General features: G+C 36.2%; 3 protein-coding genes across 4 annotated transcripts; 1 reads left to right on the forward strand and 2 right to left on the reverse strand.

Annotated features, from left to right (window-relative positions):
• Positions 1-26739: 26739 nt before the first annotated feature.
• LOC145680827 (uncharacterized) lies at positions 26740-137193 on the forward strand. Of its 2 annotated transcripts, none has more exons than XM_081751921.1 (7): positions 26740-27033; positions 62206-62355; positions 71592-71697; positions 114158-114372; positions 126996-127094; positions 134511-134698; positions 137108-137193. In XM_081751921.1, the coding sequence occupies exons 1-7, from the start codon at positions 26860-26862 to the stop codon at positions 137118-137120; spliced, it is 945 nt and encodes a 314-aa protein (XP_081608047.1). In that variant the 5' UTR covers positions 26740-26859; the 3' UTR covers positions 137121-137193. The 2 variants fall into 2 exon arrangements, with proteins under 2 accessions (XP_081608047.1, XP_081608048.1); XM_081751922.1 differs by having other exon boundaries at positions 134517-134698.
• A 6811-nt stretch (positions 137194-144004) lies between these two features.
• On the reverse strand, positions 144005-188393 carry LOC145680828 (arylsulfatase B-like). Its single transcript, XM_081751923.1, has 9 exons — positions 188135-188393; positions 174378-174515; positions 171954-172113; positions 164210-164436; positions 162221-162470; positions 156035-156192; positions 153396-153531; positions 150018-150173; positions 144005-144509 (listed from the first exon to the last, which is right to left on the reverse strand). The coding sequence occupies exons 2-9, from the start codon at positions 174492-174494 to the stop codon at positions 144043-144045; spliced, it is 1671 nt and encodes a 556-aa protein (XP_081608049.1). The 5' UTR covers positions 174495-174515; positions 188135-188393; the 3' UTR covers positions 144005-144042.
• A 15613-nt stretch (positions 188394-204006) lies between these two features.
• Positions 204007-270133, reverse strand: LOC145681539 (arylsulfatase I-like). The gene is made up of 8 exons (XM_081753183.1): positions 270009-270133; positions 244589-244748; positions 233345-233571; positions 229219-229468; positions 223992-224149; positions 217772-217907; positions 209034-209189; positions 204007-205707 (listed from the first exon to the last, which is right to left on the reverse strand). The coding sequence occupies exons 1-8, from the start codon at positions 270021-270023 to the stop codon at positions 205277-205279; spliced, it is 1533 nt and encodes a 510-aa protein (XP_081609309.1). The 5' UTR covers positions 270024-270133; the 3' UTR covers positions 204007-205276.
• Between the last annotated feature and the right edge of the window lie 18225 nt (positions 270134-288358).

Below are 288358 nucleotides of genomic sequence, written 5' to 3' on the forward strand. Positions count from 1 at the left end.
GATGTTCCCCTAGAAAATTTTCTTCGGATGTCCATGTCTGGAGGTACACAATTTCGCAACTCAGTGGATACGATGTGGATGTATTCAAAGTCCACTGATTTACCCATCAAATTTAAATTTTATAAAAATATTATCAGTGAATACTAACCTGAGAACAATTTTTTTTTTCATTCGAACGCAAAAGGAGTTTTTTTTTTTTCACCAGGTCTCGGTGATCATCCGGTACGAAAACTGAAGTTTGTACAAGTGTTTCCCCAGCAATTTCTTTGAGAAAGGGGTCCTCCAGGAGCGTTCGTTTGTTATATACATATATAGATATAAATATAGATATACTGTATACATATAAAGATAAGTAGGAGCGGGTCTTTAAAATTAGTTCGGAAAGATAATATGAAAATCTGGTATAATTTCCAAGAATCTATCTAGTCTAATATAAATAAAATAAACAGTTTGTTTGTGTGTTTGTCTGTCTGTATGCGGCCTGGGGACCAGACGAGTGGACCGAGAGTTACCAAATTTTGGTCAGGGGTACCTTGGCCTAGGCCCGAGATCAAGACGAAAAGTTGTTTTCAAATTTCGAACCAGGGGAGTCTCATGGGGAGGCGTTTACCGGAACCGGCTTGGGAACCAGACAAATTGACCGAGAGTTACCAAATTTTAGTCACGAATACCTTGGTCCAGGCTTCAGACCAGAATTAAACGATTTTGTCAAAATTCGAACCAGGGGGGTCTCAGGGGTTGTTTACCGGGACATGTAAAAGTAGTAGAAAATAACATATTAGTGTTGAATTCATAGTTTTCGCGGTCGCTGAGATGAATGGTGACACTTTCATTAGTGATCACTTGCAAATTCAGCTACCATTGTATACGGGCCGGGAGTAAGCGGGGGCGGGGATACCGAAACATGTAAAAGTAATACAAAATGACCAATATTAGTGTCAAATCCATAGTTTTCGTGATCGCTGAGAACAATGGTGGTCGCGGAAATGAGGGTAATACTTCCACAGGCCTTGACTCCCATGCGAAGAATGGGTATATGTAAGTAATGTAAAACTTCTTGCGAATAATGTGAGAACACTGTATCTTGTCCAGTTCAGATTAAAATGCTGAAGGCCCAACGTGCAAACGAACCGTTTGAAACATCTGTGCACGTGATCAGTGACGTGGCGCTAACAGATATCATTTTGTAGTGTGGCGCTGCCAACACATTCCAGCTCCAGAATACCTTTGTTCTCATTGTGTTTAGTGCGTCACAAATCTACGTAGTGAAATTGCGCAACAACGTGATTTGCCAGAATCGTTGGCATGGCGAGCTGTCGGCAGGTTGGAAGCTGGTCAGTTACAGCGGGAGGTGTCACATGCCATAGGAGTGGCACAAAGTGTGATTTCCCGATTGTGGAATCGATTTCAAACAACTTGAAGTGTTCGAAGAAGACAAGGACAGAGTCGTCCACTAGCAACCAAAGCCAGAGACGATCGTTATCTCTCGTTAACAGCCCATCGAAACCGGCGTCAGAATACAACTCTGCTCCCGCAAGCCTTCTGAACAACAACAGAACGCACAATATCCACTCAAACGGTCCGCAATCGCCTTCGAGAAGGTGGTCTCTACGCACGTAGGCCTATGGTGTGTGTCCCATTAACTGCACGACACCGTGTTGATCGAAGAGCGTAGGCAGAGGAACATCTTGGGTTGGGACGCAATGAATGAGGCAATGTTTTGTTCTCTGACGAGTCTCGATTCAGTGTGGAGCCTGATAATCGACGTGTTTTCATCTGGAGAGATTGTGGAACACGACACAATCCCATGTTTGTGCGAGAAAGATCCCAGTATCATGGTGGTGGACTAATGGTGTGGGCAGGAATCAGCATTGGTGAGCGTACTGAGCTCCACATCATCCGAAATGGCTCTTTGACGGCTCTCAGATATAGGAATAAGATCATGAAAACTCTTGTTATTCCTTATGCTGGTACCATTGGTGATTCGTTCCTTTTCATAGATGACAATACTCGTCCTCACAGAGCTCGGTTAGTGGATGAAATGCTGGATGCTGAGGGTATCGCTCGGATGAAGTGGCCAGCATGCTCTCCGGATCTCATTCCAATTGAGCATGTCTGAGATATGCATGGCAGACGAATTGCCGCTAGGCCAGTAAATCCATTAACCATTCCAGAGCTGGAAGTCGCTCTTCTGGATGAGTGGCACAACATTCCCCAAGAACTCATCGATAATCTGATTGAATCCATGCCACGCAGGTGCGAGGCTCTGTTGGCTATTCGAAGTGATCATATGACATATTAAGGAACAATCAGCGTTGTTGCCTTGCCTGTTTGTGAGCAGTTCGAGAGGTACACACATAACCGTCTTGTGTCATGAGCCATGCGAACCAGGTTTTCCGTGCCCCAACACCAGTATGTGCCCCATTTTTCTAGTGTATCTTAAAGCATTCCTTCTTGTATGATATATATGAGTCAAACACAAGCTTATTCATACACTATCTTAAGGTCTTGTGTGATGTTTCAGCTGAACCCCTAATTTTTTTGAGCATTATATACAGTATAGTGGCGGATCCAGGATATGATCAAGGAAGGGGCTAAACCATAATTTGCAGTTTTATCCAGTGTAAAGCAGGATTGAAGCCCATTTTATGCAGTGTATACTTGAGTTTGAAGAGAGGGGGGGGGCGATAGCCCCCTTGGATCCGCCTCTGTATATATATATATATATATATATATACATGATCGAAAATGGCCTCGAATCCATACTCACTGAGATGAACAGAAGATGCCGTTTAAATCCACAAATTCAGCCCCATTAGTATTCTAAGGGGGATGGTGACATGTAAAGATAATTGAAAATTATCGGTATTAATGTCAAATTCATAGTTTTGGGGCTCCACAACTTCATTGGTGACAGTTTTAGTGCCCTTTGCGTCCAAAATGAAACGTATTCTACCCGTGCGAAGAACGGATATTCTGCTAGTCTGTAATAATAACTAACGGAAGTTTCACTTAATATATTTCTCGCTGCTCAAATTTACTCACTTGTGCGGTATATGTGTGTAAAGTAGAATTAAAACCTGTTGCTTTAAGTATTTTTCCGTTAGCGAAATACATTGCATATATAGTAGGACGTCGATAATCCTAACGTAAAAAATCCGAACGCGGTCCCTAGAAGCTTTTTACATTTTGTCTTAACGCTAGCGATAAACAAACAATAGCGTGTCCATCGACGTTATGTGAAGTCAGTGTTTTTACAAAAGTTCATTTATATGTAATTGTTCGTCATGTATTTTTATTTTTATTTTTTTCTTAGGCCGATAAGTTTTAAGTGTGACTTACAAGAACAGTGTTATTTAGAGTACAAGCAGGTTCTTCAGAAACATTAAATGTAAGTAGCCTTACGTACGGTATTGTAATTACTGTATGTACTGAATAACCACTGTATCGATAGGAGAACATACCGTACAGTATATGTAAGCCTAAATGGCATTTTCTTGGTCATTTTCGAAAATCCGAACAATTTGAAAATCCGAACTACCTGTGGTCCCAATTAGTTCGAATTTTCGACTTCCCACTGTATATGTTGCAGACATGTTACAGCAAGTAAGATTACTAGCATCAGACCAACAAATAGTTTTTAAACTATATTTTTTGTTTTTGTCAATATTTCCGAACAAATGATTTTTTTTCTAATGGTTTCAAAATTTCCGGAATTTTACATAGAACAATGAAGACATCTCTATGAAATATGTTTGATTTAACATATTAAATAAAATGTTCTGTGATTAACAAAAATGATGATTCTGATAATACCCAAATTTTCCGTTTTTTCCCCAGCTCGGGAAAACCGTACAAAAAACTGTTTTTTAACCCAAAATTTCTGTTTTTTTTCACAGACCTTCACAACACTAGTCTGAACACACAGTGCACCGAACACTCCTAACGATGGCGAATCGTCACTAGAGCTTGGCACAATGGCAGAGCGTTGCATTATCTGATGATTCCCGATATTATCTTCATCATGACGATGTGAGGGTGCGAATCCGTCGTATTCCAAGGGAACAGCTACTTGAAATCTGTACTGGGGGGCGGAGACAAACTGGATGCGGCTTAATTATTATCTGGGAACATTCAGGTGAACATCCATGTGTCTATTGGAGCTAGAGCAAGGCACCATGACGGCCGAGGCGTCACACGCTGCTTGCAGACTACGTACATCCCTTCATGACGGCCATGTTTCTCATCGGTAGTGGCATTTTTCGACAAGATAATGCACCATGTCACAAGGCCAGGAGTGTGGTGGAGTGGTTCGAGGAACACAGGAGCGAGTTCCAAGTGATGTGTTGGCCCCCGAACTCTCCGGATCTGAACCCAATCGATCACTCTCTCCAGCGACCCACCGAGGAACATTGCGACCATGCCAAGACGCGTTGCCGTTGTTATTCGTGCCAAAAGGTGGACATACTAACAATTAGGTAGGTAGTCATAATGGTCTGGGTGATGTGTGTGTATATTTTAACTCGTATATTTTGTCTCGACTCGAATTTCGAGACGTCTCGACTCGAATTCGAGTCTAGTCGAGACAGAGACTGTCGAGTCGAGATACGAGTCGAGACAGCAACATATTTTCGAGTCGAGACACGAGTCGAGACAACATTTTCTCGAGTCGAGTCGAGACAGGCTTAAATCTCGACTCGACTCGACTCGTGCGCATCCCTAATTCCAACTGTAATACTGTGTACCGATTCACTTGAACTGAACCGATTCACTTTGTTGAATATCAATCCATTCTTCAAATGATAGATGTTTGTCAGAACCAGAAGCCACATACTCTACGTACGCTTTCCTTAGTATAATGTACAATGCTGTTGATGTTACCTCGTGAGCATATCTAGCTCGCTTAACGTGAGAACCATGCAGACATTGATCGGCCTTTCCAGAAGTTTTTACGCCTACCTCAACCAAAAGATCCGTCCATCCACTTCCAGTTAACCACGTGCCCAACATTTCCAGAGACGCCATCTCCATATGCAAAGGGTCTTGAATTGCTTTGCCATCGCATAAACAGACTGATCACACGTAATGACAGGTACTTGAGATGGATTCAATGAAGATAAAGTTTTCTTGATTATATCAAAGCAATGCCGAATCATTGCAGGCGAATTTATGGAATCTGGAAGTAACGAAGTAAAACACACTGACTTTTAGATGGAACCTTACCACGATACTCACAAGTATAAAAAGCTGTCCATGTCATGTTTGGCGTATTTCCAGGACTTTTTGTTGCAACTGCCTGGATGTGTTCCAGCCACTTGCTTGACAATAGCTTACTTTGCTCAGGCAGTTCATCAGGATTTATGGTTGAAACAGGCACATTGGATTTCAGTGGAGTCATCCAGGAGACATTTGTATACCACGCTGATAACGCACCTTCTCATACAGATTGCGAGAAAGTTATTCAGTAGTTGAGTAGGAATTTTTATATATTCTGGTAGCTTAAACAACGAAGATTCTTGTGATATATAAATCTTCTCTCAACTCTGTTTCTGTTAAACAAAATCTTTATCAACATTACCTGAATATCAGCATACATCCCAATGAACAGCAGAAAGACCGGCTGGTTATTTAAAGTTCCACCTTCAAGCTTCTTTCACACATATGTAATATTAAAAGGCTTTCTTGATGATAAAATATAATTTGATTTTTCAAGACAACAACTCGTTTGTCAAACATAAATAGATTTCTCCAGTTACGGCGCAAAGTTGCTATCATTACAACCATATTTTCAGCTGGGACTCACTGTAGCCAGCCACTGCAATTATCCACAAACATCTACTTAGCCGCGCTTAATGTCTCACTGCTGCCTAAACATTTGCAACTGTGTACTGGGAGGAAACACTTAATGCCTTTGTCATGCTTTCTTCGGTGTCAGATACAACCACTGGGTGGGTCACTTTTGCATTCATTTTTTTGCCCACAAAATGATAAAGTAAAGTGTGATGGCTGCTGGCGTTTATTCAATACTAACATGAACGGAAACCAGTGGTATAGCGCATCACTTTAAATGCACATAGCTTCGAGACTATTGATCTCATATACATTAAAAGGATATCAACGTAAAGCTTAAGGTTTTGCTAAACGATTTACAAGAGTGTTATTGCGATATCTGTTAAACCAAAGCTTCCAGATGGATAAAACCATAAACAAACACCATAGGATTTTTTTTTTGTTTTTAATGAATTTCGGGCCCCTCGTGCGGCCCTGGATGATGTTCAATTAAGATAATATAGAATTTAAATTAAAGGCTTGTTGTTTCTCTTGCAATTTGAGTCTTACTTTGGCTCTGTAGGTCAAGCCGTTTTCACATAAAGGCTATTCCAGCTATAACATATCGTTCTCCAGTGCTCCAGATGTTCCAGCGCCTGGAATTCCAGGAAATTGGTGTAGGATTTTTAGGATCTACGTCAGAATTTATTTGTTACTATATTAGTAGACTCTGTGCAAAATTTTATGTTCTTATCACAATATGCATGATTCTTATGAATTTTTCCTCTAATCCACTCCACTATTTCATTCGGATTTTGTAGCCACCGTAATTTTGCCAGTTTTCTCTTCTCTGCTAGTTTAATGCATTCCTGGTCGAACCATGGTTTGTTCCTACGTATTTCCGCGTGTTCCAATTTTTCTTTTGCTGAACTTTTAATGCTATCTCTCATTTCAATCCAAGTATCCTCAACACTCCTTATGCACTCCGAATCTTCTAAAGCCGAAAATCTATTCGAAACTTCAATCTGGTATTCCTCTCTTACTTGGCTCTCTTTTAATTTCTTTAAATTAAATCTCTCCGTTTTCGGACATTGAATGTTACCTTTATTCGACGATAATCTCTCTCGTATTATAGCTGCGACAGTGTCAGTGTATCAGTGTCACAATCAGCCCCTCTAAACGACCGGACATCAATAATGCTAGATTGTCTTCTTCTATCTACTAAAACCTGATCAATTTGATTGTTTTTCCGTCTGGTGATGTCCAAATGTATTTAAGAACGTCGCGATGTGGGAATTTTGTACTTTTCACGATTAGGTTTTTGGAAATTACAAAGTTCACGAGTCTAACACTTTTGTCATTACTTTCCTTATGCAGACTTTCGTTCCCTATAATCGGTTTGAAAATATCCTCTCGTCCTACCTTCGCATTGAAATCCCCTAGTAGAATTTTCATATGGTATCGCGGGAGTTGGTCAAATATCCGTTCCACTTCTTCGTAAAAACAGCGAGGGCGATGGACAACTCCCTTCGCGAGGGCGAAGATGAACGAGGGCAAGGGCCAAATGTCAATGCGAGGGCGAGGACGAGATTTGATAGCGAAGGCTACGAGAAATTCCCAACACTAGGGTGAGGGCGAGGGTGTACGAGGGCGATGGACAACTCCTTTCGTAAGGGCGAGGACAAACTGTCCCTGCGAGGGCGAGGGTGAGGGTGAGAGTGAACAAGGGCGAGGGTCAACTTCCACTGCGAAGGCGAGGGTGCGCGAGGGCAAGGGCACGCGAGGGAGAAGGACAAACTTCTTTAACAACAACTATTTTGAATTTGCTGTATGACCATTTATGGAGGAACATAATATTTAAAAATAACATCTGCCATATCCCCTAGATGAAATGTTGATGTCATAGCAAGATTACAGATTAGTCATATTCTTCCTTTCATTTAATTGCAGTAGACAATTTCTCTTGTGTATTTCTACATAATTATTAAAAATAATAATGCAAATGAATATAAGAGCAGTATATATTTGCATGTTTCTCATGAAAGTTTCCGGATAGACATAGCGCTACGTTTAGAAGCGAATGTGCCTCATTGTTGCCCTGCTTATGCTAAAGATTTTTTAGATAAAAAGCGTTTAAAGACTACTGGTAGACAGACACTCACTCACGTCATTCAGCAGTAAATGACGTAATCTTAAGGGCGCTGATATCTGAAGAAACACAATCAGTAAGAGAACAGTAGATCAGATGGAAAAAGACTTGATGGAATGACTTTTGTTCATAGTTGGTCATTTTGCACTGGGCTTACTCGAGCTCGCGCTCACTTCTTTCGACTGGGCTCGCGTTCACTCGGGCTTGGGCTCATTTCTTTCAACTGGACTCGCGCTCGGGCTCAGTTAACTCAGCTCGGCTCGTGCTCATTTATTTCATTGAGGCTCGCGCTTAATTATTAAATGAGTAGTTCGTATTAAGTTTCTGGAAACAAGCAATATGTTCTGAAGTTAATTGAGCAGTAGTCTATTTCTTTACGTTTCCAACTTATGTTGTAAAAATACATATTAAGAGATATGATACGTCCATGAACATCCAAATGGTATAGCCTCAGTGCGATTTCTTTGTATGTTTTTTTTCTCTGCTCCCATCTAAAACCAAGTTTTATATGCTCAAAGACACACACACACACACACACACACACATATATATATATATATATATATATATATATATATATATATATATATATATATATATATATATACTATGTGATCAAAAGTATCAGGACACCTGTCTGAAAATGACGTACAAGTTCGTGACGCTCTCCATTGCTACTGCTGGAATTCAATATGGTGTTGGCCCACCCTTAGTCTTGATGACAGCTTCCGCTCTCGCAGGCATACTTTCAATCAGATGCTGGAAGGTTTCTTCGGGAATGGCAGCCCATTCTTCACGGAGTGCTGAACTGAGGAGAGGTATCGATGTAGGTCGATGAGGGCTGGCACCAAATCGGAGATCCAAAACATCCCAAAGGTGTTCTATAGGATTCAATTCAGGACTCTGTGCAGGCCACTCCATTACAGGGATGTTATAGTCGTGTAACCACTCCGCCACAGGCCGTGCAGTATAAACAGGTGCTCGATCGTGTTGAAAGATGCAATTGCCATCCCCGAATTGCTCTTCAACAATGCGAAGCAAGAAGGTGCTTAAAACATCAATGTAGGCCTGCGCTTTGAGAGTGCCACGCAAAACAACAAGGGGTACAAGGCCCCTCCAAGAATAACACGACCACAACATAACACCACCACCTCCGAATTTTACTGTTGGCACTACACACGCTGACAGATGACCTTCACTGGGCATTCGCCATACCCACACCCTACCATCACATCGCCACATTGTGTACCGTGATTCGTCAGTCCACACAACGTTTTTACACTGTCCAATCGTCCAATGTTTATGCTCCTTACACCAATCGAGGCGTTGTTTGGCATTTACTTGCCTGATGTGTAGCTTATGAGCAGCCGCTCGATCGTGAAACCCAAGTTTTCTCGCCTCAGGCCTAACTGTCAAAGTACTTGTAGTGGATCCTGGTGCAGTTTGGAATTCCTGTGTGATGATCTGGATAGATGTCTGCCTATTACACTTTACGATCCTCTTCAACTGTCGTGGTCTCTGTCAGTCAACAGACGAGGTCGGCCTGTGCGCTTTTGTGCTGTACGTGTCCCTCCAAGCTTCCACTTCACTATCACATCAGACAGAACGGGCGTAGGGATGTTTAGGAGTGCGGAAATCTCGCGTACAGACTTCTGACACAAGTGACACCCAATCACCTGACCACGTTCGAAGTCCGTGAGTTCAGCGGAGCGCCCCATTCTGCGTTTTCACGAGGTCTAATGACTACTGTGGTCGCTGATAATGAGTACTTGGCAGAGGTGGCAGCACAATGAATCTAAATGAAAAACGCATGTTTTTGGGTTTGTCCGGATACTTTTGATCGCATGTGTCTTGGTGCAATATAATATATGCAAGTTAGTTAGAAACCTAGGGTCCCGCAATAATGTTTTCACTCAGGCCCTGCACCTTCTAAGTCCATCAGATTACCTTTTCCCCCCTTACTTTGAAGCAAGAAAACTTTAAATTTTAAATTATATGACTTTCTTCAGGAACAGCCTCTACTTTTAATTATGTGTTTGAAGATATATTGTCCTGCTAAAATACATTAAATATGATAATTTCTTAATTAGTTCTTATGGAGTAGTGATAAAGGTCGGTCGGGCACGTGTTCGTATCTTTTTATTATTATTATTAGACAATAGACAATATTACCTACTCACCAATCAATACACACTTGTTGAAAAAGTCGTCAGAACGAATCTTCAATTAAAGATACCCGAAGAAAAGTTTTTTTTTAGCTATAATGCCTACAGGTAATCTAGGATTGGAATCCAGGGCTGGATTCACGACGGGCTCCTGGGGGCAGTGTAAGGTTTCTTCGATGATGCCGGAATATAGTGTCGCTAGGGGAAGGGACAAACGACACTTCGTCCTGTGCTAACGCAGAGATTTCTCTGAATTTAGTAGAAGTGCCTTCCTCATCATCGTAGTAAAAATATAAACTAACTTCTACACACAAAAATAGCATTAAAAAACGAGTCAATGTTTTTTGCACGTAAGAAGTAGGCTATATACCACATATTACAAAGGGTGTTATTGCTGGAATTGTAAACGAAATAAGCCAAACTAATTTCGTGCAAATAACTAACTCAATCTCTTAAGTAAATCTTATATATCTACTTATATATTAATAATTATAAGAAACAATATGTTGAAAACAACACTTTTTACACCTCATCACCGTTATAACAATTATAATTTGCACTACAAGACAAAACGAGAATTTTTTCGAGTCTCGTGAGCAACACTAGTTCACCCAAGTCTTAGGTCTCAAACACTATTTTAGTGCTAAATGATCCGTACGTAAAACGTACATATAAATCGATAAGTGATTGTACGATAACAATGAAGAGCATTTATGAAGGTTTAAAGGTACTCAAATCATTATACAATATAATTATAATAATAAATATGGTTTAATTGTTGTTAGATACATCCTTCTTACACCTCTCGTGACGTAGAGAGATTCTGAGAACTTCTAGATAAGGGAATACATTTTGTACGTAAATTTACAGAACGAGACGAGGAGTCGTCGAGCAATCGAGACAATGAAGATGTTTCCGTGAATTGAGACGAGCCTTACGAGACGAAATGATAATCCTTATTTCTCGTCTCGTCTGGTCTCATGAGCAACACTAGTATGCAGCGAAAGATGTAAAGGAAACTCTATTCAAATTTCATCTGTACATATTCATGGTAATATTAAGCATGGAGTAGTCAATGATTTGTTCTATTCTAGATAACCCGGAGTAAGTTATACCATGATATGTTTAGTTTTCTTTGTTTATAACATATGTTAAGGAAATAATTCGGCAAATAGGCTGGAAAATTGAGGATCTGATCCTCGCGAGGGCTTCCTCATCCTCAAATAACCTCGCCCTCAATGATATGAGAGCGAGGGCGATGGACAACTTTCTTCGCGAGGGCAAGGGTGAACGAGGACGAGAGCCAACTGACACTGCCAGGGCGAGGAGAAGTTTCCAGTACGAGAGCGAGAGCGATGGACAACCATCCTCGCGAGGGCGAGGGCCAACTTTCACTGCAAGGGCAAGGGTGAGCGAGAGTGCTAGACAACTCTTTTCGCGAGGGTTAGGGTATGCGAGCGCGAGGACAAGTTTCCAGCACAAGGGCGAGGATGCGCGAGGGCGATGGACAATTCTCTTCGCGAGGGCAAGGTCCACTGCCACTGCGAGGGCGCGGGTGAGTGAGTTCGGAGTAAAATGAACATCTATGTTCTGCCGAACAATGAGCTTTGACCATTTCAGGCGTTATGAACAGTTTCAGAACACTACATTTATTAGAAACATTCTTCGCATCACCTACAAATCCGTTTTTTGTCGAAAAATTTTATGGACTGCAGTTTGTGTTGAACTAAATTCTTTAGTAGTCCACTTACGCACTAATCGCGATTCAAAAATATGATCTTGATTGAAAACGTTATCATGTGTACCCCGTTTACTGCTAGTAGATGGTTGGTTGATAGAAGACTCACTTGTTTCACTACCCTGTCAGATTCTTGATCATAGTTCAAGTCTTCTGTGTCATCCCTTATATTCTCTTCATACTCGGAGGATTCGTCGCAGCTACCAAATTCTACATAATCTTCACTGTGACTTTCATAATAATATACGCTTAGCTTCTTCTATTGAAACAACCTTTTGTCGTGACATTTTGCAACCGAAGAATCAGCACACTTTCAATCTTTCTTTTCTTCTATCTTTGCATTTATTTCTGGTTAAGACAACAATGAAATCACTTCAGGAGGACTGTAGGAGAGGTATTTGCTGTTTGGCGACCATCAAAAATTCAACAATCAAACAAGTGGTGCCAAAAGTTGAAATTATGTGAACCTAGATTGTCATCAGACCGAAGCTAGCGGCATTGTTGAAGTAAGGTACACCTAGAATGTGCTGCTACATGCTGATAAAATAGAGAAACTTTCAAACATCCAGCACGTGCACAAATTAACAGGTGTAATGCAAATTTACATTCAATATATCTGGGGTCCGCTCGGACCCATAGGTCACAGAAATACAACATTAAAACTTTAAAGTGAAAAAGCAAGCACTCGTTGACATGTATACTGTGAAAAGCTTGCACCGTATTAGAAACAGTTTGATATGAGATGTCACTGGACATGAGCAAAAGAAGTACGATATGCAGAAAATGGCAGCTAATTAAAAGTGTCTAGGGTCCGCTGGAACCCCTGGTCATAGTGATAAAGTTTATCAACCAAAACGTCTGTGATATTTTACTCTATGTATTGCTGTGTTGTGATCGTTAGCCCGTTGGGTAAACAAAATGAGTCTGTGTGTCGGTCTTGCCGGGAGACAGAGAAAACCTCAAGAAGTATTTGATGGATCACATCCATCTTGGCCAGCATGCAAAGGATCAAAAATTAGAAATCGAGTCCGTTGAGGGAAGTGATCCATCTGGAAGTGGTAGGAAACATCCATTTCCGGTTTTAACATTGGTCACTATAGACCAAAACAGGTAATAGTTGATGAGAAGCGGTTTCAGTCAATCAATTCAGTTTGTCACGAACACACTTCATCTACTTTAACTCTCTACTAAAACTGAAAGTGGTAGAAATGCCTACAACTTCCGGGATCTCCATTGATATTTGATTTGATTTATTGACATATAACACAACAGGCACAGGCCTAATTACAGTGTTACATAGTATATCGTTATACAGATTATTTAGGTAATAAAGCTATTGGTAATAATTACATTTGTCTTACAAAATTAATAGACTTCTTAAAACTACTTACATCCATTGCCAGTATACAGGTTGAAATTTTCTTTAACTAACCTGTTGTAGGTTGCACTAACTCTCCATATTGGAGATCTGCTTAAAACGTTTGTTTTCGCTGTCATACAAAAAAATGTTTTTTTCGAAGCAGTGCGCAATTTAGCGGATGGTACTTGGATACATATGTGTTCGTTAAGATCAGGACAGTCTATTTTGCCATGAAAGAGTTTGTGTAAAAACAATAAATCAATATTTCTTCTCCTGAGTTCTAATGTTTCAAAATTAAAATTTTCAACAAGGCTAATGTAGCTTTCAAATTTTGGATAGAATTTTGTTTTCTTAAGGGTAAGAAGCCTTAAAAACTTATTTTGAGTACGCTCAATCAAGAATGAGTATTTCTGTATATTAGGGTTCCATATATTACTACAATATTCTAATTTCGACCTGACGTGTGCATAATACAGCACAATTAAAGTTTGGTCATTTTGGAAATCTTTACTGACTCGATAAATATATCCAAGATTTTTGTAGTCTTCTTTGCAAATAGTTTCAATATGTTGAATAAAGGATAATTTTGAATCAAAAATAACTCCCAAATCCCTTATAAAATCAAGCTTTTTCAGTTTTTCCCCTAATATTGAATAATTATATTGAATATATTTTTCTTTTCTAGTGAATGTTAAATAACTGCATTTACGAACATTTAACTTAGATTTATTGTTTTTACACCAAATTTCATGATTTTGTAAGTCACTCTGAAGTTCTAAACAGTCCTGAATTGTTTCAATTCTGTTGAATATTTTAAGGTTATCAGCAAAGAGTAGATTTTTAGAAAATTGAAAGCACTCAGGAAGATCATTTACCGCCAAAATGAAAAGTAGAATTCCTATATTCGAGCCTTGAAGGACTCATGTTGCATGAAAGATTTGAGATTTATGATTACGATATAGTACAGTTTGTTTACGATTTTGAAGGTAGGAAGCAAAATATTGCAGAGTTGATTTCGAGAAGTTAAAGGATGCCAGTTTGTTTAAGAAAATGTCATGGTCAATGACGTCAAATGCTTTAGAAAAATCAGTATATATGACATCTACTTGTCCTTGCTTGGCAAGTTCCTTCGAAATGTAGTCTGCTATTAGTGCTAGATTTGAAACAGTAGATCTACCTTTCAGAAATCCATGTTGACTGACAGATAATGCAGGTTTAACATGATCCATTATTGCTGTTTTCGATTTCAACTTCCTTACTGCTTCTTTTATTTCTTTTTCGGATATGAGAGGTAATGAAAATATATCAAGAAGAGTATTGGAACGATCATTTAGAGATATGCTCGATACGTCATAGTCCACTCTTAAGGAGCCATAGACTGAACTAAAATGTTGCCCGAATACTTTAGCTATGTCCCTATCATCAGTAAGATCGTGACCATTGTACTGTATGCGATCAGAAGACAAGTGACGCGATTTATTTTTAATGAAGTACCATAATAATTTCGGATCATTCTTTAATTTATCTTCTGTGCTGCTTAAAAACTCTTTATAAGCAGCAGTTATTTCAGATTTAATTTCCCTACGCAGTTGACGGAATTGCTCTTCATGGTCTAGTGTTGCCTACACTGAGACGACTTTTTTTTTGTTTTTTTTTTTTACGATGATACGTTTTACGTTTAATTTTATTAATAATATTCGGGGTAAACCATGTAGGGTAGATTTTATTAGTTACTCTTTTACAAGGAATGCAATCGTCAAATATTTGATACAATACTTCATAAAATAAATCCACAGCTTGATTGACATCCTTAATATTCTGCAGCATCCCCCAATCCACAGCTAATAGGTTTCGGTAAAGTTTTTCAAAATCTGCTTTCCTAAAATTATAACCTACTGTGTTAGGCACTGTTTTAAGTTTGGTTGAATACAATGCTGTAAACTGAATAAGAAGGGGAGGATGATGTTTATCTTCTATTACCAGTGGATCGCATTCTCTTTGAACTGTTACTTTAGAGAGATTTGTGAGAACAAGGTCTAAGGTTCAGCCATTGCTATAAGGAATATTATTAATTGAAACCAAATTAAAGAGGGACATAAAATTGTCAAGACTTTTACATTTAGCTGATGACGTCATTAAATCAAAATTTGAACTAGTTATTTGTCGTAGATTCAGATCCCCTATACAAAGAAGATATGCATAGAGCATAAACGTTAAGATATAGCGAGAATTTTTTAAAATTGATTTAGCGTTCTCAGAATAGATGCCATCCTGTCCCAACCCTTTATAAAGAACAGAAGTGGCAAAAGTCAATCACTTCCGGTTTTAACGTTGATTGTTATTTAGTATAAATGGTAATAGCGAGAAGTGGTTTTCTGTGATCAATTAAGCTTTGCAAGAATTTATTCAGTCTCCACCCACATTTCACTACAAAAACCAGAAATAATAGAAATCTACTACCACTTCCGGCTTCAATATTAATTGAAGAAAGTTCTTGTCATGCAAACCAAACTTCTTCGCCTGGTGTACACATGACTGCTACTTGTTAAACTTAAACTTTGATTTTTTTTTAAAGTAATGTTTGAGAGTTGCATATATTTCGTTTTAAAAATTCCAACTAGAAAAACTAGGACTTTCCACTTTGACTGAAGAACGCCTCTATACTAGTGAGCTGTACGAAAGGTGGTTTTACATTTTAATTTTTCTATATACTATATACAATTTGTTCAGGATTAGACTGTGCAATAATGGTAATTTTTCAGACTAGCAAGTACCGTACAGAGGCATAAGAAATGTAAACATGATTCATATTCCCAGTTCTTTGGAATTCGTCTGCAACGTATCAACTAGCACCGTTGTAGAAGTGTTTAGAGAGGAGAAACGCACATAAATGTAAACAGAGATTTTCGAAGAATTTACTTCACAAAGTCACGTACCGAAGCCATGCTTACATGTTATTAAATGTTCTAAATATAGAATTTAACACTCATTATCTGAATTTCGTTGATAGATCAATCTCATTTGCCTTTAATTTACGTCTAGCGGCTGCACTGAGAATAACGAAAGAGAAGATTTACACCATCAATGCACGGGAAACGTTTGTCAACAAACATGTTATACCGATTGTCTTTAAACTGCAACCCCACTTTTCAACAGTTCAGGCGAGTGTAAGCGAACTTCTCAATTTGCATTTGTTGTCTGTCTGTCCATCCAGAACAATTTTTTCCCCAAAATAATATATCTGGCAGAACTAAAACCAAAATGTGAGAGAGACACTGAGACACTATTTTGGTGCAGGGAACACACCTCAAACAAATTAAATTGAAAATTCGTTAATGTAAGCTTTATTGCGTGAATGTTTGATAAATGAAGAATTAAAGAGAAAAAAAAACTCTAACTAAGACGCTTGAAGCAAGAAATACAATCATGTTTAAAACTGTTGTTTAACACCTTTGAAGAACTTGCACTCATAGATATTTCTTTTTCACATGCAATTCAAAAGTTGTTCAAATTGAAATAAAATGAAATTTTGTTGTTTAACCCACCGTCGCACGCGCCGCGGATAGAGAAAGTTTAGTTTTCTTAGAACTGTTAAAAGAGTTTGTGCTGTAAAATATGCATGCGTAATTGTCAAAAACGTTGCAAAGAAAATATGAAACAATTTAATATCGCTTCAATACAAAATACACATTAAAATTAAGATATAGGCCTATAAATAAATATTGCAGAGTGAGACTCCGCGTGCGTGCCTTGATGTTACAATTGACCACGCGTATGGAGGGTTAAGTCCCCAGGATTATGCCCTAGGCTAAAAAAGACAGATGATTAATGAAAGTAAATGATTATGATAATATTGGTGGAACGGAAATGTTGAAGGAAATGAGATAGTCTCTAGAAAACCCACATATACAATATAGTCCATCATAAACTTACATAACCTGGGACAGAACCAGAGCCTGTCGCTCTAAAAGCGACCGCTCTACCACTGAGTTCCGCCAATAAGTTCAGCAGCATAATTGCTCACTAGACGAGAGAAGACATGCATTTTCTCTGATGAGAATACAAGAAGGGACTGAGCTCACTTCCTATAGACACACAGGCCCGTATTTAGGTAACTGCTATTCTGTGCTCGAGCACAGGGCGGGAGAATTTAGGGAGCGGCAAAATTTTTGATATTTTAAAAGATTAACAATAAAGTAACATTTAAAACTAGCAATCTCCAGACTCTCGCGGAAGAGCAAGAAAATATGTTAATGTGTTTAGTTTGCTCTAATTACAATAGTTACTAATTAGCTAGCTTATCTGATTATTTTTAAAAAGTCATCCTCTCCCCCCTTTCAAGGGAGAACATCACGAACTTGAACATCATGAAAACTGATACAGTTAAACTCAGCGACATCGAAAACCATGAATTCAACACTAATATCTGTCGTTTTCGATTGCTTTTAAAATCTCACCCCCTCCCTGTGGAGTGGAGTATGACATTGAAGTTGAAACTCTCACTATTCATCTTAGGGGCTCCAAAAACTATGAATTCAACTCTAATATTGGCCGTTTTGCGGGGGGGGGAGGCAAATTATTTAGAGTACAGGGGCGCACAATATATAAATACGGGCCTGTAGACACAGATACATTTACCGGGACAAGACAACATCAACTCTTGTTCTGTGAGCAACTCAATCTAGTAGGTTAAACAACATGCATCTAAGGCACTACAAGAATAACTTTTCTTTCTACAAGATTGAAACACAAAGTAGTTGGCATGCTACCCACTTATTTGACTAAAATAGATTTTCCAACTCCTTAAAGAAATCAGTTAACACTAAAATTTCAATCTTTTCACCGAAAATCAAGAGTGTTAAGAGTAGATGTTCCAATGATTCTTGACATCACTGTAGCTGGAGAGGGGGGACATCTTATGTTTTCCGGGGAGAATGAGGCGGTTAACGAAGTCCAGTTACAAAGTTCCCGCAAAATTATACCAGGAAGAAACACTGGTCCAGGATAACAATGGCCTGGATAACTGAACTGTTGTTATCCAGTTTGGTGAAGGATAACAACAAGTAAAATAACCCCGATTTTGCAGGACCGTGCATATACGAAATGTGATAAAAGAAAACTATTAGCCACCTCTATAGAAAATATTCGAATTTGGCGCAATACGATGCATGTTATACTTCGGGATTTTCGATCACATTATTATTATTATTATTATTATTATTATTATTATTATTATTATTATTATTATTATTATTATTATTATTATTATTATTATTATTATTATTATTATTATTATTTTAAGAAAAATTACCCAAGGATAAACACATTCTCAATTTAGAAATTATCTGCTCTATATAATATAATAGGAATATTATTTTAATTATTCACAAGTTTTCGATTTTAGTACAATGTGGATTATGTTTTCTTAAATAGTTCCTATTTATATCTATCTTCTTCTTCTTCTTCTTGAGTTTGTAATTTATTAAGAATGAGAACATGAATTTACCTTTCCCGATTTTTTTAAAGTATATGTTTCATGACATATTTCGTAACAATTCTCTGATTTTCATGAAAAATACGTGTGTTTTGTTGATTTGATTTTGAGTTTAACGTCCCTTTCAGCAGCCAGGTTATATGAGACGGGACCTACTGATTAACATGGAATCCGAACCACGTGAGCTCTCGCCGGGAAACGTGTGTTTTGTTAGGTTTGTCACTTAATCCTAACCGTTTAGGATTGAAATTAGAGAGAAGCGAGGATAAGTTCATTGCACCTTAAAATAATAGTAATAACAAGTGTGAGTTTCGTTTCATAGTGTGAAACTACCTTAAACTTCCAAACTAAAAATATTCCATACACAAACTTCAAGTAGTTGTATATCTGTAGGTACTTGAAAAGAGGAATAAGATCTAAGATAGAATATGTTCCTTGGACGCTCTATCCATATTGAAAAACCACTACTCGCTATCTTTGATTGTTTTTGCTCTATGAAAATAAGTATTTAAACTGGAAATAGTAGTAAATTTCAACCACTTCTGTTTATGGTATAGTATTGCTAGTAAGAATAACATATTTTTTCAAGACATTGAATCAACTGCAATAAAACCGCTTTCTCTATATTACCGTTTTTCTTCTATGGTGATAAACATTGCAACCGAAATGGTTGATTTATTTTTCTACTTATGGTTTGAATATAGGATTAACTGACGAAATGAAATTTACAACAGTACATTGTATGTTTGTAATTTTGGGCCATAAGATATTGCAAATATGTACTAGGCTGGCTGATTTTTACTATCAGAAGAAGAGAAAGAAATGTTTTAAATAATATGATTGTCGAAAATAATAAGGCTTTGGAACGTCGTTGTCAGGACAACATAGATAAAATAAATAAATGGAATCAAAAAAGAACGGAGTGTATATTTTTTAATGACTCAAATTTATATAAAAAGGAACCAGTGTGATTTTAATCGTTGTATATGGTGCCGAAACCCGGGAAGTGAAGGAAAAGCTGATAATCGTTGTAAGCCTACTCTTTGGAGGCTGTATCGATTGCAAAGAAAGGCTTTTCAATATCTTCTACCGTTTTTGCTCTACGGAAATCAGCATTGAAACGTGAAGTACTAATACATTTAAAGTACTTCCGGCTTCGGTATAGTGTTACGCGTGATTACCTCCCAGATACGTACATTCTCAGATCCGTACATGTCAAAATCCTTCCCAGATCCGTAAAAGTGCCATGGGCAATGACATGACATATCTTGACATTGATAAAAAGTTTCCCACTCCCGTACATGTTTAATAACTGACACTGTTTCTGTGTATTTTTAATAAAGTTTGAGCAGAGGAGGATATGGAATTGCATCCTCAAGGAAATATGAAAAGATACATACATGCTTTCCGTGCTGTCGTAAGTGTTATATTTTTTGACTCAACTCTTCACGTTGAGTTCAAATTCGACCAATGTATCTCCGAAATGTGTTCGATATGAATTCACAAATCACATCAAAGGAATACATAAGTCGGTTCTTATAGAGAGTCTTCGCGGATTTTGGTATCTGGATCTTCTTTGATTTTGGTTCATGTGCAGTAAGCCGTTTACCGTTGTTACCACCACTATATGTAATTCTTATCAATATATATGTACATGATTTACACTTTATGACGACTGAGCATATGAAAGTGCAACAAAACATCTAACATCTTTTGAAACATAACTTTTTTTTTGGGGGGGGGTCAAGCTGTGCATACACTTTCTTCTTTTACCATGCAAGCTGAGACTATGTCGTAAGCATGGTCACTTGTTCTGGCTTGTAACTTGAGAAAATGGACTAATTCGATAACATGAGGATTTTTCTTGCTTAGCAGAGTATTTAATCTATTATTCCAACCCTCTTCGGGATTATTTGTTCTATGGCGTTTTCCATGACAGTTCCACATGCTTACTGGGACTGTAGAGTTTTCTAGCTACTGGTCAACGAAATAGTCATAGAACTGCTCAAGCTTACCGGATATCTTCTTGAATAGAAAGCCAGCCACTGTAGACCATTTCTAACGGAAGAAAAGCTAATGACGCACACATTCGAACATGAAGTCTTATATCATCATTATTTTTGTAGTCTATAACTAAGGACAAATCCTGTATCTTACGTCAAAGACATTGTTAAAGTGAAAATTGCATCTACTTGTGGAAACTGGAGGAAAAAATGTGCTAAAAGAATCTATTATTGCCTCCTTGAAGTCTACCATTACAACTTCAGGACTCCAATTCAGGACTTCTTTCTTTATTAGTGAAAAGAACTTTCATATGTATATGCTTTCTCTTGTTCGGGAGAAGGACGAAAACTACTGGAATCACATTAGTTTCCTCCATTGAACTTCCAATATCTGCAAGTTACAAAAATTTGGGAAAAAAGTTTGCTGCAGCTCTTAAACGTGTCGTCAATAAAGAAGGTCGTGCTAGCCTGCTAGACAGTCTGCAAAATGAAGCTATTCTAGGACTCTTATTCGCTGTGGCTGTTACTCGAAACCCTTAGATTCCATATCCTCCCTGCTCAAAAACTAACAAAAATTCACACAGATAGTGCCATTTATTGAACCTGTACGGAAATGGGAATTCTTATCTCGCTTTTAAATCATGACATTTCATTGCATCTGGCACTTGTACGGAACTAGGAAGGATTTTGACATGTACGGAAGTGGGAATGTAGGGTCTACGCAAGTAGGAGGACACCGTTACGCGTAGTAATGATATGTTACTCTGACACGTAAAATCACTTAGAAGAAACTTGTTCTCGATATCTGTTACCGCTTTCGTTGTATAGCGAAAAACGAAACCGGAAATTGTTAATTTCAACCATTTCAATCTGAATAGAGAGTTAACGGAGGATATAGAGCCTACCCTTGGAGAATACTGAATCTATTGAAAAAACAGTTTTTGCTTTATGGAAATCAGTATTGAACCAGGAAATAATAATTAATTCAAGCTCTTCCGGTTTCGATAACGTGTTGTGGATAGTCTTGATATAACATCCTGAGACCTTGAAAGGTTTGCAAAAATAAATAAATAAACAAATAAAAATGAAAAATATTCCTTTCTATCTCTTCCATTTTCGCTCTGATACTTTTCGACAGACAGACATTGTCGTTGTATAAGACCTCCGACACTTATACATAACATAGTTGCATTGTTTGGAAGTGTAAATAATAATAATAATAACTTTCCCAAAAGCTACTAGATTTTCATGAAACACATGGTTTGTTTGAAGAATCCCAATAAGACTGCTTCGCTTGAGCTTGAAATCTAATACAAATAGGTAAATTCACCTTTCAATAATATAAAGTATGTTTAACCTCATCACTTTCCAAGAAATTATTAGGTTTTGAATAACTATGATAAACTCACAGGTGGTTTAAAATCTATAACATTTTTTCTCTTCTATTGAACATGCACAATAAGAAAGAAATTGGTTAACTATATATTAAAATTATATAGAATCGCGAGATCCTCTTCACTGTATTTTAACAGAGCTTATTCTCTTTTTTATTTATTTATTTATTATTATTTTTTTGTTTAGTCTTAAGACTTGATTCTAATTAAATATCAAGCACTACTAATTGTCAGTATTGAATCTTATTTTCAGTACGTTAGCATTGACTCCAATTACAGTAGACTTTCACTAATCCGACCGCGTTATGTCAATCATGTTACCAAAACCGCCAGATTAACTACATGAATGAATTTTGTAAAAAGAAGCAAGGAAAGAAAAGAATCGCAGAGACGGCAAATGGAAAAGTTTTCCTTCGACAAAATGTTATTGTACTCAGCGTATAGACAACGCAAGTGAGGTATAATGTTTACTGCGAAACAATAGTTGAGGCTATCTCGTCTCGAAAAAGCATCTAAAGTGATCTCTCGTCTCGGAAAGTGTATCTGCTCCTATTTGAAGAATGCTGTCTCGTCGTGTATCTCAGTGATTCTCAACCCTTTTGAGCCTGCTCGTCCTTGAGCTCATGCAATTGTCCTGAGTATCATCAGACCCTTAGCCATGGGGTGGCCAAGGATAGCTGAGCCTTCCTCCTACCACCTTCATCCCCTGGAAACTTTCAGTTAGCCCTATTTATTGGAATGTATGTATGAATGTTGGATGAACTCAAGTTAGACCCCCCACAAAAGAAAAAAAAATAATTTTCCCTCCGCTTTAGTGTTCTGGCTACGAACCTAGTGCCTCTCGTCATTTTTATCCAATCCTCCATGTACAAAGCTGAATGTAAAACTTGAATGAATCTGCCTAGGAACCAGAAGAAGACTCTAGTTCTTAAAATTAGTCTTTTGCAAATAATTTACATTATTATTTGTAAAAGAAAAAAGAAAAAGAAAAAGAAAAGAAAAAAGTCTAAACTTTCGATAATTTGCAAATGCATAAAGACTTTCGTCCAAGGTGCACTGAAATTGTGCAAACTTTCACTCCCGTATCTGTTGACACAGATAAAGCCTTCATGAGCAAGCAACAAAATTGGAAATTGTACAGAAGATGTGCAACGTTGTCATCATTACCATAAGCAATTCGACTAATAAAAACAGTCATCAAAACACAAGTCGTTTTAGGGGGAAAATACAAAATAATAGACGACAATAGCGTTTTCAGTTATCGCTATTATATGTGTGCACGGGCGTCTTTAGAAAGTGAAACGGGGGAACATGTTCCAGTCAATAGTTTTCTGTCTTATGTCTAACTGTAAGATTGCCTGTAAGATTAAAACTGTAAAAAAATAGTTATTGGAAGCAAATAGTTATTGGAAACTGTAAGGAAAACAAACTTATGTAAAATAAACAGAAAAATATAAATATTTCTAGAATTTCCCTTGAAATATCGTGGACAGGCGTTCGACCAATCAGAGATAAGAATTTGTTTATATTTTCCAATTTTGGCCAATCACAAACAAGCATTTGTTTACATATTTCAGGTGTGTCTAATACGTATCTTAGTAACTGTCCTTTCACCTTTCTATAAATGATCCTTATATCTTAGTTACTGCATTTGCATCTTAATTACTATTCTTAGGTACTGTGAGAAAGATTTTTATTATTATCGTGTAAATTGTTACAAGAATGAGTGGTCAGTTTCAAGGGCTCCCATCAGGTGAGGGGGCAAGGTGGGGCGCTCACCCCCTAGAGGAAATTGTACTTCGGAATATTGAAAACCCAATAGAATTTTTAGAATAGTTACAGCAAAATTTGAAACTATATTTGAAACGCTTTTTTCTTGTCCCCTTCCCCCTTGGAAACCACAACATGGGCGCCCTTGGTCAGTGTCCTTGTTTCAGATATAATAAAACAATAATATAACAAGAAGACGGCGTTTATACATTTTATTTCGGTGCAAAGTTTCACACAATTTCCTGAATCTGTTGTTGGCAATGTCGTGGTGGAAAGTCAAAAAAAAAAAAAAAAAAAAAGAAAGAAAAGAAAAAAGAAAATGAAAAAACCTAAATAGCACATCGCCCTCTAATTACCCCTTTCTGTTTCAGTGTCCCTTTCGGAAACGAGAACGCCCCTGGGGGCGTTAACGACCACTTTGAAAACTTCTTGTCACGAAGAAAGTTTCCTCCCATTCTTGAGCAACCCAGTGACATTCCTCTAGCTCTCCACGGTAGCAAAGAGTCCAACCAGAAACCGTCGAATTACTGGACGTACCGAAGTAACGCACGACCGAAATGTAGTCTACTGTATATAGACCTATATTTTGAGTGTGAATCAATTATTGAATGTGTTTTAATTTTATGTAAATACACTTAATTTGCAACGTATTCACAAAATTTAACATTTCCCAAACTTCTTAATTAATCATGGATTTTGCGAAAATGATGCTGTATGAATTTGATTATATCCTTCATGTTCGAAAGAAAAATTGCATTTTAGACTGGAGATAACATAAATTAACACTGTGGCTCCGGGCTCTGATAGCAAGAGGGCGCTGAACGAGCAAGAAGAAAGAAAAAAGAGTGTTGGAAATGAGTAACGATGGGTGTCGCTCCGAAAAGATATTGGCGCTCTATTAAATCAATATTGTTGTCGGTTTGCAAAGAAATAGATTTGATAAAAATATTCCTACTCGATTCGCTCTGAAACCAAACGTTTCAATAAGTCACAACATTATTAAAACTTATTACTTAAAGAAAGTTATTACATATGATTTGTTCATGACGATGTTATATACAAGGTACGAGTAATCACTTATATTGTATGCACCAGCGTTTTCAAAAATCAGAAACGATCACAGTCTGAAACACGTCTTCACCGTTTTGGTGGTGATGTGTTTGTTCAGTTAATAACTCTTTTTTACCCAATCGGATTAATCACGACTGTGAGAATGAAGGTATGAAAATGAAAGGAGTGAAGAGACACGCAAACGGCTGTTTGCGCGGGAATATTAACACTGAAGGTAAACAAGGGGAATAATAACATTTTACAACTTGAAGCAGTTGTAGAATAGGGGCTTAACGGGTCAGAACTTAACCCAACGAATTTCGTGTTTATCAAAGACTGATCACTAACAGTGATTTTTCTTTTGTTCCATTGGCATACGAAATGCTTCCAATTTGAAGGAATTTATTGGGATCATTTTTCCACCAACTACTTGTATCGCCAGAATTTTTTGGGGGGAGGGGCATTCGTATCTCGTTGTAAAATATTTTTATCTATCTACATACATACAAAACATATACACATATTATACGTATATAGATGTGGTGTATGTGTATTTGTGTATTTTAAATATGTTAATTAGTAATAAGTAACCTTAAGTTCAGAACTTTCATTCATTAAGAAATTAAGTAGGTATATAATTTCAAATATATGCAGTAACCAAAATATATTTTGGATTTCAAACACAAACATTAAACATATCTTCACCTCCATTGATCAATATTGAGAAACTCGCAAAGAAGTCTCCTTCTGAATTTCCATTACATTTCACAAAATATTTTTACCGTAATAAAATCGAAATTAAAGAACTTTTTGTGTGGATACATACAGAAGAAAATTATTACAAAGGTTTATAATTATTACTGGAAACTAATGCTGTCATCTATTTCGAACATTAAGAAAAACATGGTTTCTAATTTATTGAAATTTCATTTCTTGTCAACAGTCTGAAACGTTGTAAATAGTTGTAAATTTCCGTAACTTTTCTCCAAGTGAACCTGTAGACACCCAAAGGTAGCTTTGACAAGTTTACAGAAAGTCAAAATACGCCTCTTGAAAACAGCTCTTATTTGTAAAAGAATACATAAGGCTGTTGCAACGGTCTGTCGAAGAAGCTTGATAAAATTTCGGTGTAGCATAACAACAAAAGGTGCTTCTCTTATATATAAGAAAAACACAAAAAGAAAAGCTTGGTAAGGTGAATGTAGGGGGCGCCAAATTCTACTTCACCCCGAGCGCTGTAATTTCTAGTTATGCCTCTGCTCGCATCACCCTAAATCTGGTTCTGAACTTACTTTGTGAGTTTGCATTCTTACTATTTGTACAATTTATTATACAATGTTGATTTATTATACAATCACTATATATTTACAATTAATAAAAACAATTCAATTGTCTAAGGGAGCTTATGCGCCTATAAGACACAATGTCCGAGCTGGGAGATAAACCATTGTACTGACGAGAGACACCTCACCAGTTCGGCAGTGAGTTAAAGCAAATAATTATTTTACGAACAGCTGAGAAACGTAATTCGGAGAAAATTGAACGTTCAAAAGAGATCCTGTGAAGGTCATTTATTTGAAGAATTCAATCACTTTATTTTTTCTATGTGACAAAGCGGAACCGGACGTGACGGTAATCTGTCTATCTTGCTTACATCTTAAGTTAACGGAAGAAGTTTACACAAGACGGGAAGAGTTTAAAAACAGATCACCAAGAAGTAAAGATAGTTTTCTTTAGAACTAAAATCCTGAGGATGTGAAAAGAAAAAGAAAGAAAAGCATCTTGTCTTTTGGTGAACTCTTCGCGATGTATGTTTATACTGAAAATCCGAAAGACTCCAAGAATAACGTCACTAGATAGTCCAGTTGCCTGCAGAGCCTGATACAAGAAACACAAAGGAGCTTCCACAGCGACAATAGAGAACCACCTACTTTTTTCATACTTAGTATATCTATTTACGTGTTGATATGGAAATCAGAACTGAAATTGTTTGTTGTTTTTGCATTATATTCTCTGTGATTCTCGCTATATGTATGTCAACCCCCGTTCAGAATCAACCAGTACTTTTTCCATTTCGACCAAGAAGACCAGTTCCAAGTATTAATCACTATGGGAGATCAACGAACAAGCCTCCGCCACAAGTGAGTACTACCTATAACTATTAGTAACAATGCAAGGTTCATAAGCATTTAGATACTATGCTACATTTAACATAAGAACAACATGCTGACTGGAACCGTTGAGTGTACTAATCGTATGTCTTTATAGCTTCTAATGTTCTAAATTTCTCATCTCCTTATAAAATATTTGTCCTAATCACGGAATGTTGAGCATCAAAACAGTAAGTAGTAACAGGTAATGATAATAAATTGATGAGAAATGTTAGTCGAGATCAAGAGATGTAGTTGATGGAATAATAGATTCTTCATTTGAAGTCAAGGAAAGAACTTGACCTACTCTAAATGTTTTACATTTTTGAACGTTAGTAAAATGTACTTTTTAAAAAAATACGTTCAATCTTTTAAAAAAGAATCCTCTTCGATTGGTTGAAGTTCACCGTTTTCAGCATCCAGGCTACATGAGATGTGTACTTACTTTAAGATGGAATCCGAACCAGTCGTTCTTTCAGAAAAAAATGTTCCGGGGGGGCACTCTTAGTATTCTGGGGGACACTACTGGTACTATTCTATTTATTATTATATTATAGACGTATTATTTTGGTGTCCTTCGGGGGGCACTCTCAGAGCCCCGGGAGCCAGTGCCCCCCAAAAACATGTCTGGAAGAAACACTGATAAAAAAATGAAACAACTATAATAACTACCCCAGTATATCTTTTAAGATTGTATTGTTGATACGTCCGTCCGCTACTCCATATGATAACATTTGAATAAAAGCAAACTCTTGAATTCGTTTTCTTTCTTTTTTTTTTCTTTTTGCAATAGATAGCTAGAGAAATTATCTCGACCAAGTTCGTTAACGGAGTTAATCCGTTAACATCTTCAGATAACGGTGACTTTAACAGGAGGTAGCTAATCATTTTCCACACTGAGAAAAAAGGACTAGGAATTCTGTGTGGATACATCGTATTTACGCGGGTGCGCTCCTTATGTAATGTAATTTCATGTATAAAAGTACAGCAGGTGGGAACACCATGTCAAGTCTGGAGTTCGGCGTCGAACTAGACTCGCTGTGATTGGATAATTTTATTCACATGATTGATTTCGTGTTAAAAACTATTACTCTCGTAAGGTAGGGAGTCAGATTTAGAAAGAACCAAGAGGGGATACTCGTAGGAAGGTAGTAACAACATTATATACCTAAGTTACAACCGTCGGAATGGGTATGGCGTTAATTCTAAATTTGAAATAGTGGTCCCACAACACAAACTTTTTGCTGGACGGTGGTGTAGATCGTACTACTGATGAAACAATATTACTTAATGTGGTGACGCGCGTAACCTGGTAAAAAAAGAATTTACATGTCGACTAGATTATGTATTTTTCTCCGTGCATACATGGAGTACTGACTGCTTCCACTACCTGCATAGAAAGATACTTTATTCATAAATGTAGGTTTCGCGCGATTCAGTTTTACTTTCCTGTCCACTTTCAAAATTACGTAAAATTCAAAATAATAGTATCGAGGAACGTATAGTGACGATAGAGATTCCGTGGATACTGTTATCTTGTGAGATTAATGTTACCACAAAGGAATACAAATATAATAAATTGCATAATGAACATTGTTAAATGAAGCAAGCTAGAAGAGATAAAAGCTTCGGATAGTGTATTCTTCCCGATCTGTAGCCTAAATCTGGCCTTCTGAATCTATTTCACATCACAACTCTCTTTTATCTAGAGATGCAAAAAAGCCGGCTTTTTTGAATCGATGGTTTTTTTTACATAAAAAGCTGACTTTTTTGGGAAAAAAACGAGAATTTTGGAAATTTTGGCTTTTTTCATTTTCATGATTTTTCTATCTAAATAGCTTTCTTATAGTATATTCTATAGTTAGATAAGAATTCCATGACCTAAATGCGATATTTCGCTCTGAAATTCACCATCAAGATGGATGGAGCACATGTTTTACGAATTAAAGCTAACATGAAAAAGGTAGTATTTGAGGGCAATTTTAGAGGCAATTTAACTTTATTTTAACTTTTGAGCTTTCGACATTTTTTTCTTCTCTAGATCATTTCAATTTGTCATCCACGTTTCATTTCTAAGAACTTAGTACTCTACCTTCTAGCGCAAAAGTTAAAGTTTTTCTATATATTCGTCAAAGCGTACGTTTTCAATATATCCGTCAAACCGTACTTCCACATTTGTTATCATGTAGCTGTGCAGTGATTTAGCAATAATTTTCCCGACAACCTTGAATACCAATTTATACAAATAATCAGTAGCGGATTTAGAAAAGCACTTTAGGAGGGGTTTCTCTGATTGTTTCGTTTTCTAAAAAGTCCTAATTTTATTTGGGAGGTGCTTGAAGTTTATGAGTACAGGCATAACTAATATTTCTTTTCATTTATATGTTTAGCAATAATCTTCCGGATCATTTTATACTGAGAATCAGTGGCGGATTTAGAAAAGTATTTTGGGAGGGGTTTTTCTTACTAATTTTTAGATTTTCTAAACATTCGTAATTTTTATTTGACGGGAGCTTAAGGTTTATGAGTAAAGGCATAACTAATAAATATTTCGTTTGTTGCAGACATTCCGTAACTTTGGGGAACAGGCTTCAGTCCAAAAGACCGCCCCCCTAACCATCGCAAAACCGTCACTGCTGGTAATTAGTAATAATAACGATTTAAAAATAATAAGAAAGGAAGTCGGCCAACTCACAGTACACACACTATTTCTACATTCACAGATGGAATGAAGAAAAGCTTTGTCAGAATGGTCGAATGCTAGGTTGAATCCCGGACTTCCCGATAGAAGCGCAAAAGCTAACCACTCAGTCATGTTTGTTGTGCAGTTGTATTTAGCTTAACTTAAATATATTCCGTAGTCCTTTTTTTCTGGGGGGGGGGAAGGGAGTTCCGTAATGATATGTTGAATCCCTCTTGTTAAAAATTAAGAAAACTTGAGGATTGGGTAAACCGTGATGGTGGTTATATAAACCTTAACTGTAGAATTTCAAGAATATACAGAACCAAACGCTCTAGATGTGCAGCCTAATATTTCTCTTATGTTTTATTTTAATTTTATTTTGTTTCAAAAAAGAGGGTATGGAATATTTTGCAATAAAAATACTACATACAATTTTGCTAGTTATATATGTATTTTTTAAAAAGAAGTGTTAACATTTAGGGTTGGCTGGTTTACACCAACTTTTTTTTTAATAACTGGTTTAAACCAAAAAAAAAAAAAAAAAGGAACGAAAAATGCGAATCGTGTGAACTTGATGGTGACGTTTCCACATATCAAACCACCTACATTAGTTTTATTTCCCTTTCACCTTTTAATCAAGGTGTCCCATGTTCAATTCTCGGCCGAACCACAACCCTTCTTTCATGCGTAAACCAAGTAGCGGTTCGGATGTCAGTTTAAGCGAAAGTCTTCTCCTTGATAACCTCGGTATTACGTAAGGATGTTAAGCCTAAACATATGAAACGAAACCAAATTGTATATTTCTGCATGCCTAAATGCCTATTGTTTTATAAAGAAGCCAAGATTGCTTAAATATATTGATAGAAATTGGCAAAATTTATCGATTGCCTACGTAGCTTCCAACATTAGCTTGGATTGGACTTTCAATGATATGCACGTACTAAATTTGTAATGTAATACCTCAGTTTTAGCGTACTGATTATGATACGTTGACCTTTAAATTTTACATGCAAAGCAATAACAGGATTTTCCCGTTATTGTTTTACATTTCAAGTAATGACGGGATTTTCCCGATGGCTATGGCGGGAGCTTCTCAATTTAAGACATTTACTGACCGGACTTCTTTAAGCTTATAGGACTTCTTCCAGCATAACCCCGCTGTTGCATAACAACACCAAGGCGAAACAAACTTATTTCTGTGAATATGTAATATAAACACATAAAGCAAAATATCTAAATCAAAAAACCTGGTTTAAACCAAAAAAGCCTGCTTTAAACCAATAAAGCCCGGTTTAAACATCCCTCCCAAAACGGGTTTTTGGCATTTTCAGAAACAACCATGGTTCTTGCCAACTCTGCTTACTTTTGTATATAGGAAGTTAAAAACTTCTTATTATATACATTGGTTAATCCTTTGGAATTCATAATGTAAATATGTTGAAGTAAAATTGTTTGAAATATATTTTCGAAATTCATGGTTTATTTTCGAGGTTTTATATTATTATCAGCATCAACCACTAACTAAGTGACTTTTTGTGTTATAGAGAAGCGAAACAAAGTCTGTTTTATCAATTTAAAGCAGAATTTTGAAAAAAGCCCAAAATTTCCCAAGCAAAAAAGCGAAGCAGAAAAAAAAACAAGTTTCTTTTTCTTTAAAAAAAACGGTTTTTTTTTTCGAGCCCTTGCATCTCTATTTTTATCACATCGTCTTTCCAGCTCCCTCGTACGCAAATTTCCGGTTTGTAATAAGCTTTTTAATTTTGCTGCTTATCGCTTACACTTGTATATATGGTACTTGTACCGATTATGACCCGGGTCCTTAATATGGCCCACCCACCATATCTATGCAGATATACGTTGGTGCTACTAGATGACAGTATAAACTATGTCCTCTGAGCTGCGCAAATATGTTTACGCTTGTCATGAAGACACAGTTTATACTGTCATCTAGGAGCACCAACGTAAATCTGCAGAGATATGGTGAGTGGGCCCTATTAGGGACCCGGGCCATAATCGGTACAAGTACCATATGTATAAAAGGTATACACACATGCATCTCTGCGAAGAATAACAAACGATACCCACACTAGCCTTTCTTTTGAATTGCATTTTATTATGCAATAACTAACTGATTCGTATTAGCTTTGCTATTCTAAATAAACTAGAAATACCAATCATTGAACAAAACAACATTTATATTAAAAATAATAACTGTGTAACAATTTCACCAACTAATGTCAATATGTCTGTGTCGGTGTCAGTGTCAAATGAAGCCAATATTGTCAGTTAGTTGCCGAAACTGTTTCACAGTTATTATTCTTAATATAAACGCTGCTTTGTTTCAGTGATTTTTATTTCTAGTTAAATTCATTATGCAGTTTTTGTTATACTTTGTATTTCAATAGAAGTTTTTCATTATCTTAATTCCTCTTTTCTTACAATTATTCTTTAAATGAGTCTTGATTTCTTTAAAATTTTCTTTAATATCCTTAATGAATTTCATAATAGATGTGAAATTGAAAATATGTCTAGTAAAATAAATTCAAAATAATATTTAAAAATATATATATTTCACTCAACTAGATCATTTCTACTTTCCTGCGCGACCCCATGTTCTTAGGAATCCCAAGCCTCTAGTTGAGAAACTCTGGACTAAATGATCATCACACAAACGGGGTTTCGGGGATTTAATGCCTCTTAAGGCAAGATATTACGCAAAAATAAACTTTTATTATATTAAGATATGCATACAAACACCTGAAATTCTATAACTTGGGAATTTGGATCCTCCTTTGACGAATTTCTATGTACGCCACTGGATCACTTTATGTTTGTTCATCAAAAAAATTTTCATTTTGATTATATTTAAAAATACTATTCCTAAAACTAGCAAAATATTTTAAAAATGAAAATGTTGATATTTGGATACTATATTAGATTGGTAAGATTAAAGTGCCCAATTTTATGTCTGGTGGGAAAGCACCTCTATTACGCAACAAATTGATGGACCGAAGTCACGTGTACGACGTTACAAAGTCCTTACATTTTCAAAAAACAGGCTTGGGTACCCAGTCACTCAGGGAGGAAATTTGTTGTCGAACAGGGTCGTGTGTGAAAGTACATTATATGATGAATTGTGCATGATTTCCTTTTACAAGTTCAAAACAGGAAGATTTTGTTCATCTACATCGTGTCCCTGGGTTTTCTCGAGGTTATATCGTTTTCTCCCACGTTTTCATTTCACCAATTATTAATTCTATCACTATCCCTCGCTCACATTAATAATTCCCCTTCTTAGCGTAAATGGTATAATTGTGGATCATGAAACTAGAAATTACATATCATTCCATTCCTTTTAAATTAAGGTGTTTCCATGCCAACTAGATCATGTTTATTTTTTTACAAATAGAAAATCGACGAGAATACTTTTTTCTTTTACAAAATTTTGCAGAAGCATATTGATTTGCTGTGGAATTATTAGAATCACGCGATACTAGCAAAATTATGTGATTATTCCTTTCGGCCCCAGGTCATTTTTGGCGTTTTCCTACATTTCCAGTTAGTGACTTATTGTTCAAAAACCATTCATTCGATTCATATGGTTAAGGCTTTGTTTTTAAGAAAATGGATGTGGCTATTTTTTGGTGTAAGTTGCATTGCAGTGTTGCCAATGGGTGGGAAACTATTAAGGGAAATGTAGGGGTGAAAATTTACAAAAAAATCCCTAACCGAATTTCAACATTTTTTGTATCTAGTACCACTACTGCTATATGGGTTCAAGTCACCTAAAACAAATCTTTGATGTGTTGACAAGGTTCAGTGAAATCCTGAAGTCGCTGGCTTCCATTCAAAGAGGAAAAGAAAAAAATCTGTCATATACATGAAATTTTGACACTTTTTACGCCTCACAAGCAAAAATCAAATATGCCCGGGCTACAGCTTCTCTAATTATCCTATTGAAACTTTGTATGGTGCGTTCTGTAGGGCAAAAAGGAAGCTTTCAGGTAATGGTACGTTTGTTTCAATGTAGCCAACAGGAGGGTAATAATAGAGGGGGAAAAGGGAAATTTTCCGAATTTTTCACCTAAAAGCGGGAATTAATTGTTTTGGCTGGAAACACTGCCATCAGACAGACGAAAACTATCTGAAAATAAACCTTAGTACTCCAGGAATATATCCTACAAGTACCATGGTGATATATAACAAAGTAAGCATGAAATTTTAAAAAATCTCATTCTACCTCAGAAATTCACCATTTTCTTACCATTTTCAGAACATAGTTTATTATAAACCTCAACTGTACTTTCATTATTATTCTAGTGAAAATTTTTATGTTGCGCTGTGCAAGCTAAGGATAAGACTGTTAGACACTGGTACGTTTGTTCAAATGTAGCCAACAAGAAGGAAATAATAGAAATAAAAAAGGGATTTTTTTTTCCAAAATTTCTCCCTGAAATCTGGAATTAAGATTTTCTGTAGCTTTAATCTTAAAATAAGCTTTGGTATCCCTCTAATATATCCTACAAGTATTATGACGATATCTAATAAAGTAAGCATGTCAATAAAAAATATCTCATTCTATCTTTAAAAAAATCACAGTTATCTTCCCAATTAGAGAACAAAGTCTACTGTAAACCTCAACTGTACTTCCCCTAATTACCCTATTGAAACTTTCTATAGTGTGTTGTGTAGAGCAAAGACGAGACTTCCAGATACTGGTACGTTTGGTCCGATATAGCCAACAAGAGGGAAATAATAGAGACAAAACAGATAATTTTTCCAAAATTTCCCCCTAAAATCTGGAATTTTCTGTAGCTGATAACACTGCTACCAGACAGACGCAAACTATCTTAAATTAAACATTGCTACACCACTAATATATCCTACAAGTATTATGACGATATTTAAGGAACAAAACTTCTAAATACCAAAAATATATTACGGTAAACAGAAAAGTAGGGAAAAACTAGAAAAATCAAGGGTTAGAACCTAAATACGAATTTTTCGTGCGTTCCCTAATTACCCCATTGTAACGATCTGTACTTGCATTTGTTAAGTAAGGACAAATGTTCGGTTGGCGTAAGTTGACTTGCACTTGAATGTATAGGTACGGATTTATAAACAAAAATTTCTAATTTTTTGCCCAAATTTAGGAAAAATTTATTTTCTCTAATTGGCAACACCGCGCGCAGGCCCGTCGAATTGATGTCAACAGTTAGGTATCCATCCGAGGTATGTACCTGGCAAGTCTTAAGGAGGTCTTTCTACAACGAAGGAAGCTACAGGGAAAAAGAAGTAAAGGAAATTCGAAATTAGAAAATTCTCGAATTTTTGACTGGAGTGAAATTTGAGAAGGAAATTCGACACCAGAAGAAAAAATAATATGATAAACTATAGTCCAACCATGTTTTGCAAGAATAATATCCCGATATCTTAATTAGTGTCCACACATGAGCGGATTAAACAAATGACACACCCGTGTGTGCCACTTTGGCCACCTGGGCCACCGAGTATACATTTGATTACATTCTTTTTTGACTACTAACTCGTGTTGTTGTAGTTATATTATCGACTAATAATAATATCGTTGTTGTAAACAATAACTTTATAAGGAAATTTTTCTCTCCTTTTTACATCTTAGTTCCAACACTGTTGGTGAGAAATGCAGGGTGTTTCAAAATGAATTTTGGGGTTTTTAGTCTTCGAAGTACTTATTACATTTTACGTACAATTATAAGCAATGCATCAAGTAAAAGAGCCCCTCAAACAGTCTTTGCTACAAGTGTTCAATGTGAGATTCACACGGCACACATCTAGTCGATAGGCGAGAAAAGCCCATAAACCTTCCGCCATGGCACAAAACACATTGGGCCTTATGCACAGTCGTTTTGATGTATGATTAGCAAGATACTAAAGGACTGACTACTACAGGAAACATATGTTAGTCGAACTCTTTAGTATGACACTAATCACATGTCAGAACAACTCTGCATAAGGCACATTCAATTTAGGGGAGTCTCGTTTCAACTGTACCATCTTCTGAGGATTTGCTGACGGCCAGATACAAACATTATGAGTGTTCACATTAGCTCTTAGGTGAAATGTCGATTTATCACTGAAGACGACACAATCCAGAAAATCTTCATTGTTATGCAGCAATATTTCACTTGCGAAATTGGCACGTAAACCGTAGTCTGTGTGCTTTAGACCTGTAGCAACTGCAAACGATAAGGACGTAGTTGCAAGCGTCTCCTTAATATTCTTCACACAGACCGTTGCACTGTACAGATTCAGTCTTTATTAAAATACAAAAAAACTTTCTGCTCTCTAGTCTCCATCTTTGCTGCTTGCTCTTTCTAACGGCAGACAGAAGAAACAATGCATGTACATGCATGCGTACAAAACTGCTTGAGTTGCTCTTTCATTTGATATAATATTTATAATTGTAAGTTAATTCTAATAGATACTACAAAGTTTCAAAACCCTAATATTCATTTTGAAACACCCTGCATTACTTCAAATTGTGTCATCCTATATTCATGTCTTTTATATACTTATCATCAGCGCCGGTCCTAGTCAATTTGTCACCCCATGCAATGGCATAATTTGCCGCCTCCCCCTTTCTCTAGAAAGAACAAATCTTAAAAATCATGATTTTAAGTATGCTACTCCAACACGAACAATAAAGGTGAGGGTAAGTGCAGTTGCACTCAGAAAGGCTTAAATAGTTACTAAAAATACAATCTCGTTGTAACTGTTTTTTTTTTCTTTTAGTATTAATCTATTACGTTAGTGAAAGATAAAGCAAACACACCTGCAGAGGAAAGATGGTAATCCTTTTTATAGAATTCACTATCGAGCTTCAATCTCAATGTATCAGTTTGCAATTCCAGTGCAACTAGCTCTTGTATCTTTGTTTCTTGATTTCTCTTCTATGTCTGTTAACATTTTTTAAAAAACTTGTTTCTATCTTCAATGATAAGAAACTTGTTTCTGACAAAAACAAGACTAGTTGTCATATCAAAACTGTGATAATAACTTACTAAATGGAACAGGTATTCACTACTATTCGAGAATTGAATTCTTGCATTTGGCAACAATCAAGCAATTTGTGCTCAGATTTATTCGACCATTTGCTTTAGCATTGTCCATGTGGCCTTAAACTAATGCAACCTAAACATAATTTATGAATGTAGTATTCAAATAGAAGGTCAGCTTTGTAAATGTAACTACCATCATCATGAAGTCTGTTTCCAACAAGAAATATTTAATTTAAATATTATGCTTATGACAGATTTTGCCAGACCATCTAAACTTGCCGCTCCACGCAAATGCACGTTTGCATATATGGTAGAGCCGGCTCTGCATAACATGTATATATCTAGTCGACAAATTATTTAGATATGACATTTAGAAAAATACTATTAGGCAAAGTAGTATTAGACAAGTTATTTGAATTTTATACTGTTCGTGACATTATTTTCGTACTTATTAAAGGCCTGCTTTCACGAAAAAACAAAATTTCATTTCTACTTTTATTTCTTAGTTGATATTGATTAAAACTGCTGAAACCCGAATTGTTAATAGGTATGGTATTCATGTAAATTGTAAAATATCTGTAGCGTATTAGTATCTAGCGTTTAATTTATGTTGCATTTTACGGTGATTATACCTACATAAAAATATTTAATACTTAAATAGACGTAAGGTGCATTACAAATGACTATTTAAAAAAAAACGAAATTTAGAAAAAAAAACGAGAAGTAATGTTTTTTTCTAAAAGAAAAACGTACATTTCTGAAAAAATACGAACTTTTTTTTTCTATTTACAACACTATTCTATGGTATATTTTCAAAAGTATTTGACAGCTCAATGCTGGGCCTAGTGAACATAAATATCGGTGGCGGGAAATTCAAAAATGCTTATAGCGACAAAACAATGTAACTCAAGTTACAGCTTTTTGTCGCGACACGGCAGAGCCATATCCTATACATCCGTTACATCTTCACGACTAACGGTGACCACCCACATCCCATACATCCGTTAACATCTTCACTATTAACACTGACTATCCATAATCCGTTAACATCTTCATGATTAACGGTGAGTATCCATATCCCATACATGGAAATATCTGCTAAGGTTACATTTTTTGAAGTTAAAAAGGTATTTTTTATGTTAAAGGTGTTTTTGAACTAAACAAATTTTTGGTTAAATCAAAAGAAAATTTGATAAGGTTAAAACCTCACATACTTGTGGATATGAAGTGGTATACAGTACAATGCTGACCGCCTTAACTATCAGTGTGGTGAATTCATTTATAAATGTAAGTTTCGCATGTTTTTAGTTTAAGTTATTAATTATTATCTACTAACTATATATCTATTCTGTTATGTAACCGAAATTTCTTTGAAGTTGTCACTTACAATATAACATCGAGGAGACAATGATTTAGTTTTGTGAACGTAGATAAATTTCAAGAACTGATTTGAGTTTGAAAACATGACAAAATAAAGTAAACAATAATAACCGAAGAAAATATTAACGTGTGCTACAAATTTCAAACTAAAATAACTTGGTATCTTAGAAACTTTTATGCTTGGGATCAAAGCGTAGCTCATCTCATATTTGTAACACCGTGTATTAAGACAACTCAAGGTAGGGATACGGACAAAATCTCGCGGCTGAAACATCGCCGCCCAAAATCTCGCGTGGCCAAAACCTCGCCGGACAAAATCTCGCCGGACCAAAACCTCGCCACCCAAATTATCGCGTGGCCAAAACCTCGTGGGCCAAAATCTCGCCTGGAGCTTAATAAAAATTCAGTGTAGTATAACAATATCTGCTGCTTTTCTTAAAAGTAAAGAGAAAAAAAGGAAGGAAGAGCTTGGTGTAGTGAGAGTAGGGGCGTCGAATTCTACTTCGAAATCTCTAGCTACGGCTCTGTATATATATATATATATATATATATATATATATATATATATATATCGCACTCCTCCTCCCTTTTGTTGTGCCGACAAAGTGAAATTATAAAACACATCCTAGGCTCGAACCTCATCTATGTTAAAAATTTGATTGAGATCGGTAGGATGGCTCAAGAGGTATAATGTAACATAGTCATTTAATTTTTTATATATATAGATTTCCAAAGCATGCATTAGAATTTTTCTTGTCATTATTTTAATGTAATTATGTGTTATTACTAAATATATACATATAGTAATATATAGAACATTCTACATTGAAGAAATCGTCGTGAAGAGGTTTTATCCTGACGACATTTCTTCCCAGGCGACACTACGTCTCGCTTAATTTAGACCAGGCGAGATTCTGTGTCGCGAGATCATTACAACGAGGTTTTGGTCAGGCGAGATTTTCGGTATGGTGATATTTGGCGAGAGGTTTTGGAAGACGATGTTTTGGCAAGGTGAGGTTTTGGCCCGGCGAGATTTTGGCCCGCGAGGTTTTGAGTGGCGAGGTTTTGACCCGCGACGTTTTGGGCGGCGAGGTTTTGGCCAGGCTGGGTTTTGACCAGGCGAGATTTTGTCCCGCGAGGTTTTTGGTGGCAAGGTTTCGGCCCGGCGAGATTTTGGGCCGCGAGGTTTTGGGAAGCAAGGTTTTGGTCCACGAGGTTGTCGCCACGAGGTTCGGCCGCGAGGTTTTGTACCCAAACCCTCAAGGTATTTGACCCGAGTCTTAAAAGTAAAGTCTTTTGTTAAAATGCAGAGAAAGAGAAAAAAATCATCGTTTTAGTTAGTGTAAAAGGGAGAAGAGTTTCTCGTACAAATATTAGAGACGATTCATTAAGATTGGATTATATACCAATTAGAGCGCCTAATACTTTTAGAGGCTTAGTTCTTTTCTTCATTTTAGCAGTCAATATATACGTTTATTCAGCTCTCTTTTTCTCATTTTATCAAGCTTTGCTTTAAAAAAAATCATTTTTATTATTCTTAAATATATACTATATATAATTCCGATTATACCAAACAATCTAAGTGTCCTAGCAAATATTTTAAGTTTCGTTTTGATACGATTAGAATATCAAGTCATTCCAAAGGTTAACACGGAGTTCTGACCATTTTGAATATATTACTATGGATAAAAAAAGAAAAGAGGAAAATTTCAAAATTCAAAATTTTGAGGAAAATCTTTCATCAGCAAGTTAGTATGTGTCACCAACAAGGTCGCCCATAGATTTTATAGACCCTAAGAGACATTTCATGGAGGACCACTATTGCTTACGTAGTTTTTTTCTTTCAAAATGAAAACAGCCGACTAAAAAATCAAAAGTCGCTAAATTTCTGTTTATCAAGAGATTAAACTTACCAAAGGGTATTTTCAGTCACTAAATCCATATTTTTAAATCTAATTTTATAATTTAATCTCTACAAAACTTAAAATTATTTTATCGGTGTCACGAATTTCAATTTTAAAATGACACAATTAAATGAAAAAACTTCTTTAAAAATATTTTTGACGGATTCCTCAGGGGCCAGAGACCCTGACATTTGCCGAAGTAGCCCCCTGTTATGGACACTCCTGCTAACTTATTCGACGTTTTCCAGAAAACATTGATTCATTTAATAATTTTTAAATAAATCACTGTAAATAATCGGTGTTTATTAGTTGCAAACATTGTCCAGATAAATCAAGCTCTTAATGATGATAAATGCTCTATGCTCTATCCATTACGTCATCTCGCGTAAAACACTGAAGGTCAGCAGCAGGAAAGTATTCTAGCAAACACGTTTATTATAATCTAGAATGACAACACTAAGTATGTCATGTAGCTTGGTATTCTTCCGGGAAATTCAATTTTTTTCACCAACCATCACCATCATTTATAAAAGCAATATCATAATTTTCCCTCTTCCTCTTGAACAGGAAAGGAAACAGTAAATCTATATGATATTTCTCCGAAGCTCATCTTAATATACTATAATAGAATCTTACTTAAGAAAATAGGTTAAGAGCGAAGTTCTCCTCATGGCGGATGTGGTTATGACTAAATATAGATTAAATAACCTGCTAGTTGTTTGCATATTGTAACAGCAAAACTCTTGCCTTTAATTCAAATATGAGGCATCTTGGCTTATAATATTAGCATCTAACGAAGTTTAGACATATCTATGATTAGGGGCGTACGCAGGACTTGTCTTCGGGCGATCCAAGGTATTCGACATGACACATAAGCTTAGCGAACCAGTACTTCGTACTACTACTACTACAAGTAGTAGTAGTAGTAATTTTACTGCTATTATTATTATTATTTACTCATTAGGCAGAAACGTAAATCGAATCGAATATCGGGAACGTATATAGAACTCCTGAAAGGGACGCTAAACTAAAAAAAAAGTATATAGAACTTTTTGATATATTGGCTATATTTGCTGTATCCGCATTACTCATCATACAATTCATGTATAGTTCGTTCACTTAGTGCGTTTTTTTAAAATGGGATTTACAGAAAATTATCGCTATACACGAGATGACGGACATATTTTTTTTAAAGTTAAAACTGCCTTAGAATAGCAGAAGTCTATAAATGTAAATAATTTAATAACATTTATAGATTGTATGATATCATAACAAATTAGGTGAAATTATAGTCATACTTCCAATTCTTCCTAACCGAAGATTGAATAAAACATAATTTAATATTAAAGACAAAAATTTACTCATGTCTACACTGTAAAAAATGAGGTGTTGAAACAACACAAAATGTCTACCACTTCAGCGTTTTAGTTGTGTGTTAATTCAGCACCAAGCACATCACCTTCTAATCATATCAGAAATAACTCGCTACTACCTGAGAGAAGTTGCATTGGTATTTGTCGTTTAATATGAGCAAAGCTTCGCGAAATATATTTGGCACTTATGCCAAGTAACGAATAATGTTCTATGTTTTCTTGATCGCTTACAATAATATTGTTGTAAATCTGTGAATCATCTGAAAAAGTTACATAGACAACAGTTTTGCCATCTTTCGTTCATACGTGCTGACACAAGAATAACATATAAAGAAAATAGATGAAAGCATGGAAGCACTGCTATCTGTGTAACTGTTGTCAGATGATTTACAAGTTTACAACAATATTATTGTGACCCATTACAGAAAACAGAATGTTAATAGTTATTTGCCAGAAATGCGAAATATATTTCGCAAAGCTTTGCTCATACCAAACAAAACAAATAAATAAATAAATAAACTAAAATAAAATAAAATAAAACGGAAATACTCGCAGGCAGAAACTAGGTATTTCTGATATGCTCGGAAGGCGATGTGCTTGGTCTTTATACTTTCCCAGAGCTTTGCTTTGCTCTGCTCTGAAGCGCCACTAGAGTATAGTGACGAGTTTTGTAATCTCCTATCCCACTATTCTGGTCACTGAAGCTTAATCTCTGTGTGTAGCGGTTGAGAGACTTATCTAGCCCACCTCATCAGATACCTACTCAGGTTGATAACCTCTTTGGCCCACCTTGACCACTATCCAAACGAGTGGTCTTCTTTAAACGTGTAACCTACTTTAATAGACTACATTTGCTATGTCTTCTGGACAAGACCCCGGTCATACTGGACTACCTCCTGTTGTTGCACAGGGTCTTTCTCTGACTGCGGCAAAGATCGATAAACGGAAAGCCCGCCAAGAGTCAGAACAAAGTAGTCCAACGGATCGGTCTACAACAGCTGCTACCTTTTCTGCTGCGCTACAGATGACACCCCCAACCAACATCATCATACACTGAGTGAGTCCTTGTCAGCATCTAGTAACATGAATATCGAGATCGCTTCAAAAGCATCATCAAAACCTGTCGTTCATTCTTTTCTCCTCACAAACTACGAAAATCAAATATCATGATCCGAAGCAGATCTACTTGCGCCTACTTAAGTACGTGCCAAGATCAGATGTCAAGCAGGTGATACCCACCAAGAATGGAATTATCATCCGATCCACAGATCCCAACATGGCAACCACACTTCGCAATACCTACTCTTTTGAGATCTTTGGCAAATCAGCAAACATTCGAAAGCTTACCTCGCAACAAGCGAAGCAGCCTCCACCTCCTCGCAAGCATCCGGCTCTCTCTGTAGTTATCCGAGGAGTTGATCCACAATACACTGATGCTGAGGCCGCTGAGGAACTAATCATGAAAAGCCATTCAATCATTAAATGCATTCGCATTAAGAACACATCTGAACCCACCTATATGGTCCGTGTTCTAACCAATAGCCAAGAAACCGTGGATGATCTCCTCAGTAACGGTGCGTTCATTTACCTAAAACTGCATTGAGTGGAATCTTCTCGCTCACCTCCTCCACTTCCAATGCGCTGTCAATCCTATAACTCGCATCATACCAACGACTGCAGGAACCTTTTCAAATGTGGGTACTGTGTAAGCCCACATTCGACTAAGTCGTGCACAAATCTTACTAATCCACCGCAATGCTCAACTTGCCCAGATCAGTATCGTACATACAGTTATAAATGAAAGGCCAAACCTGATGCAGAGATACTTAAACCAGAGCTCACTGTTCCTATACGCATCCATAAAGCCGATTCTACTACACCGCCCCCTACTCCTGCACATCAACCGATTACCATCGACAAATTTTTGGCATTTCTTACTGTCACATACATCCCTTTCTTCGTCAACATATTCTTCAACAAGTGCAACTAGCCGCAATTTAGTGGTACATACTTCAACAATTACGCACACTTCCGTTCTACTGTACATGAATCTGCAGTCTAGTTTCCTTCTCCGTCTAATTTCCTTTCTCTTCATTATGGCAGTTCACTGTTTATTTCTGAACATTTGTTCTCTCCAGAAAAAGCAGGCCTTTGTTTGCACAGCTGCTCCTTGAGGAACACACACATTGCTTTCTACTTAATGAGATATTCCTCACACCGAAAATCTCCTGTAAAATTTCATCTTATCATCCTCTTCGCTACGACAATACCGTCCCAGCTCGCGTGCTAGTGGCGGTCTGGCTATTTACTTTCCACCATCTATCTCTTATCGGCTAAATGCTACCGAAGACCTAACGCTGCCTGAACATCTTATCTCCACCTTATATTTCAAACATTGCTACATCATGGTCGCCACCATCTATATACGTCCCGTCCAACCTATTCCTCTCAGTTTTTTCAGTATATATCAGACGACTTTAGCAGCTACATGATCATGGCCGATGTTAACTACCACAGTCGCTCAGATCATCAAAAACTTACTTTTCGCAACTATCTTCAGACCCGAATGACAGGTTTCTTTCATCATATCCCTAAACCGACAAGGCCGGAATCCAACACAACTCCTGATATTGTCGTAACTTCACCCCATCTTCTTTTTAAGCTTACCTTCAATGTGTTTGATCCTCTGGGAAGTAATCATGTCCCTATCAAATCCACTCTTCGACAACAGGGACCTATTCAACCACCTCCAACTGCTCCTCTCCGTTCAGTAGCTCGTTTCGACAGTGCAAATTGGCCTAAGTACAGGGAATGCCTCTCTAATAGGCTCACATCTGTATCAGCTCCTACTATAGAGGCAGAACTTTACGATACCTTACATACCATCACCGACAGTATACATCAGGCATCCGATCAATTCATACCCCAGACTACAATAACTTCCTACAGACCTAAGCTTCCGCCACAGTACTTAACATTAATACGCCATTCCCGCCAGTTCTCTCGAGATCAGGCAATCTGGAATCGCTTCGGCAACATTGCCAATACCAAAAAGCAGTACATAACTATATTGTTGCATACAAGACCAGATACTGGATCAAAACCTGTAATACTCTCTCCGATACAGCCCATGCAACTAAGTACTGGAAACGATTTCACTAGCTCACTGGTCAAACCTCTCGTACTTCTTATCCACTCATCCTTAATAATACGCCCTTACATACTGACGAGGAAAAAGCCAATAATTTTGGTGACCAATTTCAAGGTGTCTTCACACCTCTTGGACCTGCCCCTACAGCTCGTCCTCATCCTACAGCTCGGCTGAATCTCAATACACCATCACTTTCACCTCATACCAAACATCCTCTACCCGACGACTCACCTTTAACAGCTCCTATCGCTGTCGCAGAAATTACTACCATTATAGCTCGTAAGCATAACACTGCTCCAGGGCCAGATTCTATTGTGAAGATATGTGTATTTGGACATATGGAAAAGTTTCTTATTTTGAACAATGGGACATTTTATTTTAAAAGAACATCTCAGTCAAAAGCATCATCATTCGTTTCAAATTAAATCACCTATCGACTTGTTTTTTCTAAGTTCATTTGCCTTTGCTGTCTGCCATTTATTTCTTACGTTGTAAATTTTTCAGTTAATAAAATAACAGATTGCTTCCCCGTCCGCATTCCTATCATCACTTTACCTTGGTTAATCTACGAGCATGCACTTTTTTCATCGAAACACAAATCAAAGTGAATAACCGAGGATATGAACCCGGAAGGAACGCCAGACAAAATGGATTGAAAGACTATTGGAAGGGACAGTCGACATGGAGCGAGGGACGAGATAGAAGGTAGACCGCTAGCTACATTTAAAATTGACGATTGATAGCCTTGCTCTATCTTAGAGAGCACCTTTGATTCAACGACGATGTATTGCTTTTTAAGAAGAAGTTATAAGTTTGTCTAAAGTTGCGGTCTTCGCGAAGTTGGTTACTCAGTCCGGGTTTCCCCGACTCTTAACTTTGGTTACTTGAACGACCAGCCAGCCAAACAGAGGGATGGACGGACGTCGGCCCGTTGGAGGAATCGTGGAGAGGACAACGATCAGACCTGCAAGTAAGTGCGAGTAGATTAACCTATCCCGAAAGTTACTCCCTTCTTGCCCCTTTTCACCCCCTTTAACATCACAGTCTGTTTCTTTTGTACGTGTTGGATTTCATTTAAATGCAACCCAGGTTAGATCCCGTACCTCATGTTTTGTTAAGTTCTATATTTACAAATCCTGGGCGCAACTTGTCGGATCTGAAATCCCCAAACACGTCAATTATTAACACATCATCTGAGCTCTCAGACCGACAAGGAACGACTGCACATGGCGGAGATGTGGTTTTAACTTGTGTGGATGCACACATATCTGCGACCCTCGATTTATTTTGCATTAGTTTGTTTGCCGCCCACCGTTAGAATTTGATGAAATTCTATTTGTTTTGCCACCCTCCCTCCACCCTCTCAATTTGTTGTGTTATTTTGTTTTGTGTGCTTTTAGTTATATTATTTAGAGATATTTAGAGAAAATGGTGAATACTAGCATTCTGGCACAAGCTCGTCTTACGTCTCTAGATTCTATTGTGCGCCCCACATTTTTTCACGGCAAGTATGGGGAAGACGTCATTCGTTTTTTTGAGTATTTCGAATCTTACTGCGTCATTTATGAGTTCAATGCAGTAAAGAAGCGTCATTTGCTTCCATATCTGTTAAGGGACGGAGCCTTAGCGTGGTTTCTAGCTTTAACTAGGACAGACGAATTTGTGAACTTGTCGTATGTAGATATAAAGAGACGAATGATCACATTATTTGGTGGTTTTGTAGTTAAGAAGGTGACGGAAAACACTATTCGTTCTAGAGATCAAAAAGAAGGGGAACCTATTATGACATATATTTATGAGAAGCTAGATCTCATACTTAGTTTTGATAAAGCCATGCCTATTCAACAACAAATTAATTTCCTTATTGAAGGGTTATTGCCTCAGTATTTTAAGCTTACATGCAACAAATCGTTTCCATCTGTTGATGCGCTATGTGAGTTTTTATTACAAGAACAGTCAGCTGAGTTAATAGTAAATTACAAGACGCTCATTAAAGCTAATTCGAAAGAACAAGTCTTGCAGTTTAGTACACCGGAATTTATCGCTAAGATAGCTGATGTTTCATTGCGCGATAATTCTCATATTTCATTTCCTCTCGAAGAACAACGGGAAAAAAAAGAAATGCTTGCACGTTTGCATTATCATATCTCATCCGCTGGGAAAGAATGCGGTGATCAACAGTCAGTAGATTCTATTCCGCATCATCAACAGAAATGTAACTCTTTTTCTTCTTTTTGTTCCTCTGAATGTAAGAGTGCCAAGAATAGTAATAATATGCATGATAGAATGGGCTCTGCGACGAATACCTCTGTTATGGTTAAGAACGAACAGAACAAGCGCAAACAGAATCATAGTACGTCTCCCGCGAATAATAAAATACACTGTCCGGCCAAAGCATTAGAGTGCAACATGGCGCAAGTCAGGAGAAGTAATAATTGTAATGTTTTACATAGCGGAAATAGTTCAGGGAATAGTGAAAGACCTGTTTTTAAGACCCACACGATTACTACGCCTATTGTTAGGGATAGGATTCTGCCTTGCATCAAAATTACTATTGGAAATAAAGAGTATAAAGCGTTGTTGGACTCTGGGAGTCAAATTTCAATTTGCACTAGAGAGCTCCTTCCTCCGAACACTAGACTCGTTAAAAGACGTACTATTATCCGTGGCATCTCGGGTAAAGGACTTGAAACTAACACGTTAGCTGTACTGAAGTTCAAAATTGACGGCTATTCATTTACGCATACTTTTAGAGTTGTTGACAAATTTGCATCTTCTGTTTTGTTGGGAAATGATTGGTTACTTCCTCAACATGTCACTATTAACCAGGATATTCACGTAGTTCACATAGTTAGGTTTGGGAAGCCTACTGATCACGCTTTACCTGAAAGTCATGCTATAGGCACAGTTTCTGAACAAACAGCGAACCTTATGCAAGCGTATTTCATAACGGCGAAATCTGTTACTTTGCCACCAAATTCCAGTGTTTCAGTACCTGTTCGAAAAATTAATGATTTAGTGGGAATTAAAAATGTTTTGCAACCCAATGAAAAAATCTGTTCTAAAGCCGAAATTTTTGTTAATGAATCTAGAGTGGATCCTGTTAATCCTGTCATTAGAGTAGTCAACCCAACCAACAAAAAGTTGTGTTTAGAGAAAAATCTTCATTTAGGTGAAGCCATTGACATTAGGCCGGGTGCACATGATCCAAATGATACAGATAGTGTTCAAAATAATGGTTTAGCCAGTAAACAAGACAACGATAACTTTCCTGCTGGTTTTGATGTCAAGCGTGTGGACATTAACCCTCAACTTTCGGACGATCAGAAGCAAATGTTTTATTCTGTTATAGAGGAGTATAAGGATTGTTTTTCTTGGTCAGAGGATGATTTTGGAGTGGCCAAGGGTTACGTACATGAAATCAAAATGCTAGATAACGTCCCAGTTCACACCAATCAGTTTCCTATTCCCTTCCATTTAAGAGAAGAAGTTAAAAAACAGATTGATACTTTGCTTAAACAAAAGGTTATTAGAAGGTGCATCTCGAGTTATAACTCGCCTATTCTTCTCGTGAAAAAGAAGTCTGGATCTTATAGATTTTGTTTGGATTGTAGAGCGATCAATTTACACATTGCACCAGACAGTTTTCCTGTACCGTCGATAGAAGACATTCTTTCGCGTCTTAGTAAGTGTCGCTACCTGTGCTGCTCGGACTTGCTCAGTGGTTTTTTTCAAGTGAAAATCGCGGAAGAATACCAACACGTCACTGCCTTTTCAATCCCAGGAGCTGGTTCTTTTTGTTTTACAGCACTTCCTCAGGGCCTTATCACTAGTTCCGCTGGTTTAAACAGATTAGTGAAAATGACATTGGAAGGATTAGAATCTGAACAAATTTTCGGGTACCTTGATGATTTTTTTTGGGGTGGGAATACTTTTGAGGATGTTATCAATCTCACCAAGAAGTTATTTCAACGAATTAGAGAACGTGGTCTTAAACTTGCACCAGAAAAAACGAAATTGGCTTATTTTTCATTAACAGTTTTGGGACACGATATTTCGTACGATGGCTTGCGAATTTCCAAGAAAATAACTGACTCCATTAGTAATTATGAACGTCCGAAGACGAAAAAACATGTGAAAAGTTTTCTAGGATTAGCTAGCTTTGTAAGACGATTCTTACCTAATTTTTCTGAAATTGCGGAACCTTTGAATTCACTTCTCAGAAAGGATGTACCGTTTAAGTGGACACAAAAACAACAAGATGCTTTTGAGAAAATTAAAGATCTTATCATAAAATCACCATATTTGATGCATTATAATCCGAAACACCCTGTACACTTGTTCTGTGATGCATCAACTCGCGGTCTGGCTGCCGTGCTCAAACAACCTATATCCTCTCCAGATGACCCAGAGTTAGCACCTATTGCTTATTGTAGCCGTAGCTTAAGTAAAAGCGAGAAGTCTAGACACCCTTATGAACTTGAACTTTTGAGTATCATATATGCCTTTAGATCCTTTCGTTATTTTTTACTAGGACGTCACTTTTTTTTGAAAACCGATTGTAAGAGTCTTTTGTTCTTAAAGCAGACGAAAAATGTAGGCAAATTTGCTAGGTGGCTTAGTTTTATTGAACAGTATAACTTTACTGTGACACACATATCTGGGGTATCTAACATAGAAGCCGATGCACTTTCACGTTTTTCTCGTGCCCCCAGGGACATTTCTGATGAGCAACAAAATGAGGAAGACCCTCGAGTATTTTCTTCCACTGTTACAGAGTGTAACAATATGCTAAGTGACGAGCCTTCTCTCAGAGATGAACAAATGAAGGACCCGTTTTATAAGGATATTTTTGATTGGTTAGAAAACAAGGAAAAGAAAAATCCCAAAATTGAAAGACAGGCATTTTATTTCACGGTTAAAGAAGGAATCTTGTATAGAAAACAAAAAACAACTAGTGGTATGAAATTTTTAGTTGCTGTACCTGTTTCATTACGCTACAAAGTTTTTGATGCGGCTCATACTTCTGCCATTGGTTCAAGTCACGGAGGTTTTTCCAAAACATATGATCTTTTAGTGAAATCTGTGTATTTCCCTAATATGAAACAATATATCTATCAGAAATGCAAAGAATGTTTAATTTGTCAGTCCAGCAAAAATAAACCTGGTTCTGCTTATGGTACATTGCAAACGTATCCTCAAGTGCCGCCCTTCTATCGCATTTTCGTAGACATTGGAGGGGTGTACTCCTCGAGTAATATTTTGAGACACAAGTATTTGATTGTCGTAGTCGATGCAGCTACTCGGTATAGTATTTGTGGTTCATTAGCAGACATAACAGCGTCCTCTGTAAGTAGTTTTCTTTATGAAAATGTAATTTTGAAATACGGTATTTTCAAAGAATTAGTCACAGACAAAGGTCCATGTTTTACAAGTAACCTATTCAAGGAGTTGTGTGCAATGATTGGAGCTAAGATTCGATTTGTAAATGTTCAAGCTCATTACGCTAACGGGACTGCTGAGATAGCTATCCGAAACATTGAACAGAGACTGAAATCTGCGTTGTGTAATAAAGATCAAGGAAAATGGGTCGAACTGCTGCCATCTATTGTGTTAGCCCACAATTTAACTGTTAACTTATCCTCTGGATACAGCCCCTTTGAACTTTTGCATGGATTCAGATGTAGAATGCTACACGAAGCAATTTTGGACACCCCTTGTCAATTTCAGGACAATGCTGAACGTTTACAGCAACTTGGAGAAATACGAGACAAAGCCCATGATAAATGGTTCCAGAGACATAAGACGGCAACGAAATTTTATGACAAACGTCATTCGAAACCCAATTTCAAAGTCGGAGACAAGGTATGGATTTTGGACAGCACCATGAAGAAAGGATCCACCAGAGCTTTCAGTGGACGTTATTTTGGTCCAGGAATAATTCAGGATATTGACCACCCAAATTCCTATTTTGTTAAGTTCAAGACTGCACGAGGAAGATTCAAGGTTGATTCGATTGCAGTACAAAGATTGAAGAAGTACTACGAGAGACAGGAGAAGGAAAACGAGGGAGAGGAAGAAGAAGATAATGTTGACTTGGATATACAAGACGTTGTCGAGGATGCTACTGCGAATGCCTGCTGTGCCGAAGAACAGGAAGGAAGAAATAAGAGAGGGAAAGAAAAAGAAGAACACTATGAGATTATTTTTAATCCTGCGGTGAACATGATAGAAAAAGAAGAAAATATTCCATCTGTGAATCTTCGTGAAGTTGTGATTGCCAACCAATTACCTACTTGGGCTGAAACAGGGAAGAATTGTTCTGGTTTGAAACCGAAGTTTGGTGCCAATTCTGCAATCAACAAGAAAATCAGTGTTTTTCGAGGAGATATCGCTATGATTAAAGCTGACGCCGTTGTCAATCCCACGAATGAATTACTTATTCCATTAGGAGGAGCAGATAGAAGTATCCAAGAAACTGCAGGAGAAGAATTTCGTAAAGATTGTGAGAAAATACGTTCTTTAAAACCAGGACAAGTGAAGATTGCTCCAGGCTATAATCTCCCCGCTGATTATGTATTATTGACATGTGGTCCCAGAGATGCGAACAAGAAGACTCTGGAGAATTGTTATAACAATTGTTTTGATTTTGTGTTGAAAAATCAGTTTTCAACTGTGGCCTTTCCTTGCATCGCTGCTGGTGCATTTCATTTCCCTAAGGAACCTGCTGCGAGAATTGCATTGTTGAGTACACGAAAATTTTTAGAGGATCATGTGGACAACGTAGACCGTATTGTATTGTGTATTTTCGACAAGGAGAATTGGGATCTCTATCAGCGTCTTTTACCTGTGTATTTTCCCTTGGAAGAAGGAAAAGAAGTGGAAGCTGTTTCTCTGCAATGAAGTTTTTTTTTTAAAAAAAAAGAAGGAAAAAAAGACGGTTCTCAAAGGAAGATTTGATGGATTAGGAACATCTGTGAAGTTGGTGACGAATTTTGTTTTGACACTGGCCATGTCATTATGGAATTTGTTTTGGTTTGTTTGTATTTCTAAGTCTTGCCGGCAATAACAATTACAACGAAGATAAGGAGAAAAAGGAGTACTCATATAGACATCATTTTTTTTCAGTTACTTAGAACTGTTGGTTAACTTTGTAGAACACGTTCTTTTTCTTGGTCATCTTATCAACAGCTTATGAACTGAATAAATTAGTATCTAGGCGCCAAATCAACATCTTATTGATACATTATGTTTAGCAGAAGAAAACTAGGGAGATAGAGGCAACTATGAATTTATATTTGTTTGCTATCTATGTTATGATAGTGATGAAGAAGGAATTCTTACGTTTTTTGCATTTTTCAAGATGCATTTTATGATATTAATGTGGATGTAAAGAAGAATGCAGTTTTTTTTCTTTCCCTGGATTTTTGATTTGATCCTACGATTTGTTATTAGTTATTGGGAATATACTCAGTCAATGTATTCTTTTCAAAGGAATATACACTGTTATAACCTCTTGTGTGATTTTAGTGATCTTTTGGAATGATCAATTTTTCATCGCCTGCAGTGTATATAATAAATTTGTGTATTTCATCATGAAGATGACTTGGGATTTATGTATGATGAAGATTTGTGCTTATTTGATGTATATTTTTGTATATTTGTAGATTTGACTTAATTCCACATTTTCCTGTGGGTATACGTACTTTTACTTTCATATAAGAAGAAAGAAGTTTCTTTTCTTTTAGCGCATAATTAGTTAGGGATTTAGGAATATGTTTGGTGATAGTCTGTCATGTTGATTTCTTTTGAGGTTTTAATAGCCAGTGCAGAGGGCTATAACTCTGCCAATACGTAGGTCATTGTGGAACTAAATTCTCCACAATTCGTTTTTCTAAAACCTGAAATCAACATTCTTTTGTGTTGTTTTATCTGTTCTTTCTATGGGTAGCTAGATTAATTTTTCTTCTACCGCGTAATGATAATTTTGATTATAGAGTTACAATTTTATTGGAATTGGAGTTTTATTTACTATATATAGATATATACGTATGGATTATGGTTTAGTTATTACTTTTGTTTTTTTTTTCCCCTGATTTTTCGTCGATTTTTATTCATTCCATCATTTTATCCAATTATTGTCCCTATTCTCATATCTTACGTGTTTTGGGCAGTCATTGACTGTATCCCCTAAATTTTGTGATGTTACTATCATATACCTGTCTACCCTACTCCTATAATCTACTTGTACTGAATGAACTTTCCAGTTATGTGATGTGTAAGGACATTGTACCTGTGATTTCCAGACCTACATTTTATGCTTAGTGATGCTGTGTTTACAAGATCGACGTTGCTGTGCTTACGTCATTTGGCATGGACTGTTCTGCTCTCAACTGTGTTAGTGTGTGAACATTTCTGCTGTACTCATCATTTCTTATCATATGATTCTTTTCAGACTATATTTGCTGCTGTGTTTTTATCATGAAGACTGAATGAAACTACAAAGATGCTTAAGTTTTTTTTTAACAGAAATTCTAAAAAGTGATTTTTTTTTGTTTGTCTCCGAAATGTTTTCATTCGGGACTTTGATTTCAGGGGGGGGATGTGAAGATATGTGTATTTGGACATATGGAAAAGTTTCTTATTTTGAACAATGGGACATTTTATTTTAAAAGAACATCTCAGTCAAAAGCATCATCATTCGTTTCAAATTAAATCACCTATCGACTTGTTTTTTCTAAGTTCATTTGCCTTTGCTGTCTGCCATTTATTTCTTACGTTGTAAATTTTTCAGTTAATAAAATAACAGATTGCTTCCCCGTCCGCATTCCTATCATCACTTTACCTTGGTTAATCTACGAGCATGCACTTTTTTCATCGAAACACAAATCAAAGTGAATAACCGAGGATATGAACCCGGAAGGAACGCCAGACAAAATGGATTGAAAGACTATTGGAAGGGACAGTCGACATGGAGCGAGGGACGAGATAGAAGGTAGACCGCTAGCTACATTTGAAATTGACGATTGATAGCCTTGCTCTATCTTAGAGAGCACCTTTGATTCAACGACGATGTATTGCTTTTTAAGAAGAAGTTATAAGTTTGTCTAAAGTTGCGGTCTTCGCGAAGTTGGTTACTCAGTCCGGGTTTCCCCGACTCTTAACTTTGGTTACTTGAACGACCAGCCAGCCAAACAGAGGGATGGACGGACGTCGGCCCGTTGGAGGAATCGTGGAGAGGACAACGATCAGACCTGCAAGTAAGTGCGAGTAGATTAACCTATCCCGAAAGTTACTCCCTTCTTGCCCCTTTTCACCCCCTTTAACATCACAGTCTGTTTCTTTTGTACGTGTTGGATTTCATTTAAATGCAACCCAGGTTAGATCCCGTACCTCATGTTTTGTTAAGTTCTATATTTACAAATCCTGGGCGCAACTTGTCGGATCTGAAATCCCCAAACACGTCAATTATTAACACATCATCTGAGCTCTCAGACCGACAAGGGGCGACTGCACACTATTACCTACCGCCATATCAAACAAGGCCCGTACATTCTCCATTATCTTCTGTCTCTCATTTTCACGTTCATTCTCCGTATTGGTTTTATCCCTATCGATTGGAAAACATCAAAAACTTTAATGTTTCTAAAACCGAAAAAATAGCTCCGTCTGTGTCTTCCTACCGCCCAATACAAGTCACCCTTGTTTTCAGCTAGATACCAGAACGAATTCTTGTCTCACGCCTGCACACACATCTCACCGCTCACAACCTTATTCCTCTTCATTAGGCTGGATTCCGTCCAAACTTCAGTATTAACGATCAACTGCTCCGCCTGACCACGTACTTTACTGCTCAGTTTAACCAATCTAAGCCCTCCTGTCTTGTCCTTTTCGATTTAGAAAAGGCTTTCGATAAAGTCTGGCACCTAGGCCTTCTATACAAACTATTTTCTTTCCGCCTTCCAATATGTTACATTCGGTTCATCTATCATTTTCTCTCAGGTCTCCTGACCTATGTTTCCATCAATACTGCTCTCTCACACCCTGTGTTTATGTACTCTGGTGTTCCTCAAGGCTCAGCTCTGTCCGCGCTTCTTTACTTACTGTATGTTGCTGACTTTCCTGCTTTTCCTACCAACGTCAGTCTATTTCAATATGCGGATGATACGGCTTTTCTGGCAACGGCAAATACTATTCAACACATCAATCGCATCCTTCAACCTGCCATTGATGCTTTCATTCAATGGTGCGAAACCTGGCGCCTCAAACTTAACGCCAATAAAACACAAGCCATTATCTTCCTACCACCAGGTAAACGCAGTCGGGTTCACCGCAATCCATCCAATCTCAGTATTGAGATTGCAGGAACACCACTTTCTGTTAGTCCCACAGTCACGTATCTGGGCATTATCTTCGACTCCCATCTCAAATGGTTTGCTCATCTCAAAAGTCTTGCTCTTAAAGCGACGAACCGTCTGAACTTACTGCGACGCCTAACTGGAACTACCTGGGGCCTGAAACCTAACATACTTCTAAACACCTACAAGGTTTTTTACGCCCTGTTTTGACTTATGGCTTTACAGCCTGGCTATCAGCACCAGAGTCATATTACCGCAGACTACAAATTCTTGAGCTCCATGCCCTACGCCTTGCCTTTAGAATTAAATTACCAAGCCCTACATGGGACTTATATGAGAGAACACCTTTTCCACAAATCCTCTATCATCTAAAAGACCTAAGACTCCGGTACGTTATGAAGCGATTCCCGAGTCATCATGCACTGCTCTTTGATGCTATGCAACACGAAGCCGCAAGCCTTCAACTATTCTACGGCATTCTCCCCTCTCTCTACTGTTTACTCTGTACCAGTACGTTCTACCACCAAATAGTCCAGACTTTCAACTTCTCGAAGACTTCCTCATTGCAATCCCCCCACCATATATCATTCCATCTTATGTTGCACAGTGACCTCACCGCACTAGCAGGGGTCATTACGTCCAGAGCAGCCCCTGGACAGAAGATAACATTCATTCGTCTCTCTAACACTTCTCTCTGTGTTGTGTTGTGATGTCAAGTGCACCTCATTGTTTCATTTCTCACCACTGTTCCGCTCTCATGCTCTCCTGATGAATTGCTCGCCAGTGTTCATATGTTTTCTTGTCCTGATGATTATGGTTAACGGCCATTAGGTATTTTAATTCGAATGAACCTGGATATAATAAAGTTAATAAAATCTCTTTTGCCTCACGCCAATCAACCTACATCTGCAGTTCCTATTAACTCCGCTTTCCAAATAAAGGGCGTAACCCATTGCGTGGGTGCTAGCTACGGCTAGCAAAAATATGCTTAGTGTTGAATTAACCCACAAGTAACACGCTGAAGTGGTAGTAATTTTGTGATGTTCCAACACCTCATTTTTTGCTGTGTAGTATGGATGAAGCATTCTCTCAGATACTGTGACCAAATCTGTAAAACGTATATTAACATTGATTTCGCGGTTAAAGAGAAAATTTCCAATACTGCATCAAATATCAACAGAATATATGTGAAATGTCCTACCTAAAACCTTCTTTAAGAAATTCTTTGAGAAACGGTAAATGTTTTAATAAAATAAGCCCAATAATTTCTGAGGTAACTGAGAATATCTTAATATATTTAGATACATACGTGTATGTGATTTTTCTTCAACTTAAATAGTCTTGTTAATCGAATCCGTTACTTTTAATATATATAACAGAGTATTAATAATATCATAAACTTCGATTTAGGAAGCTGATGTTCCTAGATTCATAGTTTTTATATTACGGTCTTTAAAATGAATTATGTTTTAGAATGATTTGAATGTGTCACAATTAATAAAATCGGGAGAAGCTTGAAAAATTCCCTGAATTTTCCCAAGATTTTTAAAAATTTGGATGCTTTCAGTGGGACACCAAGTTCAGGTATATAAAAGAAATGTTTCTTAAATAAATGCTATGTTTTCGATGCTATACATTTCCCAACAATAACATTTCTCTGTATACGTATTTAGTAGTTGGAAATTAATCCTGAGAGAAATGTTTTTTTAACGAGTTTGGTTCATGAAAAATTTCTTTCTATGTTTGCTCTCCTTGCGGGAGACACAAAATGTCAAGAAATACTTGACCAATCACTTCAATTTTGTCCGGGATGTACAGTAGGGTGGGCCGAAAACGGCCGATTTTTTTTTTTTTTTTTTTTTTAGAAAATTAAGATTGAGTACCGTGCAAAAGTTGTAAAATGTTATATTATGTTTCCTCACCAAAACAGAGCCGGATTAAAAGATATTTAACCGGGCCCCGGAGGCCCCAAAGAACGTTAATTTTGAAAAAATATTTGCGAGTAGGAAAATATTATCGAAATAGTTCTTTTTAGAAAGTTAAGTTTGAGTACCATGCAAAAGATGTATAATATTATGTTATGTTTCCTCACCAAACTAGAGCCGGATAAAAAGATATTTAACGGGGCCCCGGGGGCCCGAAAGAAGGCTAATTTTGAAAAAAAAAGTAGCGACCAATGAAAATATTATTAAAAAATATTTTTAGAAAGTTAAGTTTCAGTACCGTGCAAAAGTTGTAGAATATTATGTTATGTTTCTTCATCAAAATAGAGCCGGATAAAAAGATATTTAACCGGGCCCCAGGGGCCCCAAAGAACGTTAATTTTAAAAAATAGTTTCGAGTAGTGAAAATATTATTGAAATATTTTTTTTTTTTTTTTTAGAAAGTTAAGTACCATGCAAAAGTTGTATAATATTATGTTATGTTTCTTCACCAAAATAGAGCCGGATAAAAAGATATTTAACCGGGCCCCAGGGGCCCGAAAGAACGCTAATTTTGAAAAAAAGTAGCGACCAATGAAAATATTATTAAAAAATATTTTTAGAAAGTTAAGTTTCAGTACCGTGCAAAAGTTGTGTAATATTATGTTATGTTTCTTCACCAAAATAGAGCCGGATAAAAAGATATTTAACCGGATCCCGGGAGCCCGAAAGAATGTTAATGCTGAAAAATATGGTTGTGAGTAGTGAAAATATTATTTAAATATTTGTTTTCAGAAAATTAAGTTTGAGTACCGCGTAAAAGTTGTATAATGTTATGTTTCTTTCCCAAAAGAGAGGCAGATAAAAATATTTCACCAGGCCCTGCGGGTCCGAAAAGTGTTATTTTGTTTTTTTTACATATACCATTATTTTAAGTATGTATAGAAAATTAGTTAAGATTTCTAATACTTTAACTTGACAAAAGGATTTTAAATGTTCTGAACTGCTGTGCAGCTCTTCGGCTGATTGGTGTTTAGTAGATATAATAGTACGGACACAAATACGTAAGGTAAGATTGGTAAGATTGAAAGATTGAAATAAGTAAGGTAAGATTGAAAAATTGACCAACAAACACCAAACCAGCCCAGAACTCACTACGGGGGGGTGGCTACACAGTGAATTCCCCCCACTCACCCTCCTCTTACTTAAAGCTCCTTAGTTGAATCTTGGAACAAAATATTGAGATTTATGTTCGAAGCTTGGTAGATACTTTCGTACTTCCAGTTTTGCGCGAATATAACCGTCTCGTGCAACACTCCCGCATACTTCTGAAGAAGATTCTGTTACTACCTTTACACACCTCTCCAAAGCCTGTATGTGGAAGGGGAACGTGACAAACTGTGAAACCTCCTCTTTTCCACAATCATTTCGGTTAATTTTTCTGTTGATACGTTAGCCAAAATTGGAGGTTTCGTTACTATTACTTCTGACCAATCGATCAAATCGATATAATCCGCATATTCTTCAGTGCTTTACCTACTGTAATTGTCAATTAGAACTATAGTTTGGTATTTTCGGCCATCAAAATAGACAATTAAAATTAGCAGCTTTACACTGTAGCTTTACACTTTGTTTTTTCTCTTTCTTTTTCTTTCTTTCTTTCTGTTTTTTTGTTAGTTTCCTACGGATTTTGTTTTTATCTACTACCTTGTCTTGCTTAGTTTTGTTCAGTAAATTCATATCTTCTAAAACAGCGGATACAATTTTAGCAGCCGACCTATTGGAGGCACCTGTTAAATCTTTTGCGGTACTCATTTGTTTAGGGCTCACTATTGTTTATTTAGGTTTACTTTAGATTTTATTCTCTAAACGATAGCTCCATGCGAACTCTTCATTGTCTGAATTCGGGGTGGAAGCACTTAATGTATGTTCCAAGTGCGGGATTGAGGCTAATGATTGTAACCCTCTTGTATTTGGTACCGCAGCATCATAATCGGTCTGTGTGTCATGCTTTCTTTTGAGCCTATGGGTTTCTGCTTTATCTACATTGCAACTCGTCATTTGTCTCTGATTTCTCTGATCTAATATGAGCTCCCACGGCGGTATTTAATTTGATTTATCACACTTACAGGTTAATTTATCGCAGCATTTGCAAGAGAAAATATCAAATAACTTCTGAGCACCGTTCTTAAATTTCTTTAATTTGGCTCTTAATGAAGGTATCTTGTTTCTTAGTGGGATTAATGAAGGTTTTGCATTTTAAATTGTAATTCAAAATCATATCCTTAATTCGAAGGCAAGACAATACAGGAAGAGAGGCTCGCAGCCATATCGTTTCTAGTTTACTTGAATTCAGCAATGTAAGCACCGCCTTCGGAAAGCCAGTGTTGTGCATTTTGCATCCAGATGCAAAAAAGTGATATTCTCTTAAAGTTTGAGAGTTCTGAGCTGGGCTCAATACGAAGGTTTTTCGTGTGTTAATATGGTAGTTATGAACGTTAGTTAAGGTCTCAATAGTTATTTGCGTATATTAAAACCACGTATTTCATGTTTTATGTATCAATAGTATTGTCTGGTAAAATGTTCTTATTACCTAAAATCATTTTATTTGAACAAAAAATTAGGCACTTTAGGGCCACGGGGGCCCGGTTAAATATTGTTTTAAAATCAACATATTTGACATGGCTTCATTTCGTACCAATGCACAACTTTTGATAACTACTCAATCCTGAATATCTGAAAAAAAAAAAAAATTTCGGCCCACCCTAATGTACAGGGTCAAAGTTAAGAATCGAATCTGTTGACGGAAAGTAATCTCAAGATATGGATAATCAAAAATCGGTTCCCCAAATATTCCTGTACGAATAAATATGGATATCATTCTTGCTTGATACATATGTGTTGTTAAGATTAGTAGATTTATATCACCACGTTTCAAGAAAATAAATCCCTATATCGGGGTCATACCTCCGCTCGTGCTCATTGTCAACTACCAGTGTTTTTCGTTAAAAATAAGGGGATAATAACGGAATAGTGAACATACGTTACTTAATATTTAGTTTTTGTATGATGTTTCTTTCTAATCGAGTTTGAAATGAAAGGAGTTACTAACGAGTTATTCAAATAAATATTCAATCTCCGGATGAAAACAGGAACACACTTTAAAGAGTCACTTCCTAGTGAGTTTGAACACACGAACATCTGCCTGATAGACTATTGACCCAAACCGCTCGACTATTTCGTAAGCAATCGCAGAGCTTCTTTTGTGTAAAGTATTTTTCTGCTCCACAATCTCTTTTGTTTAGTCTGATACAACTATGAACTTGCAATAAATACTTGGACATTACAACTCTTCCAATGTATAAAAGTAATTTTTCGAATAACTCGCGTTCGATTTTACGTCCTAATAACTGATAGAAATATAAAACAGGTTGAACCGTGAAATGATTGGGGTTGGAGTGATCGTAAATGTTTTTATAGTTAGTAGTCTGGATGTGCAAATCCGCTTAACGTGGAGATTTACTTTCTCCAAACATGGTACAGGATAATGCTGAGGATGCAAAATATTAATCTTCCCGTGAAATACAATGACAAAGGGAAACAAAATAACGTTCTCCCAGAGGTAAAAGTGGATCTGAAAAGGTAAGGAAACTGTAGGTAGGGTCATGACATTACGCCATCCCTCTGCCTATCTTTGCCCATTCTAATTTTTTAGGAACTGGGGAACGCTGTACACATTTTTGGAGGTGGGGGACGCCGTTGCCGTCGTTCCCCCTCACTTTTACCCCAAGTTCAACTCAACAAAGCTAAGGAATTAAATATTTTTGTTTTATTTTCAAATATTCATTCATCTTGAAGAAAACATTTTTAATTTGAGCTAAAATGCGTTTATAAGAGGGGAATGGATGATGATGGGGAATACAAAAACTTAAAACTTGAATTTCATTGTTGTTGTGTACACTGTGACAAACTAAATTTCTTCAGGTGTTGAAGGATACGTGGAAGTACCTCATAAAATTAAATATAGCGACACAAGGTAAGACGTGTGATGAGCTGGCTCAGTGGTAATGCGTTCTCCTCTGGTAGGCCTACATGGGGTCCTTAATTCGATCCCAGCTCGCACCAAGTGAGCTTTGTAGGTGGGCAACGATGAAGATTATTCGAAAAATAAATAAAGTTGGTTAGATTACTAGATAGCTTTTTTCTATCTCGTGCAGAATTACACTGAAATTTTTAAATTTCATTCTTTGATTTTGGGAAAAGAGGGTGTCACAGTTAGGAAAAGATAAGCACAAGCTGCTACTTCACTACATATACAATATATAAATTCGTTCTACCAAAATAAAAACTGTCAATTATTATTGGCACCGAACGACCTGTTTCTTAGCACCACAAATGTCCGTTTCTGTCGAATATTGGAGGTAAGCTCCTCTTTACCCGACTTAGGCGTCGGTTTGTCCAGATACTCCTCCGTGATGCTTGAACCATGCTTAACCAAGTTTGACATGGTGATTCGGGAGAGCGCGCGCTGAGTGTCGTACAGGGTTGCATGTCCCTATCGGACATACCATTGAGAAATAATCACCGGAAAAATGGAATGCCCATAGAGTTAACATTAGAAAAAGCATTTGGCGCGCGAATTCTTATGGTACCGGTAAACAATGGAAAATAGGATTTTTAGTATTTAGAAATAAGGCGAAGCCCTTTTCGTTTTATTCTGCGAACATAATTTTCCAAAGTCAAAGCGTATATATTGCTTTTCGCTGATACGCCAAATTCAACTACTTGCATGTCTTGTTCGTTCACGAATTGATACACTAAAAAAGTCTATCGATCAATAAAACTTTATCGCTTCGGTCAAAATTTGAAAATATTGCATACCTAGTCTCCTAAACTACGCATGTGAATTAACCTTCAAGCATATTTATCTTTCTCAACTTGATGTGATATATCGAGGGATATTATGTCTTATGTTTTGGTCATTATTTTATCTGTTAAACAGAAATTGAATTTTAAGGCTTAATTAGACTCTTATTCTATATCTCACTAATGATAACATATTCTATCATGTTGCTAGTATCGTATTGAAGAGTTTAATGAGGATACATTCCAGTATCAATTTCACATCAATAAGTGACACGGTTCTCGTGCAGCATTATTTTTTTTAAGGTTTACAAATTAATTAGTTTTCTCCATTCTCTCAAAAACTGTGCATGATGTTTCATATTCTCACATATCATGTTCAGATTAATAATTTCTGTTTATTAATATATGTCTTATTTTTTGATATTTTTCTGTTTGTTAAATGATAAAAATATTAATAATTAATTGTGCTGTTTATTTTGTTCCCAGGTTAGACTCAGTGATGTTCGAACGCTGCGAAATATAGATTCAGCTGTTGAGTTCTTCAGTTTTATAGCTCCACGGGACGCTCGGATGTGCAATGCTGATTTCGTTAACGCTCTCCAGAACATATCTTCGCCGGATAACGAAAAGGAAACTGTAAGAATAATATTTAGATAATAATCACTTTTTTCTTTGTTTCTGTTCTCCTGAAGAGTGTGTTATTTAAACTATATTATTTATTTTCTTTTCACTTACATCATCTGTAAAGTATTCGATGATTTATTCAATATTCAAACCATTAAACAGTTTCTAGTTTCGTATGTTCACTTATTTGTTTTCTTTTTTACTATTTTTTTTTTATTTCTGTCGATCTTTCATAATACACAAAGAGACGTGTTTCTCTTTCCCTACATTTTATACCAAACCATTTTAACATGTAAGTTTTTCTTTATGTAGTATGAGGGAAGCTCAAAAAAGTTTTGCACTCAGCAAATTCTGTAAGACCCAAAGAGATGAGCCTTCCATAGAATATAGCTATGATACTTCTCTACAGTCTTTACGCATTGTGATACATTTCTTCCATCTATGCTTCAAACTGTGAATTCTACTTTCCAAAAGTCCTCATTTCTTCATCAAGAAAAGGTTCTCAACATGTTTCACAAAGTTGGACCGAGGCTTCAAGCTACGCCTATTCAATATTTCCCTAATATCTCCTAGTTATAAAAATGCCACTAAGTATCATGTTACTGTTCTTATTAGGCGAAAGACTAACTTTAGGTCGCATATGTTGGTAGTATTGCACATGACCGTCTCTGGTAGGAGGACATGAACCCCCTCCCAAATCTCCTGTGTATAAGATGACCTACGTCAACGTGAATACACTTCCATAGAAGAAATAGTAAATACCGTATTCGCCAGTGTATGAAGCAGGTCTCATTTCCTTTATTCATTTTTGAAGATAAAGCATTTTTGGATAAAAGGATTCAATATATTTCAGGCAAAAAATTTCTTGAAGGCATTATATCTGGAGAACTACATACAGTGTAGCCAAACCCAAACTATCACTTAACTCAATGTTATATGCTTATTCCGTAAACAATACGAAAATTCGATTAAGGGACCGTTCAAAACTTTTGTACCCCCTGATCCAAAAAATCCAATATATTTCATTAAATCAAAAATTTTCTTGTACGCCTTATATCTAGAGAACTACATATAGAGTAGCCAAACGCAAACTACCACTTAATTCACTATGATGTGCATATTCCGTGAAAAATAGAAAACTCGATTTAGAAGCTGTTCAAAAATTTTATGGCCCCTGATCCAAAAATTAATTACTGGCCAAGATCGAAATCTTTTGATTCATTTTTGGATCATTCTTAAAATTCTTGTAATTTCAGTAGACAAATAAGTGATAGCGGTAGAAAATAACTAGTTACTACATATAACACTTGGAAATATAAAGTGACATTTTCAGGAAGGAAACAACCGGTGACCTGTTAGCCCCCCATGTAAGCAAATTTGATTGGAATTCAGCCAAATCATTTAACCATCGTTTGATCGCGTTTGATCCCCAACAATTATTGTTTGATCGCCAACAATTATCGTTTGATCGCCACGCGTATTGACATAATAAAGTAATTATGTAGGGGGCTAATAGGTTAACCTGTTAGTCCCCCCATTGAACCAAATTTGATCGGAATTGGGTCAGATAGTTTCATCGTCGTTTGATCGCGTTTGATCGCCACGCGTATTGACGTAATACAAGTAAATAGGTACGGGGTTAACAGGTTAACCTGTTAGCCCCCCATCGAACCAAATTTGATCGGAATTGGTTCAGATCGTTTAATCGTTGTTTGATCGCGCTTGATCGACAACAATTATCACTTGATCGCCACGCGTATTGGCGTAATACAAGTAAATAAGTAGGGGGCTAACGGGTTAACGTCTTAGCAATCCATCGAACCAAATTTGATCGGAATTGGATCAGATCGTTTCATCGTCGCTTGATCGCCAACAATTATCGTTTGATTGGAACGCGTTTTGAAAATAATACAAATAATTATGTACGGGGGCTAACAAGTTAACCTGTTAGCCTCCCCATCGAGCTAAATTTGATCGGAATTGGGTAAGATCGTTTCATCGTCGTTTGATCGCCAACAATGATCGTTTTACCGCCACGCGAATTGACGTAACAAAAGTAAATAAGTGTGGGAGGGGTTAACATGTTAACTCCCCATCGAACAAAATTTGATCGGAATTGGGTCAGATTGTTTCATCGTCGTTCGATCGCATTTCATACCCAACAATTATCGTTTGATCGCGTTTCATCGCCAACATTATCGTTTGATCGCCAACAATTAACGTTTGATCGCCATGCGTATTGACGTAATAGAAAGGCCCGAGTCAAAACGGCCCTGCGTTAAAGGTCTCCGGTAATAAGAGCCTGGGTGAAAAGGACCCCGTGTCCAATGGGCCCGAGTCAAAAGTTCTTCGCGACAAAAAGGCAGGAGTCAAAAGTGCGCCGCGTCTATGAGAGCCGGGTCAAACGAGCTCCACATTAAAAAACCTTGAGATATAGAATTAAAAGCACAAAAAGTATAAAAATTCTTACTAGATGAAAAATATTCTGCAACAGAAGACGAGGACTCACTAAATGATGTACTGTACGTAGCAAGACTAACATAAAACGTTCATCAACAGCCGAAAAATGTAATATAAGACTCTCATCTTATAAGAGCTTCAATTGTTAGCAATTAAACTATCTGGTCCAATTCCGATAAATATTGCTTCTACGGTGGTGTCACATTGTAACCTTTTAGCCCCCTACAATTTTATGTGTATTACGCCAGTACGGTGACAAACAATAATTGTTGGCGATTAAACACGATCATAGGACGATGAAACGATTTGACAAAATTAAAAACAAACTTGATCTAATAGCGGGCGGAAACGTTAACTTGGTGCCTCCCTAAAAAATAATGTGTAGTACTTCAATAATTGGAGCGAACAATAGATTAATCTGGGAGATCAAACACAATAAAACGATCGATTCACTTCGTTCTTCCTCTCCACTGTCTGTTCACACATTTGTTCTATATCGTATAAACATCTTCAATTTTCAATGAATATTTCATCTATATTTTTTAAACAGTGATTTACAAGTACTTAACGCGATTGGAAGAAATTATTTAAAAGTAGAAGAAAATGTAATTAGCGAGAACATACAATTTTATGAGAGATATGAATGTTTTTGATGGAGAAAGAACAGGATAGATATCGATGAAGACGATTGAAGGAAAAGAAACGACAGGTGTGATCTTTCGTCCGATAATAACTGAATTCGCTAATAATAATAATTAAGAACTTTATGATATAAGCAAAAGTAGTTTTAAAAATCAACCTGGAAGTCTTCATTCTATAAACAAAGATTTTAAATAGATTAAGATAAAGAGTAATTATATGCCAGTAAAAATTTTCAAATTAATAAATGTCAGATAACTATACGATATCGTGAAAGAAACAGAACTAAAAGGCTCGGTTGTAGAAGAAATATTGAATACAAAGAATGAAATAAAAGTATGGAAGTAACATTAAACTGAAAAATTTATGAACCTGAACATTTATAAAGCAAATCAAGATTTTAAGAAAACCGACAAAGCAAATGGAGTCTCCAATATACATAATGGTGATTAATAAAAATAAAGGATTAGAAGATGCGAAATTTTAATAATGTATAGGGAAATAACATTAATGGAAATGGAAAAAAAATTCAATATAGAAATAAGAATGAAAAATTGTTTAGGGTAACGATAAATACATGATGAGGAAATGGGCTAAAGCATGGCACGCCAGAATTAACAAGAAAGCAGGGAATGCACATCTAAATACGTACAGATCGTTTGTAGCAGAGAATGAAATAGCAATATATCAACTTACGATGGTGCCATCGCTGAATCAAAGAATGCAAAGTGATGTTCTGAAACTCATCAGAATACTAAAATCGGACGAAATTGATATAATACAGAAGGTTAATGCAGTGTAATGTCTCAGTGCATTTCATCCAGATGTGATTAGAGATTTTTGTAACTTTATTTTATTACTTACGCCAACTTTAAAAGTAGTAGCAGACCTATGTGCATGAAAGGGTGCGTCTGTCACCGTTTGGAAAAGACATTAACCATAAATACAATACCCTAGTTAACCATGTATTTTCATACATATACAATACAGAAATATACATTTTTCCAACAAAATAAAAATCGTAAATTATTATTGGCGTCGAACGTTATACTCTTAAGCACTACAAAAGTTCGTTCTATCGATTTTCTCGATAGCTATGCATTGAAATTTGTCCAAAACCTATTATTTTGTTCATCTATGTAGATGTGATCTATCAACTGATACCCATACGTTTTATCTTTAGATAATACGTTAGTTACACAGAAATCAAAACTTAACATTTAATGACAATATTACAGCCTATAATCATAATCATCTACTTGTCGCAACTGAAAAGCTTCCTTGCTCTACTGTCTTCAGCTAACCTCTTCAAGCATGATTTTTCAGTTTTGATACCGTCCATCAATTGTGGCCTCCTTCGCCCCCTCCTTCTCTTTTCTGCTACTATACCTTCTATCAAATCCCAGGCAGTTTCTCTTCCTCTTTTCAATAATATCTAAAATTGTTTTTTTTTCTCCCCTACCATTTCTAACACCTTCTCATTCGTTTTCTGCTCGACCCTGATAATTCTCTTCCTTCTTCTTTACACCTACATTTCAAAACCTTCCAGTTGTTTCTCATTACTTTTGTGTAATGTTCCTGACCAATACAATACAATACTCCATACACAGCATTCTATGACTCATTTTCTCAACTCGTTATTCAACATCTCGAACATTCAACATTCTATTTTCTCTCCTCCTACTTCTATATTTGACACTGACCATTATGTTCCAATCACCATGACTTTTGTCTTTCTAACATTTATTTTCATCCCATATTGGACACAGCCCTTCCTCAAGTTTTCTAATATCTTATTGATTTTCTCTTCAGATTTCGCAACAAGCACCATATCACATGCAAACCGTATACACCTAATCATTCTCCCTCCTACTGAAATGCCGTCTTTATTACGCAGGCTCTTTGTCACTATCTCTTTTAAATGGATATTAAAATAATGTTGACGAGAGGCAGCCTACCTCTCAAGCTTCTTTGGCATAATTTTGCATTAGGTGAATTTTGGACGGCAAATATTGAATTCAAAATTATCTCTTTTTTTCCATACATACATTATATTGCCAGAGGTTATTAGGCGAATTTTGGAAAGGTTATACTTGAAAGGTTGAGTTGGACGGGTTTAATTGGGGAGTAAGATGTAATTGGCATTGATTCAAATTCTAAATTGAGCACAGTCCGTCCGAACACTTCAGCATTTTCTTCTGCAGAAGAACACCTTGACTCAGCATTCCTATTCTATTGGACTTGATGTTTTCACCTTACTTGGCCAAAAGATTACTCCAACATTGATTTGTCCCTTTTCCGGGAAATCGATCAACAGGATTACTCTAGCATCCCACAAAACTGAGAGAAGAAGCTTGCCAGCATGTGGGCTGACTATGAATTTCTTGTGTGGTGGTGGCTGAGGATATGTCCATTTCTTGCTCGTTTTGTTTTCTTGGATCACAGCAATGGACCTGTCACAATAGATGGGAAAGACCTCTTCCTCTGAGCACAGGGAGCCAAAATTGTCTACAGATGTTGTGCCTTGCTTGTTTAGGGGCATTTGTCAATATTCTAGTACTAAAAGTGCTGAGACCTAGGAGACAGCGACACAACTAGGCTAGTTGTCGTTCGGAGCAAAAACTTGCTTTAGTACCTCCTTCCCCTGAACAACAAACCAAAACGCTCCCCGACTAGACCTGATATTGGCATCACACAGTAATTCTCCTATTCCATTTTTTTCCTTCAAGTGGTAAAGCTTGATTTCAAAATTGCAATACCTAATTTAATTTTTAGTACAAGATAAAATACTAAACTAATTAGTATTTGATTGCCAAATAATCTGAGAGTAGCATGTACTTATACACTTATCATAGTAACTACAAATCTTAATGTTTTTGGAATTAAATCAGGATGTGCACAGAGAAAAATCCGTTCTCCGGACAGCGGTATATTGTACAAATATACGGTATCCTCTTGCTCACTATAGAAATAAGTACGGAGCATAAGTTATCCGTATGCTACATAGGCACTGTCCTTAGATGTTACATCATGCCATTGCAGGATGTCTGACATCTAACAGTTTTCCGTATATCACATGCATATACTTATGTTTCCTTCGTCAGCTATATGTTATATACATCCACTTGTATGTGAGATCCTGACCGCCTACATTGTTTCATACGGAAAGTACGTATAGATGGAACACTTATACAGAAAGTATTATGAAACATGCGTTTTCAGTTATACGTCTAGTGTACGTTAAGTCCAAAAACTACAGGAATTACGCATGTAACCTATCTTTTTAAGTATGCCACCTACAATTTTTTTTCTCAGTGTGTGTATGTGTAGACTGAATCAACAGTCAGTTGCTTTACAATAGAATGATCATGACAAATTCAAATTACGACAAACAGCAAGCTGTTTGTCTTTATCCCTTATCGGATCCCATGGTACAATTTGTACATACGGGTGTTTCATGGTACATTGCGTTATTTCTCTTCTGTTTGAGCTTTTTAGTCCGGTTTTTTTTTTCAAGTCCAGAGGCCTTGTAGAAGACATTACGTATAGTTTCAGACTGTCCTGCGTCCAGAAATAGGAGGTGATGACGTCATCAGTCAAAAATTTATTTTCTCATTTTCTAAGCCTATGTTCAATATTTTTTGGCGAGCTTATTTTTGAACGTAGAAGATTGAAATTTTGCACAAACATTCAGTCTACCGAGTAGTATTTACCAGATTTTTTTTCCGATGGCAGTGCTAAAACAGGGGGGGAACCAGAGGGGGAAAGGGGTAAAAAAGGGATTTTTTACCCCCAAAATCCCGTTTTTCGTAATTTTCCCGCCTTACATACATGATAGGACCACGTAAGTCATACCGTCTGAAAGGCAGTTCCATTCTGAAGAGAACGGCGGTCAAATTATTATCCTAGGGTAATTAGGGATGTCTCAGGGAATTTTTAAAAAATATACTTCTATATAGGGAAAAATGGGGAATTGTCGGTATATATATTTTTGGCGGGCTTATTTTTGAACGTAGAAGATTGAAATTTTGCACAAACATTCAGTCCACCAAGTAGTATTTACCAGAAGTTTTTTTCCGATTTCTGCGTAAAAACAGGGGAGTCCAGAGGGGCAAAAGTTAAAAAAAAGGGAAATTTTGCCCCAAAAATCCCTTTTTTCAGGAATTTCCCGCCTTAGATACATGATGGAGACATGTGAATGGTACCGCCTGAAAGACAGTTCTATTCTGAAGAGAATGATTGGCGAATTATAGTCCTAGGGTAATTAGGGATGTCTCAGGAATTTTTTCCCTGAGATCATAGTGTTTTATGGTAATTTGGGGCATTGTGGGAATTTTTGGTACAAATTCTCTCGCCCTTACTATTCAAGATAGAAACTTGGAATTTGGCACACACATTCAATATACCAAGTACTATTTATCAGATTTTTTTAGATGGCTACGATTACACAGGGGGGTCCAGGGGGGCCAAAGTTCGTGAAAAAAATTCTCTCCGAAATTTTCACTTTGACATTTTTTCCCGCTTCTGGTATATGGTATGGGCATGCAAGTGATACCATTTGAAAGCCAGTTCTATTCTGAAGAGAACGAGGAATGGGCCATGATCCTAGGATAAATAGTGACGATGCAGTAGCTGCTTGACTGAAAGTCTAAAAAATAGCCCAAAATGCCAGGATCCTAAAAGGGTTAATATTATACTTAGATATTTTGCAAATCTTTTAAATCAATGTAACTTAAATAAAAACACAAAAATCTGGAACTAAAATTTAACTTTGCGAACTCTTTTTGATGCAAAGGTTTTTACTATGTCCTCAAAAGATAGCTTTGAATCTAACTTATGCTCTTGGATATGATACTAAGCTTGGTGAGTTGTTGTTGTCTTGTTAAGATTCTGAGGTAAATTTTTATGATCTTTAGTTTGCTAAAACTACTTTCCTTGCCTTGTAGGGAAAATAAATATTTGTCCCACCAAACCGGCGCCCGGAGCACAAGTCCCGTTTGCCTTCCCCTTTAGTTACTGCTAGGAGAACCGTAATTGGTAATGAAGGATGCCGTGAATAAACCTGACACTGATCTTTAGAATGTTTACTAACTGCTCAATTGTTTTCCATAAATTTTCTGACCTTTGTTGACCATTATTCATTTTAAGCGATTGCTGGTGGTCTACTCCTTAGTTTATCATCAGTGCTCGCCCGATCTCGTTTAAATTCGTTTGAGCATCTGAAAACTGAGGTTCTGTGTAGGGGAGCCAGCACGTGAGCTGACTACGACTTCAAAATCTTCGTTCTTACAAATCTTCTGCATTCGTTTGTGTATTACGGTTTAAGCAACTCTTTCCAACATTAGAAACTTTGTCCGCGTTGCTCAAGTTTCGTCATTTTCCTTGAATGAGGTACATTGCTTCAGATGGTTTCATCTGGAACAGAAACAACCAAAGATTAGTAGCTCCAGTTTTTAACAACAACTAATAATAAATATGTAAGCATGAGTTCAAAGCTTCATGCCCATATAGTTTATGGAATGGTTTGAGTGCATTCTTTTAAATAGTCCTTGTATATATTAAGAAGCAAATTCAGTAATATAATAAACTCCCCAAAAAATGTTGTTCTAGTTCCCTAAGAAGGCAGATACGAAAGAATAAGGGCTAATTCTTAGTATTAATAGAAACTCTTTTTTTATTAGTAAATATTTACGTTAGGTACATACTTTGCATAGTAATGTATCCAAATAAACATATTTTTTTGAAACTTGACTATATCTTCAAACGAAATTCACTGTTTTCAGATTAAGGTCATAAGATTAAGTACAACTAACAATTGAGGCTCCTAGTATCAAAAACCGCCAAATCCATTTTTTAAAAGCGAAATTGAGTAATATATCTTTTGTTATATGTTTAATCTAAAGGAATTCCATGGAAACAGAATTTAGATTAAAAGCTTAATATTTCATACTAAAAATCTAGTTCAAATATGGGACTTTGTACGCGTATATGTGCAGATTCACTGCACATTTTGCAAGATTAGTCGAAACTAAGCTAAATGGACGTCGCGGATTTTGATATAAGAAGCCTCAATTGTATTGTTTTAGAAGTTATGTCTCTCTTTAAGAAACTTTAGAGTCTTATTGGGTTTTATATGTATTTTATTGCAGGAATCGTTAGCAAAATTGAAGAAATTATGTTCACGTTCATCACATGTGGGATTCTCTGGGCCTAAACGTATCAGCTTGGTCAATAGTATCACAACGGAAGCTAAGTGTATGTACAAACTCCAGTTTTTTACCTTTGCTACTGTGTGAATGCTGCACCTAATATAAATTAAAGATTATTGGTCTCCATTCTAGTTCCTCAATGTATCTAATTTGCATAATTTATCTAATCAATATGCATCCAAGGTTATCACTAAAGTAACCACTATGGGCGTGTATGCGTCCTATTATGGAAAATTAAGGTTGCCAGATTTGTAAAATCAAAAAGGAGGACACTTTGGCTTTTAAGAAAGTCACTAAAAAAATTGCTTTTACCGAAACTTAAGTTTGCTTCATATATTTTAAAGAAAAAGAATATATTGTAGAAATTAATACATTATTAAAATAAACTAATACAAAAAGTGCAACTGCAAAATGAGGACTGACTAGCAGCCAGCAATAGTATTGATATTTTTAAGTCATGATATTTAATAAAGTCATCTTACTAACAACTTATTTATCCTATCTCCATTCTGGCAATATTTTATGCATCTTGGAAACCTATTTCATTGATTAATCTCCGAAATCGTCCCTGTTTCATTAATTAATTGACTTGTTTCATTAATTAGTCCCCAAACTAAAAGAAGGAGGACAAAAGCGCGTCCGGCTTGAGTATAAAGCCGGACATTAATTTTTATGCCCAAAAGCCGGACGCAGGTGTAAAAGTGGATCTGAAAACAAAGGTATAGGGACGCATGACGTCACGACGTCCATCATGCCTATTTTTATACATTGTATTTTTTTTAGGAAGTGGACGGACACCATGGATATTTTTTGGAAGTGGAGAACGACTTCCCCTAGCGTTCCCCCTCCCTTGGTTCTACAGAAGTATTTGTCGAAAATGAAACGTCAGGCGTTTTTGTCGAATATTTCCAAATCTCCCGTAGACAACTTTTATTGCTATTTTCGACAGTTTTAATGCATTTCCTCATTTTATAATCTATTTGAAATTTGTTTGCAGAGAAAAGAAACTAAAGTTTCAAATATAGATCGTCAAAGTCAATTTTAATGAAATGATTTAAGTTAAAATATATTCTTATAACTACTTGTTGCGCCTACGTCTTCAGCCAGCTGTATATTATACAATATTAAACATGGTTAATTAGAAAAGAACTATGATTGTTTACATTTAATATATATATATATATATTAAATGTAAACGGCTTGGGAAACATAATATGTCACATTTTCTAACTTTCGAGGAAACTGGGAAAGAAGGTTCAACATTCTCATGCTATTCAAGCCAATGATACATAGCAGACAAGCTTCCCCTGCCATTTATAGATGCATTTCGGAAATTAAACTACCTACATACTGTTCTATGAATCAATCTGACCTAATAACTCAATTTCACTGAAAGTGGTTGCTACCTACCGTTTCCCTTGGGTGCTGGCTCCCGAAGAACTCCCTAAGAAAACAGCTGATAACAATTCTGGTTCAGGCTCATACTCTGTTTGGACGCTGATTGATAATATTGAGATATGACAAGTGATTTGACATGAGCCACGTTGGTGCTTTTGAGACTCAGGTTGTATTATACTTACTTTTGCGTATGCACACGCATACATATACGCAACTGGCAAGCCGTCTGCTCGCAGGAATTTACACACACATGAATGAGGACGATGATATTTTCTTAGGTAAATTCAAATTTATTGAGTATGGATATATGTGGGTACGGAACGGAATAAATAAATATATATATATATATATATATATATTAACAACACACAAAATTCTCACTTGACAGAGCTAAATGCTCAAACAGAATAAATTGCACTGCGGCAATCGAATAAGCGAAATGGAGAATAAAACTCTTAACACTGCATGGTAAATGTAGATATGCGCACACGATATACGAACACTAGAAACATAGCCCTTGTTTAAATATCATTAGCACTATAAATTGACTCTTTGCACTGAGTCAAGACTTTCACTGAGTAATAATGACAATGGGAAAGGGGAAATGCTGGAAAAACGCTGGTCAACGAAGTATCTTGACTCCAAAAGGACGCTACATATCCCGAAGGTATCTGTTTGTCCTTTTGCTTCACATCCTATATATTAATGTCACACCGCGAAGTTCTTCATACTATGACTTCTTGCTGTCACTTCTATAAGCGAACTCTTTTTGCTAACTCTCCGCTTCTACTGACTCTTGGGAACAACCCGTTTTCTGCACTTAGGGTTGACAATGCACTCTATCAAATAATAAAAAAATGTTAATGTTTTCTACATTCATACGCAGTGCCAATGGGTCAATGTTATAATAGAGAACTCTGGCAACACTTTGATTTGGTCCCGTGAGAAAGAAGCTTGAAAATGATAGTTAAAAAAAGTGTAGCAGTCTAAATCGATAAATTCTTTCCATGGTTATAGGATTTTTATGCACTACTGTTATACATGAAACAGTTCAGTGAAAAGGAGCGAACGATGGTAATTGTGTGTATGAGTCATTCCACCTACGGCTCCTGCAGGACGTGAACACTTGTTCTCACAGCAGGAAGGATGATGTAATAAGAGTGCGTGAGAACACGACAAACACAATATTATTCCCACACAATATCAACTTCGTATCCAAAAATATTCCCAATCTTAATAAATGTTGTTAAGAAAAAGGTATATGCGGATCAGTCATGGTGACGAAGACTATAAGTTGGAAACTATTTTAAGGAAAGAAAAAAATAAATTTGTTGCGACGAAACACTCTGGCTAGACGATAAGAGTTGCATTGAAAAACAACAAGTTCTTTGTTCTATCGTGAGAAATGATAAGAACGGCCGAAGAACACCTGCATACACAGAAAAGGTTGAAATTCTCACCAAAAGAGAAATAGCTTTTCATTTCTATGAGTAAAATAATAATTTCGTTGCATGAATAAAAGTTAAAAGAAAATACACTGGTCGTCCAAAAACATAGTTTTGTGGCCGGGCAGACGGTCACATGGTGCTCACCATTATTTTTATCCTTATATATATTACTCACCAACTTCATACGTTGTTACGCAATTATTCAAACTCTTCGTTTCACGCAAAAACTTGAGTCCTATTAGCGTTAGACAGGGAAGGCATACCACACACAGCGACATCTATTAGGGTAACTGTTCTTTTTTATTAGCTATTAGCGTAATACCCAGAGACGTTTGCCGTTTAACCTTCGATTATATCCTTTGGCTTTCTACAACTAACATTACCAATCTCTTAAGCAAGGTTACAATGGTAGCATGCTTGCAGTATAGTGCGTCGCATAGACTAACACATTTCTCTTTTGCAATTATCAGAGCAACCCACATTATGTTTATTTTTTCTTTAATTGTTTTATTTTTTCCAAATTATGCTTTATTATGCCTTATTGTTAATTTCAATCATTGTTTTACATTAATCGTGTATAATGAATAATATTTATTATACATTAAATATTCTAAATATCTTGATCTATTTATTAATATTTACGCAACCAGTTTCTTTCATATTTAATGAACTTTCTATTCAATGCACTGTAAAGAGATATGCTTTAATCGAGTCAGTTTTTTTTTATCACTTGTGTGTATCTTAGAGATGTATATATACAAAAAGGGAAAGTAAAAGATGCCACCAAAAATACAGAAAGTGTTCAAGTTCAAGAGATGCTCATAACAATATAGTGTGGAGTTCTTGTACACTTTTTGTACATTTTGAACCATCATACAAAGCTGCGCAGTTACACTTAGAAACTATTGTTTATTCCGTGGAGTATACTTTGCGCCCGTAGATTTAGCGCCCACATATAATATCGTGCACTTAGCGCCCAGAAAATATTTGATGCTTATCAGTGTGCTAGGGTTGACCAAAGAGAGAACTAGTTTTTATGTATAAATGTAATTTCGTACTCATATCTATCCCCGTCCCCTCTCTTTTCACGACTAAAGAACAAGGAGTTTTCACTTGAAAGATCCTGCTATTCTTGCTGCACAATTGTCATGTCACTTTTAAAACCCCTTAGGCAAGTTGAAAGAAATGTGTTCTTTTCTTTCTCTTCTGCTCACCACCGTCAGCTCTAACACTCTGACTTTTCATGTACATCTGTAATTACGTACAATTTAATTACGACTTAAGAACATTACCATATCATCTATGAGATTTTCATATGTGGATGTGAATTCATGTGCTAGTGTTATTTTAAAATTTATATAGTTTTAAATAATAATAATTACACGCACCTTAATGCAAATACTACGAGTACTGCATCAAAAACAGCAATTATTTATGCACATTACATAACTTCATTTCCTATCGTAAATACAGGGTGTCAGGGGGCAAAATTCAACTGCCAAAATTTGGTGGGTAATTCTTTATATCAAATGAAAATAAAACGTACTAATAAACATGTGTCATAAAACGACTCCTTTCAGTGTTATAAGCCGCCCTAAACGCAATCAATTACATTTTAAACTCTAGTTTGAAAATAATGGAACATATCGCAAGTAGTTAAAGAAATCAGGCAAGAACTAGTATTTACTCTATCTAAATATCCATACAAGGATAGGCTTTTAACCCTAGGACTACCAGATGGGTCCATTGCACTCGTACGCATACTTTCTTTAATAATTACTAAGTCTTAGTAAGTATTGAGATTCTATGACATTTCCCTGGTTGTGTTCTTGTGTTGTGTTATTTAAGTTTTTTTTATATTTATTTATTTCCGTGAGTCAAGTGATAGTTTTTAAAATTTATAGCATTGGGTACCGAGTGGGTCCATTAAACTCCAGCCTTAATGCAGAAATATGAGGATGGATTCAGTATAGATTGAGATTGTGGCTCGTAGCAAAGTTAACGTTCTGATAATCTTCTAACTGTTCTAATGAAGTCAGATATAACATATTACAACTTTATATGTTATTATGTAGTTTGATTGATTTAATTATTTGCAATTTTGCTTATTTTAGTAGCAGGTTTTCTTTATTTATTCACTTATATAAGTCTCTTGTCAGAAGCATAGTTGTTGCTTTTGCGTATTCAGTGGCAGTTTCCGGGGATCTGGACTCCCAAGCCCCAACATTTTTAATAGTTGCTAGAATAAAACCTAAATTTGCGCTTTCAGTCTCCATATTGACAAAAAAAAAAAAGTTTTCCGGAGTAGGACACTGACCCCCCCAATAGAAATCGTGGCTTTGCCACTGATTGTATGTAAAGTTTTGTTTATTATTAGTGTGTTTTGACTATTGCACGTGGTATATTAACAGATCACTAACAATACACGTCACTGTTGATGGTAGAGGAGGAATATTTTTGGTAAATCAATAAACGATGAAGAAATTAATTTCCGACAGACGATAAGATATTAGCAGACTTATATACAAATGCAACTGAAGTTTCTTGTTCAGGTACCGATATTGAAATGAGACGTTGAGTAGTTTTCTTAACCAGAGGATTGGTTAGAAGTTTAAAGCGTAGCACCTATAGCTAATGCAAAAGGCAAAACTCCGGAGAAAAGCGATCCTACAAGGGCTGCCTTATGTTTTGATGCCAACATCGGCGCTATTAGAATACCTGATGACGAATTGTTCCTAATTCGTGAAGTTGCAGATTCTTCACACACTCTGCAATATAATTTTATTCTTATATATAATATGACTGTAGACGAACAACTTCTCATTTTTTGGGTGCTCTGTCTCTTTTGACAATATATACCCATTAAGATCAGCCATTTTACAATTGCAAAACACAATGCACAACTATATCCAGAAGTGGTCACTTCTAGAGCGGAGGAAAATACTCAAAGTTATCATATATTACAACACAACAAAATCAGACGTTCACACTAACAATCATATGGTTCGCCATTACACCACAAAACAATGAACAAAACGGCCTATGACAGTATTTTACATAACTGATGTAAGTGGACTCAACACTTATGGTATTGTGTCATCAAAGCGTAAATTTCAAACGAGAAACAAACATTAAAAAGTTTGAAATGCCGTAAATTCTTCATTTCGTCTGGTTAGCAGTTCGCCAACGTTGAGAAGAAATCACGGAGAATAGAAGCTTCCCAGTATACTGAAGAGGAACAGCCTAAAAAAAAGTCTCTCCAGCAAAAAGGGAGCACAAAACAAGAACTTTCTGCCGCAAATGTAAGCTATATGAATGTACTGACATGTAATATTTTCCAAGTGTAACATTCCGATTTTGATAAAAAATTTTCAGGTAGATATTACACATGAAATAAACATACGTGTTTTTTTCTTTTCTGGGGAAAACTGTTTTAAGGGGTAAAAGCCCCCACCCAAAATTTGGAGAAATTTGAGGCCGGAAAGACAAGAAGAAGAAGAAGTTAGTCGAAGTGAATGAAATTGTTCACAGATATTATAAACGTTAAATGATGAAATATGTGTTACGTACTTTCCCGGGAAAAATGGTTGGGTGGGGCACAGACCCCTTCAAACCTTTGATCTCGAAATATCAAAAGCGCTAATAACAGTACGTTAAACATGCCTAAAGGACATGGAGAATTGTAAGGAAATTTTGGGCAGGGACAATATTGAAAAAAAATGAACACTTCTTTCTTATTTCCTGCAGAAAAAATGTTTTTAGGGGCAAAAGTCTCCACCGAAAATTTTGAAATTGACGACTGAAAGGCATGAAGAAGTAGACCGGAATGAACGAAATTGTGTGCATATATTGTAGACGTAAAATGACAGAATATTGTGTCGCATTTTTCTGGAAAAGATGGTACAGACCCCTTCAAACATTTAATCACGATTTATCAAAGTGTTCATTAGTATAGTGAAAAGTACCTAAAAGGACATGGATAATTGTAACGAAACTGTGTTTAGAGACAATACGCAAAAAATATACGAATACGTGTTTTTAGTTTCTCCGGAAAAACTGTGGTGTGACTAAAGTCCCTCCGAAAAAGAAGTAATTATTACCGCAGAAGCGCAGGTAGTTTTCATAGGAAAATACGACACGTATTCTTTCATTTTACGTCTACAATATTTGTGGACATTTTCATTTATTACAGTATATTTCTTTCTGGGCTCGTGGAGTTGAATTTCGTATTTTTAGGAGGGGGGCCCTTTGTCACACTTTTGTTTTTCTGCACAACATCCAAAACACGTAATCATTTCTTTTCTTTCCTTTTCTTTCTTTCTTTCTTTCTTTATTTATTTTTGCGTACTGTTCCTACACAAATTATCGTTGCAATTATGTCCAACCGTTTTTCCCAGGAAAATACGAAACATCTATTCCTTCGTTTTATGTTTATAGCATCTGTGCACAATATTATTCACTTCGGTTCACTTCTTGCCTTTCGGGACTCAAATTTCAAAATTTTGGGTGGGGGCTTTTGCCCCCTAAAACTGTTTTTCCGCTGAAAAGAAAAAAAAACATGCATTCGTTTATTTCATGTGTAATATCTACCTGCTAAATTTTATCAAAATCGGAGTGTTTACACTTGGGAAGTGTTACATGTGAGAACAGCAGAATTGTATGAGAAGAGTCTTTGGGAAATTATACTGAAATTATACTGTCGTTACAATCCAATAAAACAATTACCTGTGAATAATTAATTTTTAAATTTTGTTACGCAGAAATAAATTTCCTTCTTGCAAATTTTAATATTATATTTCTGAATAGTGTTTTACTTCATAATAAAACGTTTCTTTTGCGAAAAAAGAAAAGGTTTGTATTTAGTTTTACGTTCCATGGTTTTGCCGGGTCGGCTAAGGAAGATTTGAATTTACTGATTATAGTGGAACCCGAACCACTTTGGTCACTCAATGCTCTCCCACCAAGAATCGAACCTTGAACCTCATACGCCAAAGGCTTGCGTGCTTGCCACTAGACCAGCGGGGAGGGATAAAACAAACAAATATTGGAATATGTAAATTAAATTCACAACCAGACGTGGCTAGTGAGGGAAGTCGTAAGCCAAAGCGTTCCAGACAAGTCACACGAACACGAAGTACATACTGTAGCAGTTGGGATTGGCGAATTTTTACAGGGAGAATAAGAAAGTCCGATTTCTATGGAATGGTGGACGGATTTGTTTTCCTTCTCTCTGACAAGGGTCAGAAGGGATGGATTACTTACAGCAAATCGTACCAGAAGAAACTGAAGAATTCCTAATTTATTTTGATCAACATTACGTATCAGGTAGTCTCTGGAGTATGCGACTTTCATCTTATGGTGATCTTACGATTCGATTTCTTTGCTAGCCTCTTTTGTTTCCTCGCAACATACCCGCTCATATAGCAACATTACAGAAAGAGACACGAACAAGTAAATTGACAGAAGCTTCGAATTTGAAATTCCAAAAGGTTGAACCTGTTCATCCTTCCTTGTGGATGGACATTGCAAAAGGATGAGGCCATGGTTTCAACTGCATCGAACAAGAGTAGCGAGTAGTGCTCTCAACGGGTCGGGTCGGGTCGGGTTGAAGACTGACCCGACCCGACCCGTGACCCGAATTGACTGACCCGACCCGATGACCCGACCCGACCCGACTGACCCGAACCGTGATCCGATCTGATTGACCTGACCCGATAACCCGACCCGAGCTGACCCGGTTGACCCGACCCGACAACTCGACCCGAATAACCCGACCCGAGCTGACCCGATTGACCCGACCCGACAACCCGACCCGAATAACCCGACCCGACAACCCGACCCGAGCTGACCCGACTGACCCGACCCGACAACCCGACCCGAGTAGCCTGACCCGACAACCCGACCCGAACTGACCCGACTGACCCGACCCGACAACCCGACCTGAGTTGACCCGACCCGATCCGACCCGTAACCCGACCCGAACTGACCCGATCCGAGTCGGGTCGGGTCGGGTCGGGTCAACCCGACCCGTTTGAGAGCACTATGGTCACGACACTGGGTGAACGCCAAAATGCACTCACATTGGGAAACTAGTTTTAAAAGCATAATTTTAGAAAATAAAGCATAAAGCATAATTTAAAATATATAGCACAATTCTTGGAAAATTCTCTTTAACTGAAAGTTTAACATACTGTGTTAATATTTTTTAAAGCCAATATTTACAATGCAAAATCATTGAGAACATAACAATGCAACAATGAAAAGCTCATTTTCATTTCTGTAAACTTTTCGATGTAATCCTTTGATGTGGAGAAAAGAAAGTAAAAGAAGAAATTTTTCCGCCAACAATGAATAGTATGCAAGAACTCCATACTATATTGTTACAGTGACAACGCCAGCTTTAAGTTGTTAGGGGGACAAAGGGGGGGCAGATACATTTTCGGGGACGGCTATTTGCCATACCAAAAATAACATATTTATTACGTTTGACTTATTTTACATTACATTGTGTATTTCGTTGCTGTTTTTATGTTAGATCTATATGATTATAAATTAAACTTATTTCAAATAAAATTTGTAACTAACAAATAAGTAACGTCTGCACATGAAATATTTTTCAATGAAACTTTTGAAGCCTAAACATAAATTGAATTACTTTCGCGTATGCTACAAGTAACACATTCGTCTATATGCTACGTATCACTCGCTCTCTCCCTCTCTCTCTCTCTCTCTCTCGATATATATATATATATATATATATATATATATATAGAGAGAGAGAGAGAGAGAGAGAGAGAGAGACAGAGAGAAAATTTACGAGGAGCTGCTGAAAATGTCGTAGTCCAATCCAGAAGGAGTGTAGGTACTAGGTAGAAAAATGAAATCGTAGTTTAGAAAAACATATCTCTGTATGTACAAATATAAATTTTCATATTAATAATGAAATTCTTATTGTTTCTCAGGCCTCTGAAGTGATTATGTGTGCCCAAACAGATAATTTCACGAACATCCAGATCCTTACTGTTATAACATTTTTGTTCCACCAAGGAAAGTCACCGAAGTAAATTAATTAGGAAATCAGTGAAACACCACGGGACTCTCCTCCGTTATATATAGTGGTGAAGAAGTAAGTGGCTTAGTATAAACGTAGCAATTTCTCAACAAATTATGCTTTACATCCAGGATGATTAAAAGCAATTACTCTTCCTGGAATCATGGATGCAATTTGTGACATTATTCTTGAAAATTGCAGCATTTCAGCCAGTGGTGGATATAGCCCGGGGCCGGAGGGCCTAGGCCACCCCAGTTTTTGTGTGACAAAAATAATTTAAGCTATTTATATTTATTATAGTATGAGGTCTGCACCCCGCTTTCTCAGTTTTTATCTTCTCAGCAAAACTTGTGTCAGGGATTCTGGGCATTTCTTTGGAACTCGTCGGTAGCATAATTCAGAATGGCTTGGGTATGCGCAAGTTCTCGGCATAATGGGTTCCCAAAATATATGTCAGGAGAATAAAAGGGTAACGGCATTAAGAGAAGTATTCTTCCAATTTGACCGTAATGCTGATTAATTTCGCTGACGAATAGTAACCATAGATGAAATATGGTTGTACCACTATGATCCTGAATCGGAACAACAGTCAATGGAGTAGTAGCACTCATTTCTCCATCGCCCCAAGAAGTTCAAGACACAGAAGTAGGTTGAGAAACTGTTTGGAACATTCTTCTGGTATAAGTATGGAGTGGTAGACTACCTTCTCAATGGTCAGATATTTAATCCAGAATCTCTACATTACTTACAAAACTGAAAGAAAAATTCAAAGTTCAACGCTGCGGAAAATGAAAAGAAAGGAATTATGTTCCTTCAGGAGAATACACCTGTCCATCAAGCTCCTGCGAACATAACTGACATTGCATAATCTAGGATTTCAATGTCTAGATCATAATTCTTATTCCGCAGATTTAGCTCCGTCTAACTATTACGTGTACTTATTTCCCAAACTTAAATAACACTTGAAAGACGCCATTTTAGATCAGATACTGGTAGTGCTACGAACAGTGGTGCGAGGAAATCTAGATTTTTTTTTTTTTAACTTTTCTGCAAAAGCTGGAGCACTGTACAAGGTAGTATATTGACTCTCGGGAGAAGAGAATAAGAAGTAAAACTTCACCAATCCACGTGCCCTCCTTCTAGGTTGGGCTACGAATTTTTCAGCAGTTCCTAGTCAATATGGTAGACGTCACGTCAGTACTTTGAAACAAAATAAGTAAAGGAGCACTAGTATAAACCAATTACTAACTAAAGATCAGCACTCTGACAATACATTTTATTGGGAATCAATTTCATTCCATAATTTTATTATTATCATTTGCAGGAAGGGAAAACACAACTCTTTTTATCTCCTTCAAAAAATTAAGCCCTGGTAGTTGCAAACTAAGCTATTATAAGCACATCCTCTGAATATTGGAAGCCGAGAATAATGTTTCAGAAAAAAAGAAGTTTTAAATAAAACAAAATATGAAACTGAAAACTTCAAACCTGGACAAATACAAACAAGTTACGTAACTGGTTTTACCTTTCTTTTGTTTCCAATCGAAGTTGATCCAATGAGAAGAAAACAAGTCGACCAAATCTACTATTGTTCGCTAGGCACAATTATTAAAAATCATAAGAAAGAAGTATAACTAAAATTTACCTCAAAAGGGGCTAAATTAGAAAACAGAAATATGCGTGCATACCCAGACGCTCAAAGAAGAAAGCTTGAGGATTAATCTGCCACATAGTAAATTCATGGAAAGTAGACTACAATTTGTCAATGAGATTGGTTATGATACTGATATATAATACTACATAAAGAATGTTTAAAGATTGTACGAGTCTGGGGGGGCAGTCTAGGTGGCAGTCAGGGGGGCAGAAGTAGCTACTAGGGGGGGCGCTCGCCCCCCTGCCCCCTCTGGCGTCATCACTGTATTGTTATGTTTTCTTTTTGAACTTAAGCACTTTCTGTACTTTTTGGTGGCATCTTTTACTTTCCCTTTCTGTATATATGTACCTGTAAGGCGCACACAAATGATAGAAAAAATTTATTCGAGCAAAGCACATCTCTTTACAATGAATTAAGTAGAAAGTTCATTAAATATGAGAGAAACTAGTTGCAAAAAAATATCAATAAATAGATCAAGATATTTAGAATATTTGATGTATGATAAATATACATTATACACGATTTATGTAAAATAATCATTGAAATTAATAATAAAGCATAATTTTAAAAAAAGCATAATTAAACAAGAAATAAAGCATAATGTGGGTTGCTCTAACAATTAAGTTGTATGAAGACGAGAAGAAAACGAAAGCTGATTCCTTAACGAATTTCGTTGATCTTCTTTGTGTCTACAAAAACGCATTCCTAGAAACCTACAAGCTAGGTATCATCTCTGTGATTATATCAGTTTCTGGTGCTACATGTGAAAGGTCATTCTCTTCTTTGAAAAGATTAAAGACTTGTATACGCAAGTCAATGACTCATGATAGGTTGAAAAACTTAGTGTTACTTTATATTGAGAAGAAAATTGCTAAATCGTGAGATATTTAACAAGTTGTGGATATGTTTGCTGCTGCCCACACGAATAGAAAGATCCTCTTCAAATAGAGGCATGAACCTATAAGTTATTTTCTTTACCTGTAAAAGTGTATTTGCTTCCACTTAAGTCAACCAGCTACACATATTTTAAACGCCATGATTAAATAACTATTTACTTATATTAGAAATCAATTGCATTAATGAATCCTAGTTGTTTGTGGTACTAAATTCTTATATTTTCACTGTTTTCCAAAGAGTAAAATCATGAACAATAAAGATGGAAACATTCACCTTGAATACACACACACACACACACACACATATATATATATTGGAGATGTCCCCCTCAAAATCCTCTTGGGCCCTTCATTGCCCCCCCTGAAAAAACTCTAGCTACGCTACTGGACACCATGCACCAGAGATGAATTCTCTACCACTGAGCCACCGCGGCCCTGCTTGGGCTTGGTCGTCCATATCCAATCTCTCTTTTGGCGTTGCTTAAATAACTTCTAGTTTTGTTCTAAATCCAGACTCCATATTGGCGTAGATATTAATATTACAGTCGATTGGTAAAATCAATCTTCCACATTTAAAAATTAAAGTACACACAAGTAGAAAAATAAGCATTTATCATAAAAACACTAGCTGCAAGTGTTCAAAATAGATTTATGGTTTCTATAAAATCAATTGAAAATTGCTATTTTTAATTAGGCAGCTAGTGAAAAACAGCAGCTTTCGACTCCAGCCGAGTTTAAGCTCAACCTAAACTCAGTTGACCAAAGTGAACTGACCCGACTGACCCGACCCGACAACCCGACCCGATAACCCGACTGACCCGACCCGACAACCCGACTCGATAACCCGACCCGAGTGACCCGACCCGATAACCCGACCCGAGCTGACCCGATTGACCCGACCCGACAACCCGACCCGAATAACCCGACCCGATAACCCGACCCGAGTTGACCCGATTGACCCGACCCGACAACCCGACCCGAATGACCCGACCCGACAACCCGACCCGAGCTGACCCGACTGACCCGACCCGACAACCCGACCCGATTAGCCTGACCCGACAACCCGACCCGAGCTGACCCGACTGACCCGACCCGATAACCCGACCCGAGTTGACCTGACCCGACCCGACCCGTTTGAGAGCACTAGTAGCGAGATGAATTACCGAAGAAGAGGGTAAAATGGAAGACGATTAGCCTTCAAAGGCGCTTGTTCAACTTAGTGATGGATTATTCTCAAGGAAACACCATACTTGTTCAATATCTGATTGGAATTGATTACTGCATAAGGCTGTAACTTTAGGGTATAATGTGTACAATAAGGTTCGTAGAGCGATTAACTTATTGGTTCGTAAAGTAACGTTCTTTTTATTAGAGAACGTTACGTTGTTTTTCAGTACTTGTAGTGTATGATATCAATTGTTTAACTATATACATTTATATTACGCATAAAGTTGTGAAATATGTATCAGACTTAATGCGGCTAGCTTATTAGATTTTTTTTTCTGAAACTGTGTAATACCATATGATAATTTGACTTTTTCTTTTTTGGTATCGAAACCGATGTTGTTATATAGTCAGAGTTACCATATGTCAGGTTTTTACCGGTACAGTCCCGGTTTGAAAGCTCTTGAAATGAAATGAAATCTTTGAATTTTACATCCCACGATTAAGGAGATAGGAGTAGGATAGAGAAGACGGTGATTGTGAGAATGAATGAAATGGTGGAATGAAGAAAGTGAGAGGAAACGAGAGAACCCCGAGTTTATCCATGCACGCAGCTTCTGACTACCACAAAGCCCATTTGACGCAAGATGGGATAAAACCAGGGATTCCATGAACCAGATGTGAGTGTTTCTACCACTGAACCACCGTGACCTCCATGAAGACTCTTATCCCGGTGTTTCGCCAGTTTACATTTTGTCCCGGTTCTCAGTCGTGAGAATATATTCACCGTTTTTTGTATGCTTATCCTCATTGCGGTATTCTAGATTACGTCTGTTTTACATTGTTTTCACATTAAAAGCTAAATATGTAACCTTAGTTTATAGTACATTTAAATATTGTAGAGCATTGCATACCACGGAGTACAGTTACATACATGCATATATATATATATATATATATATATATATATATATATATATATATATAGATAGATAGATAGATAGATAGATAGATAGATAGATAGATAGATAGATAGATAGATAGATAGATAGATAGATATAGATATATATAGATATATATAAAATATGTTTCCCTTTCCCTCGGAGGTTATGATTCATTGAAGCGTCATAATCAGTGCTATTGGCTGGTCTCTCTGTCTTTCTCTCACTCTCTCTCTCTCCCTCTTCATAACAGTTTTACTTAGTGGACGCTAAGTACATGGAACATGGATGTAAGAAAATAACAGGAATTAACGACCTGTAGAAAGAGTGGTAAAATGAACTGGACATCCCTGATTGTGAGATAAAATCAATATAAAATTCCTTCTGTGAGCCAGAAACACTGGGCGCTAAGTCTACGGGCGCTACATGCACGGAACCGTTTATTCATTGTTGGCGGAAAGTTTTCTTCTTCTTTTCCTTTTTTTCTGTTCTCAATTTCAAGAGATTACACCGAAAAGTTTACAAAAATAAGCTGTTCATTGTTACATTGTTATGTTCTTAAGGATTTGGCATAGTAAATATTGTTTTTTTATTATTACTATTATTATTATTACAGTATGTTAAAATTGCAGTTAAACAGAATTTTCCAAGAATTGTGTTGTATATTTTAAATTATGCATTATGCTTTATTTTCTAAAATTATGTTGTATTATGTTTTGAAAATTAGTTTCTTCTGGGCCCTTAGATAACCACAACCATGTTCAACGTACCAACCATATGTGTAAATTGCTGTTATACTTTTTATGCTTTTAGGTTGTCCTAGTAATTATGATTTCTGAGTAATTTCAGCATACATAGTGAAATTTACTTAATTCTGTGTACTGATTGTAATATATAGGGCAGCTTTTCTCCAAGTAAATAGCTTTAACAATTTTGACTGCATATTTTTTTATGCTACTAACATGGGCGGCGATTAGCGGGGGCAAAGGGGGGCAGTTGCCCCCGCACTTTTTTTAACTAACCAATTAATGCATATAGTTTCATTTGGAAATGTAACGATTTTGTATGTGTTACTGATTAATAGGAAAAACTGCTGCCATATAACCTATTGGAGCACAATTTCAGCATACTTTCATTTCTTCTTACAAGGGCTCGATATGTTAGTGAGCCGCTTTGAAGCTAATCGAAAGAACATTATGCAAAAAAGTAGGGCCTATTTCACAAGTTATTCTTTAATTGCACAAAAATTGACAGTTCCTAAAATGTCTTTTCTTCTTTCTAAAGTAAGGAATATCGATTAAAAAGAGCGTGATAAGAAACAACTTCTACCTTTTCCATTGTTTTGTAGTGTAATATACGAGTGAAGTGTTGTGTTTAAGGATGTACGAGTGTATATACAATAAAATTTAATAAATTGAACATAATTCTAGGTTTTAAGTTAATTTTGTATAACTGAAGTGTGGATTGTAAGTATTGTTGTGTTTTGATGTGTTCCAAGAAAGTGAAATCTGCACCTAATGGCAACGAACATATTTCAAGAAGTTGCAAAAGCAAATATTTCTTTAAATGTCGTAGCATATGCTTGTAGTATTTACTGTCTTTCATTTTCTAAGAGTAATAACATACATTTAATATCATGTGTGGAATTAAATATTAAGTTTTTCATTAATCCTCAGTTTCAATATAACTTTTGCAAAACAAGCATCATTATTCATTACTATGATTAATATTATCCTTTCTATTTATTTGTTTTGCAAATTTATTAAATAATCTGATCACACAATTTTCCAGACAGAATTTTAAGATGTTCATGAGCAAGGAATCAAATCTCTTCTTACACTTTCGTTGTTTAAGAGTACAAAGGGACGCTAGTATCTACTTGCGTTGTTCTTCTCAATTTACTTAATAAACTATTATATACGATATACGGTATTTTAACTGAAAATATAGTATCCTATTAGTTATACAACCTTTCGTCAAACAAAATGTTAGAAACAACCAGGAAAACTAACATTTATATACAAATATTCAGATCATGTCTTGCCCCCTCACTTTTAACGTCCAACCGCCGCCACTGGCTACTAATTTCTTTGTGTATGGTTTCCAAACATACGAAATAATAAATGTTATCGGTATGATGCAGTAATATTTAATTTAAAATTATAACAATAAGTAGTTTTAAGCTTTTTATTTTTGATGTCTGGAGCTTTGGAATATATGTAGACAATCATATAATATTGCTATTTATATAACTGGGTAGTTCTCAAACTTCACGAAGCTCTAAATTACGTATACTGAGTTTTGATCTTAACCCACAAACGCCCAAGACCAGTTTTATTCGTTAGCAACTGCCTTGAACAATACCGTGTTACATCGAAAACCTGAGAAGAAAACTGAACGAAATTCGTACAACAAGAGAACGGGTAGTGTGCCTGAAGTGGAACAACGGTGGTTTGGCTAAATGAATGATATAGCCCGTGTAACGTAGTGAAAAAAAAAGTGGGTCACTGGTGGCACAAGGGGCGTTTGTGGGTTAACATATTTGCTATCGGCACTAATTCGAAATTAATTAAATGCTTATAGAACTTAAATAAACACACTTCCGAATATAATTGCTACTTTCTGCTCTAAGTTCGAGAAATGGAGCAATAATAACAAACATTGATCTCAGAACAAGAGAATGTCTTTAAAATATTTCCAGATTTCAATGTTTTTTACTTTAGTTTTTGTTGCTGTAAGAATCTGACTCTAGAATTGACCTAGCATAACTTCCCGTGCAAATGTTAAATTCATCTATCATGATGGGAATAACGTAAGCAAAGATACTCAGGTATAACCTGCATCTTTTTCCTCAGTCACTTTTCTTAACTTTTTTTATAGCTGTTGTAACTGTTATGTATACTCGAGGAATAAATTGGCCTTCCCTCTAACGAGTACCTTGATGAGATAGTAACTTGTACCTGCAAAGTTTGGCAAAAGTGTAGCAGGTTTTGGTATCCTGAGATAAGTAATGTGTGTAACGAACAATATTTTATTTGGAAGTTCACTTACGAAGTGCCAACTTGTCGATCTCAAAGGGTGATGAGAAGATTGGAGTAGAAATTTTTCCAAAAGCATGAAATTGGAATTATCGTTAGCTTGTTTGTGAGCCCGCAATTGCCCAGTAAGTGCTTCTGTAGCTTAGAATTTTAAGTGTCATGTTTGTAATTCACAGATCCGTATTCGAATACAAGCTACTTTCTAATATTTTTATTTCTACAGTCCAGCTGGCTACCATTGTTAATTATTTTGTTTATTTGTTTGAATACAGCTTGTTATTCCTAATGCAATAAACTTTAAATAAATTAGGATACGCAGGTACCGTTTGACGTTCATTATTTTCGTCATTGTCCTGTGAAAAATACGAGATTGTGTATGAATTGTTAATAGTGAAAATAATGAATTGAAACAATAATCGAATATTCATTATGTGAATGATTTCATTCTCATACAGCCAATTATGTTAAAATCAAAGATAAGCCTACTAAACTGAGATTATATGCTTTCAAAAATTGGAATACACTGTGAATCAGGTTGTTCCAAGTTCTGAGAATATTCTTAACATAAATTTTAACACAATAAACCATTAATGTTCGTTTCTAGATTTTTCAGAGGAAATGGAAGTATTTATAAAATGTTATTTTCGTAAAGCATTATTTGCTGTATCCAGTGTATTTTAACTCGAATAAAAATATTGATTAGGTTGAATTTGCATCATTGTGATTTAATCGTAACTGGGGAAAATTTCAGAGGAATAGCCAGAGGAAAATATTAAACCAAACATCGGAGATTTGAACTTAGCGTGGAGACTAATATTTATTTCTTAAGTAAAGTCAAAAAGGTACAGTTCTAGACAAACCATAAAAGGATTTAATAATGACGTAACCCACATGAAACATTGCACAGTGGTCCAGATAGCGAAAAGGACGTACAAAAATATTTTGGTACAATTAATTAAAAACGTTAGGCTACATCACATAATATAAAATAATAACTTGTTATTCGCTAAACTTAGTAAAATGAGTACTAACAGTAAGTTTGAAGCCTCTCCCGTCTGACTTGTCTTCGGAAACAAACTTTAGAGTTGTCATCATCATCGTTTTTCTCCTCCATTTCTTTAGATAAGATACGCACAGAAAACCAATCACTGCCGAAGGCTGATTTCTATTTTCCTTTCTTTGCAAGTACAATTAAGCTTGAAATTAGAGGGTCAAAATTAAACGTTAAGTGGAAAAGGACCTGCGTGCAGTTAGCCCCCCCTCATGTTAAATTTAAAATTATTTTTATGTCAATCGTTTGATCATCGTTTGATCAGGTATGATCAACAATTTTTAACGTTTTATCAGCTTTAGTAACAGAGATATAAGCGATAATTAGTAGGGGGCTAACTACACGCTAGCCCCCCCTTCACGTCAGATTCGAAATTTTTTTATGTCAATCGTTTGATCATCGTTTGATCAGGTTTGATCAACAATTTTCAACGTTTGATCAACTTTAGTAACAGAGATATAAGGGTTCCAAAATGGGGGGCCAGTCCCCCCTTCACCTCCGATTCAACTTTTTCTTATGTCAATCGTTTGATCATCGTTTGATCAGGTATGATCAACAATTTTTAACGTTTGATCAGCTTTAGTAACAGAGATATAAGCGATAATTAGTAGGGGGGCTAACTACACGCTAGCCCCCCCTTCACGTCAGATTCGAAATTTTTTGATGTCAATCGTTTGATCATCGTTTGATCAGGTTTGATCAACAATTTTCAATGAATGATCAACTTTAGTAACAGAGATATAAGGGTTCCAAAATGGGGGGCCAGCCCCCCCTTCACCTCCGATTCAACTTTTTCTTATGTCAATCGTTTGATCATCGTTTGATCAGGTATGATCAACAATTTTTAACGTTTGATCAGCTTTAGTAACAGAGATATAAGCGATAATTAGTAGGGGGGGCTAACTACACGCTAGCCCCCCCCTTTACGTCAGATTCGAAATTTTTTGATGTCAATCGTTTGATCATCGTTTGATCAGGTTTGATCAACAATTTTCAACGTTTGATCAACTTTAGTAACAGAGATATAAGGGTTCCAAAATGGGGGGCCAGCCCCCCCTTCACCTCCGATTCAACTTTTTCTTATGTCAATCGTTTGATCATCGTTTGATCAGGTATGATCAACAATTTTTAACGTTTGATCAGCTTTAGTAACAGAGATATAAGCGATAATTAGTAGGGGGGCTAACTACACGCTAGCCCCCCCTTCACGTCAGATTCGAAATTTTTTTATGTCAATCGTTTGATCATCGTTTGATCAGGTTTGATCAACAATTTTCAACGTTTGATCAACTTTAGTAACAGAGATATAAGGGTTCCAAAATTTGGGGCCAGCCCCCCCTTCACCTCCGATTCAACTTTTTCTTATGTCAATCGTTTGATCATCGTTTGATCAGGTATGATCAACAATTTTTAACGTTTGATCAGCTTTAGTAACAGAGATATAAGCGATAATTAGTAGGGGGGGCTAACTACACGCTAGCCCCCCCTTCACGTCAGATTCGAAATTTTTTGATGTCAATCGTTTGATCATCGTTTGATCAGGTTTGATCAACAATTTTCAACGTTTGATCAACTTTAGTAACAGAGATATAAGGGTTCCAAAATGGGGGGCCAGCCCCCCCTTCACCTCCGATTCGACTTTTTCTTATGTCAATCGTTTGATCATCGTTTGATCAGGTATGATCAACAATTTTTAACGTTTGATCAGCTTTATTAACAGAAATGTAAGCGATATTTAGTACCGGGGGCTAACTACACGCTAGCCCCCCCTTCACGTGAGATTCGAAATTTTTTTATGTCAATCGTTTGATCATCGTTTGATCAGATTTGATCAACAGTTTTCAACGTTTGATCAACTATACTAACAGAGATATAATGGTTACAAAATGGGGGGCCAGCCCACCTTCACTTCCGATTCGACCTTTTCTTATGTCAAACGTTTGATCATCGTTTGATCAGGTATGATCAACAATTTTTAACGTTTGATCAGTGTTACTAAGGTAAATATAAGCTACTTTTAGTAGGGGGGCTAACTACACTCTAGCCCCTCCTTCACCTGCGATTCGAAATATTTCGACGCCAATCGTTTGACTATCGTTTGATCAGGTTTGATCAACAATTCCCAACGTTTGATCAAGTATACTAACAGAGATTTTAGGGTTACAAGATGGGGAGCCAGCCCTCCCTTCACCTCCGATTTCGATCTTTTGTAATGGTAATCGTTCGATCATCGTTTGATCAGGTATGATCAACAATTTTTAACGTTTAATGAGCGTTACTAAAATAAATATAAACTTTTTTTTAGTAGGTTGGGGCTAATTACACACTAGCCCTTCACTTCCGATTCGAAATTTTTCGTCGCCAATCGTTTGATGATCATTTGATCAGCTTCGATTAACAATTTTCAACGTTTGATGAAGTATACTAACAGAGATATAAGGGTTACAAAATTGGGGGCCAGTCCCATTTCACCTCCGATTCTATCTTTTCTATCTTTGCCAATCGTTTAATCTTCGTTTGATCAGGTATGATCAACAATTTTTAACGTTTGATCAACTTTACTAACGAAGCTATAAAAGTGAGATAAATTTGAGAAAGTAACAATGATAAATTGCCACCTACCAGGGGAAACATTCTGTTATCTACCCAGCGACGCAAATCTGTATTCAACATAGGGGGGGAAGTGACGGATAAGACCGTTAGCAATTTTTTAAGATGTTTAAAATGTTTATGAAGTTGAAAAACAATGCTGTGGAGTATCAGAAAACTAGAATTGTCTTTAGGGATGCGCAGGAGACAAGATTTGTGGCTGTCTCGTCTCGAAAATGTTCTGTCAAAGTGATGTCTCGACTCGAAAAACGTATATTTTTCTATTGGAAGAGCCGTGTCTTTACTCGTATTTTGTCAGGAAATTCCTGTCTCGATTCGTCTCGTGCGCATCACTAATTGTCTTCAACATTGGGAGACCTGCAGGGGCAGATTTGAGGCTATTCTGAGAGGACATAAATTTCTTCTCACTTTCCTTTGTTGTAATCGGGCACAAATAATCATATTTTCCCCAAAACACATTTCAAATCGAATTATTGGGGGGACAGTCACCCTCAGTTCCAAGATTGGAGGGGACTTATCCCCCCGGAGTTTCGCCAATGTATCTACCTATGCAGAAATTAAAGTAAATCGGAATTCCGTGCTAAGAGGATGGACCAATAAAAATCTCTTCCCTGAAGGAAAATGAGTGCAGAAAGTTGGAGAGTATAAATTCTCTTCTTTTCGTTTCAAGTGATTCAAATAGCGCGTTGTTTCACAATAATGAGAAAAAGGGAGTCAAGATAGGTATGTAAAACTAACATGAAAAGAGTTTTTTTTTTTTTTTTTAACTCTTGGACCATGGAGTAGTGAAGAAACTCCTGAATCAGCAACATCAAATAACAGCTAAAGCATCTTCATGCATCAATTTACGGTAAGTACCGTATTGTGATCTTTCGTGTACAGTCGGAAACAATAATAAGTAAAGGTGGAGGTATAAGAAATAATAGGTCCAACCTATACTTAATATTGTTTCTGACTGTACATCTACTCTTGCTTACTTCTTACTTATTTCTGTATAATTTCCTTGTGTGGACTGCTAACAAACTTTAAACGTTTAGATACTTGTGTGCCCAAGGACGTAGACATTTCGAGACCTTAGGCGACAAATATTTCGGCGTCGCTTGCGCCCCCTCCCTTCGGTGCCTTCACCTTGATGAAACTTACACCTTTCTTACTATCTGTTAATAATTATGTTTGCAAGTTTCTACAAACATTGGAAATTATATACAAAAATACATGTTATTATCTTTGCTATTTTATTTCAAAACTTAACTTTCATATTGGTGTATGTAATTTATATCAGATTGCACTACTGTAATACAAAAGCAATGCCGAAGGCGTTATTCAAAGTTATATATTTTTATGCATTTTGTACTTTTAAAGATTTTACATAAACATTATTCTTCTCGTGCTAAACCGAGTACTTCTACCAATAGGTATATAGTGTATTATAATTTATACACTATGTTAAGTGTGGCAAGTGCAAACCATTATATCTTTCACTTACGAGTCGCCATCACTATCAATTTTACTTTCTTCTCTACCTAGGACATTGTTTAGCTTGCTTGGGAAGAACTAAAATATATTTAATTGTTATTTATTTGTAACGGTGTTCGTCCGATGGCATTTTCTTTGATAAGGACACCAGTGACCGCCATGACGTACAAAGCAGCCGCAGGTTCCCGTGTAAGCTATTTTTAAAATACCTGTATATATGATTAATATTTTTCGAAGGCAAAAGTAAGGCTACTTTTTTTGAAGAGATCAGGGGTGTAACCAGCAGGTTTAAGTAGGAGGGGCCCTTCGTTTTTGAAGAGGGGCCAGCTATAATGTATAAAACAAGCAAAAAAAAAACGTGTTGAAGTTAGCGTTTTTTGAGACCTGAAAAATAGGAAAATTTTTGTTTCCTTCCGGAAAAGTAAAAACACTGGTATTTAGCTTATTATTATTATTATTATTATTATTATTATTATTATTATTATTATTATTATTATTATTATTATTATTATTATTATTATTATTATTATTATTATTATTATTATTATTATTGCTTTTTCTCCATAAATTATGTTCCAGGTAGTTTTTATTATGTTTCATCAAGAACTACTGAACCGGACCAAACATTATACCTTTGTGTATAACTATTTCAATTTAAGCCCTTGGACACACAACCTATCTATAAAGGTTACCAAGAAAGCTATATCGCTTTTTCACCCACCACCTTCGAACATCGATGTATTACCTCTGACTAAGACTACCTGGAAGATTAAAGGTAGTCCCCATTAGCATCAACGATCTTCTGCCAACGTTCTGGGAGACCATGGATTTCATCGCGGTAGAACTTCGTGGAGCGTGAAGCGAAGAAGATATCAAGTGAATTTTGTATCTCTACTAGGGATTTGAACTGGCATCCTCTAAGGTGACTGTCCAAGGGATGGAACAGGTGATAATCGTACGGTGCAGTGTCCGGGGAGTATAGCCGATGCAATAGTGTTCCCCATTCAAGGCGTAGAATGGTTTCCCGGGTCATCCTTACCACGTGGGGCTTAGCGTTATCCTGTAACAGGAGGACCCGTTTGTGATTCAGAACTGCTGGCTCCACATCTTTGAGTTTTCCTTGGACACGGCTTAACTGCTGACAGTACACAGTTGCATTGATGCTCTGACCAACTGGTAGCAGTTTAAGATGCACGATGCAGCGAGCACTCCACTCAACACACAAGAGAACTTTCTTCTGGTGCAGTGCTGGTTTCGACTGTTTTGGAACTGGTTCATGGATGCTTACCAATGATGGCGGCACCGTGGAGCTTCGCACAGGTCCCACTTATCATCACATGTCAACACCCTGTCCAGAAATGGCTCCTTCCTCAGACGAGACGACAAAGAAACATAGGTGTCTGTTCGCGTTGCCTTCTGGCCCGGAGTTTAATCATGTGGGATCCATCGACCAAACTTGTAGTGTTTCCACAGTTGATGGAGGTGCTGCCGAATGATTTCTTCACTCATATTGAATTGTAGTCCCAGTTCCTACGTCTGGCACTGTTAACCTAAATTGCTGCTTGCAGATCTTCATTTTGTACATGTGTTGGTCTTTCGGCATGTGATGCGTCTTCGAGCGTTTCGTCACCGTCCTTAAACTTGTTAAGCTACCACTGCACTATCCGCGTAGTCACGACACCCTCACAAAAGACCTGGCATATCTTCTACTTCACTGCAGCGTCATTTGACCCTAGTTTGAACTCGTACAGCATACACGCCCTTATGATTCTGTGGAGGTCCCATATTCCCTCTGTCCTTACACAAGTTCACGGAATAACTGAACTGTCACAACCAGTTAGTACGTTGGATATACCCACACCAACAACTGACCTTCGCCTTACTTCCATTCGCATTCAACTCACGGTGTGAGGGACAATGGATCACATACCTCCACAAAAAGGGACAGAACATTCTTGGCTATTTTTATACATAAGACTGATCTTTGGAATTGCACTTAATTTCTTTAAGATTTCCTAACAAAAATATTTATTTATTATTCGTCCCTAAAAAACATAATTATTTTATTAATAGCTATATATCCTGTTACACATCAAGTAGCATTAAAAAGAGCGAATGAAATCCGAACTGAAAAACTGATAAAAAACGTTATTTTCCACTAAATTTTCCATCTGATAAAAAAAATAAAAAACACTAGTTACATATAAAAATATATAATATCGTTACTAATTAGTTTAGTATCGTTGTTTAATGGTAGTATTTGAAGTACCTTGTTAAAACATTTGACTTCAAACTGTCCAATATGAATCGCAGTAAATTGAAGACTTCGGGGCAAAAACCCGTCAAGTCCAAAAAGTGAGAGTGTAAAGGAGATAGCTTCACAAGGTTTTCTCGCCATCGGATTTTCTTCAAACTTGACACATACTAGACCGAAAATAAATAGACACTTTTTTGGTTCTTTCGGGAAATAAGTTAAGGTCAAAGGGCGCCTTTTCAAAAAGGGCCTCCTTGGTTAAAAGGGCCACATTAAAGAAATGAAACTCTGCCGATGGAAAGATGACTTAAAAATAGAAAATACGTGTTTTGTCGTTTTTGCGAGAATAGAGTTATAGAGGGCAATGGCCCCCTTCAAAGCGATAAAGGACACAACCCTTAGGAAATTGGATTTCCGTGGAATTGCTTGAAACCGTGATATGTTCTAGATGTTATATTCCTAAGAAAACGTCTCAATAGGCACAACCACAAATCACTGACCGTTTGGCCACTACAGGGCCACTTTTTTGAAAACAGTCGAATATAACCACATTCTGAATTTTGGTAAAGTGACTAAAGCCGTGATGTGTTGTAGATATTGTGATCCTGAGAAAAATCTTAATGGGCATAACCACCAATCATTGATCGTTTGGCCACTCAGGGCCACTTTTTTGAAAGCAGCCGAAGATAGTGATATTGTGGATTTCGATGAAAATGACTGAAACTGTGATATGTTGTAAATGTTGTGATCCAGAGAAAATGTCAAAACCGGTATTCCCTACTTTGAAGTCATCTTTGCATGGGCAGAGTTTAGTTTCTTTAAAGTAGTCCTTTTAATCAAGGGGGCCCTTTTTTGAAAAGGGGCCCTTTGCCCCTTCAACCTATTTCCCGAAAGAAACAACAAATACGTGTCGATTTATTTTCGGTCTTGTATATAAATGCCAAGTTTGAAGGAAATCTGATGAAGAGAAACGGAAAATTATTATTTATATATAAACATTAAAGCTGTCGTTTGGGGGGCTGGCCCCGTTGGGAGCCCCCCGTGGCTACCCCTGGAAGAGATAAAAAACAATGCAAGCCGTTCTCACTGTCATGGCACCCAAGCAGAGGGTTCCTCACACCCTTTTTTTATGCTAGTCACTTTGACCCAGGTGGATGAAACAAATATCAGCAGTGTGTCAGAAATAGAAACATCTAGAACCGGTTTTCTTTTATCTTCATTAAATAATAATAATAAATACAAATTTCCACTTGTAGAATGCAATAATTCCGCGTGAGTCGATGAATGCTTTAACATTGTAATTGAATCTGGAACAGTATCACAAAATCATTGGTGCATCGTTACTGGTTCTTAGTGCAACAACCCCTAACGTTAGTAGTTCATTAGTGTATGTGCTACAAGTAAAATATCATTGGGGTCATGATGAACTTGCCCACACTTCAAGCACTAATGAAAAAAATTGTGCAATTCGTTAGTGCATCATTAGTACTTCTAGAAAAAAAAACAGTTTGTATGGAATTTGATTTCTGAAATTGTCCCCCCCACACCATAAATCTTGAATAAATCCCAAAATATGGTAACGCTAACATTAGTGCTCAGTGCGTTTAAGAGAACTAACGATGCACTTACGATTGCCGTTAACCCATGTAACCTATCTATGTCAGTTAGTATGAAATTTGATATTTCTGAAGTCGGACCACCCACCGAAAATCTTGAATATGTCCCACAATAGGGTAATACTAACCTTGGTGCTTAGTGCGTTTTAGTGCACTAATAATGCACTAATGATGTGGTAAGTTTGGTGAAAATCTGTCTGCATAAAGACGGGTAGCGAGCAAACTTCATATGAAGAAAGACCCCCACCAATAATCTTCAAAAACTCGTAAACTCTGATAGCTCTAACGTTAGTTCTTAGTGCACTAATGTGCACTAACGATGCACTTCCGATGGACGACGTTTGGTGTAATTTGGGAGAGGTCAGGGACCAACATCAGACACGTAAGTTGATGGTTTGTTCATGGTAGATTGCGTAAGTTTAAGGTCAATTTTCTCGAAATACTGGGAGGCCACAATTTTTTAAAAAAGTTGTCCAAAAGTGTACAAAATTCATACATTATTTTTGTTTACTTAAGTCATCGGTATGAAGATTCCGCACTCCAAGTTGATGGTTGAGTTCGAAATTTTAGAGCTAATTTTCTGGAAACACAGGGGTGAACAAAATTATTTGAGTTTGGTTGATTTTGAGTTTAACGTCGTTTCAGCAGCGAGGTTATATGAGAAGGGACCTACAAAATTGTACGAAATTCGCATATTATTTTTAGCTACCTAAATCTCGAATCTGGTGATTCCGCACTCGAACGTCAAGTTGGAGTGCGGAATTTTGATCGCAAATTTCTGGAAACACATGGGTGTACAAATGTTTTTAAAAGATGTACAAAATGTGTACAAAATTATGAACATGTTTAATACATGATTTGTCGATTTCGGACTCCAAGTTAACGGACCTTTATTAAACGTTTAATAGTGTTTATATATTTAATTCGATTATATAAGTCACGCATTTCCTTACTTTTAAAGATTCTGCATAAATATTATTCTTACCATGCGAAGCCCAGCATTTCAGCCAAAGGGTTTTTATGTAATTGTTCCCTTTCTATTACACATTCTTATTCATTGTTTGAGAAGACACTTAAAATACACTTAAATACACTTAATAGTTGTTTATTTCTAGCAGTGTTACAAGTCTCTGTAATAAAGTTAATCAAACGTTGGCAATTGTTGTTCAAACCTGAATAAACGTAGATAAAACAACTGAAATAAGAAAACACCAAATCGGAGGTGTAAGGGAAGGGGCTGGCGCCCCATTTTCTTTTAACCCTTCTTTCTCTGCTAGTAAAATTTGTCAAACTTTGAAAATTGTTGATCAAATTTGATCAAACGATGATCAAACGACTGACATCAAAAAATTACGAATCTGACGTGAAGGAGGGGCTAGTGTGTAGTTAGCCCCCCCTACTAAATATTGCTTATACTTATGTTAGTAAAGCTGATCAAACGTTAAAAATTGTTGATCATCCCTAATCAAACAATGATCAAACGTTTGACATAAGAAAAGATCAAATCGGAGGTGAAGGGGGGCTGGCCCCCATTTTGGACCCCTTTTATCTCTGTTACTAAAGTTGATCAAACGTTGAAAATTGTTGATCAAACCTGATCAAACGATGATCAAACGATTGACATAAAAAAATTTCGAATCTGACGTGAAGGGGGGGGCTAGCATGTAGTTAGCCTCCCCTACTAATTATCACTTATATTTATGTTAGTAAAGCTGATCAAACGTTAAAAATTGTTGATCATACCTGATCAAACGATGATCAAACGATTGACATAAGAAAAAGTTGAATCGGAGGTGAAGGGGGGCTGGCCCCCCATTTTGGAACCCTTATATCTCTGTTACTAAAGTTGATCAAACGTTGAAAATTTTTGATCAAACCTGATCAAACGATGATCAAACGACTGACATCAAAAAATTTCGAATCTGACGTGAAGGGGGGGCTAGCGTGTAGTTAGCCCCCCTACTAATTATCGCTTATATCTCTGTTACTAAAGCTGATCAAACGTTAAAAATTGTTGATCATACCTGATCAAACGATGATCAAACGATTGACATAAGAAAAAGTTGAATCGGAGGTGAAGGGGGGGCTGGCCCCCCATTTTGGAACCCTTATATCTCTGTTACTAAAGTTGATCAAACGTTGAAAATTGTTGATCAAACCTGATCAAACGATGATCAAACGATTGACATCAAAAAATTTCGAATCTGACGTGAAGGGGGGGCTAGCGTGTAGTTAGCCCCCCCTACTAATTATCGCTTATATCTCTGTTACTAAAGTTGATCAAACGTTAAAAATTGTTGATCATACCTGATCAAACGATGATCAAACGATTGACATAAGAAAAAGTTGAATCGGAGGTGAAGGGGGGGCTGGCCCCCCATTTTGGAACCCTTATATCTCTGTTACTAAAGTTGATCAAACGTTGAAAATTGTTGATCAAACCTGATCAAACGATGATCAAATGATTGACATCAAAAAATTTCGAATCTGACGTGAAGGGGGGGGGCTAGCGTGTAGTTAGCCCCCCCTACTAATTATCGCTTATATCTCTGTTACTAAAGTTGATCAAACGTTAAAAATTGTTGATCATACCTGATCAAACGATGATCAAACGATTGACATAAGAAAAAGTTGAATCGGAGGTGAAGGGGGGGCTGGCCCCCCATTTTGGAACCCTTATATCTCTGTTACTAAAGTTGATCAAACGTTGAAAATTGTTGATCAAACCTTATCAAACGATGATCAAACGATTGACATCAAAAAATTTCGAATCTGACGTGAAGGGGGGGCTAGCGTGTAGTTAGCCCCCCCCCTACTAATTATCGCTTATATCTCTGTTACTAAAGCTGATCAAACGTTAAAAATTGTTGATCATACCTGATCAAACGATGATCAAACGATTGACATAAGAAAAAGTTGAATCGGAGGTGAAGGGGGGGCTGGCCCCCCATTTTGGAACCCTTATATCTCTGTTACTAAAGTTGATCAAACGTTGAAAAATGTTGATCAAACCTGATCAAACGATGATCAAACGATTGACATCAAAAAATTTCGAATCTGACGTGAAGGGGGGGCTAGCGTGTAGTTAGCCCCCCCTACTAATTATCGCTTATATCTCTGTTACTAAAGTTGATCAAACGTTAAAAATTGTTGATCATACCTGATCAAACGATGATCAAATGATTGACATAAAAATAATTTTAAATTTAACATGAGGGGGGGCTAACTGCACGCAGGTGGAAAAGGGCCAAATGAGTGTCTAGTCATTTTGTAACCTTTTCTATGTTTTCTACCATATTTGTTTCGAGATTCAATGTTCACCGAAAATGCTTCTCGTGTGCACTTCTTGATGCGAAGTATAGGAAGCTGTTTTTCAGATCTTGTTTTGTAAAGTTGACGAAAGCTGGCCGTGAAACCTTTTGTGTGCTTTTTTAAGGTCTGCTGTTTACAATGTGTAACTTTGGTTGTATTCCTTTGTATCCATTTCTTGTAGCTCTATAAATATTTTCGCAAGATCGTAGCGCTATACATTATATTTATTATCACAGGTTTAGACTCAATGAAGACGGTTAATTATAATTTTGTTGTGGATACCTGGATTGAAATTAGATAGCATTAAAATTTCAGCAAAAGAAAAATTGGGACACGCGGAAATACGTAGGAACAAACCATGGTTCGACCAGGAATACATAAAACTAGCAGAGAAGAGAAATAGGCAAAATTACGCTGGCTACAAAATACGAATGAAATAACTACACAAAATTTCGCAGATATCAGGTGGGAAACTTCCAAAACTTTTAGAACAAAGAAACGCGATTTTCTGAAAGCTAAAATTAAGGAACTTGAAGATAATAGTAAAAATAAAAACTTCTGGGACATGTATAAGGGAATCAACGAATTTAAGAAAGGCTATCAACCTCGTGCTTATATATTAAAGAAATCTGACGGTACAGTTCTCACTGACACGGATAGCATCTTCAATAGATGAAAAGATTTCTTGACGATTTGCTTAACACCCAACCTAAAACTAGTGTGCGTGGAGAAAAGGAGATACACACCGCAGAACCGTATATTCCAGAACCCAACCGAATAGAAGTAGAAACCGCTATAAAGAAATTAAAGAAACACAAATCTCCGGGTGTAGATGAAATTCGATGTAGATCAACTATCGACCAAATATTTACCATTCGCCAAATACTCGAAAAAAAGTAGAAATACAATACCCCGGTACATCAACTATTTATTCATTTTAGAAAGGCGTACGACTCAGTTAGGAGAGAAACATTACATTCTTACAGAACTTGGAATACCGAGAAAGCTAATTAGATTAATTAAGATATGTTTAAATGAATCCCAGAGTAAAGTCCGGGTAGGAAAATTTTTGTCCACGAGCTTTCACGTCGAAAATGGCCTGAAACAAGGAGATGAGTTGTCGCCATTATTATTTAACTTCGTTCTGGAATACGCTATAAGGAAAATGAAAGATAGCGACCAGGGCCTACAGTTGAACGGTATTCACCAGATTATGGCATATGCTGATGATGTAAATTTAATAGGGGATGATAGGAGAACAATAGAAAGAAATACAGAGATCTTATTAAACGCTTGCAGGGACATGAGTTTGGAAGTAAATGCAAAGAAAACTAAATACATGGAAGTGCGTCGGGACCGGAATACAGCAAATTATGGATGCATTAAAATATTAAATAATACTTTTGATAAAGTGGATAGTTTCAAATATCTAGGATCAATATTAACAGAGGAAAATCATATTCACGGAGAAATTAAATGTCGACTAAAAGCAGGGAATTCGTGTTACAATTCGGTTCAAAATCTCTTGTCGTCGCGAATTCTGTCGAGGAACTTGAAGCTTAAAATATACAAAACGATAATCATGCCTGTTGTTCTGTATGGCTGCGAAACATGGTCACTTACTCTGAGGGAAGAACATAGACTGAAAGTATTTGGGAACAAGATCCTGAGACGAATATTCGGACCTAAGAGGAACGGGAATGGGGAATGGCGGAAACTTCATAACGAGGAACTACATAATTTTTATGGTTTACTCAACATTGTTAGGGTCGTCAAGTCTAGGAGGCTTAGGTGAGCGGGTCAATTAGCTAGAATGGAAGAAAGTAGAAACGCTTTCAAAGTCTTGACTGGAAGACCAATCGGAAAACATCCATTAGGAAGATCTAGGCGCAAATGTGAGGACAATATTAAGATGGATCTCGCAGATATTGCAAATTAAATGCATTCATAATGCAAATTAAATGTTATTGAAAACACAAATTAAGTGTTAGTGGTAACACCCATAAATACCATCTTGAATATTTATAGCGGTTTCTTGCGACAAACGACGAAGAGATTTCTTGGATGACCTAAGGAGTCAAAAACTGAAACCTTCCACAGCACCCGCTTGCGGAGTCCTATGTTTTCCTGTTTCTTCCAACTTATTTACTAGCGACCATATTATGTTCCTGTCTGGGAACAAGATGAGGAAAATTCTTACGCTCTCTTAATAGTGTGTTACTATTGTGCAACATTGACGACTTACAGTACTTGATATCACTACGACCCGAATATGGCGACTATTAACGTTAACTATATGACTTCTACACAGGTGTAATGAAAATGTATGACTGAGAAGCCAGACAGAGTGCCGTAACTAGAGGGTTGTATTCGGGGGCAGACCACTCCTAACATCTTCCCATCTCAGTTGCTTGAAAACGTTCATAGTTTTTTCTTGCATTATGTTATACTCGTCATGTAGTTCAAACTAAACAGGAGAAAAATATATCGCAGTCTTCACGTTTTCGAGATATGCGCATGCGCACTACTATTTGCGCATTATGCGCAGTTCTGCGCAGGTAGAGGCAATTCGTTTCAATTTCGTTTTAGAGCTATCATGCATCTACTATGACTTGCAAAGTTTGCTTGATCTCGGTAGATCCGTTCCCGAGATATCACGACAAATGTCATCTTTAATGAATTGACTGTACCTCAGAAACTACAGCTTTTTCGACAAATTCCTTGCAAAACTAATGCAAGGTGTCCTATAATTCTACCAAGTTTCATCAAAATCGGTTGTTGTGGCCCAGACACCTTATGGATGTGTCACAGGCTCTTTAATCAATATCTCAATACTGTGTAACTTAGAAAACTAAAAAGAAACTTGGCTTCTTTCTAATCTGTCTCTCCTGCAGTTTGCTTTACTTCTTTATCCTGAAACAATATACCAAACTTCATGTCGCAAGAGCCCATGAAGTACTCTGGTCGAGCATATGACTCAGATATCTACCAGTGATGCTTGAATATGTGTAGGTTTGTCCGTTTGTGTGTAAGTGCACTTTTCCATTATTGGTGTCGTACATAATATATCCTTTTGTACATAATATATCCCTAGCTATGTCGGTGTCCAGTATTACACCATTTCGAAATTTTGTAATTATTATTTGTGTTGACGCGGTTTATATGTTTTTGCGTTCATATCTATACTGTTATATAAAATAGTAAAACTGACTTATTCATCAATATAAAGGCCATACTACCGTAGCAATAAACACAATTTAAGCAGGAAACTCCATTCGTCGTAAAAAAAAAAAAAAAAAAAAAAACAGGGATGTTAAGGAGTGTTTATTTATTTTTTAAAGAATGAAGTATCTTAATTATGAACATAAAACGTTACATATGAGTTTCCCATTAAAAATATCTGAACACGAATTTCAGTGTTTTTCGAAAATTTCGTCCTTAAACAGGGAACAGGGAGCAATTTCTGTCCTACGAATTTTGAATCTTTATTGTGAAACTGCGAAATACGAGGATTCACTCAAGTTAAAGGTGTGAAAATCAGTATTTCAACTCTTAACTAAAAATAAGAGAATACATGTTTTGCAATACCGTTTCTAATGGAAAAAGGGAATAACTTCTATAATAGTCAAATTTCCGATTCTTTAAATAGAAGAGCTTACATGAGTATTCTTTAAGTTGGAGGTATCAAGTCTGGTACATAACCTTCTAATTCAAATTAATCAAAAACTTGCTTTAGCATTTTCAAAATTTCGACTCCTAAAGGGAAAAATTTTTAGTATTAAAATTTTCGATTCTTTATTCAGAAAATGCTTAATGTGAGTATTCGCTGAAGTTGAAGTCGTGAAATTCCATAGACATCTATATAACCAAATAATCAAAAATGATTAAACATGTGTTGCAGTGTTTTCGATAATTCCGATTCTAAAAGAAAAAAGAGGAACGTTCTTTTTTCCAATATTCATATAAATTTCCGGTTTTATATTCATTAAACTCCATCCTTCCTGTGTGAAGAATGGGCACTTCTATTTGTTCTATTGTAATTATTCGTTTGCTTTTTAAAAAAAAGACATGTTTAAATTAACACCGAACAGTCGATCTTTATTTTGGGGGTCATGGCGTCGTTTGGGTGGACGGGACTCCATTTGTCTCCATGTGGATGCACTCCTGCTTAGGGCTGTTCCGATAATCGAGTAATTGATAACAATTCGATAACATTTCAAAACCGTTTCATCGATAAAGAATTTTAATTTTATCGAACTTTCGAGACTCCCGAAATGTTTGAGACTCTCGAAATGTTCGAGACTCCCGAAATATTCGGGACTCTCGAAGTGTTGGAGGCACTCGAAATGTAAGAAACATTAGACAACTTCGAGACACTCGAACTGTTCGAGAATCTCGAATTGTTTGAAAGCAGGAAATACAGAAATATATCAATATGATCCCATTTGTCGAGTCGCTTGAATATTTAGAAAAGTTCGGGATTATCGGAGTGTTGGAAAGAAACGATGTATTCGAGGTTATTATAATTGTATATATAATAGGCCTATGTATTACATATATGTAGAGTGTTCATTTTATAACTTCTCTCCTTAGCAATGTAGAAAAAGTTTTTCCCCCACAGATCTGTACAAGGTTTAAGCAGTCTGTCAGAAGAGAGAAAGAGGAAGAGAAAACATGCATCACCCGAATGGAATTGGAATCCAAGACATTAGTCTACTAATAGTCACTTTGCCGATTGCGCCAATAACGGGGCAGGCAGGAAAATAATTTTACATATGATTTCGACAAATACAACTTTGCAATAACTTATCAGATGAAAAAAGTTGTTTGACTAGTTTGGCTTCAAGAAGAAATCATTGGACAGGTGAAGGAACCGAACTGTTCATCACTACTTTTGATAATACCTGGAACTTTGATAATACTCAAAATGTCGATAATACCCGAAACTTCGATAATTTCAAATACTCGAACGGTTTCGAGTAACGGATGACAACTCGATAAATTTTCACTCCCGAAGCTCGATAGGTCTTCAGCCTTATCGAACACCCCTACTCCTGCCCTTTAACTATCAAATATTCGCCATCTGAATGACTTCATTCACACACAACCAACTATGTTAAAATCAAATATACTAAACTACGATTATATATTTTATGCTTTCCAAAATCGAGATGCACTGTGAATCAGATTGTTCCAAGTTTTGAAACTGTTCTTGACAAATTTTAACACAATAAATAACAAACATTCGTTTGAAGGTTTTTCAGATAAAGTTAATAAAATGTTTTTCGAAAAGCATTGTTAGCTCTTTTAATTATATTTTTCCTCTGCGCTTTCTTGATGCATAAAATTACACATGATTAGGTTGAACTGGCAGTTTACTGATGCAAAAACCAAGGATTTTGTTTGGTGTGAGATTGAAGGTGCGATATTGTCTACCTATGTCCATTTTCTATTCATTGCATGAAGAACAACAACAAAGTATGCACAAATAAACAAAATAATTAACAATGATAACCAGTTGGATTGTAGAGATAAAAATATAAGAAAGTGGCACGGTCTGGCTTCGAACACGGACTTTTAAATTACAAAACCGACGCTTAAAGCATTATGCTACAGAGGCACTTATTGGGACATTGCGAGCTCACAAGCAAACTAACGTCATGCTTTTTGTAGAATTTCTACTTCTATTTTCTCAACACCCTTTGAAATCAACGATTTGCCACTTCGTAAGTGAACTTATAAATATCGACACAATAAATATCATATACTTTAATAAATTCAAGAATAACCCCAAATCAAACCTGAATATCCTTTGTTACACGCATTATTTACGTCAGAATATCAAGATTTATTACATCGTTGCCAAAATTTGCAGCTACAACGTTGCCACCTCAAAGTGCTCATAAGGGGATAAGCCAATAAACTCCATGTGTGTGCAAAGATTCCGGGATATTTTATATTTTGTATATACATATAAAAAAGTATTTTTAGAAGTTGCAATCTGAGATTGCCGACAGTATGCTAATCTGTTGAAACATTACTTTATTTGAAAAGTGGAAAGAGTATTCTTTATCCATAGTGTTTTGTTTACTCATAAAAAGAAAAATTAGAGCACTTTCAGTAGATACTTGATTCTCTCACATAGACGAATGTGTTATAAATTATGCTTTAAGATACTTTTCTTACAGACGTACAAATTAATGACATAATTATGAAAGAAAACGGGAAAAAAATAGAATAATAGTTAACGAAGTAAAACTGCATGTAGTGTAGTCGCTAAAATTAATTCTCTTTTTTACGAGGGCGATTACTAAACAACACCTACTAATTGAAATCATGATTATTTTCCAATAAAGTAAAATTCAATAAACTTTCTTGTTATTGTTCGTCCCTCAATGCATACTCATCTCATGGTTAATTATCCCATATCGGACTTCCGAAGAAACTCATCCAAACAACTTATTGACCGCGCCAATAGCGACTACTCTCAGTCATGACACCGTTTTCTTTCATTTAGAAATAGAAAAAGAAAGAGAATAAAGTAGAAGGGTAAAAGAAGGAGGTAGGAAAAGGGAGGAAAAGAAAGAAAAACAAATAGAGTATTTTAATACGAAATAGATTACTGGATAATTCCGGGAATATAGTAAGAAGTCGGGAAAGTCGTTGAAAGATGAATCATTTTAAATGTTATTAACGATTAATCAATTTTAGAATGCTTCGAAATAAACACATGTTCCCCCATACCACCCCGACCTAGCTCCAGGCACCACGTTTGTGGGGTTGCCCAGACCTAGACCAGGAAAGGAGAAAATCGAAATTATTCTTCGTAGAGTTATTCCAAACAATGATTGATAACCATCCAGTATCTCTAGGATCGACCACACATATGAATTAGCCAAGAAAAAAATCAAAGTTGTAAACTCAATATAAATTTATGTATCGTATCAATAAGGGTTTCAACTTCCTGGAAGAAAGATGTCGTATTTAGGCTCATCCTGCTATTTTCGTTTCACTCCTAGAGCCGATTTAAACCGTTAGTAGCGGTCCTTCATGACCTAGGTTATTTACCTTAACACATATATTAAAACATGACACATATATTATAGATGTTAATATGACAAATGATATCACTAAAATTACTTAAATTAAATCTATCATGCATTCACTCGCTCACTCACTCAGGACAGTGTATATATGTTTAAAGGAAACCAACTAACTACAAAGATACAAATAGTTTATTACATTCATAGTGAAAAAAAAGAAATAATTATAAAAAAATATTAAAAGCACAAGTTCTTGGTTATATATCAATAGAATACATAGGGTTATACTTTTGTAAGTCTTTATACATTTGATGATATTGACAAATGGAAAGAAGAAAAAAAATAATTACATGTATTATATCTTAGGCATGCTAAAGCAAAATTATGATTTGCGACATACGCAAAGAAGACACTTATTTTACTAAAAAAATTGACAAAAGAAGGACAAGAATGAACTTTTAGGTGTAATAGAACTCACGAGTCTCTACTTCACATTGAGCAATAAAATATTAATAATTCCGAGCGTTCAAATCAGAGATCGCGCACTACTCGTAGCGTCCAAAATATTTCGTTCCATTTAACTTAGTTTGTATATATATATATATATATATATATATATATATATATATATATTGGTTTATAAAAAACATTCATCAGCTATATTTAGTTTGTGACTATCAGCAGTTTACGTCTGCACTCGCATACTGCGACGTTTATACCCATCTAGGGATTTTAAAACCACTTTCCGCCAGAGGATGCTTCTCCTCTTAGTCAGTCCATTCACAAATTTATTAATCAGGTAATTTTGAGTTACTTGTTCATCACTGGGACACGTCATGAGACCTTTCATTTATCCAGGATCACTTTTGTATATATATATATATATATATATATATATATATATATATATATATATATATATATATATATATATATAGTTCGGATTTGAGATGATCTTCCACAGGTATAAGGAGTATAATTGGTTTAAATCAAGGAAAAACACTGGTCAAGTCATAGGATACATATGCAGGTGAGAGGGATTAAAGGTACACTTTCCACAATGGTTTTAGATTGGTAGCTCAGGAATAATATTCATTATGATGTGGGTTACATTTAGACCTGCCGTTACTTCTTAATACATGCCATTAAATAATAATTACATAAGTTATGATTTACATCTATCCAGAAGAAAGGAAAATTATTTGAGTGCACGGCGGTATTCTTGACAAAAATCTATATTATTATATTCGTCGGAAACTTACTTGTAAACTATAGCAACCAATACACGTTTCTGGGGACAGACACGAGCGCTCTTACATATATCCATATAATACATTTAATATCATACTTTTACTTTAACATCATATTCACATACTAAGCACATGTACATTTCGACGTATTCATTTATCTCTATATATATTTATATTTAATAAATGCGCACACATTTAAAATAATAACCCCAACAATAATTTCAGAAAAGGTTGCAAACATTGTACAAGAGAAACAAATGACTTCCGACATTACATATGGAAAAAAGAATTGATTTTTTTTTCTGATACCGCGCATCTATAAATTTTAACTTTCATATAGTCCATTTGTGTATAAATAGTAAAAAAAAACTTTGTGAGGCAGGCACGTAACACAGAACATTCCTAAAGATATAAATAGATAAACCAAAATACAATTTCTGGGCCCAGGTTAACTACAAGATAAACGAAAACCAAAACAGAAAGGAAAGTGACCAATGGATTAAAAAAAAACTTAGAGGGACGACGGTGAAAGAACGTAATTGAAGTGTCGTCAAATATGAAGTCGTTATTCATTTTGCAATACGTCAAAATGTGATGGAGGACCCAATCATTATCTACTCTATCCATGAATTGTGTCTTGCAACATCTCAGCTGGTAATTTCAGATCAGAGTTGTACGTTAAATAAATTGTAAGCGACAAGTTCAAAATCTTGGGGGGGGGGAGGTTGAAAAATTAAAAAAAAACTTGAAGAAATGAAGACAGAGAGAGAGATAGAGAAGAAGGAAGACGAAGAATAGGGGCGCCAAAGACTTAAGTGAGAAATAACTAACGCTACAAAGATAGAAGTCGAATTTCGCTCTCAACAAATCCATAGCCAAAATATTCTTAATATGCCAAAAGGGTGGTCTACTCAAATACGTACACTCAAGGGGAAACACCTGGTGCCAAGAAGCAAGTCTGTGTCTTGTAAATAATAACTTCACAAGTTATTGCTTGTAAAATTATTATTTAGTAACCGTATCCGGCCCACACCAACAGGCGAAAGAGAGAAAGGGGGGAGGGCAAGATGTCATTGCCCTAAATTTTGAAATTTCTAAAACAATAAAAAAAATTATCCGACCTCTCCGAAAACTGAGAAAGGATCTAGAGGAAAGTACGAAAATTAGAGCGAAGGCAATGAAATAAGAGAGACCCTAATTATGGATTTGCCAAAAATAAAAAAAAATAAATAAATTGGATTTTGGATCGGTGATTTCCATTGCCAAACTCCACCGATAGCTCCCCTTCGCAGAATGCGCTAAATTCTGAGGCATCGATTAATTTCCATCACTATCTAGTTTGAAAACTAAGAAAAGAAAAGGAAATTTTCAAGGAGGGAGGGGTCGATGCCCGGGTACGGTAAAATAAATTTCAATAACTAATTGTTTTGTTTCCGTAACCCTGTCAGAGCTGTCGCCTTCATGAATACTGTAAGCTAGCCCGAGTAGGTAACGTGAAGGAAAAAAACTCACGGAGCAGGATATTCTATTTTAAAACCGACCAGAAAATATAATTCACTACAGCCCCGTTGTATAACTATTGTCTTTCCATAATTGATTATTAAATATGTCCGGTCAGCGATTATATGATGCTACAAATATTATTAAACGAATACGACTGCAATAACAAATTAAGCTATTAAGCACTAACATAGTCCGGCAATATCTCACTCACATGTTCGCAGGATGCTCCGGTGTAGGGGCCAGAACCCGAGATGTTGATAGCTACACATAATCCTTAAATATATATATATATATATATATATATTCTTTTACCGAAACGTGACTAATCATAAACTGGGCTTATATATATCTATATATATATGTGTGTGTGTGTGTGGGTGTCCTCTCAATTATTTCGTTTCACAAAATATACATACTATCATTTTATTTATTTATTACGACGTCGTATTTCATAAACACCCTATTTATTTTACTACACCCAGACCATATGCACACTTCGTCATATACTTTTAAATCTATAAATCATTGCCAACATTTCATGTTCTGGTCACCACACGAAACATCCCTCGAACCCAAGACTCCCTTACCACGCAAACAATACTACGTTATACTTAGTAGCTTCACGTAAAAACAAAAATATAATGTTCACAGAAAGTAGAGTTCTCCACGATATTATTTAATGTTTATGAAATTCTGACAACAATGAAATTATTCTGCAGCCACAAAAAAAATGAACATTTAATATAATTTCAAAACGAAAACTAGCATCATATCGCCTTACTTCTGTTAAGAAATTACGTATTGTTTATTTAATTAAATATTTCGATTTCTAGACTAAGTAGAATGTTGTAATTTTCAGAAAATATTAATTTTGGATCACTTAACCTAACTGTATATGCATTTGGGCTGGGAATTATATTTACTAGGTTTTATTTTGAAAAGAAAGGTCAATTCCATGGAAACTAAATCACTAAGAGCATCGACATAAGAATGACGGTTAGTACTGACTTTTGACACTAGGGGGCTAGCGACGATATGATCAACCCTTGAACCACTGAATGTGACCTTGTACACGGAATTTTGATACTATGACACTCTCATTTTCTGATATTACTATAGATCGATATGTTGCGTTTAGATATTGATCAAATACGAATGATACACTGTCCATTCTTCATTATTTCACACACTCTTCCAACACTTAACTACAATTGCTACTAATAAAACTACATTACAAACACATACATGCCACATCCATAACTACATTAATACATGTTATAATGCATATTAATCATTACTATTTACTCACATAAACAACATTCAAATTTTACTATTTTCTTTAAAATCGGCTCTATCGGTTCATGAAAGGAAAGGGAAAGAAAGGAACAGGGCCAATTGGCCCTTGTATTCACTAAATCACGTTCTTAATTCAACCTGTTTAATTAATACCCAAACTATTTATTGGAAAAATGTAGGCCCCTTTCCTGAAGGGAAAAGAACCTTATGATAACTATACTTTCAACCCATCCCTGCTGGAAGCCGTACCCCCAAGTTGGGAGTAGACAGGAGCCCTCCTGAAACTTTACACGTGCATTATGATCACTATCCTAACTACAAATAAATTAAATACCGCCATGTTACTACTAAATAAGTACAATAAGAAATCACATTCACTACATGCACGAACACAAACGGCAGTGGGGCAGGCCTTACGTAACTCTAAAAGGAATAATTTTAAGGATAAAAATATTTTAAGGGAGAAAACACTAATCTTCCGAAACTGTCTGTGGATATTTAAGAACAACTAGCAAACTGATGCACTTCGTAGAACCTGTCCATCACTAATGATATCTGCAAAAACATGGCGTCACTGAATTACGCTTCCTATTTCAGCTCTACAGTCCGGTTTTTTACTATGAAATTGAGTAAATTATGGCTCCGTGGCTTCCTGGATGATAGTTATTCAACTATTACATTAGTTTTACCTTCTTAATGCAGCTTTTCTAGTTAATTCCTACTTTTCTGAGCTGGGAAAATCAGGGTTCACTGTCTTCGGCAAAATCCTATTCATGAGACGTAGTAATCGCGCTCTAACATCATAGCGTGGGTGAATCCTCCAATCAAAATAAAGCTTTTTTGGCGGTGGGGCTTTGAAGCGAATAAATTTTGGTAAAATCTGGATTGAACTAGATATCAGAAGGACATAGATATCTACAAGAGAGGTGAAGGGTGGTCCAGAAAATTCTGCTGAATTTGAGATTGGTTATTTATCTGAAAAATTCCGTCCAGTGGTGGACCTATATTTTCAGATCGCACTGACACCGTAAGAATTGTAATAATCCATTTACATATCCATATACAAGACTTATAACTAATTTAAAATATAAATAAAGGTATCGATTCCCAAAACTATAATTCCTAATGAAGTTTTACAGTTTTCCATGTTAATTTGAAATAGAATAACAAACAAAATTACGAATTATATGAACAGCCAGAAATTTGTTGTTAAACGTCAAGTACAGTCGGTGCAAAAAAATTTCGGGCACCCTCCTATTAAAAACATCATCACATTAGACTGTAATGGTATATTACAATTATTCATATATGACAGTTAACTCCGTTAAATCCATTTTGTATTTCGACTATAAGTGCCGGAAAAGTAAACAACCTTACTTTGTTAAGCACTGGATTTCATCTCATATAGTCGTGATGAAAAAAAAAATTAATGTATTATTTCTTGTATGTGTAGTTTGATATCAAGACTGTTCTTTTGTATGATATGCCTAAACATTGAATTACAGCTGCATCGCCAGAAGATAAAGCTGAAATAAATAAGATAATAAAAGGGAAGAAGAAGATTGCATGTAAAACGAGAACTACAATGGTTGAATTACCTCCAGCTCCACCAGGAAAGTTCTATTATCCAAGTTGTACTCCAATCAAAAGGTGTTCAGGCTGTTGCGATACCAAGAGTCTTCAATGTGTAGCCTCTGATAAGACATTTATTAAAAAGAAGGTAAATATGGCTTCAGCTCATTATTTTATTGTATTCAAATTCGAACAATTGATTAATTTTCTTGCTTTTATTCAATTTGCGTTATTTGGTTTACGAACTTTTATTTATAACGATCTTACCAAAAGGTAGTCGTCAAAATGGTTCGATTGATGATATCAAGAACTTGAGTGGTAGTAACTGTTTTCATGTAAAAATATCTTTAATAATTATATATATATTATTATTCTCACCTTCTCTATCAGAATTATAAAGTAGATGAACGGTTTTAAATGGTTTATTAGTTGATACACTTTTAATGTACTTTTCCTTTAGACTGTCGTGTACACATACATGAAGATTAGGTATCCATAAACAATTACATAGCAACGAACTATATAATACTCTCTATATCTTACAGATATTAAAAACCTTCTTCTTTTGTTATTATTAAATTAACATTCTATAAGGTATAGTGCTTATGTATGAGCACTTTCTACCCAAGGTACAGGTAATTATTAACCTATCCAATATTTCGTTATATAAAATGTCGCCCGACGATGGGACTGAATATAAAAGTCATAAACGAGCTTGGCTTTTATCTTCAAGAATCACTGGTCCGTTTACAATAGTGATCTTACATTACATATGTCCTTTACATTTTGATTGCCCCTCGTATATCTTAATTACATTTCATATATAGATACATTTATAACAAATCTTTCATTTCATTAATACTTATTTTTAACAATAAAGTTTCAACACAAAATTAATATAATGTTAACAATTTTTGTGTTTAATCAATTATGAATTAAATTATAATCCTTCACATTAATAAGAAAAAAATTAAAATCATTGGAAACTTATCGTTGGTTAATGAAAATCAAAGAAAATGAAATTGACAAAAAAATCAAAAATTAAACATAACCTATGTTTGAATGAACAAAAGGAAGAAAATAAATCTATTTTTACACAAACAGAGGACACCCTTTTATATATTCTTTTTTTGTTTTTAGTCTTCTTCATTCCTATTTATTTGAGCAAGAATGTCAGGCGCGACTAACTTTTTCACTAGATGCATCCATTTTTCTTTTGTATACGGAGTAGGTTTCCAAACCTTTAACTCATCTATATTACGAAGTCCAATTGATGTACCCGTTTTAGCGTTCAATAATTCAAAAACTTTAGGGTTTATTTCCTTAAAACATAAATAAGGACCTGAGAAAATGTCACAAAATTTATAAATCTTCTTTAACAACATATTACTTTGTGGATGTTGTTTAACAAAAACTAAGTCATTGACCTTGATCCGATATTTTCCTTCTTGCAAAGACTCTACTTGAGAATTACGTTTCAAAAATTTGTTATGTCTTCGGATTTTTACCATATTCACTAAGTTGCAAGAATCAATGATTGTTGAATCTTCTAACTTGACATCAAAATGTTGTTCCACAGGGAAAATCAAATCAGAACCATTATGTACATTCGCAGGAGACACGCCTAACGTATCTGATATAGAATGATTCAAAAGGTACGTGATTTGATTGACATGCTTGATCCATTCGGCATGTTTATCTTTACAAAAGTGTCGAAACAACATACCAAAATTGCGATGTACATTTTCTACCACAGAGCTACTAGGGTGGTACGGAGTTACAAAATGAATTTTAATATTAGCCTTGTTCATAGCTTTAAGGAACACATCACTTTTGAACTGCGAACCATTATCACATAATATGTGTTCGATAGGGCCACAATGTGGAATATATACATTCAAGATTTTATTTATGATCGCAGCAGAAGTGGCTCTACGCAGAGGATAAGCTACTACATAACGTGAGAAGATATCCATGGTTGTTAGTAAATAAATTTCTCCAGTAGCTGCTCTTGGTAAAGGTCCATATAGATCGATTGACAGAAATGAATGTGGTCTCTCAGGCGTTATTGAGAGCATTGGTTTTTGTACAGCCTGATAATTATGTTTAATTCGCATGCACTCAATACAGTCCTTGATATAATTTTTTATTTGAGCTCTCATTCCCTTCCAATAAAAGGATTTATTAATCAAGGCACATACCTTTACATAACCAAAATGACCGAAATCGTCATGATAGGCTTTTAATATGCGTGCTGTTAGCGTAGGTGGAATGCAAATTTTATTTCTAGATTTGAATTTAAAGTCTTTAATAAGTAGAATTCCGTTAGATAATTTAAATCTGGAATTCCAATGCCTGGGACAATTACATCCCTCACTGCATAAAGACAAATGTTCCATGATTTGTTTATATTCATGATACTTCATTTGATGTTCTCGTAGATCTTCTATTGAAATGGTAGCTATTTCATCCTGTAAGATCTTAAATTCGTTGATGGACAAGATATGTTGTTCTTCTCCGGGAAACAGACGTGATAATGTATCTACGGGTCCATTATCTACCCCTTTAATGTGTCGTACTTCGAAATCATAAGCTTGAAGATCTAACGACCAGCGAAGTAATCTGTTATTATATCCCTGTACACTGTTAAGGTATCGCAACGAATTATGATCGGTAAGTACTATAAAATGACATCCGCTAAGGTATGGAGCAAATTTTTGTATCGCAAAACGTACAGCCAAAAGTTCGATTTCTGTCGTGGTATATCCTTTTTCAGCTTTCTTTAAAGTACGGCTAGCGCAATGAATAACAGCTGGTTCCTGAATAGTTGGATTAGGTTGCCAGAGTACTGCAGAGATTCTAAGTTGAGAACCGTCATACTGTACATAAAAAGGAACGTCATATCGGGGGTGATTCAAATGGATGTTTCTTTTTACGCACTCCTTCAACTTATTAAAACTGTGTTCTTGAATCGGACCCCATTGCCATGGTACTCCTTTCTTTATAATCATAAATAAAGGTTGGGCTATCTCAGCAAATCGTGGGATGGCTTTGCGAAACCAATTGAAAAGTCCTAATATTTGCCGTGTCTGTTTCACATTTAACGGGGCAGGCAGATCTTCTATGGCTTGTACTTTAGATTGACTGAATTGTAAACCAGAGGCATCAATTTGGTATCCAAGAAATTCTATGGAATTCTGTAGAAATTTTGATTTCTGTAGGTTGATAGTAAGGCCTGAACTTTCCAATCTGCCTAAAACTATATCTAAGTACTTCAAATATTCATGTGGATTTTTCCCCATGATTAAGATGTCATCGGCGTAGGTTATCACGTTGCTACGTAAGTCTTGACCCAAGACTTTGTTCAAGCAGGATGCTAACGCCGCACTACCATTAATAAGCCCAAAAACTACACGGTTGTATTCGTATAAGTGACCTTCAAAACTAAATGCTGTGTACGGTTTTGAATCTTCATGTAATTCGACCTGATTGTATGCCATTACTAGATCTAAATTTCCGAAGACTGCATTCCCTTGTAAAGAGGCTAGTATTTCTTCCACTGGGGGATACCTCACTTGTTCCAGATCAATGTGACAATTCGTGCGTCTCAAATCTAAAACCACACGTAGAGAACCATTTTTCTTGGGAACAACATGTAATGGATTAAGGTGAATGCTTCGTGAAGGCCTAATGATCCCATCTCTTAACATATCCGTAATTTGCTGGCGTACATTTTCCCTGTATCTATATGGAATTATATAAGGCTTGGTCACTATGGGTTTGTCTGTTTTAACTTTAAAAGAGTAAATAAAACCTTACAAAGCCCAGGACGTTCTGAAAATACATTTCTATGTTTGTATAGGATATCCTTAAAGTCAGCTTTTACTGTATTATCTGTAAAATCAAGACTGCTTTCGAGTGACTTAACACGCTCAGAAAATAATACATCGTCTTTTAAATCCACCAAATTTTGTGTGTCTTCCATTCGTTGATCATTTAATTGACCACTTTCTGAACGAACAGAAACATTATTCACTACATGAGAAATATTATTATATTGACAAGCAATATTATCTAATTTTGGAAGCAGTTTTTGAACGATTTCCTGAGGTAAACCAGGTATAGTCAACGTTTGGTTTCGAAAATCGAGCATGACACGCAATTGAGATAATAAATCTAAACCCATAATCACTTTTTCATTCAGTTCCTTTATTACTAAAATAGGGATTGATATTTCAAAATCTTGAATAGTTATTGTCACACGAGTAATTCCAGCTACTCTCTTTTTATGTTTACCGGTAAAATCAACTATAATAAGATTCTCAGCCTTTTGTAACTTAGGATTCGAATAATTACTAGTAATTGTTTTCCACAGCGAATACGATAATAGGGAGGCATTTGCTCCTGTATCAAGTAAAGCTTCAGTGCTTAACCCATTGATTTTAATAGGTATTTTAGCTGTACTATATGATTTTAAAAATACAAAAATTTTTTCAATGTCAAAACCATCATTGACAATATCATCTTTGAACCAACAACGATTTACTACAGGCATAAATTGAAACTGACATCTATTAACTGCTATTTTCGAATAATTATTTACAGAGACGTGATGTGAAAGTTCATTTTTATCATTAACATGAATATGTAAATTGGAAGATAAATGTTCATAAAAATCAGTATCTGAAGTGCATTTGACATTATCACTTAACTTTGTAGCTAAATGTTCATGAGAATCTACAGCTGATATGGGTTTAACCCCTACCACATCAGCCGCAATTAGTTTAAATTCATACTCGTGTATGGTTCCAATAAAGTACATTGTACAGCACAATCATGATTATGCCCCGTATTACTGTTCTGTACAGTACTTACTTCAATACCTGGATCTTGATGCGAAGTGTCATCTCTTGAACAACGATTATGTCTATACATAGGATTTACTGCATTCCTGGAATTTCGCCATGTATTTCGTCGATTTTTAAATTTATTTTGACTATATGATCTAACATAAGGATTGCCACGATTAATTAGGTTAGGCGTATTCCCTACATAGCTTTGCCTATTTTGCTCGTTTGGATTACTAGAATTTACTCGGCTTCGGTTGTATTCCGTATCGTTCATACTACGGATATCTAGATTCCTAACAGGTACAAAATGATCTGAATTATTCTTATTTTTACTCACACCTGCTTGTTGATTCAAAGCATGGTATTGAGTTTCATAACATTGAACGAGCAATAACAAATGATTGAAACTCATACATTGTGTAATGTGAAACTCATACATTAAGATCTGTTGTAACTTAAATGGGAGCAAATTTCGAATGGATGCTATTATTCTAGATTCCGACTGCAATGGATTAACAACTTTTAATTCGTTGTAGGTATTTACAACAAACTCGACAACAGATTTGTGTAAACGAGGATTGAAATGTTGATTTCTAATCGTGGCATCTCTATTTGCAAGCAAAAAATCATTTTCATAATTCGCGATCAGTGCTGCCTTGAATTCCTCATATGTATTGATGTGATCACGTATTGCCTTAAACCATAAGGAACATGGTGGGAGTAATAAATGAGGGATTAACTTCATATATTGTGATCTATCTATACACATTATATTGCATTCGTCTTGAAATTTTTCCAGGAAAGAAGTAGCATTCTCATTACATTTACCACTGAATTTACTCATGGCCCGTATTTCACTCATCTTAACACTTAACTTTACCTTCCTTTTATCATTCCGTGTACTTCTTGGGTGACAATTCCTATCCATAACGTGATGTGTTGTTGCATCGTCTCTTATCCGCCCATCAATACTCTTCGGATGAATTTCTTCCAAAATAATGTCTTCATCAGATGTGGGTGGATGCGAGGTCATCTCTTGTGAATGGGGAAACTCTAAACGATCACTAACCGTATTATTGTGGTGTGCGTTGTCCTTGACCTGGAGCTTCCTCATTTCCTCCTGTAGAGTAGCTATCAGTTGCGTATTTACATGTATGTTGTTTGAATTATTGGTGACCTGAACCTTTTGCTGACGCACAGAAGATTCCATTACTTCTAAATCCTTCTTTACACTACTGATTTCTTGGATAATGTGGTCGTGATTATCCTGACAATCCTCAGATATTCCTTTTAACTTTTCCTCGAACTGCGAGGTGATGTCGTCCATCGCCTGGATAATTGATTGTTTCGTTTCATCTGTTTTCTGTTCCATTCGTTTACTTAATTCCTCATATCGCTTGTTGGATTCTTCGAACTTCTGTTCTATCTTCTGTTCTATCGTCTGCTTCAATTCGTTGGACATATGAACCAAATTTTGTTCCAATCGCTTCATGGCTTCAGAATCGTCTTTACGACATTGTTCTTGCCGCTGTAAGGCTAACAAGATTCGGTCTTCCAGTGTCATTCCTGTTGCTACACTATGTTCACCGTTGTCACTATCATTGGGTTCATTCTCCATAGCGTTACCGTTCATTTTTCTTATTATTATTCTACCACTTCTCAGTCTTGTGAAATTTGTATTCATTAACTTTATTACAAAAGTAAATTCACCCTTACTTTGCTTCGGGTAGTGAATTTACAAGAATTCCCGGGTGAGGTAAACCAAATTTTTTATAACGATCTTACCAAAAGGTAGTCGTCAAAATGGTTCGATTGATGATATCAAGAACTTGAGTGGTAGTAACTGTTTTCATGTAAAAATATCTTTAATAATTATATATATATTATTATTCTCACCTTCTCTATCAGAATTATAAAGTAGATGAACGGTTTTAAATGGTTTATTAGTTGATACACTTTTAATGTACTTTTCCTTTAGACTGTCGTGTACACATACATGAAGATTAGGTATCCATAAACAATTACATAGCAACGAACTATATAATACTCTCTATATCTTACAGATATTAAAAACCTTCTTCTTTTGTTATTATTAAATTAACATTCTATAAGGTATAGTGCTTATGTATGAGCACTTTCTACCCAAGGTACAGGTAATTATTAACCTATCCAATATTTCGTTATATATTTTAATTTTATTTTATTTATTTATTTATTTATTTTTGATAAAGAATTTTTTTTGGAGAGACAAAAATACGGAAAGATTTGTGATGTGAACAATCATATCCAAAAACACTGAGTAATTGAATTGTTTTTAATATCGTAGCAATAAAAGAGTTGGGGAGGTTTGCCGGAGCCTCTGGAAAGCTTCAGTCATTTCGTGATTTTCTTTTTTCTTTTCTTTTCTATTCTTTCTTTTCTTTTCTTTTCTTTCTTTCTTTAATTTTTTTTTTTTTTTTGTAATTACAGGAGGAATCCAGAAATGTTTTTCATTGTATATATCAGATTACAACGGAATTTTAACTACATTAAAGTGAAAGGCTCACTTTATGTAGTTAAGAATTCGTTTGATTAGAGACCCTAGATGTTTGATCATAGACTCCTATTTAATAGTTGAGCAAATTAAAATGTGAACAAAAGAAGCCATTCTCTAACCGTAAAAGTAAAATAAAATAAAAGTAACACAGGACTTTGACATATTAAACAGAGTTCAGTAAACATTCTATGAATATCAATTGAACAGGATGCAGTTTACATTAATAAGGGAATAGTGGACTAAATACATTAATTTCCCAATATATTGGTATAACAGTGAAATAACTAGCAAAGTATTACAGAATCAGTAAACGACTTATGGGGAAAGTCACACTGATAAAAATTTAATTTTATTAATACAAGCTCTAAAAAGAGAGATTCATGCAGCTTTAGAAAAAGATATCAAGTTCGAAAATGAAATAAAAGCTTTCAGTTTAAGGAACCACGATTTTGCCCTTTGGGCTAAGGGAGTCGGATGATTAACGCAAGAGAATGATGACGGAAAAAATAGTGGAATGAGAATGTCGGAGGAATCGGGAGTACCCTGAAAAAATCCACTGACACAATATTGTCCATTATAAACTTACTTTGATCGAACCAGGGGACCCACCCACTAGCTGTAAGCTCTTTATTACTGAGGTACCGTGCCCCCTCCCCGCCCCCAGTACTAGATTCGAGCTTTTTAACACAAAACTTTGGCTAAGAAAAACCTTCAACTGTCAAAGTGGGGACCTGCAGCAGCAGCGCTATTTCAGATTTTGTCGGGGGATGGGGCCAAGATGCTATACCAACATAGGAATTTCACGTTTTATCCCTCCAAAACTACGCTATATATAAGTCTCGGAAGTCTTATAGAACGACTTTGTTCGTCTGTCGACAGGTATGAGAGCAAAAGCAGTAAGAGATACCGAGATGAGTTTTTTTTTTTTTTTTTAATAGATTCATTGTTCAAAGTATAGGTACAATCAACTCCGTTAACTTTCTGTTCAAACTGAAAATGATTCAAATTAACCATTTCCAGTTTCAGCGTTTATCGCTATGAAACAAAACGTTAAAAGTTAGAAAGCATAATCCCGTGTGCATTTCTTGCTAAAATTGAACTATCACTTAATTTTTATTCTTTCGGTGATGCTTTGAAATTCTAACACGGTTGCCATTTATTTCGTTCATCCGAATCCAATGTGGCGTCTATCAAAGATGGCCGCCTTCGCGAATGCACAGCGCTGTTTTTAAAAGCATATATCTCCCAAACTAATTGACCAATCTTCATGCAACAAACACCAAACGACGTAGAAAATAATAAAGTTTTAAAAATTGATAAGAATTATTACTTATCATTGCAAACAATAACGTGAGAAGTAATTTTATTTCAAATTTTGCACATTTTATAATGCATTTTCTTTATATTTTGTTAAATAACAAGTAAACGGCAAATAATTTTTGAGAACAATGTTGTGTACCTTTTAAAAGAGTAATAAATTGTCTTTAAATTGTGATGTATATCATTCAGTTTGGTTAAGAAACAACGAAATTATAACAGATTAATATTTTCTTTTCTTTTCTTTTTTTCTTTTTTCTTTTTTTCTTTTTTTCTTTTCTTTTTTTTTTTTTGGCTTTATTTTCCCCCATGAATATATAACCAAAGAATCTCTTTGCTGAAATCTTTCCAGTTGGATGTGTTGATATTATGATACAATGAAAGAGTAATTGAAGTGGTCCTAGTCTGACAGGTTGACCGAATCCAATATGGCGACCATCAAAATGGCTGCCATAGCGAGAACATTGTTCTCGCTTACACCCAGTAAGCACCTATTATATTGATCCGTGGGTGATATTTCTGACGAGCGAAAATTGGTTCTCTAGTTATTGCTTTTACCTCTGACAACCGAATTCAGGACGTGCAAGCAAATCTAAATAAATTATCCTCTATTCTTACGTCTTGCTCATGTTTTCGTTTGGTATTAATTCAATCATGTTAAATATTGTAAAACACAATTTTATTTGCTTTAACAGACTTCATAATAATAATTCAACATCTTTACTAGAACTTAAGAAGAACACTTAATGGGCAGTGAAAATAGTTTGCTCAGACAACACAAACATTTGAAAAACTACTAAACCTTGTGTATACATATTTAGATTGTATATTATAATTATATTTTGTTAAGATAACGCTGAAATAGAAAGTATTTTGAACAGCGTAATACATCAGCTGTTATGCGCAATATGGTAACATGCATCATCAGGAATAAGCACCATTTGTTGTTTCCAAAAAGAAAAAAGTTTGCTCACGTAGGATATCTCTCTGTTGGTATATGAATCAATATGTTTATTCAAAAAACTTACCGCTCATTTACTTGATTCACAACGCTGTCTAATTATAAACAATATTTTAAAACGCAAAATACATGAATGTGGAGACTTAAATGTACAGTACCGAATGTTTGTGACCGTAGTGTTTATCAAAGACTCTCTGGATTTGTTTGTTTCCCTTCAGGGTGAAACTGTTTCGTAGTTACACTGATTCTTCTTCAGAATTACTTCCATCATACGTAAACTTTTCTCTGGAAACGGAAGTTTATCAGCGTAAACTGTATGCATTTTGTGTTCTGTACGACGCAGCGCTTATCAGCCGGGTGAGAACATAATGTGTTCAAAGTATACTAGGGTGTTTGTTAGTGACATTGCGTGGAGGGAGAGGCGGGAGAGGGAAGGGGTAGGTACCAGATAGTCACTTGGTAAAGGTGTGGTGAAATTGCAGTGATTTGCGTCAGTCATTAGTGGAATCACTCAATGTATATGCCTGTAGTGTGACGTCAATACTCCCGACCTTGAAACTATTGTTGATATGTGGGTGCGTGTTTCTTGTGTTTAGCGATGTCTAGAAAGTTTGTTAATCCTTCAAACAGTTTCTGTTATGTGTGTGGTGAGTTTACGACAAAATTCCAACGACATGCCATTTTCCCGCTCGCCAAAATGTGTACGAGTTGTATTTTGAGTTAAGGGTAGATGAAGGTAAGTGCTGGGCACAACAGAATTGTTGCTCACGTTTGCTCCCGCTATTTAAGAGGCTGGTTGCAGGGAACCCACCCATTCATGCCATTTGCTGTACCACAGGTGTGGAGGGGACCGAAAGATCGCATAACAGATTGCTACTTTTGTTTAAAAAAAAAGTAAAATGAATTACAAGTAAGTCAAAACAACAAAGAGTTACATATCCAAAGTTAGAATCAGCAATGCACCCAGTTCCGCATTCTATTCTCTTCCAGTTCTAAAACCACCGGCGGCATGGACAATTGAAGATCAAACAAATGATGGTAGTGACAAACAAACAGACCACGATGATCGTGAGTACATGCCTTCTGGATCACAGTCCCAACCACAGCCACTGTCACAAGCGAATTGAATGATTTTATAAGAGATCTCAATCTTTCAAAATAGGCAAGCAGAATTACTTGGTTCTCGGCTTCAAGAAAAAAATTGTTACAACCAAGCACTAAGATATCATTCCGTAAACGACAGCTTGGTCTTGCCACTTTTTTTCGCAATGACCGAAAATCTGGTATATTGTAAGTATATAAATGGGTTATTTGCAGAATATGGATTAATTCAAATCCAGACTAATGGCGACTATTCATAGATTCCTCAAAAAGTAGTCTCAAAGCTGTGCTCTTGTAACGGAAACGAGAAACCTTCGATACCAGTGGCCGATTCCGTTTGTTTAAAAGAAACCGACGACAATATAAGACAACTTCTATATAAGACAACTTCTAAACTATATAAGACTACTTGGCTATTCGAATTACAAATGGAACATCTGTCGTGATTTCAAAGTTTTGGGACTTGTGCTGGGAATTCAGACTGGTTACACAAAATATTGTTTTTTGTATCAGTGGGACAGCAGAGCAAGGAAAGACCATTACATAGTCAAATATTGGCTTAATAGAGAAAGCTTCAATCCTGGTGAGAAGAATGAGGACCATGAACCCCTTGTTGACAAAGACAGTGGGCTGTTACCGCCGTTACATCTGAAATTGGTCTTCATGAAGAATTTTGTGAAAGCAATGAATAAAGATGGCAGAGGTTTTCAAATTCTAATGTCCAAATTTCCTGCGATGAGTGCAAAGAAAATGAAAGTATTTTCATTCGGCCTCAGATTTGTGGGCTGATGAAAGACAGTAGCTTTGAAGAGTTGCTGACAAATACTGAGAAAGCAACTTCGATTAGCTTCAAAGATGTGTGCAACAATTTCTTAGGTAATACCAGGTCTGAAAACTACAGAGAAGTGACAGAACACATGCTGAATTGTTACAAATCTATGGGGTGCAACGTGTCACTCAAAATATATTTCCTACATTCGCATTTGGATTTCGTCCTATCTAATCTCAGAGATGTCAATGAGAAATATGGTGAACGATTTCACCAAGATATCTGCGCCATGGAATGACGGTATAAGGGAAGATGGTCACCAAACCTTTTGGCAGATTACTGCTGGACTCTCCTACAAGAAGTATCACCATCCACCCACAAACGAAAAGTTTCCAGGAAAAGTTACTAGCTTGTAAGTACATTTCAGGTCGTTTTGTAGATTTCATGTTCGTTTTTCCTTAATGTTTTGTAACAGCAAATGAATTGTGGTACACGATTTGTACTTTATCCATCTGTATGTTCCTTCTGTACTGCAATAGAGTCATTTTCACGTGTTGGACGCGTTGCTACTATGTTTGTGTTTTTTATGAATTACAATATAATGCTAACTGTATGCAATATAAGCTAAGTGTTATATGTGACATACAGTATCTTATCCAGGAAAATTGGTACCTAATGGAACATTTCTATTTCATTTTCGTAATCAGTGTATGTGAATTAGTAAAAACGCCTTCTTTTATTTCCCGGCAAGACACAAAGTTCCAATTTGTTTCACTGTGTAATTAATGTTTACTCTTTTACTTGTTTTGTAGTAAAATTACTCAAAGTTAAAAATACTTGTAATATCTATTTATGTATTGCAGATTTAATTTACTGTCTCATTGGGCATTTCATTTTATTAACGAAAAATAGAGTATCTATCGGGCAAAGTTGTTTGAACCTTACTTTATATCTATATATACCTATGTAAATGTGTAATACTTATAACGAAATTACTCTTTGTACGGAGGGGATGTAACCATTTAAAGAATTAAAGCCTCTTAATCTCAGCTGCATTCACTACATACTCATGTTATTGTCCAAAAATGTCTATTTAGTCCAGTTTTCATTTTCGTTACCGCCTACACAGAAACTAGGATCATCCATCCTCCACCCAACCCATCACGCGATCCTGGCACCGTACCTGCCAATGGATCCAAATACATCACTGATTAATAATTTTAGTTTTCTCTTACAGGTTATAGCCTTCGATTTACTTCCAACTGGTAATCTGGGCCCCTACAAACTCCAGTCTATATCAGTTGAGTTACATAAGAAATGTTCCTGTGAATGTAAGGTACGTGTAGAATATCAACTGTAGACACATAAGCTTAAAATGAATACTAAAATTCAAAATTCCTCACAAAAATGCTTCCTTTCTGAGCGACCCTGGTTTTGTGTATTTATACATAGTGGTTTCAATCCTACTTCAATAAGTATGTTCCATCTCATATCATCATACATATTCTGCCACCATTGGCAGGTCACTTGCCGCAATCCAGAAGCATCCATGCTCCACGGTCTCCGCTAACCTCTTCGTTTTCACGTACCATTTTACTGTTTTGATATCGTCCATCACCTGTAGCCGTTTTTGCCCCCCTTCCTTTCTTTCCTGCCACCATACCCTTTAGCACGTCCATCATTATAGTTACTTCTTAACCAAACTCTTAACAGTTTATCTTGCTCTTTTCAATAATATCTAAAGTTGCTCTTTTTCTCTCCCACCATTTCTAACACTCACTCATTCGTTTTCCGCTTGATCCAGCGAATTCCCTCCATTCTTCTTCACATCCACATTTCGAAGGCTTCTAGTCGTTTTTCATCGCTTTTCGTAATGAGCATATTTCTGCATCAGCTCAGGCAATGCAGGCTCAGAGGAAAGTGGATGTGCGCTGACAACGGCTACAAAATCCACGTGATGTGCACTTCCTGAAACGAATTGTCACATGGAACAAGAAGCGAATGTTTTATTTTCCGAAATCCTAATGTGGGAAAAACACTGGTTGAGAAAAAATCAACTGGAAAACCTGCTATCAAAGAGGGCCGTTCGAGCATAAAGTCATGCTCTGTATGTGGTGGAACTACGAGGGAGTAATTCACTTCGACTTCTTCATAACAATCATACCATCAATGTCGCTTTTATTACAAACAGTTCTTGCGGATTTGTGCCACGCTACGCCCAAAATTTCCCGCATCGGTATACCGAAAGCACGCGCTGCTGCAACAGTAAAACTCAAAACACTCGGCTCAAATAAAAAGGGAACTGGATGACATTAGATTGGTACCACATCTCGCATATAGCTCTGACCTTGCCCCTTTGATTCACTAGTTGTATCGGTTCATGGTATACTTCCTGAAATCACGATTCTCCACCAACCAGCAAGAGGTAGAAAGAGCAGTGACTGATTTCTTTACCTCTACGGGCAAGACATAGTATCGACGTGGAATCGAATAACTGGCAGAAAGGCTGCAAACAATTTACGACCAGGGGCTATACTCTGAATATTAACCTGCAATGTAGTGTAATAAATACAGGTATACTGTTTACCAGATTATTGCAAGACTTATGACTGAAGCTTGTGGTTTCCGTTTCCGATTTTTCACTTACTTAATCATGCCCTGTAAAATATAAGAAACAATGAAGTTGTCGTGAAGTTCTGCATCCCATCAATATTTTATTTCTTACAAGAAGAGGATAAATAGAAAAAATAGTAGTCTAACACATGTACTGTTCCTTTGAAATTTTCTAAAACACTTGATGTACACATAAAAGTTATGCATCGTATGACGTTTAACTCTATAGTTATAGACTTCGTGTTTTGTATAAAGAGGATATTCATACACTTTCTTCTAATATTGTGTTCAGCATATTTATTGAAGCCTTTGAAAGTAGCTTTACTAACATTTTTCAGTCTCTATGATCTTTTCCGAAGACAGCTTCTATTGATTGGTACCTAGCACTTGATATCCTCGTTTTGAAGTTTAAACTTTCCTTATACTGTATTTTTATCTTCTTATTCTTTTCCAATTTTTCTTTACAAACTGTATGCGAGTGGGTGTGATTTCTATAAAACCTGTATACACAGCAGTGCCGTAATTTTGGGGGAGGAGGAGCAACTATCCCCCTATATGGGCTCTCCACCGTTTGAGGAAGGAACACCTCAAGATAAAATTATCTTATAAAATATACGACACGATACGATAATGAAAGTATACATGAACATGGAATAGAAACACCACATTATAAAAACAAAGTCTCTTAATTGAAACGGATCAGCTATTTAGGCCCATTTAGGAAGCCCCGAGAAATAATCAAACAAAACCCCGAACAAACAAACTAACTCTGTGGCCTATGGATCCCGAAGGTTCAACACCGGATTCCCAAAAGTTTTCTGTTCACTTCTTTCCTTAGCCAACTGGATCCAGTTTCTATTTTGTACTCCAACTGGAGGCTCTCCTAGAATAATAAAAGTGTTTGCTAAGGTTTTAATTTCTAGGGAGAACCAAAATTATATATTTCAATTTTTCTAGGAGCCCAACTACATGTTTTTCTAGGGAGCCCAATTTCGTATTTTTCTAGGGGTTCCTAATAATAACGCTTACCTTTCCAGGAAAAATTCCAAGTTACGGCGCCGATACACAAAGAGTGAAGAAAAGATGTTCAGTATCACAAGGATACTGAACGCTGTACGCTGTACACTACAGTATGTTTAATAATAAAAAAAATATATAGGCGTCTACCATCAGTTTTTCACATAGAAAAAATCTAGAACCTCCAAATCTGGTATACAGATGGATCTCAACCAGATCTAATTTCGTACGAAATCGTTTTTCGATTTTCGGTTCCGGCAATATCTGGGAGATCAAAGCTTATGTTACGATTCTTTTCTGGTTATTTCTAAGAACTCCTTACCTGATGCAACCCACATTACTTCTGTGTTATACCGGTAGTATACAACCTTACATAACAGCAGAGGATAAATACCCGGGCAAGAAATGGTTGCTGAAAACTTCCTTAAAGGAATTCTTCTTTCTTTCTTGTTATCCATGTTTTGAATTAAGAACAGGAACAACGGGTACATTTTTAAAAAATCCAAGCTCTGAAATAAAATCCGGAAACGACAGATTTTTTACAGCTGGAACATGGAAAATTCTACACTGTATTCAACATATTACATATCACTTTGTAATATTTAGTCTCGGTCTCTCAATTTCTGCGTAGGATATTGCTGGAAATGAGATCACAGCATTTCATATTGTCCTTTTTTTGTCATCTGTTATTTGTCCTTTCTTATCTAATCAATGCAGTTTTCTGACTTACTATGTAACAACCAATTAAATAAGTCAATGGCAGATTATAGATCAATTGCTGAATGACTTTTGGTCAACTACCAATATTTCGTATGAAAGTAATTCAAATTAACTGAATTGCCAATAAGATTCTGATTTCCAGTTACTGTTTGTAGGTCTATGTTTAAGAGGCAAAATTTCCTCCAGATAATAATGTAGGAGGGCTAGGTCAACCACCTCCCCCGGATCTAAGGTGAGTCTAATTACAGCGCACTTACTCTTCATCAAGTAGCGTCCCAGTTCAGATCCCTTAGATGCTAATTTTGCTCCCCCTGGACCAGGCCCGTATCCACGGGGGTCTAGGGGGCCCGGCCCCCCTAAATTTTTCTTGGCCTCATAAAATGTTCATGGCAGGCTTGCAAATGAACTCTAATATGCTGATCAACTATAATATGGTTGGATCGGCCCCCCTAACTTTAGCCGGGCCCTCCCTAAATTTTTGGACTGGCTACTGGCCTGCCTTGGACTAAACTTTCTGGAAGAATATCTGATTTCAAAGCGTTTTTTTAAATTCGTATTAGCATTATTGTGCCATAAGAGGAGAGAAAGGAAACATCTTGAAATAAGTGTTGTGAGTGTGTTTGTGTGAGTGTGTGCATTATTGTTTTTATTTGTTTATTTTTCCTTTCTTATTTTGTTTATTTAATTTTACTTTTTATTTATTTATATTTGATTTTGTATATCTCATTTAACTTACTATCATGTCATTCAACCAACAGGTGATAGAGTGAAGCTAGTTGTTTCAGTGTTTGTATTAGATTCAGAGTCAGTTTTCATTCAACTGTTGTCTCATGGTTTTCGGTTTAGTATATTAATCTGGAGTGTTAAAAACAAAGTTTAAGAAAATAATTCTGGAAAGATTGAACGATAATCTTTCTTTCACATCGTAGAAGACGTGCTGTAGCATTAACGTTTCACCTACAACACAAATAAATAAAATAAGAAAAATGATTACTCATTCTAATATTGTCAGAGCAATACAGCAAGTACCAGCTGGATTTTCCCGTTAATAATAAAATTATCCCTTCCCTATTTGCGCGCTTTAACATAACGTTAGTATCGCGTAGACTATTAGAAACACTCTAACGAAAATACATTTTAAAGTTAGATTTGCAACGTAATTATATTGTAAAATAGGTCCCTCTCTAATAGGATTTATTAATTTTAACAAATAGACAGAGCAAGGACAAGCAAATTGGGACAGAGTACATAATTATCAAGTGGTCCATTTCCCGTGTACTTTTATAATTGTTTTTCCTTCGTTATTTCTGCAGAAGTGACCAGCACTGACTGAAAGCGAAAGTAAATACAATATTGCGATTATCCCTTGAGAGCAAATTAATGAGAATCATATTAACTTAACAAAACGTTTGGTGTGTCAAATGCATATTTTCCGACTTTAACGTTCCATAGATGTTGACGTCACTCAATATATAAGCTTAGCATCAATCATCGGTTATCATATGAATCTACTCCACAACATTTAGCCCTGTTAAGCCCTCCCAAACCTTCAATATCCAATCATATATCTACACTAAAGATGGTAAGAAGCAACGTAACGTCAAGACGAAAGGCTTTCTCAGTCTTTAAATACTTGGATCAAGATAGAACATCATGCAGTGTCTCTATAACAGATAAGGAAGACCTGTTCAATTTGCTCTGTGTTTCGAACGGCATCAGCTTCGTAATCCATTAGAATAGACATATAAATTATCCATTGTATCTTCGGAAAATTCAAGATAGATAATAAGACTCCAACTGACCAAAGCAATATATATTTTAATAGTATATATACTGTTTTGGTCAGTTGAGTTTTGCAGTGGACCTTACGATGAACAGTTCATCTCGAATGAACTGTTCAAATTTAGAGTTGCTTATTGGACAGCTAACTCATTCCATTCAGTAGATTCTTAGTTCGATACCACGTCAGCACTATGGTAGTTAGATTATGGTATCTAAATGCATCATTTGCATTGCTTCGATAGGGACAGTTACTGAAAAGACATTCTATTCCTCCACGTCGTTTGGACATGACTTTCTTAATAATTTGTAAGAGAAAAGAAGCTGGATTTCTCCCTCTTTGTCTAAATGTTAATAAGTGCCAAAAGTTTCTTGTGTGGATATTTTTAACTTTTATAGTTGTTCAACAACACACCCATAGTACGCACGGTGCCGAAACTGGTACGAGCCATTTCCCAACCTGCATCAATGCGGACATTTGAATATGAGGAACAGGAACGCGTGACAAATCTTAACACTATATGCGATCTAAAAGTGATGCAAATGAAATGAGAATATTCCATCATCGCTATCCTTCTGTGGACGTCAATATCAGAAAATCAAGCAAATATTACAATTCTTATATTTAATTGTTACAATAATGTAATACATATGAATATTACTGACTGCTAACTTTTCAAAGTCTAAGCTAATAGAATTTATTTGAAAGAAACTTACTTAAGTTCTGTAAGCGATCTAGGATAAATCCGTCACACATATAAGTTCATTTATGGTCATTTCAAATTGTGTTACTAACTCAGGTATTCTAGTTCATTGATCCGCGCTTCCAATTTTAGCTGTAAGATCTTAAATTTAGACTTTCAATTTAACCAACTTCTGACAGCTCGTAATAACAAATCGATTTTCAAGCCTGATTGCTTACTTGAAGTTAAGCAACATAGGGTACAGTATTGTTTATTGTATTTTGTATGCTAAATGTAGCATTTTCATTTACATTAATTTAGTTCAAGTAACTTCTACAAATTTTCAGTACATAAGATATTCACGGGAAAATGTTTGTGAAGCTTTTTCATACATAAAACTTTACGTTGTTTTTAACTATTTGAAAACAAGACTTATTGGATTATTTTCACCCTGTGTTCTCGTCATTCTAACAAGCATAGATAAGGCTATAACAATATAAGCAAGGAACATTTTCCTTTAACAACGCTACCTACAGGGTGTGATTGAAAAATACCGGAACTTTTCCCGCCGCGCGGCTCCCTGGCGTTCGAAAAATGTGAGGGGTGGAGGAAAATGTGCGCGGGACCTTCCTCTTTCAAGCGGAACTTGGCCCAGTGCGCTGCGAGCAGTGGTTGAGAAAGCATCGCTGTCCGCGCGAACGTCGTTTTGGTCGTCGGTCAAGTTTTTTGAGCGTCGAAAATGGAGTCAAAGATTTTTGTGTCAAACTAAAAAAGACGTTCACCGAGGGGTCGTACTCGTAGCACCATGTTTCATCACCACTGATCACACTGTCTAATAACTCTTCGTCGGCTTCCACGCAATCCAGCACTTCACGACTCATTTTCACTCATTTCTTTTTGCTCCTAGGTCAACACCTTGGGGACCAGTTTGGCGCACACCTTCCGCATGTTCAATTCTTCAGACACAATTTTTTGCACTGCATAGTATGTCAAATTAAGTTCTTCGCTGATCTCCCGGAGGGTTGTCCGACGGTCCAGGTTCAGGTATTCGCGAACTCGGTCGACGTTTTCATCGGTTTTCGACGTCGACGGCCTCCCAGAGCGTGGTTCGTCACCGGCGTCCTCCCGGCCTTCCCTGAAGGCCTTGTGCCACTCAAAGGTTCGAGTACGGGACATCACATCTTCCCCAAAGGCTTCCTTGAGCAGGTCCTGGATCTCGATGAACGTCTTTTTTAGTTTGACACAAAACTTGATGGCGTAGCGTTGGTCAATCTTTGACTCTATTTTCGGCGCTGAAAAAACGTGACCGACGACCAAAACGACGTTCGCGCGGGCAGCGATGCTTTCTCAACTGCTGCTCGCAGCGCACTGGGCCAAGTTCCGCTTGAAAGAGTAAGGTCCCGCGCACATTTTCCCCCACCCCTCACATGTTTCGAATGCCAGGGAGCCGCACGGCGGGAAAAGTTCCGGTACTTTTCAATCACACCCTGTACTATAGAACAAGTCTTAAAATATCACAAACTGTCAATTCTTAGTTATTATTTATATCTAATCTTCACACGAAGTTTGTCAATTCTTCACGTTAATACTAAGAACTCCTGAAATTTTAGTACCTTGGAAAAACAGAACACTTAAATAAAAACATTCTTTTTAAAGGTTACAGTTGATGGTGATTTGTATAACTTTGAGTATTTAGTAAAGAATTGCTGTCGGAATGTTATTAAGTTAATCATTTTGGTATGATCACATTATGATTATCCCACGACTAGGTCACACAGTTATCAAAAGTTACTAGTGATAACGACTGGGTATTTTGTAAGCCAGGGAAGCATGCATATTGAACTTATAACAGGAAAAGTATACCTAATTTCGAATGTTAAACAATGCATGGCATGTCACAAAATCATAATTGCGCCGTTATATCCTGTCATGAATTGCAGGTTCAGGCTCAACATTGTAGCGAATTTCAAATTTACGATGCAGATAATTGCCAGTGCAAGTGTCCGAACGAGAGGGACAAAAATTTCTGCGAAGCTCCCAATGAATGGAACTCCACCATGTGTGCCTGTGTCTGTCCAGGGACTCAACATTGTAGTACAGGCAGCCATTTAGATCCACAGTCATGCACGTAAGTATATACCAATGAAATGATAACTCTCTTTTGAAACGTTAAGTGTCAAATTTAAACACACTTACAAAATAGTTTGGTACGACTATAACTGAATCAGTGAGCGGAAGAACAGTACAAGTCCAAAATTACTCATTATACTTAACGTCAAAAATAATTCTAGATTACGCGGGAGAAATAGTATAAATCAGAAATTGGCCAAAATGAGATAAGTCAAAATTGGAGATCTATGTGTCATGCTCCACCACCGGTTAACTTGCCAGAAGTCAATTCTAAAGTGAGTTGAATAATCGCGTCTTGGTACTTTTAGTATAAGTGATTCATACTTATGCTTGATAAAAAAGAAATGCCTCTGAAAACACACTTTTGACTTATTCTGTTTCTCCCCCGTAGTCTAGAATTGTTGAATGCATACAAAAACGCATTCCTATGGATTGGTATAACAGTTTTCGGCTTATTGGTCATTTGAAAATGAAATTCATGTGTAGTACCCCGTAATTTTCTTATTTAAATATCCATGAAGCGCGATTTTGAGCTTGTATTGTAATTTTCACTTACCAATTCAATTAATCTAAAACTCTTAATTGTTTGATTAAAGTGGTGGTTATCAAATTGTAATGATAGGGTACAAAAATCATTCGATTTTGATGAAACATTGTATATGCAGAAGTTTAAGACTTACACATAAATACGTTCGTCGTGTTCACTTGTTTATGACAGCCATCCCTTCCACCACAAGTGACAGTTATGTGAGAGCCAGCAATCTTCACAAATGCCCACCAGTGCCCTTTCCACCAAAAAAATCTTTAATTCCTCTCCTGTTGGGATGCTTTCCAGTAGTAAGAAAATGTGTACACATTACGAGAAGAACGTGATGTTTCGTAAGTTCAAAAGCACAGTAGTACATTGGGCTGGCATTGAAGCTCTTCACTGGGGTGTTTGTGAAAGAAATAGCACAAATCTCGGTCTTACCTTTCATCCGTCTGTAAAATGCCAGCGATCATTTGGCAGTGTGACTGGACGTCTTGTCCTTATGCTGTTCCACTCGGTCGGTGACCACTCCACACACTATGGAGACTTCATTATGAAAAAAAATCCTTCAGAATATGCTTCTAATAATACACAGCATTGATTTTCCCCTGTAACAAAGTCAGCCACAAACATCGAATGGTGTGAATAACTTTCGCTGTCCTGATGAATAAAATTGCTTAGTCCTTTTTGCATCAACAATTCTGTATGTAATTACTCAAGGTTTTTCACAATCATTGAGATATATGTTAACATGTCACCTACGGTAGCCACAAACTTCCACCGATCTCCAACTATTGTCGCTCGCTCATTTTTCTACTGTTGGTTTTCACTAAATAACATGGCTTGTTTACAAAGCATGAAAATTCAGACGTAAGACTTTGTGAATAGCATGGTCGGTGGTTTGAAAGAACACAAGACACTGGGTGACCGTAGTACGCTGTATCAATGAATTCTCCGTGCAACGCCGGTGACGTCAGCTTCACTGGATTCATTTCGAATGTAGCTTGATCGGAGACACAGACCGGGGTCAATTATGTTGCATAACGTCTTACTATGGCATTGACAGTGTAACCTCCAACAACAAATCTGTTTTTGTGGCACTATTCGTGTATACTGGAATAACAGGAGTGTGCGTTAGAAAGTGCTACAATGTAGCCTCTCCAGAATTGATTCACTTTCGACACCATTAGGCTTTGTATAACACGATTAATTTGAAACCAGACACATCACACACTACTGCCTCAGCGATGAAATTTCACGTTTCTGTGCTGCATATATGATTATACTAGGTCTCTTGTCATATTTTGTATCTACGGAAGCCAACCAGCATCTGTATTTTCTTTGGGGATTCCCACCATTGTGTTTATCCTTTAAAAATATTCAACGTTAACTTTCCTAAAAATTACACTAATTACATAACTGTACTGTCTTTGAAGCTTTCCAAATGGGCTACTACTTCGGAAGGAGATCGGTCAACGAACGACTCCAACACTGAAATACAGTAAACGTCTTATTTTACTATATACGGTGAGTCGAAGTAGGTAAAAATAGGAAGGGGAACTGTACCAGTGGCATTAAGATGCAATTTTAAATAAGTAAACTGTATAACATGAGATTAAGATTGAATGAAGATAAGAGTCTAGAGATGTTTGAGGCCTAGAGGAGTTTGGGTGAGACAGAAGTTGACAACAGTACTTATTTTGTGCAGTGACTCGCTTAGCACACATTGTGCAATGCCTGTTTTAGACAAAAAAGAAAGCGTAACATATGAGACCTAATCCGTATGACTTTGTGCATATATGATTTTTAAACCTTGTGTAGACAGGATCACCCATTTCTGTTTGTTTTACTGTAGTAATTTATTTGTTTCTTTTACAGGTGTGTTCCTTGATCATTCAACATAAACAAATGTAATATCGTCTACTGTGTAAGATCTTTCTAAAAAATAAATCTACTAATTTTTATAGAAATGAGTATTATTGATTCTATTGCGAGGAGATTTTTTCCAGGAAATAATAAGTATAACAATTCCACTTCGCTGCAGCAAATACTAAACGAACCGAGCCGAAATTTAGTACACACAAGTATCAGGTCTGAAAGGATGCTATTGAATGCAGGCTAACGAAGTTGTTATATAAGAGACATTAAAAGTTCATTAATTGGGAACCGCCATGCTCTAATCCAAAATAAATCTGCGATAACAGTACCAACCTTTTGAATTAAACGTTTTCTCGATTCGTGATAGGTAGCATGGAAAATTGCTTTGCACTAGGAATGAATTCAGATAATTCACTGGGACAGTTCAATTTGGTGCAACTTGCAGCCGTAATCGTAGTTGGCTACGAACTATTTTATAAGCTGCATTTCTTCGTAGTCATGAAATTCGGCAAAACTATTTCAAAAACTACAAATGAACGCAGTTTAAAACAAATGAAGCAACTCAATGAAGGTAGTTAAAAATACCTAATTGAATATGGCGTCAGTAGTGCGCAAAATGTGAAATAAAATACGCTTCAAAACTAATATAAACAAATGAAGTGACAGATAAATAACCTTCTTGATTAACAAATAGATTAACATTTTTCTCAATTAAAGAAGTGAATGTCAAATATAAAATTGTGAAGGTACCGTAGGCTTGGATCACGGAGAGATGCAGCCGATGAAATGCTTTCCATCACATGATGCACGTAGTTTAACTGCAACATTTGAATGATTTGAATTCACGCGAATTCAGACTTCCCAGAGCAGGCCAGAAAACTTCTTTCTTGACTTCATCGTCAAAGTCAAGGTGTTTTACAAAAAGATGTTTCTTTAGGTACAGGAACAGACAGACAGTGCGAGGTCTGGCCTATTGGCTGGTGTTCAAGAATATCCAATTAAAAAGGGGAAAATACTTCTTAGGGACATTTGCTGAATGGGACCGGGCGTTGTCATGAATAAAGCACAAGATACCCTTCGTTTGTTTTGAATTGAATGACGAAGATGTCTTAAAGTCTGGCAGTATCTTTCAGTATTAATCAGTCTTCCAGAAAGCACGAATTTCATCAATATTACGCCGTAGCGATCGTAGAAAACTATTGCCATCAGCTTCGGGTTGAAAATAAGGATTTAAACTTTTCCTTTTGGCGAATGAGTATAATGCCACTCCAGTGACTGCTGCTTGGATTCAGGTCTATAGTGGTATATCCAAGTCTCATCACCTGTCACAATGGAGTCCAGCAACTCATCCCCTGCAAAAATCTGATCTTGTGCCTGGAAAAATCTGATTGCACGGCACACTTTACACCTGGTGGTATTCGGTATCACCGCTGCTATTTCCAACGCGGGCTCCTCACACAAGACTCAAAAGAGCACTGACGAATCACTCTCAATTCTCGTCGTCTGGATCGAAGTTATTGTTAGTGTTACCAGCTTTGGTGAACATTTTCCCCCTAACGCACAAATGTGTTCGTATTTTTACTTTCCTCACAAGTGTCGTATTTACGCGCGTTTAGAAATCGATGGAAAATGGTGCAATAATGTTGGTAAAGATTGCCTTATTGACTCTGTTAATTGTTAATGTTATTTGTTCCCATAAGTTCACGGAATATATCAAAAGTGCATTTTACAAGTCCGAATACAGGCAATGGGAGCTTCGTTTTTATGTCAATAGAGTTTTAACTTTACAAAACTAAGATAACAGCAAAGTCTCTTCTGAAACTATAAGGATTTTCAAATAATTTTTCAATTATGAATGCTGACAGTTGTAACACTCATATAAAAGTGAAGGTTGTAAGAATTGCTAAGCTCACTTACGCCAGGAAATCTGGGCTGGATTAGTATCTCTAAAACAACTACAGATGTTCAATCATGCTCAGGTCCGGGGACTTGGAGGTCATCATCTTGGACACAGCCCCTCATGACACACCCAATACACTTGCCACTCTCGAACGCTCACACCATATAACAGAGTGCCAACAATTCGCACTCCTTGAAAATGAGAGAAGTTACCGATTTTACACTTTCATCGTTTGCTCAATTCACTGCAGACTGCTGTTCTACTACCAGCCACGTTGTACGTAGTTTGCCCTAACACATCACCATCAACAACTCAGCAATGCGGTAGCCCGTCTGGATATTGCGAAATCGTACATCTGACGTGTTTCCAACTCTAGATGCTTCCATTAAATTGATAAGGATTTGTATACCATTTTGAAAAGAGTATCACATGTTATAGTTACCCAAACATGTTATTAGCTGCCCAAAACTTAATTGCTTTGGTTTAGTATAAAATGAGGAAAGATATAGTATGTTGCTTGGTAATGTAACAAATAGAATATACAGTAAGACCGTTGACTCCAATACCGTAGTAAAAGAATTGTGTACTGCTTAAAAGTTTTCTTCGAATTTCTTAACCCAAACAATGTATTTCTGAACCAATTTTTGAATCACCTATGTTTTAGTAGGTGAAAGTAGTAAGTTCCCAAATTCTATTCCAGTGTTTTCTACGTACTGACATATATACAAACTGACATTAGATTTATACAGGATGGAGCACGACAATGCATCCGTAGCCATTAGCGGTAAATACAACTATTAAATATACGTATTACACAAAAAAGTGGAAAGGAAGTGCTACAGCTTAAATTTCAAGTGCTTATGAAAGATATTGAAAGAGACTTTTTAGTGTGCCAATACTCACTTATGTAAATCAAATTATATTTTGGCATATGCAGAGTAACTGGTGATATCGATAACAATGACTGGATATTAGACGCTGTTTTCTATTCTATTCTTAGTGTAGGCTTGTTTCGTTCACTCTTCTCTACAAGTGTCCCCAGAGATCAAGACCCGAAGAAAATAGTGGCTACTTTAACTTTTTTTTTAAACTCTACGTTTCTTTTCTTCAGAGGACGTCACAGAGATATTTGGAATCTCGTCCTTGTATTTCGCTTCTCTATTTCACTAGGATAAACAGAATATTTGCAAGAAATGTTTACGTAAATTTTAGACACAATTTTCAATGTTATCCTGACAAATTATAGATCCAAATTATTGAATTATCAGATTACGCACAAAGTGAAGATGAGGCTTACCATTCACCATATACACTCTGTAAAGAAAAAATAGCGACACTTACTCGGATATGGTTTTCGCAACATACTTTAATCAATATGATTTTTTACATGAATTCCTGATATTATTACAATGCATATTCTTAATATGCAGTTCATTCTTAATACTTGCGCCAGAGTTTCAGGCTTTTGACATGAATTTAACGAATTTATATGCATATATAAGTAGCTATGTGTGTTTTGAGCAAAATCGTTTATAGGAAGAGTTATACATAAAACTGAAAAAGATCAACAACAATAGCAGAAAACAAGAAATGGAATTTCTTAAGGGTAAGACATATTATGTGCAAACATCGGGAAGCACCATACACCAAACTAGTATTTTGTGTGTGCACCATGGACTATCTGTAGTGCAGCGAATCATCGGAGCCCTTTGGTAACAAGGCTATTGCAAAATTCAACCTTGATTTCAAGGAATAACACCCGGATTATCTGTTCCTTGAATTCAATTCTGTTTGAGATAGTTGTCTATTGAATCTTCTACTCATATGGATCCACAAAGTTTCAACTGGATTCATGTCAGGTGAGTTTGTAGGCCACATGAGTCTCTAAATAGTCATATTCTTCAACCACGCATTAACGATTTTCGCTCGGTGACATGAAACATTATCGTCCTGGAAAAGGAAGTAGTCCAAATTTTCTTCAGAAAGGTCGTCTTTAGCTGTTATAAGAACTTTACGTACCAGCATTTGAAGATATTTTCGTGCATCAAACGATCCTTCACATATATCCGTTGTTCTGACGTCTTTAACGATAAACCAAGCCCATACCATTACTCAGTAACTGAATATTTGCATCTCTTAAACAAAATCCTTGTAAAGTTCCTTGCTTGTTCGTATCCACAACTTCACACCACCATCGTTTCCCTCTATTCTAAACTTCTTTTCAACGAAGAAAACGACGTGCTTCCAGTTGTCATAAGTCCAAGTTGCATATCAACTAACAAAAATAAATGTTGAAGTCCTCTCGGTTTTGTCAGTTTCGACTTTCTACGCGGTTTCTTCTTTGTAATATCCTCTTCATACAGTCAAGACAATACAGTTGTACGAGTAACTGCAGTTCCAAGATCATGTCAAACTACAGAAGCGACTTTTGTGGAAATCACTCCTGAATCGCCAGTGCTATTGATTTCATTTAGCAATCTGCTCTGGGTGAGCTTTCTTTTTCCTTGCACACTGTTGACGAAGGGATGATTTGTTATGCTGTTTCCACTTCTGAATTACTCTTCCTGTCGTAGAATCATGGATTTTCAGTATTCCAGCTATTCCCTTAGAGATTTGCTTTAGCTGCGCAAAGCAATAATTATGTTTTGTTCACATGGCAACAAGTCACATTTCTTACTCATCTTATTTGTTTACAGTCCACATGTAGCAACAATATTACACACAAAAAACGCTCCACAATAACAATTTTGCCACTTGACACTGTTCAAACAATGAGAAAACAAAGAACAATCATACAATGCTATTTACCTCAGCCTACACATCACAAATGCAATGCAAAATTTTCACTACAATAATTTACGAGACGCGCTCAGTGCCATCTAGCGAAAATATTACTGATACACAAACAATTGGCAAGCGATGTCGTACACCACAGGTGTCACAGATAACGCAAATGAACTATCCCACTCTTCATTTCCTTCTATTCCTCTTCTAACGGGCTGCAACTATGGCTTTCTGTGTAAGTTAGCTTGAGAATTGAGGTGTCGCTATTTTTTCTTTACAGAGTGTATGAATTAGTTCATGCAAAAAGGGCTTGAGTCACCAAAATGACGAAATTGAATTAACATCGGACTTTTGTTCCTATTGGGTACCAATGTTTTATGCATAAAGAGCTTCAGTTTCATTGTCTAACATTTTATAAACAGATGTCAACTTCGATTATTCTAGGTAACATGGGCTTGAGTCAGTGACTGAAGCTCTTTCTGCGTGGAGAAATATATGTGTGTTATATGTTAGTGGTAATAGCTATTGATTTCGTCCCATTCGCTTGATAGACCCGCAAAGTCTGGAACCTGGCAAAAAAAAGTCTTAAGACAATTTTGTGTTTAAAAAGAACAAAACATAATAACTAAATAAAATGACATCCATACAGGGCTTTGTCTATAATTTACATGTAAGAAGGGCTTCAGTCCACTGCGGAAACCATTTTTTTTTAAATCATGGGATTGAGTATAAAAATGAATTTCCTATACAGCACTCTATTAATGTAATTTTTATCTGTACGGACAAAAGTGTTCATTTTGATTTTATGGTTTCAAAACTGCAATGTTTTCCTTATTTTTCTCAAAACTAAGTTTGTTTGACTGAAACCCTTTTTGCATTAACTGATTCATATGTTTTACGAATTTACGAGCGTGGAAATCATACTTCATGTTACACGATGGTCATGCATATATACCTTCACATGTACGTGCTATTACCATGTTAATGTTTCCTCCTGTTTATGTCTGTTAGCTGTGTGTTCACTTTTTGTAACCTTCAGGAACCATGTTTGTAAATTGTCTCAAAAACTTCTTGCGCGCTGTCTGAAGGAGATCTTTGGTTTGGTTGAATTGATTTTGATTTTAACGTTCCTTTCAGCAGCGAGGCTATATGAGACGGGACCTACTGATTAACGTGGAATCCGAACCACACGAGCTCCCGCCGGGAATCGAAAACGAGTCTCCCACACCAAAGGCGCGTACGCTAACCGCTTGGCCTCGGAAGAACTGTCTTTAGTTTGGGGATTAAGTATAGGCTCTTAGTGTGGTTCTTCTTAACGAACGTAAGCACGACTCTGTTCACTACTTGAGATGTACTCAGAATTGCCCATGAACATTTCGTCGGTTTCTTTAATCGACTTTGTTCAATGCATCATCGTTCTTCGTCTATCGAGAACAACCTTTTGGAAATTACTGGCTCATACTTTTATTCATCAATGATGTATAGCAATACTGAGACTGTTAACTACTGGTTAGCTCACCATTGGGTTAACGCGACAACACCATGAAATAACAAAAGTTATAACAACACTTTCAATACGTACGATAGCGAATATCTACAGTATTTTCTATTCAGTTTTCTCCGTTTTCTTTCTGTTATATTTTCTTAATTCTACCGATGAAGCTCCCAGCTACTTATTCGCGCACTACCCTGTATAATCTTGACTCAGATACAATTACTTCATAATTTAATCATATTTGAAAGTATCTGAAAATTAAGATTATCATTCTCCAAAAAGTTTCTTTAGTTTCCAATGATTCATTGTATCAAACAGTGGTAGAGCGTTCACCTCAGGCAAATGGAGTCCTTAGTTCGATCCCAGCTTTACTAAGTGAACTTTGTGGTGAACAAACACCGTGTGCGTGGGTTTCCTCGGAGTTTTCCCGTTCCCTCCCAATTCCTTCATTCCACTATTTCTTTCATTTCTCATCATCACCGTCTCCTTTTGCCTATCCGGCATAACCGTGAGACGTAATACTTTATTTCATTTCATTTTCATTTTTGCATTAAACATCTGGTTAACTTTTGATATACAGTACCTTTTGTATTACTAAATTATAAATTTAAAAAAAATAGTGTATTTATTGAACTTACAATTATCTACAAACTACTAGGGAGGTACATTAAACTTCGGATACTGACTGTATGGCAGTAGGAACTACTTATAGAATATAGAAGTGTTTATAACATAACTTTATTCCAATCGGTTTTTTTAAACATTGTTATCTTCTATAGATTCATTAGATAGGGGAGTTTCAGTTGGAATTTGGTCCCCCCAGTTAGTCCACAAGTGATCGTATAGTTTAGGGTCTCCTCGTGAATCCCATGGTTTAGCATTTGGAGGTATAGCTGTCTTATTATAGTCATCCAATATACGTTCTAAATCCTGCACAATTTCTGGTAGAATATCTGCTAAGTTATTTTGTTCACAGGGATCTTCTTCAATGTCAAATAAACATGGTGCCTCCAAAGGTTTGCATGGTACTGGGTCAGATACAACAACGCACACTACCTCAGCTTGGGAGCGTAGAGAGGTTATTACGTCAGCTGATATAGAATGACCAATTGCTTCCAATGCTTTAGCTGCTTTGCTTTCCAGGACTTCCGTAACGTTATATTCACCCTCGGTTCTTCCTGAAGGACCATACCAACCATCCCAGGAACCTTCGTAGGATGTACCTGAAAATAACAATTTCCATATTTTTGATTACATGATTCTATAATATCATTATATTTTAAAGAAAAAAAAGTCAAACATGAGACATGCTGAAGGAAATGATACATTGAATGTTAAGACTTTTACATTTTTTGTTAACTTAGAAATTGGCGTTAAACAGGAATGACGTCACTTATGAAAGTGTAACTGATACAACAGTTTATCCTAATCATGTATGGTTAATGAGATATAGCCCCAAATTATGATTTACCCTTAAATTTTAATTTTGTTTAACTAAATGAATGTCCAAAGTTGATATACATTAACCAGTAGATGACATCAAGCTGAAGAAAATTATATGCTTCAGGTCAAATTCTCATGTGTAGTTTTCGAAAAAATCGACAAAAACTATTTGTATGGCGTTATTGCAACCTTTTGTTCCGATAGAAAATAGGGGGCCGCGGTGGCTCATTGGTAGAGCCTTCATCTCTGGCAAATGGAGTCCTTGCTTTGATCCCAGCTTGCGTCAAGTGAGCTTTGTGATAAGACAAACACCGTGTGCGTGGGATTTCTCGGGGTTTTACATCATTACCCTCCCATTACATCATTACCCTTTCTTCATTATACCATTTTATTCATTTCTCATAATCAGCGTCTCCTTTAGCCTAACCGGCATAATAGTGAGACGTAAAGCTGACAGATTTCATTTCAATTTCTCTGACAGAAAATATACCGCATTCATTTAAGTACTGCCTGTGTAAAAAAATGCTGTTAACTACCAGACTGTATATTTTGTTGATCGTGTTCTTTTAACGCCAATATTCGCACATACTACCGGTAATATCAAACTACGCACTGCAAAATAAGCTCTAAAAGTACCTAGGTATATGGAAAATGACATTCTTAATGAGACGATGTGAACCACCAAATCTCCGATTTAAGGTTATAATAAAAAAGAAACTGCAAGTCATTGATGTAGTAATACTGAAATAATAAGCACATACAAGATATGCGCGCAGCAAATGTGTCAAGATGAAAATAATTAACTATAGGATTAAGGTTGGAAATACGACGATATAAGTAATTTATTAGCATCTACCAAGATGTAACCATACATGAATTTCTAAGGTTTACACATTCCTTCGTTTTTATGTATCTTCTAGGCAAGATGGAACGTGTATTCCGCATACGGTTACATCGTGGTAACTGTCAAGGATCACGATATTACCAACTTTTATTCTATTTAAAATTGAATGTTTAAAATTTCGTATCCCGTACACAAATGAAAACCATTGGCTTGGCATATTTTTAGGTAACTATGTTGCGAAGACCATGGCTTACGAAAGAACGAAAGCTCATTAGAATCCTTTTACTTGTATCCTAAGAGGTGGAGGGGATTCAAAAGAGGTAGTTTGAAATTTGTGCCAAAAATATAATATCTAGAAAACTCCTTAAGCTGTGGAGAAGTAATTCAATACATAACATCCTCATTAAAGATAATGGGACAAGTTTTCAAAAATCCATCTTCTAAGGATAAGAATTGTCTAGAATATTGTTTGTATGTTTATCTACTATTCAAATCCACACCGTTTGATACATATGAAATGAGTTCTGGAATATAGTTAGTACCTACTTCGAAATTGGTTTCCACTATGTCACTCTTCTAATGGGAGAGAGTGCTAAACATCTGTTCCAAAGATAAAACACATCGAGCTCCTCAAAGTAGGGGATGAAAATTGCTATATATAAGCTTCTCATTAAAACTAATTGGACACTTGCCCAACCGTTTTTCGACAAGTCCGCTTCCCATATGGATATCTAAATTGGTGTGTAAAAGAACCACAACGTCTTATATTTTACTGAAGAAATTCCGAGTACTTCATAAGTTAGTTAGATACAGAACTGATATACAATTAAAAGCTCAAAAACAAAGTCATTGGACCAATGATCACGTATCTTTCCCGTAAATCAATGAACGGAATACGTTTACATAACTTAATACAACATCTGCAAGATCAAGAAACAGAGAAAACAATAGGAGAACTACAGCGATTAGTAACATTTAACACATACCACATAACAATGAATATTTTGAACCCTGTATGTTTCAAAATTGGTTTCCAAATGTAGTTAGACGAGATTGAAATTCGAAATCGATCAGAGCAATGTTAATGGAACAATGTTGCAAGTGCTGTAAATTTTTCCTGGAACAGGTTTCAGAAGTGTAAATATGGACCTCATAACGTTCTGTTCGATGTAGTTAATCGCTCCTGCAGGAGCTCTAATACAAATTTCTGAATTACATTAATGAAGTTTTGACTTCTTATTTCCTGAGCGTATAATTAATTACGGAAGTTTGTCTTATTATCTATGAACGAACCTTATAATAAGTTCGAAATATTGCTGTGTAAAATTTGTACATAATTAAGTTTCTCGGTTCTCCACTTATGAGCAGCATAGTAATTAATTACTACTACTACTACTACTACTACTACTACTATTATTATTATTATTATTATTATTATTATTATTATTATTATTATTATTATTATTATTATTAATACTCGAAAAAATTGTGAAGTAATTATTGCAAAAAATTATTAGTAAAGCCAAAGTACTTTTATGTATTTAGTTTTGATTAATTATAGTGAATTAGTGTGACAAAATTATCGAATTGAAAGAAAATTGGTTCCTATACATGCACCTAGCTAATTCTATGCCTACATATTCAAATAAAGAGTTAAGCCTTCATTCTAAGAAAAGAACAAGTCCTCAAACAAAATTTGCTTTGAGAACCTCATTGAAATTGTTATATGTTGCGACAAGGCAAAAAATAAAGAGGGACATAAGCTGAAAGTCCTACTGGAATCTGGCACGATATGAGGTTTCAACATGTTGACAATAGTAATGTATTGTAATTACAGGAGAGTGATCTCGCGCAATGTCTTAAAGCTCTTAATGAACAAATAAGAATGAAATAGAAAATGATACCAGAGGAAGTACCATATTATAAATATTAAAAAAAAGCACATAAGGAAAAAATTATAACAAAATACCAACAACTAACCCAAAACATCAGAGAACAATGGAAAACCAAAAGTGTGTAAATAATACCAATAGTAGTGTCAGATGCTGGGGTGGCTCACAAGAGGTTAAAGTAGAAAATTAAAACCATCGGAATTGAAGAAACAGATATAAAGAAGATGCAGAAGAACGCAATACTGGAAGCATGCACCATTTTAAGAAATTTCGTATAAACCCCAGAATAAATAAACAAAAGGCAATAACACAGAGAAACAGTAATATACTTAGATGGATTAGTATATCGCCTGTTCAGATGAATAGTAGACAAAAATACAAATAATAATAGTAGCCATATTATCACCTGTTTATGTTTATATTTATTTACTTTTCAATATCGTAGAAATCTTGAGCAAAAATAGTAAAGACATATGTCAAACATTCGGCGTCTAAGAAGTTTAGCTAAATTAAGCTAAATTACAAATTTTCATTACAAGTGGTGCTTTATTATAATTTCACAGTTCATTATTTGAAGTATTCCCCCGAATAACGCTGTACGGCTCATATCAGTGAAATCAAGAAAAAAGACGAAAACTGTAGTATTCTTGCATATATAGTACTGCTTCCCGCAGTTTACCAGTATACCAGTACCATGTCTTGGGAAAGAGGAAACAGACTTTCCGTATATAAGTCATGTTCTGTAAAGAATGACTCCACTGGTAACGCACTAAATTTCAAACTGTCATACGGCGTTACTTGGGAGGATGCTTCATTTCTGTCAGTAGCTTAAGCCCCTTACCTGCTCTTTACATACACCTCCCAGGTTGTGTTTACCAGAGGAGCGTACCTTCCAGGTTGGGAACTACTGCTTTAGTGTGTAGAAGATGGAAATGGAACTGAATCCAACCATAATCCCCGGTGGTAGATCGGCGTGGCAATTCTGATTGGATGCTTCGTCCACTTTGTCGGCGCATAGTATCAGAAACGGATACGACCATTTCGTTGCAGCAGCCAAGAGCGAGATTCATCGGAGAAGAGGGTGTCATCAATTTGAACCCCATGAACTATAATCTCGGAACTAAAACAGACGGAGAGGTCTACTTGATGTAGTCAAATGGGGACTCAGGAATCATTGCCCTGAAAAATCATTCTCCAATGCAGATGGCGTCGAGCTGTACCTCGGACACTGATCGCTATGCATCACTCCAGAATAGTTCTTACGCGGCTGTTCGCAATATGACTGTAATATCCGATATAATTATGATCATAGGACGTTTGTAGTCTCTGTCTATGAGTTAGGGAGTACTTGTAATCTTTGACATGTGTGCATTCCACCGTTCTCAAGTTGGCATCGTCAAGACAACATTGTGTTTAATACGGGGACTAATTTAAACGTACAATAGTGTGCTGTTTCATCGTACTACGATTCTCTTTTGATCAAACATGAAAATCTCCTGCTTTATTTTTCATTACCTGCCAATGAGGAATAAGTCGACCGTAGTATAGGGTTAACAGATCTTACAGATTTTTCCGCAAGTTTTACTTTTTCTGGCACGTTTTACGTTATACGCTTTTATATTCCCTGCACAACGATTTGTTTCGCGTTTTCAAAAAATAAATCAAAGAAATTATAGTTCTGGGCACATTTAAAATGTTTTTCCAAGCTAGTGTGAAAAAAAAAAAATTAGACTAACTGATATTCCACACACCGTTAGCATTGCATCCCGTTTTTATGAAGGATAACGTTCCTCGGCAAATATACTATCCGGGGAATGGGAAAGAAATAATGGAATAGAGAAGGAAGAAATCGGTTTGGGACCTGTATGATAGTTACTATAGAAGCATATGTCTGGTGTGAAAAAAAAATCTCGGAAAAAACTCACTCAGGGTGGCTGGCTTGAAAAATCGGCTACACCTTTTAGACCAAGTGTCATAACCGGGAATCACATCCGGAACCGCTCGCACCAAATATGAGATTATACTACGTGGGTACATAGCACTAAACTTGCAAATTTCGTATTCCGATTTTCAGATTTTAATAAAACTTGACATTATTTCAAATCTCTATTCTTTTCCTGACCGAACGAACTAATAAATGTACGAGAATTTGCCTCATCATGTTTTTTTTGGTGGGATATGTATAAACAGTATACGATGGGTCGTTTTATTCGAGTTTTCAAGGTATTTTTCAGTTTTTGAAAGATGAAATCTTTTAGTTTTACGTTCCACGGTTATGCCGGATAGGTTAAAGGAGAGGGTGATGATGAGAAATGAATGAAATGGTGGAATGAAGAAAGTGGGAACAAACGGGAGAACTCCGAGGAAACCGACGCACGCGGTGTTTGTCCACCACAAAGTTCACTTGGTGGGAGCAGGGCTTGAACCCGGAACCTCATGCATTAGCGGTGAACGCTCTACCACTCAGCCACCGCAGCTCTTTTTTAAAATATGTATTACTTATTATTATTAGTAACTAGTTTTCAAGCGGATTTTTCTTCTAGGCATTATACCTTTGACCAACTTCCATTCTCCCACAGTGAGTGCAGCATCTCCTATGATATCGTCTATATTATGCAATATTTCCGTTCTATTTGACGGAAGATCCATGGATAAGGATTCCCACAAGTCTATGCCATCTATGGAACCCAAATCTTCTACGTTACCTCCTGAAAAAGAAGAAATAGACTATTATAATTGACTACTTCACTGTACAGTTAGTTATTCATTTCCTCTTGAAAACCATATACTTTTATCAATTGATAAGATTTTATTTAAACATAAGTTTAACCAATTGATTTTATTGTTATTTTTCTCGTGTTATCTAAGCTTTATTTCCTACCAATTATTGAACTTAAAGCGTTTAATATTGCATTTCAAAATGTTAATGAACCTTTCATTTTACGATTGTAAAATATTCTCTACAAGTAATTGAATGAATATCTTAAAGATCGAATAATTAACTTATAGTCGTAAGTATTGTTCGCACTACCATTCATTCTTCACTTAATAGCTGATTTCTTTTCTGTAAAGCATTGATATTATTTAAGGGAGTTATTTTGTAAGGAAATGAGGCGTTCTAACTTGTAATTACTCCTTTATTAATGCTATAGTTGGTATTGTCTTGCAAAAAAGATCTAGTAGTGCCAATTCCGAGATCAGTATTGTATTTTAAAATTTTAATATTACAACATATCAAAGTTCCGGCCTTTGCTCTTTTTATCACATATTTTTTTAAAATGTCGCAAGTAACTCTTTCTTTAGACACACACACACACACACACATATATATATATATATATATATATATATATCATGAGCAGTGAGCATCAAGTTAAAGAAATATTATCAATTATGTGTATGTAATGAAATTTAATTTCCTAGAACTTTCATGTGAAACATTTATTCTTGTCTTCGAAACCCGATACCTTCACCACGCAATATTTACATTTTAAGTTTAAATATTTGCGGGAAAATAATAAGAAACTTCAGCCTAGAACAAAGAAGCGTTTGAAATAAAATATAATTTTTATTTTATTTTAGCTTTTGCTATTAGGAGTAGTTTTTTTAAATTATTGGAAGTAATTATTGGTCATTTCAATGTAATTATTGAATGGCAAATTGATGTATTATTGTGGGTTAGTTCAAAAGGAGGATATAGATACTAGAATGCATAAAATGTCTTTCTTAAGTAAAATTAAAGTTAATAAATTAATTGAAATTACGATTCTTTAATTAGTAGATACTCTTCACACTGTAACATGTTACAATGATAGTACTAAAATGATATAAGGTAATTGCATATTGCAATTACATTTGAAACATTAGGAAGCAAAACTAGATTGGTGGCCTACAGCCATATCATTTGTTGATGCTTATGTGCCACACACTGAGCCTCGAACAGAAAGAAAAAAAAAACAGTATTTTCAAATTTGCAGAAAAGTGAAGGATTTCGGGAATATTAGATAATTACGTATAATAATCTGCGGTCTGTATATTGCACACGTATGCGTACGTTACATACGCCCATGTGTATGTGAGATTCTGATCGCCTATATGCAGTGTTTTCGTTCATACAGAAAGTATGCTTATTCGGAACACTTATACAGAAAGCACGTATAAAATATACTTTTTCAGTTATACATTTGCTGTACGTTAAGACCAAAAACTACAGAAATTACACATATAACATACATTTCTATATACGCCACATACGATTTTTTCCTCAGTGTATTAAAATATGTAGCTGTTAAGTAGAGTAATTCATTAGATCTTTCATTCTAGACCAGTGATGGGCAAATTTGTTTAGGAAAACGTCAAATAAAGAATAAAATTTTAAGTGGTCCAATATAATAAATAACAATGGTTGTCGTACAAAATTGTTCTATTACTAATTCCTATTAATGATTGAAGATTTTCATTATCTGGTTCTAACGGGGATTCACTGATTCTTAGAAATTAAGTTAAATGGTCCTCTGTCAGTCTCTTTCTAATACAACTCTTTAGCAATTCTATTCTTCTTTTCATTTGTAAGATTAGGAATCCTGTTGCGGGCCAGATACAACTTTTCAGGCTACCATACGTGGCCGGTTTGTATAAAAGTTTTGTTTGAACAGTATAAACCAACTATTATTAAGTACACTTTCTAGAGCAGAAACATTATTTATGAGAAATAAAAATATAATTGTTGAGGTGCGAAAAGCTAAATTGATAAACATTTTACAATTTTGCAAAGTGGAAGCAAAGGAAATTCTCTCTTGTTTTGAGATAATAAATACTTATCAGGGACGCCGACTCTTATGGCTGAGGGATTCCGGGCTTCCCATACCGTTTCCTTGTCTAAAGAGCTGTGTTCTTTCTTCGAAAAAGTGTTTCAGTAGCATTGTAGAGACTATAAAATTGTGGTTGGTCTAAGGGATTTTTAAAAATACATTCATTATTTTAAAAGTAAGTTAATATATATATATATATATATATATATATATATATATATATATATATATATATATATATATATATAATAGAAATTAAATGGAAACAACAAAAAAGTAACATACAGAAATGTAACAAAAACAATAATACAAAAAATAATATATGCAGGGGTGCCCACAAGGGGGAGCTATGACGCAAACTGCGTCACTGAAATATTTGGGCGGGGTTAAAAATCTATATTAATATGTTTCAGAGGGTGTAAAAATTAATCGAAAATATTTTTTTTTCATGGAAGAACACCTACGGATAGACAATTGAGAGGGGGTGCGTTATGAACATGAGGGGGGTGGGCACCACTGATATATGCATAGAGGTTAAGTATGTGAAAATAATAATAATAATAATAATGATAAGAGGAGAAAACATTTTCAAAAGATCAAATAATAGAATGAGCTTTAATTAATTGCACAGGTCGTCACAACACGAGGTTCTGTTAGTTTTTTTTTTTTTTTTTTTTTTTGTCCTCTACCCGGTTAAAGGGTTGCGCCCTTTCTTCGGGGTTCTGTTAGTGAATATGCACTCTTACTTATTATAAAAAGAAAAAGCATTGAACGTAAGAAAGATATAAGAGCTAACGTCATCTACCGAGCAACCTTGTAATTAGACCCACCAGCATAGTTAATGAATTTTGTGTTCTTCAGGCTTTTAGTGGGTTAGTGAATAAGTTAAGCAAATAAAGCTCTATTGGGATTTTAATTAATTGTCTATTCTCAAGATATTCGTTTTGTTTTCTGCCCAACAGTGCTGTTGGCTTGTGCAGAGAAGGAATTAGAGCATATTACGAGGACTTTCTGGAAAGTGCAAGAACAGTTTATTCTAGAAGTGCTCTGAAGAAGTTTGAGAAGTTCAATTACTCTGAAATCTTTTGATTAAATGGAGTTAATAAAGAGTAAACCTACCGATTGCTGAATATAATGTTGGCATCCAGTCCATAATATGCATCATTTGGGTAGATATTCTTCCGCTTTTCTTCAACAGAGGGCTCCATAACAATCCAGCTCCTCTGACACCACCTTCCCAAAGGGTATTTTTCACCTAATATAACGCAACACATTTTGATTTATCTCATGCATTTACAGATATTTATACAATTCATTCAATTCGTAAGACGTAATATAATAAATGTTTCAATAGATAATAATCTTCAATAAATACCAACAACTAGTGTAAATATATTAATTGATAAAGAACTAAATATGTTTTACTTATTCCCATTCTTGAAATATGTATAGCTCTAATTACTCTGTATTATCAAATCAATAAGCACCAACATTGCCAGGAATATTAGACTTGTTGAATACATACGAGAACTTCTGTGGTGTACAAAGTATGGCCTATAATGGCTAGTGAGAGCAAAATGTGTGTGTTGGATGAATTAAAGAAACACTATTTCAGCGACTACCACTACCAATATCCAATTCATAACCAACTATAGATTATTATGTAAATTCAACTACAGATAGACCCTATATATATATATTTATAATAATATCTCAATTACCAATAATGGATGGGAAGAAAGTGTCCTTCAAACTCTGCACATTTATTACGGACACCATGTACTATGTTCATGTTGTACGGATGGTTATCAAAATAATGGAAACACTTAATCCAACGAGTGAAACTTGAACGGTATTGAGTTCCTGTGCTATCCCTGTTTCTTGGCCATTGATTTATGTGACGAAGCAGAGATTTTACTGATTTCTTCTCAACTCTAATTAAACTTGTCTTGGTTCTTAAATTGAATGTTACTGAAATTAAAAGAGAGAGAGACGGATTTAGGAGGGGTGTACCGGTGTACATGCACCCCCTTGGTTGTAAATATACACTACCTAAAATGAGAAGCTAGAAGTAAAAATAGCAACACTTTAAGAAACTTTCTGCCATTAATTTTCCGTTTGGCGCTTAAGAGAAAGCAGAGCTTTGCAAAAGGCAATAGTTTGTCAATTTCCTTGCCGTTGAAGGAAAAGAATTCACCAAGTAAAGGAACATAACATTTATCAAATAGGGGAAGAAAACAGAAGCCAGGAGGAGAGAACACTTTTCCTGCATATCACTTGCGACCTTCTTTAAAACACTACCACCCCCCTTCTATGATCAACGTTGTCAGGGATAAACAATATCCTCGCATGTCACTTTGAAGAATTTCAGTGTGATTGATTATTTTGGTTTATTGCTGCACCCCCTCAAAAATTCCTGGATCCAACCCTATATATATATATATATATAACGGAGGCACTGAGGCTACGGGAGACGTGATAATGAGATGACCCATTATGGTAGAATGCCGAAAGTAGGAGAAAACAGGGAAACCTCAAGAAAACATACACACATGTCGTTTGACCACCACAAAGCCCATTTGGCTAGAGGTCGAATGCTCGAATCGAACCAGAGATCCAACATGCCTGTGGAGAGCATCAACCAATGAGTTGCCGCGGCCTTTACCGTAGCCCATGGCAAATTTAATTTTCGCAAATCATGGTGCATTTAATTAGATTTCTAGAAGAAATCAGTTAAATCAAATTATTAAAATTCCAGTTTTATCGAAAATAAATGAAGATAACAATTTTCCATGTAGATCAGGGAGATAAAATGCAAAGGTAGTGTTGATACTCAACGCTGTTAAAGAAGTAAATCGGAGTATTACAAGGACATGTGAGAACAGCATGGCACGTCACGAGGAGAAAATTTTCTCGGGCACGACAAATGAAATTTCAGAAAGCGTCCTCTGGAAGTGAAAATGTTAGGCAGCCATTTTTATCATTGAATAATTTAATGAAGAAAAGTTGACATTAAGAAATCACTTAGATCTTTGACTATCTGGCCTCTGTACTATCCGGTCTAATTACAAAGAAATCAGTAATAAAGTGAGGAATATGTTTGAACGATCTATTCCACTTTTAACTTCTTCATAAAAGCGTGGTTTGTCCAGAAGAGGTAATCATTTATCAAGGATCTTTTTCAGAAACTAAAAACAATTCTTTTATCATTTATCTTAAGCCCACCTTTTCACATTTATGTAATAATTAATCAATAAACACTACTTTAATTTTTTTTAACAAAATAATTAGGCCTACCTTTTACGTTAATCTTTGAAATTTGATGTATTCATTCTGTACAGGGCGCATCATGTTATGTTTACAGCAGTTAAGATAGATACTATTAAATTTATGTAAGAATGTGTATAATACTTTTTATTGACTCCCTTCTTTTCTAAATACATAAATATGTGAAATAAACAATGTAGTACATAACAAACATCTATAATGTAAGTCCTACTGGTCTGGACTGAGATCAGAAAATTAAAATAAAAGCGTGTTTTAGTGTAACAATTTTGTTTTTCATTATATTAATAAGACGAGAAGTGAATAATTATAGAACTCCGGTCTATGTAGATTTTTTGTTATCCATCCTGTCCTTTCCATCACATTAGGCCAAACTCGGAAATCTACTGTACATTCTTACATACGAATAATTAGTTCTAAAATTATAAAATGTAATTAAAAGTAATTAAATTATGTATTTTCTATGTACTTACTCCTCGAAGTGGATAGTTAGAAGCAAAATTAATATCAAAGTTCTCCGCTGGGCCTCCATTGTCAGTAGTGAAAATAATAATAGAATTCTCCAACATGTTAGCATTTTGCAGTGCTTCAACAACTACACCTACTGATTGATCAAGATGATCCAATATGGCTAAAAACAGGGAAGAGATAATATCAAACAACTTTATTACACAAAGCTACAAATGAAAACAATTTGAAAGTTGTTTTCGTTTCGATGGGTGAATTTAATAGTTCTTGATTCTCTGATTCCCAAAATGAAGTGTTTTTCTCATCATCCTAGGTTTTTACACAACTTGACTTTGAAAATCCAACCCAATACCACAAAATTTGCATGTATGTATTTTATATGGGAACAGAAATACGAAGGAACTATACAGATGTTTGTACTGAAATGTATATTTGAATGAATATAAATATATTCGCCTACAAAAATATTTCCATTCTTATATCTATACCTATATCTATCTATCTATCTATCTACATATATATATATATATATATATATATATATATATATATATATATATATATATATATATACAATCCTACATCTGATGGATATGTAAGACAAACACATACTTTTCAGTTGTTTTTCAAACGCTTTTTTCTTTAAGCTTTTTTGAGGTTCTTATGCTTCCGCCGTTTGTCTGTTTATGCCCCAGCAATAGTCCGCCATCATGCTAACACTCCATCTACCCTGGTATCTATGCTCCATATCTCTCATATCCTACTAAAAATCTCTCATCTTGCTTCTCGCTCACTTGATCAAGATTTTCTGGAATGTAATCCAGATGTCAATGCAAGAAATGTATCTTAATACTCATGTCCCACCCAAGTTCTTGAAATTTCAACAACATAGTTTCTACAATGTTTTTATAATCTGGACTTTTGTAGTTATCGAGAAAATTCTGTTACACTTTTGAATGCCACCCAGCCATCTCTCTCAGCTGGATTTATTGTTGCTTAAAATATCTGTTTTCCATAAGTTTTCTTATATCGGGGCCAATAAATATGCCTTCTTTCACTTTTCCATAGGACAAGGATGGAAATGTATTATCTATAAACTTGAAACATTGTCCCCTATTTGTCAAGTGCTTTCACAAATTGTCTAATGAGTTCCAATTTAATGTCAAGATGTGGAAGTAATATTTTGTCCTAACGAACTAAACGTTCATGTGCAATATGTTTAGATCCTGGATTCCAAAATACTCATAATGGCCATTCCCTTCTTACCCAATGCTCACTTCTTGCCCTACTATCCCACTCGCAAATGCAACATGACATCTTCGTATATCCAGATTGCTGTCCTACTAAAATACCCAAAATCTTGAAATCACCACACACTTCCCACCCATGTTCTTGATATTTAATTTTCTTTGGAATTAATTTCATCGTTTCTTTCATTGAAGTCGAATGGGCAATAGGTGCAGATGGATACTTATTTTCATTGTGTGAAAGGACGCATTTTAAACTTGTTTTGTTAGAATCAACGAATAGTCTCCAGCTAGTGGAAAGTAGAGGAAAACTTAACTTATTAAGCAAATCCAGTACATAACAACAATACACAAGAGATTCTTGTACAAAGTAGGGTCAAAATTGTCTTTCTCTGTCTGTATATGGCAAATGTCGTTCCAGATGCTGAAAGGTTCCTTTTATGAAGTCTATAACTAAGAACTTCTGCTGACTCCTTCGACAAATTTAAGTCCGGAATCAAATCATTAAGATCATTTTGTGAAAAAGTATGGGCTGAGATGAACCACTAGGCGGTGTCATCTTCTATATCACTTTTCTGGCTTGACGAACTAGAATCACTAACATATTGTAGCAATGATAAAGGTTTTGGGATAGGAATGTCTGGACCATGACCCACAGGCTCTATAGGTGATTAAATATTTGAGTAAACTAGTTTCTTCTTATTTCTAGCATTGAGGCCAACAATTTCACAACAGCAGAAGTAACAATCGTCATATGATTCTTCTGTCCCTATAAACCATAGGAATTCCAAACGGCATAGACACCTGTTTTTCCTTGTTCCAATTTCTCAGAGATTCAACAATAGAACGGCATAACTTAGTGGAGCCTATGGTTTTGATTGATTACCAAATTTTATATGAAAATAAAAGTAATATGCTTTTTAAACAAATTCCGAATAGCATTGCCGTTGCCTCTTAGGAACAAATTCACCGCAAATATAACAAAACAAATTCAGACTATATTTACAACCACAACGTGCCACTTCTTCGTCTACAGCACAGGAGCACAGGATCACAGAAGAAACAAATCCAACTAAAATCCTAATGTTGCTCAAGTTGATTTGTTCATACATAAACGGAAAATAAAAACAATCTATGAACTGCAAAAGGATTTTTACCAGAGATTGTTTGAGACATTGTTATGCATGTTATACAATTTAATTTGTAGATAAAAATAAATGTCAATGCTATAGACTAAATTTATAAATAATTTTCTTTCCTCATACCTACATCAGCTGCATAATTGCTTACAGACGCATTGCTGCTATCTATGGAGCACTTGATGAACTACAGAGGAAACCGATATTATTAGGTACGAGGGGAATTAATGAATAGCTAGTAATTCTAGGGTGATAGGATAAATCTAATGCCAGATTCTGAATGAGCGACCTTAGAAACATGTAATACACGTGAAATTTTCAAAACAACAGTACCCATGCGGACCAGTATTATAATTAGTTGTTCTCAAGCCTTCGGTTAGCTGTACGTTATAGGTTAAAAGTGATTAGTTAGTTCTTATTGCTTACATTTAACTTGTTTAGTTTATCCAAAACCTAACTTGCAATTACATAAATATTAATGCTCAAATCCAAATACGGCCACTGTCTGATGGGGTGAAGGTAAAGCTTGTTAAATACTGCATTTTCCCTAAATATAAACGGTTAGAACTGTCTGTAGTTGATTTATTGTGTTCATGTTGCTTAGTTACTCACAACCTTCTTTATACTTAATATGCTCTTGTCCTAATAATAAACCTCAAAGCATGTTCGTGTTCAACATAATCACAATCCATTTTCAAATGATGGCAGGCAGGCAGCAAACGTAGCTGTGTGTGTGGCGACATTTGGCAACTAGAGATTAGCCTAGCACTAAAGCATTTCTCTTTTATAATAAGGATACACTTAATATGGGCATTGTCTTAATAGTAATAAAATGGAAAGCACGTTTATATTCAGCGTCATCACTATCCATTTCCAAATCAGCGAACGTAGCGTAGTGATGACTCTTAACTGTTAGTAATTATCGTTACTCATAGACTGAGGCCTTAAGTAATAAATAATAAAACAATAATTAAGTAATAAAATTCAATAATCAAACAATAATTAAAGAGTTTTTGTTTTATTTAATGTTTGGAAAAAAGGGCACAACAGTGATAATGACAGTGTTATGAACTGAGCTTTATTTCTAGTCCGGATACCGTAACTCGATCATGTCGTATTTTCGGAAAACATCACAACATTAACCATATGTTACCGTATATATCATGAAACTGACACCTATGCAGCATTTAACCATTAAAGAAATTAAGTGAATAATTCAAGCACCATTTTCTCTATATATTTGTTTCATATATTTGTGAATGCAACCAAGTTATTTTTTTTATAATGATTATTATCTCATGCCTTGTCTGTATTTTGTCTGTTTCTGTAATTTTTTTAAATTTTTATCATTAACTTCTCCTAAACTGCTTTCAAACAGTGAGTGTGGAGAAAAACGGAGAAAATTAAATAATTAAGAAGTGGAGAACCAATAAGGGATTGAACGGAATAATGAAGAAGAAAAGAACAGCGTTCAGTATAATTTTAAAAGGAGGAAAAGTAATAAATACAAGATAGAAGTGCAATAAGTATGATAAGTAGGCTTATACTCAGAGGATATAAATATGCCATTGCTTTTAGGAAATCATTGTGCCGGATAAAGTAGAAAAGGGAAACAAATCTCCGAAGACGAACTATAGAATGAAAAATATAAGTATTTTTCAAAATGCGGAAAACGTAGAACTTATTTACTTGTATGAAATTTGCAAGATCCTCCTAAGGCTAGGAAGAGAAGTTGAATTCAATATGGTAGAAATGGAATAAAATAAACGTCCCATGATTATGCACCGAGGCTAAGGGGGAAGATGATGATGACGATAATAAATGAAAGAGTGGAATACAGAAAGTGGTAGTAAGGAGAATCCGAGAAAATTGATGCACATGTGTCCACACAAAGCCCACTTGGTGCGAGCTGGTCAAAAATGGTCGACACAGGAACAAATAACAGGATGCTTAGTCATGAAATGTGATACTTGGGAGTATTTTTAATGCATTGAATACAAACATTTCATTCTGTTTTGTGAATTTCATAACAACCCAGGAATTGTGAGGGAGCGATTTTTTTTTTTCAATTACAGACACCTAGCCAAGCGGGGGGAGGATTAAAGAAGGACTAAACAAAATGAAATGAGGAAAAGGAGGATCAGCATTAAAAATAATAAAAAAACTACAGTAAACTTTTGGTTACTCTTTCTTATGAGGAACTTATGAGGAACAAACCAATATATGTTGATAATAAAGTACTTTAGATTGATCGAGATACTGGGCCTTCAGAATTTCATGTCACCCCCCATCCCCCCGTTACGAAATCCTGGCTGAATGAACCAATAAATGTTCTAGTAAAATAGTTTAGAATGATCGAGCCCCTGGTGTGATGACCACAGTATTTCATGTGACCGACCCTTCACGAAATCCTGGCTACGTGTCTGTCAATTAGATCTATATGTAGAAAAATTCGCAGCATATTAAACTGTGTGGATTTCCTCCAGATTTTTTAAATCTGCAAACCGAGATTCTTTCCTACACTGGAAATAGTTTTAATCTTACAGGTTGTTTCAGGAGGACTGGTACTATATGAAAATAAAATAGGCTATTTAAATTAGATGAAACACTTATTTTTTTATATATTTCATCGTTTATACCTGTAATTGGTTCTGTAATGTAAAAACTTGATTGAAACAAAAAGTCACTGACTATGCTAATTTCATTGTTGCTCACAATTACCTAATAATGAAAAGGTTTTACAAACAGTTTGTACAACGTGAGCGAATAGTCTTACTTATTTGCTTTTGCAAATGTAAGAGAGAATCTTCTATATGGACTTATGTATGTATGTTCAAGCATGACTCTGGAACATCTGGAACATCAAAATCAAACTTGTTACACATATGACTTAAAATGTGGGAACATATAGTGTGGAGTAAGATACTATTAGGAAAGGTGAAAGTCATTTTTGCAATAATAATAATAATAATAATAATAATAATAATAATAATAATAATAATAATAATAATAATAATAATAATAATAATAATAATAATAATAATAATTTTGAACCAAAAACAGCCGCTGAGGGTATGCAATCAGATTGGCACTGAGAAGGTTGTGATTGCATACTTGTAAGGGATACTTAAAAGCGACGTTGTATGCTGTTAGTGATCACATCATGGGAAAACAGCTGAACAGTTTAAAACGAATTTTGGAATACTATTAATACTTACTTCAAGCTAGATATTATCATATTACTCTGATTAAATTAGTATCTTAAGGGAGGTAGGACCATAGATTATCTCATAGGTTTCTATCATGACACTTTCATTGAAATGAGCATTGTAAGGTAGAAACGGAGTTAAGATATTTTGCATAAACCTGTGAAAAGAAAGGATATTTCAGCTAGTTAAATTATAAAACGAATCCGGTTCAACCTCCATTGGACTGAGATTTCCTTCTGCTACTTTCATTCCAATGGGAATTCGGGGATGGATCATGGTTATCTATCTAGCCTCTGTCATGTCTCATATGAATACCTGGGTAAACCTGTAGTCAGAGCGTGGTACTACACCTCCTCCTTTACATGAAGAAGTTGATGGAACCTTTCAGAAAAGGTGATTAATCTATTCAGAAAGAGGTATGAACTTTCTTTACCTTAATATACGAGGATATTAATTCACCATCCAAGTAAAATCTTCAGCGAAGTTTTAATTTGTTTATAAAGTGCTAATACTGTTGCAACTTTAAAGTGCAACTTTCATTGGCATCAAAGCTAGTGGAAACTACTGTATTTAAGGAAATACACATTGCAACTTACCAGCAAACCTTCTTCGTTTATAATGCTCGATATAAGCATATTTTTCCACAGTCTCATCAGGAGCTGGTAAAGGAGTATAAGGATTAGATGAGTGAACTGCCGTGTGAGCCAGGTACAAAAACAGAGGCCGTGATGTATTATGGTTCTTGATTATGTTCACTGACTCCTCTGCAAACACATCTGTTGAGTATTTTCCATGCAAATCCCACGCTGGTTCCATATCACGCCTCATATCAAGTCCCCAATATGGCTATTCGAATGAAAGTCAGAAGAATTAGAAAAAAATAGAATAGCATTAGTACTATTTGTTCTTAATCTTAATTATATAGACAGATAAAGTAGAACATATTTCAGGGAGATTATTCTTTTGCTATATTGGGGTTGTCATCTAATTCAAAACATATCTCAGTTCCCTCATCTTAATCCAACAGATTCCAGGAGCGTTATTTGGATGAGGGCACAACTAATCCCTTTTCTGAGTGTGATATATACAGGGTGTTTCAAAACAACACCCACAACGTTTGGGAGGTGATTCCTGACACCAAGACAAGACAAAAAGTATCCAACCTGGGTACACGAAGTTTTCCTTTCGGAGTTACAAGGCTGCCGAAAACATGAAAAAATGGACTTTAAAAGTCCATAACTCCAAATCTATGGGACTAACGTAGTCGGGTCAAGTCTTCACATAGGAACTAATATGTGCGCTATCCAAAAATACATGTTTCGGAATCTTAAGGTCCTCATGCACCAAATTTTATAAAGGAAATTTTTCTACGGGCATATAAATTGAAGTACTCACCAACTACCTCTATAAAACTTGTTGTGGAAGTATCACAGGGATGTCAAACTTGGATATTTGGATAGAGCACATACTAGTTCCTAAGAGAAGTCTTGACCCGACTACGGTAGGTTCCATAATATTGGAGCTATGGACCTTTAAAGTTCATTTCTTTCACATTTTCGGCAGCCTATAACTCCGAAAGGAAGCATTTATGTACCCAGGTTGGTCTACACATTTTGCCTTATCTTGGTGTCAGGAATCACCTCCCAAACGTTGTCGGTGTTGTTTTCAAACATCCTACACACACACACACACACACATACACATACACACACACACACACACACATATATATATATATATATATATATATATATATATATATATATATATCGATAGAGAGAGAGAACCGGTCGTTAAAAAATTAGAATAGCATCACTGTGTATATATTAACGACTGTAATTGTGTCCCAGTATCTCCCCATGAAATCGGTTTTGGTACCTTCCTTGGAATCGTACCTTTGACCCTGTCCCTGAAAAATTCGTGGTGATATCCATCGCTGTGATAATAATCGTATTATGTTCTTACTTGAAACATTAACTAAAAACATCTCTCGCGTTTCTTTTCGCTCTAACAAGCACTCTTTCGTATAATAATCTGTGGATGTTTTCTTGTTTGAGACATAAGTGGCTCATAATCATTACCTTCTCCAGTTCAATTTATTTCGCTTGCTAAATAAATTGGACGTTGAAAATTGAAATCACCTTGGATTTAGGTAGTCTTATTTATTTATTATTTTTATTTAACTTTTTTAAATCAGAATTTGATGTTGCAAATGTTTCAAATTAAAGAAAATTCATATATTATTTGTTTGATTGGTTTAATGGAAATCAAATTCAGTATTTACCATGTCCTTTCAAAGTTATTTTTTAGTTTTTGCTTTATATTTCAAACTACAAAGAAACGAGAAAGAGAATGACAAATACCGGTATTATAATTCTCCAATCAGACAGCCCTTACATTTGAGTACTTACGTAATGCGTAGAACAAGTTCCACTGAAATAAACTGAAACTATCTTGGCACGGTAGAGAAGCATTAGTCTTAAAACATTGACAATTATTTTTCTAAACATAGTTTCTTATGACATATCTTGCACTTTCCCTTGGATTATTATCAAATGATGAAGTTTCAATTTTTAGTCACTTACATTCTCGACTGCAGTGTGATCATAATAGTCCTGATGCCCAGTCCAGAATCCTAAATGGGAGTCGAACCCACGATAAAGAGGAGTATATTCCTTTTTCCAGTTTCCTAGATGCCACTTGCCCACTATTCTCGTGACGTAGCCCAGCTCTCTTAAATATTCAGGTAGCAACTTTTCTGATAGTGGCAAACCTCGTGGTTCAGCTCCATATATCGTACTATGCTGCATTCCTTCAAGATAAAAGAACATTGCTCCAATTACTCATAATAAATAAAACGTATTACATTACACTAAAACTGGCTGTAGTTAGAAATCTAGTAAAATCAAGAAGTTCCACTCTGCGGAGTCTATGGTTTCTAATATACACTGGTGGTGGCAGAGGTCAACGGGTCACTTGAGTCAAGACTTTTGTCCAGATCATGCTTGTCTGCTTCTCGCTTCTCAGACCCAAAGTGAGCTGGTAGCAGCTGAAATATGAGCTTTACAATATTACTGGAGTATTTTATAGTTTATTAATGATATCCACTATTCGAGTTCAAATATTCATGTCTTCGATTCTCGGTGTGATGTTCCTTAATGAAGGTATCGTCTCTTGACTATTTCAAAGATAATTTCATGTTTATTCATCTTTCCATACTGAAAAGCAATACAGTGGTTTAGAACACAGCCTGCGTTAAAAGATTTAAGATAGTGTTTCGACACAGCGGTATCTCTTACACTCTATACGGCAAGTTTTTGACAGTGACCCCTCATAATTAAATTTTGACAATCCTTTACAAGCAAAGTAGAAGGTTTCCATTTCTGTGGCTTCCAGTGGTCTATTTACGATTTTGTTTCGGGAAGAGCTTCGCTAACTTTAGTCCTGAAAATTAAAAATTCTGCAAGATATATCATTTACTTTAGCATAGTAAATACAATTTCGGAGGGGGGCTTAAGCCCGAAAGCCCCCCCCTTAAATACGCCACTGGTGGTATCTTTAATTGGAACGTCTTAACACACATAGATGCACACAAGAGAGAAACAGAAGTGAGAAATGAAGTCTTTTAGTTTAACGCCCCACAATTATACCCTTTAGACTAAGGGAAAGAATAATTAAAGCAAGTGAATGATTACTGAAGTATTGGTGGAATGAGAATGTGGGAGGAAACGGGGAAGAAATGTTCACCTCAAACTTACTTGGCCTATGATCGAACCAGGGACCAAACGCACCAGAGGAAGAGCTCTGCCACTCAGCCACCATGCCCCTCAACACAAGTGAGAAAAGCGAAAGAGAAAGCAGAGAATCGTGCTTGTTTAGTGTTATCCATGAGACGAGAAATTTCTGGCCCTGTCTTGAGAACAAGACAAGAGGCGAGACGAGAAGTGCATTGTCAAATTCGAGACGAGACGAAATATAATAATTATCGTCTCGATTCTCGAAAAATTTTGTATTCATTTTTTTAAATAAAAAATTGACCTATATACTAGATATAACATGAAAATGTTTCTTTGCATTGATGTTCACCAAATATTCAAGGAACGGAAGAAAAAGATAGTTGTTTTGCTTGTTGTGTGCATACACTGAATTTCTTTCTCCTCTTTAATGTGATCCGAAGTGGAATCTCCGATTCCAGAAAATAAATTTTCCGGAATTCGGATTCCGAAAAATTTTGGCCATTCCTAATGTCTCCAAAACTCAGTGAGAAAGCCCCCCTCTAAAGATCCAAATAACAGCAGTTTTACCAAAGTCACAAGGTGAAAACATGGCTTGTTTTCAACAGGCCAAGGTCTACTACTACTACTAGCACTACATAGTAACATCTTTTGGATTTAACATGAGGCGGGGGGAGCAACACTCTCTGATAAAAGTAAATTTCGTGTTTATCATTAGTATATTGCAAAGCTCTGCTTGTGCAGGAGTAGGTAAATCATAGATAGAGCAAATTACTGTCCGGAACCGTTTCCCACTACCGGTTTTTATTATAAAATTTCTGTATAAACAGTATTTTACAGAAATACTACAATTATGTAAATTCTCTAAAATAAGGTAGAAAGAGGTGATCTAAGGCCCGAGCAGCCTAGGCCAGGATGTCCACAGAGCTCCGAAGCAAACTAGGTGGAGTGGATTAGGAAACCCCAATGCTCCGAAGCAAACTAGGTGGAGTGGATTAGGAATCCCCAATGCTCCGAAGCAAACTAGGTGGAATGGATTAGGAATGCCCAATGCTCCGAAGCAAGCTAGGTGGAGTGGATTAGGAATCCCTAATGCTTCGAAGCAAACTAGGTGGAGTGGATTAGGAATCCCCAATGCTCCGAAGAAAGCTAGGTGGAGTGATTAGGAATCCAAAATACTCCGAAACAAGCAGAGAGGGGGTTAAGAGTTCAGAGCCCCGAAGTAAGCCAAGAGATTGAGGTTAGGAATCCCAACAGAGGTCCGAAACAAGCTATGCGCGAAGAAAGAAAGCATAGAGTTCCGATGCTAACAAGAGCTTTCGGTTAGGTATCTCCCAGAGCTCCAGAGCAAGCTAGACGAGGGTTGACCAGTCGAGACTGGCAACTGTCGTTGAAATGCCCTCGGTTATATAGGCGCTCCAGGTGAGGTGGTGGCACTGCTGTTCCCTCGTCACCATGTGACTGGTGGTATCGCTGTTGTCTCCATAGGCCCTGTTGTTGTCTCTATGGCTGTAGTATTCCATAGTAAGGTGTACGTGGTTGTTCTTTATAAATACCCTAACAGCACAATTACATAGTAAGCATATGCCTATCATGTTCACTCAGTTACATGGGAATATGTCCAGTATGTGCCTTATATACTTCTGACAAAGAAATCACATGGATGGCCATGACAAGTGATAGTCACAGTCTAGGTTCGCCCCTAGGCATATGCTTGACCTGTACCTGGGAAAAGTGCCTAGTATGTCCTAGGTATGTTCTGCATGCCGTAAGCGTGAATAAACCACAATATTACTCCCCCAAAATATGTTAAATCGCCTATATGCGTAATGTGTTTACATTAAGGTGAGTCTGAACAACACTTTAAACAAGTAAAAACAATGTAGGGCTACCTTAGGGTGAGCACGAACCATCAAACTTTGGGTTACTAGCCGCGTGCTCTTCCGACTTGGCCTCAGAGGCAATAAAGAGAACGTCGCTTGTAGAGGGATAAATTATTGAGGTCTCTTGCATTGGGCTAATCAGAGTGCTCCTTTAACTGCATATATTTGACTATAACATTTTGGGATCAGATACAATCTGCTTGCCATGTACTTTTATAACAAATTGACGAGTGTCTATTTACTTTATTTCATGGTTCTTCCATATTCACTTTCAAATGATCGGCAACAGTTGCCATCTAATGAAGTTGATGCGTTTATTGCTTCTAGTACACAATTGCTTAGAAAAAGAAGCAACAAATGCATCAAATGTGGAAGATGAATTTAGAACACCTAAATGGCGAATACCTAGCGCATCTTGTGCTGTTAGGGTATCTGAAACAGTATGTACCTAAAGGACGTACCTAGAACATGACAGATATATGTCCCAAGTGCGAACATAAAAACAAATGACTGTTAGAGTGCGAAACTGAGCCAGGTATATAAATGCTATACTTGTGGTACATAGTTGCAAATATCAATTAGGTGAAAACAAGTACCTAAAACTGTAGGTAGCTAAAGTACATACTTAGCACATGAATATCATATGTGCCAAGTGTCGGGTACCTAAAAACTAGCTGGGACACCTAAATGGCACATGCCTAGCACATCTTGTGCTGTTATGGTAGAAGCACATGTTGGGTGTTTTTAAACACAAGCACGTAGAACGTTATAATATTTTTATACTAGGGTACAACCCTGCGTGTTGCCGTGGAAATTATTTTTCACCTCTTCCTCTCCCAACGTTCTATCCTTCTTCGTCTTCCATGTTGAATGCAAATGACTAACAGAAAAACACCAAGGACGACTATTTAAACTCCCATTCATCCTAAGGATATGACATTCCCCTAACCTCGTGTTATTTACAGCCTAGTGAGCAAGACATATACAAAATTTCTGGAAGATCTGGCAAACACAAATTAATAAAATAAAAACTATTTAAGCTCTCCATCCTACCTTAGGATATATTATCCCCAAAACCCTGTACCGTGCCGTGAGGGGGGCGAGCGGGGCGACGGTCCCGGACGCCTAAATAAAGGGGCGCAAAATTCGGGAGGAAAAAAGATAAGATATAAATATAAAATGGAAGGAAAAAGTAACAAAAAGTTATCAAAATCAAGGAAAAGCATTGTTTATTTTTGGAAATTTTCTTACGCTTCGTGCCAGCTATAGTGACGCTTCGCGGCTGATCTGTCGACCTTGTTCATATCCACGGAGGTGCCGTCGTATACTCTCGCGCCGGGTGCTAACTTTCCATGGCACGGCACTGGCAAAACCTCACCGTATTTCCAGCTAAGGACGTAAAGGGAATAAGGGAATATTTCCACAAAATCCAAGGATTTTTGCGTTGTAGTTTCTGAGATTTATTGATGAGTGAATTAGTCAGTGGATTTATTCCTACACACACAAACACACACACACACACACACACACACACACACATATATATATATATATATATATATATATATATATATATATAAGAGGTGCAATAACAGAAAATTATTTTTTGTTTCTATCTTGGAAATCGAATCCTCTATTTTTTTTTTTTTTTCCAAGTAGCAATACTGAATTAGGTCCAGTATTCGGATTAATTCAGCTGGCGATAAATTCAACAAGAAAAAAATATTTTGCTGCACTACTTTAAGATGGTGTGCGCAACGGTTGAAGTAGTTTTAAGAGAATTGTCCTAATGTACTCACAAAATTGTATAGGGAGTAACCGAAACAATGTTATGAGAATATTGAGTTACCAATCGGTAATTTTGTAAAGACTATCTGAAACGATATACTTTTTAAAGTATTGCACAAACGAAAAACAATCGATTGGCTTCAGTTTCGAATCGAAATTTGAAAGTGGGGGGATCTCAACAGTTTCTTTAACTATATTCTCCAAATACACTTGAAGTCTACGCTTATGTCAATACTCTTATTACAAGTAAATTTTAATTTTGTATTTACTATCGTTGTATCTTTCACTACTGAATTTTGTGCATATAAAGGATGATGTCTGAGTTTGTGGCTTGACGCTAATAGATGGTACTAGCGTGCACGTAATTTGTGTATTTGAAACCACTGGTGTCATTTCAAGAGGGCAGGAGAGGGCAATTGTTCCCACTGAATTTAGGAAACACATGATTCTTAATAAATTCTATACTAATATATATTATACTAACCAAAAACTTGAAACTTTTATGTCTGCGCTGTTGCGGTGGCTCTGTGGTAGAGCGTTCACCTCTGGTGCATGGAATCCTTGGTTCGATCCCATCTCGCGCCAAGTGAGCTTCGTGGTGGACAAACACCGTGTGAGTGGGTTTTCTCGGGGTTCTCTCATTTTCTCCCACTTTCTTCATTCTCCCATTTCATTCATTTCTCATCATCACCGTCTCCTTTAGCCTAGTCAGCATAACCGTGGTTTAAAGATTTTACTTCATTTTCCATGAAAAATCTTACGCCTTTTCCCCTGGCAAAATCTAAAAAATGATGTTACTTTTTACAACTATTGCGGCTATTTAATTGCAACTTAAAAACTTCTTTATTTCAAGATAGGACAAGGGCCGTTGCTATATTTATATTTGAGTAATAATGTTTGTGTATTTCTACGGTAATATATTGTGACGATATAATTACAAATTTGAACTACATTGTTTCAATTTAATTTTTTGAAAATAAATAGTGATGACGCTGAATATGAACGTGTTTATTATTAAGATAATGGCCGTACTCATATTTAGATTTAGGTATAAAAAATATTGTGTAACCGCAAGTTAGTTAGTATGAAAATTAAAAATAAAATAAAATAAAATGTTGCAAATAATTTGAACTTTTAATTAAGCACGACATTAACCCGTAGTGTACATTGAGTCAAAATCTTGGAAGTAAAAATAAGTAAATTTAAATTGAGAAATATGTCATAATAATACTATGACGTTAAGGAATTTTCATATCATATTTCTTAAACGAAAATAACAAATTGAAAATCCATGCTATTAGATTTCATAGCACTCACTATATTCTAGATGGCTTATTTCTTCAGATTTGATAATACTTTATGTCTTACATTTAAGAAAGTCCTTTTCGAAATTTGCTGATAAATAGCTACCTGAGTGAATATAATCTTTAGGAATATGAGGAGAAACCCTGTCGGGTATAACTGTTATATCTGTTTAATACTGAAGTTCTTAATTAATTGAGTGTTTTTTTTTAAAAATATTTCTAGCCTCATTCTACCCTTCTTTTTTGAATATTAATCAGAAAATGTTTACTAGCAATAAGTTATATGATTGCAACAAAACAAAACAAAACAAAAAAGAATTAATGAAAATATAGAAAGAAAATCGCCTTTCATTGATTCTAGCAAATCATTATTATGAGTATAGTGCATTAACTTAGTATTTAGTCTCAAAATAAAATATAATACGCTTGATCTATCTCTTTTTCTAAGTAGGAATTACTGATATTTTTATGAAAATTTTACAAAGTATTGGGTTAGAGCGATTGAAATATCCGATTTTGTCTGGTAAGAAATCTCCATCTGTAACCAACTAATAGATGGATCAAAGTCACGAGTGCAACGTCACAAACTCTGTACATATTCAGAAAACAAGCTGGGAAGCCCAGTGAATCAGGAGGCAGTGAGTGTGTTGATGTGAAAGAGAATCACAAAGAACACACACTTGCGAGTCAGTTTCGTATACGAGTTCAAACTAGAACCGCATGAGCTCCTACCGGGAATCGTTTTGTGATCGTAACTACTTTGTTCAGAACCGGCGTTCTTATATTTTAAGACAGAACGAAACAATGAATGAAACGAGAATCTCTTCCTGCGTTCACATCTTTGTGTGATTCTAATAAATTTTTACTTCTCTCTTAAACTTTTACTAAGGGGACACCGTCCCTTTGCGTCCCCCCTCATTTCCACCTCTCTGCACTGCCTTCTACTCTAAATGAAAATGATGAATCAAGCTTTCGTTCACAATCACAATTCCGAATAGGAAGTATCTCTCCGTAAGAGGATTTACTGTTTCATTCCTATATGAGTTGTGATCAGAAATGAGTTGATGGGACATCCATGCCGTTGACATTTGGGCATTATTTCGTCTGCTGAAGCATAGCTGATACCGATCAAAGGATAATCATGGATCAAAGACACTAATATCATGGATAATAGGCAAGCAAATAGGTACTTATAATATAAGAATAACACAAAAATCTAACTCGAAATAGTGAAGCTGAACATTCAATGACTTTAAAAACTAAAATTAAGACATGCAAAGTGTCCAGAAACCTAGAAATACGCCTTATCGGTGTTCGTAGAGAGGATCTTCTTTTAAAAATAGAAGAATGAAATTATTCACATAAATAAACAAAATTATTTACAGTATGTTATTATTTCTCACAGTAGTCCAAAACTCTTCAATACTTTATCACTACACACAGTAGTCCAAAGTATTACAGCACTTTACATATAGTAGCCCTGAAAACAAGAAATTATTGGTAATTTTCTTATGACAAGATTAATTATTAAATATATTTTAATTGAATTTATCTACTTTTCCATCTTTACTATTCCGTTAAGAAAGTGTGAAGTGATAGACTTAATAAATAGTAGCTTACCATTGTGAATAGGGTGCTTTCCAGTCATTAGTGCACTTCGAGAAGGAGTACATATCGGAGTAACATAATAGTTGTTGAGAATGAGACCTCCATATGCCAATGCATCAATATTTGGAGTTGGGATTTGTGGTGAACCATGAAAACTAACATCATTCCATCCCTTGCAAGATAAAATGGTACGATGAACATGATACATGGAATATAATTAAATCAGAACTTGGAAAAAGAAAATTAATATTAGTTTGAAATACGAATTTTGACATGAATCTCTTTCCTCTCTCTGCTTGCATGACACATTCGAATCTCATTTGCATAATTGGGATTAAGTTTCTGAATTCTGCTAAAAATATGGAGATTTCCAGTGAAGAAAGAAAAGAAAAAAAGATTAGGTTAAGCTTGAGTTTCAGTTTGGCAACTATTTCCTTTTTCCAATAGCTGATTCAACTGCATCAATACTATGTACATGACAATAGCGAATTCTTTAGAATAATTCTACGAATATCAAAGTAAAACCTAAATTTTCTAAAAATAATACATTGCCATTAACTTGTCGTTTAATATTAACTGATACTGTGACAATTGTTGGTGAAGTTGGAAGAACTTACTTTACAATTAGTGAAATGGTACTTGAAATCTTTCTTTTTATATAATATATGCAGTGGCGTATTTACGATTTTGTTTCGGGAGGGGCTTTGCTAACTTTCCGGGGGGCTTTGCCTGGAAATGTGAAAATTCTGCAAGATATCTCATTTACTTTACTATACTAAGTAAAATTTCGGGGGGGGCTTAAGCCCGGAAGCCACCCCCCTAAATACGCCACGGAATATATGTCTTTGTAAACATTAAAACCAAATGTTCAAAATATATTATAGCGTTATAATTTTATTAAAGAACTGGAATTTTGGAATGATAGTTATACATCACACCTTGATATAAGTGTTTCAGATAATAATCATGAGTTGAAACTTCCTAAACAATATCTATATTCTCGTACTTCTCTACATTTCTTAAAAGTTCTTCTCAAATGCTCTATTAAGTATTGTATAACTATACATACTTTATAATTTTCGTTTCTAGACGTTTTCCGAGATATTAGCAAACACTTTGTAAGTGACGCAAGTACATAATATTTTTTATTGATACATTACCTTGTGGTTATTACTTTCAATTATTACCATTTAAACGAATTGTATTGAATCCGACAAACATCCATACCGTAACTGTACTATTGAAGATTTAAAATCTTCGTATCTTAGCAAGATAATATTTGGTGAGTATTTGTGTAACTTCAGTTGTCTGGCAAACTCAAGCTAATTTCGCCTCACATCAATCTATACTAAACTTGACATGTACTTGGAATGCTTAAATGAACAGCAGGAAAGATTTTATGTTAACTTATCTGTAATATGTCAATAGAACAGTAACTTCTAAACATTATTATCTTTTTTCGTCATATACTCCAAGTACAACTTCTTTGTACGTATTACTAACCATGTCATGGACCACCTTTGCCATTAATACGTAGTTTCTCAAATCAGAGCCTCTGCTCGATTAATATGTTCTAATTATTTAATTAAATCCAGAACCTCAAGGTCACTTACCAACAATCCAATCACTATTGCAAAATATTTTTTTAAATTCCAAATAAACATCTAATTAAATATACAAAGTCAGACTAACAGTAAACCCCTATTGACTAATGCAAATCACTAAACCACTATTCGCCTAACTGCTAATAGTAAGATTCTCTTTTCTTCTTTTAGTTTTGCCTTGGCTGGCTTATATTAATACTGAAGTGGTGGTTTCCTATACCTTTGTCGTATACGTTTCAGGTATACATTTGTAGCAAAATAAGAAGGCACTACATAGTTGCACGCCTCTTAGGTAATAAAAGTTTTCATATTACGGAAGTTTTGGTAAAAATTAAAATACAAGCTTCTTTTGCTGGAGAAAATATGTAATGTACTTACCTTTAAGCAGTGGCTCTCAACCTAATTTCTATCACGACCCCCATTTTATCACATCCTCTCGCCAGCGACCCCCTTATAATTTCTGGTTTGTAATAAGCTTGTGTGGGATATTTAATATACCTATTGCGGAGGTCTCACAATATCCAGCTCTTCTATAAGAGTAGAATCCCTTTCTTGTATATATTGGATACAGTAACTTCCCTAAAAGCGAACGGATTAAAACCAAAGATTTTCACGTAGTGTACACATGACGCTGCTACTTGCATATTTCGTATCCAGGTTCGAATTTCAGTGTTTTGTTTTTATTTATTTATTATTTTTTAAAGTTTTTAAATATACGTACTGATCATAGGTAAATAAAAATCAATAATTACAAGAACCTGAAACAGAGAATGAAATGATGGGGTAAACATCGTTTACTATCCAGTGTACCGTATCTGCACACATAACTTACCAGATCATCCGCTACAATTATAATGATGTTTGGTAAAACATTGCCTTCTTGTAAGCGTACCGAAACAATAGAAATACTAAATGTAAGCCACAATAGTTTGCTATTGACAGTGTGCATCTTGTGAAAAGTTGTTCTTGCCTGCAAATAGAAGTAATTCACAGTTAATTCTAATCATGACTGGTGACTTGTACACAATAATAATAATAATAATAATAATAATAATAATAATAATAATAATAATAATAATAATAATAATAATAATAATAATAATAATGTGCTGCATACAAGCAGTACTGTAGTCCTAACATTTTCATCGAGTATACACTGTTTTGTGGCATCAATGATTTGTATAAAATATAAATATGACAATAGAGAAGCCATCATTTTTTTTTAAAAAAATGAATAATTTAAAATGAATACAAAGTGTGTTCAAAAAGTACGGTGAATGTAGTTGCACAATGCCATCTATCGATGTATTTATTTCAACTAATAAGGCTGGTAGTCTAAATCTTTGGTACAGACAGTCTCGATTTTGAACGAGTTGGGACATGTTGTTTGGCTTTCAGAGGCACAAGGATGAGGACGTGTTAAGAGTGTCTGTTGCGCACCAACATTAAGTATTGTTCTAAGTTACAAAAAAGTGCCAAAGGAGCTCATGAAATGTCAAAATCAGTGTATGTCGATGAAGCGGTGGTATTGAAGACTGTTTACAAGTGGTATGAGCGTTTCAACAGCGGCAAGGACTGCGTTGAAAACGAGCAACGATCGAGACGTCCTTAGAAGTCAAAAACAGTTGAAAACATGCAAAAAGTAGCGCAAATGACTTGTTCAAACAGACAAATTCGAGAGCTTTCCGAAGGATTATACATCTCATATGGGTCTGTGAAAAGTATTTTAACAGTCTATTAAATGGACAAATGCTTCCTTCTTCACACCTTGCTTTTCATCCGCAAGTTTTTGGCCAGAAAAAGCATACCTGTCTGATCATATCCGCCTTATTCACCAGATTTAGTGGCATACAATTTCTGACTCTTCTCAAAAATTAAAAGCGTGATTAAAAGAAAAGGTTTTGACACCATTTCTGACATTGAGAGGGCCATGATAGAGCTTCTGAACACCCTTCGAAAAGATGCCTTCCAGAAATGATTCCAGTAATGGATTCAACGTTGAGATAGAGCATTGCTAGCCAAGGATAGTGCTTTGAAGTAGATTAAGATAAATTCCATGTAAGTTTATTATTTTGTTCTTAATAAAATGGTTCACAGTACTTTTTGATCACACCTCGTATATTAATAATTCATTTAAAACATAGAGGCTTCTTATTCTAAGCCTTTTTCCCAGTTAACTGGGGCGGCTTTTTGGATCACTGTCCTCCATCTGTTCATATCTTGTGTCATATTTGCTGTGACACCACATTTCACCATATCGTTCTTCACAATCTCCCCACCTCCCCTTTAGCTAGTTTCCCATTCAGTTCTATAGCATCTACTCGGTGAGCTACGTATTCAGAAGGTCTTTTTCTTAGATGTCCAAACCATCGAAGTCTACACGAAACAGGTGGAAGACAGTGATCCGAAAACCCGATCTCAGCCAACTGGGAGAATGGTGTAGAAGGAAAAGATGAAAAAACAAACACGTCATTGACTAATGTAAGATTTTTCTTTTTTCTTTTCTTTTCTTTTCTTTTCTTTTTTTTAGAGAATACTAATTTTTATTTTAGAGAATACTAATGTTTAGATATAATTATTTGCATGTTATTACATTAGTGTGCAAAACTTAAGAACAAGATAAAGTAAAAATGAAACGAAATATTTAAGTTTTACGTTCCACGTTATACCATGTAGGACACGATGATAGTGATAAATGAAGGGAAAGGTGGAAACGGGAGAACCCTGAGAAAAACCCACGCACACGTTTTGTTCACCTCAAGCACGAGATAAAGTAGCATAAGGAATTGCATAGTTAATAAATATGCATGAAAGTCCGGCAGCATGTTGTTAGAGGTCTCCCACATATGCATACAAAGAAAGCTGTTGCATAGTGTGACATTAGCCTGACAAATAGCGCCGTATAAACCACGTCTATAAAGTTGTCATGCCCACCTAACGAAATATTCTTTTTGTTATCTATATCGTTAGTTTATCGTTAGTTTACGTTAGTTTTGCTAAAATTATCGTTAGTTTCGGAAAAATAAAATTTTTATTCAACAAATAAATGGGCGGGCCAACTTCATTGTTCCCCACCCACAAACGAATTTCAAAAGTTTTTCATATCACATCGTTAGTTTATCGTTAGTTTACGTTAGTTTTGCTAAAACTATCGTTAGTTTCGCAAAAATAACGATTTTATTCTAGAAATAAAGTTTCCCGCCAACTGTGAATTAGCCCGCCCACATTGAATTCTCGTAAAACTCCAACTCATATCGTTAGTTTATCGTTAGTTTCCGATAGTTTTGCTAAAACTATCGTTAGTTTCGCAAAAATAACGACTTTATTCTAGAAATAAAGTTTCCCGATAACTGTGAATAAGCGCGTTCATATTGAATTCTCATAAAATTCCAACTCATATCGTTAGTTTATCGTTAGTTTCCGTTAGTTTTGCTAAAACTATTGCTAGTTTCGCAAAAATAACGATTTTGTTCTAGAAATAAAGTTTCCCACCTACTGTGAATTAGCCCGCATATTGAATTCTCATAAAATTCCAACTCATATCGTTAGTTTATCGCTAGTTTACGTTAGTTTTGCTAAAACTATCGTTAGCTTCGCAAAAATAACGACTTTATTCTAGAAATAAAATTTCCCGCCAACTGAAAATTAGCTCGCCCATATTGAATTCTCATAAAATTCCAACTCACATCGTCAGTTTATCGTTATTTTACGTTAGTTTTGCTAAAACTTATCTTTAGTTTCGCAAAAAATAACGATTTTATTCTAGAAATAGTTTCCCGCCAACTGTGAATTAGCCCGCCCATATTGAATTCTCATAAATTTCTAACTCATATCGTTAGTTTACGTCAGTTTTGCTAAAATTATCGTTAGTTTCGCAAAAATAACGATTTTATTCTAGAAATAAAGTTTCCCGCCAACTTTGAATTAGCCCGCCCATATTGAATTCTCATAAAATTCCAACTCATTTTGTTAGTTTATCGTTAGTTTACGTTAGTTTTGCTAAAATTAACGTTTTGTTTTGCAAAAATTACGACTTTATTCGAGAAATAAGATTTCCCGCCAAATGTAAAGTTTCCCGCCCATAAAGAATTATCATAAATTTCCATTTCGCATCCTTAGTTTATCGTTACTTTACGTTAGTTTTACTTTCCTTAAGGACATACTGGACACATTCCAGTGTACCTGACGGAACACGATAGGCATATGCCTGCTATGTAATTGTGCTGTTAAGGTTTACATTTGGCGGAAATCTTTATTTTACGTATGAAATCGGAATTTTTGTAGAACAAACCTTAATTTTAGCAAAACTAACCTATACTAACGATAAACTAACGATATGAGTTGCAAGTTTAAGAGAAAATGGGCGGGCTAATTCACAGTTGGCGGGAAACTTTATTTCTTGAATAAAATCGTTATTTGTTCGAAACTAGCGATAGTTTTAGCAAAACTAACGTAAACTAACGATAAAGTAACGATGTGAGATGGAATTTTATGATAATTCTTTATGGGCGGGCTAACTTTGCATTTGGCGGGAAACCTTATTTCTCGAATAAAATCGTTATTTTTTCGAAACTAGCGATAGTTTTAGCAAAACTAACGTAAACTAACGATAAACTAACGATGTGAGATGGAAATTTATGATAATTCTTTATGGGCGGGATAGTTTTAGCAAAACTAACGTAAACTAACGACAAACTAACGATATGAGTTGGAATTTTATGAGAATTCAGCATGGGCGCGCTTATTCACATTTGGCGGGAAACTTTATTTCTAGAACAAAATCGTTATTTTGCGAAACTAACGATAGTTTTAGCAAAACTAACGTAAACTAACGATAAACCAACGATGTGATACGAAAAAAATTTGAAATTTGTTTGTGGGCGGGGAACCGTGAAGTTGGCCTTCCCATTTATTTCTCGAATAAAATCGTTATTTTGCGTAATTAACGATAGTTTTAGCAAAACTAACGTAAAATAACGATGAACTATCGATGTAAGATGGAAATTTATAATTCTTTATGATCGGGCTAACTTTACATTTGGCGGGAAACTTTATTTCTAGAATAAAATCGTTATTTTTTCGAAACTAGCGATAGTTTCAGCAAAACTAACGTAAACTAACGATAAACTAACGATGTGAGATGGAAATGTATGATAATTCTTTATGGGCGGGATAGTTTTAGCAAAACTAACGTAAACTAACGATAAACTAACGATATGAGTTGGAAGTTTATGAGAATTCAGCATGGGCGCGCTTATTCACAGTTTTCGGGAAACTTTATTTCTAGAATAAAATCGTTATTTTTGCGAAACTAACGATAGTTTTAGCAAAACTAATAATAAACTAATGAAATGAGTTGGAATTTTATGAGAATTCAATATGGGCGAGCTAATTCACAGTTGACGGGAAACTTTATTTGTAGAATAAAATCGTTATTTTTGCGAAACTAACGATAGTTTTAGCAAAACTAACGTAAACTAACGACGTGATATGAAAAACTTTTGAAATTCGTTTGTGGGCGGGAACCGTGAAGTTGGCCTGCCCATTTATTTCTCGAATAAAATAATAATTTCTGCTAAACTAACGATAGTTTTAGCAAAACTAACGTAAACTAACGATGAACTAACGATGTGAGATGGAAATTTATGATAATTCTTTATGAGCGGGCTAACATTACATTTGGCGGGAAACCTTATTTCTCGAATAAAATCGTTATTTTTGCGAAACTAACGATAGTTTTAGCAAAACTAACGGAAACTAACAATGAACTAACGATATGAGTTGGAATTTGATGAGAATTCAGTACGGGTGCGCTTATTTACAGTTGGCGGGAAACTTTATTTCTAGAATAAAATCGTTATTTTTTCCAAACTAGCGATAGTTTTAGCAAAACTAACGTAAACTAACGATAAACTAACGATGTGAGATGGAAATTTATGATAATTCTTTATGGGCGGGATAGTTTTAGCAAAACTAACGTAAACTAACGACAAACTAACGATATGAGTTGGAATTTTATGAGAATTCAGCATGGGCGCGCTTATTCACATTTGGCGGGAAACTTTATTTCTAGAACAAAATCGTTATTTTGCAAAACTAACGATAGTTTTAGCAAAACTAACGTAAACTAACGATAAACCAACGATGTGATATGAAAAAAAAATTGAAATTTGTTTGTGGGCGGGGAACCGTGAAGTTGGCCTTCCCATTTATTTCTCGAATAAAATCGTTATTTTGCGTAATTAACGATAGTTTTAGCAAAACTAACGTAAACTAACGATGAACTATCGATGTAAGATGGAAATTTATAATTCTTTATGATCGGGCTAACTTTACATTTGGCGGGAAACTTTATTTCTAGAATAAAATCGTTATTTTTTCGAAACTAGCGATAGTTTCAGCAAAACTAACGTAAACTAACGATAAACTAACGATGTGAGATGGAAATGTATGATAATTCTTTATGGGCGGGATAGTTTTAGCAAAACTAACGTAAACTAACGATAAACTAACGATATGAGTTGGAATTTTATGAGAATTCAGCATGGGCGCGCTTATTCACAGTTTTCGGGAAACTTTATTTCTAGAATAAAATCGTTATTTTTGCGAAACTAACGATAGTTTTAGCAAAACTAATAATAAACTAATGAAATGAGTTGGAATTTTATGAGAATTCAATATGGGCGAGCTAATTCACAGTTGACGGGAAACTTTATTTGTAGAATAAAATCGTTATTTTTGCGAAACTAACGATAGTTTTAGCAAAACTAACGTAAACTAACGACGCGATATGAAAAACTTTTGAAATTCATTTGAGGGCGGGAACCGTGAAGTTGGCCTGCCCATTTATTTCTCGAATAAAATAATAATTTCTGCGAAACTAACGATAGTTTTAGCAAAACTAACGTAAACTAACGATGAACTAACGATGTGAGATGGAAATTTATGATAATTCTTTATGAGCGGGCTAACATTACATTTGGCGGGAAACCTTATTTCTCGAATAAAATCGTTATTTTTGCGAAACTAACGATAGTTTTAGCAAAACTAACGGAAACTAACAATGAACTAACGATATGAGTTGGAATTTGATGAGAATTCAGTACGGGCGCGCTTATTCACAGTTGGCGGGAAACTTTATTTCTAGAATAAAATCGTTATTTTTGCGAAACTAACGATAGTTTTAGCAAAACTAACGTAAACTAACGATAAACTAACGATGTGATATGAAAAACTTTTGAAATTCGTTTGTGGGTGGGGAACCGTGAAGTTGGCCTACCCATTTATTTGTTGAATAAAAATTTTATTTTTTCGAAACTAACGATAATTTTAGCAAAACTAACGATAAACTAACGATGTAGATAAGAAAAAGAAAAAATCGTTAGGTGGGCGGGACAACTTCACAGACGTGTATAAACCTGCTCCTCCAACATGCAGCAGTTGAATAAAATAAATGAGAGAATTTAAGTCTGTCGAACAGCATTGTGCTTGTTATTCATGTGCATCTGCTCTTGAAATGGACTGTGTTTTTACATGAATGTGCAACTATCTTTTGCTCGTTATTGTAATCATTTACGTTTTATTTCTTCTTTTTTACACTATTTGCATCTGCTTTGTATTTTATGTGAATATATTAAAAAAAGAAATGCTGCTCATATTTGCCCTATGAAGTGCTTATATGACCCTACTACGGAAAATATGAGCACTATGCACCTACCATACTAACGTGTTAATTATTCACGAAGAAAAGTATGTATAACCTTGTACTTTTTCGCGTTTGTAGACGAAAGATCAGTCTTTCTTTCGGTGAGACTTTTTACCTTCTGTAATACATCGTTTTTGAGATATACTAGTATTTTCATTAACTATGCTCATATTCAACTGACTTCCCCTATACAGTGGCATTTAGACGCCACCTCGTACCATGCTGTTTCCATGTCGTTCAGACGACATGTCTAATTCTGCTGTTGCTATGCCGTCAAGACGCCAAGTTGTTGTTTTTACGCCATTCATATGCCTCATACAACTATGCTCCTGAAATACCGTACTTTCTTATACTTCAAACGCTAGCTCCTACTATGCAGTTTAAATGCCATTTGGCAATGGTAACAAAATTCAATTTCACAATAATCTACTTTCATCAATCACTCGTCTCCTTTAGCCTAAAAGGCAAAAACATCAGATAAACTAAAATTTAATTTCATTTCATTTAGATACTGCACGTATGCATTATACGGATTTTCAGAATGTTGCACTTAGTGATGGGTCGTTCATGAACGAATTAACTCTTTTGAACGTCACTTTAACGTGAATAGTGATGTGACTACCAGTTCCTTAGCTGGGGCTAGGTTATTCGCTTCTGCGCCGATACGGAATTGTTCAAAGGTGCCAGTTCATTTTGAACTGGTTATCGAATTCGGTGTTGGAGCGGTGCTGTTATTCACGGCATCGTCGCTGCTATGGATCATTGTGTTCTCATTCCTTCTTCACATTCATAAATGCCATAGGTATCTGTTTCCTACCAACATTAATGAAGGTTGCTTCACGAGTGAAAATTTGCTGCTACAAGAACAAAACAGGTCAAATATATATATATATATATATATATATATATATATATATATATATATATATATATATATATATATATATATATATATATATATATATATATATATATTATCTGTGTAACTGATAATGGTCAATAGTCTCAGCGTTGCAAGGTTCATACATTTAGCTGTAGATCTACAGAATTTTTGGTTCTGGTCTACACATTATTATTTTTATCATTATTATTATTATTACATTGACAAATAACATATCGCTCAATGCATGTTAATGTTCCAATCGAGTCGTTGCTAAAATAAGGTACGCGCTGAACGGAAACTGGCATATTTTCTTGATTAAAAAATAAATCTATATATATAAAAGAGAACGTACAAATCCTTTGTCCGCTCATCACGGTAATACGGGTGAACCAATTTCTTTTATTTTTGGGGGGTTATTAGGATTTGGGCCCTAGATGGTTTTTATCATATCACTTTAATTTTCAATTACCAGTGTCTTGAGATAATTGACCATTCAGGTGTCCATTACGTACAAATCCTTTGTTAGTTCATCATAGGTATAAAAATAAACGTATTTATATGCAACCCGCATGACCGTGTCACTCGGCGGGTTAACATAAATGACAGGCGTTATAATGGTTTTTATCATATCACTTGAAAGCGAAAAAGTAAAAATTATCTAAGTAACAAAGTTTATTGCGTTCGGGGGTGACCGCAGCGAAGCGGGGCGGGTTAACATAAATGACAGGCGATATAATGTTAACATTTACTGCAATCTTCTATGGTTTTTATCATATCACTTGAAAGCGAAAAAGTAAAAATTATCTAAGTAACAAAGTTTATTGCGTTCCGGGGTGACCGCAGCGAAGCGGGGTGAACGCTGCTAGTAAATAAATAAATAAAAAGTAAAGTCTCAAGGGTCAATTACTGCCAGAACTGGATGTTGAGATATTTCTGTCGTTCCTTTCTGTTCCCGCTTTTGAGTCATGTTCAGGACCTTTTAAAGTTTGGAGTTATCATCAGTTTAAGACATACTTTCGTGAAAGCTTTCTTCCTGAACTTAGCCAACCTCGTCTCATAATTTTTTGTCAAATTTTCTTCTCGTCTCAAATTTCGAAAAATTATCTCGACTCGATTATCGGAAAAATTTTCTTGTCTAGTCTCGACTCATTTCATAAATTTACATTTTATAAAATGAAAACTACACTGACAGTCAGTATGCGTTCTCAACAATAATTCGTACATATTAGAAGTTTTCTGTGGGACGTATATGTATATCGAAAGAATTAAAGTAGTAAATCGTCTCATTAGGAACAGTTTAATAAATGATTTTTTAAAACAACATATGTCAAGTTTTGTGAGACACGAAATTAACGAATATAGTGTGTTTGCTACGCGTAGATACACATTTTGTGAGATAGGGGCCTATACAGCTGTCAAGCTGTTGCCTACACTTGGTACATTATGAATAAATAGACGTTTTTTCAGAGAAACTATAGTGTGTGCTATAGTTTTACTCATTTTTCTCAGAACTTGGTTTCTCTGACATGTGCCATTTTACAAAACAAAACAAAACAACAAAAAAGATTCAAATATTACTTGAACATACTAATCCCCCGATTTACATTATACGTGACATGTCAATTTGCAGTTACGTAATAAATCTCGAAAATTTCAACTACTAGCGCGTACATAATTATTTATCACTTTCATGTCTCATATACACTACAAGTAAACAATGATTATACAGTAGACTCCCGAGTATCCGGTTCGCGACTATCTGGCCTCCGTGATATCCGGCCTGGTTTTCTTTTATCGTATTTAAATTAGGAAGGCAAGGCGTTGCATTGGCAACATTGCCAAGGCATTGGAAGCAGGCCTCTGCTACGATCCTCCTACAGTACTTTTTCTCTAATAAATTCTTGAAACGTGCAGTGCAGTACATAAATATTTATAAACTACCAGCACAGACGCAAATAAGAAATTGTGAGAAAATATGTACTGTATTATAACAGCGAGTTTTGGCATAAAAACTTTGTCTGCTGGTATTGATGAGGGAAATAAATGAGTTCATAGAACTCCGGCCAATCCGGTTTTTTGTTATCTGTTCTGCCCCACCGCCACATTAGGCCGATACTCGGGAGTTTACTATATAATGTAAGTACATATTTTTCTGCATAACCTTTAAATGCCGACTAAATACTGCCTCATGATGCTTCGCTTGAAAAATACATTTTGTAAATTACAAGAATGCTATTTACACAATGGATTTACGTAAAATTCAAGTTATGAAAAGGTTTACAGGACACGTTGCTTAGGTCAATAGTGGGATTACAAGGAAATATTACAAGTTTCGTTATTAAGTCTTTTTATAAAGTAGTCAGCTTCACACAAGAACAATTTATTATACACAATATTTGAAAATAAAGAACTGAGTAGAATAAATAGGACAGGTCTTCAGGGTTGTCCCTCTCAAGGCCTGTGCCGGATGACAATCACGTTCTTGACTAAATGTGGGCTTAAATGTCATTACGACTGTCACCAATCAGCTTAGCGATCCAGAAAACTTTGGATTCGATACTAATCGAGGCCATTTTAGACGTCTTATTTTTTTTTACCCCACCTCACCTCATCCCATTCCAATGCTGCCTGAACTGGGACTTAAACCACATCGGGTGGTCACTATTCATTTCAGTGACACCGAAAACTATGGATTCGACACTAATATCGGTCGATTTCGACTACTTTTATATCTCATTCTTTCTACTTCTACACTGAGAAAAAAAATGTAGGTGGCGTACTTAAAAAGATAGGTTATATACGTAATTCCTGTAGTTTTTGGACTTAACATACAGCAGACGTATAACTGAAAATGTATGTTTTATAATACTTTCTGTATAAGTGTTCCATCTATACGTACTTTCTGTATGAAACAATGTAGGCGGTCAGGATCTCACATACAAATGGACGTATATAACATATAGCTGACCAAGGTAGCATAAGTATATGCATGTGATATACGAAAAACTGTTAGATGTCAGACATCCTGCAACGGCATGATGTAACATCTAAGGACAGTGGCTGTGTAGTATACGGATAACGTATGCTCCGTACTGATTTCTATAGTAAACAAGAGGATACCGTAGAAAAATATATTTGTACAATATACCGCTGTCCGGAGAACGGATTTTTCCTCTGTGTAGTGGTGTCTTCACCCCACAGTTTTTTTTTTTAATTGTTACTCATTTGTGTATGTCAATTTGTTTTTAGAAATGAGTTTTACTACTGAGTTTCATTTTCCTAACATGAAGAAGTCCTGAGATACTCTATTTTATATAGGCTATAAATATTAAACCATCTCTTCCCTTTGAAAACTCCTCCTTCCCCTTAGGATACGGAACGAAAAGTTCTATATAGCCTAGGTCTCTTCCAGACTATAGTCTCTTCGATGAAATTACCTTGAAGTATACCAAACAAACCGTACAAATGAACATTCACATTTATTGTAGTGAAACTCCTCTTTACTCTTATTAGGCATTTGTTAATCCGGATACTTCTCCAATATGCCTGTACCGTTCTTCACCAAAGTTGACATGGTGATTAGAGAGCGCGGGCTGAATGTCCCAAGGGGTAGCAAGTTCCGATCGGACATACTATTGAGGAATAATCGCCGAAAAACTGGATCTAAGATATGCTTGAACCGTTGTTCATCAAATTTGACGTGGTGATTTGCGCTGTCTAAGGGGTCATATGTCTGAATCAGACATACCATTGGGGAATAATCACCAAAAAACAGCATGCCCATAGACTTAACATTGGAAAAGCATTTGGTGCGCGAATTCTCATTGTAAAAAATAGAAAATAGAATTTTAAGCATTAGAAATAGGACGAATATATTTTCGTTTTATTCTGAGAACACAATTTTTCAAAGCTATTATGTTTTTCGCTGTATGCCAAATTCAACGATTTGCATATTGTGTTCGTTCACCCGCTTCCTTCCTTCTCCAATCCCAAGGATCTTATAAAATAGAGGATCTGCCCTACAACAAAATCTTGAAGCCATACATCACAGTTTCACCACCCCTACTCTGCCCGCTTCGCCCAATAAGATCGCAAAGTTTTGAGCCAACAATCATGGCGGAAACGAAAGTAGCCAATCAGAGGATGGCAGATACGAGAGTAACCAATCAGACGTGGCGATGCTTTTTTTTTTTTTTTTAGCTTCATCGATTTAATAGCATGAAGATACATATGGGCAGATCCTCTATTTATAACATCCTTGCCCAATCATTTCTTCCTTCCCTTTCCCCGGATAGCGTGCTGGCTGAGAGACGTCATCTCTCATGCGTGACGGGCTAAATGGCCATACATGCTGAAACTCCAGAAACCTAAATCCTAAAACAATTGATGCACTAAAAAATTCTATAAAATCAATAAAGGTCGATCGGTTCGCTACAAATTTGCAATTAATGTATACCTGGTATATAAGATTAATTGGAGATCGGAACCATAAGATCTGGTCATTTTTGACTCATACGACTCGTATTTCTCATAAAAAGTAAGCTTCTTTTCCAGAATACAGGTCGTTTACACCTGTGTACTCCATGGATTAGCCGACCCGACGAAGCATACTGTTCTGTCTATACTGTGAGTTGTAATAATGTTTCATCTATTGTTGGAAACAACATCTTTGATACGAGAAATATACATGGGTGAAAAATGATTCGAATATTAATCAAATTGTTCTATATTAATTTCAAATATGATATAGATAACCAGTGGGAATTAAACTACGCTCTCTTCAATTTTTATATTTTCCCAACATTAATCCGTAACGTGAGACATATTTTCGTTGTGACACAACCTTGGATGTGGTGCATTTCCCATCCGTACCCAGTAATAAAATATGTGACACAGTTTGACCACGATATCTCGAATTTTTTAAATATTCCCTTGAACTCTCCATAACACTCAATGTTAAAATAGTCTCTGTAAGTCGAATATTTTTAAATTCCAACGCCGATAAAACAAATTTTATGGGTTTCATAATCATATTTAAAACTTCGGTAACTCGAACTTTCTAATCTGTGAACCTCTACAAAAATGAAAATGAAATGAAATCTTTGTGTTTTAAGTCCCACTGTTATATAGGCAAGGCTAAAGGAGACAGTGGTGATGAGAAATGAATGAAATGGTGGAATGAAGGTAGTGGGAGGAAACGGGAGAACCCCGACAAAATCCACGCACGCGATGTTTATCCATCACAATGTTCACTTGGAGCGAACTGGCGAACAGCTACAAGTCGAAGTTTACCTCTATAAGTCGAATTTCTCCTGATAGGACCTCAATATCTCGGAGTTATTAACTTTATGCTTTTACGTAATTGTCATTGTTGGTAATGTGTACTGTAATTGTGTTTTATTCATGTCTAGACAGACATGAAAGCCCCCTCCAGCTGTTTCTAAGTCAATAACTCTTCTTATTCCTTGGAACTTTTGCAACTTCGAATTATAAGGGTTGAATGAATAAAACTTCAAGTTATGTAGGTTATACAGTCACTTTTAATGAAGAACGAGAAACCTAGGTACCTCAAAGTTTTGGTGTGGCCACCTTGATAGCCCCAACCTTGATTACTCATAAAACTAGATAATTTTTATGTATTCCCGGCAGCTTCGAGTTATCGAGGTCTCACTGTATTTCGAAATCTAAAGAGTTATTTTCATCAAATTAACTTTAAATAAATCTCTGGTCTCGTTCTAATGTTAAAACGTAACGAAACGTTGTCTAAAATAAAGTCTACAGGCTGGAACAAACTAATGTCCAAAACACTAGTAACACTTATTCTTTTTAAGGCTGGGGTATTATCTTCTCCATGTCCCAGATAACAGTTAAATAAACTGAAAACCCCATTTGATTTAGATCTCGAAATAGCACCGTAGAGCCCTACAATTTGTTGTTTGGTAATGGTATCATATTAACTAATAAGTTAACTTTTTCTTTCTTAGTAATACTGTTTACTTACCCTGTAAATATTATTCTGATAGAAAGTAAAGCTCCATAAACAACAATAGACTAGAAATAATCCTTACTCTTCACTATTTTCAATTGAGGTGATGTACACATTACGGGTAAATTAGATTAATTGTGACACAGATTAACTTGCTGCTTATCAAATTCATCTCCTTCCTTATCAACTAACAATAACCACTTGAGTTAAAGAAACAAACTGAGCTGTTCCTCGGCGTTCCATAGTAGAAGCTCGAACACTCAGAAAGGAAGTTAGTGATCTCGTTTAAGATACAGCCAGTGTTTATAAATCCTAAATAGTTTTTATTACTAAAAGAAAAATGTGTCTATTCACAGCACCATTAGTCACTACTACTATCAATAAGTATGAATAGTCTTATTGAACGGCTATGCCCGTCTGTCCGTTTGTCTACTGATAGAAGTAAGACTTTCCATACTTATAGCAAACATAGTAAGCGACAGCGGGAAGCAGTATTCAGGAACCGATTCAGCGTTCCAAGAATGGAAGCTACTTCGTCTATAAAAACCAGGGATGCCCAGGGCCGTGCCTTGGGGGAGGGCGAGCGGGGCGACGGCCCCGGGCGCCGCAGTAAGAGGGCGAAAAATTCGGGAGAAAAAAGGAAAAAAGATAGAATTGTTTGGAATATATGTATGGGGGCGCCGTCGTATACTCTCTGCCCGGGCGCTGATTTTCCATGGTACGGCCCTGGGGATGCCTATTATGGTGGGTCAAAAATATCGAATTTGAATTTTCGAATATCAAATTGTAATAATATGGCAGTCGAGGGGTAGAGCTTCACCTCTGGTGCATGGGTTCTTTGATATGATCCCAAACTCGCGCTAAAAGTGAACTTTGTGGTGGATCAATACCGTTTGCTGGTTTTCTCGGGCTTCTCCCGTTTCCTCCCACTTTCTTCATTCCACAATTTCAGTCATTTCTCACCATCACCGTCTCCTTTAAGCTCGCCGACATAACCGTGGAAGTAAAACTTAAAAGATTTCATTTTTTTGTATGACAGGCGAGCACGCAGAAATGTTTGTTGGGAGGGATCCAAACTTTGAGAAGGATCGAATCTACAAGCCACTACGTCTATGTAGTATTGGAAGAGTATTATTCTGTACCCGAAAAGACGGCGAGTAGTTGTAAAATACTTCCATTTATATTTTCAGAAAAAAAAGAACTAGATTGTTTTTATAAGAGTATAGATGAAGTGTAAAATTAACATGCTACAACAGTCATTTTCCTATTAAACAAGTATAATTTTATTGAGAAACTCAAATGTGTGTTGAGTTGCACAACAAAGAACTTTCAGCTCTTACAAAAATCTGTATTGAAAGCGAACTCGCTGTTAGTTTATTTGCAGACGATAAAGTCAGGAAGAAGAGTTTTATTCTGTAACAAATATCGTACTATTTCCAATAACTGTTGATGTTTAAAGATAAAAAGATAGTGCTACCTTCCAAATTATGACATGTAAAGATGCAGCCCATAACCACTGTAAGATTCAAAGCGTCATAAATGTTCGTTTTATGTAATGTGATGAACGGAGTTTTTGTATACTGGTATGTATATATTTTAAACATGAGTTGTGCTGGTTATGAGAAGTGTGTGAGTGTATGTTGGGCAGGGGGCGCCTTATATCAGAGTGCCTAGGAGCGCCAGAAACCTTAATCCGCCCCTGCAGTAATGAGAAAAAACAGGTAAAATTCGTGTTAAATGGCACCCTCCATTTTTACTGCAGGCAATGATTTGATGCCAAAATGAATCAACTGAAATGCGAAACAAAATTGTCGAACAATCAGTTTTTAGAACAATGTGTACAAATGTTGGTTTTGTTCAACCGTCGTCTGCACGATACTAGTTCGATTATTTTTCTTCTATGTCTTCTTGCATGTCAAGTCCTTTTTATTCTGTTCATTTATCTTCAACCTTTTTCATATTAGTGGTACTGGACGTTTTATCTCATACAGGCAGCATGTATTGGCGGCCATTTTGAAAACGGTGACCTATATGAACAATCTTTCGTCACAACGTTGTTTAGTGTTTCAAGATATATCGAACGAGGTATCACACGACACATATTTATATTTAAAATTTCGAAGTTGGGCCATGGGCCCCCATGAAGGCTGACCCTGGAGATCACCGCGACGTCATTCGATGTGCCGCATACCATTTTCCTGTTTCACTTTTTGTTTTGTTCATTTATCTCCAACCATTTTATATTAGTAGTACTAGACGTTTTATCTGATACAGGCACAATATGTTGGCAGCGATTTTGAATACGGTGACAGATATGAAAAATATTTTGCCACAACGCTTTTTTGTGCTTAAATATCTACCGAACGAGGTATCACTCGACTTATGTTTCCATTTAAAATTTTAAAGTTGGGCCCTGTAGTCCAATGAAAAATGTCTTTTGAAAATATTCATAATACAAATTACTAGTAATTTTAAAATATTTTGCAGCTACGTTATTTGCACTATTCGTAATAGAATAATAATAGAATAATAGCAATTTATTTAAGTTGGCAACACTGCTTAAAATAAAGTAGCTGCGATTTGTTGTAATTCATCATCATACAATTAAAACAACCAAAAACTATTGTTGTAATGTTATAGAAGCAAAGGTAAGCAACAATCACTGTAAAAATTTAACACAAATACACGATTTATGCAGTATAGCAATCACTACCTATGTATTGGTATCTCCAAAACGGTTTAAAATAACAATTGTTATAAATGGCATTATGATCATTATATCTTTTGAAAGCATCTACATGATGAGACGTGATATGTGAGCACGTTTTCGAAGTGATGTCTTTAGAGAAATTTAAATTTTCCATTTCTTGTAACTTTGTTATTTCATTCATTCATAATAGATCATAACGTGATCATAGTATTTAACGCTAAGACATAATTGATGCGCATTGCACCGTCCATGCCATTTGTGTTATTAGAGATCTCCAAAATGTTGGTGTTAGTGATATTGTATTGTTCTTTGTTACACTGAATAATGTATGTGGTATTGTAGTTGTATTTAATACCTAAATTAGAAATGTGTAATTCCTTACGTATTGTAATTTGAGAAAATACAACTTTATGTTGCGTTGGCAACACTGCTTATTTACCTAGTGGTATTGCAGAGTATCTAGAAGAATTTCCCCTTCAATATTTTACACAACATGGTACAAAATTTCAGCACTATTAATATATATATATATATATATATATAGAGGATAAAATGGGCTTGAATCCTACTTTCGTTACACTGAATAAAGCCGCAAACTATGGTTTAGCCCCTCCGTTGACCATATCCTGATCCGCGGTTGTATATATGAGAGAGAGAGAGGTAAGGCTATATACATCAGCAGTGGATTTTGTTTTGGTAGAGGCTTGAGGAACGGTTAAGAAATATTTATGTTGTACGTGCAATGCGAAAAAATGATCAAAAATTTATTTCGGGAGGAGCTTGAGCTCGATAGCCACCCTCTAAATACGCCACTGTACATCAGTCAACCATTCCCATATTATCTAACACAGCGTCGAAACAAATTTTGAGTAAAGGCAATTTCAATAGCTATCAATACCAGTATTCGAGACGAGACCGAGACTGACTTCTCGTCCTGACCTCGTCTCGATTTATAGAGGTCTATCTCGGTCTCGGTCTCGGTACCATCCTTAAAATTAACGAAAATGGTGGAATGAAGAAAGTGGGAGGAAATGGGAAAATCCGGAGTAAACCCACACGTCGGTGTTTGTGGGATAGAACAAAGAACCCCATGCACCAGAGGTGAACGCTCTAGCACTGAGCCACTGTGACCCACCTGTTGTGAAGACGATAGAAAAGAAGGTACGATAAAATACGTAAGTCTTCGTTGCAGTTGTTGGGTGCACACCAAGTGCGTAGGTGTAAGCATCGAACAGAAGCCATCCTATTGTGATGAAAATTGCATTGACAATTAACAATGTAATTATATGAAATTGTTACATACAGTGAAACCTCTCTAAAGCGGACAGCCGTGGGGAATCAAAAATTGTCCGCTATAGAGAGGTGTCCGCCTTAGAGAGGTTTCAATATCTTTCTACGTAAATTAGTACAAAGTACTATGCAATTAGAAAAAAATATTTTTGCATGAATCATGTATTTATGAATATTACCAAACGTTACTGTACCTGCATTATATTGCGCCATCCAATACTTTATGTTCGAAGCAGAACATGAAAATAAGATGTTATAGTTCTCTGTATTTTACACTTATCGCTACTTACTACGTTTTCGGTGTGTTGCTTTAATTTGTGAGTCACTTGCAGTCCAGTAATGACTTTTTTTTTTTTTTTTTTGAGACAATATGCCTACCGCGGTCAAAAAATACCAAACTTCTCTTCTGCTTGGTTAGAGATTCCAGTGGGACAGTAAAATGACTTGTCATCCCAAACGGTGGCAACTGTCAATCACTTTTATGTCTAAAACAGGTTGGGTGAAAGTGAAATGCAAGCAAAGGACATGAGAGTGTTGTTAAACGGAGACCTTTCTGTGGGTTGCTGAGCAGACAGTTGAGGAGGTAAAATGTTGTCACGCTCTCATGTCCTTCATTGCTGATACACGTATGGATTACAAAAAATGTATTCATACTATAATTTTCAACTTGTTTGCAGAGAAAGTGTCCGTAATATGGAGGTAAATAATACCTATAAAAGACAGTAAAGACTGTCCGTGTCCGTACTAGAGAGTGTCCGCTTTAGAGAGGTTTGCCAATATGCTTTTTCCTATAACAGTGTTTGGGGATTACAAAATTTGTCCGTTATGGGAGATGTCCGCTTTATAGAGGTGTCCGTTAATAGAGGTTTCACTGTATTAGAAATTTATATTTATGTATATAAACACAACAATTAAATTTATATAAATGAATATACTAACTAACGGCTGAGGATGATAGAAGATTTGCTGTCATCTGTCTTTTCTCAATGTCTGATGAAGAGGACGTTAGGTCCTTGAAACTGTAACAAAAAACACATACAGTAGTTATTAATATAATTCATTTTGTTCTGGTCAGAACTGTGTTTTAAATGTTATTGTGATTATCCAGAACCATGGAGTTTCTTTATTATATATATATATAATTTTCAGAAAGTTATTTTTTTTTCTTTTTATATTGAAATTCAAAATAGTATCGTAGACCAATCAGAATTCTTACTTGCTGTGTCTCGAAATTTTAGAATTTAACAAGCATAGAGCACCTAATAACTAGTTAAATCAATTTTGAGACAGACTGTATCAGTAACGCCTCCAGTGGCTGTAACAGTGCTCTGTAGTACATTGAGTCAATACTTTGTCTAAACTTACAGGCCTACACTATTACAATTTATATTATTTAATAAAGATTCAAATAAGAGTATCGTAATGTTGTGCCCGTTCAATAAAGTGTCTCGTCAGTCCAAAAAAAAAAGCAAGAAAAAAAAGAGAGAGAACCATCGTCATAAACTATAGACATATTTAGTATTGATGCTTATAGGAGATTTCGTAGTCCTGTTTAGAGTACCGAGAACAAGTGGCAGATCTCCAACTCCAAAAACAGATGGCAGATGGAAAAAAATTCTTATGTGAGATTAGATCGTCGATTTACTCTGAGAATGATCATTAGTAAGTTAAACTTGAATGTGTTTACCGTCCATCAAATTTTAACACAGGATTTGAATATGAAAGAAGATATGGTATGTGTTCTTCCATTACACGCGCCTGGATGCTGCAACATGTCACACGACGATCTCATTAATGAATTTTTGGCAAAAACAAAAGTATTCCTGGGGATCCTTAGCTCGTATTCCCAGATCTCAATCCCTATGACTTCTTTTTATTGCCTTTGCTCAAAAACCACTTGAAAGGCAACCATTTCGATACTTTGAATAATATTCGGTTGAGCTGAAAGGTAATCCAGCAGAAGTTTTCCAGGACTGCTACGAAGACTGGAAAAATGCCTCCATTGCTGTGTATCTGCCCAAGGGGACTATTTTAAAGTGAATAACCTTGATTTGTATAAAATTCATCATTAATAGAAAATCAATCTTATTATTTTACTAACACACCTGGTAGTTTTTGTCCTCCACGTTTCGGTTTAAAAATAATATATGTAATAGTATTAAGTTTTTGGAACCCATGTTCTTTTCAAAGGAGATTTTCCAGGATTTAGCCTGAATTTATGGATCATTACACAAACGCGGGATATCATTCGAAAGCCAGCATTATTCTTATACCCATGACGTACCAAACCGATGGCATGGGTACGACCAGGAGCATATTAAATGCATTTTTTCTATTTCAAAATATCAATATATTTCGAAAAAAAAAATATTTTTACAACTACCAACTAGTACTTTAATGACACTTGGTAGGAATATGTAATATGCAATAATCTGCAATATGGAATAATGTTTGAGTACATTTGATGAAGGTGCCTCACACTAGGACCACGCCTGACGCATCCTTACTGCTAATGAACGAATTTTTATTTTCTTGAGTTTTCCGTGGATTTATGGATTGTGAAGTATCATTGTGTGATACCATTCGTAAGCACGAATCATTACAAAGATAATGAGGTATTACACCATGAATCCAAGGTAGTGTCAAACTATAAATTTTCCTTCTTCTTTTTTTAAAGGTTATTATTTTTAAATGGTGGAGTGCACTACTAAAATTAAATTCAGTTTAATTTTTGAGAGCTTGAAAACTAAAAGAAACACAGCTTCATGTAAGAAAGAAAAAAAAGAAAACGAAAAAAGAAAAGTCATTGCCGAAAGTGTAATCGCAAACCCATTCTCCATAAACGTGAATAGCCTTTAATTAATTTAGATTTTTCGTGTAAATTTGTGTTTAAACTTATGATGACTTTCATAGAGCTAATTCATGAAAGAAAAATGTTTGCTAGTCACATTAAACTATATACTGCTCCAAAATAGTTACACGTGTTTATGTTTCTTACTGTGGATATATTATAAATGTAATGTTATTAACAATAATCAATTTCTTTGTATATACAAAGTATTGTTATTTCCTAAATTATTTGTGTGGTACAGTATAGAGAAAGGGTTGTACAATTTAGGGAGCATTTTTATAAACTATACCAACTAATATACTTCTTCATTTCATTAAATATTTTGGGTACTACATGTAGTAATACTTTGTGAATGATTTCATACAATATCTAACACAGTACTTAATTATTTTTTTAAAAAAAATAATAGAAAATATAGGGTATTTCTTAAAAATGGTACAATATAGGGGATTTTTCACCTAGGATAGGTTAGTAAAAGTTAATTGAAAGAGGTTTTCACAAAAGCAACAAATCCCGGATGGAAAAATATTCTTAAATCTGATTAGATATATCCTTTCGGTTGCTTTGCAAATTGGACCAGAGATGGATAATCATTGTCGGAGAGGCTTTAAAAAGTTTGTCTCAAGTGTGATACTTATGACTGTCTATTTCTTCAACGATCTTTTTTTTTCTTCCTTCATAAAAGCAACTTTATAAATATATCTTACTTTTTCTGTGGATCTTATGATCCATTTTCAAACGTGAAAGTACGATGACTCAGTACATAGCCCTTATCTTTCATGCCAGAGTTCATTGGTTTGATCCCCAATCACGCAAGTTTGTGGTGGATAGCATCGGTCCGTGGGTCTTCACGGCGTTATTCCGTTTCCTCCCTCATTCTCATTCAACCAATTATTTCATAAATTATAATCATTCACTTTCATTAGGATTAGGAGTAGGATTTTAGATTTCTGGAGTTTCGGCTTCTACGGTCATTTAGCCCGTCACGTATGAGGGATGACGTCCCTCGGCGAGCACACTATCCGGGGAAAGGGAAGGAAGAAAGCGACCTGGGACCTATATGGTAGCTGCCATCCCCGTATTTGCCTGGTGTGAATGGGGAAAACCCAGGAAAACCTCATTCAGAATGGCTGGCCTGAAAAAGCTTTTCATACATTTTCGACCAAGTGCCCCTACCGGGAATCGAACCCGAGACCTCTCACGTTTATTAGTTAGGCCTATTCGTCAGCTTTTACCTAAAAGTAACAACCGTTGGACATAAAGGTAGAAATTTATTACATTTTTGACGTATGATGTTTAAATCTGAAATACATTATACACAGTCCCTCTGTCTCCTATGCAATCAAAGTCCAGAAGCAAGTGCCTCGTTTGCTCCCTCCTAGTTGCTGCTTTGAACATTGAAGCATAAGGAAGTCAATGGAGCAAGGAAATGACGTTCTGGTAACTTAAAAATAGGATTGAAACACTTAGCTTTGTATCGATGATAAGTACTATCAACAGAATAAGAAAAACAGGAGAATGTAGACTTCCTCTCTCTCTCTCTCCTTCTTTATATTGTGTACTTATATGTATGTGTGTATTTAGCGACAAGTGAGAGTTGCATGGTTCAGCTGATAAAATAAATGAGATAGACAACTGAAGATGCTACTTGAATTTTGTCAACAATGTCAAGTGATGTATAAACACATTATTCCAGAGTCAGTGCTACAACAGTAGCTTCGCTTTTGTTATTTTAGCAACGTATTTAGTAATTATTGGGCAAACTAATTCTTTAATATCAAACTTCTGGATGTATCCTATCGTTCTAAACCGAATTAAAGAGTCTAAACCTTTTGCGAAAATTTATGTTTTAATAAATACTAGAATTATTTCACAATTTTTCACAAAATATAAGTAATTAATCAGATTATGGAAGACTGTCGCAGGACTTATGATTTCAGGATTTTACACTTCTCTGGCTATCGGCATCTAAGGTTATTTAGCCGGTCACGTATATGAGAGATGACGCCCCTTGGCGAGCACACTATCCAATGAAAGGAAGGAAGGAAGTGGCCTGGCACCTATTGTTAGGTACACCCCGACATTTGCTTAGTATGAATGAGGAAAACCTCATTCAGGTTGGCTGGCCTGAAAAAGATTTTTACATTTTTTCGACCGAGTGCCCTCACCGGAAACCGAATCCGGAACCGCTTACACCGAAGGCGAGAGCGTTAGTAGGGCTACAAGACTGTCACGTTTTGAATAAATAAAATAAAAGTAGAACAAGGTACTATAAACCATATACTTATTTTCAGCACACGCCATGATGTACTTATGCACGCTTAATTAAGCCACAAAACTTATTTCTACAGTTTAAATGAATAATAAGTTGGAAGAAACTTTGTATTTTCCTTTCATCAATACTATTTTTCAAAAACCCGTCACTGTATGCAAATCCTAACAAATATTCATTTTCAATTAATTTTATTTACTAGAAACTCCTGGGCACAAATTCTACTTCCTTGCTATCTTTTCACTCTCAAGATAACATTTTCTATTATTATTATTATTATTATTATTATTATTATTATTATTATTATTATTATTATTATTATTATTATTATTATTATTATTATTATTATTATTATTATTATTATTATTAAGTAAAGTTAACGTAAGTAAATTTCCACCAATAGATGTAACACATATTTGTACCTCTGTCTAGATGTTTACCAGTCTGTTCCGTGTCATGTGTGTTAACTCTATGGAATTTGAGATGTGATTTTGTAATTCTATTGTTGACGGTTGAAGTCAGTCAAGAACAAGATGATAAAAATAAAGAGGAAAATACAATGTTCTCCATGGTTAAAGTTTACTTATTACATAATGTAATAACGATTGATTTTCCATATTATAATTCGTAAAACTGTTTCATTTAAATATAATATAGCCTTTTATTTTCTTTGAAGCTTTCTAACTAATATCACTGTTTAAGATTGAAACTGGTCAAGAATAAGAGGATAATTTTCTCCATATCTTTAAAAATATGTTCAATAATCAGATTTCAAAAAATCATAGATTTCCAAGGCAACGTAACTTTTTTTTTGACTGAAGACTCGCTTTATTTACTTGGAGTTTAAAGTAGCAAGAGAAAGTATAATGAGTTACTCGTACCATTAAAAAGAACGGGTTCTTCAAAATTGCCAGATCTTCATTAAAAATAGTTACTTCTTTGAGAGTTTACTGATTTTAATAAATAATGGTGTATTTTTCTTTTCGATCCTTATCTTTTTGGTTGTCGTTGAAGTGGATAAAAGATAAAGTGTTAAAATGCCAAATTCTCCCAATTCCACCCCAAAAATACCAAGAAACAACTAGCTTAACTATAATAACAGTACAAGTAGTGTAATAACTTACAAGGGAACCTTCCGAAAATGATAGTTGCAGTGAAAGATATGGTCTATGCCAATTGAAAGAGCTGTAACAGAGATGAGCATTCCCAAAAAATTAGCTGCCCATAGCAATAGGTTCAAAACATATAAGGGGTGGAAGTTCGGGAAACATCAAGGTTGGACAAGGGGGAAAAGTGCAAATTCCGCAAAAAAAAAAAAAAAAAAAGACACGGCAAGATACAATGCCGATAAGTGATGTATAGAAAGAGACTTGCCACAATAGGGAACAAATGAAGGCCACCAGTAGGGTTAACAGTGTTGCCAACTGCAATAAAAAGTACATGTTTTGCAAAGAGCACTATATGAAATGAATGCAATATTCAGTGTCATGTGGAACATAATATATGGCGTGTATAATCAGTGGTACAATCTAATAATAAAAGAAAATAGAAAAAAACAGAAGTACGAAAAATATGGAAAAGACGGAGTTGGCCATAATGCGCTATATTTGATCACGTGCTGTGCATATTAGAATGAACAAAAAGAGAAACACCTACTATGTAGGAAACCGACGTACCTAGAGTCGAAAAGAAAAACGAGCTCGAAAGTTGTCAACACTGGCCATGAACATCCAGACAATTCTAATATAGTTAGACCACTCGCTTCACAAAAAGAAAATTCCACCAACAGGCATCACTCGGAATGCATCAATGCTAGAGTGATTGAGGCAATGTCAATTCGGGGAACATGAAATGGTTGGGTTGAGCCAACAACCGATAGTAGAAGTAAACATTATGACATGGTTGGGTCGTGTGTGGGAATATACAGGGTGTCCCACCAAACATTGTGACCTGAAAGATTTGAGAAACGAACAAAAATGTAACGGATCCAGTTGTGCAGGAATGTACCCATGTCAGGGGGTGATAAAAGTCTGTGAGAAGCAAGTGCCCCCAGGATCCCCATCATAGGGCCCCAGGAGCCAACATCAAACTTTCAAATGGCAACAGAGACCGAGTGGTACCTCTTTCGAGAGATCATGGAATGTGCGACAACACCTATAGAAAACATTTGCTATATGAAGCATGGTTTTCAAAATGGCCGCCACAAATATATGTTGGTCTTAACATGGCATTGAACATTGTGATCTCAAATTGCTGCGAAGCGAAAAGAGATGTTGCAAATCCAATTGCACAGGAATGTACTCATGTCAAGGGCCAAGAAAACTTCGTAAGAAGCAAGTCCCCGAGGGTCCCCATCATAAGGCTCGAGGGGTTAACCGTAACATTTCAAATGGGAACAGGAGGCGGATGATATTTCTCTGGATAGATACAACACCGCCTATAAGAAACATTTGCCATATGAAGCACGGGTTTCAAAATGGCCGCCAAAATGCACGTTGTTCTTGTCACCGAACAGATATTTTTTGCGGCCATTTTGAAATACCATATAGTAAATATTTCTGATATGCGTTGTTGAATATTCCAAGATTTATCGAAAGAAATATAACTCGACCGATGGTGCATTTTGAAATTTTGAAGTTGGCTCCTGGGACCCTACGATGGGGGACTTGGGGGAACTTGCGTCTCACAGAACTTTGTCACTCGCTGACATGGGTACATTCCTGCACAACTGGATGTGGCACATTTTTTTCGCTTTGACACTATTTCAGCCGCAGAGTTAGGTAGGACACTCTGGATATATCATATAGGCGGTGATAGTACTGCAGACAGCAGCACACAGTAGATCAAGCCTTTGATTATGTTTGCTTTCTACAGGTGTGGATATGTGATAGAAAGACCACCAAAGGTTCCGACACCTCTAAAGTACTGTTTCGAGACATTCACAGGCGATCATTGTACCACGTGTGGCGGATTGGCAGTATTCCGCTGTGGTCACTGCAAATGTATCTTCTGTTTGTACCATTGTCTCATCGAACAATTGCACGTACAATGTTGACGAGCATGTACAAATGATGCGAAGGCTAATGCCTCTTGCCGGAATTGGCCTTTGTGAAGCGAGTGGCCTAACTATATTAGAATTGTCTGGATTTTCATGGCCAGTGTTGTCAACTTTGGAACTCGTTTTTCTTTTCGACTCTAGGTACGTCGGTTTATTGCATAGTTGTTTTTTTTTTGTTTGTTTGTTTTGTTTATTCTAATATGCACAGCTCGTGATCAAATGTGGCGCATTATGGCCAACTTCGTCTTTTCCGCATTTTTCGTACTTCTGTTTTTTCTATTTTCTTTTGTTAGATTATACCACTGATTATACACGTCATATCTAATGTTCTACATTACAGGTTGACACTGAATATTGCATTCACTTCATATAGTGCTCTTTGCAAAACATGTACTTTTCATTGCAGTTGGCAACACTCTAAACCCCACTGGTGGCCTTCATTTGTTCCCTATTGTGGCAAGTCTCTTTATATTCATCACTTGTCAGCATTGTATTTTGCCGTGCCCTCCTTTTTTGCGGAATTTGCACTTTTCCCCTCTTGTCCAACCTTGCTGTTTCCCGAACTTCCACCCCTTATATTTCTTGAACCTATTGCTATGGGCAGCTAATTTTTTGGGAATGAAAATCTCTGTTACAGCTCTTTCAATTGGCATAGGTCCCATCTTTCCCTGCAACTATCATTTTCGGAAGGTTCCCTTGTTAGATCACCACTTCCTCTGCGTAATAGACCCCGCACCATGGAGAAGGGAGTGAAGCTTGGATGACAGATTCATTTATCATTATTTAGATTACCCTTCCTTCTGATGTTCTTTACCTACTCTCTAAGTTGAGTATACCACCTAACTGCAGGTAAGCTTGTTCTCGATCATGAATTTCAGCTTTCGCTACGTTTTTTGTTGATCTTCACTGATTCTCGAATAGTTATTATACATCCAAAGTTTACAGAATGCCTTTATCAATATACATGTGTCGTCGTTATCTTTCTTGTGCCGAGACATATCGGCATTCGTTGAAACGAATGCGCTGAGACAACAGAAAAATGCATAGGCACTGACAAATGTTGTACTGAAGTACTCTCTCCCTGCCTCGTATCTTTATAGCTATTTCCTTTAACGGAAGCACCCGTACTGGCAATAGGATGGAACTAGACCAATGAAGATGTGTTCAACTCAGTTAAACCTATTTTGAACAACGACTGATGTTGAAGCGTATTAACCGCCGTGAGAAAGTGATCCTGATGCGCTTGCGTATTGGACATTCTCATTTTACATATTCTTATTTAATATGAGAAGATTGTGTCGTGGCGCTGAGTGTTCAGAATATTCTTGTAGAGTGTCCAGAATACTCAAATCTCAGAAAACGTTTAGAACTGCCTGGTAATGTTTGTCAGTTTTTTTCTGTTTTGGCAGGGATGCTCCTGTTTTCTATGACTGTATTCTCTTATTTATTAGTGATATATATATATATATATATATATATAGAGAGAGAGAGAGAGAATGTACATACCTAGGTATATACGAATATGTACGCATGTTCACGTGTGCCTTCTACATTTTGATAATTCTTTGTATGTTTGACAGAATATTCCTTCAGGATGGCCCCATGTTAATTTCATCAGGATCTAGTGATAGTAGTATAAGATAGGCCATGAAACTCGACAATGGGCGACAGTGTTAACATTGTAATTGTGTGCATGTTTCACGTATTAATTCCGTATAATGTAGGTCGATTTGAAAAAGAAGTACCTACTTAAATGCATATATTATATTGTATCGACCTGATAAGATTAATTAACTCTTATTACTGTTATATATTTATTAAAGAAAAATGAAGTTCGTTCAAGCCAAGGAATTGAAGACCGGTGCAAGAAGGGGATAGCTCCAATTAAGGATTTGATTCACAATTAACAATTTACCTGCCGAATTGGGATGCAAGATAAATTTTGAATTATTTTTATTTGTTTTCTCCTTTAAAAAATTGCTAAAACGAAATTTATTTTCATTTAGCCTCTAAACCTTTTTTTTATATACCAGGGAAGCAAGAAAGTTCGTGCGCTTTTGAACCACTCCCGCTTCCATTTGGCTGCTGCGGCGACATCTGTCCCCGTAGCATGAAAGTTTTGACTGTTTGGGAAAGCTTATTCATTGACGCATCAGCCACGGTGAGTATAACAACGCATTTGTCAGTGTAGTGCGTATAAATCGCTCGTGATCATGTCAGTGTCAAATGAAGTTTTTAGAGCTTGTTTGCTTTACGAGTTTAAATTGGGGACAAATGGTGCAGAAGCAGCTAGAAAAATATGTGTTGCGCTCGGAGAGGGTGTAATAAGTAAATGTACAGCACAAAAATGGTTCCAGACCTTTTCAACTGGTGACGAGACCTTTCAAGATAAGCCTCGCTCTGGGAGGCCTAAATCAGTGGATATGGACCACCTGAAGGCCTCTATTGAAGATTATTCCAGTCAAACATGCGAGGAACTCGCTCACCGATTCGAGGTAAGCAGGAAAATTATTTGGGTAAGTCTGCATCAGTTGAGGAAGACCTGAAAACTGGGTCAGTGGGTCTCTCACGAGCTGACCGCTATGAGCCAAGTTCTAAGACTGAATATCTGTTCATTTTTGTTGACGAGACACAAAATCTGTCCAATTTTGGACCGTATAATAACTTGTGACGAGAAGTGGGTCATGTATGACAATAAAAAATGGTCATACCATTGGCTATCACCGAATGATCCGAAGCCTTTGACTGCAAAACCGAACATCCATCAACACAAGGTTTTGCTCTGTGTTTGGTGGACTACAAATGGTATCGTGCACTACGAATTCTTGGAACGTGGTAAGACAATTACCAAAGATGTGTACTCATCACAACTGAGAACGGTAGCCACCAAACTGACCCAGAAACAGCCAGCACTAGTAAACAAAAGAGGTGTGCTCTATAACCAGGACAACGCGCGCCCTCACACCGCAAAACAGGCGCTGGAAGTAATCTCAGAACTTGGTTGGGAGCTTGTATCTCATCCTCCCTACTCCCCAGATGTCGCCCCTTCGGATTGCCATATATTCTTGGCCATAGACAACTTTATGCGTGGCAGGCAGTTCAAGACTGAACAAGACGTCAAAAATGCAGTTGCTGAGTTTTCCGAGTCTCGGGAACAAATATTCTACAAAACTGGCATTTACAAGCTTGTTGAGCGCTGGGAGAAGGTTGTAGAAGCAAATGGAGGCTATTTTGCCGAATAAACGAACCGTTAAAACCCTGTAATTGACAGTTTTCTTCCATAGTATAAAAGCGCACGAACTTTCTTGCTTCCCTGGTATATAAGAAATGCAGGAGTAAAATATTTCTTTCCAAAACGTTTGGAGGCTAAGGTAGAGTAAATAGATTTCTAATAGCATAATAATTTGTTCCAATCCTGACCTGAACCAAATGTAATATTGGAGCTGTCCTCTTCTTGCACCGACCTCTTCAATTATTGCCTCATAAAGTTACCATTTAAACAATAACTTTATATTATTTTAGGAATTAATCAAGGTGGAAGGCATTTTTCTATTTTATGAATTTGGTAATAAATAAATTATCTGCTCTTTCTCATTTTGATTGGCAAACTAGCCCATCTTAAACTTCTACTGTAAAAAAATAAGTTTACTAAATAAAACATTCCAAAAGCATAGCACTTTTTTTTAAGTACAAAAGAGACATTTTTATTTCCATTGATTTGGTGGCAGTTTTATCACAAACAAATTCAATTGTATTAAATGATTTATTTACAAGTAATAACTTAAGTCTTTTGATATCTACAACTTTCATAATATTACCTTGACATTAATCTCAAAGACTAGGCTATAGATAAATGTATATAATATACAAATGTTTAGATGTACAGTAGATATCCTTATAAATGGGCTTGTAACGTAATATGATAATTCACAACTTTTTTTTTTCATTTCACCTTTCTTGAGACTTGTCTCCAAGTACAGTAAAATTACTCTGTAGTAAACACCAGTATAACGAAAGTTATTTCTGGGCCCTTCCCTAATTAAATCATTTCATTTGAACGAACTTTCCGTGTAATGTATAAAAATGTCACCTTTTTAACTACCAGGTGAATCAAAAGTTCCATTATGAGTAAAGATTGGAAGGAAATTGCAAGAAAGTTACTGGAGTCGTTTAGATTAAGTATTGTCCACTCAATCTAAAATTGTGGATTTTTTACCAATCGCACCACACTGGCAACGTAACATATGTTACATGAGAAAGCAAAGTTACCAGTCCAGCAAATTGTTTCCCTTGGACCCTCACTATACCATGTTGAAAAATGAATTCGAGGTGTTAGGTTCCCTCGTATAACGATGTTCACATTCCTATGCAATTCTTGCATGCCTTTCCGCACCGTTCGAACACTATCATGAATTGAGAACGTTGCTTTTTTTATTATTTAACATGGAGCGCCTTGTCAGTGTGGAATTTTTTCGTATCTGTGTTCATAACAGAGTTTTCCTATGGTCTCGGGCTTTTGTTACACCCGATTTATAATTATATAAGGTAGGGCTATATACAGTCGATGGGTATCGACTATTATGAACGATTTTTTTTATATCTGGAAGTGTTCGGAAGAAAATAAGAGACCTTTTTCAAAAATAAAAGTTTATAACATTCTATACAGTTGGTATTCTAAAATTGGTATTCTAAAAAAATTACAGAGGTATCTCTTGCAATTACTGAATACCATCTTATTTCGTAAATCCTAATTTTCCTCTCATCTACTAATTATTAAGCTTTTTGTCTGTAATATTATATTGAAGCGGTATAGATTCTGCAGTGCCTCTTTAAAATTAACCTGCTTCAATGCAATATTTCACTCTAACAAATTAATTTCAGGTGTCCCCTAAATTTCGTTATATTGGCATTTTACTGTAGTCAGTACATTTTATAAATCTTTATTATGATTTTTTTTTATAATTATTACATTAAATTTAGCACTTGTCGTCTTTCCATGGAGACCACACATGACCAAAATTATCTGGATTGGCACTTGGATCTCTCGGTTGGTTATTTGGTGGAACGGCTGTTTTATTGTATTCACTCAGTCTCAACTCCAATTCTTCCACTATTTTAGGAAATTCATTTACCAAATTATTCTGTTCGCATGGATCTTGTTTAACGTTAAATAAACAAGGTGCTTTTAACGGTTCACACGGTGTTGCTTTCTTTGAAGAAAGACTTGCGTTGCAATGAATTTCTGCTTGTTGTCGTAAAGTCTTAACAGTTTCAGGTGTAATTGAATGACCTACAGCCTTGAGAGCTTTTGCTGCTTTACTCTCCAGAACTACAGAAATGTTGTATTTTCCATTGTCTCGTCCTGAAGGCCCGTACCATCCGTCCCATTCTCCATCATATGTTGTTCCTGCCGAAACAAGAAAATAATAAATTAACACTTGCAACGGAGAAGTAATTGTCGATGTACAAAATCTAAATACAGGATGGTCCAAAAGTGTGGAAACACCCAAATAAAAGGCAGGATTTTCAAAAGAATTGCAAAAGTAACATTGTAGATTATTAGTACAGGTGGGAGAAAACATTTAGAACGTATGATGCCGAAATCCGCAAATTTGAATTCACTTTTATTTTCTTAAATGGAAATCTAAGATTGTAATATCTTCTTCTCATCTGATTTCTTTTTCAAGGTGGCGGCCATTGACATCATATGTGCTAAAAGTTTGTCTCCCAGCTGTACTACTAACTTAGAGTGTTACTTTGCAATTCTTTTAAAATTGAGTCGTTCAGTTCCAAAACACCACTTGTCTATTTATATCAAAACCCAGAAAACCAAGAAAAACTGTACGATCGATGCGTTTTGTAGAACTTGAAATATTTGAGCATGTTCAAGTTTTTTTTTTACATGTACACACTGAAGTATTCCAAGTTCCACAAAACATGCAGCTCCTACATTTTTCTAAGTTTTCTTGGATTTGCTGTAAGTGGACTAGAGCCGTTTGGGAACTTGATGACTCAATTATGCCTTTTATTTGGGTGTTTCCATCAGGAGCGTCATTTCACATTTTGCTTGGGGGGGGGGGGCAAGACCCCTTGATATTAGTAAAATTTCGCGTTTCTCACTGATTTACTACTATTCTATTGATAAAATCTATATACATCTCAAACTCAGGGGGGCAAATGCCCCTCCCTGCCCCCCTAAATGACGCCCCTGGTTTCCATCCTTTTGGATCAACTTGTATAATATTTTAACATTATTGTGAGACATGTAACGGAAAGTTCTAAAGTCAGATGATTAATGTTCCACCATTCTTCTTTTTAAGCAGTTTGGTTCATCAAAACTCCTTTATATAATTACCCTGTCTGTCCGTTAATCCGTTCGTGAGACAAAAAGATAAAACTCAAGAACTATTTGATTGATTATTATCAGTATTGGCCACGATCTAGAAGATCAAAAGTTAGAAATCTAGTTCTATGAGTGAGTTGATATTCAAACCGAAAGTGGTAGAAATAAACTACTTCCGGTTTTAATGTTGATTGCTATAGAGTAAAAACCAGGGGTGTAGCCAGCAGGTTTGTGTAGGGGGGCCCGTCGTTTTTGAGGGGAGGCCAGCTACAATGTACAAAGCCAAAAAAAAAAAAGTGTTGCTGCTAGTGTTTCTGAGGTCTGAAAGAAAGAAAATTTTGGTTTTCTTCTGGAAAACTAAAAACACTATTTTAGCTTATTATTATTATTATTATTATTATTATTATTATTATTATTATTATTATTATTATTATTATTATTATTATTATTATTATCCATAAATTATATTCAAGATAGTTTTTATTATGCTTAATCAAGAACTACTGCCAGGGACCAAACGCTATACTTTTGTGCATAACTATAAAGGTAACCAAGAAAATCCTGTCCCTTTTCGTGGAGGTATGTGTTCAATTGGAACTCACACTGTGAGTTGAATGCGAGTGGAGATAAGGCGAATGTCAGTTGTTGGTGTGGGTATATCCAACATACTTCCTGGTTGTAGCAATTCAGACACACCGTGAACTTGCGTAAAGACAGAGGGAACATGGGACATCCAAAGAGCGTCAGAAGAGCATGTATGCTGAACGAGTTCAAATGGAGGTCAAACGCCGCTGTAGCGGGACAGAAGATATGCCAGTATTGGTGAGGGTGTCGTGACGACGCGGACATTGCAGTGATGGTCAGCGATGGATGATGACGAAACACCCGAAAACATCACGTGCCAGAAGACCAACACATGTACAAAGAGGAACTCGGACTACAATTTATTAGAATTGTGTTAAGTATAGTATATCTTGCAAGATTGTAATGTTAGTACATCCATGTGTCCGGTAATCCACTCGATAATTCTTGAATGAAAGTGATTTTTTTGATTTTTTTTTTTCTTTGCATCGGCTGAGTTCGTTATTTAATTCCATCCGTTAACATCTTCGGGAGACTTTAACATGCTACATTGTTTAAAATCCATTATATTCCCTAACTTCCATGCAACCAGAACAGCAGCAAAACATTCTTGATTATCAACGGTAAAATTACATATGTCTTTTCTTATTGCAGAAACTATTTGATGGAAGTCTAAGTTAACCACACTGAAATTTAAGTACCAAACATTATTTTGAACCATATAGAAAATACAGATTCGCTCCTATATTCAAGATTTTTATATTTTCTTACAATTGCTACAGCAGAGAGATTGTTTAGAGTCATGAGAAGAACAACGAACTACTGCAGAATATTTCTGATTCCTACATGAAAATGAATGATATCTTATCTACAAAAGAATTACGATTTATAGGCCCCTTTACATAGCCTTTGTTCTCGAAGTTCCAAGATTAACTGAGAATTTCTACATAAAAATCATGAAGATTTCCAGAAACTATATAGTAGTATCTTGTGCCATGGTTCGGCCGAAAGATCCTTATCAGTTACGCTATACAATGTCAGAAACCTGGATGTCGGATGTGAATATCCACTGAACATCAGAAGCTGAAGAAGTCAACCACCGAGACGTTGCTTTTTCTACATGCTGCCTAAACTAATTTTATGGTTTACGGGACCAGGAATGTCAATGCCGCGTTCACGAAAGCTCTCCACTGACTTCTGTCCTCAGCCAATGGATCAAGTTTCTACTTTCTATTTCTATTTCTACGAGATCCACCTTAATACTTTCCTTGCATCTGTTAATAGATTTTCTAGTGGTCTCATTCCGATTGAATTTGCATTTAAAATTTTGAAAGTGTTCCTACTTTCTTATATTCTGGCTACATGACTTGCTAACATAAGCCTCCTAGACCTAATGACTATCAATGTAAGCTAAAAGTTATAAATTATGCAATTCCTCGTTATGAAGGTTTTGCCATTTTCCACTTTTATCCAGTACGAGATTTCTTTCGAGTACTGAGGGTGAAAGGCAAAGCATCCATGACATGTATTCTTTCTACTGAAATTGTTTCCTAAATAACACTGTTCTTAATATGACTAAACAGGGTAGTTAAATTTGAGTTGGTATATTCAAAGTTCTACACGTAAAAGATATTGCGTGGTGTAATTTGGGATGGTTACTGCTGGTATAAGTTAATGTATAGTTGCACACGGGGAATATTTCAAAGACGCCAGTAGCTACTACTACCTAATTCCTTAGATATATGTTTACAGCTACTTTCGGAAAATTAGTTACAGCACCATACAGTTTGAGATACTTTAGGACCTACCTTTAACTAATTTCCACTCCCCGACAGTAACGGATGCGTAACCAAAAATGTCATCAATATTATGCAGGATTTCCTTTCTATTGGATGGTTCATTAAATGAAAGAGGTTTCCATGCATCTACTCCATCGATGGATTTCAACTCTTCTAAGTTGCCACCTAAAATAACAAGAAGAAAGACAAAAAAATTAACATTACTGTACTCATGTACCGTAAGTAATCATGGTTGTTTATTAGTTTAATTCAAGTTCAAGAGTAGTTTTCTTTCTCTCTTTCTTAGAATTTCCAATATACTAATTAACTTTGTAAATGTACTTTTGCACACAGATCACTGAAGGGAATTTCATCATCCCCATTCTAAGCTTGGTGGCGTAAATAACAAGCTACTACTGTCAACTGCGAATAAATAATATTACTAGTCTATTCAATAGAGATGCAAGGGCTCGGAAAAAAAACGGATTTTTTGAAAAAAAAAACTTGGCTTTTTCTGCTTCGCTTTTTTGCTTGGGAAATTTTGGGCTTTTTTTGAAAATTCTGCTTTAAATTGATAAACCAGATTTTGTTTCGCTTCTCTACAACACAAAAAGTCATTTAATTAGTGGTTGATGCCGATAATAATATAAAACCTCGAAAATAAACCATGAATTTCGAAAAGATATTTCAAACAGTTTTACTTCTCAACATATTTACATTATGAATTCCAAAGGATTAACCAATGTATATAATAAGAATTTTTAACCTCCTACATACAAAAGTAAGCAGGGTTGGCAAGAGCCATGGTTGTTTTTGAAAATGCCAAAAACCCGTTTTTTGGGGGGAGTTTAAACTAGGTTTTTTTTTGGTTTAAACCAGGTTTTTTGGGGTTTAGATATTTTGCTTTATGTATTTATATTACATATTGACAGAAATAAGTTTGTTTCGCCTTGGTGTTATTATGCAACAACGGGGTTATGCTGGAAGAGGTCACATAAGCTTAAAGAAGTCCGGTCAGTAAATTTCTTAAATTGAGAATCTCCCGCCCTAGCCATTGGGAAAATCCCGTAATTACTTGAAATGTAAGACAATAACGGGAAAATCCTGTTATTGCTTTGCATGTAAAATTTAAAGGTCAACATACCATAATCAGACGCTAAAACTGAGGTATTAAATTACAAATTTAGTGCGTACATATCATTGAAAATACAATCCAGGCTAATGTTGGAAGCTACGTAGGCAATCGATAAATTTTGTCAATTTATATCAGTATATTTAAGCAACCTTGGCTTCTTTATAAAACAACAGCCATTCAGGCATGCAGAAATATACAATTTAGTTTCGTTTCGTATGTTCAGGCTTAACATCCTGGAGAAGACTTTCGCTTAAAGTGACATCCGAACCGCTACTTTGTTTACGCATGAAAGAAGGGTTGTGGTTCGACCGATAATTGAACATGGGACACCTTGATTAAAAGGTGAAAAGGAAATAAAACTAATGCAGATGGTTTGATGTATGGAAACGACACCATGAAGTTCACACGATTCGCATTTTTCGTACCTTTTATTTTTTTTTCGGTTTAAACCAGTTGTTTATTTAAAAAAGAAAAAGAAAAACAGCTGGTGTAAACCAGCCAACCCTAAAAGTAAATACTTCTTTTAAAAAAATACTCAAATAAGTAGCAAAATTCTATGTAGTATTTTTACTTCAAAATATTCCATACCCTCTTTTTGGAACAAAATAAAATTAAAACATAAGAAAAATACTTAGATTTATATGATACACTTAAAGGCTGCACACCTAGAGCTTTTGGTTTTGTATATTCTTGAAATTCTACAGTTTTATATATGCACCATCACGGTTTATTCAGTCCTCAAGTTTTCTGTATTTTTAACAAGAGGGATTGAACATGAAGGGTGTGAGATAAGAACATGGTAACCCATAATTTTACTATTTTAAGAAATTAGAAATTTTCTGCTGCACAATCCATTTTGAAAGTCGGAAAGCTGATTTTTCACATAAGTCTATACATGAGGGATTAAACGAAGCGGTATGCGTTGCTGCCTATCTGATGCTGCGTAACTCAGCAATTGAAAATTTGTTAGTTACCATGTTCTTGGCTCACACCCTTCATATCATTATGGAACTCTCCCCACCCCACCGACACACCCACAAAAAAAGGACTACGGAATATATTTAAGTTAAGATAAATACAACTGCACAACAAACATGATTGACTGGAGCTTTTGCGCTTCTATCGAGAAGTCCGGAATTCAACTCAGCATTCGACCATTATGACAAAACTTTTCTTCATTCCATCTATGAAGTAGAAATAGTGCGTGTACTGTGAGTTGGCTGACATCATTTGTTATTGTTTTTAAATCGTTATTATTACTAATTACCAGCAGTGACGGTTTTGCGAGGGTTAGGGGTGGCGGTCTTTCGGACTGAAGCCTGTTCCCCAAAATTACGGAATGTCTAAAACAAACGAAATATCTATTAGTTATGCCTTTACTCATTAACTTTAAGCTGCCGACAAATAAAAATTACGAATGTTTAGAAAAACTAAACATTAGTAAGAAAAAAACCCTCCCAAAATACTTTTCTAAATCCGCCACTGATTCTCAGTATAAAATGATCTTCAAGATTGTATCCGGAAGATTATCGCTAAATATATAAAAGAAACAAAATAGTATTAGTTATGCCTATACTCATAAACTTCAAGCTCCTCCCAAACAAAATTAGGAGATTTTAGAAAATGAAACAATCAGAGAAACCCGTCCCAAAGAACGTTTCTAAATCCGCTACTGATTATTTGTATAAATTAGTATTCAAGGTTGTATCCGGAAAATTATTGCTAAATCGTTGCACAGCTACAGTATAACAGAAATGTGGAAGTACGGTTAGACGGATATATTGAAAAACGTACGCTTTGACGGATATATAGAAAAACGTAAGTTTAACTTCTGCGTTAGAAGCTAGAGTACTAAGCTCTTAGAAATGAAACAGACGACAAACTGAAATGATATCGAGAAGAAAAAATATCGATAACTCAAAAGTTAAAATAAAGTTAAATAGCCTCTAAAATTGCCCTCAAATACTACATTCTTCATGTTAGCTTTAATTCGTAAAACATGTGCTCCATCCATCTTGATGGTGAATTTTAGAGCGAAATATGGCATTTAGGTCATGGAATTCTTATCTAAGTATAGAATATACTATAAGAAAGCTATTTAGATAGAAAAATCATGAAAATGAAAAAAGCCAAAATTTCCAAAATTCTCGTTTTTTTTCCAAAAAAGCCGGCTTTTTATGTGAAAAAAAAACATCGATTCAAAAAAGCCGGCTTTTTTGCATCTCTACTATTCAATATACAACTCGTATTAAAAGAAGAGTTGTAGTTTAATGTACACCAGTTATGCTGTTTAGGCTAAAGGAAACTTGACAAATGAAATGGGATGATAAAGAATAATTAATGAAATGAAAAGTGCGGCCGGAAGAAAGGCAATACCGCGAGGCAACACTCATAATGCTGTTTACTACAAAATCCATATAGCAAGATCTAGGATTGAAAAAGGAATTTTAAACAATACGTGTTTTAAAGTCCTGTACACTCTATGTACAATATCACGAGCTTGTCCTGTCGAAGTGCAACTCTAATATTGCTACCTTTAGAAGTCATTATAGGGCCATGACGGTTCAGATGTATAGCACTATCCTCTGATGCGTGAATTTCCTCCTTCGATTCAACCTTACCCAAAGTGAGATTTATGGCCACATGCATCGTATGTGTGTTTTTTCGGGATTCTTCCGTTTCCTCCTATTTGCTTTATTCCGTCATTTCCTTCATTATCGTCATCACCGTCTTCCTTAGTCATTAGCGTCACTGGGATATGTTGCTCAGGAGAGGGAATGCCCACTTACTTCTGAAAATTGAAAGAATCTTTTACAAGACGTTGTTATAATAATGCTAGTATTACGTTCTGAGGACCCTTCCCCATCCACATTGTTATCTCTTCAAATTCTCTCTCTCTCTCTCTCTCTCTCTGCTTTATCCCTGTAGTCTTTCAGTGGAATTGGTCTCGTTCATTGATTGTTTTATTTCAATTTTTCTCTCCTTATTTTCAGACACAAATCTTGTCTTTAAGCCGGCAGTTATATTACACCAGAAATCCGTTTTGTATTTTCTATATTCTCTTGCTACTAAATAAATTCTTACAAATATATTCCTTTCCTTTCTCATTAAAGGTAATTTAAAGGCATCATTATGTAGAGTTAGTCTTCATTACACCACATACCAAAAATCTCAGAAAAATATTTCTTCGTTATTGAGATACAACGGCTTAAAAATTCAAAAACGAGCTGCTTATATCACGGCAACAGAAGCAAGCGTTTTGGCATGACGTCATATTTCGGTATTCCTTTCTGAACCGTATTGAAAGCTTGAGGGAATTCTTTCATGTTGCGCTTTTTTACTGTGAACTACAATTAAATTTAGTGACAGAAAAAGTGACAAAATAAGTAAAACACTGTATATAAAAATAACGTGTTAGTAAGACCTATTTTCCTAATTTAAATTGCATTGAAAGTTGTTTGTAATGTTCTATCATTACAAATATTTTAGATACATGCAAGTAGGATTACTTTATTACTGTATTACACCAAAAATATTAGGTATCTAAGTACTATATCAATTCCAATTAAATCACGCGCAGATTGAGAATATCTAAGTCACCATATCATAGCTTTTATTTATGTTGACGATTTGCTGTGGATTGTATTAGATCCCAGTAATGGGTGTACAGATCTTCATGTAAAATCATCTCACAGAGTAATAAATAGCATTACGGCTCAGAAACATCTGGATTGCAAGATAACCGGTCATAGTACTAGATTATAATTCCAAACTTCTAACACTCTAGTGTCTCTAGGTTAAAGCCTCTTTTCAGGACCAAATTTACACTGAGTGAATTTAAAAAGTGGCCCCGCTAGAATATAGAATATTGAAAATTGGAACAAAGGAAGGGGACTACATTCCTATTTAAAATGTCTCTGTGTAATATCGAGTTACGTAAGATATTTAATATTAATCTTACATAGGCTACTGTAGACATTGCCGGGGCTACTATGTTTTGGCTCATCCTGCATAAACTCAGTCCTGAAAAGAAACTAAATCTCAGACATTGTATAATACTCCAAGTTAGATTAGAACTACTATACAGGCTTTTATCTGAGCTAACAAGGGACATCACCCAATTGTCCGGCTCCGATTTCAATGAAATTTTTATTGCCGATAGAGGACATGTATTCATTACTTGTGATGACAGAAATTTTTGCCATAGTGCAAGTTTTCTATTTTTTAAATTTTTTTAAAGGTTGTGATGTGGTTAATAGAGATTACTGCAGATGTCCCTTACTACCTTTTGTAAACGGAGTGTTAATGAAAGAACAACCATGTAGATACGTACAGGGCCCTGGGGAAAGTCGTATGGTAGGTATGACCTTGACGGCAGCCATCTTGAAATCCGCCATTTTGAATTAAGGTTTAAGTTTTTTAAACGAGAATAGGGTAATATGATACATAATTTCGGGCTAGAATTTAATCAGGAAGACAATGGTGATGTTAGTTTTAAGATGCGCCTATTTGGTGAAAAGTTACAAGCATATTAATTGTTTATACTTTCTATGTGCGTAAGTCCCTTACCTCCGCTTCTGACCTGCGTATTAATGATAATAAGTGGATAAAGGTTTCGGTAATACATATTATGGCTAGAGGGAAGTGATACGATAAGGGTATCATTTACGGCAGCGTAAATTGCGGCGGACTTTATGATTGCCAACACAGCCTCTGGGAAATGTTGCTGAAGCTGCTCTGACACTTGCACCCCAGTGTAGCATGACACTTGTGAGTGACAATCCGCTTCAATGCTCGGTGGAAATTGTCACTGAAGGTTTTCTTCTGACCACTGTTGTGAGGTCGCTGTATGCTCAGTTTTTGGAGAGCTTCGAAATGTGGTGTTGGAGGGAAATGGAGAAGATTAAATGGACAGAGAGAGCAACAAACGAAGATCTTTGAAACAGATAGGAGAGAAGAAGACACTTCTAGCCATTATCCTTCGTAGGAAGGCCAATTGGATTGGACACATCTTGCGAAGAAATTGCCTTCTTCACACCACCATAGAAGGAAAGCTGGAAGGGAAGCGAGGAGTAGGAAGAAGAAAAAACACAGCTGATCGATGATTAGAAAAATATAAGAAAATATTGGGAGTTAAAAGAGGAAGCTGAAAATCGAGAAACGTGGAAGAAACATTTCCAGGGCCAAACCTAAAATTTAAAAAAAAAATCCTCAGTAGTCCCAGGACTTGCCGAAAGGCAGAATACTTAATAATAATAATAATAATAATAATAATAATAATAATAATAATAATAATAATAATAATAATAATAATAATAATAATAATAATAATAATTGCACATTGCCATTCTACTGTTTCTTACGTAGTACGAAGTTTGCTGTAACACCAGACCTTCAACAGCCCGGCGTTGGGTTGCCGTCTGACCGTTACCAAACCAGACATCTGACATTTCGGACGTTTTCATTAAATTGATATGGATCTGCTTACTATGTACAGGAAATTTTACACCTAGATACCGTGATGCGAGATGAGATGTGAATAACTGAAATGGTAGGGAAGGTATATGAAGTCATAACGTTCATTGGTCGAATTCCAATTTGCAGTCCTCATTAGCCAATAGTGTTTAGTTCTTGCATTCAAAGATACAAAAAGCTTATTTAATAACCTAACGCTCATTGGCTTCTTTCAAGTTGGTATTATGCCGATCACGTACTTGTATGAAAAATAAATATTATGTCGTCGAATAATAGAATAATGTAACCAGGAAAATATTATAAAACATGACAAATTTGTGTTTTGAAAACTAAAGTTAAATGCAGGGTAGAAGACGATGTTTTTGTTCGTATACTGAAAGTTTAAAATTCGTTAAAATGAAATGTTTTCACACAGATTAAGCGAAGAAAAGTAATTAACCAAAAAATAATTTAGCAAGTCTGAACACTTTGTTATACTGGCGTTCAATAAGTGACATTCTATTGTATCTATCCACTATCCAGGGATTTATTTGTAGCCAGGGAATTTCCCTCCTTCTAAGTTTTGACTTCTCTGTCTCTGGATTTAATTCAATCTTCCCAGCCTTTGAAGATATATTCCCTCTTTCTCAAGATATAATCTGTTTTGACGCACAATGATTCAACTTGATGTTTTAGTAGCGATTCTTTATTTTTTTAGTATGTTTTGTCGCGAGCTATGTTGGTCTTGTTTATAGCAATGCTTCCCGAAGAATTGTTCATAGAATTGCTTCCAGTTTCTTCTGCAGAGTGTAAGAGAGGCTTTTCCAACTTAAACTTACAGCATACTGACGCTAGAAACCGTTTATCTGTAAAAACCCTCGAATCTGTTCTTTCGATAAACGTTAATGGACTAGACATTACTTCTTTCAATGCAGAAAAGTATGCCTTCAGCTGGATAAAAAGTGGACATCGTGCTGCTACCGACAAACCAACTGAAAATGACGGTGTCCAATGTAAACCAACCTCCTATTGCTTCACTATTCAAAGTGAGGTAGTCTGTGAAAGTATTGTTAATTTCTCAAGACAGTGTTAGATAACACGCCATAAGTCATGCCTCAGCTTAACTCAGGGTGAAATCGGCAGTCAATCTTTACTTGTGATTTTGTTGTAAAAACTGTAAATATTGTAGGCTACAATGGCTGTTTCAATTTCGAGAGTAAAAGTGAAAGAAAAGGAAAGTTTTTTTTCCCTAGGTATCATCATATTGGTAATTATTTAATATATGCTCATGATTCTTCGGAGACCAGATTACATTCTTTGTTGAATTCTGGATTCATTTTAATACCAGTATGTATTGTCGACCAGAATTTTACTTTCAGCAGAACAGTGCTAGGGCCACACACCCCTGAATCTAATTTTATTAAGTACAAGAGGCAAGTGCCAAAACTCATTTATGATATAAGGAATGACACCTAGTACCGTCTTTCAACTTCTATTTAATAAAACCAGGTTCAAGTGTACGTGCACCTATTACTGTTCTGCTCAAAGTAAACTCTTACTTTTTATCGTATTTATTGTTCGGGCGAGGAATTTGGTTTTCAAAGACCAGATCAGAACGGACATAAGAACTATTTGTCATAACAAAACTGTTCTACGTAGGAGTGTGATACTTGTTACAATAAGTTGTGCAGATTGCAATGTAACTATATGGCTCTTACTGGATGCTGTACACTTGTCCTCAGTAGTAGGACGAAAAGTAGCAAGGCAAGTAACGCATGTAATCTAATAACCTAACCAAATGTTATTTAACGTATTTATTATAAAATTGTTTTTGAAAAGGTGAAGAAAAACTATGAACTTGGAGACCGCCTATCAAACTACTAGAATAGTTTTAAAGTAGGTAGGTTTAAAAATAGCGTTGTCCCAACCCCACTTTAAAGTTGTTCTGGTATACGGAACACAATCTTGCCTAGACATTCCCCCCTTCTACAAAATCCACAAATCAATCACTGTATCTATCAATGGGTTGAAATCAAAGATTGAATCGTTTGGGCACAACTTTAACAATTTCTTTTGTAGAAACTATTATATTATTTTTCTTCATTTAAATATATTATTTTGATTTAAGTTTTTAAAAATCGTGTGTTAATATTAAAATTATAGATGTATTAACCCTTACCAATAGCGGAATAGAGAGTTGGCAGCCAATCTGTGACGTGCATCATTTGATCTGATACTCTCTTAGTCTTCTGTAAAAGAGGACTCCAGATGCATGCAGCACCTCTAACGGCTCCTTCCCATGTAGTATTCTTTGTCTACGAATAGATGTAATTCGAAAAACAAAGTTTTGAAAGTAGAACTTATTCGATGAAGAAATATGTAGCTTCAAAATCAATAGGGTAAAGATACAGGAGTGTATCAAAGACAGTATTTGAAGTGAATAACTATACAATTTTTCAGAATGGGAAAATGCATATCACTAGAGAATGGATGTTTAGACATGGAAACTATTCAAGCACATAGACAATTACAGTGAAAAAAATAGGCATTAAAACTTAAATATATAAAAGGCGCATCCAGAAAGTAAGTTCGAAAGCTCTAAGATGGCACGAATAGTCAGAGCGACACACGCTTGCCCAAAAGTGGAGAAGAAATACGTAGCCACAACCAGGTAATTACTGCAGCTGTGGAATCAGTAGGGACTGAGCTGTAGTACGGTGAACATGGCTGCCCGCCGAGCTCAAGGTACGCGCGATTATCAGGTTTTTCCGCACTATCAAGCAGTCTGCGTCAGAGATCTATCGGATTTTATGTACAATGTATGAACTGGGTGTAACAGTGAGAGTATGATCAGATGATGCAGATAATTCACTGCAGACCACATCGTAGTGGCCGACCATCCATAGTTACGCCTCGATTGGTGAAATATGTGCAGGAAGCGATCCTGCAAAACCGACGGCTCACACATAAACATGAACCGTGGTTTGAAATAAACTGAACGCTGATTCAATCGACCGTATCACACATTTCGAATCATAAGATGTCTGTGTTGTACGTTCACGGCACTACTGGCATCGTGACAAAGTGTGATGGCTCCTTATCGGCTGTGTCGCTCGTGCAACCTGATCCCGTATGTTCATATTATGTATCTCGCGATGGACTGTGATTCTTGACTGTAGGAGGTGATGCTTAAGTTCCTCGGTCACTTACATCGCAGTCGCACGACTGTTCTGACAAGTAAAGGTACTCTCCCAAGAATCGGGGATCCGGAAACTGCGCATATATTTAGATAGAGGAGGGCCACGAAGGAATACTGGTGAAATATGCCGGGCCGACAGCAAAGGATAAATCCAATATGGCCACCCGAAGGTCATGCCAATCGACGTTGGCAAGCAATCTCTCATCCACTTCCCATGGGCAGATTGACTTAATGTTTTGCAGATTGATGTATGTATGAACACTACACATCTATTGGTTTGAAATTTCGCGGACGTTGACGTATTGAACCCAATATGGCTGATCAAAATGTCAATGTGTCAATGACTCGCGTCTGGAAAACGAATTGTACTATGGAAGTACAGTATCACTAGACGTGTACGAAAAACATTAAATGGTTCAAAATATCGCCATCTGAAAACTAATATGGCCGAACAAAATCCTGAACCAAACAGATCGTACTACAAACACCAAATTTGGTGTGAAGCTCCATTACCACTAGTAGGTGAGGAAAATAATACAAATGGATCACAATTTCTACATCGTGTATCCAAAATAGCAGCGAAATACGCATATAAAATATACACTGTAAACAGTTCAGACGGTTTCGCATGACAATCACCTACAATTCACTGGAACAGATTTTGCAGGTGAAATGCCAGTAAGTTAAAAATGTTGCCAGTGCCTGTGTTATCTGTTTGAAGTGTTACACGCAAACATATACTGTTCATTTGGGAAGGTCTGGAACGCCGTAGCCACAAACGTCCTAGAATACGCGCTCTAAAGTTTACAAACCATATCATATATAACAAAAATCGCCCTTGCCAACACTGGCACCGTGGCTACACAGGTAACATCGTGGTTTATGACTCAAGGGTCCTATGTTCGAACCCGGCGCAAATCAAAAACATATTTTTCGTTAATCACATAATTATAATTATTCTACACATTGTTACAGCAAACTAAATATGTAGTGGGTGAGTGGGTGCAAGTAAACCTTATACCTCATACTTCCGTAGTGCACATTAGACAGACGACCATCCGTAATTAATTTTTGCCTAAACCTAAATTATTTGACCTACCAATTGTTTTAAATTGGTTTTCTCTTATTTTCAATGCATATTTGGCGACAACTGGCTTCAAGGTGGGGACATTGTGAATATGTTGTCATGTGTTCATAACTTGTACGTGATAATACACCTTTACACGAAATTTCGTCTTTGCAGTACGAGGTGTTTGGTTCAGGATTTTGTTCGGCCATATTGGTTTTCAGATGGCGATATTTTGAACCGTTTAATGCTTTCCGTACACGTCTAGTGACTGTACTTCCATAGTACAATTTGTTTTCCAGACACGAGTCGTTGACACATTGACATTTTGATCGGCCATATTGGGTTCAATACGTCAACGTCCGCGAAATTTCAAACCAATAGACGTGTAGTGTTCATACATACATCAATCTGCAAAATATTAAGTCAATCTGCCCATAGGAAGTGGGTGAGAGGTTGCTTGCAAAAGTCGATTGGCATGACCTTCGGGCGGCCATATTGGATTTATCCTTTGCTGTCGGCCCGGCATATTTCACCAGTATTTCTTCGTGGCCCTCCTCTATCTAAATGTATGCGCAGTTTCCGGATAACCTATTCTTGGGAGAGAACCTTCACTTGTGAGTGTCAATCTACTTGAATACTCGGAGGAACCTAACAGTGAGGTTTCTCTTCCACCACTGTTTCTCTTGCCCGGAGTGGTTTTGCCGTAAGTTTTGTAGATCGTCTTCGCCTTGGATACTGTCTCTAGTGACATACCCAAGATAATTGCCACTTTCGTCACGCTCGCAAGACATAACCGAGCGGCAACAATTTGCCCTCTTTGGAAAACGGAGAAGTAGCCCATTTCATACTATCACTCTCTTCAATTTACTGCTCACTACCGTTTTACTGCCCTTCACGTATTGAAGAGTTTGCCCTAACACAGCACCACCAGCTGTCCGGTTCTATGGTCGCCGCTTGAATGTTTCCAGCCCATATATATGACGTGTTTCCAATATCGTCTTAGTTCTATAAAAATTAAATGAAACTTTAGTTCAACGTCCCACGTTATGCCTCTTATACCAAAGGAGACAGACGATTAATGAAAGTGAATGATTCTGAAATTGTTCTTTGTTCTCCCACTCAAAATCGAACCTGGGTGCATGCGCACCAAATGCACACGCGCTAGCCACTAAACCAGCGAGGAAGGCTTAATACTATTAAGTAAATGAAGAATTTAATTTATAACTTATAAATGAGCTATGAGCAATTTTAACTTTATAAGTAAAATTTACGAACGATATTTACATTTGCAGTGCGTCACATTTCTAAAGTATTATCTTGTTCATGTAAGCTTTGCTTTAGTAACTTAACACAAGAAAACAAAAATCTCTGAACAAAGCAAGTTGTAATTGCAAATAATCTTTATGTGAAAGTTTCACCAACTAACTACACTTCTTAGCTTCATCAAACACACTGCTATGTGGAAGAGATTATTTACAGTATTCTATTGACCAAGCAATTTTTAGTGCTGTTTCATTCTCATCAATAGATGGGAGGGCCACAGAAGGTAACGCCTTTTCTTCAGCCAGTGACATCAATTTAAGTGTAGTAAAAAGGTATTAGGAGTAGGTATCAGTAATTATTTATTGATTGATTCATTGCCATTTATACATAAAAATGCGATAAAAGATGTGGTGATAGTAGTAAAGAAGTATTGTTTATATGATCTACCGATGAACAATGAACGAGGTATGCAGTATCGTCTACAAACTGTAAAGAATAGATTGGTGGTGGAAGTTGGGGCATATCAGCTATGTATAAAATACTGTATAGAGTAGTGTAGACAAAACAGAGCTTTGCGGAACTTTGGCTTTCAGGATAAAGTGGTGGAACTGTGCTTAATTAATTTCTATAAATCCTAAGCAGTAGTGAAAAAAATTGGTTATAAGCCATTGCAGAAAAGCCCTGATGCCAAACAATATCAAATAAAAGTAAAACAGCAACCTATTTTACCAGGCCAAGTTATTCTGACTTATGCAGACCAAACTATCAATCAGGATAAAGAAAGAAGAGACAAAATTAGGAGGAAGGCCGTGGTCATAATTAAGAAAAACATGAGAAAGTACTGTGTTTGATAAAGCCAAGATTTTTAGTTAATTGGTGAAATTGTTATACAATTATTATTTTTAATTAAAACTTACTTCGTTCTGACATTTTTTATTTCTTGTGTGAAGTTCTCAATTATATTTTGAGAATTATCTAGTGAGTGAAGTATGAACTAATTAAGTAATTAACTACTCATGAATTGTTATTAGTTAATTATTTTTTAGTATCGTCAGTGTAAGGGTATAAAGTTCTTTACCCTGTTTATAAAGCATATTATGTACACAGTTGAGCTTTTAGATTGCATTGTTAAACAGCACTTTTCGAAAGATTTCGTTTTTTTTTTTTTTTTCATACGTGTTTGTGGCAAATTTTAGGGATGGCAAACTAACCGACTTACAATTAGATAAATTTCGAGTTGAGTATAAATATATATTAATAACTTGACCATAAAGCATTGCTAGAATTAACATTTTCCTCCTAGTTTATACTATGTTAGCTCAATGTTTGACTAAACGCAACACAATAAAAATATTTACTTAACGTTAATTAATTTTAGTTTTTGATCCTTTCATGGCGTTAAAAAATGTCATTCGTTACTAATATGATGCACCTAGTTTTTCCTCTGCTGAAATAGATTATTTATGTAATTATTTATGTACTATACAGGATATTCTAAAATCACTATACGTTTCTGTAAAATATTGATGGATTTTTTTTTTAGGTAATGTGTAACAGAATACTTAGTAAGGGAGAACGAATCGTCGATGTTACTGCCTGTCTGCGTGAAATGACATATACACAGGTGTGGGACGATTTCACCATTAGATTTCGTACACCTGGCCCCAATAGATGGGCTATCAAGAAACTTGTCAATATACTACAACAGCCTATTGATAGTGTTGCAGATGAAGAACATTCTGGAAGACCGTCCCTAATGCCAGAAACCGTGCCAAATATAGAGGAATGGATCAAGCGTAGCCCAAACTATATTGATCAAAAGACGCTTGGAATTTTTCAAAGTCAGACTGCCTGAAAAACTCACCCTTACAACTTGCTCAAACGTCCATACCACATCTAGATCGTGTAGAAGCTTCAAGCAAAGGATTATCCAGCTCAACAAACTCTGTTTTATGACCTCACAGGTTGTGGAACATAACAAATTAACACAATATATTTTATTTAGTGATGAGGCAACATTGAACACCTATCAGCGTGGAAATAGACACAATTGTAAGATTTGGTCAACTACACAACCAAATGTGCTGCAGAAGTGAGAAAGAGATATACTGAAATTCCATGTGTGGTTGGGGATGACGCTACCGAAAGTGTACGAGTCCTTAATTTGTGCAGAACTCACACACACTAAGGAAAGCTGTTACTGGAAAATTTTCTCCATATACTGGAACAATTTTTGGAGCCTCAGTTGTTAACTGATGGTATTATGAATGTTGTTATCTTTCAACAAGATGGAACACCACATTTTTGTTCTGATTGTTCGGGACTACCTGAATCAAGCCTTCCCCGAGAGATGGAATTGTCATGGCCCACTCAGAATGTGGTTTCCCGTTCCCCAGACCTTGCACCCTTAGATTTTTTTTCATTGGGATTTATCAGCCCAGAAGTGTACGAAGTGAAGATCCAGGGGAATTCAGCACCTAACACAACGGATTAGTGCAACGGTTGCTGGGATTAGATCAACTATGCTAGAGAACGTGTTTCGATCTTAAGTGGAACTTTGGTGGTTGTATCTAGGCATGGAAAGTAATCACCTTAAAATGTATTGAAATTTCATCTACTGAAATCAGTAACCATACCTCCTTGCTCATTCTGCAATAAAAATCTACTTATAACCGTATAGTGATTTTAGAATATACAGGTATATACTTTGTAGATTTTGCTTGATTTCACACTGAAACAATGATCTTAACAGTGACGCACTAAAATTTATACTACTTATAACAAAAAAAAGAACACAAAGTGAATATAAATTTGCCTGTGTATTTAACTGTTGTATCGTACGTAAAAGTATAAGACATAATTACGTACCCCTCTCAAAGGCCAATTAGAAGCGACACTGCCTTGATGACCTTCTGTTGCTCCTCCGTTGTCAGTTGAGAAAATAACTATTGTGTTGTTCAACATTCCTGCATTTAACAACGCCTCCATAACTTCTCCGACCGAGTTGTCCAATCTCTCCACTATTGCTGAAAGAATCAAATCAAAAATGATTGTAAACAAACGCTTGTTTTAAGTATTTTATGCATTACAAGTATAATGTCATGTAATTTGAAATTAATCTGCCTTGTAGTTTTATTCCAAAAAATTCCGTTATGAAAAAAGAGAGAAAGACCTCAAATGTACAGCTGTGACGTAAGTGTACTCATTCCCGTCGTAAAACAGGAATTGTTAAAATTCTACGGCTGAATCATTCAATAACAATTTTGAATATGATTGTTTCGTGTTACCCTATAAGAGTCTTGAATGCTGAATTAACAGTAGGGGAAATATGTTCATTTTGTCTCATGTTTTAGCCTATGAGCTATATATAAAGATTTGTTTATAAAGTTCCATTCATACAAAGAGAGCATCAACTGATTTAAATGTAACATATTTTAATTTTCTTTGAAGGTTTTCCCCATAGAAGCCTTGATATAGACACTAATACAGTTTCTGATATAGACCGTTACACTGGCTACTTTCTGACTCAATTAATTCCACTACTAAGATACGATACCAAGCTGAACGCGATGCTAAAACTTCTTCTAAAGCTTTATACGCCCCACTCTCCAATACACTGGGCATGGCTGGGGATACGCTACTACGAGTCACATTCTGAAAGTTGTTGAGGGCAGTTACAAGAATCGTTTTAGTTAATTTGTTGTTTCAACTGTAGCAATTATAGGAGGATATTAGCAGTGCTGTAGTCCTAAAAATTTTCAGAGGGTACACAATATTTTGTGATCATCTATGATTATCATAAAAGACATAGAAGGCATTTTTATAGAACAATGTAAAACGCATGTATTAATTAATTCAATTAAAATATAAAGAATACATTACTGTTTTATAGTCTAAAAGCATTTCAGAACAATGTAAAAGGCATGTATTAATTAATTCAATTAAAATATAAAGAATACATTACTGTTTTATAGTCTAAAAGCATTTCAGAACAATGTAAAACGCATGTATTAATTAATTCAATTAAAATATAAAGAATACATAACTGTTTTATAGTCTAAAAGCATTTCAGAACAATGTAAAATGCATGTATTAATTAATTCAATTAAAATATAAAGAATACATTACTGTTTTATAGTCTAAAAGCATTTCAGAACAATGTAAAATGCATGTATTAATTAATTCAATTAAAATATAAAGAATACATTACTGTTTTATAGTCTAAAAGCATTTCAGAACAATGTAAAATGCATGTATTAATTAATTCAATTAAAATATAAAGAATACATTACTGTTTTATAGTCTAAAAGCATTTCAGAACAATGTAAAATGCATGTATTAATTAATTCAATTAAAATATAAAGAATACATTACTGTTTTATAGTCTAAAAGCATTTCAGAACAATGTAAAATGCATGTATTAATTAATTCAATTAAAATATAAAGAATACATTACTGTTTTATAGTCTAAAAGCATTTCAGAACAATGTAAAACGCATGTATTAATTAATTCAATTAAAATATAAAGAATACATTACTGTTTTATAGTCTAAAAGCATTTCAGAACAATGTAAAAGGCATGTATTAAATAATTCAATTAAAATATAAAGAATACATTACTGTTTTATAGTCTAAAAGCATTTCAGAACAATGTAAAACGCATGTATTAATTAATTCAATTAAAATATAAAGAATACATTACTGTTTTATAGTCTAAAAGCACTTCAGAACAATGTAAAATGCATGTATTAATTAATTCAATTAAAATATAAAGAATACATTACTGTTTTATAGTCTAAAAGCATTTCATGCTATTTCGTTGATGGACACCATTAATAACATAAATGGGTGTGGGTATGGAGAAGAAACAAAATAAAAACGGGCCGGATTTTTTTTCGTGACTCATATAATTGAACACCTGTTAAGAATATGAGACAAAAACGTGATATAGTCACTTTATCATTGGAGTCATGGCCCGATTCAATAAATAAATATAAATGAAACAAAAGTAGAAAGTACTACACACTTTGAAGCAGAAGGTACACTCTAACGACTAAGATTAAGCAGAGGGTATACGGCGTGTACCGCCGTGTACCCTCGACTACAGCCCTGGATATTAGGATAGCAATCTGTGTTGTCAGTTAATATTTAGAGTTGGTTAATCGGACAAAGTGTTTGATAATTCAGGAGAATATTTTTATGTGTAGTGTTGCTATACAGTAGCATTGTTTCCTGAATGGAGAATAGAGTTTAGGTTCCTGTATGAGAATGAATATTGTAAAATGCTGATTATTGGTAATAGTAATTGACAGTGCCATGCCGTGGAAAATCAGCACCCAGGGCGAGAGTATACGACAGTGCGCCCCTACACATATATTCCAAGTAATTTTTCCTTTTTTTCTCCCGAATTTTGCGCCTCCCTTACTTCGGCGCCCAGGGCCGTCGCCCCACTCGACCTTCCGAAGGCATGGTACTAGTAATTGACAATATATGTTGAAGAGTACAGAAGGTACGGAATAAACAAAGCAAATTCGTTACATGTACGCATTTGGATGCTTGGTACAATCACGAACATTACTAGGCACGAATGACTGACATCTTAAGTATAGCTGGTATTCTGTTATAGCAATGTAACATATATATTAAGTATAGCAGACTGATATATATTAAGTATAGCAGACTGATATATATTAAGTATAGCAGATATTCAGTATACAAACAACTCCCGGGAACGGTCGACAGGTGAGCGCAGCGCTCACTCCGGTTTATGTTTTCGTTTCAAAGTCGCCCTAGTGAGGTCACAGATAGCCTAAATGCATCATAATTTTATTTGCGATTTTATTTTAATAATAGTAATAATAATAAATCACAAAATATCAACATTTAGAAATGTGTTGAAAATAAATCCCGTATAAAGTCATAAACAGCTATAGAAACGATTTTATTGTAAGTGAGCGCCGCGCCCACCTGTCGACTGCTTTCCATAACTCGCCGTAACGTATCCCTGGGACGTTGCCGACGGCAGTTCTGATGCGATCCTTCAACTCAGGAATGGTGCCACAACGTGTTCGGAAAACTTCTTGCTTCAGGTAGCCCCAAAGGAAAGTCTGCTCATGATAGATCAGGTGAGCGAGGCGGCCAGGAAATGTCACCAAAACGGAAAATCACTCTACCTGGAAATGTCTGTGGCAAGAAATCCATGCAAATTCTGGCTGTATGTGAGGTCGCTCTGTCTTATTGAAACCATAATTGTTCCACATCCACATCGACCATACCTAATTTTGGAAGAACGAAGTCTTGCAGCATCTTTAGGTAGTGTTCACTGGTGACAGTTACAGCCACATCGCTGTCATCCTCAAAGAGGTAAGGGCCAATAATCCCAAAGGAAGCAACTTCACACCACACTGTGACACGAGAACTGTGCAAGGGTTCATGTGCAGTTCATGCGGGTTTAGTTCACTCCAATAACGCATATTCTGTTTATTCACTGAACCACATAACTCGGAATGAGCTTCATCTGACATCAGGATGATGTGCAACATTTTTGGATTTTGGCGAAGGAGATCACGCATAGTTGAGCAGAATGTTTCTCATGAAACCCAATCGCGAGGCCTAATTTCCTGAACAATCTGCAGCTTATATGGATGAAAATGGAGATCTTCGTGCAATATTCTCCTGAATGAGCGATCGGACATATGCTCAGTTTGCTAATGACGACGAGCAGATCTTTTTGGGCTACGCAATATTGCAGCACGGACATTTTTCACGGCTTCTGGTGTCCGCACAGTTCTTTCACTTCTCCTGGTTTGCCATTGCAAACAGAACCTGTTGTTCGAAATGCACGTACCCACCTCACAATGTCTCGTCCATCTGGAACATCTCCATGACGTCCCAAATTGAAATGTTGCCGAAATAGACGCTGGGTAGCAATAACAGAGTCGTTATTCTTGAAATAACTTTCAACAGCAAAGGCACGATGCTGTGCACTCGTAGGTGTATCTAGAGTCGCCATTTTGGTGTAAGAACCACACTCAATAGCGCGATTACTGTGATAGCGTGAGGACTGACGATTTTATTGTATATTCTGTGACGTGTTATAATGTGCTCTGCAATAGAAACTTTTGCCTCTTGTGAGGTGCAGTCTGTGATTAGGTTTATATTGGCTAAAAACCCAAGCCAATTGAAATCCATCGCCAACTGTGTGACGTGTACGGACACGGAATAATGACTGAAGGCCGAGTGAGACCTAGCAAGCAATGGTGCATTGATTTTAAAAATGGTCGTTCCAATGTTCACGATGAGGACCGCAGTGGTAGGCCTAGCCTTGTGTCTGATGAACTGGTGAGGAAAATTGACGACAAAATTCTATCATCATTGAGACTTGCACTACTAGATCAATCATGCGCTCATTAACGTCATTGGGCTCAGTCTCCCTGCTATTAATAAGGCGTATGCACTTCTTTAGATGTGTTTGTGCTCTCGTTCATTTGCCTCACTAGACTTCGTGCTACCCGTTTAAACGGGCTTAAACGGGGAATCGTGCTTAAACGGGCTTGAACTTATTGACTTCACCGCTGATTGAGCCGGAAAGCCGAGCTCACGAGTCTGGGCATATCTGGTTTCGATATCTGACACCTGAATGCGTACCCTCCGAAGATGTACAGAAATCGGTACCGTTGCTGCTGCTGTTTTCATGACACGCAAGTAGCTGACATGTAGCCATAAAACATATTTGGAATATGATTAATTGGTAACTTACTCGTCACAGCTTTCCAGGAGATATCCCCGATATCTTGTAGACTTCAGCATCACCTCGGACAGTTTCTTAGAAACATACCCAAAACCTGTTTGATTCGATACTATGATGTATAGAGATCCTGATTGCATGTGGTTCCACCCAGATTAGAGGTGTCTTACAAGTCTAGAATTATAATCATTTCTTTGTAGTCATGCAATGAATACGTGGTTTAAATTTCACGCCACTAGAACATTTTTTTCTGTGTTCCGTATTTTCTGGGTGTTCATAAACAGAAGTGTATTCATATAATAGTTTATTATGATTGTTATTATTAAAACTATGACTAAATTAACTTACCAGCATATTTTCGTCTTGAGTAATTACCAATGTATTCAAACTTCTCTACATCAGCGTCTCGAGCCGGTAGAAGATTATAAGAATTTGAAGTGTGAGGTGCAAGGTGAGCAAGAAATAGAAATAATGGATTGGAGGTGTTGTGTTCTTTTATAATTTTTACAGCCTCATCAGTATATAAGTCTGTGGAATAATTGCCATGTAGGTCCCAAGCCGGTTCCAAACCTCGGTGAAGGTCAAGACCCCAGAAAGGCTGCATATGATGAAGAAAATAATGCGTAATAATAAAGGTGTTGGTATGAAACAAGTTATGATTTAGAATAACATAAAATAATAATAATAATAATAATAATACTTGTGTTTTGTTACAATATATGTAACAATATTTTGATTTTTGTCTGACATGTCGGCAATTTTTTGTTATGCTCTGTACTTACATTCTCGATTCGAATTTTCTACGCCAAAATAATATTATCTTCCATTTCTAAGGTATTTATTTTTTAGAAAACAGTAACAGCTGTACGTAAAAATTGCTACCAATGAGTGCCAGTAATTATGAATCAACTTTGGGGGGAGGGGCTACGATGTTAGTTGACAGAGAGTCGGCATATTCAGTCAATAGCCCATTTACTTAGAATTTACCTTGTAAGGTGGAGATCTGCCAAAAAGTAGTAAGGTTAATAGTATACCCTTGGTGCCTCACGAACTGTCTATCGGAATATTATTTTCATTATAAGGTAGTATCATGGGTACCAATACTGAAGGGTTGAAATGTCCCCACCCCAAAGTTATCTTGGCCCTCTATAATCTACATTTTATTGGATTTTTGCTTGGATATCTGACATTGAAATACTCACATCTAAATCTCTTCTAAGTTATACACAAACCGACGCCCTTATGCAGGACCCGAACCTACTACTCAATCCCAATTCTGGGGGCGCGGTGGCTTAGTAGTAGAGCGTTCAGCTCCGGTGCTTGGGGTCCCTGGTTCGATCCCAGCTCGCGCCGTGTTGACTTTGTGGTGAACAAACACCGTGCTCGTGGGTTTTCTTGGGGTTCTCCCGTTTCCTCCCAATTTCTTCACTCATGTCTCATCATCACTGTCTCCTTTAGCCTAACCGGCATAACCGTGGGACATAAAACTTAAAGATTTCATTTCATTTTTTCCAATCCCAATTCTACGTTTGTATATTCAGTAAAGGGACAGAGTATCCCAAACAGATTACTATGAATGTACATGTCGTCGTTGGTAGTTATTTCAATATGTCGTTTACAAAATCCTTTCTCTTGCTGAAATCATTATTTTCTTGATACTTACAAGATATTCTGTTTCAGCGTTCATTGCAAATATTGTAATTACCCAAATGATGATTTTTTAGATATCCTTTCCCGTTGTTTGTGAAACAATTTTATCCTCTGTACTATGTGAGTGGGATCTCTTATTGTGATGATTCTAGGTAACCACAGTTCTTTCTCAATAATTATAAGATAACCAAAAAAATCTTACCGTTCGTGATCATCAGAAACAGACAGACATACAGCGCATGATATTAAGCGCTAGATCTTTAAGTAATCTCTATCAACATCCAACATGCTTTGTCAATTTTTGTACAGCTGCACAATGCCCTGGCAATAAAACTCTGGGGTCTTGGATACAAAGAGGTCCATGAGTGCGTGCGTCAGGCCTGCTTTAATGTCGAAGGATTCCCCACGGATGTCTAGAGAATGGAACAGGTGGTAATCTGATGATGTTAGGTCCGGCGAGTATGGTGGATGAAAAGTCTTCAAGTTAAGTCACTGAATGTTATTTCTGGTTGTTTTGCCTCCACTCTCGCACGACTCGTATAGTTTTGCATTGCCGTTAACACCATTACGAATAACCAACCCTTCTGCTGTAATATACGTTGCACCCGTTGCAATTGCTGTGAATACAAGTCTGCTATGGTGGTGTGGTCTGATGGTAGGAGTTCGTACTTCATCACTTGATGGCTAATTCACAGACAGAGCATGCATGATCTTGTGTGGGTGCAAAGGTGATTTTAAGGTGTGAGTCATAGTGTCACATGGTGACAACCAATGTCTGATACGCTTGGTAACGTCATAATGGAAATTGGACCCACTTTCGATCACTCTTGAGCATACGGCACCAAATATGAATGTGTTGCGGTATCGACACAATAACGATAAATAGGGTATCACTAGTTCCTCCTTGTTCACTGCCGGTGGCAATGTATGAGGTATCCACTTTTTCGGTTTGAACAGTACCCTTCCCTATGAGGTACAGGTGAAGTCTTACTATTTCCTTGGAAGCCGCGGAAAGTTGACTGCACGTTTGACTGCTTCTCCTTTATGACTGGCTGCCTTTAGGCCCTCGTTATCCAATACTTGTAGTCGCTCATTGCGGAGTTCATCTTAGAGTTTCAGTTCTCCCGAAATGCATTTCTGGAACGATACTTGATGTTGCATTCGTTCAAGACATTTTCTCCGAATGCCTGATATATTCATCGACTTGATGCAGCTGCTGACGGGCCCACTTTTAAGTTATTTAGCAAATAACCGCAAACGAGCTGCTTCAAAACCTCAATTTCTCTTCGATACTAAATGAGTGGTGGTTGCTGTGTGTGCGTAAGATGCCTGTATTGCTCTAGGTCAATAGTTATTCTACCCTTTTCTCCGTCCTCATCGCTTTTTCGTCATGCAAGTCACTTCGTTACTTCTTCATGAGTGCTTAACCAAATAGTGTGTCAAAAACGGCAAGACAATTTTTGATATCTTGTATTTTCGTGATTGTATAGTATTTATTTTAATCCCTCTTTGTTACAACATTCGCTATCCCGTTAGCGACAGATAACGGGATAACCGATTTGCTAGGTTCTTCTTGATATTAAATGATTGGGTGTCGGTGGGCAATTTCCTGATAACAGTTTTAAGGTTCAAATCAATGCGAGTCATTTCTATGGAATACTACCGGTAGAATTTGAAATGCTGACAGAACTTAATAAATTTTGCGTAGTCTTCTTGGAGTTTACAAATAAACTTAACCGAGGTTCTGATGACATTATAGTGGGAGTATTTTTTTGCAGACAAGGAATCTCCATCATTTAACTGGTGGCCTTTGTCAAGCAGATAGTCATAAATGGTTAATAACGCGAATCAGTATTGACTGAGTTGTGTGAGAGATGATGCATTAACCCCTGCTTCTCCTTCCTGATCCGTTATAGTATTCGATGACTTAGCTATCATCAGGTCTCCGTCATGAGTTTCAGCTTCTCTATCATGAGTAGCCAATGGAACAAAGCTGTTACTGTAAGCAAAACAGTGGAGTGTGGATTTTCTTGCCTTGACTGTATGTTTGCCCATGTTAAAGGATGGCTCCACAGCCATTGTGAAGTGTCTTGGTGTGGCTCCCCCAGACTAGTTCTGAGTGTTGCCGTACAGGTTCAAGCGGCAAGGTGTTACAATTGTGTTGGTCCAAATTTGCTATATGATCCGTAGAGATGCTCTGATCAAATACTGCTTGCAGGATATATTTCAGCGTAGCAATCTGACAATCCTGATGCAGTTTGTCATAAATGGAACTTAACTCCTCAATAATTTATATTCGGTCTACATTTGTTTCATGGTTGATTTGATTAAATGCTGCTTTTATACTTTTTCAATACTTCCATAAACACTGACAGCCCTTCCGATAACAAAACGTCAATGCCATTATTAACCAAAAGCTTAAATTAAAGAATTACGAATAATGTAGAAAGAGAGCAATATTTAGTAGTGGAACATGTATCATCTGTATGGTTTACTAAAACAAAATCGTAAATTGTGATTACAAGTGGTATTTTATTCATAATATCAAAATTTATATCGGTCAGTAACTTTCACCCACCCTCTTGCCTACTCTTCATGTCTCAGAGGGCACTCCTTCTAGGTTGGGAACCGCTGTTCTAAAAGAACACAAGTTTTTGGAGGGAGAACTTATATTTAAAGGATATTTTTTTTTCATTATTGGCTACAAGGTAGCCCTTGAAATATTGTTAACCGTTACATTTAGATTTGTTTCCACAAGTACTCCTCCTATCTTGTTTAATAGAAATATACATTTTAAAAATATTAATACTAATGGTGTACTTACAGGTTCGAGCGCCGTGTGATCGAAGTAATCTTGGTACCCTGTCCAATATCCCAGATGCGAATCAAATCCTCTAAACAAAGGTGTGTACTCCTTTTTATGGAAACCCAAATGCCATTTGCCCACTAGCCTTGTAGTGTATCCTTTGTCTTTCAAATACTCTGGTAATATTTTCTCACTCAATGGAAGGCCTCTAGGTTCATCCGCTATAATTACATGATTTTGCATACCTTTAAAAGAAAGAACATTGTAATAAAGCTGCATTCACTATCTGATAATGCGCATAGGTACATATTACTACAGATCAGTGGCGTATTTAGGGGGGGGATTCCGGGCTTAAGCCCCCCGAAATCTTACTTACTATAGTAAATTATATGAAATATCCTGCAGAATTTTTCACATTTTCAGGCAAAGCCCCCCCCCCAAAAGTTAGCAAAGCCCCTCCCGAAACAAAATCGTAAATACGCCACTGCTACAGATAATTCTGATAAACATCAACTACGTATTTGGAGAGTGATAGACTGGTTTCAAGTAATTTCTAGAATTGTCATACCGGTGGGTTTAGCAACAAATGCAGAATAACGACTACAAGAATACCTTGAAGAAAACTTTTTTTTTTTTTTTTTTTTCGTGTCTACTGATAATACTTAGCCTCTGGTCCCGGACTTTCGGTACACCCCGTATTAAAAGTTGTAAAAACAAATACGCTTATATTTATTCAATTGTAAATAACAAATAAATCTTTCAGTTTTGCGTTCCACGATTACCTGCTTTAGGCTAAAGGAGATGGATGGTTAATGTAAGTCCGTTATTATAAAATAAATTAGTGTCAGTAAAATGTGGGAGAAATTGGGGAAACCTTGAGAAAACTACGAAAATGATTCATCACAAACTGACATGGTATGAGACCAAACAAGGGACCTCTCGCACCATCAGTAATCGTTCTATCACCCTCCCATCGAATCTCCAATTCTAGTTAATATTATCACGAGAAAATACTGACTCGATTTACACAGTAGTTCCCTCTATATATACATATGTACTAGTCTCTATGTACGGTTACTTTTAAAAATTTCAGTTGACAAACGTACTGCTACTTTGTAAATACTGTGTGTGTAACATGTTTGTCGAAAAAAAGAAAATAAATAAATTATCTTTTTTGTATGTAACACTGAAATCCGTCAGACTGTGAGCTATAGCTATTCGTGTCTTTATCACAAAATTTTCGACAAACTTAAAAAAAAAAAAAAAAAAATAGAATACAATAAATTATATTCAGGCTCGTATCTTAAAAAATAAGTAATGTCTAGGGTAATTAACTAATAAACAGGTTTATAACTCAGGATCTTATCTACATATGAAATCACCTAAATATGGAATGTAGCATTTCAAGGATCAAATCCTGTACCTATTCTACGGGGCCTAATTCCCTAGCAAAAATCTGTTTCTTGAATTAGTATAAGAATTATTTTTCTATATCCCTTCTTCTCACAGGACCTCATTTTAGTCCAAGAAAGAAGTCCCTTAAAAATGAAAACCTACTAGAAGGTAGAACCTAATATAGCTCATGCCTTCTGCCCTATTTAAGACTCGGAGAAACCTAACGCGTCTAAGCAAGACCTCGGTAATACTCCCCCTTCATTTATTTGAAGACCTAATATTATCTAATAAAAAGTTCCCACTCGGCTCATCGAGCCGAGTCCGTCCTATAGACTACATTTTGGAAGACTGTTCGAAGTCTCCCCCAAGACTGACGGTCAACTGACCCCTTACCTGTAAAAATCTTCCGTATATATAAGAAAGCTATCCTATCAAAGCTATGTAGAAAAAACGAATGATGGGGAGGAGGGTATTCTCCTACCAAAAAGAAGCTTTCTCTGAATGCTTTGAAACTGACTGTTATTCCCTGCAACAGAGTTGCTATCTAACTATTCTTTTTACTATTCTAGGTATTTTTTGTAATAGCTGAAAATAGAAATAATATAAATATATATAGTAAATACAATAATTACATTTACATAAATTAATAATAACAATAATTAATCACCCAATGACCAGATCTGAATTTCTTAACCTAATAATAATAATAACTTAAAACATATAAATCAATATCAATATACTGATATAAAACAATATTTAAATTTAAAGCATTACTTAAACATAAAAACCAGCAAGTGATCCAAAAGTGTCACTTGCAAACATTAAAATGCGCGGTAGAGCAAAACCGCATTGCGCAAGGCAGGCGCGCACTCAGAAATTTTTGTTGGGAATGGTCCAAGCTTTGGTAGCGTGTTTCTATACGACAAGACATGAGCGTATCTATGTAGTATTGAACGGATATTATTCTGCATCGGTAAAGACCATAAGCAATTGTTTAATACTTCCGCCTATATTTTCAGGGGAACAAATATGGAAGTTGATTGTTTTTGTAAGAGTACAGCTGAAGTGTAAGATCAAATTCCATGCTATATCAATCATTTTCTGTTAAATAAGTATAGTTTTATTGATAAAGTACTGTACCTAGGTATACAAATGTATATTGAGTTACAAAGTAGCGGTGGACCCTCCGTGGGAACGCTTCTGTGCAAGGTTTTTATTGTATACTGCAAAAGTTTTGGTTTCATTTTCCATAGTATTGTGAGGAATCCGAAGACTGAGAAATTTTGATGCAGAGATTTTGTTTAGCTAGAATAGAAACAATGAAGCAAACGAGAAAGGTTTTGGAACTGCCTCGTGGCTATATGGTTAGCATACACGTCTTTGGCGCTGGAGACTCAAGTTCGATTCCTGGTAAGAGACTATGTGGTTCAGGTTGCAAGTTAAAGTTCCATTTCATAAAGTCTCAATGCTGAACGGGATCCGAATTCTAAAAGCTAAATTCTATATCAACCAAACCATCCAAGAAAGTTCTTGCTTTCATTTATTCCTTATAGAGTTACAAAGTATGCTGTTGTCCAAGTATCGAAAGTTTTAAAGAACGATTACGTCCCTGTGGTGCTATTCAGTCGGTTCGCAGCGGTTTGGTAGAATCGGTTGTTAAAATATTTCGAGTTCGCAGAACCGTTTGTTATACCCAATCATAAACTCATACATACACACATGCAGCTGGAAGGGATGTCTTATTGGATACAAATTTTGCACAGCTAAAAGTAATTGGCCTATTTAAAGAACCTTGCTATGCTCTGTACATACCAAAATATTAATGTCTGAGTGGGGGAACAGTAAATTTTCAGTGTCTTTATTTTTAGAAATTCTTATAGGTGCAGGGTTAAACATGTGATCTCTCAGAAAAAAATATAAGTGTTTATTCCTTAATCTCAAGTGATCAGATATCAAGAATTAAAACTGGGGTCATATGATGAGGGTTATTCATATTTGAAACACATATAGAAATATATTATTACCAACAATTGTCGATCCATTACTGGATGAAAATCTTTCCAATATGAACACTTTTTGGTATTTACATATCTTGGACAATTTGTTTTCAAGATGCAGTGCTACGTAATTTCGTCACATCACCTTGTATTAGGAAGCTGAGTAGATTGATATTTGCCACTCATGCCATCCAGTAAAAATTTGCTTTCCTAAGAGAATTATATCTATCTATCATATTAGTGTCATATTAGTAAGGTTAATGACACTTAGCCCAAAATGATGATAAACTCTTTAGCTGTAATTTCGATTAAAGTAAAATATTGTCCAAAATTTTGACATATATCAGTTGATATATTGCAACGAACTTAATAAAATGGCATACTGAAAGGGTAAATTCTGATGCGCCTTTTCCACAAAAAAAAAAAAAAAAAAAAAAAAACTTATGGTGCTGAAAAGTATGTCGTCCATTGCTAATAACAACTGATAATTCGGATCTCTCTCAGGTCTATACACAGTACCGGTTGTTAAAAAAATAGAATAGCACCACTGTCACGTCCATTCATTTGCCGACAGGTACTAGAGCAAAAAACGGCAAGACAAAGTGTATATATATATATATCGGGTGTAAAGAAAGGTTGTTTACAACGCTTGGGAGGTGATTCTACAAATGAAAACAAATAAAAATATCTATGCAACACAATGTCCATCTGGGCCTCTTAACCGAGTTACGGACGTCCAAAAGGGTGGGAAAATGAACTTTGAAGGCTAATTCTGGCAAAACGACATAAGATAGAAGGGCGGTGTTAGGGGGAACCACACAGATTCTCAACATGGACTATCCAAAGATACTAAGATTAGATGTGTACAAGGGGAGCGCAAGGGATTCCCCAAAGGATGCGAAGCATGCCGCGGACGTTATGAGGGCAAAGTGAGGTGAGAGGATGTATGTCCCTTACATGTCCCTTACATGTCCCTGATATATATTTCTTAGAAGCGATTTGATTAATTTGCACTTTTTTGTTTTAGTTCTTGTTTTGTTTTGCTTATACCAAGAAACTGCTATGATATGGATTCAGAGTGAAGAACATATTTCATTTGTAACCCTATCCCTCTATTACAACCGAGATGGATTTACTACTCTATAATTGGTTTTACCATTGAATTCGCATAGTGTAAGGGTCTACTGTAGTTTTACACAAGACTGAAATTTCCTTATACGAAAGCTTGATTTATAATACGAAGAAAATTTGCTATAAAAAATTAGAATCTAAGATACGGTTCAGCGTACTAATTATTGTCGGTCCCATTCCTTAAATTGTATTATGTCATGCACCAGTTATAATAGAAACATTTATTTATGAATTATGGACAAAATCATTAGACTTTTCCTAAAATTGCATCCGAAAGAGAAGTTGCTTCCAAAGAGTAAATTACCACTTCCAGATTTTCTTCTAGAGAAAAAGACAGGGTTGTGAAAGAAATTTACGAAGAATTCCAAAATATTATGAGTTAAACGGGAAAAAAAAATCTAAAAACCAAACACATATCAATCGATAGATCTTCATGACTAAATGAAAATCATGTGCGTCAGCGTAAAAGTTCATACTTAATTTTGGAGAAATTTGAGAAACAAGAATTTTATTAATGATCTCCAAAAATGAATCAAAACATTGTGATCTTGCCTAATAATTAGTTTTTGGATCAGGGACAACAACATTTTTAACTGTCCCTAAATCGAATTTTCGTATTTTCTACGGATTAAGCACATCATACTGAGTTAAGTGATAGTTTGGGTTTGGCTGCACTATATGTAGTACTTCAGATATAAAACATACAAGAAATGTTTTGATTAAATATATTGGGTCATTCGATCCCGGAAAAACAAATTATGGAAACATTAAAATGGATGTTGAACATTAAAAACATTAAAATGGATGTTGAACGAAAATTTATTGAGGTGACTCAAGAATACCATCATGCAGCTCTTCACGATAACACTAATACGACGACAATACATATTAGTAAGGTCAATGACACTTAGCCCAAAATGATGATAAACTCTTTAGCTGTAATTTCGATTAAAGTAAAATATTGTCCAAAATTTTGACATATATCAGTTGATATATTGCAACGAACTTAATAAAATGGCATACTGAAAGAATGAATTCTGATGCGCCGTTTCCGAAAAAAATAAAAAAACTTATGGTGCTGAAAAGTATGTCGTCCATTGCTAATAACAACTGATAATTCTGCTGGAACAGAATAATTCAAGCCATATTTCTGTACTATATATATATATATATATATATATATATATATATATATATATATATATATATATATATATAAACAAAAATGAAATTAAATCTTTAAGTTTTACACACCACGATTATGCCGGCTAGGCTAAAAGAGACGCTGGTGATGATAAATGAATGAAATGAAGAAAGTGGGAGGAAACGGGAGAACCCCGTCAAAACCCACACACACGGTGTTTGTCCATCAGAAAGCTCACTTGCCGCGAGCTGGGATTCAACCAGGACCCCATGGACCACAGGTGAACGCTCTACCATTGAGCCACCGCGTCCCCATGTAAACAAAAATACACTGTTAAATATCAGATTGTGTTTTCTTCTAATACTGACACAATACTCCTAGCAGTAACAGTAACACTTATACTACTTTAATATGTTGCAACCTTTGATTATATTAATTCGATTTACACTAATGTTCGTGTATCTTTTCCAAAGCTAGAAATCATAGATAAAACTTTATAGAGTTATCAGAATTTCATAATGTAGGTATCCAACATTTTGATTAGCTCAAAATCACATACTTAACTTTAAAATACAATACACATGTATTAAAAATATATATGACAACATAAATACATAATATTGATATATATAAGAAACAACTGAACAAAAACAAATATATAAATTGAACAGAAATAAGTATATGAGATGAGTTTATACATACATAAACTTTAAGTAACATTATCATGAAATAAAACGTATCACGTCGGAAGTGGCATCTCATGGAGAAAGATTGTGTAAGAAAACGGCCGTTGCATACGGATTGTTCATTTTTTGTTTCGGGGCCGCGGTGGCTCAGTGGTAGAGCGTTCACCTCTGGTGCTTGGGGTCCCGGGTTCGATCAAAGCCCCCGCCAAGTGAACTTTGTGGTGGACAAACACCGTGTGCGTGGGTTTTCTCGGGGTTCTCCCGTTTCCTCCCACTTTCTTCATTCCACCATTTCATTCATTATTCATCATCACCGTCTCCTTTAGCCTAACCGGCATAACCGTGGGACGTAAAATTCAAAGATTTCATTTTCATTTCATTTCATTTTTTTTCTTCTGATAAGCGATCACAAAAATTACTACTGTTTTGTTTTAAAGTAAGTAATTTGACATTTACAGCATATTTATCTTCAGTTATTCTAACTTGTATTGTGCAAATATGATTGTATTTTTAACGATTAAATTTTAAATGAATTCCTAAGAAGAATATTTTCTGAACAATAACCCAATATCCCCGAATGACAACGAATAACCCTATACTCATATTTTTTTTTTTTTTTAACCTGCAATTTCATTCCCAGTCGAAACTGGGCGGGCCACAGAAGGTAACGCCTTCTCTGGGGCCAGTGAAAACGGAGTTGTTGGTATCTTTTGTTTATAGATGGGCTCAGGATGCTATTAAATGGACAGTTGTATATTCATTATTATATCTAGGGATGCGGTAGAAGAAGTGCATGAGCGTGGATGAAAACCCAAATGTGGAGGATAGAGGTTACGGATTATAGATATGCGGATGGCAATGATATATTCGACGACGTGGGTTATAGGTAGCAGTGACCTCTGCTTGGTCATGTAAAGCTAGTAGATGGTCAACAGGAGGATAGGCATGCCGTGGTTGTGCAGGAGTCTGGTCTACTAATTCACCAAGGATAGGATGTCCTTCCGCTATACGGCGCTGTATGTAACGAGTGCGCAGGCGATACAGATGGGGTAAGAGCGTGGGAATGGTGGTGCGGCGGTAGACCTCTTGAGTAGGAGTATGTGGCGGTAATGAGTATGCAAGCCGCAGAGCATGACGTTCCAGGACTTGTAATTTGTCGTAGAAGTGCTGTGGAGCTGACAACCAGGCAATATGACCATGTGTAAGGGCAGGGCGGACAAAAACTTTGTACGTATGGAGAATAAGTCTAGTGTTGAGACCCCAGTTGGTGCCGCAGAGACAGCGCAACAAATTTATACGACGTCTAATCTTAGCTTGTAAAAGGGAGAGATGGGCGGTCCAGGTAAGGTGTTTGTCAAATATGACGCCTAGATATTTGACACTGTTTGACAAGGTCAACGGTGAGTCAAGAAGCGTAAGATTTAGACGCTCGGGATTTCTAGTTAGACAAAATTTGTTGCGGTTGCGGGCGAATAATGCCATTTGGGTCTTGGAGGGGTTTAATTTCAGCTTCCACTTCAGACACCAGCTGACGAGCTTATCGAGTGCTGGTTGGAGAGTGATGTTGATACGATCAACAGAGGAACACAAGGCGATATAGGCGGTGTCGTCAGCAAATTGGAGTGCGTGGATGGGCGGCCGAGGTTGGGGCATATCTGCTACATATAAGATGTAAATCAGCGCATAATTAATAGTGAATATTCATCACTATTATTTGCGTTTAACGGAAAGAAAGGAACTCTAAAGATGAAAATCATGTAACAATCCAAAGATCTGGAAAAGAATGCTATTAGAGAGTATAAATACTCATTCATAGTTGTCGAGAAAATCGATGAAAGCAAGATATTTTTGTTGTGAACCTAAAAATGTAAGTTCTACAACAATTATACCACCTACTGAGGTAAAAATGAAAATCAAGTATACAGAAATAAAGTATTTCGCTTACAATATGATTAATAATGATCAACCGTAAAATTTTAACTGTTTATCTATGATATAGTTCAACGACAAGACATGTATTAATCGACAGATCACTTTAAGAGGAACAAAATGATGAGTTTGAAGGTAAATTATTATGCGTGGTTTTCGATAAATTGAAACGAATTTTTATGGCATAAAAATGGCATCGTTCGTTGTCAATCTAACGCAGTTGGTAGTTACATGTTCTACTGGAATAGTTGTTTGTTACTAATGTACTGTATAATGAATACGTTAAGTAGCAGCTTATACAGAAGCATCTGTCGCTGTTTCATTTATCCTGATAGCGACACACATGCTATTTAAATCAATTACTTGTAGAGGTATTTTGGAGAAAATTCCAATTTCATATTCTCACCCTCAAGTAGATTATCTTAATTTTTCAGAGTAAAAAGAAAATTCCAAAAATCCATCTGAAGAACATTATGTTTAAAATTGGGTCTGGATAGGTTGAACAGTATTGCTTCTAGACGATATACGTCACATGCGCATCCAGAAAGTTTTGCTGGGAGAGGGCTAAGGTTAGTGGAGGACCAATATTACAGGGCAGTACGTCTATGTAGTATTGAGCGAGTATTTTTCTGCTCCCGAAAGGACTGTAGGCAATTATAAAATAGGTACTTCCATATATGTTTTCAGAAAAAAATATAAAAGTAGATTGTTTTTATAGGAGAAAGAATACAGATGATGTAAGATCAAATTTTCATGCTACATCAATCATTTCCCTGTTAAACAAATGTAGTTTTATTGAGAAAGTGTACAACTGTATGTAATGTTAGAAAGTTTCTTGGGAGGGGTCCAGACCCTATGGACCCCAACCCCGTGGGTGCGCCCATGATATAGGGTACAGTACATCATACATTGGGACGAAGGGAGCAGCAGGTAAATTGACATTCAGATGACATTTTTTCGATATATACAGGCTATGAAACGTGTAAATTCATTCAAATTTCGAATTTGATTTATTTCACAATTATCATACATCTTCACTCGCACTGTCTATCGAAAATAAATAGGGTATCATTAAGTTGATCGAATTCCAAAGAAAGAAATCAAGAATTGTTGAGAAAAAACATTCCTCAGTGCGACTCCCGAGTAACATTTTTTTTTTTTTTAAGTCTAGGAGAACAAAATTAATTCACTCTTGTTATTGACTGATTCCAACCATAAACAGTTGAGGTTGAGCGATAGATTAATGTATATACGAGGAAAACACCACTATGAAAATCGAAAAATTTTGACGAAAGATTTTGTGGATTATATTAAATCGCACAGGGCTGGAGAAAAGCCAAATTCACGTTCTCGTTTCCGACTGATTCCGAACCCAAGCAATAAAGATGATTCGGAAGAATTACATGAAAATATATGGTATATTCTACAAAAGTCCAATTATTTTATGTTATCATGGAATATTTTTTTTTTTTAGTTGGGGAGGAGGAGGCGTAATTCAATCACTTATTCTCAGATAATTTTGACTCCATGTAGCCGATGGATGGATCATTGGGAAGCTTCGAGTGAAGTATAACTATGTCAATTTGCTTAAATGTCAAATATACTTTTAACAAGATTTATTATAAAACACTTTTTTTTTTTAGCACAGGAAAGGGAGGGTATAATTGCACCCTTTCACTTTTGAGAGGCCCTAACTTCCGTCAATGGTGTAATTGGGAATCCTTAATGAAAGTATAGCCCATATGGCATTAAAATACAAAGATTCTGGTGAAAAGTATCGAGGATTTTTTCATATTATTTATACAGGGTGCTACGATAATACACCAACAAACTTAAAGACGTGACAATGGACTTAAGCAAAAATGTCTCATAAACTTGAGCCGAATGACACATTGATGATAGAGGAGTAGTCGCCTCGTTACAGGGATCCCTGTAGGCAGATAGAGAATTAACAAATATGATCTCCATCTGTGGGGATTCCAGTTGCGGAGTGACCGTTCTACTACTATCGACACGTATGTTACTAGCCATGGTTGAATTTTTGTGAATTATTTTGACCCGACAGCGATATCTTTCCCGTTTATGAGATATTCGACATGATATCAACGTCTTTGCTAGTTTTAAAACACCTCTCATCGTTAAACGATGATGATTCCAATCCATTTCATTAGGCCTTATATATATATAGGATTCCAATCCATTTCATTAGGACCTGCTTCACTTTGCCGGTAATATTATTACACAACCTTGTATAAGAAAACCTAGAATTTCGAGAACTTAATCACCCTTTCTCTGCTTGTCGTTAACTGATCTCAACCGCAACTAGTGGAAATGATCGGGAAGTTCTAATATAAAGAAAACACACACTATATTAATCAAAATTGAACGTTTTTACGTAAGTAATGCTGGAAAATTCTTATGTGTGTATGTGAAAACTCGCAACATAAGATGAATTTAATATCCTTTCACCTTCTTATGCTTGATAGATCGCAATTTCAAAGAATATGATTATTTCGAAAGTTTACAGGGAGGAACATACCAATTATCAATAAATTCCATTAGTTTTTAAGTGCGTTGTCGTAATACACGTATGTACGTATATAGATGGATGGAGAGACAAATTGCGAGTTGAATGGTAGAAGCTTGATTCAGCAGTCTCGGAAAATTTATTTCAATTTTTGTTACTAAAACCTAATGAAACATGTCTCAGAAATCATAGTTTTACGTAGAGAAATTGCTATGAATTGTGTACGATGGAGGTTCTTGAGGAAAGTCAGTTGGTAAAAATTACAATTTTCCGTTGGAACCTAAGGGAAGGAAACTCTTCTAATGTTCTAATTCCTGCATTCAGCATTAGGATATTAAGTAAGTTTTCTTCCCTCAACTCGTAGCAATAAAATTATAATTTTTACCAACGTGACTTTCCTCACAAGCTATCATTGGTTATGTGTTTATATATAATCTTAACATAGAAACGTACCTGTATGAATAGGATATTTGCCAGTCAGAAATGCACTTCTAGTAGGTGTGCAAATAGGAGTAACATAGTAATTGTTGAGAACAATACCTCCAAAAGCTAAAGCATCGAGATTCGGTGTCGGAATTTGAGGAGACCCATGAAAACTAACATCGTTCCACCCCTGAAATGTAAATAATATTTTAAAAAAGAATTTAAACGATATTCTCACGTTATCAAGTTATTAAATCTTAACATTTCTTAAAAATCATTATTTCTTTGGCGCAAAATACCCGAGATCGATTTCCGGTAGGAGCTTATCTGGTCCGTTCACACTTTAAACTGTAAGTCTACGTCACATTTAGCCTCGATGCTAAAAGGAACGCTAAAATCCAAATCAACTAACACATTTTTTTTTTTTTTTTTTGAGACAGAAGTAAGAAAAAACGTTTTAAAGATTTTTAGTTTCACATGGATTGGTGTATATTTCTGAAACAACTGACTCCTGTGTTAATTAGTCAGTCTCTACCAAGTGTCAAGGATCTTCTCGGAAGACATATGAACGTGTAGAGGTCATTGCACGTTCTTATCGTAGGAGGGAAAACTATCCTAAAAGGTGGATGAACTACAAGGTGGTTAACAGCAGGAAGATGGAAAGGAAATACGAATATTACAACATTTTTTTTTTCAGGAAAAGAATAAACATTGGTGAAGACAGTAGACGGGATCACGAAACATATGTATGAGACATACATAGAGGGTGTTTCAAAACAACACCGACAACATTTGGGAGGTGACTCCTGACACCAAGATAAGACGAAAAGTATAGACCAACCTGGCTGCACAAATGCTTCCTTTCGGAATTATAGGCTGCCGAACACATGAAAAAGTGAAATTTAAACGGCCATCGTTCCAAAACTATGGGACCTACCGTAGTCAATTCAAGACCACTTAGGAACTAGTATGTGCCCTATCCAGATATTAAGATTTCGAAATCATGCTGTACTTCGGCAACAATGTTTACTGAGGTAGTTGGTGTGTATTTCAAATTATATGCCCGTAGCCAAACTCCCTCTATAAAAAATTTGCGTGAGTACCTTAGGATTCTGAAACAAGTATTTTTGGATAGGCACATATTAGTTCCTAAGTGAAGTCTTGACTCGACTACGGTATGGCCCATACTATTGGAGCTATGGACCTTTAAAGTTCATTTTTCATGTTTTCGGCAGCCTATAACTCCGAAATGACGGAAATCTGCACCCAGGTTGGTTTATACTTTCTGTCTTACCTTGATCTTATCAGGAATCACTTTCCAAACATTGTTGTTTTTGTTGCGAAACACCCTATATATATATATATATATATATATATATATATATATAGGGTGAATGCGCCTATTCTCGTCATACCCCCAATAGTCGTCATGGCCAAATTAATTCGTTCATAAGATGGCGTAAGTCATGGTTATACGAATACAAGCTGGCTCATCTCTAACGTCTATGGTTTTAGTTTTTAGCCCGCCTTGCGTTAACACCGAGTCGGGTGTCTTTTGTTTTCTGTTTTCAGTTGAAGTGCAAAGGCTGTTGTTTTGCGTGCTAATTGCAGTTTTTGGAAAATTAAAAAACTTGTTGCTGCCGGTTGAAAAACAGCAGAGGACGGCGCAGTTGAAGCTCTAAAAGGTAAGATAATTATTTATTTTTATCAACCTAAGTCTCTTTTAAATGTTTACCATTCATTTGTCTTTGAAATTCATATTTGAACAAAAAACAGTGGGGTGACGACTATAGGTTTAAGAAAATTTGTGATCTTCCTTACTTCGTCAGATATGCCGAAGACTGGGTTTTTTAAAGAACATGTTAGTAGAAGCTTCAAAATCATTTTAAATTTTTTGTTGGGGTGAAAGGTATCAGCTACAAAATTTTGGGGTTAATATCTTGTATCCTTCCAAAGGGCGTCATAGGGGTGACGAACACTGGTTGAGTGGGTGACGACTACCGGGTAATTAGGAATAATTTATTTCTTTTGGATAATTTTGCCTTCTTTCCTCTCCGGGGTGACTAAACTATAGAACTTTCATATCTGTAACTGATTTTCAAATGTATAAATTTAAAATTGTCTTATAACGAGATAATATTTTAAGAAAAGCAAATTAACTGTTTCATTTTGCCATGTTTTCATTAGTACCAGAATTTTGAATTTAATTCCCGTTTTATTTAAAGATCTTACCTCGCTTATCTATGAGCTATTGGCAGTTGGTGAAACGTCTTAGAACCTGACTTTTTCTTACCTACGATATTAATATTCTTTTTTCTATATTTTCAGATGCTGTAACTATGAACGAAAATACCAAAAGACGGAAGATTTTACAATATTCTGAAGATGCGATGCACAAAGCCATTTCTGAAGTACGGTCAAAGTCTATGAGTATCAAGAAGGCTGCTGCAATTTTTGGTGTTCCTCGAATGACGTTATCAGATAAAGTTAGTGGAAAAGTGCCTGAACAAAGAAAAATGGGCCCAAAAACTACCACAAGAAGAGGGCATTGTTGTTAAATGGTTGGTAGATCTTGCAAAGAAAGGATTTCCAAGGAAAGTTGGAAATGGGGATGAAACAAATTTCCAACTATGCCCCAAAAGTGGAACTGTTATTGGAGTAAAAGGGTGGAAAAACTTTTATGAAATAAAACACGGAAACGAAAAGGAAACCATTACAGTTATGTGCTCATTTTCTGCGGATGGAGAAGTTTTACCGGGAATGATTGTCTACCCTTACATTAAGCCACCTAAAGAAGTTTGTGAATCCGTTCCGGCATCGTGGGGAATAGGACTCTCTGAATCTGAATGGATGAAGTGAGATGTGTTTTTTTGAATACATTGCAAATATTTTGTATCCCTACTGAAAATAAACTAGCAGACTTCCCTTTCTATATTTCATTGATGGACATAAATCTCACATTACCAAAGAGTGTTCTGATTTCTGCAGCAGGAATGGAATTGCTCTTTATGCCCTTCATCCAAATGCCACACATATAATTCAGCCTACAGATGTAGGGGTTTATAAACCAATAAAACAACATTGGAGGAAAGCTGTTTATGACTGGCAGAAGCTTAATCCAAATCGAACAGTGACCAAAGCAGATTGTGCACCAATTGTAGTGGACGTTGTAGAAACCAAAGCCACACCGGAGACGATAAAGAATAGCTTTCGGGTGTGTGGACTTGCCCCTTTAAATGTAGATGCAGTTGATTATTCGAAATGTTTGGATCACCACACACGGGGAGAAACTATCGAACTTCAAATCACCATCTCTAAGAAGTATAGTATCGAAGAATATCACACGGCTCTTAATGTTTTACAGAATGAAATCGGTCATGATACAGTTGTTAAATTTAACGACGTCTTGGGAGGAAAATCTACTCTCGACCCTGAAGACCAAAAGCTCTACAATATCTGGGAATCAATTAAGAAGAAAGCAGAAATAAGCGATCATCTGCTCAAAGATTCTGTGTCTGTGAGTGTGGGAAGTGAGCCAATATTAACTAAACCGTCGCAAACTCCCGTGAAGAAAGGAAGTTCTAATGGAGATTCTCTTGTCAAATCACAAGCCGCTGTTCCTTCTCCGTTTAAGAAACATCTCTGGTGGCCAAGAGAGGTGGAACGCAAGAAGACCAGAGGATCGACTCAGAAGTTCCCATCAGCTGTTTCGTCTGGTGAATGGAAGCAATTCTATGAGAAAAAGGAAGCTGAGAAAAGAGAAAAATCCCTCTCTCAAGAAGCAAGAAAACGAAAAAGACTCGAAGCTGAAACAAGAAAGAAAACAACAATTACAAAGCCACGCAATGAATCTCAGTTATGTGCCAAGTGTAATGAGTTAGTAATACTTACTGATAACCCTACATGTATCAAATGCAACAAAATCTTTCACGCTAATTGTATTAGCAAATCACACAAAGAATTTTTCCCAGGTGTGGATGATTCTGATTCAGATGTGGAATTTATGTGCGAAAATTGTTTCGATGTGCGTGATAGTGATGATGATATTGACCGTCTTTTACATGCTAGCCACTCATCTTAAGCGTTAATACTTGTATAAGCTTGAACTATAAGAATTTGTAAGAGTGACGAACACTGGAAGTTTAAGGTGACGACTTTGAGAATTTTTGTGACGACTATAGGCATTTTGCGCATGTTTGGATTGTTTTAATTGTAAACTTTGTTCTATGTGTTTTATATCAAAGGTAATGATCCTGTATCACACAATAAGCTACAAATATTAGAACCAATGTACAATTTAAGCATTCACTTGTATCTGTTAAAAGTTATGAAGTAAAAGGCAAAGTTGCAATCAAAAAGTGACGACTATTGGCACATTCACCCTATATATATATGTGTGTGTGTGTGTGTGTGTGTGTGTGTGTGTATAGCGAGAGAGAGAAAGAAAGAGAGAGAGCCACAGTTAAACTGTCGTTGTCAATTGATATGTTAACAAATAAACTCCATTAATGAGCTCGGTCGAGGTAATTGCTCTAGTTATCTTTTGCAAAAAAATAATCAGAAACAAAAAAAAATCGCTTACACGTAGCTATGATCTACAGCTGAAGCAGCCGTTATCAATTATTAATTAACGAACTGATTCTGCTGACAAATTCGGCCGAGGTAATCGATTTAGCTACCTATTACCAAAAGAGAAAAAAAGAAAAAAGAAAGAAAGAAAGAAAGAAAAGAAAAAAGAAAAAAAGAATTGCAAACTTCGCTTACATATTGGCTGCAGATAGCCATCTTCCAAGTCGCCGTTATTAATTAACATGTAACGGATTGACTCCATTAAAGATTTTGGTTGAGGTAATTGCCCTAGCTACGTGTTGCAAAACCAAATAAAACCAAATTTACAACATTCGCTTATATGTATTTGATATGGATTATTTAAGTCACCATTACCTACTACGATTTCAATACACTCCATTAACGGACTCGATCAAAATAATCGTTCTAGCTATCTATTTGCAATATATATAATTGTATAATTGAAAGATTCGCTTACATATATGGGATATGGGCTAATGATACGGCAATTTAGACAGCCCCCACACCTTCTCATAATAGGTCGAAAATGGTGTCAATCGCTTGTGCATAGTTTGTGAAGAAATCTGCAACACAAATTTTTGTTTGTGCAACAATGAACAATGAGCTAGAGCAAAAACAAAGTGGGGGCTGTCTAAATGGTAGCCCCCCCATCTTGTCAAAATTAGTCAAAAATGGTGTCAATCGTTAGTGCATCGTTTGTGCAGAAATGTGCAACACAAATTTTCGTTTGTGCAACAATGAGAAACGAACTATAGCGAAAAAAAGTGGAGGCTATGTAAACCTAGCCAACCCAACTTCTCAAAATTGGTCGCTAATGGTGTCAATCGTTTGTGAATCATTTGTGCAGAAATGTGCAACACAAATTTTCGTTTGTGCAATAATGAACAATGAGCTACAGCGAAAACAAAGTGGGGGCTGTCTAAACGTTAGCCCCCAACCTTGTTAAAATTGGTCGAAAATGGTGTCAATAGTTTCTGCATCGTTCGTGCAGAAATGTGCAACACAAATTTTCCTTTGTGCAACAATGAACAATGAGCTAGACATCAAACAAAGTGGGGGTATCTAAACCGTAGACCCCCAACGACTCAAGATTGGTCGAAAATCGTGTCAACCGTTTGTGAATCGTTTGTGCAGAAATTTGCAACACAAATTTTCGTTTGTGCAACAATGAACAATGATCTACAGCGAAAATAAACTGGGGGCTGTCTAAACGGTATCCCCAACCTTCCCAAATTTGGACGAAAATAGTGTAAATCGTTTGAGCATCGTTTGTGTAGAAATCTGCAACACAAATTTTCTTTTGTGCAACAATGAAAAATGAGCTAGAGCGAAAACAAACTGGGTATCTACCTAAAAGATAGCCCCCCACCTTCTAAAAATTGGTTCAAATTGGTGTTATGCGATTGTGAATCGTTTGTGCAGAAATTCGCAGCACAAATTTTCGTTTGTGCAACAATGAAAAATGAGCTACAGCCAAAATAAACTGGGGGCTGTCTAAACGGTATCCCCCACCGTGTCAAAATTAGTCGAAGAAGGTGTAAATCGTTTGGGCATCGTTTGTGAAGAAATGTGCAACACAATTTTTCGTTTGTGCAACAATGAACAAAGAGCTAGAGCGAAAACAATGTGGAGGTCTGCCTGAACGGTAGCCCCCAACCTTGCCAAAACTGGTCGAAATTGGTGCATAATGCACATTTGCATAATCCATTGGAAATGGGGACTGTCAATCGTTTGTGTAGAAATGTGCAACAAAATTTTCGTTTGTGCAACAATGAACAATGAGCTAGAGCGATAACAAAATAGGAGGCTGTCTAAACGGTAGCACACCACCTTGGAAAACTGGACGAAAATGGTGTCAAACGTTTGTGCATCGTTTGTCCAAAAATATACAGTTCAAATTTTTGTTTATGCAACAATGAACAATAAACTAGAACCAAAACAAAGTGGGTGGCTGTCTAAACGTTATACTCCCCACTTTTGCTACATTGTTTGAAAATGGTGTCAATCGATTGTGCATAGTTTGTGCAGAAATCTGCAACACAAATTTTCGTTTGTGCAACAACAAACAATTAGCTAGGGAGAAAACAAAGTGGGGGGATGCTAAACGATAGCCCCCCACGTAGTCAAAATTGGTAGAAAATGGTGTCAATCGCTTGTGCATCGTATGTGCAGAAATGTGCAACACAAATTTTCGTTTCTGCAACAATGAAAAACGAGCTATAGCGACAACAAGTTTGGGTCTGTCTAAATGGTCTCAAAATTGGTCGAAAATGGTGTGAATCGTTTGTGCAGAAATGTGCAACACAAATTTTCGTTTGTGCAACAATGAACAATGAGCTACAGCAAAAATAAAGTGCGGCCTGTCTAAACGGTAACACCTCCATCTTCTCAAAATTGGTCGCAAATGGTGTCAATCGTTTTTGCAGAAATGTGCAACACAAATTTTCGTTTGTGCAACAATGAAAAATGAGCTACAGCGAAAATAAAGGGAGGGACTGTCTAAACACCAGTTCACCACCTTGGAAAATTGGTCGAAAATGGTGTCAAACGTTTGTGCTTAGTTTGTCCAAAAATGTACAGCACAAATTTTCGTTTGTGTAACAACGAACAATGAGCTAAAACCAAAACAAAGTGAGTAGCTGTCTAAACGTTAGCCTCCCCACTTTCACTACATTGGTCGAAAATGGTGTCAAAAGTTTGGGCATGTTGGTGCAGAAATGTGCAACACAAACTTTGGTTTGTGCAAAAATGAACAATCACCTAGAGAGAAAACCAAGTGGGGGGTCTGTTAAAGCGGTAGCCCCCTCACCTACTCAAAATTGGTCGACAATTCTGTCAATCGTTTGTGCAGAAATGTACAACACAAATTTTCTTTTTTGCAACAATGAACAATGATGTATAGCGAAAAGAAAGTGGGGACTGTCTGAACGGTCGCCCCCAAATATTCAAAATTGATCGTAAAAGGCGTCAATTGTTTGTACATCGTTCCTGCAGAAATGTGCAATACAAATTTTAGTTTGTGCAACAATGAACAATGAGCTAGACAGAAAACAAAGTGGGGGCCTCTAAACCGTAGACCCCACCTTCTCAAGGTTGGTCTAAAATGATGTCAATCGTTTGTGAAGAAATGTGCAACACAAGTTTTCGTTTGTACAACAACGAACAATGAGCTATAGCGAAAATAAAATGGGGACTGTCTAAACGATAGCGCTTCACCTTGTCAAAATTGGTCGAAAAAGGTGTCAATCGTTTGTGCATCGTTAGTGCAGAAATGTGCAACACAAATTTTCGTTTGTGCAACAATGAACAATGAGGTAGAGCGAAATCAAAGTGGAGGCTGCATAATGGTAGCCCCAACCTTGTCAAAATTGGTCCAAAATGATATCAATCGTTTGTTCATCGTTTGTTCAGAAATGTGCAACACAAATTTTCGTTTTTTCAACAAATAAATATGACCTAGAGCGAAAACAAAGTATGGGCTATCTAAACGGTAGCCCCCAACCTTCTCAAATTTGGACGAAAATAGTGTAAATCGTTTGGCCATCGTTTTGGGCGGAGATAAGCAACACAAATTTTCTTTTGTGCAACAATAAAAAATGATTTAGATCGAAAACAAACTGGGTATCTACCTCAAAGATAGCTCCCCACCTTCTTAATATTGGTTCAAATTGTTATCAATCGATTGTGCATCGTTTGTGCAGAAATGTGCAACATAAATTTTCGTTTGTGCAACAATGAACAATGAGCTAGAGCGAAAACAATGTGGAGGTCTGTCTGAACGGTAGCCCCCAACCTTGTCAAAACTGCTCGAAATTGGTGTCAATCGTTTGGGCATCGTTTGTCCAAAAATATACAGCACAAATTTTCGTTTGTGCAACAATGAGCAATTAACTAGAACCAAAACAACGTGGGTGGCTGTCTAAACGTTATACTCCCCACTTTCACTACATTGGTGGAAAATTGTGTCAATCGATTGTGCATCGTTTGTGCAGACATGTGCAACACAAATTTACGTTTGTGCAACAACGAACAATGAGCTAGGAATAAAACAAAGTGGGGGCTGTCTAAACGGTAGCCCCTACCGTGTCAAAATTGGTCGAAAATGGTGTCAGTCGTTTGTGCATCGTTTGCGCAGAAAGGCGCAACACAAATTTTCGTTTCTGCAACAATGAACAATCAGCTAGAGGGAAAACCAAGTGGGGGCCAGTATTGGGAAGTAACGTAATGCAAGTAACGCGTTACTTTTTAAGTAACGTTTCCCAGTAACGCGTTACATTTTTTCCAAAGTAACTGTAACGGTAACGCGTTATAAATTTTTAAGTAACGTACCTAGTTTGCGTTACTTTTTTCGCGTTACATTTCGGATGAGTAACTATAACATATGTAGATTTTTCTTTGGAAAAAAAAATGTTTCTTTCCTGTAAGTGAATTTCTCAGAATGAAACAATCGAGCATGAACTACGTATGTCAGTGACCGACAGTCACAGGCACACAGAGAAACAGATAAGTTCGTAGTGACACTTGCTGTTTTTTGAAGATGAGGACAGCCTTAGGGAAATCACGTGTACTGATTGCAAGCACCTGGAAGATTTTGTCGTAGATTTTGACGGATAGGTGCTGATTGCCACGGGTGCTGACTGCCACAGCCAATTATTGGTGCTTACTGCCACGACTGTCGCTGATTGCAAATATGAAGGTGCTGACTGCCACGACGGCGTGCTGACTGCCACGAGCCTGGGAGAAACTATATTTGGAAAGAGAGGAATTAATCCCTCATACTAAATTTATGATTATTAATTAATTTAGTAGGGATTAATTTAGTAATCATCACAGCAAATCTATGTGCCATCCTATAAGTTACAAAGTTGCTCACTAAGTGGAACGACATACAGTTGGATGTTTATAAAGAGATTGTCTTTTCTGTTATATGTACAATTTGCACATTTCATTGTATATATTAATTGTTTTATTGTATTATTTAATGGATATGATGGTCTGAAGCCAGCTGACAAGGGAAGTTTGGGAGAAGCACTCGCCTGCAGAGAAATAAGCATGTCATTTGAAGGACCAATTCATGCTGATTACAACAGGTAATAAAACTCCTCTACGCTGAGAACTGTTCGAGATATTCAGCTTGGAAATTTATATGAGAAAATGAGTAGATGCACGTTTCAATGCGTTAAGTATTCTCACCCATGGCGAAGCCTGATGGTTTGAACTTGCTATTGCTTGATCACTGGGGTCCATTCACAAACAATTTGTCTATTACAAGTTGCATGACGGATGGCAAAGACCTAATGGTGGAGAAGATACCAAAGAATTGCACGCGATTTGTGCAACCATTTGATGTGTTTTGATTCCAATCAATCAAAGATTATGGCAGGAGATTTGTACATAGTATGAATCTTCTTCATCTGGACATTATAATGTACCAACGAAACAATCAAATAAAGTTCGTGTCCATACGATTCACTTCCGATCACCGCGATACATTGGATTGTTTCAGTTTGCGTTCTGCAAGGCAGGTTACGAACAAATTATAGGTCTATAACTTTTGAATCACTTGTCGAATTCGCTTTTTGCTTTGGTTCTGCGAACTGTTCTCTTGACGGATGCAACACAATTGCACATATAAAATGTTCATGGTGCAAGGGAGAATTTTACCTGCGTCATTTCTTCATAAAAAAGAAGAACAACAGTGATCAATTTTCATCTCTAACCTATGATTACTGTGAACAATGTAATGACTAATTGTATCTAACAAACCCGTTAGTTATCGCGAAACACTTTTTTCTGTTACTTCCGATAGCTTTCAATTCGTATATCAATATTCGTTACTAATTACGTTGTACTTAACGCCTATAAATGCGTATATCCTCATTTTCTCATATAAACTTCCAAGTTGAATATCTCGAACTGTTCTCAACCGTACAGGCATTTTATTAGCTTGTTATAATCAGCATGAATTGGGACTTCAAATGGCATGCTTAGTTTCTCTGCAGGCGAGTCCTTTCTCCTGAACTTCCCTTGTGAGGTACAGCCAGCAGTGCTTTTTTGATGGAACTTTCAAGAGCTGCTCGAAACAATTTGCACAGCTGTACACAGTTTATGCTGACATAGGGAGTTCAAGTGAGAATACACAAATCGTACCAATTTTGTACGCACCGCTCCCTGACAAAACTGAAAGTACACTCATGTCGAAAATTATTGTCGCATATCTATAACTGTCTTCTTGTAAGAATATAATTTGATAATTTTGCAGAGTACCGGTACTTTTAATACTTATATTATGTGTATAATCAGGAAATTTATATTTGTGATAAATTTCATAGGAAAAGAATTATAAATACAAAATCATAATGAGTAAAATAAAATGTAACTAAATGGACAAGAAAAATTTTATTTTCGTTTTATTGTTCTTCTTTACTGCTCTTTTGACATGAAATTTACCACATACTTGTCTTTGCCGATTATACACATACTAACATTATAAGAAATACCGGGCGAATTCGTTATCAAATTATATTACTAGAACAACATATTTATAATCATGTGACAATAATTTTGGACATGAGTGTACATACAGAGACCTGTTTACCTTTGTTAGGTGTTAGTCTGAACAACACGATCCTAAGGATCATCTAGTTTCTTTCATGCTTCTTGGCGTCCGGTAATGTTACGTCTAGCAACTTTCTCTCAGGCTCGTGGCAGTCAGCACGTCATCGTGGCAGTCAGCACCTTGATATTGGCAATCAGAGCCATTCGTGGTAATCAGCACCATTAATTGGCTGTGGCAGTCAGCACCCGTGGCATTCAGCACCCCACCATTTTGACAGCTCCAAATCAATACATTCAGTGAGTGAACTAGGAGTGAAATGATACCGGTAGTCTATTTTACTTTGATTGGTGTTGTTTTTATAAAGATGGAGATCGAAAATATTTTACCGTTCGAACATTTGAAAGAACACTTTTTTTTCTTAAGAGCTGAGGATGATGGTGGACAGAATTTAAAAGTAAAGTGTCTGAAGTGTCCTGGCAGAAAATATTTATCAACAACTAAGGTGCCATAATTAACGATTTACAATAAGGGGTTAATATGAATAAACTGTGTTCTGATGAGCAGGTCTACTTTATTACTAGAAAATAGTTTGCTGATGGTATGTAATATTGGAGTTCTTTCAGATCAGTTTGCTTATCCTACAGTCCAGTTGATTATAGAGTAGTGTAATGTTTCTCTATATTCTTTATTTTTAATTTTACATAACAACATTGTTATTATTATATAATTAGTTTAGTAGAAATATTAATAAGCAACCATTTTTTTCTAACGCATAGGGATGAGCACGAGTCAAGCTAAAACTCGACTCGACTCGAATTCAAGTCGAGTTTCGAGTCAATTGAAGGGTAATATCCTCGAGTCGAGTTCCGAGCCGATTCAGTTTTTTTGCGTCGAGTTTCGAGTCCAGTCGAGTTTGATAAATGGCTCCTTCATTTTAAGTCGTCTTGAAATCGTGGCCTGATTACACTGGAAAACGAAAGCCATGAGAAATGTAAGCTAAACAGTAATATGGAATACTTTCAGTGTTGCTCACGAGAGGGAACACTGCTCGCATCTCGTCTCGTCTCGATAGCGAGACCACAAGAGATTTTTTATAACAAGCTCAGCTCGGTTCGGCTTAACTGAGAAGATGGCTCGAGCCGGCTCATTTGGCGTGAACCATCGGCTCGAGCTGGCTTGGTAGGGATGAGCCATTTGCTCGGTTCGGCTCAACTGAGCCGAGCGCTGTAGCTGAGTCGGTTGGGTGAGCTGTTGGCTCGGCTCACTTCTCGCTTCGGGTCGATAGTGAATGAGCTGCGAGCCGAGCTGCTCGAGTCCTTGACAATTCTAAACCGAGGCCGAGCAGTTTTGAAGATATTTGGCCAGTGACCTATAACTTTTAACATTGTTTGGCTCGAGCCCAAATACTCAACCTAGACCCTCAAACCAAATTTAGAAGCTCGTGAACAAGTCCTTGACTCCTAAACTCTTTCCAGCCTTAGAACAAAGTAGACATAAACAAAGCGAAAGGTATTACTCCGCGGCTCACACGTGCTTCGGCAGCCAGAGACGTGAACAGCAAGATCGTCTGCTAGCTTACTGTCGTCGCATAATTTCCACAATGTTGAGGCTATAGTTGGTTGGTAAATAATTAACGCACTGACACAATATTGGAAATATGTATTTTCTTAAATCCTTATATAAACGAGCTTACCGCTGTTCCTGTGCCCTCTTTTGTGTTTTATAACACGAGACGAAAATGGACTTATTGTCGCATATCGTCGCCACGAAACTCTGCATTCTGCTATAATTTTAAATGCGTGGGGTAAGCGCGCGAACGCATACGCATGCGCAGTAAATATCATATGTCCAAATACGCGTGAGGTTGAAATAAAGCTACATCTGTTGTTAAATATTATATATATTGCGTTTAGTATCACAAAATGCAGGATAAATTCAGATATCTTTATTTGAAATTATTATTTTAGTAGGGATTATATTGCGGTAGAATACTAGTGCAGTGAGTCCAACAACCAATCACTGGTCATCGACCCACTGGTAGTCAGGTGGGTTTGTTTATATCTACTTTTTTCTAAGGCTGGAAAGAGTATAGACTTCACGACTACCGAGGATGGCAATCAACTAGTTTTTTAGTATTCAAATACAAACCGCATATCTTTCATTTTTATATACAGTGTTGTTACAATTAATAATAATAATAATAATAATAATAATAATAATAATAATAATAATAATAATAATAACAATAATAATAATAATAATAATAGCGGTAGTAATATTAGTACGGAAAATTGAAGTCATATTTTTTCCCACATTTTTAAAGTTTCGGACCTAAAAGTAACGCGTTACATTCGAAGTAAAGTAACAGTTACTTTTTCGGGGCAAGTAACGCGTTACTAACGCGTTACATTTTAAGAGAAAGTAAAGTAACTTGTAACGCGTTACATTTTTACAAGTAACTTACCCAACACTGGTGGGGGCCTATCAAAACGGTAGCCCCATCACCTTGTCAAAATTGATCGACAATTCTGTCAATCGTTTGTGCAGAAATATACAACACAAAGTTTCTTTTTTGCAACAATTAACAATGAGGTATAGGGAAAAGAAAGTGGGGGGTTGTCTAAATGGTCGTCCTAAAATAGTCAAAATTGATCGTAAAAGGTGTCAATTGTTTGTGCATCGTTCGTGCAGAAATGTGCAACACAAATTTTAGTTTGTGCAACAATGAACAATAAGCTAGACAGAAAACAAAGTGGGGCTATCTAAACCGTAGACCCCCACCTTCTCAAGGTTGGTCTTAAATGATGTCAATCGTTTGTGAAGAAATGTGCAACACAAGTTTTCGTTTGTGCAACAACGAACAATGAGCTACAGCGAAAATAAAATGGGGACTGTCTAAACGGTAGACCTCCACCTTGTCAAAATTGGTCGAAAAAGGTGTCAATCGTTTGTGCATCGTTAGTGCAGAAATGTGCAACACAAATGTTCGTTTGTGCAACAACGAAATATGACCTAGAGCGAAAACAAAGGGGCTATCTAAACGTTAGCCTCCCCACTTTGTCTAAATTGGTCAAAAATGATATCAAAAGTTTGGGCATCGTCTGTGCAGAAACGTGCAACACAAATTTTCGTTTGTGCTACAATGAACAACGAGGAAGCACCAAAACATAGCTGAGGCTGTCTAAACGTTAGCCTTCCCACATTGTCAAAATTGGTTGAAAATAGTGTCAATCGTTTGAGCATCGTTTGTGCAGATATGTCCAAAACAAATTTTCGTTTGTGCAACAACGAACAATGAGCTAGAGCGAAAACAAAGTATGGGCTATCTAAACGGTAGCCCCCAACCTTCTCAAATTTGGACGAAAATAGTGTCAATCGTTTGTGCATCGTTTGTATAGAAAAGTGCAACACAAAGTTTCGTTTGTGCAACAATGAACAATGAGCTACAGCGAAAATAAAGTGGGGACTCTCTAAATGGTAGCACCTCCAACTAAACAAATTTGGTCGATAATCGTGTCAATCGTTTGTGCAGAAATGTGCAACACAAATTTTCGTTTCTGCAACAACGAACAATGAGCTAGAGAGAAGAAAATGGGGGAGGCCGTCTAAACAGTAGCCCCCACCTTCAAAATTGGCCAAAAGTGGTCTCAAACGTTTCTGCATTGTTTGTGCAGAAATGTACAAAAGAAATCTCCGTTTGTGAAACAATGTACAATGAGCTAAAGCGAAAAGAAAGTGGGGGTGTCTAAACTGTAGCCCCCAACCTTGTCAAAATTGGTCGAAAATGGTGTCAATCGCTTGTGCATCGTTTGTGCAGAAATGTGCAACATAAATTTTCATTTGCGCAACAATAAACAATAAGCTAGAATCAAAACAAAGTGTGGACTGTCTAAACGGTAGCCCCCCACCTTCTCAAAATTAGTCTAAATGGTGTCTATCGTTTGTGCATCGTTTGTGCAGAAATGTGCTACACAAATTTTGGTTTGTGCAAAAACGAGCAATGAGCAAGAGCGAAAACAAAGTGGGGGCTGTCTAAACGTTAGCCTCTTCACTTTGTGTAAATTGGTCGAAAATGGTGGCAACATTTTGGGCATTCTTTGTGCAGAGATGTGCAACACAAATTTACGTTTATGCTACAATGAATAATCAGCAAAAAAAAAAAAAAAAAAAAAAAAACAAAGTGGAGGCTGTCTAAACCTTAGCCCCCACATTGTCAAAATTGGTCGAAAATCCTATGTTAATCGTTTGTGCATCGTTTGTGCAGAAATGTACAACTCAAAATTTCGTTTGTGCAACAACGAACAATGGGCTAGAGCGTAAGCAAGGTATGGGCTATCTAAACGGTATCCCCCCACCTTCTCAAATTTGGACAAAAATAGTGTCAATCTATTGTGCATCGTTTGTACAGAAATGTGCAACACAAATTTTCGTTTGTGCAACAATGAACAATGAGCTAGAACCAAAATAAAGTGGGTGGCTGTCTAAACGTTAGCCTCCCCACTTTCACAACATTGGTCGAAACTGGTGTCATAGGTTTGGGCATCGTTTGTGCATAAATGTTAAAAAACAAACTTTCGTTTGTGCAACAATGAACAAATAGCTATAGCGAAAACAAAGTGGGGTCTATATAAACGGTAGCCCCTACCTTTCAAAATTGGTCGAAAATGGTGTCAAAAGTTTGGGCATCGTTTGTGCATAAATGTGAAACACAAACTTTCGTTTGTGCAACAATGAACAAATAGCTATAGCGAAAACAAAGTGGGGTCTATCTAAACGGTAGCCCCTACCTTTCAAAATTGGTCGAAAATGGGGTCAAAAGTTTGGGCATCGTTTGTACAGAAATGTGCAACACAAATTTTCGTTTGTGCAACAATGAACAATAAGCTATAGCGAAAACAAAGTGGGAAGCTGTCTAAACGGCCCCTTTAGACAAGCCTCTCACTTGGTTTTCCCTCTAGTTGATTGTTCATTGTTGCAGAAAGAAAAATTTGTGTTGCACCTTTCTGCACAAACGATGCCCAAACTTTTGACACCATTTTCGACCAATTTTGAAAGGTAGGGGCTACCGTTTAGACAGCCTCCCACTTTGCTTTCGCTCTAGCTCATTGTTCATTGTTGCACAAACGAAAATTTGTGTTGCACATTTCTGCACAAACGATTGACACCATTTTCGACCTATCTTGACAATGTGGGGGGGGGCTGTCTAAATGGACGTGCTAATGATAGCCAGCATTAAAGTAGCCACTATCCTTTGATATGTTAGAAGATTGACTCCGCTAACTAACTTGACCGAATCGCTCTAGCTCTCTTACAAAATACAGAATTAAAAAATCGTTTATCGGCTATAGAGAGCCACGGTTAAAGTTGTCGTTATCATTAGCCATTATATATAAACAAATTGACGCCACTAACATATATGACAGTACGGGATATGGGCTGTAGATAGCATCGGTTAAAGTTACAGTTATCACTTACCATTATACGTTAACAGGTTGACACCATTAACATTCATGACCGTACGAAATATGGCTTATAGAAAGTCAGCATTAAAATTGCTGTTTCAATTTAAGTTATTAAAGGAATGACTCTATTAACGAATTCGGCCGAAATAATCGTTTTAGGTCTTTATTTAAAAAAAAAATAAAAGAATTAAAGAATTCGCATCCATTTACCAATTAACATGCAGAATAATGGATGGACGGACGGACGTACTAACGCCACAATTTTAAATAAGTCTGAGTGCGTGATCCTAATAAACACAATGATGATTGTTCCTGAGATAAAATATTACGGGAGTATAATAGCTCCCGGTTTGGATCTCCGAATTGGAACTATTCCGGGAAGAATCATCAAAGAAGAAAATAATAATAACTTTCACACAGTATAGAAACCTGGAATATACGAACTTTGCGACATACGATATACTTGAAAAGTTAAAAGTAAAAATGGTGAAGTGTAAAGTGAACATTGTGGATTTCAGTGAAGTACAATGGTCAGAAAAATTTGAAATAGTATCGAGAAATTACATAGTATTCTATTCAGGTAGTATTAAAGCCAAACAAGTACCAAAAGCAATGAGAAGACAAATAGCAAATAGTGTAATCAAAGTGGAATTTGTAGTAACTGCTTGATGTTTGTAAAGCTAAGTTCAAAACTAGTTGATATCATAATAATATAAATGTTTATGTCAAATACGGAGCATAATGACAATAAAGTAGAAGAAATATATGACGATACTTGTGACATAATGTATCAAGAGGAAGAAGTCAATATCATAATAAAGGAAGACTTCAACACCGTGGAGGGAGAAGCTGCGAGTAAGGTGATGGAATCATTTGAAAGACAGAAGACCAGATGCTTAACGACTGTTGTAGGCAACATAATGTGATGATGACGATTGTATGGTTTGAGAAAAGAAGAGAAAAACAAGCTTTACACATGGAAAAGTCTAGACGATGAGAAACACTAGCAAATCGATTACATTCTTGTCAACCAATGTTTTAAGAATAGTATAAAGGACATGAAAACACCAACACGAGAGGCAGGGGCGGATCCTGGACCGACTTCTGGGGGGGGGCGGTGGGTTGTCATACTGCTACTTTTAAGGGCTCCAAACTTTGGGATGGATTTCATTTATATATATAAAATAAGAAATTTTCCTCTTCTGGGGGAGGGGTTATCGCCCCCCTGGATCCGCCCCTGACGAGAGATCATTGATTCGAATCACAATCTCCAAGTGGTGGAAGTTGCAAACTTGATTAAAACCAATCAAGAAAAATGGGGCTGGGGTGGAAATATGAAATATGGATAGTAATATGAAAGAAGAGATTGAAGAAAAATTCTGTATAATGGATGATATGGTAGGCTGCGAACAAAATAGCTGGAAAATTGTTTAGCAGATTTTGCTAGATACACACTAATAACAACACAGGCAAGATGGAAAGAGCACCTATTTTAGAAACCATGGATAGCTCAGACGATGCTTAAGAAAATGGACAATCGCAAAAGGGCGAAGTCTGCGGACATCAAATGATGGAACTTCAGTGGTGAGAAAGATATAACCTGATGTACCAGAGAGCACAGGCATTGGGAGGGAAAGTTAACAGAAAAATACGCACGTTCGAAATCGAGGATAGATAATGTCACACAGTCACTGACCATCAACATATCCTTAGAAGGTGGATGAAGATGAAAAAGGACCCAGTATATTGAAAAGTGAAATAGTATAAGCCGTCAAAGACATGTGAAGGAGGAAGGCCACTGGAAATGATGATAGAGGAAGGTTACCAAAGAGCACGCACTTAATATTCATTTTCAAATAGCTCCGAAAGTAATGAAGCAAAAATTATATAAATTGTACAAAATTTTAATTGAAGTTTAGGCTACATTGTAAGAAATAGAAAAGTTTACTACTAGATGTAGAATTAGAGATATACGTTAAAAAGTTAAAAAAGTCAAATGCGCACTCTTAAGGACCAGTGTCCCAAAGAGTGCGTTTTGCGGTCCCTAAGAGGGCGCACTCAACACCTATCATACTTGAAACCTAAACCCCTTCGTAAACTTTAATTTACCCTAAGGTTTGCTTCCAATTGTTCGTATACAGACAATTCTAAACTATTTTGCTTCCAACAATTTCTTCATTACACGTCCATGTGGTTTTAAAGAATTTATTATGAACGTACACGAAATTTAAAACATTAGAGAAAATCTTCGTTTAGTTTCACCTACATTATGATTTTTATGAGTAAAATTAATGATGATTTTTTAAATTCTTAGTTCGTGGTTTCATTACATTATTCCACCAACTGAAAAAAAAATCCTGAACAACACCTTTAGTGTATGTCTTTTTTAATTCTTAGTTTGTGGTTTCATTAAAATCGTAATCGAAGCCATATTTCACTCAGCATCTTCCTCCAGAACACTTCCAGAATCTTTATTTTGATCATTTCCTCACTACTTAGGACGACATCATCATACCATGAAAGGCAATGGCAAACTACCATGGACCAAAGGCCTACCTTTGGGCAGAACACCACATCATCATTGTAATTTTAGAAATTTTGTGAATTTAAAATACTTCTTATATATGATTTACAGTTGGTGCTTGAATCGAAGACAAACAATTACAAATAATTCTACAATCCATTCAAACATCATATTACACTCCGAGACTAACTGATGAGAATAACCATAGTCTGTAATATGAATGCCACTACCCACACACGCTATCAAAGAAATTCTCCCAAAGAGTACGTGCGCGTTCTTTGGTAACTCACTAACGCGCACTCTTTGGGAAACAGCAGTCAACTCGAGTAAAATTCATCCATGTGGCTGCATATGCAAGACCCCCGAAACAAAGCCATGGTAAACAATTCTATCTGCATTCATGTTTCCTACCATGCAACAAGAGTACTGTAGTTAGCTGCTATATCAGAATAATTTCTTAACTAAGAGTATTAAAATATTACATCAAGAATTCAATAAAGTTATTTTTTTGCTGTATTTTCTGTTTGCAGCGATCCGTTACCTTCCATTTTCTTCGCATCAACTCTCACACAAAGACGCATCAAACAGCGTAGCAATAACAATTCTGTGTATTACCACTTCAGCGTAATTGGCACTGCGCGCTCTTAGGGCGTGCGTACTCTTTGGTAACTCTCCTCTACATCAGAGTATTTGCTCAGAGGATTAGGAGGCAATGCAGTGAAAGTACTGACTTCAATTATTAATAAGATCATTAGAGTGGAGACTAGCCAAAGGATTTCCTATATATTGCAGTAGTTGCATTATCTAAGAAAAAGCAGGAAAGAAAAGGCTAGGAGAGAAGAGGACATTTTAACCAATATTATTCGTAGGAAGTCCAACTGGAAACAACACATCTTATGAAAAAATTATCTTCTTCATAACACCATAGAAGAAAAGATGGTAGGAACAAGAAAAATGAAATTAATTGACAGTTTGAAAAACAGAAGAAAATATGAGGAATTAAAGAGGAGGATGAAGCTCAAGAAACGGGGAAAAATTTTCCAGACCCGAAACTCTAAAAGAAATCGAAAAAAAAACTCATTAGGCCCAAAACCTGGCGAGAGGTATAATACTTAATAGTAATAGTGTATTGTGTATTGTGTATTGTCTCTCTACTATAGGGATGATACCAAGACCGAGACTAGAAATTTCGAGATGAGACCTAGGTCAGGATAGATCTAATCGAGAAAAGAGACAGATTCAATATATCAAGATTTCTCCGAGACAAAAGAGACCGAGGCAGATTTAACTCGAGACGAGACCTAGCCCAGTCTCCAAAGTCTTGGTCCCGTTCGAATATATATATATATATAAAATGAAATTATCTTATTCGAAATATTAATTAGGCCTACAACTATATTTAGTTGCATTTTTAAAACATGTATGATAATGAAACAATTGTCCTTAGATGATCACAGCCATAATCGTATACACTACAGAATCGGGGAATGAGTAAGTTATTATTTTGATTGCATGATCGTATTAATACTTATGAAAATTTATTTCTACTAAGAGATTCTCTCTTTATATTGTTCTCTCTACGCAGATCGTACTTTGAGATATAATTCCAATATTTCTAGTGAAATTATTTTCCGTTGGGGATACAAAAACTCTTTAAAGATCAATAATATACAGGGTGCGTTCACAAAGTTTCAAGACTGGTCTCAGAATAACAAATGTATTACACATTTTTGAACAGTGACAAAAAGTCTTCGAAATATGACCCTTGGGCATCAACACACCGCTACTAGCGTGTTTTCTATTGTTCTTAGGCCCCCTGCAAGTCTTCGCGCGTAAAGCTGTGAAGAGACCTCGTCGAGGCTGCCTGGACAGCTGAAATCGTGTGGACAACACAAAGCCACTGGGAGCAAGGTCAGGGCTGTAGGGTGGATACGACAGTGTTGTCAAGACCTAAAATGGAAGCGATTCCACACGATTCTAGCGGTCCACGCAGCTTGGGCGAGGTCTCTTCATAGCCTTGCGCTCGATGACTTTCAGGGAGTCTATAAACAAGGGAAAACACGCCGGCAGCGGTGTGTTGATGCCCAAGAGTCATATTTCGAAGACTTTTAGTTTGCTGTACAAAAATGTGTAATCCATTTGTTATTCTGAGACCAGTTTTGAAACTTTATGGACGTACCCTGTAATCGTGATAGCATATGACTCTACTTGTCTCTGCCATAGCCTTTAGGCTTGTAGTCAAGAGATCTGGTGACTTCTAGCACCTTTTCTTTAATTTCCGTAAATTTTCAACACAAATTTATGTGCTAAAATATTAGGCCTTGATGTTTACCAGCTCTGTCTCGACATTTTTCAAGTTGAGTGCCAAATGTTCCTTTTAATTACAATTGTATTTATTCTGATTAATGTGCTTCTTATAGCGCAGCTTTTAAAGCTACATATTAATGCATATTAAGTCTAGAATTTAAAATTACTTCTTTAATACAAAAAAGAAGAAAAATGAAATTGCTACAATAATAGCAAATAATAAATCATATTTAAATATCAGAATACTGTGTTCACTATGATAACTACCCTTATTTTGGATTCGTTTACCATTAATTCGCTTTGCATGTGAAAAGTGTTAAAACTTAGGCAGTATGTGCATCACGCTAATCCTAATAATAGACAGTGACAGCAATAGATATCGCTAATTGCGCTTTGTTCGCCTGGCTGATGCTAATAGATGTTGCTACCTGCACTTTATTTGCCTGGATGGTGCTAATAAATGTATTTTAACAAAAGAAACACTGACCAAAGCTTCAAACCCACTGTATTTTAAATTATAATCTGTAACGGTTTCGGATATCTAACATATCCTTCCTCAGACACTATAGAACCTGAGGTGTCTGCAGTGGCTGCACAGAAGGTTCTATAGTGTCTGAGGAAGGATATGTTAGATATCCGAAACCGTTACATATTATAGTTTAAAATACAGTGGGTTTGAAGCTTTGGTCAGTGTTTCTTTTGTTAAAATAATCAATACAAAGCCATGCATAGTCTTGCTAATAAATGTAGTTACCTGCCCTTTGTTTGCCTGGCTGATGCTAATAAAAGTGATTTCCTCGGCTTTATTTGTCTGGCTGACGCTAATAGGTGTCGCTTCTTGCGTTTTGTTTGTCTGACAGATGCTAATAGTTGTCGCTACTTGCACTTTGTTTGCCTGACAGACGCTAATAGGTGTCACTACTTGCCCTTTGTTTGCCTGACTGAAGCTAATAGATGTTGCTACCTGCACTTTGTTCGTCTGGTTAACGCTAATAGATGCAACTAACTGTGCTTTGTTTGTCTGGCTGATAGTAATAGATGTATGTACTTTATTTGACAGGCTGACGCTAATAGACGTTGCTACCTGCTTGCCTATTTGACGAAACCCTTGTATAATTGCATAAATATTGTATGGAGTTTGGGGTGGTTAGTGGCATACAAAAGGAAAACAAGTTAAACGTAGATAATTAGGGCTTTTAATTAGCTCTAATTAAACGTAAATAAACATAGTTTATAGTGTACAGCAGGCCGAAAGCTCTGGGAAATAGCTGGTTTCAATTAAAAGACAGATTTGCTCTTCACCTAAAGTAGAGTATTAATACAAGTATGAACTACCTCATTGGCTTAGAAGGAAATCAGGATAAATATCTCGAAAACGGTTGAACATAAATGAACTAAACAAAAACTCAAATAGGAAATGTCATAGGGCAAATCAAATGGCAATGTCACGGTGCCCCCAGGGCCGCTCTTCAAAGGGGCCCGAGGCCCAACTTTAAAATTTTAAATGGAAACATGGGACGAGTGACACCTCGTTCGATAGATCTTTAAAAATTAAAAAGCGATGTGGCAAAAGATTTTTCATATCAGTCACCGTATTCAAAATGGCCGCCAAGATATGTTACCTGTATCAGATAAACGTCCCGTACCACTATTGTGGAAACGGTTGAACATAAATGAACCAAACAAAAATTCAAATAGGAAAGCCATGGAGCAAATCGAATGATGTAGTCGCGGTACCTCCCAGGGCTGACTTTAATCGGGACCCAGGCCCAACTTAGAAAGTTTAAACGAAAATATGGATCAAGTGATAGATCTTCGATAGATCGTTTGATAGATCTTCATACACTAAGCAGCGTTGTGGCAAAAGATTGTTCATATGGGTCACCGTTTTGAAAATGACCGCCAAGACATGGTGCCTTTATCAGATAAAACGTCCATTACTACTAATATGAAAACGTTTGGAGATAAATGAACAGGATAAAACTCGTACAGGAAATCACAAAGGTTATTTATCATTCCACGCCTCGAGAATAATCCAATGGAGAAAAAGATTATTAAAGTATAAGTGATATAATGCTAAAGAAGAAATCTAATTGTTATAAAATTTTCTTTTCGACCTCCCTCCGTAAGTAAGTGAAGCGGGAATGAATGCTAAAATCTCAAATGAGAACCCCACTTTTACTTGCAATAGGTATGGTTTCTCTGAAACACTTGGGTATACAAGTGACCGGTACTGTAATTAATCGATAATGTGCAGACAACTTTTGAGCAAAACCAAAGTTTGTAAACATTGTTCTAAAATTGCATTGTTCAACAAATTGGTTTCACATTTCAGTTGATTCATTTTTGCACAAATCATTGCCTGCAATCAAAACGGAAGGTACCATTTAACAAGAATTTTAGTTACGTTTTCCATTAGAGACATCTATCCCGTATAAAAACACATTTCAGAAAATTTTGTTGTGTAGATACAATTTGCAAAAGCTAAGTTTCTCATTTGTAATTTCATCGTTCCTTCCCGTCCCGCTTCCACCCACTTACGGAGGACATTGGACCGATGATTTTCTAGGAATTAGATTTCTTCCTTTGCATTATGGCACTTTTACTCTAATCATCTTCTCCCCTGTTGCAACATTTTCGAGTCGTGAAATGATTAATACCCTCTGTGATTTCCTATAGGACTTTTATTCTGTTCATCCGTGATTATCTTCAACCGTTTTCATATCAGTGGTATTGGACGTATCTGGTATAGGCACCATGTCTTGGCGGCCCTTTTGGAAACGGTGGCCTACATGAACAATCTTTTTCCACAACGCTGTTTAGTGTATGAAGATCTATCGAACGAGGTATCACTTGATCCATATTTTCGTTTAAAATTTCTAAGTTGGGCTAGGATCCCCATCAAGGGCGAACCTGGGGGGCACTGCGACAGCATCATTCGATTTGCCCCATGGCTTTCCTATTTGAGGTTTTGTTTGGATCATTTATGTTCAACCTTTTTCATATTAGTGGTACTGGACGTTTATCTGATACAGGTGGGGCCGCGGTGGCTCAGTGGTAGAGCGTTCACCTCTGGTGCTTTGGGGTCTCGGGTTCGATCCCAGCCCCCGCCAAGTGAACTTTGTGGTGGACAAACACCGTGTGCGTGGGTTTTCCCGGGGTTCTCCCGTTTCCTCCCACTTTCATCATTCCACCATTTCATTCATTACTCATCATCACCGTCTCCTTTAGCCTAACCGGCATAACCGTGAGACGTAAAACTCAAAGATTTCATTTTTTTTCTGATACAGGTAACATATCTTGGCGGCCATTTTGAATACAGAGAAAAATATTTTGCCACATCAGTTTTTAATTTTTAAACATCTATCGAACGAGGTATCACTCGCCCCATGTTTCCATTTAAAATTTTAAAGTTAGGCTCCTTGAAGAGCGGCCCTAGGGGGCACCGCGATATCACCATTCGATTTGCCCCATGGTATTTCTAACTTGAGTTTTTGTTCAGTTCATTTATGTTCAACCGTTTTCGAGATATTTCCGTGGAAAGATTAAAATGGGCCACCCTATATATATATATATATATATATATATATATATATATATATATATATATATATATATATATATATATATATATATATATATATATATATATATATATATATATACAGTGGGATACAAACTACGCACTAAATCAGAATTTGAACTAACCTGTTTGCGGATTCAGTCCAGACCGTTTGTGTAGTAAAACTAAGTTATAACAGTAGACTTGACGCTCGAGTTCTAGGCGAGATGGAGACGATGGTTTCCGATTGGAGACGAGAGCGATAATACTAAGACCACAATTTGTCAAACAAGACTATTTGCAGTCTCGTCTCGTCCAGTCACGATTCCATTTCTACTCTAATAGTAAACACGAGTAACAGTTTATACAAGATACTGTCGTTCAAACCTACAGTATAATTTCGAAACAAATGTAGAGTTACGTAAAGACTATCTATTGGAACTTACCAAATCATCCGCCATGATAAAAACAATATTAGGTAGACTTTTGGTTTCGGCACCATCCACACGTCCGAGGAAATTTGCTATTCCTGCACAGCATAATAGGATCGCAAGTAGTGGAGGACTCTCTGAGATTAGCTTTTTAAGAGAGGAAGAAAAATATACATGCGTTAAAAGACATAATAATTAAAACAAATTCTTAAAACAATATATAACTAGACTTTCCCATTTCAAGGTGACATGATAAAAATATGTCCAATACTCTGGTGAAACACGTGTACACTGTGTTATTTATGTATTATATAAAGGTAACCAACAAAATTCTGTCGCTTTTTCACCCACCACCTCCGAACATCGATATATCACCTAAGAGTATCTGGAAGATCACAAATAGTCCTCATCAGCATCGACGACCTTCTGCCAACGTTCTGGAAGGCCATGGATTCCATCACGGTAGAAGTTGGTGGGCTGTGAAGCGAAGAAGGTATCAAGTGCATTTTGCACCTCTATTACACTGAGAAAAATCCGTTCTCCGGACAGCGGTATATTGTACAAATATACGGTATCCTCTTGCTTACTATAGAAATCAGTACGGAGCACACGTTATCCGTATGCTACATAGGCACTGCCCTTAGATGTTACATCATGCCGTTGCAGGATGTCTGACATCTAACAGTTTTCCGTATATCACATGCATATACTTATGTTACCTTCATCAGCTATATGTTATATACGTCCATTTGTATGTGAGATCCTGACCGCCTACATTGTTTCATACGAAAAGTGCGTATAGATGGAACACTTACGCAGAAAGTATTATAAAACATGCGTTTTCAGTTATACGTCTGCTGTACGTTAAGTCCAAAAACTACAGGAATTACGCATGTAACCTATCTTTTTAAGTACGCCACCTACAATTTTTTCTCAGTGTAGGGATGAGAACTGGTGTCCTCTAAGGTGTGTGTCCAAGGAATGGAACAAGTGATAATCGGACGGTTCAATGTCCGGTAAGTATGGCAGATGCAATAGTGTTTCACATCCAAGGCGCAGAATGGTGACCCAGATCATTATAGCCACGTGAGGCCTAGCGTCGTCGTGTAACAGGAGGATCCCTTTGCGATTCAGAAGTTCTGCCTCTGGAGTTCTGAGTTTTTCTTGAACAAGGTCAACTGCTGACAGTACACTGATGCAGTGATCCTCTGACCAGCTGGTAGCAGTTCCCGATGCACGATGCCCGAGCAGTCCACCAAACACACAGGAAGACCTTCTGGTCCAGTCCTGATTTCGGCTGTTTTGGAACCGGTTCATGGGATGCTAACCAATGATGACTGCGTCGTGGAGCTTCGCATAGTACCCACTTCTCCTCACATGTCAACGCCCTGCCCAGAAATGGCTCCTTCCTCAGACGAGACAGCAAAGAAACACAGGTGTCTGCTCACTTTGCCTTCTGGCCCGGAGTCAAATCATGTGGGACCCATCGATCCAACTTATAGTGCTTCCCAAGTTGATGATGGTGCTGCCTAATACTTACTCCATTCACACTGAATTATAGTCCCAGTTCCTCACATGTCTGGCCACTGTTCGCTTCAATTCCTGCCTGAAGATCTTCATTTTGTACATGTGTTGGTCCTCCGACAAGTGGTGAGACTTCGAGTGTTTCGTCACTGTCCTTAAACTTGTTAAACCACCGCTGCACTGTCCACGTAGTCACGACACCCTCACCAAAGGACTGGTATGTCTTCCGCCCCACTGCAGCTTGAACCACAGTTTGAATTCGTACAGCATACACGTTCTTATGACGCTCTGTGGAGGTCGCATGTTCACCTTGTCCTTACGCAAGTTCACGATGTTACTGAGCTGCCACAATGTAACAGTTAGTATGTTATACCCACACCAACAACTGACCTTTGCCTTATATTCATTCGCATTCATCTCACAATGTTAGGGCCCATTGAAAAGAAACATCCACTAAAAGCGACAGAACTTTCTCGGGCACCTTTATATTATATACATAATATTTATAAGAGAGGATCTGGTACTGCTCACAATGCATTTCTAACTTAATGAAGTTAGAGTCACTGAGGGCAAAGCGAAGAGTAGGGTTAGGGGAGTAATACTAAGAAAAATTAGAGTCACAACACAGCGATTGTTTGCATTGTCGAAATCTACTCTCTAATTAAAATTTGCAATATATGTAGTCTTGTGTTTGGCTTCTAGCAAACACAATAGGAAGCAGATATTTTTCGTGTTTGGAGATAAGTGGACACATGTACAGAAATATTACTGTCAACTGCTCTTATAATATTGGAATCATATCCGCCAAGTTCATTAATATGAACTAATTACTAGTGAATAGAACAAAATTGCGACCATAGAGTTATTTGGGAAGGTTTTAACATAATTAGCGGAAAAAGCACTGTGCTGATATGTAAGGTTCGGATAAGTCCCGTACTTTACGGGAGTGTCTCTTGTAACGAGGCTATGACGCGGCGTTCCGACAAATATCTTCAGGACGCAGAATTGTTCTGTAATATGTTGTTTGTGTTTTAAGTTCTGATTCTTACATTTAAAATATGTTCTTACAAAAAATTGATAGCTATAATCACAAAAATGTCATATCAATTGCCAATAATGTCATATTGCGAGAATAGCGCCATTAGCAGACACGGTGATAACCTACTTGATATGACACTGATCTATGAATTGAAACTAGTTATATTCGTACTATGCACTGTTTTGCTTCTAAAGGATAGTCACTCAGCGCCTTAGTTGCTGCAAGTGGTGGGATACTATATTAAACAGAGCATAATTATGCTATATATCTTCCGATAAGTGCGACCCATGAAATACATGTCATTTTAGCAAGCAATATGTAGGCAGTGGGCATTTCGAACTCTGATAAATCCATCACAAAGTCGAATTTTGGTATGGAAAAAAATAACTGCGTCAAGTCGTATCTAGTGTTGGACATTTTTAAATCATTGGAAAAACATTTGATGATAATAATAATGTAATAATATACAACTTGGATATCAAATTTCACTGTTAGTTTTCTTAGCTTGTAGATATGTTTAACTTACATGTGTTTTCGTAATAATCCAGACTTTCAACATACGAGTATCAGTCTCCTAGAGTTTCGTAAATAACTATAAAGATGATCCTAAATCTTCCAAATAAGTACAGATAACAATCACTAAACTTCATAATTGACTTTTTGAGAACATGTTGGCCTAATTGATATATCACATTACTATCTTTCAATTTTAAAAAAAATATCATATTTCAAAATGGCGAATTTCAAGATGGCGGCAGAGATTCGTGATCTACTCTGTCCACTTTTCTTTTGCCAATATGTGAAACTACCATCGTTTGCGTTGTCTATCTTTCACTATTTTCATGATTCAACAGTTTATTTGATGTGTTTAATAACATAGCATAGCCCTTCTCCCGCCAACTTTGACCCCCTTCCTCCTCCGTTTCTTATGACACTCAGCCGCTATAACTTTTCGCATACACATATTTTTACTTCCCCTATCAGGTTCACTATGTCTCATCCCGCATCTCGATTCATCCATTTGGACCCTTTACTTGTAAGTGGCAAAAATAACTCGTGAGGGATCACATTGACAAATATTTTTACCGTTTCAGACTAAGGGAAGAAAAGTTACCTAAACTCTTGAATTCAAGAATTAGAATATTAGGTAACTTCCCTTCCCTTAGTTTGAAGCAACAGAACTTTAATTTTTACCTATGTGACTTTCCTCACGAGCCGCGCCTGCCATACATTAAAAATACGTAATTTTTGTAAAATGGCACTTGGTATGTATTTGCTTCATGTCTGTTTGGAAATTTCACAGTGCATATAGGAGACAAAAGCTATAAGTGCATCAGTAGTAGAATCTGTAGAATTATCTTATTGAAGTAGACCCACTTCCCCTCATAGGCCTACTCGAGGGGCAAAGTTGGTAGTTCCTTTACCTTTTTTAATCATGCGCTACGTGCTCATTTTTGTACACAAAATTTACACTATTTACTTGTGTTAAGAGTCTTCATCCCGGCGAAATTAAAATACCGCTAATTTTACAGTAATTATGTGATATCTTCAAACAGATAAAAGATAATCGAAATGTGGAACAAGAGCGCCCTAGACAATATTATTTAACATGAGAAACCGTTATCACGACTCATGTAATTGCTTTCGATTTCGAGCCATTTTGAAAATCGGCATTTATTTTCGCGTTTCTAAACAGCTGAAAACGGAAAGCCGCTAGGTGACTTGTGATAACGGTACCTCAAGCAAAATAATATTGTCTAGGGCTCTTGTTCCATATTTCAATTATCTTTTATCTATTCGAAGATATCACATAATTACTGTAAAATTAGCGGTATTTTAATTTTGCCGGGATGAAGACTCTTAATAACAGAACGAATACTATGAAGATATCCGATTACTCACGCAGTCTACTTCATTTTGGCAACTCAGATCTAAAGAACCAATGGAAGATTTCTTTAATTAATTTCAACATATTCTCTTAATTAACTTCAACATATTCTCTTCATTCTTTCAACTTTTGATAGGTATTGTACTTAGTCAAACAAACATTCGTTTATTCCATGAGCTTGTAAATTATCGGAAATAAAAAGACAGACTCTGTCCTTTCTTCTGTTACCCTACTCTCCCAGCACGAATCACTAAAGAAGATTGAACGTTTGACGTTACATCAATTGGTTTGAAAAAAAAAAAAAACAGCCGACCAGAGAAGTTATGGAGGATTGTGGATACAATTATAGTGTGACGCACCAATCCATACTTCTACTCGTCGAGACAAAACATAGGAACCGTTGGAAGTTTTATCCTAACTTCATTGTCATTGAAGCGACCAAGTCTAATGTGGGTCTAGTCAGAGCAAAGTAACCATACGTAGTAGTCTTTTCGTCGACGCACTACCACTCCTTTGGCTGTTGACAAGATGAATCGTTTCAGTATCATGAATTTCGGTCTTCAAATGCATCTTTCACATTTGAGAATCGTCTGTCCTGTCATATCCACGTCGCCAACATCCATGTCACCGAGAAAAGACCATAGGGATAGACAAACGTCTAAAAGATAATGTGCTTGTTTTTTTCTATTCCGTAATTAATTCCTTGTTGCTCTCTTACCAGCTTCCACCCCTTAACATTCCAATCTGTTTTTCATATATACGAGTATATATATATAAAGTGCTGAGTACATTTATGCATTTCCAAGCTTAATCTAGCAGAGATTTGTTAGCATTTATCTCCAATCATTTCCATTATCCTTAAGTACTTTCTGAGCTACAAGCACTGACAATCACCCCTCTCCACAATATAATGCCTGTATTTAAGAAAAGAAGTTCCCATTACAGAGTACCTGCCATAACAATTTTTATATTCGAAATATACTCATTCTGCTCCCATTGACTCTGGCTTATAGAAGGTCGTCCATTTTATATACAAATTCTAAAAAAATAAGATAATAGTTGAAAAGTAGGAGGGTCCATTTCGCTAAGATCCATACAGCAACTCGTGTGAATGTGTCTCCATAAAAGCAATGTATTGTAAACTTTCTCAGGTATATTGATCGCCTTAACTTGCAGCCATGATTGTGTAATACATTTTTTTAAAGTTTACATTTGATTTAAATGTCTCATTTTTCGGCCTCCCATAAAATTTAAATGGTGCATTTTGTATCATACCTCCCTCATTTTTAGTAAATCTGTAAAAAATACAGAAGGCTTATCAGGAAGGAGCACGAGTATATAAAATGCACAATCACACTTCGATGTTGTTTCACCATGTATTTACAGTCACGTACGTAATGAACCTATGCAATTCACCAGAAAATACAAGTTACTATAAACTAAGAATTACAGTGTAATCATTGACTTACAACATTCTGATGTGAACAGTATTGACCTTTCCTTTGTATCAAAGAGTTTTCAAGTGCAATACACAATACATTTGATTTTGTCCCGCGCCAGGTATTGAATACCGAGGTTTTGGGTTTGTAGGATTTTGGCCCAAGTAGTGAGGTTTTGTGCTATACTGTTCATTTTGCTTGAACTCAGGAAAAGTTTAAAAGGTGACAGATGCGGCGAGAACCTACATATGTGAGTGTCTTCTTTGTGGCTGTGTTTTTTTACGCCTTGGTTTTTGAATGTATTTCTTTCGTACGGAGAAGTTGTATCAGTATTCCGAAAACAACCTAGGGGAAATCAGGTAAACTAAGACATATTAGAGTTAAGTCCTATACGAGGGAGGACCCAAAAGAAACCTGACTTTCGTTCTAAAAAATAATTTATTACATTTTTTACAAAATTCTTTCAGTCTCCTTCAAAGAACTCTCTATTAAATGCGATTCATTTCTCCCATCTTCTTTCCCACTGTTTGAAGCACTTCTGGAACTCTGGAACTTTTATATCGTCCAATGCGCTCTGCGAAGTTCTTTTTAAAGCCTCTACACCATCAAAACATTTTCCTTTTAGATTTTGTTTAATTCTTGGAAAATGTCATCATGTTGGTCAAAAAGTTTGGATCACTTTCAATCTGATTATTCAAGTTCTGGCTTAAAATTCAGAAGAATGATTTGATCCTGTGTGAGCGGGCGAAAAACAAACTTAGCGGCAACATGTCTCATTTGCAAAACCTCACGCTGCCACGAGCTCCAACTCACTCCTGCCTGTTTAGAAATGTCATCGATCATGAAACGACGATCCTCGCTGATTTTTGGGCAGATTTGTTCGATGTTTTCGTAGTTTCGAAATGATGAAGAGCACCCAGAACGAGCATGATCTTCAACACTCATTTCACCACACTTAAAGCGCCAAAACCACTCAAAAAATTCTGTGCAGTTCATAGTATCCTTCTTGAAAGCCTGTTGAAGCATTTGGTAAGTTTTCGTTTCCGATTTTCCAAGTAGGAAGCAAACACACTCCTTGTTCCTTTGAATCTGAGATAAACACGCCGCTGAGTTTCGCAGACGCCGCTTGGCCAACTGATCTGGGAAGGTCTCTACTAGACCCACCTACCAGGAAAACTCTCTACTACGCCTAGGAAGGACAGCGCTCTTTCAATCCGGTTTCTTTTGGGTCCCCCCTCGTATGGTGTTCTTTAATATATCCGTTTGACATCTATGAGACTGATCAACGAACTTAAAAAGTTTGTTACTAAATTCTCTACGTCTGTATGTCTGTCTGTTATTGGCGATTTTTTTCAACTTTGATCCCTCTATTCGATAGAGCAACAAAACCTATCTGCAAACATGATCGAATTTTTCGCGTCGTTCTTACCGCTCCCGAGATATTGTCCAAATAGTGGCCAATTTCAGAAGATTTAACAAGCCTTGGTGTTGATCAATACCTAAGAGGATGGTAAATATTTTGCTACCAAACAGTAACCGGTGGACACTGTCCAACTAGCCACTGGTTTGGCCAGTGGCCACCGGTTAATATTGGTACCAAAATGTTTACCATTCTCGTAGATATTGATTAACACCAACTTCAATTTTCTATGACTTACCGTTCCCGAGATATTACAAAAAAAAATAGTTCCGGTTTCGGGAGATTTAAGGAGCCATACCTCGGGAACCGTAAGTCACAGAGACATCATATTGGTGTTGATCAATACCTAAGAAGTGGTGAACATTTTGGTACCAAATATTAACCGGTGGCCACTGCTCAGCTGGCTACTGGTCAACTGGTCACCGTTCCCCAGATATTGGCCAAAAAGTTCGAATTTCGAGAGATTTAAGGAGCCGCATCTCGGGAACCGTAAGTCATAGAGATATGATATTTTGCCAATTTTGCAGTGTGTGGCGTGTAGGTTTCACTCCTCCAAAATCATGTGTGCTCTCGAAAGTTACGCTTTCTTTCTAGCCAACGATGTGAGGGTATAAGGATCAGTAAATGGGCAGTGTTACCAAACCCTTGACGTAAAAGTAACTAAACAAGAGATGAAGTAACTACAATTTTGGGTGAAAAGTCGTTAATAATTGGAGCCATAACACTTCCGACACAATTTATACGATAAAGTTTTTATCTTATACGATTTTTTAAATGCATAAAAATTAAAATTCCACAACGAAAATTCTAACACTCAATTCACTTTAACATACACTTCTACAGGTAATAACATAGTGTTACAAAAGGCAATATTGTAATACTTGTGTCTTTTAACCTAAGCTCTGAAAACTAGAGGTTCAAACTTAGAATTGTTCTGTAACGCAACAGAAAGCGAAACAAGATTTTGGAATGGTAGTATGCTTGCACAACTAGTCGTCCTTGGGGTTCATTAAAGGAAATAAAAAGAAAGAAAAGAAACATATAATTATCGAAACTTCTTACAACTAATACATCTTCATTACAAATTGACAAATTGGACAAAAGTTGCTAGATTTGTAATTAAGTCACCAAATCGTCAATGGGAAAAATGTCGATTGGAAAGATGATTTATGTTTCTAGAATCGTAGCAATTTTTTCCAAAGATTGATAACGCTACATGTAGGTTGTTACCCTTATCAAGTACTTATTAAGCAAACTCTGGCCTCAGAAAGCAGAACAACATAAAAGAGATTGAGCTTTTTTAGAAAAAGTGGATCAGTTGTGAAAGGTTACGATCACACTTTAGCCAGTGATGTCTAGCTATGTCTGGTAAGATTATTAGCCTAACGTCCTGTTAGAGGCTAATGAATTTTGACATTATTAAAACAGATTTAATTTTTGAAAATTTGGACAGGCTTTAGAAGATTATGCCTTCTATTTAGTCAGTAATGTGTAGAGATACCCTCACGTATTAAGCGCAATAAGATGCATGAATAATTAAAAGACTCTTATTATTTTAACACTCTTATTATGCCAATTCGCTGGTGTTCTTACACTTCGAATTAGTATTACTTAAGCACACTGATATTCACTACACAAGCAAGAGGGAATATAATTTAAGTGATCACTGTTATATGTGAAATTGATGATTATGCAAGACTACGATGAATTTCACTCCTTTTCATGATAATTTTACTACCCCTTCAAGCGACTTGAAGGTAGGTGGCTCGACCACCACAACTATTTGATGACCAATATGAAGAACGACCTAACGAGATTTCTATAATGGAGTACACGGATGCACTGTTTTGAGAAGTATGAAGTTCCTGAGTGTTGGATTTGGATGTTATCTGTAAAACTGGAAATTCCCGGTATTGGTAGTAGTCTCTTTAAGATGTTACAAGTAGAAGTATGAAAATCTATAAATGAATGTACGATGATTTCCTTTAGATTGATACACCAGTTCGAGGAACAGTCAAATCCGCTATGCGCTTTTATTCCTTGAGAATAAGGCCAACCGGGACTTCTCACAATTCACAGTCTTCTATAAATATTTCCAAATAACGTCAACGGAAACTTACCAAGAGAATATATATTAGCTATTATTTAACATATTACTAAAATATATTTCGACCTGTCGATATTGAAAACGTTTTAATAGAAATCATCAGCCATACTATAGTCCTGAAAAAGATATAATCAATATTAAACATATTTGAAGTTATCTAAACATATTTGAAGTTGGTATTATATTGTTTCTACTTTTACAATATTGATAGTCTTGAAGATGAATACGTAATATAGACATTTGAAAAAACATTCTTCATTTCTCCATGAAAACGAACAAACAGAAGACCAATTATCACTGACCTGGATGATTTTGATAAAAATGTTCTTAGGAAAAGAATATTCCACTACTAAAAGACGAGTGAGTATCCCACGACGGATAAACTTCTTCATGATATGGAAGATGAAATTAACTTAAGGGGAAAGCAACATCCTTACGTTCCACTTCGAAATCAATGGGTTTTCATAACCGGAATACAAAAGATGGTCGAAAGTGCCTTCTTGAAAGAAACGATATTGCAACTTCGTGTGAAGATCTTACGCAACATCTGCGAGGCAAGAGAAGAGAGACGGGAGATATTTAACCTTGTTCAACCATTTGTACGCAAAAGCCACTCTCATTTCAAAGTGTAGCAAGGCAGAAATGGAAGAGGTGGTTTGAACGTGCCTGTGGGAAAAGGGAAAAGAATCAGAATGTGCAATGAGGGTTCCGGGAAAAGGAGATTTGTGCCAGGATTCAAATTAGTTTTCCGCGGCAGAGCTCTGCTGACTACCACCATGAAATGAACGTAACTGTTTTCAAGGAATGGTTTTTAATCTTCCTTAATAAGTTACATGACTTAGAGGTAATATATATATATATATATATATATATATATATATATATATATATATATATATATATATATATATATATATATGATAATTATGATGAATAACGCGAGTTACCACTCAGTAATCTTGAATAGATCGCCAACTACAAATACAAAAAAATGCCGTAGTTGAATAGTTATCAGAAAACAATATTCTACATGATCCCAAGCAAATTCAAGTTGAGCTATTGAAACTTGTACAGTCCGCAGCAGAAAACCTGCAACATGAACATGTAAGTTTATTGTGAAACTACCCCTAACAGCGCAGGGAATCAACATAACGTCTAAGTGGCACGAATCACGCCAGCAGAAACCTCGGCATCCTCCACTGCACACTTATTTTGGAGCAAAAGACTTCGTTGTTTCACAATAAACTTACATGCTCATGTTGCAGATTTTTTGCTGCGGGCTGCACAGATGTCCAGATCTCGAATTAAGGTGTATATATTAATTGGATGACATTGCTGCAAGTTTTGGGCATATTGTAATCAAACTACCTCCCTATCATTGTCACTTAGATCCAATAGAGACAATATGAGCAGAAGTGAAGAGATGGATTGAGGAGAGAAAAAAAACACATTTACGCTAAATAACGTAGAAAATCTCGTTAATATTGCTTTGGATAACACATGTAAATATCAGTGAGATACATACATTGGTCAGCTTTAAAAAATATAAGATGAAGATTTTCATCTCGAAATGGTTGGTGATAGCACAGTGAAAATTTTATTATATATTTACAAAACAGCGATACGGGGAGCGACGTTTGCGAAAAAACAGACGAAGGAGGACATGATGATAAATGAGCCGAACAACTTGCTGTTCCTTTGGAAAAGATAAGATAAGTGTTTTGTTTCTTTTTCTGTTTTTTTTTTTTTTAAATACCCATTTACAATGTCTTCAAAGTTTGGCAACATTGTTGCTGAATTTCAGCTATTTGACGTTTCCTCAAGTGTGCCCTCGGGAAGCGACTCCATGAATTGTACCAAAGTCTTCCGATGTATCGGAGCTCAAGCAGAATATTTCAATATTGGTTTAGAGTCCAAGCTTCACTAGTCGTCGCGAACACTAAAACAAGAACAACAGACTAAATGAAGGAACGGAACTTTCAGTGCATCTCTTGAAATATGGCGATTCCTACTGATACACTTCTACGTATAACCCCTTCCCTACCAAAACACAATCTGCAAAAGCTTACTAGTTGATAAAAATTATTTGAGTAGTTTGACTGAAAGGAGAAATCATATTGGAGAACCATATGTGAACTCGGAATTATTCAATTCATCAGAGCTAAAGGATTCGAACCAGAGGAGGATCCAATCTTTCTTTGCAGAAATCAAACTGGAAAACCAAAGAAGTTCGAATCATATAACTTACCGGAACCAAAATATTCGATTCGGGGCAACTAATTCCTATTTGGAATGAATTGAAAGTAATTGATTCGAAAGAAAAAAAGCAACCTACTGATTAACTACTATTTCATACATATATAAACCGGCTGTTTTTGCCATTTTTAAAAGAAATCGTTATTAAGCGCCATTTATTCTGGTTATTGGCTATATTGTCATTTTAATATTGCTTCTTAAATTTTGTTCACCTTACTCGGAAATGCGGGTCTCATTGCTTGCTATTATCGTGGAGTGCAACTCACCTCACTTAGCGGAGGGAATATCATCCAAGCGCATTGGAAGCATAGTTGATGTTGTTATGTATTCCAAGCTTTGACTTTCTTTAGATATAATCCTCTTACATCAGTAAATATTGAACTATTGTTTTAGACCTCAAACGCATCTTAAGAGACAAATGGCATAATTTGTGTATGGATAACCTGAATAAAAGGCTAGTGATATCGTGCAGTTAGAAGTAAACTATAAGCAATATGGCAAAACTACTTTGTGAAATGCACAGGTAAGGTTTACCTAATATTTGCTGAGTTATTTTTAACATAGGTTTTGATTACACTATTTATTAGCGTATTTTCTCTGCAGGTTTATGTTTACAATACTGGTAACTCTTCCTACCCTAGCCCTAGCTACGGGCCTGGACTTAATGATAGTGAAATACCATTAAATATTTTCAAAAAATGGTTGGTTTTAAATTATTGATTATAAGCACCTTATAACCTTACATTACAACCTTAAGGTTATATATATGATTCGTTGACCTATAGCATAACGTGAAATCCGAAACACAATCTCTCACCGAGGATCGAATCCTGGTCTCCCACACTGAAGGCGCGTACACTAACCATAAAGCAACAAAAGAATTCTCCACTAAATATTCAAACAAAGAGAAAGTAATAACAATGCATGTATGTTATGAAGTTGGTTGTAAAGCAGTCAACAGTGGCGTATTTAAGGGGAAGGGCTTCCGGGCTTAAGCCCTCGGAATTTTATTTATTATATTAAAGTAAATGAAATATCTTGCAGGATTTTCACATTTCCAGGAATAAAGTTAGCAAACCCCCGCGAAACAAAATCATAAATACGCAACTGGCATCAACTTCGTAATATTCAGGCTGTATAATGCAATACAGTACTTAGCACTTGGTAGTTATTATCTACTCATTCACTTGAGGAAATCCTTTTATGTCCAGTGTTTTATTTTGCTGAATATTGAATACCCAGGTTTAGAGTTTAATAATAATATACAACTTAAAACTTCTCCATGTGAATTTTACAACATTCCGCCGTGTTAAAGGTTAAGTCGGGTATTCACCACAGAGTTATTTTTAATGTAGTCATTAATGATGTTTTAGCGATATTAGTAGCATATAGTCATAAAAATTTCTTACAAATTCGATGGTTCATCTTCTCTAAATATTTTAAATCCCAAGAATGAACTGGAAATCTTGAACTTGTTACTTTTTCTGAACATCTATGTGAGATGTGGACCTAGAGTATAAGGTGAGCACCAAACTACCATCATGTTTTAAATACTTTCGTACCGGAAATCGAAGCCTCCATGTACTAAGGGAGCCCTCAATTAGAACTGAGGAAGACTTAACTTCAACTTAGACCAACAAATTAACTTAAATCAACAAGTTTGCTTCAGTTCAGGACCACAAGCAAATTTACCACCAACACGTTTGCACTTGTAACCCATTTGAGGAGCAAGAAATAAATAAAAAAAATCAACTTCATAAATTCAATTCAAGCACCACCAAGCATAGAATGTGCATCTATACCAAAACAGTCACTGAACCCAATAGTAGCTCCATAAAGGTCTCTACGAACAACCAAAAGGACCATTACATCATCCCAAAAAGCGAAAGCTACGAACAACAAGAGATGACGCTGTGAAATTGCAGAAATCTATACATAAAACAATGGAAGCAATCATCAAAGCAATTATTACGTTGATCACCTTTTCACTTATATTGATCACTTACATTGATTACCATTTCACTCCACATCAAGAAAGAAATCAACTTGGGAGAAGCACTCATTACAACTTCCGAGCAGATATTAAGAATTAAATCTATGCATACTAAGCAGTTGTGCTGGTGGTATATTCATCTCCTTTCTAAAACAATATCAACAACGCTCAAGTACATACTCCGCCGTATAAGTTTCTCGTGAAAACACATCCACAAAGCTAATAAATATTGAAAGAAACCTAGAACAGCCTATGATATCTTTCCGGTTCGGTTTCTAATTGATATATTTGATGCTGCAAGCGGGAATGGAAATTTAAAATTTGCTATAAAGTATTCTCCAATCCATTGCTAATGCGTCAATCCACACGAAGTTGCTAATGCGTCAATCCAGAGGTGGTTGCTCGACCATCTCCGAAAATTATAAACATTTCAGTGTAACGAACCTTGTGTATGAGAAGGTCAATAACACTATTCATTTGGTTGTAAGTACAAGTGTTCCTGAATGGCGGCCATCTTTGTTGTCGGTGGAGTGACAAATTTTGCTTTTACAAGCGTTTACGAAAACTAAAGTTGCTCAGGACGTAAGTAGGATGGTGACACTTGACGCGCCCTTTTTTGACGCGCCCTTTGAGCAACATACACACAAACACACACACATACACACACACTTGGTTGCTCATGCGGAGTAAAATTAAATTTTCAATTTAGTAGAAATTACACGCATGCGCAGAAAAGTTCCAACTCCCACTTCCGGTTCCGATTATACACACCACCACCAGCAGCAGAGTACAACATAAAAGATTATGACCACAGACTACAAAGGCTACAATATAGGACCATGAACACATATTCCAATTCCTATTGAACATACAAGCAATTTAGAAAAGCTGGTGTTTCTATAGCCTTTCACAAACACTGTTTTCATTTCCTAAAATATACAATTTTGTTGTGAACATAGTAGAGCAGTGCTTCGCTTCCCGCTTGCATGCTCTCTTTTTCTCTGTCACACGCACACTTTACGGAACACTTGGTGGCGCATGAGCAAACTGTTCCGGATCATGAGCAAACTGTTGTGGATCCGAATACACAACACAGGAGAAGTTGCAGCCGACTACGACCATAGCAGCCATTTTAAAATTACACAAGAAAGGCTACGCAACACATTTTCCAACTCCCAGTGTAGAAACCTATGACCACTGGCAGAAATGAAAAAGTGGCTGCATTTCTTCATTTTTCCTAAATAACATGCAAAGCCTGCCCCGTTTTACTCGTTCACTCTTTTACGCTGAAAATAGTGAAGCAGAAATTAAAACACACACACACATACACAATTTACGGAGCACTTGATGGCGCATGCGGAGTAAAATTAAAGTTCCAATTTCGTATTAATTACACGCATGCGCAGAAAAAGTATAGTTCTGATTCCGACTCCTGTTCCAGTTCCGGTGCCGATAACACAAAGCAGCAGCAACGGGAGCAGACTACGCACATAGAAGAGCTAATAAAAGAGAATAATCAACTTTTGAACACCTAAGTAACATTACAATCTTTTAATCTTTACATGCAGAGATTTTACAAGGCTACGGTATATTTTCGCATGGACCGTATTTACCAGCCCCAAAACCTCGCTATCTTTTCCTATCGCTATTTAACAGAGCATATATTCTAGCACATAGATAACATAGCAGAGGTGGATTTGTTCTCTTTTAAGAGAGTCAAAATTTAGGGCTCAAAGTCCTATTTGGCAACGAGTGACAGATCTGGGGCCCTCAAATTCGTGCTCGGTGTATATGACATCGGTATTAATTTGGTGGTATTGAATTCGAAATCTCACAAATCGTGACCGGAAGTAGAGTTTTATGGAACAAGTTGACCTCATAGCGACTCGGGGGTTTCAGATTCGTGATCAGCGTATATGACATTGGTACTAATTTGGTGGTATCGAATTCGAGATCTCAAAAGTCGTTCCCGGAAATGGGGTTTTACGTGTCAAGATGACCTCGTAACGACTCGGCGGTTTCAGATTCGTAATCAGCGCATATGATATCAATATTAATTTGGTGGTATTGAATTCGAAATCTCAAAACTCGTGACCGGAAGTGGGGTTTTATGGGTCAAACTCCTATTTGGCAAATGAGTGACAATTCTGAGACCCTCAAATTCGTGATCAGCGCATATGACATTGGTAATAATTTGGTGGTGTCGAATTCGAAATCTCAAAAACCATGACCGGAACTGCGGTTTTATGGGTCAAGATGATCTCGTAACGACTCGGCGGTTTCAAATTCGTGATCAGCGTATATGACATCGATATAAATCTTGTAATGTCGAATTCGAAATATCAAAAATTGTGACCGGAAGTTGGGTTTTATGGGTCAAGATTACCTCGTAGCGAACCGGTTGTTTCAAATTCGTAATCAGCGCACCAAGTTACATACAAAGAGATGATTTTTTCAACATTTAGGGGTCAAAGTCCTATTTGGCAACGAGTGACAGCTCCTCTCTCTCTCTCTCTCGCACACCACACACTTGGCTTACGGAGCACTTGGTGACGCATGGGTAGTTTCAATTTAGTAGAAATTACACGCATGCGAAAACTGTTCCGGTTCATGATCCAGTTCAGATTCCTGTTCCAGTTCTGGTTCCGACTACTGTTCCGATTCAAGTTCCACTACTAGTTCCGGTTCTGTATACACAACACAGCAGACTACGAACATAGAAGAATGAGAAAGATATTGGCGGCGGTGTTTTTGAAGCAACATTATACAAGACTATGACCTATTTTTCGTACCCTATATAACATATTACTCGTTCACTCTGTGTGTTTGGTGCACTACTACCAGCTGGTCAAAAATCTGAAGCCTGTCCTCCTGTTACGGGACAACGGTCATAAGCCTCACGTGGAAACAATATTGCTTCCGCCATACTCCTGGACATTGCACCTGTTCCATTCCTTGGAAACGTCAGTTCAAATACCATCTTTGTGATTTAATACATGGCCCTCCAGAACGCTGTAACCGCTATAAAAAGAGTATGACCTATTGTAGACTTTAGACAAGAAAGGCATAACTGCAACCCCTAGAGAGCACTATAAACTCTTATTAAACATAGCACAAATTACACTAAGTCTAGAAATGCAGAAATTACACAGACTACAAATTCTATACCATATTTCGCAACACACATTCCTCTAAAAGCCTGTAACGTTGGCGGCTGCGTTCCCTTACCATTTGAACGTGGCAATGATAATGGAGCTAGAAAGACGGAAGAAACGCCAATTGGGAGCTTTTGCACAACTGAACACAAACAAAAGCGGGCCTAATTGCTGAACCATGCGTAGTTTTTGTGATCTAGCAAGAAACATATCAAAACATTTAAATTTTTCCGAGCTATGACCATGGTCACGCACCTGCTTTCTTCGCGTTTTTACCATGGCCTCACTTTTTTCTCCGTGCAATATCAGTCATGATTTTTTTAAAGTAATTTATTCACATACAGAATTACTTTGTGGTCTAAGCAGCAATTTTTAGCACTTTGCCTTCCTGAGATATTACGCTCCAAACATGACATCAAAATCACAAACTTAAACTCTCGGGCCCCCATTAATATATGGTGTCAGTAGTATCATAGGTGTGGATATTTATGCAGACTCTTTACATGCAATAGTATTCAGCACAAAACTTATGAACCCCCACTTTATGCCATTCAAAAATAGAGCCCCTTTAAAAGTGTAATTTTCAGTACTTTTTCTGGTGATTTGATGTATTGGTTTGCAGCCCTGTATATTTATTTAGAAGCAAGAGTATACATTCTCCGTCTCTCTCAGTGTCTCCTCTAAACATTCGTTTTTGTTTGGTGTTTGTGTGATTCCTACGTCCTGAGTAACTTTAGTTTTCGTAAACGCTTGCAAATGCAAAAAAATGACACTCCACCGACAACAAAGATGGCCGCCATTCAGGAACACTTGTACACACGACAACGTAAATGATGTTATTGACCTTCTCATACACAAGTCTCATCACACGCCAATTTCTATGATTTTCGGAAATGGTCGAGCAACCGTTTTCGCCATTTCTGGACCACTTCAGATGGATTGACCCTAACGCTAAAGCTAGACACCCTTGTCTTCTAAACGCTAAATAAGAAGACAAATTTTATAGAGAATTTTCGTGACTTGATACGAAATATATTCATTTAGCACCATCAAACAAAATTATCTGAAGACTGATGTAGCGTACGTAGAATGATACATCTAGTTACTTACCATTATGGATTGCTAGTAAATGCAACAGAAGTAGTAAATTCTCAAGCGCTAATGATTGTATTGCGACATCAGGAAATATTTGTCACTTCATTCTTGAAGTTAATTAAGGATTTAATATTTTACTTTCTTGTCTTTCACTCTTAACTAATATAAACGACGTAATTTATGGCGAAACATGATAAAAGAAAAAAAATGCACTGTGTTATGCAACAGGCTTTAATTATTCTATATCAATTCATTTGAAGAAGCGTCACGTTAGATAAAAAAAAAAAAAAAGAAGAAGAAGAAGAATATGAATCCCATGACCGTTTTCGTTAGGCTTCTGTATTCTATCTTTAAAAAAATCGTCTTCAGTCGTAAGTCGTGCCGTAGATAACAAAACTGATAAATACCTATTTTCTACACAACAATTATGATTATAGGAAAGAACAATA

Source organism: Thermobia domestica, chromosome 3, assembly GCF_964235325.1.
Source record: "Thermobia domestica chromosome 3, izTheDome1.hap1.1, whole genome shotgun sequence".
NCBI lineage: Eukaryota > Metazoa > Arthropoda > Insecta > Zygentoma > Lepismatidae > Thermobia > Thermobia domestica.

Coding starts and splice junctions, on each gene's coding strand:
- LOC145680827 (XM_081751921.1), top strand. CDS start 26,860: ATGGAAATCAGAACTGAAATTGTTTGTTGTTTTTGCATTATATTCTCT. Junction 62,356..71,591: donor CGGATAACGAAAAGGAAACT/GTAAGAATAATA, acceptor ATTTTATTGCAG/GAATCGTTAGCAAAATTGAA. Junction 127,095..134,510: donor AATGTTCCTGTGAATGTAAG/GTACGTGTAGAA, acceptor CATGAATTGCAG/GTTCAGGCTCAACATTGTAG.
- LOC145680828 (XM_081751923.1), bottom strand. CDS start 174,494: ATGCACACTGTCAATAGCAAACTATTGTGGCTTACATTTAGTATTTCT. Junction 150,174..153,395: donor AACATTATATTCAGCAATCG/GTAGGTTTACTC, acceptor CTTCTTTTTCAG/GAGGTAACGTAGAAGATTTG. Junction 144,510..150,017: donor AGAATGGAAGTTGGTCAAAG/GTATAATGCCTA, acceptor TGTTATTTTCAG/GTACATCCTACGAAGGTTCC.
- LOC145681539 (XM_081753183.1), bottom strand. Junction 224,150..229,218: donor CTCAAGACGAAAATATGCTG/GTAAGTTAATTT, acceptor TGATTCTTTCAG/CAATAGTGGAGAGATTGGAC. Junction 209,190..217,771: donor AACTCTCTATTCCGCTATTG/GTAAGGGTTAAT, acceptor TTGTTATTTTAG/GTGGCAACTTAGAAGAGTTG.